This window comes from Oncorhynchus mykiss, chromosome 13 (assembly GCF_057628025.1).
Source record: "Oncorhynchus mykiss isolate SJ-2025 chromosome 13, ASM5762802v1, whole genome shotgun sequence".
Lineage (NCBI taxonomy): Eukaryota > Metazoa > Chordata > Actinopteri > Salmoniformes > Salmonidae > Oncorhynchus > Oncorhynchus mykiss.
This window is the reverse complement of record NC_143034.1, coordinates 5,155,421-5,366,703: the sequence shown is the minus strand read 5'-3', so window position 1 is coordinate 5,366,703 and position 211,283 is coordinate 5,155,421. Positions and strand designations below refer to the sequence as shown.

At 41.4% G+C, this 211,283-nt stretch overlaps 6 protein-coding genes and 1 pseudogene across 18 annotated transcripts in view; all 7 read right to left on the bottom strand.

Annotated features, from left to right (window-relative positions):
- The window catches only part of LOC118947620 (uncharacterized), an 11,331-nt gene extending 3,294 nt beyond the window's left edge, over positions 1–8,037 (bottom strand). Inside the window, exons 1-3 of the mRNA XM_036972558.2 lie at positions 7,406–8,037; positions 6,896–6,993; positions 6,535–6,712 (exon numbers count right to left, since the gene is read on the bottom strand). Of these exons, the coding sequence (XP_036828453.2) occupies positions 6,535–6,712; positions 6,896–6,993; positions 7,406–7,751 (622 nt within the window). The 5' untranslated portion in view covers positions 7,752–8,037. The remainder of the gene's footprint in view (positions 1–6,534; positions 6,713–6,895; positions 6,994–7,405) is intronic.
- Positions 8,038–12,175: 4,138 nt separating this feature from the next.
- Positions 12,176–27,500, bottom strand: LOC118947619 (uncharacterized). 2 transcript variants are annotated; one of them, XM_090194890.1, is made up of 4 exons: positions 27,009–27,500; positions 26,468–26,565; positions 26,163–26,310; positions 12,176–14,154 (listed from the first exon to the last, which is right to left on the bottom strand). In XM_090194890.1, exons 1-4 carry the CDS (start codon positions 27,220–27,222, stop codon positions 12,968–12,970), a joined length of 1,647 nt encoding a protein of 548 aa, XP_090051016.1. In that variant the 5' UTR covers positions 27,223–27,500; the 3' UTR covers positions 12,176–12,967. The 2 variants fall into 2 exon arrangements, with proteins under 2 accessions (XP_090051016.1, XP_090051017.1); XM_090194891.1 differs by lacking the exon at positions 12,176–14,154 and adding an exon at positions 14,314–15,458 and having other exon boundaries at positions 27,009–27,466.
- Positions 27,501–34,822: 7,322 nt separating this feature from the next.
- Positions 34,823–202,534, bottom strand: LOC110518115 (uncharacterized). 9 transcript variants are annotated; one of them, XM_090194834.1, is made up of 8 exons: positions 174,439–174,961; positions 173,887–173,984; positions 173,584–173,731; positions 104,624–104,721; positions 104,321–104,468; positions 53,623–53,720; positions 53,318–53,465; positions 34,823–37,331 (listed from the first exon to the last, which is right to left on the bottom strand). In XM_090194834.1, exons 1-8 carry the CDS (start codon positions 174,653–174,655, stop codon positions 36,313–36,315), a joined length of 1,974 nt encoding a protein of 657 aa, XP_090050960.1. In that variant the 5' UTR covers positions 174,656–174,961; the 3' UTR covers positions 34,823–36,312. The 9 variants fall into 9 exon arrangements, with proteins under 9 accessions (XP_090050960.1, XP_090050965.1, XP_090050963.1 ...); XM_090194839.1 differs by lacking the exons at positions 104,321–104,468; positions 104,624–104,721; positions 173,584–173,731; positions 173,887–173,984; positions 174,439–174,961 and adding an exon at positions 54,174–54,663; XM_090194837.1 differs by lacking the exons at positions 34,823–37,331; positions 104,321–104,468; positions 104,624–104,721; ... (1 more) ...; positions 173,887–173,984; positions 174,439–174,961 and adding exons at positions 44,786–46,680; positions 54,174–54,663.
- On the bottom strand, positions 39,654–41,069 carry LOC149978666 (uncharacterized). 2 transcript variants are annotated; one of them, XM_090194953.1, is made up of 4 exons: positions 40,844–41,069; positions 40,499–40,723; positions 40,085–40,182; positions 39,654–39,932 (listed from the first exon to the last, which is right to left on the bottom strand). In XM_090194953.1, the coding sequence occupies exons 1-4, from the start codon at positions 40,962–40,964 to the stop codon at positions 39,732–39,734; spliced, it is 645 nt and encodes a 214-aa protein (XP_090051079.1). In that variant the 5' UTR covers positions 40,965–41,069; the 3' UTR covers positions 39,654–39,731. The 2 variants fall into 2 exon arrangements, with proteins under 2 accessions (XP_090051079.1, XP_090051078.1); XM_090194952.1 differs by having other exon boundaries at positions 40,499–41,069.
- Positions 112,386–121,624, bottom strand: LOC118940073 (uncharacterized). Its single transcript, XM_090194907.1, has 4 exons — positions 120,935–121,624; positions 120,472–120,566; positions 120,159–120,336; positions 112,386–114,042 (listed from the first exon to the last, which is right to left on the bottom strand). The coding sequence occupies exons 1-4, from the start codon at positions 121,338–121,340 to the stop codon at positions 113,192–113,194; spliced, it is 1,530 nt and encodes a 509-aa protein (XP_090051033.1). The 5' UTR covers positions 121,341–121,624; the 3' UTR covers positions 112,386–113,191.
- Positions 129,968–140,587, bottom strand: LOC149978665 (uncharacterized). 2 transcript variants are annotated; one of them, XM_090194854.1, is made up of 4 exons: positions 139,993–140,587; positions 139,581–139,678; positions 139,271–139,451; positions 129,968–132,637 (listed from the first exon to the last, which is right to left on the bottom strand). In XM_090194854.1, exons 1-4 carry the CDS (start codon positions 140,336–140,338, stop codon positions 131,367–131,369), a joined length of 1,896 nt encoding a protein of 631 aa, XP_090050980.1. In that variant the 5' UTR covers positions 140,339–140,587; the 3' UTR covers positions 129,968–131,366. The 2 variants fall into 2 exon arrangements, with proteins under 2 accessions (XP_090050980.1, XP_090050981.1); XM_090194855.1 differs by having other exon boundaries at positions 139,271–139,448.
- LOC149978664 (uncharacterized) lies at positions 182,606–190,608 on the bottom strand (annotated as a pseudogene). Its single transcript, XR_016485584.1, has 4 exons — positions 188,572–190,608; positions 188,160–188,257; positions 187,850–188,030; positions 182,606–183,840 (listed from the first exon to the last, which is right to left on the bottom strand). The product of XR_016485584.1 is annotated as an uncharacterized LOC149978664 (transcript).
- Positions 202,535–211,283: the final 8,749 nt, after the last annotated feature.

Sequence of the window (211,283 nt, the reverse complement as noted above, 5' to 3'; positions counted from 1 at the left end):
TAGCATCTACCTGTACTATTAGTTCATGTATCTCTGTAGTTTTTATAGCATCTACCTGTACTATTAGTTCATGTATCTCTGTAGTTTTTATAGCTGTCTATCTGTACTATTAGTTAATGTATCTCTGTAGTTTTTATAGCATCTACCTGTACTATTAGTTCATGTATCTCTGTAGTTTTTATAGCATCTACCTGTACTATTAGTTCATGTATCTCTGTAGTTTTTATAGCATCTACCTGTACTATTAGTTCATGTATCTCTGTAGTTTTTATAGCTGTCTATCTGTACTATTAGTTCATGTATCTCTGTAGTTTTTATAGCTGTCTACCTGTACTATTAGTTCATGCATCTCTGTAGTTTTTATAGCTCTCTACCTGTACTATTAGTTCATGTATCTGTAGTTTTTATAGCTGTCTACATGTACTATTAGTTCATGTATCTCTGTAGTTTTATAGCATCTACCTGTACTATTAGTTGATGTATCTCTGTAGTTTTTATAGCATCTACCTGTACTATTAGTTCATGTATCTCTGTAGTTTTTATAGCTGTCTATCTGTACTATTAGTTAATGTATCTCTGTAGTTTTTATAGCATCTACCTGTACTATTAGTTCATGTATCTCTGTAGTTTTTATAGCATCTACCTGTACTATTAGTTCATGTATCTCTGTAGTTTTTATAGCATCTACCTGTACTATTAGTTCATGTATCTCTGTAGTTTTTATAGCTGTCTATCTGTACTATTAGTTCATGTATCTCTGTAGTTTTTATAGCTGTCTACCTGTACTATTAGTTCATGTATCTCTGTAGTTTTTATAGCTGTCTATCTGTACTATTAGTTCATGTATCTCTGTAGTTTTTATAGCTGTCTACCTGTACTATTAGTTCATGTATCTCTGTAGTTTTTATAGCTGTCTACCTGTACTATTAGTTCATGTATCTCTGTAGTTTTTATAGCTGTCTACCTGTACTATTAGTTCATGTATCTCTGTAGTTTTTATAGCATCTACCTGTACTATTAGTTCATGTATCTCTGTAGTTTTTATAGCTGTCTACCTGTACTATTAGTTCATGTATCTCTGTAGTTTTTATAGCTGTCTACCTGTACTATTAGTTAATGTATCTCTGTAGTTTTTATAGCTCTCTACCTGTACTATTAGTTCATGTATCTGTAGTTTTTATAGCTGTCTACCTGTACTATTAGTTCATGTATCTCTGTTTTTATAGCATCTACCTGTACTATTAGTTCATGTATCTCTGTAGTTTTTATAGCATCTACCTGTACTATTAGTTCATGTATCTCTGTAGTTTTTATAGCATCTACCTGTACTATTAGTTCATGTATCTCTGTAGTTTTTATAGCTGTCTACCTGTACTATTAGTTCATGTATCTCTGTAGTTTTTATAGCATCTACCTGTACTATTAGTTCATGTATCTCTGTAGTTTTTATAGCATCTATCTGTACTATTAGTTCATGTATCTCTGTAGTTTTTATAGCATCTACCTGTACTATTAGTTCATGTATCTCTGTAGTTTTTATAGCATCTACCTGTACTATTAGTTCATGTATCTCTGTAGTTTTTATAGCATCTATCTGTACTATTAGTTCATGTATCTCTGTAGTTTTTATAGCATCTACCTGTACTATTAGTTCATGTATCTCTGTAGTTTTTATAGCATCTACCTGTACTATTAGTTCATGTATCTCTGTAGTTTTATAGCATCTACCTGTACTATTAGTTCATGGATTTCCCTTGTTGGTCTTGTCTCTTCAGACAGGAACTGCTTTTTATTATTGATGAATATTGAATGACCTCTGAAGGTACATTTAAAAGGTATCCCAAACAATACAGGGATTTGCTGAACCTATATTGTACTGGAAATATTCAGTTTATAAATGTTTTTTTTAAATCTTAGTTAAAAATAAATGGTCCTCCAGTAAACTGGATGTCCAATATCCCCGTCCACACGGGAGGCTTATTAGACGAAGATCCGATCGCTTCTGTCTCCTATTAATACTTTAACCTGCGAGAGAGAAAGAGACAAGAAAGTAGTTAAGACGACTAGCTTGATTAAGTCTCCTCCATGAATCTCTCACTAGGTCAGGGTTTTTTAATCCGTAAATATCAACTATTTCAAATGAGTCCATAATATTTGTGATCTCCGTAAGGGCACGGTGATGAGTGATTTCCTTTACGGTCCATTGAGGTACTTAAAACTGTGTTATAGTCTCCTACCAAAATGATTTGATCATTTGTTGCCTGTAAGTAAATTGATATAAATATTTTTTAAGAAGTATGGATCATCCTGATTTGGACTAGAATAGATGAATGAGCCAAATCTGTTATTCATCCACTTTTCATATTGAAAAAGAACCTCCTTAATCGCGAATCATTCCTGACTATTTGCAATAACAACACAAATTTGGGAGGTGCGGATCAGCTTTAACATTGCGGATAGATTGTCGCTTCCATCAATGCAATTGTCTGCATATACACACATACATACACACACATATATACACATACATACATACACATACACATATACACACATACATACACACACATATATACACATACATACATACACATATACATACACATATACACACATACATACACACACATACATACACATATACATACACATACATACATACATACACATACACACACACACATACATACACATATATATACATACACACACATACCTACACACACATATATACACATACATACATACACATATACATACACACACATACCTACATACATACACATACCTACATACATACACATCCATTCAACCCCCCCATCTGTCTCTAAACACCATCCAGTCCCACCCTTCAGCTCCATTCAACCCCTCCCATCTGTCTCTAAACACCATCCAGTCCCTTCAGCTCCATTCAACCCCTCCCATCTGTCTCTAAACACCATCCAGTCCCACCCTTCAGCTCCATTCAACCCCTCCCATCTGTCTCTAAACACCATCCAGTCCCTTCAGCTCCATTCAACCCCTCCCATCTGTCTCTAAACACCATCCAGTCCCACCCTTCAGCTCCATTCAACCCCTCCCATCTGTCTCTAAACACCATCCAGTCCCTTCAGCTCCATTCAACCCCTCCCATCTGTCTCTAAACACCATCCAGTCCCACCCTTCAGCTCCATTCAACCCTCCCATCTGTCTCTTAACACCATCCAGTCCCTTCAGCTCCATTCAACCCCTCCCATCTCTTAACACCATCCAGTCCCTTCAGCTCCATTCAACCCCTCCCATCTCTTAACACCATCCAGTCCCTTCAGCTCCATTCAACCCCTCCCATCTGTCTCTAAACACCATCCAGTCCCTTCAGCTCCATTCAACCCCTCCCATCTCTTAACACCATCCAGTCCCTTCAGCTCCATTCAACCCCTCCCATCTATCTCTTAACACCATCCAGTCCCTTCAGCTCCATTCAACCCCTCCCATCTCTTAACACCATCCAGTCCCTTCAGCTCCATTCAACCCCTCCCATCTATCTCTTAACACCATCCAGTCCCTTCAGCTCCATTCAACCCCTCCCATCTGTCTCTTAACACCATCCAGTCCCTTCAGCTCCATTCAACCCCTCCCATCTCTTAACACCATCCAGTCCCTTCAGCTCCATTCAACCCCTCCCATCTCTTAACACCACATTATTGATGAATATTGAATGACCTCTGAAGGTACATTTAAAAGGTATCCCAAACAATACAGGGATTTGCTGAACCTATATTGTACTGGAAATATTCAGTTTATAAATGTTTTTTTAAAATCTTAGTTAAAAATAAATGGTCCTCCAGTAAACTGGATGTCCAATATCCCCGTCCACACGGGAGGCTTATTAGACGAAGATCCGATCGCTTCTGTCTCCTATTAATACTTTAACCTGCGAGAGAGAAAGAGACAAGAAAGTAGTTAAGACGACTAGCTTGATTAAGTCTCCTCCATGAATCTCTCACTAGGTCAGGGTTTTTTAATCCGTAAATATCAACTATTTCAAATGAGTCCATAATATTTGTGATCTCCGTAAGGGCACGGTGATGAGTGATTTCCTTTACGGTCCATTGAGGTACTTAAAACTGTGTTATAGTCTCCTACCAAAATGATTTGATCATTTGTTGCCTGTAAGTAAATTGATATAAATATTTTTTAAGAAGTATGGATCATCCTGATTTGGACTAGAATAGATGAATGAGCCAAATCTGTTATTCATCCACTTTTCATATTGAAAAAGAACCTCCTTAATCGCGAATCATTCCTGACTATTTGCAATAACAACACAAATTTGGGAGGTGCGGATCAGCTTTAACATTGCGGATAGATTGTCGCTTCCATCAATGCAATTGTCTGCATATACACACATACATACACACACATATGTACACATACATACATACACATATACATACACATATACACACATACATACACACACATATATACACATACATACATACACATATACATACACATACATACATACATACACATACACACACACACATACATACACATACATACATACATACACACACATACCTACATACATACACATACATACCTACATACATATACATACGCATACCTACATACATACACATACCTACATACATACACATCCATTCAACCCCCCCATCTGTCTCTAAACACCATCCAGTCCCACCCTTCAGCTCCATTCAACCCCTCCCATCTGTCTCTAAACACCATCCAGTCCCTTCAGCTCCATTCAACCCCTCCCATCTGTCTCTAAACACCATCCAGTCCCACCCTTCAGCTCCATTCAACCCCTCCCATCTGTCTCTAAACACCATCCAGTCCCTTCAGCTCCATTCAACCCCTCCCATCTGTCTCTAAACACCATCCAGTCCCACCCTTCAGCTCCATTCAACCCCTCCCATCTCTTAACACCATCCAGTCCCTTCAGCTCCATTCAACCCCTCCCATCTCTTAACACCATCCAGTCCCTTCAGCTCCATTCAACCCCTCCCATCTGTCTCTTAACACCATCCAGTCCCTTCAGCTCCATTCAACCCCTCCCATCTCTTAACACCATCCAGTCCCTTCAGCTCCATTCAACCCCTCCCATCTCTTAACACCATCCAGTCCCTTCAGCTCCATTCAACCCCTCCCATCTGTCTCTAAACACCATCCAGTCCCTTCAGCTCCATTCAACCCCTCCCATCTGTCTCTTAACACCATCCAGTCCCTTCAGTTCCATTCAACCCCTCCCATCTGTCTCTTAACATCCATATGGGATTTATATTTGCCATATATATATATTTTAACTGTGCTGTGATGCTTCACAAAAGTACTAAACTTTTCGATTCTCATAGTTTCTACAGATTGTAAATGAAAGATAAACATTTTTGTTAAAATAATTATAATATTATTGATTGAATAGGACTTTTCAAATCACCCAGTATTGCCATCTGCAGCGTTAGTTCTAGGTAAATGTTGCAATTCTTCAGCGATTCCTGGACCTGTGACCAAAAACGAGCTACATATGGACAGTACCAAAATAAATGATCTAATGACTGCCTTCTCGCAGCAAAATCTGCAGAGCTGGGAAGATTGTATCCCCATATATAACATTATATTGGTTGCAAGAATTTTGTATAATAATTGAAGCTTTGAATCCGCCGTCATTTTGCGTGTCAATTCATAAACCATGTGCCATGGAATCAGTACAATGAAAATCTCTTGCCAACTATTTTGACATTTATTTGGCACAGCTGTCAGTTGTTTGGTCCTTAAATGGAACTGGTAAACATTTCTATTTATCACAATTTGATCCTTAATGCAGGGCCGACAAGTTCCTGTTCTACAGTCTAGTAAAGACAGGGGGGTTGACTGGGACAGGCAATGTAACATCCAGAATGTTTTTAGGAAAAAGGTTTTGTAAAACATGCACCTTACATCAGATCATCTTGAAACTTTCTCTCTAAATCTAACTTTCATCAAGGTTTTATATGGTCTATTGGTTTCTCTCTAAAGCTAACTTTCATCAAGGTTTTATATGGTCTATTGGTTTCTCTCTAAATCTAACTTTCATCAAGGTTTTATATGGTCTATTGGTGTCTCTCTAAAGCGAACTTTCATCAAGGTTTTATATGGTCTATTGGTTTCTCTCTAAAGCGAACTTTCATCAAGGTTTTATATGGTCTATTGGTTTCTCTCTAAAGCGAACTTTCATCAAGGTTTTATATGGTCTATTGGTTTCTCTCTAAAGCTAACTTTCATCAAGGTTTTACATGTCAACTAACAGAACTGTCTACTGTGGTGGAAATATACAAGTCTATCTTCCTGTCAACAAACAGAACTCTGCTGGTTGTCCAGGTAACAGATACCAGTCTATCTTCCTGTAAACAAACAGAACTCTGCTGGTTGTCCGGGTAACAGATACCAGTCTATCTTCCTGTCAACTAACATAACTCTGCTGGTTGTCCTGGTAACAGATTCCAGTGGGCAGATCTATTTAATTTGTTCAAACTAAATTACAGCACTTACTTTGATGTGTCAAATCTGATCCTTTCTTCTCTTGTCGTCCTCTCACAGTTCCACTCAGCCCTGTTGTTTTCCTGCAGTCCACCAGCAGCACAGACAACCTCTTCATACCCAGCATTAAGGAGCTACCAGGAGAGGCACGACACAGGGACTCCGGGAGGGAGGAAGGGCTAGTGTTGTTCTGGTAACCACAAAGAGGGGACACAGACACATATCATTATGGATGCTGATGTCACTGTTGTCATAAACTGCTTTACAGAAACACAGCCCAGACCCAGATAGAGCAAGCTGTATGCTAGACCAGGCCAAGCTGTATGCTAGACCAGACAGACCAAGCTGTATGCTAGACCAGACCAAGCTGTACCATCTGGTGTTCTGATCTGGAGAGACTCTTCTCTGCCTCGTCAGCATCAGGATGTTGTTGAGGCTCCCCAGAGGATCCAGGATCGTCATGTCTCTCTCCTGTGTGAATGACAACATCAAACAGACAGTCAACCTATGATCTTCTATTGCGATCATAGGGTCTTACCAGAGCCATTAATATGTCTAAAAAGGGCCTTTAAAAAAAAATACTGTTTGTGATGCAAGTGTAAAAGGGTCGTTCTATGAAATGGGTGGCTTTTACATCCCTTTGATATTTTAAGTAGAAATGATGCACCAGAATTGGATTGTAGAATCCTGTTATACAAGATGAAGTGAGCTTTAATATAGACCACATGGAGAATAAAATACATCTAATTTAAAAATATATATGTACCAATGGCAGTACTGAACAACATATTCAAGTGTAGAACTTCAGTAGAATCCCCCATTTAAAACCACATTAGTTCAACAACGGCATCGTTTGTGCCCCTGTTTTTAAGACAGTACTCACGGATGGAAATCGGATATTCTGACTCCTCCTCCCTTTTCACTCCTAAAACATCTTCCTCCTCTTTTATTGAGATATCCTCCTCTTCCTCTTTTACTCCAAAATGTTCTTCCGCTTCTTTCGCTACATTCTCCTCCTTCAATGTTACGGCATCTTCCTCATTTTTGATTCTGAAAGGTTCTTCCTCTTCTTTCACTATATTCTCTTTCTTCAATGTTATGGCATCTTCATCCTTTTTGATTCTGAAAGCTTCTACCTCCTCATTTTCCACTCTGACAACCTCTTTCCCATCTTCCTCTTTCCCTGTAATATCATCCTCTTGTTTCAATGTGATAGCCTCCTCTTCCATTCTGAAAGCTTCTTCCTCTCCTTTCACCAGATCTTTCTCCGTCTAGTTTCGTGACCTCATGCTCCGGGCGATTAGCCTTGTGCAGTATCAAGTTAACACATTCGCTAATTTAAGAAGCAAACTACGTTTAAATTAACAAGTAGATGCGTAAACAGAATTGTGTTCCAAACACTAAGATTAATATACACAAGATTAGACTAAAGAGCTTAAACGCTGCGGATCTATGTTCGCTAGCAAACCACCGCATTGGTTGAAACAGAAGCCTTTTGTCTCTATTGAAGAAGCCTCCTGTTCCGTCCACTAGATTATACGTCACGCAAGAAGCATCACCTGAAAAACTCACATCGCCATCTGCTGACTGGAGTGAGCAACACAGATCGGAACAAAAATAAAGCAATGTCAAAAGAAGTCATTTAAAAACAACCAGATGTTATGTTCTCTTACTTCTTACAGCCAATACTTTCCTCCAGGGCTGACCTGCCCATTAGGCAGGATTAGGTGACAGATTGACAAGGATATTCCGAGCTAAATGGACCAAGGCTCACCACTAACAACACCTCACATTATTCTGCCCAAAAACAATTTTAAAAAACTTCTCACTCAGCGGCATGTGGGCTATTTAGGTGAGTGGTGGTGTTTCCACATGAAGCAGTGCCCACTTTGCAAAAGGCAACATGGACAGATATGTCTCTACCTGTGTAGAGCACATGCCCCTTTACCCTTCCAGTCTCTAAAGTGCCCTTTTGGGTGGTGGTATAATTTGTATTCATTTTTTCTCATCAGTTATTCTTAACCCACTGCCTGCAAGTCGTTGTTAAATTCTCCTCAGTGATTTGTATTTTCCTTCAACTTTCTGAAGAGGAAACAGCCAGGAAATGCCCCTGTCTGAGTGCATTTGTCTACCACTATGTGTAGCTGTTAGCGATGATGCTAATGATCCACTATGTGTAGCTGTTAGCGATGATGCTAATGATCCACTATGTGTAGCTGTTAGCGATGATGCTAATGACAACCATCTTTTGGTTGATGGAAAAGATTCCCAAAAAACCTTGTCAATTAAATGTTAACTACAAAGTAGTCTGTTCCTACCTGGCAGAATGATATCATGACTATTTGCATTAATCCAGTTGTGATTTGTTCAGCAGACTCTGCAATCACATGTGTGCTACAGAGACACTACAAACCAAGCAAGACTCTTGCTGGTGCCGCTTGAATTAAAGGGTATCTACACACAAAAATGAAAATGTTTTAGATTTTTCTCAGACTTCAAAAGTGGTCTCCTTTTGTTGTTTTTCTATTAACAATGTAATTTTGAGAGCGAAAAACGGAAAAACGGGGACAAATCAGAAACCTGGAAAAACTAAATGTAGAAAACCGAATTTGACTAAATATATTAAATATTCTATTGATTTTCTCTCATTATGTCACACCAGACTTCGCTTTGGCTCCCCCTCCTGGCCAGCTCAGGCATTCAGTGTTGCCGGCCTTCTAGCTGCTGCCGAACCTACTGCTGTCAAACACCCTTCACTCATCAACTCCGAACTTGTCTCGTCATCATTACACACACCTGGTTCCAATCCCCACTCTATCACTGTATAGATAGATACTCCCTCTGTCATTTGTCTTTAATCGGTCATTGTAAATGTCACTTGTCTTCCTGAGAGGAATCGCTCCTACTATTTCCTGAGTACTTTATGTAGTTCGCCCTGTGCCTTTTTGATAATCAAGATATATTTTGAGCACAACAGCATTGGGGTTTCGTCCCGCTCTGATCTATGGTGCTGAAATAAATTCAGTAGTTCCAAACCTGCAACTGCATCCTGCCTACTCCTCTCTACACCAGTAACACATTATCTAGGAGAGTGTAGAGCAGTGTTAACCAATCCTGGTCCTCCACTACCCCCAACAGTAACACATTATCTAGGAGAGTGTAGAGCAGTGTTAACCAATCCTGGTCCTCCACTACCCCCAACAGTAACACATTATCTAGGAGAGTGTAGAGCAGTGTTAACCAATCCTGGTCCTCCACTACCCCCAACAGTAACACATTATCTAGGAGAGTGTAGAGCAGTGTTAACCAATCCTGGTCCTCCACTACCCCCAACAGTAACACATTATCTAGGAGAGTGTAGAGCAGTGTTAACCAATCCTGGTCCTCCACTACCCCCAACAGTAACACATTATCTAGGAGAGTGTAGAGCAGTGTTAACCAATCCTGGTCCTCCACTACCCCCAACAGTAACACATTATCTAGGAGAGTGTAGAGCAGTGTTAACCAATCCTGGTCCTCCACTACCCCCAACAGTAACACATTATCTAGGAGAGTGTAGAGCAGTGTTAACCAATCCTGGTCCTCCACTACCCCCAACAGTAACACATTATCTAGGAGAGTGTAGAGCAGTGTTAACCAATCCTGGTCCTCCACTACCCCCAACAGTAACACATTATCTAGGAGAGTGTAGAGCAGTGTTAACCAATCCTGGTCCTCCACTACCCCCAACAGTTGTGGTGTCTTAGGTCTCTCTTTATGTAGTGTTGTGGTGTCAAAGGTCTCTCTTTATGTAGTGTTGTGGTGTCTTAGGTCTCTCTTTATGTAGTGTTGTGGTGTCTTAGGTCTCTCTTTATGTAGTGTTGTGGTGTCAAAGGTCTCTCTTTATGTAGTGTTGTGGTGTCTTAGGTCTCTCTTTATGTAGTGTTGTGGTGTCTTAGGTCTCTCTTTATGTAGTGTTGTGGTGTCAAAGGTCTCTCTTTATGTAGTGTTGTGGTGTCTTAGGTCTCTCTTTATGTAGTGTTGTGGTGTCTTAGGTCTCTCTTTATGTAGTGTTGTGGTGTCTTAGGTCTCTCTTGTTGTGTGTTTTGTCCTATATTTGTATTTTTTAACACCAGCCCGCCCCTGCAGGAGACCTTTAGTCTACTGGTAGACAGTCATTACAAATAAGAGTTTGTTCTTAACTGACTTGCATAGTTAAATAAAGGTTACATTTTTAAAAATCAGTCAGCCAGCTGCTACAGTCCAATATGAATGTCCAATACACACAATAGGTTGATCAGTAACCAGTTAGCTAGCTGCTACAGTCCAATATGAATGTCCAATACACACAATAGGTTGACCAGTAGCCAGTCAGCCAGCTGCTACAGTCCAATATGAATGTCCAATACACACAATAGGTTGATCAGTAGCCAGTCAGCCAGCTGCTACAGTCCAATATGAATGTCCAATACACACAATAGGTTGACCAGTAGCCAGTCAGCCAGCTGCTACAGTCCAATATGAATGTCCAATACACACAATAGGTTGGTTATGGAGGTGATGTACCACATTCAAAGTCCTTCAATAAGACCTAAGATGCTAAGATGCAAATATAATATATTTGTGTAAATTATACATAGTTGTGTTCTGTGGTTGTCACTGAGTTGGCTGATATCCCATTTCATGGGGTCACTCCATAGTTAAAGCTGAACAGTGACTATAGAACGTCTACACGCCTTTTAACTTTTGTTCTTGTGCAGACAACAGATGGTGTTTATGGTGGAGAGGACTGTGGACTCGGTGGAGGACATCCCAGCCACTAAATGGCTACTGATCAACCTATAATGTGGAAGTATTGAACATTCATATTGAACAGCCTTACCTATAGAGTAGCACCACCACCCATCAGCCCATTCTCATGTTGATGTCAAAGCTGCAGTGTATTGTTGCTATAGGAGTTTATGATTAATAATCCTATTTCAAGACACACTAAGATGTCACCATACTATTCATTTAAAGCCCCTCTGTCAGATATAAATCATCAGAGTGGGAAACCAACTGACATGGAAACAATGGAACAAATGTATCACTATCAGAGGGGTGTATTATGACATCATATAGAACTACTCAGACATTCCAAATATCACTTGATTATCAGAGGGGTGAATTATGACATCATATAGAACTACTCAGAACTACTCAGACATTCCAAATATCACTTGATTATCAGAGGGGTGAATTATGACATCAGATAGAACTACTTGTTATTATTTATATAATAACCATCATATCTTAGTTAACTTGGAGTCACATGATGATATGTTGTCAGGTCCTCCCACTATGACTTGGGAACCTATGTAGTTTATTAGGCTACAGATGAAATAAGTTATGAACTTCACAGGGTGGTGAAACTACATGTGATGAGCTTGATGCTCCTTTCCAATACATTTTGAGGTTCTTATTCTGGTGACATGATGATCGATGCTTGGTTGCCATTTGACAAATAAAATAATAATCTCATAATTTGGGTAACAACGTTTATTCAACCAGTGGGAGGCTTGTAAATGCCCCCAGGAAAGTGGAAAGAGGAACTCTTCATTGAGACAATAATAAACAGCAATCCATGGGCGAGTTGTGGTGGATATTATAAACTAAGGATCTGCTGGAGTCCAAGTCAAACCAAGATTCTTTATTTCTGAGCTCAGAGAGAATAACAGAGTTACACAGCGCAGTGTAGACAGTCTGAATTCCTGAAGCATTGAGTGATTAGCAAATATCTTTATAGTTTCCTGTTCCTGGGCGGGACTTTATTCATACAAGGACACAGGTGCAAATTGGTTTGCAACACAGGATGATAGTCCCAAAAACAGGAGCTTATAATAGGACAGTTTCACAAGGTTAGTCACATACTCAGTTATGTGGACACACAAACAATTAACATTTTCCATTACAGAGTCTGAACATTTTCATTTCATTAAATCATCAGTGGGCCAACAATGCAAATGTCAACAATGGAACAAATGCATCACATCCAAATATCACTTGATTATCTGTAGTGCTGGAGGAATGACACACCCAGATAAACACACACAAAGAGTTTAAAAGAAGGAACCTGATCTTCTTTATATTCAAACTGACAGACTCCATATTCACTTCATGTTTTCTAATAAAAACAAACAAATATATGTTTGAGTATACCCTGTACCATTTAATTTAATCTGGTAAAGACAGATAAACAATGTCAGTCAACAATATAAGACAACGGGAGCACTGTGTATGTTCTCTGATGAATTTTAAGTCAATGTGATGTGAAATATCAACATACACGCTAAGAGAAGTAATTTCTCTCTCCTGTGTGGAATCTCTAATGACGTTTAAGTGACTTATGAGTAATGTGTTTTCCCACAGTCTGAGCTTTTATAACCCTTCTCCTCTGTGTGCAGTCTAATGTGTTCTTTCAGGCTTCCTAAATGGGCAAATGGTTTGCACCCTGGGAGGAGTGGTAAGGCTTCTCTCCTGTGTGTATTCTCTCATGTTGTTTCAGCATCCCCGACCGGGTGAAACACTTTCCACATTGGGAGCAGTGGTAAGGCTTCTCTCCTGTGTGTATTCTCTCATGTCGTTTCAGCATCCCCGACCGGGTGAAACACTTTCCACATTGGGAGCAGTGGTAAGGCTTTTCTCCTGTGTGTATTCTCTCATGTAGTTTCAGGTCCCCCAAACGGACGAAACACTTTCCACATTGGGAGCAGTGGTAAGGCTTCTCTCCTGTGTGTATTTTCTCGTGTTGTTTCAGGTGTCCTCTCAGGGTGAAACACTTTCCACATTGGGAGCAGTGGTACGGCTTCTCTCCTGTGTGTATTCTCTCATGTTCCTTCAGCATCCCCGAATGGTTGAAACACTTTCCACATTGGGAGCAGTGGTAAGGCTTCTCTCCTGTGTGTATTCTCTCATGCCGTTTCAGCACCTCCGAACTGATGAAACACTTTCCACATTGGGAGCAGTGGTAAGGCTTCTCTCCTGTGTGTATTCTCTCATGCCGTTTCAGCTTGCCTGAATGGTTGAAACACTTTCCACATTGGGAGCAGTGGTAAGGCTTCTCTCCTGTGTGTATTCTCTCATGTTCTTTCAGCATCCCCAAATAGTTGAAACACTTTCCACATTGGGAGCAGTGGTAAGGCTTCTCTCCTGTGTGTATTCTCTCATGTTCTTTCAGCATCCCCGACCGGGCGTAACACTTTCCACATTGGGAGCAGTGGTAAGGCTTCTCTCCTGTGTGTATTCTCTCGTGTTGTTTCAACACCCCCGAACTGGCGAAACAATTTCCACATTGGGAGCAGTGGTAAGGCTTCTCTCCTGTGTGTATTCTCTCATGCCGTTTCAGCTTCCCTGAATGGTTGAAACACTTTCCACACTGGGAGCAGTGAAAAGGCTTCTCTCCTGTGTGTATTCTCTCATGTTGTTTCAGGTCTCCTCTCTGGTTGAAACACTTTCCACATTGGGAGCAGTGGTAAGGCTTCTCTCCTGTGTGTATTCTCTCATGAGCTTTCAGTTGTGCTTTCTGGTTACAACTCTTTCCACAGTGGGAGCACTGGTGTCGTCTTGCTGGTTTGGACGTCCCTGGCTCTGGTTCCTCTGAGTCTGGTCTTTCTCCTGCCAAAGATAGTGTTATTTTTAAATAGAGACCCGAATGAAACCACATGATAAAACAACCTTGCATCCTAAATCAGATCTCTCAATAACCTGAGGCCAGTTTTAACAATCTTAGTGTGATTTTAAAACAAATGTAGAGCTTCCTGGTAATTACTGCTATGTTTGCATTACTTATTTTATTCATCCTGTTTTACAAGTCAGAACACAAAAACCTAGACAGTTCTAGGACACTGAAGACACAGACGTCACTGGATTCCAATTGAACAGGTGGTTCTAAATATATAACATTCATAGCTGTATGATACATAATGTGACCTACACACTTCCTTAAACATAAAATAACTAAAGAAGTCATTTTGTGTGGAAGTCAAACTTGTTTTTACGTCGCAGATACAAAGCACATCAGTAACATCTCCCCGTTGTTGAAAGGGTTCGACACATTGCTGTTTAATTGGACCAATTTCTTATTTAGACATTCACAGATTTTCAACATTTTGATTATCGCTGAGGTCATATTTTGGGTAAAGTAAAAAATAAGGTGAAATATTTGGGTAAATGTTCCTAAAACTGATAGTAACTACAATAAACAAAAATATAAACGCAACATGTAAAGTGTTGGATGTTTCATGAGCTGAAAAAAAAGATTGCAGAATTTTTTACATCCCTGTTAGTCAACATTTATTCTTTGCCAAGATAATCCATCCACCTAACAGGTGTGGCATATCAAGAAGCTGATTGAACAGCGTGATTGTTTCACAGGTGCACCCTGTGCTGGGGGTAATAAAAGGCTACTCGAAAATGTGCAGTTTGGTCACACAACAATGCCACAGATCTCTGAGGGAGCGGGCAATTGGCATGCTGACTGCAGGAATGTCCACTGGAGCTGTTACGGAATTGAATGTACAGTACCAGTCAAAAGGTTGGACTCACCTACTCATTCAAGGGGTTTTCTTCATTTTTACTATTTTCTACATAGTAAAATAATGGAGAAGACGTCAAAATTATTAAAAAACACATGGAATCATGTAGTAACCACAAGTGTTAGAATAAAGTATATATTTTATTCTTCAAAAGTTGCCACCCTTGCTTTCTCTCAACCAGCTTCACCTGGAATCCTTTTCCAACAGTCTTGTAGGAGTTCCCATATATGCTGAGAACTTGTAAGCTGCTTTTCCTTCACTCTGCGATCCAACTAATCCCAAACCATCTCGATTTGGGTGAGGTCGAGGCCAGGTCATCTGATGCAGCACTCCATCTTGGTCAAATAGCTCTTACACAACCTGGAGGTGTGTTGGGTCATTGTCCTGTTGAAAAACAAATGACAGTGGGACTAATCCCAAACCAGATGGGATGGCATATAGCTGCAGAATGCTGTGGTAGTCATGCTGGTTAAGTGTGACTTGAATAATTAAATCACTGACATTGTCAATAGCAAAGCACCCGCACACCATCACATCTCCTCCTCCATGCTTCACGGTGGGAACCACACATGCGGAGATAATCTGTTCATCTACTCCTCGTCTCAAAAAGACATGACGCTCGGAACCAAATACTCAAATTTGGACTCATCAGAGGACAGATATCCACCACTAATGTCCATTGCTCATGTTTCTTCGCCCAAGTAAGTCTCTTCTTCTTATCGGTGTCCTTTAGTAGTGGTTTCCTTGCAGCAATTCGACCATGAAGGCCTGATTCACGCAGTCTCCTCTGAACCGATGATGTTGAGATGCGTCTGTTGCTTGAACTTTGTGAAGCATTTATTTGGGCTGCAATTTCTAAGTCTGGTAACTCTAATGAACTTATGCATCAGAAGTAACTCTGGGTCTTCCATTCGTGTGGTGGTCCTTAAAGTAATGATGGACTGTTGCTTCTCTTTGCTTATTTGAGCTGTTCTTGACATAATATGGACTTCGTCTTTTACCCAATAGGGCAATCTTCTGTATACCCCCCTACCATGTCACAACACAACTGATTGGCTCAAATACATTAAAACCTGTTATAGCACATTAACTCTTGAAACTAGGGGGCACTATTTTCATTTTTGGAAAAATAACGTTCAAACGGGCTATTTCTCAGGACCAGGTGCTAGAATATGCATATAATTGACAGCTTAGGATAGAAAACACAAACGTTTCCAACACTGTAAAAATATTGTCTGTGAATATAACAGAACTGATATTGGAGGCGAAAGCCTGAGAAAAATCCAATCAGGAAGTGACTCTCATTTTGAAACCTCTGCGTTCCTATGCATCCCTATTGACCATTGAAAGGGATATCAACCAGATTCCTTTTTCTATAGCTTCCCTAATGTGTCTACAGTCACTAGACATAGTTTCAGGTTTTTATTTTGAAAAATGAGCGTGAACGACAACATTGTGTCAGTGGTCAGGTGGTGGCTCTCAGATTGATTTGTGCGTAATAGACAAAGGCGGCCATTGTGCCTCTCGCTCCTCGTGAAAAGCCAATTGTCCTGGTTGATATATTATCAAATAGATATTTGAAAAACACCTTGAGGATTGATTATAAAAAAGGTTTGCCATGTTTCTGTCGGTATTATGGATCTAATTTGGAGTTTTTTTCTCAACAAAACGTGAAGAATAAACAGAGGTATTTTGGCTATAAAAAATCATCTTTATGGAACAAAATTAACATTTGCTGTCTCACTGGGAGTCTCGTGGGTGAAAACATCCGAAGCTCATCAAAGGTAAACGATTGAATTTGATTGCTTTTCTGATTTTCGTGACCAAGCTCCCTGCTGCTAGCTGGACATTATACTATGCTAGGCTATCGATAAACTTACACAAATGCTTGTCTTGCTTTGGCTGTAAAGCATAATTTCAAAATCTGAGATGACAGGGTGATTAACAAAAGGCTAAGCTGTGTTTCACTATATTTCACTTGTGATTTCATGAATATGAATATTTTCTAGTAAGATTTTTTGTCCGTTGCGTTATGCTAATTAGTGTAGTTGATGACAATTCTCCCGGATCCGGGAGGAGTAGTACCAAAAGGTTAAAACACATTAAAACCTGCTAGCGGAACGTTGACAACATCCTGTGAAATTGCAGAGTCCAAAGTATTTTTTAATTTATTAGAAATATTTAACTTTCATGCATTCACAAGTGCAAAGCTTAACTTCTTGTTAATCTAGCCACCGTGTCAGATTTCAAAAAGGCTTTACGGCAAAAGCGAACCATGCGATTATCTGAGGACAGCACCCCATCAAACAAACACATGACAATCATATTTCAACCCGCCAGGCACGACACAAACCTCAGAAATAATGATATAATTTGTGCCTTACCTTTGAAGAGCTTCTTCTGTTGGCACTCCAATATGTCCCATAAACATCACAAATGGTCCTTTTGTTCGATTAATTCCGTTGTTATATCTCCAAAATGTCCATTTATTTGGCGCGTTTGATTTAAAAAAAAACACTGGTTTCAACTCGCCCAGCATGACTACAAAATATCTAATACGATACCTGTAAATGCTGTCCAAACATTTGAAACAACTTTCCTAATCCAACTTTAGGTATTTTAAAACGTAAATAATCGAGAAAATTTAAGATGGGATAAACTGTGTTCAATACCGGATAAAAACAACGTGAAGCGCGTGACCTGGAGCGCGCATCAAAACATTAGAGAGCACTAGGCTGGACCCTCGTTCTGAATAGCCGAACTTCTTCATTTCTCTAAAGAAAAACATCAACCAATTTCTAAAGACTGTTGACATCTAGTGGAAGCAATAGGAACTGCAACCAAGTGCCACACAAAACCATTTGAAAACAGAGTCACCTCAACAACAAAAAATTCCTCCTGGATGGTTTGTCCTCGGGGTTTCACCTGCCAAATAAGTTATGATATACACACAGACATTATTTTAACAGTTTTAGAAACTTTAGAGTGTTTTCTATCCAAACCTACCAATTATATGCATATCCTAGCTTCTGGGCAGGTAGCAGGTAGTTAACTTTGGGAACGCTTTTCATCCAGACGTTAAAATACTGCCCCCTATCCCAAACAGGTTATAAGGAAAGAAATTCCACAACTCAACTTCTAAAAAAGGCACACATGTTAATTGAAATGAATTCCCGGTGACTACCTCATGATGCTACAGTCCTCCTTTAAGACTCCATAATGCTTCATCATTAGATGCTACAGTCCTCTAAGTCTCCACCATGTTTAGAATGTGTCTGGAAGCATCACTATCTATTCTACTCTCATCCTTTCGGATTTAATAATATTTAATAATAATAATAACAATGTTATAATAGGTAATAACTAACTTTAATAACTAGGGTTAATACCTGCCTGGCGCACCAACAAAATCTTCATATTTACCCCCCACCGCTACAGAATTAGCGTAGTAGGCCATGTAATTTAAGGTAATCAGAAATATTTAGGACTAACTTATTCCTTGCCACCCATTCTGAAACTAACTGCAGCTCTATGTTAAATGTTGCAGTCATTTCAGTCGCTGTAGTAGCTGACGTGTACAGTGTTGAGTCATCCGCATACATAGACACACTGGCTTTACTTAAAATGTCACTGGCATGTTGTTGGTAAAGATTGAAAAAAGAAGGTGCCAAACAGCTGCCCTGGGGAATTCCTGATTCTACCTTGATTTTGTTGTACAGGCTTCCATTAAAGAACACTGTGTTCTGTTAGACAGGTGTTGGGGAATAATCAGAATTGGTTGGTAACATAGGTAAGATGTTTTATATTCATCATATGTTTGTAAGTTACTTCTCATCAGAATGTTATTTTTGTATAATACTGTGGCGGGGTTGCAGTATCTGTTCTATGTCAAGACTAAGTTGTTTGGGCCGGAGAGAGGGGAGAGGTCAAGCGTGTATCTCTTGGCTCCACAATGTCTGTGTGCCAGTCAGTGTGTCTCTGTGATCTTGTCAAGATAGGATGGATTTGATATATGCCTGGAGGATTGGTTTATGGTTCTGAGTTTGAGAAAATAACATGTTTTAGGAGACAAAGCTGAACGATGAATTATGCCGATAATGCTGTGTTATCCTATGCTGTCTCACTAGGGAACACACTTTCTAGTGGGCTTAAATTGAAGATAATGCGAATAGAACTGGCAATATCGGCCGCTATTATCCTCAATCATTTTCCATCCACGTTGTCAGACACCATGCCATTGTTGATTTTTTGACCCAAAATTCAATTGAAGGTGTTCCAAAGCTTGTTTCATAGTGTAGTTTCTTCTTTTTATTCAGTTTAGTCACATGATTTCTCAATTTGCAATAGGTTTGCCAATCAGTTATTCAGCCAGACCTATATGCCATCTCTTTTGCCTCCCTCTTCATCATACCATTTTTAAATTCCTCATCAATCCACGTGGATTTAACAGTTTTTAGTCATTTTCTTAATGGGTGCTTGCTTATTAGTAACTGGGATAAGCAATTTCATAAACGTGTCAAGGGCAGCGTCTGGTTGCTCGTCATTACACACCACGGACCAACAAATATTGTTTTCATTGTTGGAATCGGCCAAACTTTGAACATGGAGACATTAAAGAAGTGATAGGAAGTGAAAGAGACTGGCTGTTATGTCAGAAGTTAATGGTTCTCTGAAGAAAGACAGGTGGCTTTGGAATGTGTTGGGTGGACGAGAGGAGAGCAAAGTGTGAAACAGGGGAGGAGTAGTACCAAAAGGTTAAAACACATTAAAACCTGCTAGCGGAACGTTGACAACATCCTGTGAAATTGCAGAGTCCAAAGTATTTTTTAATTTATTAGAAATATTTAACTTTCATGCATTCACAAGTGCAAAGCTTAACTTCTTGTTAATCTAGCCACCGTGTCAGATTTCAAAAAGGCTTTACGGCAAAAGCGAACCATGCGATTATCTGAGGACAGCACCCCATCAAACAAACACATGACAATCATATTTCAACCCGCCAGGCACGACACAAACCTCAGAAATAATGATATAATTTGTGCCTTACCTTTGAAGAGCTTCTTCTGTTGGCACTCCAATATGTCCCATAAACATCACAAATGGTCCTTTTGTTCGATTAATTCCGTTGTTATATCTCCAAAATGTCCATTTATTTGGCGCGTTTGATTTAAAAAAAAACACTGGTTTCAACTCGCCCAGCATGACTACAAAATATCTAATACGATACCTGTAAATGCTGTCCAAACATTTGAAACAACTTTCCTAATCCAACTTTAGGTATTTTAAAACGTAAATAATCGAGAAAATTTAAGATGGGATAAACTGTGTTCAATACCGGATAAAAACAACGTGAAGCGCGTGACCTGGAGCGCGCATCAAAACATTAGAGAGCACTAGGCTGGACCCTCGTTCTGAATAGCCGAACTTCTTCATTTCTCTAAAGAAAAACATCAACCAATTTCTAAAGACTGTTGACATCTAGTGGAAGCAATAGGAACTGCAACCAAGTGCCACACAAAACCATTTGAAAACAGAGTCACCTCAACAACAAAAAATTCCTCCTGGATGGTTTGTCCTCGGGGTTTCACCTGCCAAATAAGTTATGATATACACACAGACATTATTTTAACAGTTTTAGAAACTTTAGAGTGTTTTCTATCCAAACCTACCAATTATATGCATATCCTAGCTTCTGGGCAGGTAGCAGGTAGTTAACTTTGGGAACGCTTTTCATCCAGACGTTAAAATACTGCCCCCTATCCCAAACAGGTTATAAGGAAAGAAATTCCACAACTCAACTTCTAAAAAAGGCACACATGTTAATTGAAATGAATTCCCGGTGACTACCTCATGATGCTACAGTCCTCCTTTAAGACTCCATAATGCTTCATCATTAGATGCTACAGTCCTCTAAGTCTCCACCATGTTTAGAATGTGTCTGGAAGCATCACTATCTATTCTACTCTCATCCTTTCGGATTTAATAATATTTAATAATAATAATAACAATGTTATAATAGGTAATAACTAACTTTAATAACTAGGGTTAATACCTGCCTGGCGCACCAACAAAATCTTCATATTTACCCCCCACCGCTACAGAATTAGCGTAGTAGGCCATGTAATTTAAGGTAATCAGAAATATTTAGGACTAACTTATTCCTTGCCACCCATTCTGAAACTAACTGCAGCTCTATGTTAAATGTTGCAGTCATTTCAGTCGCTGTAGTAGCTGACGTGTACAGTGTTGAGTCATCCGCATACATAGACACACTGGCTTTACTTAAAATGTCACTGGCATGTTGTTGGTAAAGATTGAAAAAAGAAGGTGCCAAACAGCTGCCCTGGGGAATTCCTGATTCTACCTTGATTTTGTTGTACAGGCTTCCATTAAAGAACACTGTGTTCTGTTAGACAGGTGTTGGGGAATAATCAGAATTGGTTGGTAACATAGGTAAGATGTTTTATATTCATCATATGTTTGTAAGTTACTTCTCATCAGAATGTTATTTTTGTATAATACTGTGGCGGGGTTGCAGTATCTGTTCTATGTCAAGACTAAGTTGTTTGGGCCGGAGAGAGGGGAGAGGTCAAGCGTGTATCTCTTGGCTCCACAATGTCTGTGTGCCAGTCAGTGTGTCTCTGTGATCTTGTCAAGATAGGATGGATTTGATATATGCCTGGAGGATTGGTTTATGGTTCTGAGTTTGAGAAAATAACATGTTTTAGGAGACAAAGCTGAACGATGAATTATGCCGATAATGCTGTGTTATCCTATGCTGTCTCACTAGGGAACACACTTTCTAGTGGGCTTAAATTGAAGATAATGCGAATAGAACTGGCAATATCGGCCGCTATTATCCTCAATCATTTTCCATCCACGTTGTCAGACACCATGCCATTGTTGATTTTTTGACCCAAAATTCAATTGAAGGTGTTCCAAAGCTTGTTTCATAGTGTAGTTTCTTCTTTTTATTCAGTTTAGTCACATGATTTCTCAATTTGCAATAGGTTTGCCAATCAGTTATTCAGCCAGACCTATATGCCATCTCTTTTGCCTCCCTCTTCATCATACCATTTTTAAATTCCTCATCAATCCACGTGGATTTAACAGTTTTTAGTCATTTTCTTAATGGGTGCTTGCTTATTAGTAACTGGGATAAGCAATTTCATAAACGTGTCAAGGGCAGCGTCTGGTTGCTCGTCATTACACACCACGGACCAACAAATATTGTTTTCATTGTTGGAATCGGCCAAACTTTGAACATGGAGACATTAAAGAAGTGATAGGAAGTGAAAGAGACTGGCTGTTATGTCAGAAGTTAATGGTTCTCTGAAGAAAGACAGGTGGCTTTGGAATGTGTTGGGTGGACGAGAGGAGAGCAAAGTGTGAAACAGGGGAGGAGTAGTACCAAAAGGTTAAAACACATTAAAACCTGCTAGCGGAACGTTGACAACATCCTGTGAAATTGCAGAGTCCAAAGTATTTTTTAATTTATTAGAAATATTTAACTTTCATGCATTCACAAGTGCAAAGCTTAACTTCTTGTTAATCTAGCCACCGTGTCAGATTTCAAAAAGGCTTTACGGCAAAAGCGAACCATGCGATTATCTGAGGACAGCACCCCATCAAACAAACACATGACAATCATATTTCAACCCGCCAGGCACGACACAAACCTCAGAAATAATGATATAATTTGTGCCTTACCTTTGAAGAGCTTCTTCTGTTGGCACTCCAATATGTCCCATAAACATCACAAATGGTCCTTTTGTTCGATTAATTCCGTTGTTATATCTCCAAAATGTCCATTTATTTGGCGCGTTTGATTTAAAAAAAAACACTGGTTTCAACTCGCCCAGCATGACTACAAAATATCTAATACGATACCTGTAAATGCTGTCCAAACATTTGAAACAACTTTCCTAATCCAACTTTAGGTATTTTAAAACGTAAATAATCGAGAAAATTTAAGATGGGATAAACTGTGTTCAATACCGGATAAAAACAACGTGAAGCGCGTGACCTGGAGCGCGCATCAAAACATTAGAGAGCACTAGGCTGGACCCTCGTTCTGAATAGCCGAACTTCTTCATTTCTCTAAAGAAAAACATCAACCAATTTCTAAAGACTGTTGACATCTAGTGGAAGCAATAGGAACTGCAACCAAGTGCCACACAAAACCATTTGAAAACAGAGTCACCTCAACAACAAAAAATTCCTCCTGGATGGTTTGTCCTCGGGGTTTCACCTGCCAAATAAGTTATGATATACACACAGACATTATTTTAACAGTTTTAGAAACTTTAGAGTGTTTTCTATCCAAACCTACCAATTATATGCATATCCTAGCTTCTGGGCAGGTAGCAGGTAGTTAACTTTGGGAACGCTTTTCATCCAGACGTTAAAATACTGCCCCCTATCCCAAACAGGTTATAAGGAAAGAAATTCCACAACTCAACTTCTAAAAAAGGCACACATGTTAATTGAAATGAATTCCCGGTGACTACCTCATGATGCTACAGTCCTCCTTTAAGACTCCATAATGCTTCATCATTAGATGCTACAGTCCTCTAAGTCTCCACCATGTTTAGAATGTGTCTGGAAGCATCACTATCTATTCTACTCTCATCCTTTCGGATTTAATAATATTTAATAATAATAATAACAATGTTATAATAGGTAATAACTAACTTTAATAACTAGGGTTAATACCTGCCTGGCGCACCAACAAAATCTTCATATTTACCCCCCACCGCTACAGAATTAGCGTAGTAGGCCATGTAATTTAAGGTAATCAGAAATATTTAGGACTAACTTATTCCTTGCCACCCATTCTGAAACTAACTGCAGCTCTATGTTAAATGTTGCAGTCATTTCAGTCGCTGTAGTAGCTGACGTGTACAGTGTTGAGTCATCCGCATACATAGACACACTGGCTTTACTTAAAATGTCACTGGCATGTTGTTGGTAAAGATTGAAAAAAGAAGGTGCCAAACAGCTGCCCTGGGGAATTCCTGATTCTACCTTGATTTTGTTGTACAGGCTTCCATTAAAGAACACTGTGTTCTGTTAGACAGGTGTTGGGGAATAATCAGAATTGGTTGGTAACATAGGTAAGATGTTTTATATTCATCATATGTTTGTAAGTTACTTCTCATCAGAATGTTATTTTTGTATAATACTGTGGCGGGGTTGCAGTATCTGTTCTATGTCAAGACTAAGTTGTTTGGGCCGGAGAGAGGGGAGAGGTCAAGCGTGTATCTCTTGGCTCCACAATGTCTGTGTGCCAGTCAGTGTGTCTCTGTGATCTTGTCAAGATAGGATGGATTTGATATATGCCTGGAGGATTGGTTTATGGTTCTGAGTTTGAGAAAATAACATGTTTTAGGAGACAAAGCTGAACGATGAATTATGCCGATAATGCTGTGTTATCCTATGCTGTCTCACTAGGGAACACACTTTCTAGTGGGCTTAAATTGAAGATAATGCGAATAGAACTGGCAATATCGGCCGCTATTATCCTCAATCATTTTCCATCCACGTTGTCAGACACCATGCCATTGTTGATTTTTTGACCCAAAATTCAATTGAAGGTGTTCCAAAGCTTGTTTCATAGTGTAGTTTCTTCTTTTTATTCAGTTTAGTCACATGATTTCTCAATTTGCAATAGGTTTGCCAATCAGTTATTCAGCCAGACCTATATGCCATCTCTTTTGCCTCCCTCTTCATCATACCATTTTTAAATTCCTCATCAATCCACGTGGATTTAACAGTTTTTAGTCATTTTCTTAATGGGTGCTTGCTTATTAGTAACTGGGATAAGCAATTTCATAAACGTGTCAAGGGCAGCGTCTGGTTGCTCGTCATTACACACCACGGACCAACAAATATTGTTTTCATTGTTGGAATCGGCCAAACTTTGAACATGGAGACATTAAAGAAGTGATAGGAAGTGAAAGAGACTGGCTGTTATGTCAGAAGTTAATGGTTCTCTGAAGAAAGACAGGTGGCTTTGGAATGTGTTGGGTGGACGAGAGGAGAGCAAAGTGTGAAACAGGGGAGGCAGACGAACATCTGTGGATTAGATGAAGGAGAGGTTGAGGTCAGGACAGATTCTCATCAGGGAGATAAAGGTCTGGTATCCTGTTACCCTCTTAACTCTCTTCCTGTGGAACCATAAGATGTAAGGATTGGAGAGAAGGAGGAGTGTCTTAAGTGGGATATATATCTGGATGGAACAAATGTTGGGTTGTCTGAATTACAGATGTACAGAACCTTTGGGAATAATTAAACTTGGTTAAAGCTTCTCTAGTGTCCGTGAGTTAATTACTGTGAAAATAAACAACCTAATAACATCAACAACATAGGAATCACCACAAACAATTGTATGACCTCTTATATAGAACATTAGGCCCAGCCTTTTGGAACTTTGGTTGTCCTAGATATGACTACTATATTGTGATCACAACAGCCGATGAATTTGGATACTGCTTTCAAACACATTTCTGCAGCAATAGTAAAGATATGATCAAAATATGTTGATTCAATTTCTGTACTGTTTGTAACTACCCTGGTAGGTTGATTGATAACCTGAACCAGGTTGCAGCCACTGGTTACAGTTCGAAGCTTTCTCTTGAGTAGGCAGCCTGATCACAGCTTTCCTCCAGTATTAGTTTATTAATTAACAGTGTCTTGAGTTTAGTTTGCCTGTTCTACAGTCTAGTAAAGATAGGGGGGTTGAGTGGGACAGGCAATGTAACATCCATAATGTTTTGAGAAAAAGTTTTTGTAAAACAAGCACCTTACATTGGATCATCTTGAAACTTTCTCTCCAAAGCTGACTTTAATCAAGGTTTTATATGGTCTATTGGTTCCTCTCTAAAGCTGACTTTCATCAAGGTTTTATATGGTCTACTGATTTCTCTCTTTTCATTGGCAGAATCCTTTTTCAGTGTTATGATATTCATAACATCCATATCCACCAGTCTATCTTCCTGTCAACTAACAGAACTCTGCTGGTTGTCGTGGTAACAGATACCAATGAATATATCTATTTATTTGTTCAAACTAAACTACAGCACTTACTTTGAGTCAAATCTGATCCTTTCCTCTCTTCTCCTCCTCCCACAGTTCCACTCAGCCCCATTGTTTTCCTGCAGTCCACCAGCAGCAAGGTGCTAACAGGAGAGGCATGACACGGGGACTCCGAGAGGGTGGAAGGGCTAGCGTTGTCCTGGTAACCATAAAGAGGGGACACAGACGCACATCATTATGGATGCTCATGTCACTGTTGTCATGAAGTGCTCTACAGAAACCCAGCCCAGACCCCAATAGAGAAAGCTGTATGCTAGACCAGACCAAGCTGTATGCTAGACCAGACCAAGCTGTACCATCTGGTGTTCTGATCTGGAGAGACTCTTCTCTTCCTCGTCAGCATCAGGATGTTGTTGAGGCTCCCCAGAGGATCCACGATAGTCATGTGTCTCTCCTGTGTGAATGAGAACATCAAACAGATGGTAAACTTATGACCATCTATTGCAATCATAGAGTCTTACAAGAGGCATGCATATGTCTAAAATGGCCACTTTCATCATGATTTCCTAAAATATTGTTTGTGATGCAAATGTAAAAGGGTCGTTCCACAAAATGGGTGGCCTTTGTTATTTTAAGTAGAAAATATGCACCAATATAGAATTTTAAAAGACTGTTATATTAGATGAGGGGAACTTTAATATAGACCACATTGAGAATTCAATACATCGAATTGAAAAGTCCCTAAAATATATGAACCAATGGTAGATCGACCATTTAACAATTCCTACAGTACTGAACAACATATTCAAGTGTAGAACTTCAGTAGAATGCCACTTGAAAACCACACATTAGTTCAACAACGGCATAGTTTGTGTCCCTGTTGAAGACAGTACTCACTGGTGTTAATCTGATATTCTGTCTCTTCCTCTTTCACTCCCAAAACGTCTTCCTCCTTCACCTTTATTGAGATAGCATCATCTTCCTCTCTAAACGGTTCTTTCTCTTCTTTCACTATAACAGCCTCTTCCTCCTTTTTCATTCTGAAAGATTCTTTCTCCATACAGCTGACCCCCTCTTCATTAGCAAGGGAGAAGTAGTTTAGTGAGCTCATGGTCAGGGATGTTATCTAGCTAGCTAGCATTAGCGTCTAGCCTAGTGCTAGGCTCAGTATCAATCTTTAACACGTTTGCAAATTGAACCAATTGAACCAATACGTCAACCGAAAATCGTTTAAAACACTGAGATTAGATAATGTACATTAGCATGGTCTAAAACGTCAATCTTTCAGTTTTATGTTGGCTAGCAAGCTACCGACGTGGTTGAAAGAGTTGGCGCCTTGTTGTTCCTGAAGAAGCGTCCCGTCCAGTCCATTATACGTCACGCAAGAAGAGTCAACTGAAAGACGCTCGTCGCCATCTGCTGGCTGGAGTGGGTAACGCAGTTTGGAAACAATAGTTACTACACTTTTTGTATTGGAAAGAACGTCATAATAATTTAACAATAAGCTGATATATTTTCTCTTTCGTCATACAACTAATACTTTCCTGTACACAGACGTAGAAGCGTAATATGAATATGTAGATGATGAATAAATACTTCTATGAATAGGTAGTGTGTTTATACACATTTACTCTGTTCATTTTTCACAATCGTTTTTGTCTAGATGTGACCATACTCTTCCCTTAAAGCCACGCTCTATACGATACAAATCATCCTGTAAACAACAGAACAAATGCATCACATGCAAATAGCACTTGATTATCTGTAGTGCTTTACACTGGGTAGACAAAACATTAAGAACAGCTTCTCCTTCCATGACTTAGAAAGACCAGGTGAATCCAGGCTAAAGCTATGATCCCTTACTGATGTCACTAGTTAAATCCACTTCAATCCGTGTAGATGAAGGGGGGAGACAGGTTAAATAAGGATTTTTAAGCCTTGAGACATGAGACATGGATTGTGCATGTGTGCCATTTAGAGAGTTAATGGGGAAGACAAAATATTTAAGTTACTTTGCACAGGGTATGGTAGTAGGTGCCAGGCGCACCGGATTGTGTCAAGAACTGCAACGCTGCTGGGTTTTTCAGCTCAACAGTTCCAATGTGTACCAAGAGTGGTCCACCACCCAAACAGTGGTGGTTTGTGCCGTTTAAGATGAGGCAGGACGATTTGTTTTTTCATGAGCATGGCCTTAATTCTATTACAGCATATTGGACGACTGTCATTCATATTTCACTCACCCTGTTCAATGTAACAGCAATAGGTTTAGGCTACTACATGATACTCTAATTGTCCCTATACCCATCATGAGGTAGCAACCTAGCCTATGAATGAAAGTTTAGAATGTAGGTTCACACAGGTCGAGAGAACATTTTGCGATGACAGACAGTGACACATAGACAGACAGTGACACATTCAATACTGCCTTGCACACTCTCGCCTGCATCTAGCTGAAATAGAGATATCACTGGACAAATTCAGGTATGTTTATCCCCGTTTTGTTCCATTTAAGAAACGTTTGTCAACAGAATCGGCGGAATGAAAACACCCCTGATCATGCATAAACACAGTTCACTTTCATTACAGACACGTTGTATTCCTTCTTGCATCTATGTGCTCTCCTCTTATCACCTTCTCCCTTTGTTTCTGTACTTCAATGCACAACACATCAGCTGTATGTGACCAGGAGAAAAAACCTTTCCAAGCCAAACCATTTCATAACTGAAACACACAGCTTACATTGTTGTCACCATATTAGCTAAAGTAACATCATAGTCAACAGAGCTAATAGAACTAACTTGTTAGTAAACCTGCTACAATCATGCAGTAACGTTAGTGTACAGTCAGTAAGCAGTTTAGCACTTACCTTGGCGGGTCCCAGTGGCAATAAATTAGTAAAACCAAAAGCTTGCCTTGACTTGGAAGAGTTCCAGTGTTGTGTTGGATAGTCATAGCCAGCTAGCTAACATAGCATCGCTCTGTTTGAGCCAAGTGTTTGAGTAGACTAAACTAGATAGCTGCATTTGCTAAGTAAGTGAAACTGAAAGTGGAAAATAAATGACAAAATATCTCTCTCTCGCTTCTCCTTCATTTTGGAATAAAATAATTTGTTCAAAACTGTTCAACTATTGTATTTTTCTCTCTTTTAGTCAACTACTCACCACATGTTATGCACTGCAGTGCTAGCTAGCTGTAGCTTATGCTTTCAGTACTAGATACATTCTTTGATCCTTTCATTGGTTGGACATCATGTCAGTTCATGCTGCAAGAGCTCTGATAGGTTGGAGGACGTCCTCCGGAAGTTGTCATAATTACTGTGTAAGTCTATGGAAGGGCTTGAGAACCATGAGCCTCCTAGGTTTTGTATTGAAGTCAATGTACCCAGAGGAGGATGCAAAACAGTATGTTTTAATAAATTATTTGGTGACGTGATTATATTTAGTATAGTTTTATCTAAAAAGGACCACTTTTAAATATTTTACCATTTGAATTTTTCTGAAAATAACTGAGGACGATGGTTCTCCCCTTCCTCCTCTGAGGAGACCCCACTGCACCCAAAGGACACCCAGCCAACTTGACACAATTGTGGGAAGCATTGGAGTCAACATGGGCCAGCATCCCTGTGGAATGCTTTCGACACCTTGTAGAGTCCATGCCCCGACGAATTGAGGCTGTTCTGAGGGGAAAAGGGGAGGGTCCAACTCCATATTAGGAAGGTGTTCCAGACGTTTGGTATAATCAGTGGATACATCTGCAATGTAGCAGACACTTTTATCTAAAGGGATTTGCAGTCATGTGTGCAAACACTTTACATATGGGTGGTCCCAGGAATCAAACCCACTACCCTGGTTTAACAAGCACTATACTCCACCAACTGAGCTACAGGACCACAAGGAATGATCAAGGAATGACGCAGATAAACACACACAGCCTGAGTTTCAAAAATATAATTGTATCAAAGACCGTAACATTGAAACTTCATATTTAGTTACAATCAAATATTATTTGTCACATGCGCTGAATACAACAGGTGTAGATCTTAACGTGAAATGCTTACTGACAAGCCCTTAACCAACAACGTAGATAAGAAAAATAAGGGTTGAGAAAATATTCCCAAAATAAAAAGTTTTAAAAAGTAGCTCAGTACCGAGGGGTAGCTAAGGCCTGAGGTACCCCTCGGTCCTGAGCTTCCTCAGTAATGAGGCAGCCCTCAGTCCAGGTGGGCCCTTTGTTAGGGTTACTAGGCCAAGGCAATAAAAAACAATAACGAGGCAAAATACAGGGGGTACCAGTACAGAGTCAATGTGGAGACTATATACAGGGGGTACCAGTACATAGTCAATGTGGAGGCTATATACAGGGGGTACCAGTACAGAGTCAATGTGGAGGCTATATACAGGGGGTACCAGTACAGAGTCAATGTGGAGGCTATATACAGGAGGTACCAGTACAGAGTCAATGTGGAGGCTATATACAGGGGGTACCAGTACAGAGTCAATGTGGAGGCTATATACAGGGGGTACCAGTACAGAGTCAATGTGGAGGCTATATAGAGGGGGTACCAGTACAGAGTCAATGTGGAGGCTATATACAGGGGGTACCAGTACAGAGTCAATGTGGAGGCTATATACAGGGGGTACCAGTACAGAGTCAATGTGGAGGCTATATACAGGGGGAACCAGTACAGAGTCAATGTGGAGGCTATATACAGGGGGTACCAGTACAGAGTCAATGTGGAGGCTATATACAGGAGGTACCAGTACAGAGTCAATGTGGAGGCTATATACAGGGGGTACCAGTACAGAGTCAATGTGGAGGCTATATACAGGGGGTACCAGTACAGAGTCAATGTGGAGGCTATATACAGGGGGTACCAGTACAGAGTCAATGTGGAGGCTATATACAGGGGGTACCAGTACAGAGTCAATGTGGAGGCTATGTACAGGGGGTACCAGTACAGAGTCAATGTGGAGGCTATATACAGGAGGTACCAGTACAGAGTCAATGTGGAGGCTATATACAGGAGGTACCAGTACAGAGTCAATGTGGAGGCTATATACAGGAGGTACCAGTACAGAGGTACAGATCAGGAGCAGGTGTTGAAATAAAATACATACAGCTTCATACAGTTTGATTTAATGAGGCTTAATGACCAAAAGCACAATTCTATTTTGTAAACATGAGACAAGTGTACGAGGAGATGCGTGTTCTCTCATGAACTTTATGTAGCCTTTATTTGTTGTGATATAATCCTTTCGAGACAGGATTGTGTCACGGATCTGGGGAAGTGGACCAACGCATTTCTGCAGCATTGAAGGTCCTAAAGAACACAGTGGCCGCCATCATTCTTACATGGAAAGTTTGGAAGTTTGGAACCACCAAGACTTCCTAGTGCTGGCCGCCCAGCCAAACTGAACAATTGGGGGAGAAGGGCCTTGGTCAGGGACGTTACTGAGAACCCGATGGTCACTCTGACAGAGCTCAAGAGTTCCTCTGTGGAGATGGGAGAACCTTCCAGAAGGACAACCATCTCTGCAGCACTCCACCAATTTGACCTTTTTGGTAGAGTGGCCAGACGGAAGCCACTTCTCAGTAAAAGGCACATGAAAGTCTGTTTGGAGTTTGCCAAAAGGCACCTAAAGGACTCTCAGAACATGAGAAACAAGATTCTCTGATCTGATGAAACCAAGATTGAACTCTTTGACCTGAATGCCAAGCGTCAGGTCTGGAGCAAACCTGGCACCATCCCTACGGTGAATCGTGGTGATGGCAATATCATGGTGTTATTGGGGATATTTTTCAGTGGCAGGGACTGGGAGACTAGTCAGGATCGAGGGAAAGATGCACGGAGCAAAGTACAGAGAGATAATTGATGAAAACCTGCTCAAGAGCACTCAGGACCTCAGACTGGGGCAAAGGTTCACCTTTCCACAGGACAACGACCCTAAGCACACAGCAAAGACAACATAGAAGTGGCTTTGGGACAAGTCTCTGAATGTCCTTGAGAGGCCCAGCCAGAGCCCGGATTTGAATCTGATCAAACAACTCTGAAGAAATCCTGAAAATAGCTGCGCATTGACGCTCTCCATCCAACCTGACAGATCTTGAGAGGATCTGCAGAGAAGAATGGGAGAAAACACCACAAATACAGGGGTGTCAAGATTGTAGTGTTATACCCAAGGCGGCTTGAGGCTATAATCACTGCCAAAAGTGCTTCAACAAAGCAATCTCTGCTCAACAACACTGACTGTGAATCAATCTGGTTGATTCTCTGGTTGATTCTCTGCTCAACAACACTGACTGTGAATCAATCTGGTTGATTCTCTGGTTGATTCTCTGCTCAACAACACTGATCGCGTCAAACTTTGCTGTGTGTCCAGGCTGTCACTTCTGTCATCAGCTACTAACACCAGTGCTGCACCTTTGTCCTTGTCCCTGGATGACGGCTTCCTGCTCCCTCTTCCATAGTGAGAACACTGATGGCTCAACATGGTTTTCTGAGAGACTGGATGAAGGCATCCTGCTCCCTCTTCCATAGTGGGAACACTATTGGCTCAACATGGGCTTCCTGGTTATGAAAGAAAGTGTGGTGGTCAATGGTAGCCTCTCCCATTGTTTGAAGCAGTTGTAGTCTTTGTTGGCATGCATCCAGACCCCAGAATGGTAGTAGAAAGGAGCCTGTTCCCCGCATGCTTCCTCACAATCATTGTCTGGATCGACCACTCCCCCACCTGACCACAGGACCAGTATTGCTGACTGATCTTCATTCCTACAGCCTTCATCACCGCCCCTGGAGTCTCTTCACTGTCTGATCTTCATTCCTACAGCCTTCATCACCATCCCTGGAGTCTCTTCACTGTCTGATCTTCATTCCTACAGCCTTCATCACCATCCCTGGAGTCTCTTCACTGTCTGATCTTCATTCCTACAGCCTTCATCACCGTCCCTGGAGTCTCTTCACTGTCTGATCTTCATTCCTACAGCCTTCATCTCCATCCCTGGAGTCTCTTCACTGTCTGATCTTCATTCCTACAGCCTTCATCTCCATCCCTGGAGTCTCTTCACTGTCTGATCTTCATTCCTACAGCCTTCATCACCGCCCCTAGAGTCTCTTCACTGACTGATCTTCATTCCTACAGCCTTCATCACCGCCCCTAGAGTCTCTTCACTGACTGATCTTCATTCCTACAGCCTTCATCACCGTCCCTGGAGTCTCTTCACTGTCTGATCTTCATTCCTACAGCCTTCATCTCCATCCCTGGAGTCTCTTCACTGTCTGATCTTCATTCCTACAGCCTTCATCTCCGTCCCTGGAGTCTCTTCACTGTCTGATCTTCATTCCTACAGCCTTCATCACCACCCCTGGAGTCTCTGCACCGAGTAAGTGAAGATAGTATAAGAAACCTGTCCCATTCTACTTGTCTATTATCTTTGTTTAGAAATAGTCATTTGTGTGACCTACTGATTTTCCCTACAATTTATTTTAAGGATTTAGAAATATAGAAATGGTAGAACGAGGAATGTCAGAGTCTGGAATATAAATATATACCATTTGTTTAAAATGTATATGATGGTGTGTCTAGACATTATGGACCGTATATGAATATAAAAGGTGTGTACAGCAGTAGTTATATAGGATGAGCCTTGACTAGAATACAGGGTGGAGTACTGGGTGGTTGACGGCTAGTAACAGTGACTAAGTTCAGGGCAGGATACTGGGCGGAGGCCGGCTAGAAGTGACTATTTGAACATTCATATTGGACAGCCTTACCTATAGAGTAGCACCACCACCCATCAGACCATTCTCATCTTGATGTCAAAGCTGCAGTGTATTGTTGCTATAGGAGTTTATGATTAATAATCCTATTTCAAGACACACTAAGATGTCACCATACTATTCATTTAAAGCCCCTCTGTCAGATATAAATCATCAGAGTGGGAAACCAACTGACATGGAAACAATGGAACAAATGTATCACTATCAGAGGGGTCTATTATGACATCATATAGAACTACTCAGACATTCCAAATATCACTTGATTATCAGAGGGGTGAATTATGACATCATATAGAACTACTCAGACATTCCAAATCAGGCTTCATCCACATCATGAAGGTGGATATTGATCCAACCATTTCAAAAGTAATGACCGGGCTGATGGAAACAGGATATGCCTGAATATTTTAATAAATGGTGACATTTTGTTACTTCGTTTGACAATTTGTTTGTCTTTTTGTGTCAGTAAAAATGTTTAAGCGAGAAATGGCAGTGGAAACTCTTTGATGCGCAAATATTTATATAACAACCATCACATCTTAGTTAACTTGGAGTCACTTGATGATATCTTGTGTGGTCCTCCCACTACGACTTGGGAAACCATGTAGTTTATTAGGCTACAGATGAAATAAGTTATGAACTTCACAGGGTGGTGAAACTACATGTGATGAGCTTGATGCTCCATTCCAATACACTTTGAGGGTCTTATTCTGGTGACATGATGACCGATGCTTGGTTGCCATTTGACAAATAAAATAATTGCTCTCACCCATGATAATCTCATCAATCGGGTAACAACGTTTATTGAACCAGTGGGAGGTTTGTAAATGCCCCCAGGAAAGTCGAAAGAGGAACTCTTCATTGAGACAATGATAAACAGCAATCTGTGGGAGAGTTGTGGATATTATAAAATAAGGAACTGCTGGAGTCCAAGTCAAACCAAGATTCTTTATTTCTGAGCTCAGAGAGAATAACAGAGTTACACAGCGCAGTGTAGACAGTCTGAATTCCTGAAGCATTGGGTGATGAGCACATATCTTTATAGTTTCCTATTCCTGGGCGGGACTTTATTCATACAAGGACACAGGTGTAAATTGGTTTGCAACACATAATGATAGTCCCAAGAACACGAGATTATAATAGGACAGTTTCACAAGGTTAGTCACATACTCAGTTATGTGGACACACAAACAACTAACATTTTCCATTACAGAGTCTGAACATTTTAATTTCATTAAATCATCAGTGGGCCAACAATGCAAATGTCAACAATGGAACTAATGCATCACATCCAAATATCACTTGATTATCTGTAGTGCTGGAGGAATGACACACCCAGATAAACACAGTCAGAGTTTAAAAAAGGACCATTTTTGGAATCTGATCTACTCTATATTCAAACTGACATTCTCCATATTCAATTCATGTTTTCTAATAGAAACAAACAACTATATGTTTAAGTATACTTTGTACAATTCACTTTCATCTGGTAAAAACAAGTAAACACATTCTTAGTCAACAATATAAGACAACAGGAGCACTGTGTATGTTCTCTGATTCATTTTAAGTCAATGTGATGTGAAATATCAATATTACAAGTAATTCTTCTCTTTTGTGTGGATTCTCTTATGACGTTGAAGTGACTGTGATGAGTAATATGTTTTCCCACAGTCTGAGTATTTTGTAAGCCTTCTCATGTATTCTTTCAGGCTTCCTAAATGGGCAAACACTTTGCACACTGGGAGCAGTGGTAAAGCTTCTCCCCTGTGTGCAGTCTCATGTGTTTTAATTTTTAAAATGTTTAATTTTACCTCCCTTTTTCTCCCCAATATCGTGGTATCTAATTGTTAGTAGCTACAATCTTGTCTCATCGCTACAACTCCCGTACGGGCTCGGGAGAGACGAAGGTCAAAGTCATGCGTCCTCCGATACACAACCCAACCAAATCGCAGTGATAAGCAGTGTTAAGGCTTCTCCCCTGTGTGTATTTTCCCCTGTTGGTTCAGGTGTCCTTTCTGGTTAAAACTCTTTCCAGGACCTCAAGTCTTTTCTATTTTTACCAATGACCATACAGTTTTTAAATTCCTCATCAATCCATGGAGCCTTAACAGTTCTAACAGTCAGTTTCTTAACAGGTACATGTTTATCAATAATTGGAAGAAACAATTTAATATGGTAAAAACAGGTAAACACATTGTCAGTGTACAATATAAGACAACGGGAGCACTGTGTGTGTTCTCTGATGAATTTTAAGTCAATGTGATGTGAAATAACAATATACACGCTAAGAGAAGTCATTTCTCTCTCCTGTGTGGATTCTCTAAAGATGTTTAAGTGACTGTTATGAGTAATATGTTTTCTCACAGTCTGGCCTTTTGTAAGCATTCTCCTCTGTGTGCAGTCTCATGTGTTCTTTCAGGCTTCCTAAATGGGCAAAAGCTTTGCACCCTGGGAGGAGTGGAAAGGCTTCTCCCCTGTGTGTATTCTCTCGTGTCGTTTCAGCCCCCCTGACCGGTTGAAACACTTTCCACACTGGGAGCAGTGGTAAGGCTTCTCACCTGTGTGTATTTTCTCATGATGTTTCAGGTTCCCTAAATTGTTAAAACTCTTTCCACACTGGGAGCAGTGATAAGGCTTCTCTCCTGTGTGTATTCTCTCATGTCTTTTCAGCTCCTTTGACCGGATGAAACACTTTCCACACTGGGAGCAGTGGTAAGGCCTCTCCCCTGTGTGTATTCTCTCATGTTGTTTTAGGTTCCCTAAATTGTTAAAACTCTTTCCACACTGGGAGCAATGGCAAGGCTTCTCCCCTGTGTGTATTCTCTCATGTTGTTTCAGGGTCCCTAAATTGTTAAAACTCTTTCCACACTGGGAGCAGTGGTAAGGCTTCTCCCCTGTGTGTATTCTCTCATGGACTTTCAGGTTTGAGTTCTCATTAAAACACTTTCCACACTGGGAGCAGTGGTAAGGCTTCTCCCCTGTGTGTATTCTCTCATGTCGTTTCAGCTTCCCTAAACCGATAAAACTCTTTCCACACTGGGAGCAGTGATAAGGCTTCTTCCCTGTGTGTATTCTCTCATGCCGTTTCAGTTTCCCTAAATTGTTAAAACTATTTCCACACCGGGAGCAGTGATAAGGCTTCTCCCCTGTGTGTATTCTCTCGTGCAGTTTCAGATGCCCTGGCCGGTTGAAACACTTTCCACACTGGGAGCAGTGGTAAGGCTTCTCCCCTGTGTGTATTCTCTCATGAGCTTTCAGGTGTGCTTTCTGGTTAAAACTCTTTCCACACTGGGAGCAGTGGTAAGTCTTCTCCCCTGTGTGTATTTTCTCATGTTGTTTCACGTCCCATAACCGGTTACAACCCTTTCCACAGTGGGAGCACTGGTGTCGTCTTGCTGGTTTGGACGTCCCTGGCTCTGGTTCCTCTGAGTCTGGTCTTTCTCCTGCCAAAGACAAGTGTTTAAAAAAAATAGGGACCTGAATGAAACCACATGATGAAACAACCTTGCTACGAGAGTAAATCCTAATCAGATCTCTCAATAACCTGAGGCCAGTTTTAACAATCTTAGTGTGATTTTAAAACAAATGTAGAGCTTCCTGGTAATTACTGCTATGTTTACATTACTTATTTTATTCATCCTGTTTTACAAGTCAGAACACAAAAAACAGACAATTCTATGACACTCAAGACACAGACGTTGCTGGATTCCTATCAAGCAGGTGGTTCTAAATACAGTATATCACAAAAGTGAGTACACCCCTCACATTTTTGTAAATATTTGAGTATATCTTTTCATGTGACAACACTGAAGAAATGACACTTTGCAACAATGTAAATTAGTGAGTGTACAGCTTGTTTAACAGTGTAAATTTGCTGTCCCCTCAAAATAACTTAACACACATTAATGTCTAAACTGCTGGCAACAAAAGTGAGAATGTCCAAATTGGGCCCAAAGTGTCAATATTTTGTGTGGCCACCCACCATCATTTTCTGCATCACTGCCTTAACCCTCTTGGGCATGGAGTTCACCAGAGCTTCACAGGTTGCCACTGGAGTCCTCTTCCACTCCTCCATGACGACATCACGGAGCTGGTGGATGTTAGAGACCTTGCACTCCTCCACCTTCCATTTGAGGATGCCCCACAGATGCTCAATAGGGTTTAGGTCTAGAGACATGTTTGGCCAGTCCATCACCTTTACCCTCAGCTTCTTTAGCAAGGCAGTGGTCGTCTTGGAGGTGTGTTTGGGGTCGTTATCATGTTGTATGTATGTCACAGTACATGTTGGCATTCATGCTTCCCTCAATGAACTGTAGCTCCCCAGTACCGGCAGCACTCATGCAGCACCAGACCATGACACTCCCACCACCACGCTTGACTGTAGGCAAGAAACACTTGTCTTTGTACTCCTCACCTGGTTGCCGCCACACACGCTTGACACCATCTGAACCAAATAAGTTTCTTGGTCTTATCAGACCAGAGGACATGGTTCAGTAATCCATGTCCTTAGTCTGCTTGTCTTCAGCAAACTGTTTGCGGGCTTTCTTGTGCATCATCTTTAGAAGAGGCTTCCTTCTGGCACGACAGCCATGCAGACCAATTTGATGCAGTGTACGGCGTATGGTCGGAGCACTGACAGGCTGACCCACCACCCCTTCAACCTCTGCAGCAATGCTGGCAGCACTCATATGTCTATTTCCCAAACACAACCTCTGGATATGACGCTGAGCACGTGCACTCAACTTCTTTGGTCGACCATGGCGAGGCCTGTTCTGAGTGGAACCTGTCCAGTAAAACCGCCGTATGGTCTTGGCCACCGTGCTGCTGCTCAGTTTCAGGGTCTTGGCAATCTTCTTATAGCCCAGGCCATCTTTATGTAGAGCAACAATTATTTATCTCAGATCCTCAGAGAGACCTCTGCCATGAGGTGCCATGTTGAACTTCCAGTGACCAGTCAGTATGAGGGAGTGTGAGAGCGATGACACCAAATTTAACACACCTGCTCCCCATTCACACCTGAGCCCTTGTAACACTAACGAGTCACATGACACCGGGGAGGGAAAATGGCTAATTGGGCCCATTTTGGACATTTTCACTTAGGGGTGTACTCACTTTTGTTGCCAGTGGTTTAGACATTAATGGCTGTGTGTGGAGTTATTTTGAGGGGACAGCAAATGTACACTGTTATACAAGCTGTACACTCACTACTTTACATTGTAGAAAAGTGTCATTTCTTCAGTGTTGTCACATGAAAAGATATACCTAAATATTTACAAAAATGTGAGGGGTGTACTCACTTTTGTGATATACTGTATATAACTTTCATAGCTGCTTTAAACCCCATTTCTGCAGCATTAGTAAAGATATGATCAAACCATGTTGATGATTTCATTCCTCTACTGTTTGTAACTACCCTGGTAGGTTGATTGATAACCTGAACAAGGTTGCCGGCACTGGTTACAGTTCGAAGCTTTTGCTTGAGTAGGCAGCCTGATCCCAGCTTTCCTCCAGTATTAGTTAATTAATGACCAAAGTCCTGAGTTTAGTTTGCCTGTTTTACAGTCTTGTAAAGAGAGGGGTGTTGACTGGGACAGGCAATGTAACATCCATAATGTTTTAAGGAAAAGTTTTTGTAAAACAAGCACCTTGATCATTGAAACCTTCTCTCCAAAGCTAACTTTCATCAAGGTTTTATATGGTCAATTGGTTTCTCTCTTTTCATTGGCAGAATCCTTTTTCAGTGTTATGATATTCATAACATCCACTCTATCTTCCTGTCAACTAACACAACTCTGCTGGTTGTCCTGGTAACAGATACCGGTGGGCAGATCTATTGTATTTGTTCAAACTAAACTACAGCACTTACTTTGATGAGTCAAATCTGATCCTTTCTTCTCTTCTCCTCCTCTCACAGTTCCACTCAGCCCCATTTTTTTCCTGCAGTCCACCAGCAGCACAGACAACCTCTTCATACCCAGCAGTAACGTGCTACCGGGAGAGGCACGACACAGGGACTCCGGGAGGGCGGAAGGGCTAGCATTGTCCTAGTAACCATAAAGAGGGGTCACAGACACATGTCATTATGTGCTTTACAGAAACCCAGCCCAGACCCAGATAGAGCAAGCTGTATGCTAGACCAGACCAAGCTGTATGCTAGACCAGACCAAGCTGTATGCTAGACCAGACCAAGCTGTACCATCTGGTGTTCTGATCTGGAGAGACTCTTCTCTGCCTCGTCAGCATCAGGATGTTGTTGAGGCTCCCCAGAGGATCCACCATAGTCATGTCTCTCTCCTGTGTGAACGAGAACATCAAAATGAGTAGTAAACTCCCTTTGATATTTTAAGTAGAACATATGCTTCAATATTGAATTTTAAAAGCCTGTTATACTAGATGAGGGGAACTTTAATATAGACAACATGGAGAATTCAATACATCTAATTGAAAAGTCCCTAAAATATATGAACCAATGGCAGATTGACCCTTTAACAATTCCTACAGTACTGAACAACATATTCAAGTGTAGAACTTCAGTAGAATGCCCCTTAAAAACCACACATTAGTTCAACAACGGCATAGTTTGTGCCCCTGTTTTTAAGACAGTACTCACTGATGGTAATCGGATATTCTGTCTCCTCCTCTTTCACTCCCAAAACGTCTTCCTCCTTCACCTTTATTGAGACAGCATCCTCTTCCTCTCTAAAAGGTTCATTCTCTTCTATCACTATAACAGCCTCCTCTTCCTCCTTTTTCATTCTGAAATGTTCTTTCACTATAACAGCATCTTCTTCCTTCACTATAACAGTCTCCTCTTCCTCCTTTTTCATTCTAAAAGGTTCTTTCACTATAACAGCATCTTCTTCTTTCACTATAACAGTCTCCTCTTCCTCCTTTTTCATTCGGAAATGTTCTTCCACTATAACAGCATCCTCTTCCTCCTTTTTCATTCTAAAAGGTTCTTTCTCTTCTTTCACTGTAACCTCATCCTCTTCTTCAATGTTCATTGCCAGAGCTTCTTTCTGCAAACAGCAGACCTCCTCTTCTATAGCAGGGGATGAGTACTTTAATGAAATCATGGTAAGGGATGTTAGCTAGCTAGTTAGCATTAGCGACTAGCCTAGTGCTAGGCTCAGCATCAATCTTTAACAAGTTTGCAAATTAGGTTACAGTTAACCAGTTAATACGTCAACAGAACTGTGTTTAAAACACTGAGATTAGATAATGTACATTAAGATGGTCTAAATCGTCAATCTTTCACTTTTATGTTTGCTAGCAAGCTACCGAGGTGGTTGAAAGAGTAGCCGCGTTGTTGTTCCTGAAGAAGCGTCCGTCCAGTCCATTATACGTCACGAAAGAAGCATCACCTGAAAGACGCTCATCGCCATCTGCTGACTGGAGTGGGTAACGCAGTTTGGAAAAAATACACTACACTACACTTTTGTATTGGAAAGAACGTACCGTAATTTCTAATATCTAAAAAGGATTAAACTTTTTTACATGTTTTATCATTTTTATTTTTATGAAAATCACTGAGGAGGGTCCTCCCCTTCCTCCTCTGAGGAGCCTCCCCTTTCTCCTCTGAGGAAGCTCCCCTTCCTCCTCTCAGGAGCGTCCCCTTCCTCCTCTGAGGAGCGTCCCCTGCACCCAAAGGACATCCAGCCAACTTGTGTGGGAAGCATTGGAGTCAACATGGGCCAGCATCCCTGTGGAAAGCTTTCGACACCTTGTAGAGTCCATGCCCCGACGAATTGAGGCTAATCTGAGGGAGAAAGAGGAGGGTCCAACTTCATATTAGGAAGGTGTTCGAAATGTTTGGTATAATCAGTGGATATATCTGCCATTTAGCAGACACTTTTATCTAAAGGGATTTGCAGTCATGTTTGCAAACAATTAACATATGGATGGTCCCAGGAATCAAACCCACTACCCTGGTTTAACAAGCACTATACTCCACCAACTGAGCTACAGGACCACAAGGAATGATCAAGGAATGACGCAGATAAACACACACAGCCTGAGTTTCAAAGATATAATTAAATCAAAGACCTTAACATTGAAACTGACATACTTCATATTAGACGTAGACCGATTAATTAGAGCCGATTTCAAGTTTGTATAAAAAATGTATACAAATTTATTTATTTTTTACACCTTTATTTAATCTTTATTTAACTAGGCAAGTCAGTTAAGAACACATTCTTATTTTCAATGACGGCCTAGGAACGGTGGGTTAACTGCCGTGTCCAGGGGTAGAACGCTAGAATTTCACCTTGTCAGCTTGGGGGAATCAAACTTGCAACCTTACAGTTAACTCGTCCAGCGCTCTAACCACCTGCCTCATTACACTCCACGAGGATCCTGCCTGTTACACGAATGTAGAAGTTGCTAGCTAGCATTAGACTTCTTATAAAAACAATCAATCAATCATAATCACTAGTTATAACTACACATGGGTGATGATATTACTAGTTTATCTAGCATGTCCTGTCGATGCGGTGCGTATCGTTGCTCCAATGTGTACCTAACCATAAACACCAATGCCTTTCTTAAAATCAATACACAGAAGTATATATTTTTAAACCTGCATATTTAGCTAGAAGCAATCCAGGTTAGCAGGCAATATTAACCAGGTGAAATTGTGTCACTTCTCTTGCGTTCATTGCACGCAGAGTCAGGGTAGATGCAACAGTTTGGGCCGCCTGGCTCATTGAGAACTAATTTGCCAGGACTTTACGTAATTATGACATAACATTGAAGGTTGTGCAATGTAACAAGTATATTTAGACTTAGGGTTGCCACCCTTTAGATAAAATACCGAACGGTTCCGTATTTCACTGAAATAATAAACATTTTGTTTTCAAAATGACAGTTTCCGTATTCGACCATATTAATGACCAAAGGCTAGCTAGTTAGCGGGCGCACGCTAATAGCGTTTCAAACTGCACTCTCTCTGAGACTTGGAGTAGTTATTCCCCTTGCTCTGCAAGGGCCTGCGGCTTTTGTGGAGTAATGGGTAACGCTGCTTCGAGTGTGGCTGTTGTCGATGTGTTCCTGGTTCGAGCCCAGGTAGGGGCGAGGAGAGGGACGGAAGCTATACTGTTACACAGGCAATACTAGAGTGCCTATAAGAACATCCAATAGTCAAAGGTATATGAAATACAAATGGTATAGAGAGAAATAGTTCTATAAATACTATATTAACTCCACCCGAAAACCTCTTAACCTGGGAATGTTGAAGTCTCATGTTAAAAGGAACCACCAGCTTTCATATGTTCTCATTTTCTGAGCAAGGAACTCAAACGTTAGCTTTTTTACATGGCACATATTGCCATTTATTTACTTCTCCGACACTTTGTTTTTGCATTATTTAAACCAAATTGAACATGTTTCATAATTTATTTGAGGCTAAATTGATTTTTATTGATGTATTATATTAAGTTAAATAAGTGTTCATTCAGTATTGTTGTAATTGTCATTATTAGAAAAACAAATAAAAAAATTGTCCAATTAATCTAATAATCGGTATCAGCGTTGAAAAATCATAATCGGTCGAACTCTACTCTCTCTCTCTACTCTACTATTTAAACCAGTACAGAGTCAATGTGGAGACTATATACAGGAGGTACCAGTACAGAGTTAATGTGGAGGCTATATACAGGACATACCAGTACAGAGTCAATGTGGAGACTACATACAGGAGGTACCAGTACAGAGTCAATGTGAAGGCTATATACAGGGGGTACCAGTACAGAGTCAATGTGGAGGCTATATACAGGGGGTACCAGTACAGAGTCAATGTGGAGGCTATATACAGGGGGTACCAGTACAGAGTCAATGTGGAGGCTATATACAGGAGATACCAGTAGAGTCAATGTGGAGGCTATATATAGGAGATACCAGTAGAGTCAATGTGGAGGCTATATATAGGAGGTACCAGTACAGGGTCAATGTGAAGGCTATATATAGGAGATACCAGTAGAGAGTCAATGTGGAGGCTATATACAGGGGGTACCAGTACAGGGTCAATGTGAAGGCTATATATAGGAGATACCAGTACAGTGTCAATGTGGAGGCTATGCTTTGTTGTTGTCAGTGATCAGGCCTGATGACACTGTTGTGTCATCAGCGAACTTAATGATGGTGTGGGAGTCGTGTCTGGCCATGCAGTCATGAGTGAACAGGGAGTACAGGAGGGGGCTGAGCATGCACCCCTGAGGGGCCCCCTGTGATTAGGATCAGCGTGGCAGATGTGTTGTTACTTACTCCTACCACCTGGGGGTGGCCCGTCAGGAAGTCCAGGATCCAGTTACCAGGTTCCTAAGCGTAGAGATGTGCTTTGAGGGCACTATGGTGTTGAAAGCGGAGCTGTAGTCAATGAATAGCATTCTCACCTTTGTTATTTTTTTTATCTAGGTAAGTCAGAACAAATTCTTATTTACAATGACAGCCTATGAAAGTGGGTTAACTTGTCACGAATCCAACACCTGCTGCTTATTCAAACCAGCCCACTGGGCTCAGACGTCAGTTCAACATCTAGTTTCTATTTACATTTCTATGATTCGTCAACTAATGTGAATTTAACATGAAATCAACACAAAATGTCACCAGTCATTGGATATTGGTTGCAAGTTGGGTGAAACACAAAATGTTACCTGTCATTGGATTTAGGTCGCAAGTTGGGTGAAACACAAAATGATACCAGTCATTGGATTTAGGTTGCAAGTTGGGTGAAACACAAAATGTTACCTGTGGAAACAATGTTTATTCAATCAGTGGGAGGCTTGTAAATTCCCCCAGGAAAGTGGAACAAGGAACTCTTCTTTGAGACAATGATAAACAGCAATCTGTGGGAGAGTTGTGGTGGATATTATAAAATAAGGATCTGCTGGAGTCCAAGTCAAACCAAGATTCTTTATTTCTGAGCTCAGAGAGAATAACAGAGTTACACAGCACAGTGTAGACAGTCTGAATTCCTGAAGCATTGGGTGATTAGCACATATCTTTATAGTTTCCTGTTCCTGGGCGGGACTTTATTCATACAAGGACACAGGTGCAAATTGGTTTGCAACACAGAATGATACTCCCAAGAACAGGAGCTTATAATAGGACAGTTTCACAAGGTTAGTCACATACTCAGTTATGTGGACACACAAACAATTAACATTTTCCATTACAGAGTCTGAACATTTTCATTTCATTAAATCAGCAGTGGGCCAACAATGCAAATGTCAACAATGGAACTAATGCATCACATCCAAATATCACTGTATTATCTGTAGTGCTGGAGGAATGACACACCCAGATAAACACAAAGAGTTTAAAAAAGGACAGTTTAAAAGAAGGAACCTGATCTTCTTTATATTCAAACTGACAGACTCCATATTCACTTCATGTCTTCTAATAGAAACAAACAAATATATGTTTGAGTATACCCTGTACCATTTAATTTCATATGGTAAAGACAGGTAAACATATTGTCAGTCAACAATATAAGACAACGGGAGCACTGTGTATGTTCTCTGATGAATTTGAAGTCAATGTGATGTGAAATATCAATATACACGCTAAGAGAAGTAATTTCTCTATTCTCTAATGACGTTTAAGTGACTTATGAGTAATATGTTTTCCCACAGTCTGAGCTTTTCTAAGCCTTCTCCGCTGTGTGCAGTCTAATGTGTTCTTTCAGGCTTCCTAAATGGGCAAAAGCTTTGCAACCTGGGCGGAGTGGTAAGGCTTCTACCCTGTGTGTATTCTCATGCTTTTTCAGGTTTCCTCTCTGGTTGAAACACTTTCCACATTGGGAGCAGTGGTAAGGCTTCTCTCCCGTGTGTATTCTCTCATGTCGTTTCAGATCCCCTGAATGGATGAAACACTTTCCACATTGGGAGCAGTGGTAAGGCTTCTCTCCTGTGTGTATTCTCGCATGTTCTTTCAGCTCCCCCGACCGGTTGAAACACTTTCCACATTGGGAGCAGTGGTAAGGCTTCTCTCCTGTGTGTATTCTCTCATGATGTTTCAGCTCCCCCGACTGGTTGAAACACTTTCCACATTGGGAGCAGTGGTAAGGCTTCTCTCCTGTGTGTATTCTCTCATGAGCTTTCAGGTTTGCTTTCCGGTTGAAACTCTTTCCACACTGGGAGCAGTGGTAAGGCTTCTCTCCTGTGTGTATTCTCTCATGAGCTTCCAGGTTTACTCTCTGGTTGAAACACTTTCCACATTGGGAGCAGTGGTAAGGCTTCTCTCCTGTGTGTATTCTCTCATGTTGTTTCAGCTCCCTCGACTGGTTGAAACACTTTCCACATTGGGAGCAGTGGTAAGGCTTCTCTCCTGTGTGTATTCTCTCGTGTTGTTTCAGCGCCCACGACTGGTTGAAACACCTTCCACATTGGGAGCAGTGGTAAGGCTTCTCTCCTGTGTGTATTCTCTCATGAGCTTTCAGGTTTGCTTTCTGGTTGAAACTCTTTCCACATTGGGAGCAGTGGTAAGGCTTCTCTCCTGTGTGTATTCTCTCATGAGCTTTCAGGTTTGCTTTCTGGTTGAAACTCTTTCCACATTGGGAGCAGTGGTAAGGCTTCTCTCCTGTGTGTATTCTCTCATGTTGTTTCAGCTCCCCCGAACAGACGAAACACTTTCCACATTGGGAACAGTGGTAAGGCTTCTCCCCTGTGTGCATTTTCTCATGTTGTTTCAGGTCCCATAACCGGTTACAATTTTTTCCACAGTGGGAGCAGTGGTGTCGTCTTGCTAGTTTGGACGTCCCTGGCTCTGGTTCCTCTGAGTCTGGTCTTTCTCCTGCCAAAGACAGTGTTATTTTTAAATAGAGACCCGAATGAAACCACATGATAAAACAACCTTGCTACGAGGGTAAATCCTAAATCAGATCTCTCAATAACCCGAGGCCAGTTTTAACAATCTTAGTGTGATTTTAAAACAAATGTAGAGCTTCCTGGTAATTACTGCTATGTTTACATTACTTATTTTATTCATCCTGTTTTACAAGTCAGAACACAAAAACCTGGACACTTCTAGGACACTGAAGACACAGACGTCGCTGGATTCCAATTGAACAGGTGGTTCTAAATATATAACTTTCATAGCTATATGATACAGAATGTGACCTACACACTTCCTTAATCATAAAATAACTAAAGAAGTCATTTTGTGTGGAAGTCCAAAACTTGTTTTTACGTCGCAGATACAAAGCACATCAGTAACATCTCCCCGTTGTTGAAAGGGTTCGACACATTGCTGTTTAAATGGACCAATTTCTTATTTAGACATTCACAGATTTTCAACATTTTGATTATCGCTGATGTCATATTTTGGGTAAATGTTCCTAAAACTGATATTAACAACAAAAAACAAAAATATAAACGCAACATGTAAAGTGTTGGATGTTTCATGAGCATCACTGTTAGTCAACATTTATTCTTTGCCAAGATAATCCATCCACCTGACAGGTGTGGCATATCAAGAAGCTGATTGAACAACTTGGTTATTACACAGGTGCACCTTGTGGTGGGGATAATTAAAGAGAACCCGAAAATTTGCAGTTTGTTCACACAACAATGCCACAGGTCTCTGAGGGAGCGGGCAATTGGCATGCTGATTGCAGGAATGTCCACTGGAGCTGTTAGGAAATTTTATGTACAGTACCAGTCAAAAGGTTGGACTCACCTACTCATTCAAGGGTTTTTCTTTATTTTGACTATTTTCTACATTGTAGAATAATAAAGACATCAAAATTATTAAAAAACACATGGAATCATGTAGTAACCACAAGTGTTAAAATAAAATATATATTTTATTCTTCAAAAGTTGCCACCCTTGCTTTCTCTCAACCAGCTTCACATGGAATCCTTTTCCAACAGTCTTGTAGGCGTTCCCACATATGCTGAGAACTTGTAGGCCGCTTTCCCTTCACCTCTGCGATCCAACTCATCCCAAACCATCTTGATACAATACATTAGATTCAAAGGTACCGAAAAGTACAGTAAAAATTACTTCCATCTCTGGAAATGTGGGGGATTGTGTCGGGGGATTGTGTAGGCCAGGTCATCTGATACAGCACTCCATCACTCTCCTACTTGGTCAAATAGCTCTTACACAGCCAGGAGGTGTGTTGGGTCATTGTCCTGTTGAAAAACAAATGACAGTGGGACTAAGCCCAAACCAGATGGGATGGCATATAGCTGTAGAATGCTGTGGAAGCCATGCTGGTTAAGAGTGACTTCTGTTAATCTACTCCTCGTCTCACAAAGACATGACGCTCGGATCCAAAAATCTCACATTTGGACTCATCAGACCCAAGGACAGATATCCACCGGTCTAATGTCCATTGTTCGTGTTTCTTGGCCCAAGCAAGTCTCTTCTTCTTATTGGTGTCCTTTAGTAGTGGTTTCCTTGCAGCAATTCGAACATGAAGGCCTGATTCACGCAGTCTCCTCTGAACCGATGATGTTGAGATGTGTCTGTTACTTGAACTTTGTGAAGCATTTATTTGGGCTGCAATTTCTAAGGCTGGTAAACTCTAATGAACTTATGCATCAGAAGTAACTCTGGATCTTCCATTATTGTGGTGGTCCTTAAAGTAATGATGGACTGTTGCTTCTCTTTGCTTATTTGAGCTGTTCTTGACATAATATGGACTTCGTCTTTTACCCAATAGGGCTATCTTCTGTATACCCCCCTACCTTGTCACAACACAACTGATTGGCTCAAATACATTCAAACCTGTTATGGCACATTAACTCTTGAAACTAGGGGGCACTATTTTAATTTATGGAAAAATAACGTTCTCAAAGTAAACGGGCTATTTCTCAGGACCAGGTACAAGAATATGCATATAATTGACAGCTTAGGATAGAAAACACAAACGTTTCCAACACTGTAAAAATATTGTCTGTGAATATAACAGAACTGATATTGGAGGCGAAAGCCTGAAAAATATCCAATCAGGAAGTGACTCTCATTTTGAAACCTATGCGTTCCTATGCATCCCTATTGACCATTGAAAGGGATATCAACCAGATTCCTTTTTCTATAGCTTCCCTAATGTGTCTACAGTCACTAGACATAGTTTCAGGTTTTTATTTTGAAAAATGAGCGTGAACGACAACATTGTGTCAGTGGTCAGGTGGTGGCTCTCAGATTGATTTGTGCGTAATAGACAAAGGCGGCCATTGTGCCTCTCGCTCCTCGTGAAAAGCCAATTGTCCTGGTTGATATATTATCAAATAGATATTTGAAAAACACCTTGAGGATTGATTATAAAAAAGGTTTGCCATGTTTCTGTCGGTATTATGGATCTAATTTGGAGTTTTTTTCTCAACAAAACGTGAAGAATAAACAGAGGTATTTTGGCTATAAAAAATCATCTTTATGGAACAAAATTAACATTTGCTGTCTCACTGGGAGTCTCGTGGGTGAAAACATCCGAAGCTCATCAAAGGTAAACGATTGAATTTGATTGCTTTTCTGATTTTCGTGACCAAGCTCCCTGCTGCTAGCTGGACATTATACTATGCTAGGCTATCGATAAACTTACACAAATGCTTGTCTTGCTTTGGCTGTAAAGCATAATTTCAAAATCTGAGATGACAGGGTGATTAACAAAAGGCTAAGCTGTGTTTCACTATATTTCACTTGTGATTTCATGAATATGAATATTTTCTAGTAAGATTTTTTGTCCGTTGCGTTATGCTAATTAGTGTAGTTGATGACAATTCTCCCGGATCCGGGAGGAGTAGTACCAAAAGGTTAAAACACATTAAAACCTGCTAGCGGAACGTTGACAACATCCTGTGAAATTGCAGAGTCCAAAGTATTTTTTAATTTATTAGAAATATTTAACTTTCATGCATTCACAAGTGCAAAGCTTAACTTCTTGTTAATCTAGCCACCGTGTCAGATTTCAAAAAGGCTTTACGGCAAAAGCGAACCATGCGATTATCTGAGGACAGCACCCCATCAAACAAACACATGACAATCATATTTCAACCCGCCAGGCACGACACAAACCTCAGAAATAATGATATAATTTGTGCCTTACCTTTGAAGAGCTTCTTCTGTTGGCACTCCAATATGTCCCATAAACATCACAAATGGTCCTTTTGTTCGATTAATTCCGTTGTTATATCTCCAAAATGTCCATTTATTTGGCGCGTTTGATTTTAAAAAAAACACTGGTTTCAACTCGCCCAGCATGACTACAAAATATCTAATACGATACCTGTAAATGCTGTCCAAACATTTGAAACAACTTTCCTAATCCAACTTTAGGTATTTTAAAACGTAAATAATCGAGAAAATTTAAGATGGGATAAACTGTGTTCAATACCGGATAAAAACAACGTGAAGCGCGTGACCTGGAGCGCGCATCAAAACATTAGAGAGCACTAGGCTGGACCCTCGTTCTGAATAGCCGAACTTCTTCATTTCTCTAAAGAAAAACATCAACCAATTTCTAAAGACTGTTGACATCTAGTGGAAGCAATAGGAACTGCAACCAAGTGCCACACAAAACCATTTGAAAACAGAGTCACCTCAACAACAAAAAATTCCTCCTGGATGGTTTGTCCTCGGGGTTTCACCTGCCAAATAAGTTATGATATACACACAGACATTATTTTAACAGTTTTAGAAACTTTAGAGTGTTTTCTATCCAAACCTACCAATTATATGCATATCCTAGCTTCTGGGCAGGTAGCAGGTAGTTAACTTTGGGAACGCTTTTCATCCAGACGTTAAAATACTGCCCCCTATCCCAAACAGGTTATAAGGAAAGAAATTCCACAACTCAACTTCTAAAAAAGGCACACATGTTAATTGAAATGAATTCCCGGTGACTACCTCATGATGCTACAGTCCTCCTTTAAGACTCCATAATGCTTCATCATTAGATGCTACAGTCCTCTAAGTCTCCACCATGTTTAGAATGTGTCTGGAAGCATCACTATCTATTCTACTCTCATCCTTTCGGATTTAATAATATTTAATAATAATAATAACAATGTTATAATAGGTAATAACTAACTTTAATAACTAGGGTTAATACCTGCCTGGCGCACCAACAAAATCTTCATATTTACCCCCCACCGCTACAGAATTAGCGTAGTAGGCCATGTAATTTAAGGTAATCAGAAATATTTAGGACTAACTTATTCCTTGCCACCCATTCTGAAACTAACTGCAGCTCTATGTTAAATGTTGCAGTCATTTCAGTCGCTGTAGTAGCTGACGTGTACAGTGTTGAGTCATCCGCATACATAGACACACTGGCTTTACTTAAAATGTCACTGGCATGTTGTTGGTAAAGATTGAAAAAAGAAGGTGCCAAACAGCTGCCCTGGGGAATTCCTGATTCTACCTTGATTTTGTTGTACAGGCTTCCATTAAAGAACACTGTGTTCTGTTAGACAGGTGTTGGGGAATAATCAGAATTGGTTGGTAACATAGGTAAGATGTTTTATATTCATCATATGTTTGTAAGTTACTTCTCATCAGAATGTTATTTTTGTATAATACTGTGGCGGGGTTGCAGTATCTGTTCTATGTCAAGACTAAGTTGTTTGGGCCGGAGAGAGGGGAGAGGTCAAGCGTGTATCTCTTGGCTCCACAATGTCTGTGTGCCAGTCAGTGTGTCTCTGTGATCTTGTCAAGATAGGATGGATTTGATATATGCCTGGAGGATTGGTTTATGGTTCTGAGTTTGAGAAAATAACATGTTTTAGGAGACAAAGCTGAACGATGAATTATGCCGATAATGCTGTGTTATCCTATGCTGTCTCACTAGGGAACACACTTTCTAGTGGGCTTAAATTGAAGATAATGCGAATAGAACTGGCAATATCGGCCGCTATTATCCTCAATCATTTTCCATCCACGTTGTCAGACACCATGCCATTGTTGATTTTTTGACCCAAAATTAAATTGAAGGTGTTCCAAAGCTTGTTTCATAGTGTAGTTTCTTCTTTTTATTCAGTTTAGTCACATGATTTCTCAATTTGCAATAGGTTTGCCAATCAGTTATTCAGCCAGACCTATATGCCATCTCTTTTGCCTCCCTCTTCATCATACCATTTTTAAATTCCTCATCAATCCACGTGGATTTAACAGTTTTTAGTCATTTTCTTAATGGGTGCTTGCTTATTAGTAACTGGGATAAGCAATTTCATAAACGTGTCAAGGGCAGCGTCTGGTTGCTCGTCATTACACACCACGGACCAACAAATATTGTTTTCATTGTTGGAATCGGCCAAACTTTGAACATGGAGACATTAAAGAAGTGATAGGAAGTGAAAGAGACTGGCTGTTATGTCAGAAGTTAATGGTTCTCTGAAGAAAGACAGGTGGCTTTGGAATGTGTTGGGTGGACGAGAGGAGAGCAAAGTGTGAAACAGGGGAGGCAGACGAACATCTGTGGATTAGATGAAGGAGAGGTTGAGGTCAGGACAGATTCTCATCAGGGAGATAAAGGTCTGGTATCCTGTTACCCTCTTAACTCTCTTCCTGTGGAACCATAAGATGTAAGGATTGGAGAGAAGGAGGAGTGTCTTAAGTGGGATATATATCTGGATGGAACAAATGTTGGGTTGTCTGAATTACAGATGTACAGAACCTTTGGGAATAATTAAACTTGGTTAAAGCTTCTCTAGTGTCCGTGAGTTAATTACTGTGAAAATAAACAACCTAATAACATCAACAACATAGGAATCACCACAAACAATTGTATGACCTCTTATATAGAACATTAGGCCCAGCCTTTTGGAACTTTGCTTGTCCTAGATATGACTACTATATTGTGATCACAACAGCCGATGAATTTGGATACTGCTTTCAAACACATTTCTGCAGCAATAGTAAAGATATGATCAAAATATGTTGATTCAATTTCTGTACTGTTTGTAACTACCCTGGTAGGTTGATTGATAACCTGAACCAGGTTGCAGCCACTGGTTACAGTTCGAAGCTTTCTCTTGAGTAGGCAGCCTGATCACAGCTTTCCTCCAGTATTAGTTTATTAATTAACAGTGTCTTGAGTTTAGTTTGCCTGTTCTACAGTCTAGTAAAGATAGGGGGGTTGAGTGGGACAGGCAATGTAACATCCATAATGTTTTGAGAAAAAGTTTTTGTAAAACAAGCACCTTACATTGGATCATCTTGAAACTTTCTCTCCAAAGCTGACTTTAATCAAGGTTTTATATGGTCTATTGGTTCCTCTCTAAAGCTGACTTTCATCAAGGTTTTATATGGTCTACTGATTTCTCTCTTTTCATTGGCAGAATCCTTTTTCAGTGTTATGATATTCATAACATCCATATCCACCAGTCTATCTTCCTGTCAACTAACAGAACTCTGCTGGTTGTCGTGGTAACAGATACCAATGAATATATCTATTTATTTGTTCAAACTAAACTACAGCACTTACTTTGAGTCAAATCTGATCCTTTCCTCTCTTCTCCTCCTCCCACAGTTCCACTCAGCCCCATTGTTTTCCTGCAGTCCACCAGCAGCAAGGTGCTAACAGGAGAGGCATGACACGGGGACTCCGAGAGGGTGGAAGGGCTAGCGTTGTCCTGGTAACCATAAAGAGGGGACACAGACGCACATCATTATGGATGCTCATGTCACTGTTGTCATGAAGTGCTCTACAGAAACCCAGCCCAGACCCCAATAGAGAAAGCTGTATGCTAGACCAGACCAAGCTGTATGCTAGACCAGACCAAGCTGTACCATCTGGTGTTCTGATCTGGAGAGACTCTTCTCTTCCTCGTCAGCATCAGGATGTTGTTGAGGCTCCCCAGAGGATCCACGATAGTCATGTGTCTCTCCTGTGTGAATGAGAACATCAAACAGATGGTAAACTTATGACCATCTATTGCAATCATAGAGTCTTACAAGAGGCATGCATATGTCTAAAATGGCCACTTTCATCATGATTTCCTAAAATATTGTTTGTGATGCAAATGTAAAAGGGTCGTTCCACAAAAAGGGTGGCTTTTGCATCCCTTTGTTATTTTAAGTAGAAAATATGCACCAATATAGAATTTTAACAACCTGTTATATTAGATGAGGGGAACTTAAATATAGGCCACATGGAAAATTCAATACATCTAATTGAAAAGTCCCTAAAATATATGAACCAATGGCAGATTGACCGTTTAACAATTTATATAGTACTGAACAACATATTCAAGTGTAGAACTTCAGTAGAATGCCACTTTAAAACCACACATTAGTTCAACAACGGCATAGTTTGTGTCCCTGTTAAAGACAGTACTCACTGGTGTTAATCTGATATTCTGTCTCTTCCTCTTTCACTCCCAAAACGTCTTCCTCCTTCACCTTTATTGAGAAAGCATCATCTTCCTCTCTAAACGGTTCTTTCTCTTCTTTCACTATAACAGCCTCCTCTTCCTCCTTTTTTATTCTGAAAGATTCTTTCTCCATACAGCAGACTCCCTCTTCATTAGTAAGGGAGGAGTAGTTTAGTGAGCTCATGGTCAGGGATGTTAGCTAGCTAGCTAGCATTAGCGTCTAGCCTAGTGCTAGGCTCAGTATCAATCTTTAACACGTTTGCAAATTGAACCAGTTGATACGTTAACCGAAAATCGTTTAAAACACTGAGATTAGATAATGTACATTAGCATGGTCTAAAACGTTAATCTTTCAGTTTTATGTTGGCTAGCAAGCTACCGACGTGGTTGAAAGAGTTGGCGCCTTGTTGTTCCTGAAGAAGCGTCCGTCCAGTCCATTATACGTCACGAAAGAAGCATCACCTGAAAGACGCTCGTCGCCATCTGCTGGCTGGAGTGGGTAACGCAGTTTGGAAACAATAGTTACTACACTTTTTTGTATTGGAAAGAACGTCATAATTATTTAACAATAAGCTGATATATTTTCTCTTTCGTCATACAACTACTACTTTCCTGTACACAGACGTAGAAGCGTAATATGAATATGTAGATTATGAATAAATACTTCTATGAATAGGTAGTGTGTTAATACACATTTTCTCTGTTCATTTTTCACAATCGTTTTTGTCTAGATGTGACCATACTCTTCCCTTAAAGCCACGCTCTATAAGATACAAATCATCCTGTAAACAACAGAACAAATGCATCACATGCAAATAGCACTTGATTATCTGTAGTGCTTTACACTGGGTAGACAAAACATTAAGAACAGCTGCTCCTTCCATGACTTAGAAAGACTAGGTGAATCCAGGCTAAAGCTATGATCCTTTACTGATGTCACTAGTTAAATCCACTTCAATCCGTGTAGATGAAGGGGGGAGACAGGTTAAACAAGGATTTTTAAGCCTTGAGACATGAGACATGGATTGTGCATGTGTGCCATTTGGAGAGTTAATGGGGAAGACAAAATATTTAAGTTACTTTGCACGGGGTATGGTAGTAGGTGAAAGGCGCACCGGTTTGTGTCAAGAACCGCAACGCTGCTGGGTTTTTCAGCTCAACAGTTTCCCATGTGTACCAAGAGTGGTCCACCACCCAAACAGTGGAGGTTAGTGCCGTTTAAGATGAGGCAGGACGATTTGTTTTTTCATGAGCATGGCCTTAATTCTATTACAGCATATTGGACGACTGTCATTCATATTTCACTCACCCTGTTCAATGTAACAGCAATAGGTTTAGGCTACTACATGATACTCTAAGTGTCCCTATACCCATCATGAGGTAGCAACCTAGCTTATGAATGAAAGTTTAGAATGTAGGTTCACACAGGTCGAGAGAACATTTTGCGATGACAGACAGTGACACATAGACAGACAGTGACACATTCAATACTGCCTTGCACACTCTCGCCTGCATCTAGCTGAAATAGAGATATCACTGGACAAATTCAGGTATGTTTATCCCCGTTTTGTTCCATTTAAACGTTTGTCAACAGAATCGGTGGAATGAATACACCCCTGATCATGCATAAACACAGTTCACTTTCATTACAGACACGTTGTATTCCTTCTTGCATCTATGTGCTCTCCTCTTATCACCTTCTCCCTTTGTTTCTGTACTTCAATGCACAACACATCAGCTGTATGTCACCAGGAGAAAAAACCTTTCCAAGCCAAACCATTTCATAACTGCTACACACAGCTTACATTGTTGTCACCATATTAGCTAAAGTAACATCATAGTCAACAGAGCTAATAGAACTAACTCGTTAGTAAACCTGCTACAATCATGCAGTAACGTCACAGTGTACAGTCAGTAAGCAGTTTAACACTTACCTTGGCGGGTCCTAGTGGCAATAAATTAGTAAAACCAAAAGCTTGCCTTGACTTGGAAAAGTTACAGTGTTGTGTTGGATAGTCATAGCCAGCTAGCTAACATAGCATGCCTCTGTTTGAGCCAAGTGTTTGAGTAGACTAAACTAGATAGCTACATTTGCTAGCTAAGTAAGTGAAACTGAAAGTGGAAAATAAATGACGAAATATCTCTCTCTCGCTTCTCCTTCATTTTGGAATAAAATAATTTGTTCAAAACTGTTCAACTATTGTATTTTTCTCTCTTTTAGTCAACTACTCACCACATGTTATGCACTGCAGTGCTAGCTAGCTGTAGCTTATGCTTTCAGTACTAGATACATTCTTTGATCCTTTCATTGGTTGGACATCATGTCAGTTCATGCTGCAAGAGCTCTGATAGGTTGGAGGACGTCCTCCGGAAGTTGTCATAATTACTGTGTAAGTCTATGGAAGGGCTTGAGAACCATGAGCCTCCTAGGTTTTGTATTGAAGTCAATGTACCCAGAGGAGGATGGAGGATGCAAAATAGTATGTTTTAATAAATTATTTGGTGACGTGATTATATTTAGTATAGTTTTATCTAAAAAGGACCACTTTTAAATATTTTACAATTTTTATTTTTCTGAAAATAACTGAGGACGATGGTTCTCCCCTTCCTCCTCTGAGGAGACCCCACTGCACCCAAAAGACACCCAGCCAATTTGACACATTTGTGGGAAGCATTGGAGTCAAAATGGGCCAGCATCCCTGTGGAATGCTTTCGACACCTTGTAGAGTCCATGCCCCGACGAATTGAGGCTGTTCTGAGGGGAAAAGGGGAGGGTCCAACTCCATATTAGGAAGGTGTTCCAGATGTTTGGTATAATCAGTGGATACATCTGCAATTTAGCAGACACTTTTATCCAAAGGGATTTGCAGTCATGTGTACAAACACTTAACATATGGATGGTCCCAGGAATCAAACCCACTACCCTGGTTTAACAAGCACTATACTCCACCAACTGAGCAACAGGACCACAAGGAATGATCAAGGAATGACGCAGATAAACACACACAGCCTGAGTTTCAGAAATATAATTGTATCAAAGACCGTAACATTGAAACTGACATACTTCATATTTAGTTACAATCAAATATTATTTGTCACATGCGCTGAATACAACAGGTGTAGATCGTAACGTGAAATGCTTACTGACAAGCCCTTAACCAACAACGTAGATAAGAAAAATAAGGGTTAAGAAAATATTCCCAAAATAAAACGTTTTAAAAAGTAGCTCAGTACCGAGGGGTAGCTAAGGCCTGAGGTACCCCTCGGTCCTGAGCTTCCTCAGTAATGAGGCAGCCCTCAGTCCAGGTGGGCCCTTTGTTAGGGTTACTAGGCCAAGGTCGGCGTCGAGGGTCGCCACTCAAATGACGCTAAGAAAGCGGACTAAGACTATGGTAGAGTGGCGTCCACGTCCCGCCACAGTGGACAGACGCCCACCCAGACCCTCTCCTATGGGTTTAGGTGTGCGGCCGGGAGTCCGCACCTTTGGGGGGGGGTACTGTCACGCCCTGTCCTTAGTTATCTTTGTTTTCTTTATTATTTTGGTTAGGCCAGGGTGTGACATGGGTGATTTATGTGTTTCGTCTTGTCTAGGGGTTTATTAGATTTATGGGGTTGTGTTCATGTTAGGTGTCTAGGTAAGTCTATGGTTGCCTAGATTGGTTCTCAATCAGAGGATATATATAGAGGAGGTACCACTACAGTGTCAATGTGGAGGCTATATACAGGAGGTACCAGTACAGAGTCAATATACAGGAGGTACCAGTACAGAGTCAATATACAGGAGGTACCAGTACAGAGTCAATATACAGGAGGTACCAGTACAGAGTCAATATACAGGAGGTACCAGTACAGAGTCAATATACAGGAGGTACCAGTACAGAGTCAATATACAGGAGGTACCAGTACAGAGTCAATATACAGGGGGTACCAGTACAGAGTCAATGTGGAGGCTATATACAGGGGGTACCAGTACAGAGTCAATGTGGAGGCTATATACAGGAGGTACCAGTACAGAGTCAATGTACAGGGGGTACCAGTACAGAGTCAATATACAGGAGGTACCAGTACAGAGTCAATATACAGGGGGTACCAGTACAGAGTCAATGTGGAGGCTATATACAGGGGGTACCAGTACAGAGTCAATGTGGAGGCTATATACAGGAGGTACCAGTACAGAGTCAATGTACAGGGGGTACCAGTACAGAGTCAATATACAGGAGGTACCAGTACAGAGTCAATGTGGAGGCTATATACAGGAGTTACCAGTACAGAGTCAATGTGGAGGCTATATACAGGAGGTACCAGTACAGAGTCAATGTGGAGGCTATATACAGGAGGTACCAGTACAGAGTCAATGTGGAGGCTATATACAGGAGTTACCAGTACAGAGTCAATGTGGAGGCTATATACAGGAGGTACCAGTACAGAGTCAATGTGGAGGCTATATACAGGAGGTACCAGTACAGAGTCAATGTGGAGGCTATATACAGGAGGTACCAGTACAGAGGTAATATACAGGAGGTACCAGTACAGAGTCAATATACAGGAGGTACCAGTACAGAGTCAATATACAGGGGGTACCAGTACAGAGTCAATGTGGAGGCTATATACAGGGGGTACCAGTACAGAGTCAATATACAGGAGGTACCAGTACAGAGTCAATATACAGGAGGTACCAGTACAGAGTCAATGTGGAGGCTGTATACAGGGGGTACCAGTACAGAGTCAATGTGGAGGCTATATACAGGAGGTACCAGTACAGAGTCAATGTGGAGGCTATATACAGGAGGTACCAGTACAGAGTCATGCTGGAGGAAACAGGTACAAAAATATCTATATCCATAGTAAAAATGAGTCCTATATCAACATAACCTGAAAGGCCGCTCAGCAAGGAAGAAGCCACTGAAGAAGGGCCTTGGTTAGGGATGTATTCTTGTTTTGAATCCCAGCCACCGTAGGAGGCCTTTTGCCTTTTGGTTGGCCACCGTTGTAAATAAGAATTTGTTCTTAACTGACTTGCCAAGTTAAATAAAGGTTCAATAATAAATAAATTAAATAAAAATAAAGTACAGAGAGATAATTGATGAAAACCTGCTCCAGAGCACTCAGGACCTCAGACTGGGGCAAAGGTTCACCTTCCAACAGGACAACAACCCTAAGAACACAGACAAAGGACAACGCAGAAGTGGCTTCGGGACAAGTCTCTGAATGTCCTTGTGTGGCCCAGCCAGAGCCTGGACTTGAACCCGATCAAACATCTCTGGAGAGACCTGAAAATAGCTGTGCAGCGACGCTCCCCATCCAACCTGACAGAGGTTGAGAGGATCTGCAGAGAAGAATGGGAGAAAAATACAGGTGTGCCAAAGCTTGTTCCTGTTAAGACACCTGGCCAGCTGAGTGCAGGTGGGCTCTCCTGTCAACATGAGGCTCCTGTTGCAGCCCTCAAGGGCACATTGACAGATTTTCCACCTAGTCCTCTCTGGGATTCAAACAAGGGATCTTTCAGTTACTGGCCCAACACTGTTAACCGCTAGGCTACCTGCAGCAGGAGCCCCATGTTGACAGGAGAGCCCACCTGCATTCAGCTGGTCAGGGGCAGTGGTGCTCTGTAAGTAACAAATGTATCACTATCAGAGGGGTGTATTATGACATCATATAGAACTACTCAGACATTCCAAATATCACTTGATTATCAGAGGGGTGAATTATGACATCATATAGAACTACTCAGACATTCCAAATCAGGCTTCATCCACATCATGAAGGTGGATATTGATCCAACCATTTCAAAAGTAATGACTGGGCTGATGGAAACAGGATATGCCTGAACATTTTTATAAATGGTGACAGACGATATGTTAGTTCGTTTGACATGGTGGGTTGTGTCAGTAAAAACGTTTTAGTGAGAAATGGCGATGGAAACTCCTTTATGTACAAATATTCATATAATAACCATCATGTCTTAGTTAACTTGGAGTCACGTGATGATATGTTGTGTGGTCCTCCCTCTAAAACTTGGAAAACCATGTAGTTTATTAGGCTACAGATGAAATAAGTTATGAACTTCACAGGGTAGTGAAACTACATGTAATGAGCTTGATGCTCCATTCCAATACATTTTGAGGGTGACATGATGACCGATGCTTGGTTGCAATTTGACAAATAAAATAATTGCTCTCATCCATAATAATCTCATCAATCGGGTAACAATGTTTATTCAACCAGTGGGAGCGTTGTAAATGCCCCCAGGAAAGTCGAAAGAGGAACTCTTCATTGAGACAATGATAAACAGCAATCTGTGGGAGAGTTGTGGTGGATATTATAAAATAAGGATCTGCTGGAGTCCAAGTCAAACCAAGATTCTTTATTTCTGAGCTCAGAGAGAATAACAGAGTTACACAGCGCAGTGTAGACAGTCTGAATTCCTGAAGCATTGGGTGATGAGCACATATCTTTATAGTTTCCTGTTCCTGGGCTGGACTTTATTCATACAAGGACACAGGTGCAAATTGGTTTGCAACACAGAATGATACTCCCAAGAACAGGAGCTTATAATAGGACAGTTTCACAAGGTTAGTCACATACTCAGTTATGTGGACACACAAACAATTAACATTTTCCATTACAGAGTCTGAACATTTTCATTTCATTAAATCATCAGTGGGCCAACAATGCAAATGTCAACAATGGAACTAATGCATCACATCCAAATATCACTTGATTATCTGTAGTGCTGGAGGAATGACACACCCAGATAAACACACAGAGTTTTAAAAAAGGACAATTTAAAACAAGGAACCTGATCTCCTTTATATTCAAACTGAAAGACTCCATATTCACTTCATGTTTTCTAATAGAAACAAACAAATATATGTTTGAGTATACCCTGTACCATTTAATTTCATATGGTAAAGACAGGTAAACACATTGTCAGTCAACAATATAAGACAACGGGAGCACTGTGTATGTTCTCCGATGATTTTTAAGTCAATGTGATGTGAAATATCAACATACACGCTAAGAGAAGTAATTTCTCTCTCCTGTGTGGATTCTCTAATGACGTTTAAGTGACTTATGAGTAATATGTTTTCCCACAGTCTGAGCTTTTCTAAGCCTTCTCCTTTGTGTGCAGTCTAATGTGTTCTTTCAGGCTTCCTAAATGGGCAAATGGTTTGCACCCTGGGAGGAGTGGTACGGCTTCTCTCCTGTGTGTATTCTCTCATGTCGTTTCAGGTCCCCCGAATGGTTGAAACACTTTCCACATTGGGAGCAATGGTAAGGCTTCTCTCCCGTGTGTATTCTCTCATGTAGTTTCAGGTGTCCACTCTGGTTGAAAAACTTTCCACATTGGGAGCAGTGGTACGGCTTCTCTCCTGTGTGTATTCTCTCATGTTCTTTCAGCATCCCCGACCGGGTGAAACACTTTCCACATTGGGAGCAGTGGTAAGGCTTCTCTCCTGTGTGTATTCTCTCATGTAGTTTCAGGTCCCCCGAATGGTTGAAACACTTTCCACATTGGGAGCAGTGGTAAGGCTTCTCTCCTGTGTGTATTTTCTCATGTTGTTTCAGGTGTCCACTCTGGTTGAAAAACTTTCCACATTGGGAGCAGTGGTACGGCTTCTCTCCTGTGTGTATTCTCTCGTGTTGTTTCAGCATCCCCGACCGGGTGAAACACTTTCCACATTGGGAGCAGTGGTACGGCTTTTCTCCTGTGTGTATTCTCTCGTGTTGTTTCAGCATCCCCGAATGGTTGAAACACTTTCCACATTGGGAGCAGTGGTAAGGCTTCTCTCCTGTGTGTATTCTCTCATGCCGTTTCAGCACCGCCGAATGGACGAAAGACGTTCCACATTGGGAGCAGTGGTAAGGCTTCTCCCCTGTGTGTATTCTCTTATGTTTTTTCAGTTGTGCTTTCTGTTTAAAACTCTTTTCACACTGGGAGCACTGGTGTCGTCTTGCTGGTTTGGACGTCCCTGGCTCTGGTTCCTCTGAGTCTGGTCTTTCTCCTGCCAAAGATAGTGTTATTTTTAAATAGAGACCCAAATGAAACGACATGATAAAGAAACCTTGCTACGAGGGTAAATCCTAAATCAGATCTCTCAATAACCCGAGGCCAGATTTAACAATCTTAGTGTGATTTTAAAACAAATGTAGAGCTTCCTGGTAATTAGAACAGGTGGTTCTAAATATATAACTTTCATAGCTGTATGATACAATATATAACTATATAACTTTCATAGCTGTATGATACAGAATGTGACCTACACACTTCCTTAAACATAAAATAACTAAAGAAGTCATTTTGTGTGGAAGTCCAAAACTTGTTTTTACATCACAGATACAAAGCACATCAGTAACATCTCCCCGTTGTTGAAAGGGTTCGACACATTGCTCGACCAATTTCTTATTTATACATTCACAGATTTTCAACATTTTGATTATCGCTGATGTCATATTTTGGGTAAATGTTCCTAAAACTGATAGTAACAACAAAAAACAAAAATATAAACGCAACATGTAAAGTGTTGGATGTTTCATGAGCATCACTGTTGGTCAACATTTATTCTTTGCCAAGATAATCCATCCACCTGACAGGTGTGGCATATCAAGAAGCTGATTGAACAGCTTGCTTATTACACAGGTGCACCTTGTGCTGGGGATAATAAAAGGCTACTCGAAAATGTGCAGTTTGTTCACACAACAATGCCACAGGTCTCTGAGGGAGCGGGCAATTGGCATGCTGATTGCAGGAATGTCCACTGGAGCTGTTAGGAAATGTAATGTACAGTACCAGTCAAAAGGTTGGACTTACCTACTCATTCAAGGGTTTTTCTTTATTTTTACTATTTTCTACATTGTAGAATAATAAAGACATCAAAATGATTAAAAAACACATGGAATCATGTAGTAACCACAAGTGTTAAATCAAAATATATATTTTATTCTTCAAAAGTTGCCACCCTTGCTTTCTCTCAACCAGCTTCACCTGGAATCCTTTTCCAACAGTCTTGTAGGCATTCCCACATATGTTGAGAACTTGTAGGCCGCTTTCCCTTCACCTCTGCGATCCAACTCATCCCAAACCATCTTGATTTGGTTGAGGTCGGGGGATTGTGTAGGCCAGGTCATCTGATGCAGCACTCCATCACTCTTCTACTTAATCAAATAGCTCTTACACAACCTGGAAGTGTGTTGGGTCATTGTCCTGTTGAAAAACAAATGACAGTGGGACTAAGCCCAAACCAGATGGGATGGCATATAGCTGTAGAATGCTGTGGAAGTCATGCTGGTTAAGTGTGACTTGAATAAATAAATCACTGACATTGTCAATAGCAAAGCACCCGCACACCATCACATCTCCTCCTCCATGCTTCACGGTGGGAACCACACATGCGGAGATAAACTGTTCATCTACTCCTCGTCTCACAAAGACATGACGCTCGGATCCAAAAATCTCAAATTTGGACTCATCAGACCCAAGGACAGATATCCACCGGTCTAATGTCCATTGCTCGTGTTTCTTGGCCCAAGCAAGTCTCTTCTTATTATTGGTGTCCTTTAGTAGTGGTTTCCTTGCAGCAATTCGACCATGAAGGCCTGATTCACGCAGTCTCCTCTGAACCGATGATGTTGAGATGTGTCTCTTGCTTGAACTTTGTGAAGCATTTATTTGGGCTGCAATTTCTAAGGCTGGTAACTCTAATGAACTTATGCATCAGAAGTAACTCTGGATCTTCCATTCTTGTGGTGGTCCTTAAAGTAATGATGGACTGTTGTTTCTCTTTGCTTATTTGAGCTGTTCTTGACATAATATGGACTTTGTCTTTTACCCAATAGGGCTATCTTCTGTATACCACCCCTACCTTGTCACAACACAACTGATTGGCTCAAACACATTAAAACCTGTTATGGCTAGGGATTCCACTAGCGGAACATTTCGACAACATCCGGTAAAATTGCAGAGTGCAAAATATATATTTTTTTATTAGAAATATTTAACTTTCATGCATTCACAAGTGCAATACCACAAATTAAAGCTTAAGACTCCATAATGTTTCATCATTAGATGCTACAGTCCTCCTTTAAGACTCCATAATGTTTCATCATTAGATGCTACAGTCCTCCTTTAAGACTCCATAATGTTTCATCATTAGATGCTACAGTCCTCCTTTAAGACTCCATAATGTTTCATCATTAGATGCTACAGGCCTCCTTTAAGACTCCATAATGTTTCATCATTAGATGCTACAGGCCTCCTTTAAGACTCCATAATGTTTCATCATTAGATGGTACAGTCCTCCTTTAAGACTCCATAATGTTTCATCATTAGATGCTACAGGCCTCCTTTAAGACTCCATAATGTTTCATCATTAGATGCTACAGTCCTCCTTTAAGACTCCATAATGTTTCATCATTAGATGCTACAGTCCTCCTTTAAGACTCCATAATGTTTCATCATTAGGTGCTACAGTCCTCCTTTAAGACTCCATAATGTTTCATAATTAGATGCTACAGTCCTCCTTTAAGACTCCATAATGTTTCATCATTAGGTGCTACAGTCCTCCTTTAAGTCTCCATCATGTTTAGAATGTGTCTGGAAGCGCTACTCTATCTATTCTACTCTCATCCTTTCAGTTTTAATAATATTTTTAAAATAATAATGTTATAATAGGTAATAACTAACTTTAATAACTAGGGTTAATACCTGCCTGGCGCACCAACTAAATATTTCTTTAGCCCCCTCTAACAATACCGCTACAGAATTAGCATAGTAGGCCATGTAACTTAACCTGTAGTGACACCCAGCCCGTGAACGGGACAGTTATCATCATCTGACACTAATTAGCATAACGCAACGGACATAAATCTTCCTAGAAAATCTTCCTATTCATGAAAATCAAAAGTGAAATATATTGGAACACAGCTTAGCCTTTTGTTAATCACCCTGTCATCTCAGATTTTCAAAATATGCTTTACAGCCAACGCTAGACAAGCATCTGTGTAAGTTTATCATAGCCGGAAATCAGAAAATCAATCAAATTAAATCGTTTACCTTTGATGAACTTCAAATGTTTTCACTCACGAGACTCCCAGGTAGACAGCCAAAGTTCATTTTTTCATTCATTTTTTCCATTTTTTCCCAAAATATTATTTTTGTAGGCGAAATAGCTCTGTTTGTTCTTCACGTTTGGCTGAGAAATCCGAAATCCGAAAAAATCCGAAAAAATATTCAAAATTAGCTCCATAATATTGACAAAAACATGGCAAACGTTGTTTAGAATTAATCCTCAAGGTGTTTTTCTATCTATTTGATAATATGTCCGTCGGGACAATTCCTTTTTCTCTAGGACCGATTGGAGTAATGGCTACCTCTGCACTTTACGTGAGAATCTCTCTCGGAGCCACCATGTGACCACTTACGCAATGTGCCCCCATATGGCTATTCTTCAACAGAAATGCTTAAAACTACGTCACAATGCTGTAGACACCTTGGGGAATACGTAGAAAGCGTAAGCTCGTTGATGGTACATTCAAAGCCATATAGGGAGTCATTGGAACGCAGCGCTTTCAAAACCTGGGGCACTTCCGGATTGGATTTTCTCAGGCTTTCGCCTGCAACATCAGTTCTGTTATACTCACAGACAATATCTTTACAGTTTTGGAAACGTTAGAGTGTTTTCTATCCAAAGATGTCAATTATATGCATATTCTAGCATCTTCTCCTGACAAAATATCCCGTTTAAAACGGGGACGTTTTTTTCCCAAAAATGAAAATACTGCCCCCTAACACCAAGAGGTTTTAAGGTAATCAGAAATATTTAGAACTAACTTATTCCTTGACACCCATTCTGAAACTAACTGCAGCTCTATGTTAAGGGTTGCAGTCATTTCAGTCGCTGTAGTAGCTGACGTGTACAGTGTTGAGTCATCCGCATACATAGACTCACTGGCTTTACTTAAATGTCATTGGAATGTTGTTGGTAAAGATTGAAAAGAGTAGGTGCCAAACAGCTGCCCTGGGGAATTCCTGATTCTGCCTTGATTTTGTTGTACAGGCTTCCATTAAAGAACACTGTGTTCTGTCAGACAGGTAGCTCTGGGGCGGCAGGTAGCCTAGTGGTTAGAGCGGTAGGCTAGTAACCGAGAGATTGCTGGATCGAATCCCTGAGTTGACAAGGTAAAACTCTGTCGTTCTGCCCCTGAACAAGGCAGTCCTAGGCCGTCATTGAAAAAAATAATTTGTTCTTAACTGACTTGCCTAGTTAAATAAAGGTTATATTTTAAAAGAAAAACTCTTTATCCACAATACAGCAGGGGGTGTAAAGCCATACGTTTTTTCAGCACCAGACTTTGATCGATAATGTCAAATGCCGAACCGAAGTCTAACAAAACAGCCCCAACAATATTTTTATCATCAATTTCTCTCAGCCAAACAGTCATTTGCAAGTGCTGTGCTTGTTGAATGAACTTCCCTATAAGCTAAAAGTCTATATTTGTTTAATGTAAAACAGCATTGTATCTGGTCAAATATTTTTTTCCAAAAATTGTAAGGGTTGGTAACAGGCTGATTGGTCAGCTATTTAAGCCAGCAAAGGGAGCTTTACTATTCTTGGGTAGTGGAATGACTTTAGCTTCCCTCCAGGCCTGAGGGCACACACTTTCTAGTAGGCTTAAAATAAAGACAAGGCAAATAGGAATGGCAATATCGGCCGCTATTATCCTCAATTTTCCATCCACGTTGTCAGACACCAGTGACTTGTCATTGTAGATTTTATTTGCGCAAAATTTCATTGAAGATGCTCCAAAGATTTTTACAACCATTTTACTTTTTACTATCATTCTTCATGTCATTTATCTTTGTTTCATTGTGTACTTTCTTCTTTTTATTCAGTTTAGTCAAATTATGTCTCAATTTGCAATAGGTTTTCCAATCAGTTATACAGCCAGACCTATATGCCATCTCTTGGTTGAGGTCGGGGGATTGTGTAGGCCAGGTCAGATTGAATCCATGAGCTGACAAGGTAAAACTCTGTCGTTCTGCCCCTGAACAAGGCAGTCCTAGGCCGTCATTGAAAAAAATAATTTGCTCTTAACTGACTTGCCTAGTTAAATAAAGGTTACATTTTAAAAAAAAACTCTTTATCCACAATACAGCAGGGGGTGTAAAAGCCATACGTTTTTTTCAGCAGCAGACTACGATCGATAATGTCAAAAGCCACACTGAGTCAAACAAAACAGCCCCAACAATATTTTTATCATCAATTTCTCTCAGCCAATCAGTCATTTGTAAGTGCTGTGCTTGTTGAATGAACTTCCCTATAAGCTAAAAGTCTAGTCTAGTGTAAAATAGCATTGTATCTGGTCAAACACCATTTTTTAGGGTTGGTAACAGGCTGATTGGTCGGCTATTTAAGCCAGTAAAGGGAGCTTTACTATTCTTGGGGAGTGGAATGACTTTAGCTTCCCTCCAAGCCTGAGGGAACACACTTTCTAGTGGGCTTAAATTTAAGATAATGCTAATAGAACTGGCAATATCGGCTGCTATTATCCTCAATCCACGTTGTCAGACACCAGTAACATGTCATTGTTGATTTTTTCCCCAAAATTGCATCAAAGGAGTTCCAAAACTTTTTACAATCATTCTTCGTGTAATTCATAGTGTAGTTTCTTCGTTTTACTCAGTTTAGTCACATGATTTCTCAATTTGCAATAGGTTTGCCAATCAGTTATTCAGCCAGACCTATATGCCATCTCTTTTGCCTCCCTCTTCATCATACCATTTTTAAATTCCTCATCAATCCACGTGGTTTTAACAGTTTTTACAGTCATTTTCTTAATGGGTGCTGCTTATTAGTAACTGGGATAAGCAATTTCATAAACGTGTCAAGGGCAGCGTCTGGTTGCTCGTCATTACACACCACGGACCAACAAATATTGTTTCCATTGTTGGAATCGGCCAAACTTGGAACATGGAGACATTAAAGAAGTGATAGGAAGTGAAAGAGACTGGGTGTTATGTCAGAAGTTAATGGTTCTCTGAAGAAAGACAGGTGGCTTCGGAATGTGTTGGGTGGACGAGAGGAGAGCAAAGTGTGAAACAGGGGAGACGAACATCTGTGGATTAGATGAAGGAGGGGTTGAGGTCAGGACAGATTCTCATCAGGGAGATAAAGGTCTGGTATCCTGTTACTCTCTTCCTGTGGAACCATAAGATGTAAGGATTGGAGAGAAGGAGTGTCTTAAGTGCGACATATATCTGGATGGAACAAACGTTGGGTTGTCTGAATTACAGATGTACAGAACCTTTGGGAATAATTCAACTTGGTTAAAGCTTCTCTAGTGTCCGTGAGTTATTTACTGTGAAAAAAAACAACATAATAACATCAACAACATAGGAATCACCACAAACAATTGTATGACCTCTTATAAAGAACATTAGGCCCAGCCTATTGGACTTTGGTTGTCCTAGATATGACTACTATATTGTGATCACAACAGCCGATGAATTTGGATACTGCTTTCAAACACATTTCTGCAGCAATAGTAAAGATATGATCAAAATATGTTGATGATTCAATTTCTGTACTGTTTGTAACTACCCTGGTAGGTTGATTGATAAACTGAACCAAGTTTATGGAATGTTTTTGTAAAACAAGCACCTTACATTAGGTCATCTTGAAACTTTCCCTCTAAAGCTAACTTTCATCAAGGTTTTATATGGTCTATCGGTTTCTCTCTTTTCATTGGCCGAATCCTTTTTCAGTGTTATGATATTCATTACATCCATATACACTACTCTATCTTCCTGTCAACTAACAGAACTCTGCTGGTTGTCCTGGTAACAGATACCAGTGGGCAGATCTATTTATTTGTTCAAACTGAACTACAGCACTTACTTTGATGTGTCAAATCTGATCCTTTCTTCTCTTCTCCTCCTCTCACAGTTCCACTCAGCCCTGTTGTTTTCCTGCAGTCCACCAGCAGCACAGACAACCTCTTCATACCCAGCAGTAAGGTGTTTCCGGGAGAGGCATGACACGGGGACTCCGGGAGAGAGGAAGGGCTAGCGTTGTCCTGGTAACCATAAAGAGGAGACACAGACACATACCATTATGGATGCTGATGTCACTGTTGTCATAAACTGCTTTACAGAAACACAGCCCAGACCCAGATAGAGCAAGCTGTATGCTAGACCAGACCAAGCTGTACCATCTGGTGTTCTGATCTGGAGAGACTCTTCTCTGCCTCGTCAGCATCAGGATGTTGAGTCTCCCCAGAGGATCCACGATAGTCATGTCTCTCTCCTGTGTTAACGAGAACATCAAACAGATGGTGAACTTATTACCATCATCAATTATTACTGTCTATTACAGTCATAGGGTCTTATCAGAGGCATTAATATCTCTAAATTAATTGGGTGCCTTTTGTGTCCCTTTGATATTTTAAGTATAAATTATGCTCCATTATTACATTTTAAAAGCCTGTTATATATAATTAAATCTAATTTAAAAGTCCCAAAAATATATGTAGCAATGGCAGATTGACCCTTTAACAATTTATATAGTACTGAACATCACATTGAAGTGAAGAACTTAAGTAGAATGCCCCTTAAAACCACACATTAGTTCAACAACTGCATAGTTTGTGCCCCTGTTTTTAAGACAATACTCACTGGTGTTAATGAGATATTCTGTCTCCTCCTCTTTCACTCCCAAAACGTCTTCCTCCTTCACCTTTACTGAGATATAAGCTTTTAGAGAGGAAGAGGATGCTTTCTCTTCTTTCCCTATAACAGCCTCCTCTTCCATTCTGAAAGGTTCTTTCTCTCCTTTCACTGTAATATCCTCCTCTTCGTCTTTCACGACAATGTTCAGCGGCAGAGCATCTTTCTCTCCTTTCACTGTAATATCCTCCTCTTCGTCTTTCACGACAATGTTCAGCGGCAGAGCATCTTTCTCTCCTTTCACTGTAATATCCTCCTCTTCATCTTTCACGACAATGTTCAGCGCCAGAGCTTCTTTCTCCGTACAGCAGACATCCACTTCTTTAGCAGGGGGTGAGTAGTTTAATGAGCTCATGGTCAGGGATGTTAGCTAGCTAGTTAGCATTAGCGTCTAGCCTAGTGCTAGGCTCAGTATCAATCTTTAACAAATTTGCAAATTGAACAAGCAAATTAGGTTCAAGTTAACGTCAACTGAAATGTGTTTTAAACACTGCGATTAGCTAATGCACATTAACATGGTCTAAAACGTCAATCTGTAAGTTTTATGTTGTCTAGCAAGCTATCGAGGTGGTTGAAAGAGTTGGCGCCTTGTTGTTCTTGAAGAAGCGTCCCGTCCAGTCCATTATACGTCACGCAAGAAGCATCACCTGAAAGACGCTCGTCGCCATCTGCTGGCTGGAGTGGGTAACGCAGTTTGGAAACAATAGTTACAACACTTTTTGTATTGGAAAGAACGTCATAATTATTTAACAACTAGCTGATATATTTTCTCTTTCGTCATACAACTACTACTTTCCTGTACACAGACGTAAAAGCGTAATATGAATATGTAGATGATGAATAAATACTTCTATGAATAGGTAGTGTGTTAATACACATTTTCTCTGTTAATTTTTTACACAAATTATCAATGAACCTACTAGGTACCTCCCCAAAGCCTTAAACACGGGCACCCTCATAGATATCATCCTAACCAACTTGCCCTCTAAATACACCTCTGCTGTTATCAACCAAGATCTCAGCGATCACTGCCTCATTGCCTGCATCCGTAATGGGTCAGCGGTCAAACGACCTCCACTCATCACTGTCAAACGCTCCCTGAAACACTTCAGCGAGCAGGCCTTTCTAATCGACCTGGCCGGGATATCCCGGAAGGACATTGATCTCATCCCGTCAGTAGAGGATGCCTGGGTATTTTTTTTAAAATGCCTTTCTAACCATCTTAAATAAGCATGCCCCATTCAAGAAATTTAGAACCAGGAACAGATATAGCCCTTGGTTCTCCCCAGACCTGACTGCCCTTAACCAACACAAAAACATCCTATGGCGTTCTGCATTAGCATCGAACAGCCCCCGTGATATGCAGCTGTTCAGGGAAGCTAGAAACCATTATACACAGGCAGTTAGAAAAGCCAAGGTTAGCTTTTTCAAGCAGAAATTTGCTTCCTGCAACACTAACTCAAAAAAGTTCTGGAACACTGTAAAGTCCATGGAGAATAAGAACACCTCCTCCCTACTGCCCACTGCACTGAAGATAGGAAACACTGTCACCACTGATAAATCCACCATAATTGAGAATTTCAATAAGCATTTTTCTATGGCTGGCCATGCTTTCCACCTGGCTACTCCTACCCCGGTCAACAGCACTGCACCCCCCACAGCAACTCGCCCAAGCCTTCCCCATTTCTCTTTCTCCCAAATCCAGTCAGCTGATGTTCTGACAGAGCGGCAAAATCTGGACCCCTACAAATCAACCCGGGCTAGACAATCTGGACCCTTTCTTTCTAAAATTATCTGCCGAAATTGTTGCCACCCCTATTACTAGCCTGTTCAACCTCTCTTTCGTGTCGTCTGACATTCCCAAAGATTGGAAAGTAGCTGCGGTCATCCCCCTCTTCAAAGGGGGGGACACTCTTGACCCAAACTGCTACAGACCTTAATCTATCCTACCTTGTCTTTCTAAGGTCTTTGAAAGCAAAGTCAACCAACAGATTACCGACCATTTTGAATCTCACCATACCTTTTCTGCTATGCAATCTGGTTTCAGAGCTGGTCATGGGTGCACCTCAGCCACGCTCAAGATCCTAAACGGTATCTTAACCGCCATTGATAAGAAACATTACTGTGCAGCCGTATTCATTGATCTGGCCAAGGCTTTCAACTCTGTCAATCACCACATCCTCATCGGCAGACTCAACAGCCTTGGTTTCTCAAATAATTGCCTCGCCTGGTTCACCAACTACTTCTCTGATAGAGTTCAATGTGTAAAATCGGAGGGTCTGCTGTCCGGACCTCTGGCAGTCTCTATGGGGGTGCCACAGGGTTCAATTGTTGGACCGACTCTCTTCTCTGTATACATCAATGATGTCGCTCTTGCTGCTGGTGAGTCTCTGATCCACCTCTACGCAGACAACATCATTCTGTATACTTCTGGCCCTTCTTAGGACACTGTGTTAACAACCCTCCAGGCAAGCTTCAATGCCATACAACTCTCCTTCCGTGGCCTCCAATTGCTCTTAAATACAAGTAAAACTAAATGCATGCTCTTCAACCGATCGCTGCCTGCACCTGCCCGCCTGTCCAACATCACTACTCTGGACGGCTCTGACTTAGAATACGTGGACAACTACAAATACCTAGGTGTCTGGTTAGACTGTAAACTCTCCTTCCAGACCCACATCAAACATCTCCAATCCAGAGTTAAATATAGAATTGGCTTCCTATTTCGCAACAAAGCATCCTTCACTCATGCTGCCAAACATACCCTTGTAAAACTGACCATCCTACCAATCCTCGACTTCGGTGATGTCATTTACAAAATAGCCTCCAATACCCTACTCAACAAATTGGATGCAGTCTATCACAGTGCAATCTGTTTTGTCACCAAAGCCCCATATACTACCCACCATTGCAACCTGTACGCTCTCGTTGGCTGGCCCTCGCTTCATACTCGTTGCCAAACCCACTGGCTCCATGTCATCTACAAGATCCTGCTATGTAAAGTCCCCCCTTATCTCATCTCGCTGGTCACCATAGCATCACCCACCTGTAGCACGCCCTCCAGCAGGTATATCTTTCTGGTCACCCCCAAAACCAATAATTTCTTTGGCTGCCTCTCCTTCCAGTTCTCTGCTACCAATGACTGGAACGAACTACAAAAATCTCTGAAATTGGAAACACTTATCTCCCTCACTAGCTTTAAGCACCAACTGTCAGAGCAGCTCACAGATTACTGCACCTGTACATAGCCCACCTATAATTTAAGGCCAAACAACTACCTCTTTCCCTACTATATTTATTTTATTTATTTTGCTCCTTTGCACCCCATTATTTTTATTTCTACTTTGCACATTCTTCCACTGCAAATCTACCATTCCAGTGTTTTACTTGCTATATTGTATTTACTTTGCCACCATGGCCTTCTTGCCTTTACCTCCCTTATCTCACCTCATTTGCTCACATCGTATATAGACTTGTTTATACTGTATTATTGACTGTATGTTTGTTTTACTTTGGTGTAACTCTGTCCTTGTATGTGTCGAACTGCTTTGCTTTATCTTGGCAAGGTCTCAACTTGCCTACCTGGTTAAATAAAGGTGGTCTCAACTTGCCTACCTGGTTAAATAAAGGTGTTCTCAACTTGCCTACCTGGTTAAATAAAGGTGAAATAAAATAAAAAGTGTATCTATGATAAAAAATGACAGACCTCTACATGCTTTGTAAGTAGGAAACACTGCCGATTTTGCAGGCTATCAAATACTTGTTCTCCCCACTGTATAGCCATATTATAAAGTATGAAAAGGCTTGTTCGTTCACATGTCATGAATTCACTATGACATGATATTTGTATACGTTTTGTTAGACTTTTATTATGTAATAGATCATATGGGTTGAAAAGTGTTTCATTAGAAAAGTATGAAAATCAAATTAAATATTATTATTCACAACCGGTGTAGACCTTAGTGAAATGCTTACTTACAAGCCCTTAACCAACAATGCAGTTAAGAAAAATACTTGTAAAGTACAAAAAAAAGTCCCTCTGACACCGCCTGGTATAGAAGTCCTGAGTGGCAGGAAGCTTGGCCCTAGTGATGTACTGGGCCGTATGCACTGCCCTCTGTAGTGCATTGCGGCCAGAGGCCGAGCAGTTGCCAAACCAGGCAGTGATGCAATCAGTCAGGATGCTCTCGATGGTGCAGCTGTAGAACGTTTTGAGGATCTGAGGACCCATGACAAATCTTTTCAGTATCCTCAGGGGGAATAGGTTTTGTCATGCCCTCTTCATGACTGTCTTGGTGTGCTTGGACCATGACAGTTTGTTGGTGATGCGTACACCAAGGAACTTGAAACTCTCAACCTGCTCCACTACAGCTCTGTCAATGAGAATGGGGCATGCTTGGTCCTCCTTTTCCTGTAGTCCACAATCATCTCCTTTATCTTGATCACATTGAGGGACTGGTTGCTGTCCTGGCACCACACGACCAGGTCTCTGACCTCCTCCCTGTAGGCTTTGTTGTTGTTGTCAGTGATCAGGCCTGATGACACTGTTCAATGATGGCGTTGGAGTCGTGTCTGGCCATGCAGTCATGAGTGAACAGGGAGTACAGGAGGGGGCTGAGCATGCACCCCTGAGGGGCTCCCCGTGATGAGGATCACCGTGGCAGATGTGTTGTTACTTACTCTTACCACCTGGGGGTGGCTCATCAAGAAGTCCAGGATCTAGTTGCAGAGGGAGATGTTTAGTCCCAGGTTCCTAAGCTTAAAGATGAGCTTTGAGGGCACTATGGTGTTGAAAGCGGAGCTGTAGTCAATGAATAGCATTCTCACTTCTTTTTTTTATCTAGGCAAGTCAGTTAAAGAACAAATTCTTATTTACAATGACAGCCTATGAAAGTGGGTTAACTGCCATGTTCACGGGTAGAAAGACAGATTTTTACCTTGTTAGCTCAGAGATTCAATCTAGCACCTTTACGGTTACTGGCACAATTTTCTAACCACCTGCCGCCTCTACAGTCATGGCCAAAAGTTTTGAGAATGACACAAATATTAATTTCCACAAAGTTTACTGCTTCAGTGTCTTTATATATTTTTGTCAGATGTTACTATGGAATAGTGAAGTATAATTACAAGCATTTCATAAGTGTCAAAGGCTTTTATTGACAATTACATGAAGTTGATGCAAAGAGTCAATATTTGCAGTGTTGACCCTTCTTTTTCAAGACCTCTGCAATCCACCCTGGCATGCTGTCAATTAACGTCTGGGCCACATCCTGACTGATGGCAGCCCATTCTTGCATAATCAATGCTTGGAGTTTGTCAGAATTTGTGGGTTTTCGTTTGTCCACCCGCCTCTTGAGGATTGAACACCAGTGCTCAATGGGATTAAGGTCTGGGGAGTTTCCTGACCCTGGACCCAAAATATCGATGTTTTGTTCCCCGAGCCACTTAGATATCCCTTTTGCCTTATGGCAAGGTCATGCTGGAAAAGCCATTGTTCATCACCAAACTGTTCCTGGATGGTTGGGAGAAGTTGCTCTCGGAGGATGTGTTGGTACCATTCTTTATTCATGGCTGTGTTCTGAGGAAAATGTTTGAGTGAGCCCACACCCTTGGCTGAGAAGCAACCCCACACTTGAATGGTCTCAGGATGCTTTACTGTTGGCATGACACAGGGTTGATGGTAGCGCTCACCTTGTCTTCTCCAGACAAGCTTTTTTCCGGATGCCCCAAACAATCGTAAATGGGATTCATGAGAGAAAATGACTTTACCCCAGTCCTCAGCAGTCCAATCCCTGTACCTTTTGCAAAACATCAGTCTGTCCCTGATGTTTTTCCTGGAGAGAAGAGGCTTCTTTGCTGCCCTTCTTGACAACAGGCCATCCTCCAAAAGTCTTCGCCTCACTGTGCGTGCAGATGCACTCACACCTGCCTGCTGCTCTCACACCTGCCTGCTGCCATTCCTGAGCAAGCTCTGTACTGGTGGTGCCCCGATCCCGCAGCTGAATCAACTTTAGGAGACGGTCCTGGCGCTTGCTGGACTTTCTTGGGCACCCTGAAGCCTTCTTCACAACAATTGAACCGCTCTCCTTGAAGTTCTTGATGATCCGATAAATGATTGATTTAGGTGCAATCTTACTGGCAGCAATATCCTTGCCTGAGAAGCCCTTTTTGTGCAAAGCAATGATGACGGCACGTGTTTCCTTGCAGGTAACCATCGTTGACAGAGGAAGAACAATGATTCCAAGCACCACCCTCCTTTTGAAGCTTCCAGTCTGTTATTCTGGAAGAATTTGTTCTTAACTGACTTGCCTAGTTAAATAAAGGTAAAAAATAAATAAAAAAAAATGTAAAATTCATACTCAATCAGCATGACAGAGTGATCTCCAGCCTTGTCCTCGTCAACACTCACACCTGTGTTAACGAGAGAATCACTGACATGATGTCAGCTGGTCCTTTTGTGGCAGGGCTGAAATGCAGTGGAAATGTTTTTGGGGATTCAGTTCATTTGAATGGCAAAGAGGGACTTTGCAATTAATTGCAATTCATCTGATCACTCTTCATAAGATTCTGGAGTATCTTCAAATTGCCGTCATACAAACGGAGGCAGCAGACTTTGTGAAAATTAATATTTGTATCATTCTCAAAAATTTTGGCCACGACTTTACATAGGTATTCCTTTTGTCCAGATGTGAAAGGGCAGTGTTGAGTGCAATAGAGATTGCATCATTTGTGGATCTGTTGGGGCGGTATGCAAATTAGAGTGGGTCCAGGGTTTCTTGGATAATGGTGGGGTGTGAGCCATGACCAGCCTTTCAAAGCAATTGATGGCTACAGACGTGAGTCTCTGATCTGATGAAACCAAGATTAAACTCTTTGGCCTGAATGCCAAGCGTCAGGTCTGGAAGAAACCTGGCACGATTCCTACGGTGAAGCGTGGTGGTGGCAGCATCATGGTGTGGGGATGTTTTTCAGCGGCAGGGACTGGGAGACTAGTCAGGATCGAGGGAAAGATGAACGGAGCAAAGTACAGAGAGATAATTGATGAAAACCTGCTCAAGAGCACTCAGGACCTCAGACTGGGGCAAAGGTTCATCTTCCAACAGGACAAAGACCCTAAGCACACAGCAAAGACAACATAGAAGTGGCTTTGGGACAAGTCTGATTGTCCTTGAGTGGCCCTGCCAGAATCCGGATTGTAATCCGATCGAACAACTCTGAAGAAATCCTGAAAATAGCTGCGCAGTGACGCTCTCCATCCAACCTGACAGATCTTGAGAGGATCTGCAGAGAAGAATGGGAGAAACTCCACAAATACAGATGTGCCAAGATTGTAGTGTCATACCCAAGGTGGCTTGAGGCTATAATCACTGCCAAAGGTGCTTCAACAAAGCACTGAGTAAAGGTTCTGAATACTTATTTAAATGTGATATTTCAGTTTTAATTTTAAAATGCATATGCATACATTTCTAATCCTGTTTTTGCTTAGTCATTATAGGGTGTTGTTGTGCAGATTCATGAGGGAAACCTACCAATTTAATCCATTTTAGAATATTCCAGTAAATTCAGGAAGTAAACTGAAAATTCCAATTCTCTTCTATAGTTTTCAATGAGGAAAATGTGGAATTTGGTTTACTTTCTGAATTAACTGGAAATTAAATGGATTTGACTCCAACCCTGGTTTTACTACAAATCTGTCAACGTCATCATTTAGTCAATCGATGTTATAATGCATAAAGCTCACAGATGTGATTGTTCTCATTCAGAGTAAATTATTCTAATTGAATAAAACAGAATTAAACAAATCAAATGTATTATGTACCTGAATAACTTCAACAACCTGGTTGATTCTCTGGTTGATTCTCTGGTTGATTCTCTGGTTGATTCTCTGGTTGATTCTCTGTTCAACAACACTGACTGTGAATCAATCTGGTTGATTCTCTGCTCAACAACACTGACTGTGAATCAATCTGGTTGATTCTCTGGTTGATTCTCTGCTCAACAACACTGACTGTGAATCAATCTGGTTGATTCTCTGCTCAACAACACTGACTGTGAATCAATCTAGTTGATTCTCTGGTTGATTCTCTGCTCAACAACACTGACTGTGAATCAATCTGGTTGATTCTCTGCTCAACAACACTGACTGTGAATCAATCTGGTTGATTCTCTGGTTGATTCTCAGCTCAACAACACTGACTGTGAATCAATCTAGTTGATTATCTGGTTGATTCTCTGCTCAACAACACTGACTGTGAAACTCTCATTGTTTGAAGCAGTTGTGGTCTTTGTTGGCATGTATCCAGACCCCAGAATGGTAGTAGAAAGGAGCCTGTTCCCTGCATGCTTCCTCACAATCATTGGCTGGATCGACCACTCCCCCAACTGACCACAGGACCAGTATTGCTGTCTGATCTTCATTCCTACAGCCTTCATCTCCATCCCTGGAGTCTCTTCACTGACTGATCTTCATTCCTACCGCCTTCATCACCGTCCCTGGAGTCTCTTCACTGACTGATCTTCATTCCTACAGCCTTCATCTCCGTCCCTGGAGTCTCTTCACCGGGTAAGTATAGATAGTATAAGAAACCTGTCCCATTCTACTTGTCTATTATCTTTGTTTAGAAATAGTCATTTGTGTGACCTACTGATTTTCCCTATAATTTCTTTTAAGGATTTAGAAATATAGAAATGGTAGAAGGAGGAATGTCAGAGTCTGGAATATAAATATATACAGTGCCTTGCGAAAGTATTCGGCCCCCTTGAACTTTGCGACCTTTTGCCACATTTCAGGCTTCAAACATAAAGATATAAAACTGTATTTTTTTGTGAAGAATCAACAACAAGTGGGACACAATCATGAAGTGGAATGACATTTATTGGATATTTCAAACTTTTTTAACAAATCAAAAACTGAAAAATTGGGCGTGCAAAATTATTCAGCCCCCTTAAGTTAATACTTAAAAAAGGACTGTTTAAAAGAAGGAACCTGATCTTCTTTATATTCAAACTGACAGACTCCATATTCAATTCATGTTTTCTAATAGAAACAAACAACTATATGTTTAAGTATACTTTGTACAATTCACTTTCATCTGGTAAAAACAAGTAAACACATTCTTAGTCAACAATATAAGACAACAGGAGCACTGTGTATGTTCTCTGATTCATTTTAAGTCAATGTGATGTGAAATATCAATATTACAAGTAATTCTTCTCTTTTGTGTGGATTCTCTTATGACATTGAAGTGACTGTGATGAGTAATATGTTTTCCCACAGTCTGAGTATTTTGTAAGCCTTCTCATGTATTCTTTCAGGCTTCCTAAATGGGCAAACGCTTTGCACACTGGGAGCAGTGGTAAAGCTTCTCCCCTGTGTGCAGTCTCATGTGTTTTAATTTTTAAAATGTTTAATTTTACCTCCCTTTTTCTCCCCAATATCGTGGTATCTAATTGTTAGTAGCTACAATCTTGTCTCATCGCTACAACTCCCGTACGGGCTCGGGAAAGACGAAGGTCAAAGTCATGCGTCCTCCGATACACAACCCAACCAAATCGCAGTGTTAAGCAGTGTTAAGGCTTCTCCCCTGTGTGTATTTTCCCCTGTTGGTTCAGGTGTCCTTTCTGGTTAAAACTCTTTCCAGGACCTCAACTCTTTTCTATTTTTACCAATGACCATACAGTTTTTAAATTCCTGATCAATCCATGGAGCCTTAACAGTTCTAACAGTCAGTTTCTTAACAGGTACATGTTTATCAATAATTGGAAGAAACAATTTAATATGGTAAAAACAGGTAAACACATTGTCAGTGTACAATATAAGACAACGGGAGCACTGTGTGTGTTCTCTGATGAATTTTAAGTCAATGTGATGTGAAATATCAATATACACGCTAAGAGAAGTCATTTCTCTCTCCTGTGTGGATTCTCTAAAGACGTTTAAGTGACTGTTATGAGTAATATGTTTTCCCACAGTCTGAGCTTTTTTAAGCCTTCTCCGCTGTGTGCAGTCTCATGTGTTCTTTCAGGCTTCCTAAATGGGCAAAAGCTTTGCACCCTGGGAGGAGTGGAAAGGCTTCTCCCCTGTGTGTATTCTCTCGTGTCGTTTCAGCCCCCCTGACCGGTTGAAACACTTTCCACACTGGGAGCAGTGGTAAGGCTTCTCACCTGTGTGTATTCTCTCATGATGTTTCAGGTACCCTAAATTGTTAAAACTCTTTCCACACTGGGAGCAGTGATAAGGCTTCTCTCCTATGTGTATTCTCTCATGTCGTTTCAGGTTCCCTAAATTGTTAAAACTCTTTCCACACTGGGAGCAGTGGTAAGGCTTCTCTCCTGTGTGTATTCTCTCATGTTTTTTTAGCTCCCCTGAACAGACGAAACACTTTCCACAGTGGGAGCAGTGGTAAGGCTTCTCTCCTGTGTGTATTCTCTCGTGTTGGTTCAGGCATGCTTTCCGGTTGAAACTCTTTCCACACTGGGAGCAGTGGTAAGGCTTCTCTCCTGTGTGTATTCTCTCATGTTGTTTCAGATCCCCTGGACAGACGAAACAACTTCCACATTGGGAGCAGTGGTAAGGCTTCTCTCCTGTGTGTATTCTCTCGTGTTGGTTCAGGTATGTTTTCCGGTTGAAACTCTTCCCGCAATGGGAGCAGTGGTAGGGCTTCTCTCCTGTGTGTATTCTCTCATGAGCTTTCAGGGTCTCTTTCCGGTTGAAACTCTTTCCACACTGGGAGCAGTGGTAAGGCTTCTTTCCTGTGTGTATTCTCTCATGCTGTTTCAGCGTCCCTGAATGGTTGAAACTCTTTCCACACTGGGAGCAGCGGTAAGGCTTCTCTCTTGTGTGTATTCTCTCATGTTGTTTCAGCTCCCCCAAACGGACGAAACTCTTCCCGCACTGGGAGCAGTGGTAAGGTTTCTCCCCTGTGTGTATTATCTCGTGTTGTTTCAGGTGTGCTTTATGGTTAAAACTCTTTCCACAGTGGGAGCACTGGTGTCGTCTTGCTGGTTTGGACGTCCCTGGCTCTGGTTCCTCTGAGTCTGGTCTTTCTCCTGCCAAATACAGTGTTATTTTTACATTACTTATTTTATTCATCCTGTTTTACAAGTCAGAACACAAAAACCTAGACAGTTCTAGGACACTGAAGACACAGACGTCGCTGGATTCAAATTGAACAGGTGGTTCTAAATATATAACATTCATAGCTGTATGATACATAATGTGACCTACACACTTCCTTAAACATAAAATAACTAAAGAAGTAATTTTGTGTGGAAGTCCAAAATTTGTTTTTACATCGAAGATACAAAGCACATCAGTAACATCTCCCTGTTGTTGAAAGGGTTTGACACATTGCTGTTTAAATGGACCAATTTCTTATTTAGACATTCACAGATTTTCAACATTTTGATTATCGCTGAGGTCATATTTTGGGTAAAGTAAAAAATAAGGTGAAGTATTTGGGTAAATGTTCCTAAAACTGATAGTAACTACAATAAACAAAAATATAAACGCAACATGTAAAGTGTTGGATGTTTCATGAGCTGAAAAAAAAGATATCAGAATTTTTTACATCCCTGTTAGTCAACATTTATTCTTTGCCAAGATAATCCATCCACCTGACAGGTGTGGCATATCAAGAAGCTGATTGAACAGAGTGATTGTTACACAGGTGCACCCTGTGCTGGGGGTAATAAAAGGCTACTCGAAAATGTGCAGTTTGGTCACACAACAATGCCACAGATCTCTGAGGGAGCGGGCAATTGGCATGCTGACTGCAGGAATGTCCACTGGAGCTGTTGTCAGGGAATTGAATGTACAGTACCAGTCAAAAGTTTGGACTCACCTACTCATTCAAGGGTTTTTCTTTATTTTTACTATTTTCTACATTGTAAAATAATGGAGAAGACATCAAAATGATTAAAAACACATGGAATCATGTAGTAACCACAAGTGTTAAATCAAAATATATATTTTATTCTTCAAAAGTTGCCACCCTTGCTTTCTCTCAACCAGCTTCACCTGGAATCCTTTTCCAACAGTCTTGTAGGAGTTCCATATATGCTGAGAACTTGTAGGCTGCTTTTCCTTCACTCTGCGATCCAACTAATCCCAAACCATCTCGATTTGGGTGAGGTCGAGGCCAGGTCATCTGATGCAGCACTCCATCTTGGTCAAATAGCTCTTACACAGCCTGGAGGTGTGTTGGGTCATTGTCCTGTTGAAAAACAATTGACAGTGGGACTAAGCCCAAACCAGATGGGATGGCATATCGCTGCAGAATGCTGTGGTAGTCATGCTGGTTAAGTGTGACTTGAATAAATAAATCACTGACATTGTCAATAGCAAAGCACCCGCACACCATCACGTCTCCTCCTCCATGCTTCACGGTGGGAACCACACATGCAGAGATAATCTGTTCATCTACTCCTCGTCTCACAAAGACATGACGCTCGGAACCAAAAATCTCACATTTGGACTCATCAGACCCAAGGACAGATATCCACCGGTCTAATGTCCATTGCTCATGTTTCTTGGCCCAAGCAAGTCTCTTCTTATTATTGGTGTCCTTTAGTAGTGGTTTCCTTGCAGCAATTCGACCATGAAGGCCTGATTCACGCAGTCTCCTCTGAACCGATGATGTTGAGATGTGTCTCTTGCTTGAACTTTGTGAAGCATTTATTTGGGCTGCAATTTCTAAGTCTGGTAACTCTAATGAACTTATGCACCAGAAGTAACTCTGGGTCTTCCATTATTGTGGTGGTCCTTAACCTCTTGAACCTATAGGGGCGCTGTGTCATTATTGGATAAAAAGACGTGCCCGTTTTAAGCGCAATATTTTGTCACGAAAAGATGCTCGACTATGCATGGAATTGACAGCCTTGGAAAGACACAACTCTGACGTCTCCAAAACTGCAAAGATATTATCTGTGCGTGCCCCAGAACTAATGCAACAGGCGAAACCAAGATGATGTTTCATACAGGAAATGCCCCGGATTCTGAAGGCGCTGTGTTCCAATGTCTCCTTATATGGCTGTGAATGCGCCAGGAATGAGCCTGCGCTTTCTGTATATTCCCCGAGGTGTCTGCAGCATTGTGACGTGTTTGTAGGCATATCATTGGAAGATTGACCATAAGAAACTACATTTACCTGGTGTCCCGCCCGGTGTCCTGTGTGCGTAATCAGTAAGTCCATGCGCGTTCCATTTCTTCAGAATTGAAAGTAAACTGCCACGATGGATTTTATTGTCGATAGATATGTGAAAAACACCTTGAGGATTTATTCTAAACATCGTTTGCCATGTTTCTGTCGATATTATGGAGATAATTTGGAAAAAAAGCGTTTAAATGACTTTTTTCTTTTTTCTTACCCAAACGTGATGAACAAAACGGAGTGATTAGTCGACACAAATAATATTTTTTGTAAAAACAGAACATTTGCTATCTAACAGAGTCTCCTCATTGGAAACATCTGAAGTTCTTCAAAGGTAAATTATTTTATTTGAATGCTTTTATGGTTTTTTGTGGAAAATGTTGCCTGCTGAATGCCAGGCTTAATGCAATGCTAGGCTATCAATACTCTTACACAAATGCTTGTTTAGCTATGGTTCAAAAGCATATTTTGAAAATCTGAGATGACAGTGTTGTTAACAAAAGGCTAAGCTTGAGAGCAAATAGATTCATTTCATTTCATTAGCCATTTTCATGAATAGTTAACGTTGTGTTATGCTAATGAGCTTGCTGACAGATTTACACAATCCTGGATACAGGGGTTTTTTCGTAGCTAAAAGTGACGCAGAAAACGGAGCGATTTGTCCTAAACAAATAATCTTTCAGGAAAAACTGAACATTTGCTATCTGAGAGTCTCCTCATTGAAAACATCTGAAGTTCTTCAAAGGTAAATGATTTTATTTGAATGCTTTTCTGTTTTTTTGTGTAAATGTTGCCAGCTGAATGCTAATGCTAAATGCTACGCTAAATGCTACGTTAGCCATCAATACTGTTACACAAATGCTTGTTTTGCAATGGTTGAGAAGCATATTTTGAAAATCTGAGATGACAGTGTTGTTAACAAAAGGCTAAGCTTGAGAGCTAGCATATTTATTTCATTTCATTTGCGATTTTCATGAATAGTTAACGTTGCGTTATGGTAATGAGCTTGAGTCTGTATTCACGATCCCGGATCCGGGATGGGGAGATCAGAAAGGTTAAAGTAATGATGGACAGTTGCTTCTCTTTGCATATTTGAGCTGTTCTTGACATAATATGGACTTCGTCTTTAACCCAATAGGGCTATCTTCTGTATACCCCCCTACCTTGTCACAACACAACTGATTGGCTCAAACACATTAAAACCGGTTATGGCACATTAACTCTTGAAACTAGGGGGCACCTTTAAGACTCCATAATGTTTCATCATTAGATGCTACAGTCCTCCTTTAAGACTCCATAATGTTTCATCATTAGATGCTACAGTCCTCCTTTAAGACTCCATAATGTTTCATCATTAGATGCTACAGTCCTCCTTTCAGACTCCATAATGTTTCATCATTAGATGCTACAGTCCTCCTTTAAGACTCCATAATGTTTCATCATTAGATGCTACAGTCCTCCTTTAAGACTCCATAATGTTTCATCATTAGATGCTACAGTCCTCCTTTAAGACTCCATAATGTTTCATCATTAGATGGTACAGTCCTCCTTTAAGACTCCATAATGTTTCATCATTAGATGCTACAGTCCTCCTTTAAGACTCCATAATGTTTCATCATTAGATGCTACAGTCCTCCTTTAAGACTCCATAATGTTTCATCATTAGATGCTACAGTCCTCCTTTAAGACTCCATAATGTTTCATCATTAGATGGTACAGTCCTCCTTTAAGACTCCATAATGTTTCATCATTAGATGCTACAGTCCTCCTTTAAGACTCCATAATGTTTCATCATTAGATGCTACAGTCCTCCTTTAAGACTCCATAATGTTTCATCATTAGATGCTACAGTCCTCCTTTAAGACTCCATAATGTTTCATCATTAGATGCTACAGTCCTCCTTTAAGACTCCATAATGTTTCATCATTAGATGCTACAGTCCTCCTTTAAGACTCCATAATGTTTCATCATTAGCTGTTACAGTCCTCCTTTAAGACTCCATAATGTTTCATCATTAGATGGTACAGTCCTCCTTTAAGACTCCATAATGTTTCATCATTAGATGCTACAGTCCTCCTTTAAGACTCCATAATGTTTCATCATTAGATGCTACAGTCCTCCTTTAAGACTCCATAATGTTTCATCATTAGCTGTTACAGTCCTCCTTTAAGTCTCCATCATGTTTAGAATGTGTCTGGAAGCGCTACTCTATCTATTCTACTCTCATCCTTTCAGTTTTAATAATATTTAATAATAATGTTATAATAGGTAATAACTAACTTTAATAACTAGGGTTAATACCTGCCTGGCGCCCCAACAAAATCTTCATATTTACCCCCCTCTAACAATACCGCTACAGAATTAGCGTAGTAGGCCATGTAACTTAAGGTAATCAGAAATATGTATTCCTTGCCACCCATTCTGAAACTAACTGCAGCTCTATGTTAAGTGTTGCAGTCATTTCAGTCGCTGTAGTAGCTGACGTGTACAGTGTTGAGTCATCCGCATACATAGACACACGGGCTTTACTCAAATGTCACTGGCATGTTGTTGGTAAAGATTGAAAAAAGTGAGTGCCAAACAGCTGCCCTGGGGAATTCCTGATTCTACCTTGATTTTGTTGTACAGGCTTCCATTAAAGAACACTCTTTGTGTTCCGTTAGACAGGTAGCTCTGGGGCGGCAGGTAGCCTAGTGGTTAGAGCGGTAGGCCAGTAACCGAAAGATTGCTGGATCGAATCCCCGAGTTGACAAGGTAAAACTCTGTCGTTCTGCCCCTGAACAAGGCAGTCCTAGGCCATCATTGAAAAAAATAATTTGTTCTTAACTGACTTGCCTAGTTAAACAAAGGTTACATTTTCAAAGAAAAACTCTTTATCCACAATATAGCAGGGGGTGTAAAGCCATTTTTATCATCAATTTCGCTCAGCCAAACAGTCATTTGTAAGTGCTGTGCTTGTTGAATGAACTTCCCTATAAGCTAAAAGTCTATATTTGTTTAATGTAAAATAGCATTGTATCTGGTCAAACACCATTTTTTAGGGTCGGTAACAGGCTGATTGGTCGGCTATTTAAGCCAGTAAAGGGAGCTTTACTATTCTTGGGTAGTGGAATGACTTTAGCTTCCCTCCAGGCCTGAGGGTACACACTTTCTAGTAGACTTAAATTAAAGACAAGGCAAATAGGAATGGCAATATCGGCCGCTATTATCCTCAATTTTCCATCCACATTGTCAGACACCAGTGACTTGTCATTGTTGATTTTATTTGCGCAAAATTTCATTGAAGATGCTCCAAAGATTTTTACTATCATTCTTCATGTATTTTATCTTTGTTTCATTGTGTACTTTCTTCTTTTTATTCAGTTTAGTCAAATTATGTCTCAATTTGCAATAGGTTTGCCAATCAGTTATTCAGCCAGACCTATATGCCATCTCTTTTGCCTCCCTCTTCATCATACCATTTTTTAAATTCCTCATCAATTCATGTGGATTCAACCGTTTTTACAGTCATTTTCTTAATGGGTGCATGCTTATTAGTAACTGGGATAAGCAGTTTCAAACGTGTCAAGGGCAGTGTCTGGTTGCTCATCATTACACACCACGGACCAACAAATATTATTTACATCAACAACATAGGAATCACTACAAAAAAATGTATGACCTCTTATACACAATATTAGTCCCAGCCTTTGGAACGGTGGTTTTCCTAGACATGGCTCCTATATTGTGATCACTACATCTGATGGATCTGGATACTGCTTTAAAACCCATTTCTGCAGCATTAGTAAAGATATGATCAAACCATGTTGATGATTTCATTCCTCTACTGTTTGTCACTACCCTGGTAGGTTGATTGATAACCTGAACCAGGTTGCCGGCACTGGTTACAGTTTGAAGCTTTCGTTTGAGTGGGCAGCCTGATCACAGTTTTCCTCCAGTATTAGTTAATTAATAACAAAGTCTTGAGTTTAGTTTGCCTGTTCTACAGTCTTTTAAAGATAGGGGTGTTGACTGCGACAGGCAATGTAACATCCATAATGTTTTAAGGAAAAGTTTTTGTAAAACAAGCACCTTACATTGGATCATCTAGAAACTCTCTCTCCAAAGCTACCTTTCATCAAGGTTTTATATGGTCTATTGGTTTCTCTCTTTTCATTGGCAGAATCCTTTTTCAGTGTTATGATATTCATAACATCCATATCCACCAGTCTATCTTCCTGTCAACTAACAGAACTCTGCTGGTTATCCTGGTAACAGATACCGGTGGGCAGATCTATTGTATTTGTTCAAACTAAACTACAGCACTTACTTTGATGAGTCAAATCTGATCCTTTCTTCTCTTTTCCTCCTCTCACAGTTCCACTCAGCCCCATTTTTTCCCTGCAGTCCACCAGCAGCACAGACAACCTCTTCATACCCAGCAGTAAGGTGCTACCGGGAGAGGCACGACGCGGGGACTCCGGGAGGGAGGAAGGGCTAGCATTGTCCTAGTAACCATAAAGAGGGGACACAGACACATGTCATTATGTGCTTTACAGAAACCCAGCCCAGACCCAGATAGAGCAAGCTGTATGCTAGACCAGACCAAGCTGTATGCTAGACCAGATCAAGCTGTATGCTAGACCAAACCAAGCTGTATGCTAGACCAGACCAAGCTGTACCATCTGGTGTTCTGATCTGGAGAGACTCTTCTCTGCCTCGTCAGCATCAGGATGTTGTTGAGGCTCCCCAGAGGATCCACCATAGTCATGTCTCTCTCCTGTGTGAACGAGAACATCAAAATGAGTAGTAAACTCCCTTTGATATTTTAAGTAGAACATATGCTTCAATATTGAATTTTAACAGCCTGTTATATTAGATGAGGGGAACTTTAATATAGACAACATGGAGAATTCAATACATCTAATTGAAAAGTCCCTAAAATATATGAACCAATGGCAGATTGACCCTTTAACAAATCCTACAGTACTGAACAACATATTCAAGTGTAGAACTTCAGTAGAATGCCCCTTAAAAACCACACATTAGTTCAACAACGGCATAGTTTGTGCCCCTGTTTTTAAGACAGTACTCACTGATGGTAATCGGATATTCTGTCTCCTCCTCTTTCACTCCCAAAACGTCTTCCTCCTTCACCTTTATTGAGACAGCATCCTCTTCCTCTCTAAAAGGTTCATTCTCTTCTATCACTATAACAGCCTCCTCTTCCTCCTTTTTCATTCTGAAATGTTCTTTCACTATAACAGCATCTTCTTCCTTCACTATAACAGTCTCCTCTTCCTCCTTTTTCATTCTAAAAGGTTATTTCTCTTCTTTCACTGTAACCTCATCCTCTTCTTCAATGTTCATTGCCAGAGCTTCTTTCTGCAAACAGCAGACCTCCTCTTCTATAGCAGGGGATGAGTACTTTAATGAACTCATGGTCAGCGATGTTAGCTAGCTAGTTAGCATTAGCGACTAGCCTCGTGCTCGGCTCAGCATCAATCTTTAACAAGTTTGCAAATTAGGTTACAGTTAACCAGTTAATACGTCAACAGAACTGTGTTTAAAACACTGAGATTAGATAATGTACATTAAGATGGCCTAAATCGTCAATCTTTCACTTTTATGTTGGCTAGCAAGCTACCGAGGTGGTTGAAAGAGTAGCCGCGTCGTTGTTCCTGAAGAAGCGTCCGTCCAGTCCATTATACGTCACGGAAGAATCATCACCTGAAAGACGCTTATCGCCATCTGCTGTCTGGAGTGGGTAACGCAGTTTGGAAACAATACACTACACTACACTTTTGTATTGGAACGAACGTACCGTAATTTCTAATATCTAAAAAGGATTAAACTTTTTTACATGTTTTATCATTTTTTTTATTTTTATGAAAATCACTGAGGAGGGTCCTCCCCTTCCTCCTCTGAGGAGCCTCCCCTTTCTCCTCTGAGGAGCCTCCCCTTCCTCCTCTCAGGAGCGTCCCCTTCCTCCTCTGAGGAGCATCCCCTTCCTCCTCTGAGGAGCCTCCCCTGCACGCAAAGGACATCCAGCCAACTTGTGTGGGAAGCATTGGAGTCAACATGGGCCAGCATCCCTGTGGAAAGCTTTCGACACCTTGTAGAGTCCATGCCCCGACGAATTGAGGCTAATCTGAGGGAGAAAGAGGAGGGTCCAACTTCATATTAGGAAGGTGTTCGAAATGTTTGGTATAATCAGTGGATATATCTGCCATTTAGCAGACACTTTTATCTAAAGGGATTTGCAGTCATGTTTGCAAACACTTTACATATGGATGGTCCCAGGAATCAAACCCACTACCCTGGTTTAACAAGCACTATACTCCACCAACTGAGCTACAGGACCACAAGGAATGATCAAGGAATGACGCAGATAAACACACACAGCCTGAGTTTCAAAAATATAATTAAATCATTAGACCGTAACATTGAAACTGACATACTTCATATTAGACGTAGACCGATTAATTAGGGCCGATTTCAAGTTTGTATAAACAATTTATACAAAATGTAAAAAATTGTACACCTTTATTTAATCTTTATTTAACTCGGCAAGTCAGTTAAGAACACATTCTTATTTTCAATGACGGCCTAGGAACGGTGGGTTAACTGCCGTGTCCAGGGGTAGAACGCTAGAATTTCACCTTGTCAGCTCGGGGGATCCAAACTTGCAACCTTACAGTTAACTCGTCCAGCGCTCTAACCACCTGCCTCTCATTACACTCCACGAGGATCCTGCCTATTACACGAATGTAGTAGAAGTTGCTAGCTAGCATTAAACTTCTTATAAAAACAATCAATCAATCATAATCACTAGTTATGGGTGATGATATTACTAGTTTATCTAGCATGTCCTGTCGATGCGGTGTGTATCGTTGCTCAAATGTGTACCTAACCATAAACACCAATGCCTTTCTTAAAATCAATACAAAGAAGTATATATTTTTAAACCTGCATATTTAGCTAGAAGCAATCCAGGTTAGCAGGCAATATTGACCAGGTGAAATTGTGTCACTTCTCTTGCGTTCATTGCACGCAGAGTCAGGGTAGATGCAACAGTTTGGGCAGCCTGGCTCATTGCGAACTAATTTGCCAGGACTTTACGTAATTATGACATAACATTGAAGGTTGTGCAATGTAACAAGAATATTTAGACTTAGGGATGCCACCCTTTAGATAAAATACCGAACGGTTCCGTATTTCACTGAAATAATAAACATTTTGTTTTCAAAATGATAGTTTCCGTATTCGACCATATTAATGACCAAAGGCTAGCTAGTTAGCGGGCGCACGCTAATAGCGTTTCAAACTTCACTCTCTCTGAGACTTGGAGTAGTTATTCCCCTTGCTCTGCAAGGGCCTGCGGCTTTTGTGGAGTAATGGGTAACGCTGCTTCGAGTGTGGCTGTTGTCGATGTGTTCCTGGTTCGAGCCCAGGTAGGGGCGAGGAGAGGGACGGGTACCGGTACAGAGTCAATGTGGAGGCTATATACAGGAGGTACCAGTACAGAGTCAATGTGGAGGCTATATACAGGGGGTACCGGTACAGAGTCAATGTGGAGGTTATATACAGGGGGTACCAGTACAGAGTCAATGTGGAGGCTATATACAGGAGGTACCAGTACAGAGTCAATGTGGAGGCTATATACAGGAGGTACCAGTACAGAGTCAATGTGGAGGCTATATACAGGGGGTACCAGTACAGAGTCAATGTGGAGGCTATATACAGGAGGTACCAGTACAGAGTCAATGTGGAGGCTATATACAGGAGGTACCAGTACAGAGTCAATGTGGAGGCTATATACAGGAGGTACCAGTACAGAGTCAATGTGGAGGCTATATACAGGGGGTACCAGTACAGAGTCAATGTGGAGGCTATATACATGAGGTACCAGTACAGAGTCAATGTGGAGGCTATATACAGGAGGTACCAGTATAGAGTCAATGTGGAGGCTATATACAGGAGGTACCAGTATAGAGTCAATGTGGAGGCTATATACAGGAGGTACCAGTATAGAGTCAATGTGGAGGCTATATACAGGAGGTACCAGTATAGAGTCAATGTGGAGGCTATATACAGGAGGTACCAGTATAGAGTCAATGTGGAGGCTATATACAGGAGGTACCAGTATAGAGTCAATGTGGAGGCTATATACATGAGGTACCAGTATAGAGTCAATGTGGAGGCTATATACAGGAGGTACCAGTATAGAGTCAATGTGGAGGCTATATACAGGGGATACTAGTACAGAGTCAATGTGGAGGCTATATACATGAGGTACCAGTATAGAGTCAATGTGGAGGCTATATACAGGAGGTACCAGTACAGAGTCAATGTGGAGGCTATATACAGGGGGTACCAGTACAGAGTCAATGTGGAGGCTATATACAGGGGGTACCAGTACAGAGTCAATGTGGAGGCTATATACAGGGGATACCAGTACAGAGTCAATGTGGAGGCTATATACAGGGGGTACCAGTACAGAGTCAATGTGAAGACTATATACAGGGGTACCAGTACAGAGTCAATGTGGAGGCTATATACAGGAGGTACCAGTACAGAGTCAATGTGGAGGCTATACACAGGGGGTACCAGTACAGAGTCAATGTGGAGGCTAAATACAGGAGGTACCGGTACAGAGTCAATGTGGAGGCTATATACAGGAGGTACCAGTACAGAGTCAATGTGGAGGCTATATACAGGAGATACCAGTACAGAGTCAATGTGGAGACTATATACAGGAGATACCAGTACAGAGTTAATGTGGAGGCTATATACAGGGGGTACCAGTACAGAGTGGAGGCTACACAAGGGATGTTTACATACACTTAGGTTGGAGTCATTAAAGTGGTTTTCAACCACTCCACAAATGGCTTGTTAACAAACTATAGTTTTGGCAAGTCAGTTAGGACATCTACTTTGTGCATGGCACAAGTCATTTTTCCAACAATTGTTTACAGACAGATTATTTCACTTATAATTCACTGTATCACAATTCCATTGGGTCAGAAGTTTACATACATGTTGACTTTGCCTTTAAACAGCTTGGAAAATGCCAGAAAATTATGACATGGCGTTCGAAGCCTCTGATAGGCTAATTGACATAATTTGAGTCAATTGGAGGTGTACCTGTGGATGTATTTCAAGGTCTACCATCAAACTCAGTACCTCTTTGCTTGACATCATGTGAAAATCAAAAGAAATCAGCCAAGACCTCAGAAATATAATTGTAGACCTCCACAGGTCTGGTTCATCCTTCGGAGAAATTTCCAAACGCCTGAAGGTACCATGTTCATCTTTACATACAATAGTACGCAAGTATAAACACCATGGGACCACACAGCTGTCATACCGCTCAGGAAGGAGACTTGTTCTCCTAGAGATCAACATACGTTGGTAAGAAAAGTGCAAGTCAATCCCAGAACAACAGCAAAAGACCTTGTGAAGATGCTGGAGGAAACAGGTACAAAAATATCTATATCCATAGTAAAATGAGTCCTATATCAACATAACCTGAAAGGCCGCTCAGCAAGGAAAAAGCCACTGAAGAAGGACCTTGGCTAGGGATGTATTCTTGTTTTGAATCCCAGCCACCATAGGAGGCCTTTTGCCTTTTGGTAGGCCGCCGTTGTAAATAAGAATTTGTTCTTAACTGACTTGCCAAGTTAAATAAAGGTTCAATAATAAATAAATTAATTAGAAATAAAGTACAGAGAGATAATTGATGAAAACCTGCTCCAGAGCACTCAGGACCTCAGACTGGGGCAAAGGTTCACCTTCCAACAGAACAACAACCCTAAGCACACAGACAAAAGACAACGCAGAAGTGGCTTCGGGACAAGTCTCTGAATGTCCTTGTGTGGCCCAGCCAGAGCCTGGACTTGAACCCGATCAAACATCTCTGGAGAGACCTGAAAATAGCTGTGCAGCGACGCTCCCCATCCAACCTGACAGAGGTTGAGAGGATCTGCAGAGAAGAATGGGAAAAAATACAGGTGTGCCAAGCTTGTTCCTGTTAAGACACCTGGCCAGCTGAGTGCAGGTGGGCTCTCCTGTCAACATGAGGCTCCTGTTGCAGCCCTCAAGGGCACATTGACAGATTTTCCACCTAGTCCTCTCTGGGATTCAAACAAGGGATCTTTCAGTTACTGGCCCAACACTGTTAACCGCTAGGCTACCTGCAGCAGGAGCCCCATGTTGACAGGAGAGCCCACCTGCATTCAGCTGGTCAGGGGCAGTGGTGCCCTGTAAGTAACAAATGTATCACTATCAGAGGGGTGTATTATGACATCATATAGAACTACTCAGACATTCCAAATATCACTTGATTATCAGAGGGGTGAATTATGACATCATATAGAAGTACTCAGACATTCCAAATCATCCACATCATGAAGGTGGATATTGATCCAACCATTTCAAAAGTAATGACTGGGCTGATGGAAACAGGATATGCCTGTACACTTTTATAAATGGTGACAGACGATTTGTTACTTCGTTTGACATGGTGGGTTGTGTCAGTAAAAACGTTTTAGTGAGAAATGGCGATGGAAACTCCTTTATGTACAAATATTTATATAATAACCATCATGTCTTAGTTAACTTGGAGTCACGTGATGATATGTTGTGTGGTCCTCCCTCTAAAAGTTGGAAAACCATGTAGTTTATTAGGCTACAGATTAAATAAGTTATGAACTTCACAGGGTGGTGAAACTACATGTAATGAGCTTGATGCTCCATTCCAATACATTTTGAGGGTGACATGATGACCGATGCTTGGTTGCAATTTGACAAATAAAATAATTGCTCTCATCCATAATAATCTCATCAATCGGGTAACAATGTTTATTCAACCAGTGGGAGCGTTGTAAATGCCCCCAGGAAAGTCGAAAGAGGAACTCTTCATTGAGACAATGATAAACAGCAATCTGTGGGAGAGTTGTGGTGGATATTATAAAATAAGGATCTGCTGGAGTCCAAGTCAAACCAAGATTCTTTATTTCTGAGCTCAGAGAGAATAACAGAGTTACACAGCGCAGTGTAGACAGTCTGAATTCCTGAAGCATTGGGTGATGAGCACATATCTTTATAGTTTCCTGTTCCTGGGCGGGACTTTATTCATACAAGGACACAGGTGCAAATTGGTTTGCAACACAGAATGATACTCCCAAGAACAGGAGCTTATAATAGGACAGTTTCACAAGGTTAGTCACATAGTCAGTTATGTGGACACACAAACAATTAACATTTTCCATTACAGAGTCTGAACATTTTCATTTCATTAAATCAGCAGTGGGCCAACAATGCAAATGTCAACAATGGAACTAATGCATCACATCCAAATATCACTGTATTATCTGTAGTGCTGGAGGAATGACACACCCAGATAAACACAAAGAGTTTAAAAAAGGACAGTTTAAAAGAAGGAACCTGATCTTCTTTATATTCAAACTGACATACTCCATATTCACTTCATGTCTTCTAATAGAAACAAACAAATATATGTTTGAGTATACCCTGTACCATTTAATTTCATATGGTAAAGACAGGTAAACATATTGTCAGTCAACAATATAAGACAACGGGAGCACTGTGTATGTTCTCTGATGAATTTTAAGTCAATGTGATGTGAAATATCAACATACACGCTAAGAGAAGTAATTTCTCTCTCCTGTGTGGATTCTCTAATGACATTTAAATGACTGTTATGAGTAATATGTTTTCCCACAGTTTGAGCCTTTATAAGCCTTCTCCTCTGTGTGCAGTCTAATGTGTTCTTTCAGGCTTCCTAAATGGGCAAAAGCTTTGCACCCTGGGAGGAGTGGTAAGGCTTCTGCCCTGTGTGTATTCTCTCATGTCGTTTCAGCTCCCCTGACCGGTTGAAACACTTTCCACATTGGGAGCAGTGGTAAGGCTTCTCTCCTGTGTGTATTCTCTCATGTTGTTTCAGGTCCCCCGACTGGTTGAAGCACTTTCCACACTGGGAGCAGTGGTAAGGCTTCTCTCCTGTGTGTATTCTTTCATGTTGTTTCAGGTTTCCTCTCTGGTTGAAACACTTTCCACATTGGGAGCAGTGGTAAGGCTTCTCTCCTGTGTGTATTCTCTCATGAGCTTTCAGCATCCCCGACCGGGTGAAACACTTTCCACATTGGGAGCAGTGGTAAGGCTTCTCTCCTGTGTGTACTCTCTCGTGGGCTTTCAGGTTTGATTTCCAGTTGAAACGCTTTCCACACTGGGAGCAGTGGTAAGGCTTCTCTCCTGTGTGTATCCTTTCATGAGCTTTCAGCATCTCCGACCGGGTGAAACACTTTCCACATTGGGAGCAGTGGTAAGGCTTCTCTCCTGTGTGTATTCTCTCGTGGGCTTTCAGGTTTGATTTCCAGTTGAAACAATTTCCACACTGGGAGCAGTGGTAAGGCTTCTCTCCTGTGTGTATTCTTTCATGAGCTTTCAGCTTCCCTGGATGGTTGAAACTCTTTCCAAACTGGGAGCAGTGGTAAGGCTTCTCTCCTGTGTGCATTCTTTCATGTTGTTTCAGGTTTACTCTCTGGTTGAAACACTTTCCACATTGGGAGCAGTGGTAAGGCTTCTCTCCTGTGTGTATTCTCTCATGGGCTTTCAGGTTTGATTTCCAGTTGAAACGCTCTCCACACTGGGAGCAGTGGTAAGGCTTCTCCCCTGTGTGTATTCTTTCATGTTGTTTCAGGTGTGCTTTCCGGCGTAAACTCTTTCCACACTGGGAGCAGTGGTAAGGCTTCTCTCCTGTGTGTATTCTTTCATGTTGTTTCAGGTGTGCTTTCCGGCGAAAACTCTTTCCACACTGGGAGCAGTGGTAAGGCTTCTCTCCTGTGTGTATTCTCTCATGGGCTTTCAGGTTTGATTTCCAGTTGAAACGCTCTCCACACTGGGAGCAGTGGTAAGGCTTCTCCCGTGTGTATTCTCTCATGTTGTTTCAGGTATACTCTCTGGTTGAAACACTTTCCACATTGGGAGCAGTGGTAAGGCTTCTCTCCTGTGTGTATTCTCTCATGTTGTTTCAGGTCCCATAACCGGTTACAACTCTTTCCACAGTGGGAGCAGTGGTGTCGTCTTGCTAGTTTGGACGTCCCTGGCTCTGGTTCCTCCGAGTCTGGCCTTTCTCCTGCCAAAGACAGTGTTATTTTTAAATAGAGACCCGAATGAAACCACGTGATAAAACAACCTTGCTACGAGGGTAAATCCTAAATCAGATCTCTCAATAACCCGAGGCCAGTTTTAACAATCTTAGTGTGATTTTAAAACAAATGTAGAGCTTCCTGGTAATTACTGCTATGTTTACATTACTTATTTTATTCATCCTGTTTTACAAGTCAGAACACAAAAACCTAGACAGTTCTAGGACACTGAAGACACAGACGTCGCTGGATTCAAATTGAACAGGTGGTTCTAAATATATAACATTCATAGCTGTATGATACAGAATGTGACCTACACACTTCCTTAAACATAAAATAACTAAAGAAGTAATTTTGTGTGGAAGTCCAAAACTTGTTTTTACGTCGAAGATACAAAGCACATCAGTAACATCTCCCCGTTGTTGAAAGGGTTCGACACATTGCTGTTTAATTGGACCAATTTCTTATTTAGACATTCACAGATTTTCAACATTTTGATTATCGCTGATGTCATATTTTGTGAAAAAGTCAAAAATAAGGTGAAATATTTGGGTAAAATGTTCCTAAAACTGATAGTAACTACAATAAACAAAAATATAAACGCAACATGTAAAGTGTTGGATGTTTCATGAGCTGAAAAAAAAAGATTGCAGAATTTTTTACATCCCTGTTAGTCAACATTTATTCTTTGCCAAAATAATCCATCCACCTGACAGGTGTGGCATATCAAGAAGCTGATTGAACAGCTTGGTTATTACACAGATGTACCTTGTCCTGGGGGTAATAAAAGGCTACTCGAAAATGTGCAGTTTGGTCACACAACAATGCCACAGATCTCTGAGGGAGCGGGCAATTGGCATGCTGACTGCAGGAATGTCCACTGGAGCTGTTGTCAGGGAATTTAATGTACAGTACCAGTCAAAAGGTTGGACTCACCTACTCATTCAAGGGTTTTTCTTTATTTTTACTATTTTCTACATAGCAAAATAATGGAGAAGACATCAAAATGATTAAAAAACACATGGAATCATGTAGTAACCACAAGTGTTAAAATAAAATATATATTTTATTCTTCAAAAGTTGCCACCCTTGCTTTCTCTCAACCAGCTTCACCTGGAATCCTTTTCCAACAGTCCTGTAGGAGTTCCCATATATGCTGAGAACTTGTAGGCTGCTTTTCCTTTTGGGTGATGTCGAGGCCAGGTCATCTGATGCAGCACTCCATCTTGGTCAAATAGCTCTTACACAGCCTGGAAGTGTGTTGGGTCATTGTCCTGTTGAAAAACAAATGACAGTGGGACTAAGCCCAAACCAGATGGGATGGCATATCGCTGCAGAATGCTGTGGTAGTCATGCTGGTTAAGTGTGACTTGAATAAATAAATCACTGACATTGTCAATAGCAAAGCACCCGCACACCATCACATCTCCTCCTCCATGCTTCACGGTGGGAACCACACATGCGGAGATAATCTGTTCATCTACTCCTCGTCTCACAAAGACATGACGCTCGGAACCAAATACTCAAATTTGGACTCATCAGACAGATATCCACCGGTCTCATGTCCATTGCTCGTGTTTCTTGGCCCAAGCAAGTCTCTTCTTCCTATTGGTGTCCTTTAGTAGTGGTTTCCTTGCAGCAATTCGACCATAAAAGCCTGATTAACGCAGTCTCCTCTGAACCGATGATGTTGAGATGTGTCTGTTGCTTGAACTTTGTGAAGTATTTATTTGGGCTGCAATTTCTAAGTCTGGTAACTCTAATGAACTTATGCATCAGAAGTAACTCTGGATCTTCCATTCTTGTGGTGGTCCTTAAAGTAATGATGGACTGTTGCTTCTCTTTGCTTATTTGAGCTGTTCTTGACATAATATGGACTTCACCTTTTACCCAATAGGGCTATCTTCTGTATACCCCCCTACCTTGTCACAACACAACTGATTGGCTCAAACACATTAAAAACCTGTTATGGCACATTAACTCTTGAAACTAGGGGGCACTATTTTCATTTTTGGAAAAATAACATTCCCAAAGTAAACAGGCTATTTCTCAGGACCAGGTGCTAGAATATGCATATAATTGACAGCTTAGGATAGAAAACACTATAGTTTCCAAAACTGTAAAAATATTGTCTGTGAATATAAAAGAACTGATATTGCAGGCGAATGCCTGAGAAAAATCCAATCAGGAAGTGACTCTTATTTTGAAGCCTCTGCGTTCCTATGCATCCCTATTGACCATTGAAAGGGATATCAACCAGATTCCTTTTTCTATGGCTTCCCTAATGTGTCTACAGTCACTAGACATGGTTTCAGGCTTTTGTTTTGAAAAATGAGCGTGAACGACAACATTGCGTCAGTGGTCAGGTGGTGGCTCTCAGATTGATTTGTGCGTAATAGACAAAGGCGGCCATTGTGCCTCTCGCTCTTAGTGAAAAGCCAATTGTCCCGGTTGATATGGCTATCGATAAACTTACACAAATGCTTGTCTTATTTTGGCTGTAAAGCATAATTTCAAAATCTGAGATGACAGGGTGATTAACAAAAGGCTAAGCTGTGTTTCACTATATTTCACTTGTGATTTCATGAATATTATCTAGTAAGATTTTTTGTCCGTTGCGTTTTGCTAATTAGTGTAGTTGATGACAATTCTCCCGGATCCGGGAGGAGTAGTTCCAAAAGGTTCAAACACATTAAAACCTGCTAGCGGAACGTTGACAACATCCGGTGAAATTGCAGAGTGCAAAGTATTTTTTTATTTATTAGAAATATTTAACTTTCATACATTCACAAGTGCAAAGCTTAACTTCTTGTTAATCTAGTCACCGTGTCAGATTTCAAAAAGGCTTTACGGCAAAAGCAAACCATGCGATTATCTGAGGAAAGCACCCCATCAAACAAACACATGACAATCATATTTCAACCCGCCAGGCACGACACAAACCTCAGAAATAATGATATAATTCCTGCCTTACCTTTGAAGAGCTTCTTCTTTTGGCACTCCAATATGTCCCATAAACATCACAAATGGTCCTTTTGTTCAATTAATTTCGTTGTTATATCTCCAAAATGTCCATTTATTTGGCGCGTTTGATTTAAAAAAAACACTGGTTCCAACTCACCCAGCATGACTACAAAATATCTAATACGATACCTGTAAATGCTGTCCAAACATTTGAAACAACTTTCCTAAACCAAACTTTAGGTATTTTAAAAAGTAAATAATCGAGAAAATTTAAGATGGGATAAACTGTGTTCAATACCGGATAAAAACAACGTGAAGCGCGTGACCTGGAGCGCGCATCAAAACATTAGAGAGCACTAGGCTGGACCCTCGTTCTGAATAGCCGAACTTCTTCATTTCTCTAAAGAAAAACATCAACCAATTTCTAAAGACTGTTGACATCTAGTGGAAGCAATAGGAACTGCAACCAAGTGCCACACAAAACCATTTGAAAACAGAGTCACCTCAACAACAAAAAATTCCTCCTGGATGGTTTGTCCTCGGGGTTTCACCTGCCAAATAAGTTATGATATACACACAGACATTATTTTAACAGTTTTAGAAACTTTAGTGTTTTCTATCCAAACCCAAACCTGTATGATACAGAATGTGACCTACACACTTCCTTAAACATAAAATAACTAAAGAAGTCATTTTGTGTGGAAGTCCAAAACTTGTTTTTACGTCGCAGATACAAAGCACATCAGTAACATCTCCCCGTTGTTGAAAGGGTTCGACACATTGCTGTTTAAATGGACCAATTTCTTACTTAGACATTCACAGATGTTCAACATTTTGATTATCGCTGATGTCATATTTTGGGTAAATGTTCCTAAAACTGATAGTAACAACAAAAAAACAAAATATAAATGCAACATGTAAAGTGTTGGATGTTTCATGAGCATCACTGTTAGTCAACATTTATTCTTTGCCAAGATAATCCATCCACCTGACAGGTGTGGCATATCAAGAAGCTGATTGAACAGCTTGGTTATTACACAGGTGCACCTTGTGCTGGAGATAATTAAAGGCTACTCGAAAATGTGCAGTTTGTTCACACAACCTCTGCGATCCAACTCATCCCAAACCATCTTGATACAATACATTAGATTCAAAGGTACCAAAAAGTACAGTAAAAATTACTTCCATCTCTGGAAATGTGGGGGATTGTGTCGGGGGATTGTGTAGGCCAGGTCATCTGATGCAGCACTCCATCACTCTCCTACTTGATCAAATAGCTCTTACACAGCCAGGAGGTGTGTTGGGTCATTGTCCTGTTGAAAAACAAATGACAGTGGGACTAAGCCCAAACCAGATGGGATGGCATATAGCTGTAGAATGCTGTGGAAGCCATGCTGGTTAAGAGTGACTTCTGTTCATCTACTCCTCGTCTCACAAAGACATGACGCTCGGATCCAAAAATCTCAAATTTGGACTCATCAGACCCAAGGACAGATATCCACCGGTCTAATGTCCATTGTTCGTGTTTCTTGGCCCAAGCAAGTCTCTTCTTCTTCTTCTCCTTTAGTAGTGGTTTCCTTGCAGCAATTCGAACATGAAGGCCTGATTCACGCAGTCTCCTTGTTAATCTCCTTGTTAATCTAGCCACCGTGTCAGATTTCAAAAAGGCTTTACGGCAAAAGCGAACTATGCGATTATCTGAGGACAGCACCCCATCAAACAAACACATGACAATCATATTTCAACCCATGACAATCATATTTCAACCCACCAGGCGCGACACAAACCTCAGAAATAATGATATAATTCGTGCCTTACCTTTGAAGAGCTTCTTCTTTTGGCACTCCAATATGTCCCATAAACATCACAAATGGTCCTTTTGTTCGATTAATTTCGTTGTTATATCTCCAAAATGTCCATTTATTTGGCGCGTTTGATTTAAAAAAAACACTGGTTCCAACTCTCCCAGCATGACTACAAAATATCTAATACGATACCTGTAAATGCTGTCCAAACATTTCAAACAACTTTCCTAATCCAACTTTAGGTATTTTAAAACGTAAATAATCGAGAAAATTTAAGATGGGATAAACTGTGTTCAATACCGGATAAAAACAACGTGAAGCGCGTGACCTGGAGTGCGCATCAAAACATTAGAGAGCACTAGGCTGGACCCTCGTTCTGAATAGCCGAACTTCTTCATTTCTCTAAAGAAAAACATCAACCAATTTCTAAAGACTGTTGACATCTAGTGGAAGCAATAGGAACTGCAACCAAGTGCCACACAAAACCATTTGAAAACAGAGTCACCTCAACAACAAAAAATTCCTCCTGGATGGTTTGTCCTCGGGGTTTCACCTGCCAAATAAGTTATGTTATACTCACAGACATTATTTTAACAGTTTTAGAAACTTTAGAGTGTTTTCTATCCAAACCTACCAATTATATGCATATCCTAGCTTCTGGGCAGGTAGCAGGTAGTTTACTTTGGGAACGCTTTTCATCCAGACGTGAAAATACTGCCCCCTATCCCAAACAGGTTAAGACTCCATAATGGTTCATCATTAGATGCTACAGTCCTCCTTTAAGACTCCATAATGCTTCATCATTAGATGCTACAGTCCTCTAAGTCTCCACCATGTTTAGAATGTGTCTGGAAGCATCACTCTATCTATTCTACTCTCATCCTTTCGGATTTAATAATATTTAATAATAATAATAACAATGTTATAATAGGTAATAACTAACTTTAATAACTAGGGTTAATACCTGCCTGGAGCACCAACAAAATCTTCATATTTACCCCCCACCGCTACAGAATTAGCGTAGTAGGCCATGTAACTTAAGGTGATCAGAAATATTTAGGACTAACATTCCTTGCCACCCATTCTCAAACTAACTGCAGCTCTATGTTAAATGTTGCAGTCATTTCAGTCGCTGTAGTAGATGACGTGTACAGTGTTGAGTCATCCGCATACATAGACACACTGGCTTTACTTAAATGTCACTGGCATGTTGTTGGTAAAGATTGAAAAAAGAAGGTGCCAAACAGCTGCCCTGGGGATTTCCTGATTCTACCTTGATTTTGTTGTACAGGCTTCCATTAAAGAACACTGTGTTCTGTTAGACAGGTGTTGGGGAATAATCAGAATTGGTTGGTAACATAGGTAAGATGTTTTATATTCATCATATGTTTGTAAGTTACTTCTCATCAGAATGTTATTTTTGTATAATACTGTGGCGGGGTTGCAGTATCTGTTCTATGTCAAGACTAAGTTGTTTGGGCCGGAGAGAGGGGAGAGGTCAAGAGTGTATCTCTTGGCTCCACAATGTCTGTGTGCCAGTCAGTGTGTCTCTGTGATCTTGTCAAGATAGGATGGATTTGATATATGCCTGGAGGATTGGTTTATGGTTCTGAGTTTGAGAAAATAACATGTTTTAGGAGACAAAGCTGAACGATGAATTATGCCGATAATGCTGTGTTATCCTATGCTGTCTCACTAGGGAACACACTTTCTAGTGGGCTTAAATTGAAGATAATGCGAATAGAACTGGCAATATCGGCCGCTATTATCCTCAATCATTTTCCATCCACGTTATCAGACACCATGCCATTGTTGATTTTTTGACCCAAAATTCAATTGAAGGTGTTCCAAAGCTTTTTACAATCATTCTTCATGTCATTTATCTTTGTTTCATAGTGTAGTTTCTTCTTTTTATTCAGTTTAGTCACATGATTTCTCAATTTGCAATAGGTTTGCCAATCAGTTATTCAGCCAGACCTATATGCCATCTCTTTTGCCTCCCTCTTCATCATAACATTTTTAAATTCCTCATCAATCCACGTGGATTTAACAGTTTTTAGTCATTTTCTTAATGGGTGCTTGCTTATTAGTAACTGGGATAAGCAATTTCATAAACGTGTCAAGGGCAGCGTCTGGTTGCTCGTCATTACACACCACGGACCAACAAATATTGTTTTCATTGTTGGAATCGGCCAAACTTTGAACATGGAGTCATTAAAGAAGTGATAGGAAGTGAAAGAGACTGGCTGTTATGTCAGAAGTTAATGGTTCTCTGAAGAAAGACAGGTGGCTTTGGAATGTGTTGGGTGGACAAGAGGAGAGCAAAGTGTGAAACAGGGGAGGCAGACAAACATCTGTGGATTAGATGAAGGAGAGGTTGAGGTCAGGACAGATTCTCATCAGGGAGATAAAGGTCTGGTATCCTGTTACCCTCTAGACTCTCTTCCTGTGGAACCATAAGATGTAAGGATTGGAGAGAAGGAGGAGTGTCTTAAGTGGGATATATATCTGGATGGAACAAATGTTGGGTTGTCTGAATTACAGATGTACAGAACCTTTGGGAATAATTAAACTTGGTTAAAGCTTCTCTAGTGTCCGTGAGTTAATTACTGTGAAAATAAACAACCTAATAACATCAACAACACAGGAATCACCACAAACAATTGTATGACCTCTTATATAGAACATTAGGCCCAGCCTTTTGGAACTTTGGTTGTCCTAGATATGACTACTATATTGTGATCACAACAGCCGATGAATTTGGATACTGCTTTCAAACACATTTCTGCAGTAATAGTAAAGATATGATCAAAATATGTTGATTCAATTTCTGTACTGTTTGTAACTACCCTGGTAGGTTGATTGATAACCTGAACCAGGTTGCAGGCACTGGTTACAGTTCGAAGCTTTCTCTTGAGTAGGCAGCCTGATCACAGCTTTCCTCCAGTATTAGTTTATTAATTAACAGTGTCTTGAGTTTAGTTTGCCTGTTCTACAGTCTAGTAAAGATAGGGGGGGTTGACTGGGACAGGCAATGTAACATCCATAATGTTTTGAGAAAAAGTTTTTGTAAAACAAGCACCTTACATTGGATCATCTTGAAACTTTCTCTCCAAAGCTGACTTTAATCAAGGTTTTATATGGTCTACTGATTTCTCTCTTTTCATTGGCAGAATCCTTTTTCAGTGTTATGATATTCATAACATCCATATCCATCAGTCTATCTTCCTGACAACGAACAGAACTCTGCTGGTTGTCGTGGTAACAGATACCAATGAATATATCTATTTATTTTTTCAAACTAAACTACAGCACTTACTTTGAGTCAAATCTGATCCTTTCCTCTCTTCTCCTCCTCCCACAGTTCCACTCAGCCCCATTGTTTTCCTGCAGTCCACCAGCAGCAAGGTGCTAACAGGAGAGGCATGACACGGGGACTCCGAGAGGGTGGAAGGGCTAGCGTTGTCCTGGTAACCATAAAGAGGGGACACAGACGCACATCATTATGGATGCTGATGTCACTTGTCATGAAGTGCTCTACAGAAACCCAGCCCAGACCCCAATAGAGAAAGCTGTATGCTAGACCAGACCAAGCTGTATGCTAGACCAGACCAAGCTGTACCATCTGGTGTTCTGATCTGGAGAGACTCTTCTCTTCCTCGTCAGCATCAGGATGTTGTTGAGGCTCCCCAGAGGATCCACGATAGTCATGTGTCTCTCCTGTGTGAATGAGAACATCAAACAGATGGTAAACTTATGACCATCTATTGCAATCATAGAGCAATCATAGAGTCTTACAAGAGGCATGCATATGTCTAAAATGGCCACTTTCATCATGATTTCCTAAAATATTGTTTGTGATGCAAATGTAAAAGGGTCGTTCCACAAAATGGGTGGCCTTTGTTATTTTAAGTAGAAAATATGCACCAATATAGAATTTTAACAACCTGTTATATTAGATGAGGGGAACTTTAATATAGGCCACATGGAGAATTCAATACATCTAATTGAAAAGTCCCTAAAATATATGAACCAATGGCAGATTGACCCTTTAACAATTTATATAGTACTGAACAACATATTCAAGTGTAGAACTTCAGTAGAATGCCCCTTTAAAACCACACATTAGTTCAACAACGGCATAGTTTGTGTCCCTGTTAAAGACAGTACTCACTGGTGTTAATCTGATATTCTGTCTCTTCCTCTTTCACTCCCAAAAAGTCTTCCTCCTTCACCTTTATTGAGATAGCATCATCTTCCTCTCTAAACGGTTCTTTCTCTTCTTTCACTATAACAGCCTCCTCTTCCTCCTTTTTCATTCTGAAAGATTCTTTCTCCATACAGCAGACCCCCTCTTCATTAGTAAGGGAGGAGTAGTTTAGTGAGCTCATGGTCAGGGATGTTAGCTAGCTAGCTAGCATTAGCGTCTAGCCTAGTGCTAGGCTCAGTATCAATCTTTAACACGTTTGCAAATTGAACCAGTTGATACGTTAACCGAAAATCGTTTAAAACACTGAGATTAGATAATGTACATTAGCATGGTCTAAAACGTCAATCTTTCAGTTTTATGTTGGCTAGCAAGCTACCGACGTGGTTGAAAGAGTTGGCGCCTTGTTGTTCCTGAAGAAGCGTCCGTCCAGTCCATTATACGTCACGAAAGAAGCATCACCTGAAAGACGCTCGTCGCCATCTGCTGGCTGGAGTTTTTCAGCTCAACAGTTTCCCATGTGTACCAAGAATGGTCCACCACCCAAACAGTGGTGGTCAGTGCCGTTTAAGATGAGGCAGGACGATTTGTGTTTTCATGAGCATGGCCTTAATTCTATTACAGCATATTGGACGACTGTCATTCATATTTCACTCACCCTGTTCAATGTAACAGCAATAGGTTTAGGCTACTACATGATACTCTAATTGTCCCTATACCCATCATGAGGTAGCAACCTAGCCTATGAATGAAAGTTTAGAATGTAGGTTCACACAGGTCGAGAGAACATTTTGCGATGACAGACAGTGACACATAGACAGACAGTGACACATTCAATACTGCCTTGCACACTCTCGCCTGCATCTAGCTGAAATAGAGATATCACTGGACAAATTCAGGTATGTTTATCCCCGTTTTGTTCCATTTAAACGTTTGTCAACAGAATCGGCGGAATGAATACACCCCTGATCATGCATAAACACAGTTCACTTTCATTACAGACACGTTGTATTCCTTCTTGCATCTATGTGCTCTCCTCTTATCACCTTCTCCCTTCGTTTCTGTACTTCAATGCACAACACATCAGCTGTATGTCACCAGGAGAAAAAACCTTTCCAAGCCAAACCATTTCATAACTGCTACACACAGCTTACATTGTTGTCAACATATTAGCTAAAATAACATCATAGTCAACAGAGCTAATAGAACTAACTCGTGAGTAAACCTGCTACAATCATGCAGTAACGTTACAGTGTACAGTCAGTAAGCAGTTTAGCACTTACCTTGGCGGGTCCCAGTGGCAATAAATTAGTAAAACCAAAAGCTTGCCTTGACTTGGAAGAGTTCCAGTGTTGTGTTGGATAGTCATAGCCAGCTAGCTAACATAGCATCCCTCTGTTTGAGCCAAGTGTTTGAGTAGACTAAACTAGATAGCTGCATTTGCTAGCTAAGTAAGTGAAACTGAAAGTGGAAAATAAATGACGAAATATCTCTCTCTCGCTTCTCCTTCATTTTGGAATAAAATAATTTGTTCAAAACTGTTCAACTATTGTATTTTTCTCTCTTTTAGTCAACTACTCACCACATGTTATGCACTGCAGTGCTAGCTAGCTGTAGCTTATGCTTTCAGTACTAGATACATTATCTGATCCTTTCATTGGTTGGACATCATGTCAGTTCATGCTGCAAGAGCTCTGATGGGTTGGAGGATGTCCTCCGGAAGTTGTCATAATAACAGTGTAAGTCCATGGAAGCCTTGAGAACCATAATCCTCCAAGGTTTTGTATTGAAGTCAATGTACCTAGAGGAGGATGCAAAATAGTATGTTTTAAATTATTTGGTGATGTGATTATATTTAGTATAGTTTTATCTAAAAAGGACCACTTTTAAATATTTTACCATTTTAATTTTTCTGAAAATAACTGAGGACGATGGTTCTCCCCTTCCTCCTCTGAGGAGACCCCACTGCACCCAAAGGACACCCAGCCAACTTGACACAATTGTGGGAAGCATTGGAGTCAACATGGGCCAGCATCCCTGTGGAATGCTTTCGACACCTTGTAGAGTCCATGCCCCGACGAATTGAGGCTGTTCTGAGGGGAAAAGGGGAGGGTCCAACTCCATATTAGGAAGGTGTTCCAGATGTTTGGTATAATCAGTGGATACATCTGCAATGTAGCAGACACTTTTATCTAAAGGGATTTGCAGTCATGTGTACAAACACTTAACATATGGGTGGTCCCAGGAATCAAACCCACTACCCTGGTTTAACAAGCACTATACTCCACCAACTGAGCTACAGGACCACAAGGAATGATCAAGGAATGACGCAGATAAACACACACAGCCTGAGTTTCAGAAATATAATTGTATCAAAGACCGTAACATTGAAACTGACATACTTCATATTTAGTTACAATCAAATATTATTTGTCACATGCGCTGAATACAACAGGTGTAGATCGTAACGTGAAATGCTTACTGACAAGCCCTTAACCAACAACGTAGATAAGAAAAATAAGGGTTAAGAAAATATTCCCAAAATAAAACGTTTTAAAAAGTAGCTCAGTACCGAGGGGTAGCTAAGGCCTGAGGTACCCCTCGGTCCTGAGCTTCCTCAGTAATGAGGCAGCCCTCAGTCCAGGTGGGCCCTTTGTTAGGGTTACTAGGCCAAGGTCGGCGTCGAGGGTCGCCACTCAAATGACGCTAAGAAAGCGGACTAAGACTATGGTAGAGTGGCGTCCACGTCCCGCCACAGTGGACAGACGCCCACCCACACCCTCTCCTATGGGTTTAGGTGTGCGGCCGGGAGTCCGCACCTTTGGGGGGGGGGGGGGTACTGTCACGCCCTGTCCTTAGTTATCTTTGTTTTCTTTATTATTTTGGTTAGGCCAGGGTGTGACATGGGTGATTTATGTGTTTCGTCTTGTCTAGGGGTTTATTAGATTCATGGGGTTGTGTTCATGTTAGGTGTCTAGGTAAGTCTATGGTTGCCTAGATTGGTTCTCAATCAGAGGATATATATAGAGGAGGTACCACTACAGTGTCAATGTGGAGGCTATATACAGGAGGTACCAGTACAGAGTCAATATACAGGAGGTACCAGTACAGAGTCAATATACAGGAGGTACCAGTACAGAGTCAATATACAGGAGGTACCAGTACAGAGTCAATATACAGGAGGTACCAGTACAGAGTCAATATACAGGAGGTACCAGTACAGAGTCAATATACAGGAGGTACCAGTACAGAGTCAATATACAGGGGGTACCAGTACAGAGTCAATGTGGAGGCTATATACAGGGGGTACCAGTACAGAGTCAATGTGGAGGCTATATACAGGAGGTACCAGTACAGAGTCAATGTACAGGGGGTACCAGTACAGAGTCAATATACAGGAGGTACCAGTACAGAGTCAATATACAGGGGGTACCAGTACAGAGTCAATGTGGAGGCTATATACAGGGGGTACCAGTACAGAGTCAATGTGGAGGCTATATACAGGAGGTACCAGTACAGAGTCAATGTACAGGGGGTACCAGTACAGAGTCAATATACAGGAGGTACCAGTACAGAGTCAATGTGGAGGCTATATACAGGAGTTACCAGTACAGAGTCAATGTGGAGGCTATATACAGGAGGTACCAGTACAGAGTCAATGTGGAGGCTATATACAGGAGGTACCAGTACAGAGTCAATGTGGAGGCTATATACAGGAGTTACCAGTACAGAGTCAATGTGGAGGCTATATACAGGAGGTACCAGTACAGAGTCAATGTGGAGGCTATATACAGGAGGTACCAGTACAGAGTCAATGTGGAGGCTATATACAGGAGGTACCAGTACAGAGGTAATATACAGGAGGTACCAGTACAGAGTCAATATACAGGAGGTACCAGTACAGAGTCAATATACAGGGGGTACCAGTACAGAGTCAATGTGGAGGCTATATACAGGGGGTACCAGTACAGAGTCAATATACAGGAGGTACCAGTACAGAGTCAATATACAGGAGGTACCAGTACAGAGTCAATGTGGAGGCTGTATACAGGGGGTACCAGTACAGAGTCAATGTGGAGGCTATATACAGGAGGTACCAGTACAGAGTCAATGTGGAGGCTATATACAGGAGGTACCAGTACAGAGTCAATGTGGAGGCTATATACAGGAGGTACCAGTACAGAGTCAATATACAGGAGGTACCAGTACAGAGTCAATATACAGGAGGTACCAGTACAGAGTCAATATACAGGAGGTACCAGTACAGAGTCAATATACAGGGGGTACCAGTACAGAGTCAATGTGGAGGCTATATACAGTGTGTTACGGTACAGAGTCAATATACAGGGGGTACCAGTACAGAGTCAATGTGGAGGCTATATACAGGAGGTACCAGTACAGAGTCAATGTGGAGGCTATATACAGGGGGTACCAGTACAGTGTCAATGTGGAGGCTATATACCGGAGGTACCAGTACAGAGTCAATGTGGAGGTTATATACAGGGGGTACCAGTACAGTGTCAATGTGGAGGCTATATACAGGAGGTACCAGTACAGAGTCAATATACAGGAGGTACCAGTACAGAGTCAATGTGGAGACAATATACAGGGGGTACCAGTACCGAGTCAATGTGGAGACTATATACAGGGGGTACCAGTACAGAGTCAATGTGGAGGCTATATACAGGAGGTACCAGTACCGAGTCAATGTGGAGACTATATACAGGGGGTACCAGTACCGAGTCAATGTGGAGGCTATATACAGGAGGTACCAGTACCGAGTCAATGTGGAGACTATATACAGGGGGTACCAGTACAGTGTCAATGTGGAGGCTATATACCGGAGGTACCAGTACAGAGTCAATGTGGAGGTTATATACAGGGGGTACCAGTACAGTGTCAATGTGGAGGCTATATACAGGAGGTACCAGTACAGAGTCAATATACAGGAGGTACCAGTACAGAGTCAATGTGGAGACAATATACAGGGGGTACCAGTACCGAGTCAATGTGGAGACTATATACAGGGGGTACCAGTACAGAGTCAATGTGGAGGCTATATACAGGAGGTACCAGTACCGAGTCAATGTGGAGACTATATACAGGGGGTACCAGTACAGAGTCAATGTGGAGGCTATATACAGGAGGTACCAGTACCGAGTCAATGTGGAGACTATATACAGGGGGTACCAGTACAGAGTCAATGTGGAGGCTATATACAGGGGTTACCAGTACAGAGTCAATGTGGAGGCTATATACAGGGGGTACCAGTACAGAGTCAATGTGGAGGCTATATACAGGGGGTACCAGTACAGAGTCAATGTGGAGGCTATATACAGGGGTTACCAGTACAGAGTCAATGTGGAGGCTATATACAGGGGGTACCAGTACAGAGTGAAGGCTATACAAGGGATGTTTACATACACTTAGGTTGGAGTCATTAAAACTCGGTTTTCAACCACTCCACAAATGTCTTGTTGACAAACTATAGTATATGCAAGTATAAACACCATGGGACCACACAGCCGTCATACCGCTCAGGAAGGAGACTTGTTCTGTCTCCGAGAGATCAACATACGTTGTTGCGAAAAGTGCAAACCAGTCCCAGAACAACAGCAAAGGACCTTGTGAAGATGCTGGAGGAAACAGGTACAAAAATATCTATATCCATAGTAAAAATGAGTCCTATATCAACATAACCTGAAAGGCCGCTCAGCAAGGAAGAAGCCACTGAAGAAGGGCCTTGGTTAGGGATGTATTCTTGTTTTGAATCCCAGCCACCGTAGGAGGCCTTTTGCCTTTTGGTTGGCCACCGTTGTAAATAAGAATTTGTTCTTAACTGACTTGCCAAGTTAAATAAAGGTTCAATAATAAATAAATTAAATAAAAATAAAGTACAGAGAGATAATTGATGAAAACCTGCTCCAGAGCACTCAGGACCTCAGACTGGGGCAAAGGTTCACCTTCCAACAGGACAACAACCCTAAGAACACAGACAAAGGACAACGCAGAAGTGGCTTCGGGACAAGTCTCTGAATGTCCTTGTGTGGCCCAGCCAGAGCCTGGACTTGAACCCGATCAAACATCTCTGGAGAGACCTGAAAATAGCTGTGCAGCGACGCTCCCCATCCAACCTGACAGAGGTTGAGAGGATCTGCAGAGAAGAATGGGAGAAAAATACAGGTGTGCCAAAGCTTGTTCCTGTTAAGACACCTGGCCAGCTGAGTGCAGGTGGGCTCTCCTGTCAACATGAGGCTCCTGTTGCAGCCCTCAAGGGCACATTGACAGATTTTCCACCTAGTCCTCTCTGGGATTCAAACAAGGGATCTTTCAGTTACTGGCCCAACACTGTTAACCGCTAGGCTACCTGCAGCAGGAGCCCCATGTTGACAGGAGAGCCCACCTGCATTCAGCTGGTCAGGGGCAGTGGTGCTCTGTAAGTAACAAATGTATCACTATCAGAGGGGTGTATTATGACATCATATAGAACTACTCAGACATTCCAAATATCACTTGATTATCAGAGGGGTGAATTATGACATCATATAGAACTACTCAGACATTCCAAATCAGGCTTCATCCACATCATGAAGGTGGATATTGATCCAACCATTTCAAAAGTAATGACTGGGCTGATGGAAACAGGATATGCCTGAACATTTTTATAAATGGTGACAGACGATATGTTAGTTCGTTTGACATGGTGGGTTGTGTCAGTAAAAACGTTTTAGTGAGAAATGGCGATGGAAACTCCTTTATGTACAAATATTCATATAATAACCATCATGTCTTAGTTAACTTGGAGTCACGTGATGATATGTTGTGTGGTCCTCCCTCTAAAACTTGGAAAACCATGTAGTTTATTAGGCTACAGATGAAATAAGTTATGAACTTCACAGGGTAGTGAAACTACATGTAATGAGCTTGATGCTCCATTCCAATACATTTTGAGGGTGACATGATGACCGATGCTTGGTTGCAATTTGACAAATAAAATAATTGCTCTCATCCATAATAATCTCATCAATCGGGTAACAATGTTTATTCAACCAGTGGGAGCGTTGTAAATGCCCCCAGGAAAGTCGAAAGAGGAACTCTTCATTGAGACAATGATAAACAGCAATCTGTGGGAGAGTTGTGGTGGATATTATAAAATAAGGATCTGCTGGAGTCCAAGTCAAACCAAGATTCTTTATTTCTGAGCTCAGAGAGAATAACAGAGTTACACAGCGCAGTGTAGACAGTCTGAATTCCTGAAGCATTGGGTGATGAGCACATATCTTTATAGTTTCCTGTTCCTGGGCTGGACTTTATTCATACAAGGACACAGGTGCAAATTGGTTTGCAACACAGAATGATACTCCCAAGAACAGGAGCTTATAATAGGACAGTTTCACAAGGTTAGTCACATACTCAGTTATGTGGACACACAAACAATTAACATTTTCCATTACAGAGTCTGAACATTTTCATTTCATTAAATCATCAGTGGGCCAACAATGCAAATGTCAACAATGGAACTAATGCATCACATCCAAATATCACTTGATTATCTGTAGTGCTGGAGGAATGACACACCCAGATAAACACACAGAGTTTTAAAAAAGGACAATTTAAAACAAGGAACCTGATCTCCTTTATATTCAAACTGAAAGACTCCATATTCACTTCATGTTTTCTAATAGAAACAAACAAATATATGTTTGAGTATACCCTGTACCATTTAATTTCATATGGTAAAGACAGGTAAACACATTGTCAGTCAACAATATAAGACAACGGGAGCACTGTGTATGTTCTCCGATGATTTTTAAGTCAATGTGATGTGAAATATCAACATACACGCTAAGAGAAGTAATTTCTCTCTCCTGTGTGGATTCTCTAATGACGTTTAAGTGACTTATGAGTAATATGTTTTCCCACAGTCTGAGCTTTTCTAAGCCTTCTCCTTTGTGTGCAGTCTAATGTGTTCTTTCAGGCTTCCTAAATGGGCAAATGGTTTGCACCCTGGGAGGAGTGGTACGGCTTCTCTCCTGTGTGTATTCTCTCATGTCGTTTCAGGTCCCCCGAATGGTTGAAACACTTTCCACATTGGGAGCAATGGTAAGGCTTCTCTCCCGTGTGTATTCTCTCATGTAGTTTCAGGTGTCCACTCTGGTTGAAAAACTTTCCACATTGGGAGCAGTGGTACGGCTTCTCTCCTGTGTGTATTCTCTCATGTTCTTTCAGCATCCCCGACCGGGTGAAACACTTTCCACATTGGGAGCAGTGGTAAGGCTTCTCTCCTGTGTGTATTCTCTCATGTAGTTTCAGGTCCCCCGAATGGTTGAAACACTTTCCACATTGGGAGCAGTGGTAAGGCTTCTCTCCTGTGTGTATTTTCTCATGTTGTTTCAGGTGTCCACTCTGGTTGAAAAACTTTCCACATTGGGAGCAGTGGTACGGCTTCTCTCCTGTGTGTATTCTCTCGTGTTGTTTCAGCATCCCCGACCGGGTGAAACACTTTCCACATTGGGAGCAGTGGTACGGCTTTTCTCCTGTGTGTATTCTCTCGTGTTGTTTCAGCATCCCCGAATGGTTGAAACACTTTCCACATTGGGAGCAGTGGTAAGGCTTCTCTCCTGTGTGTATTCTCTCATGCCGTTTCAGCACCGCCGAATGGACGAAAGACGTTCCACATTGGGAGCAGTGGTAAGGCTTCTCCCCTGTGTGTATTCTCTTATGTTTTTTCAGTTGTGCTTTCTGTTTAAAACTCTTTTCACACTGGGAGCACTGGTGTCGTCTTGCTGGTTTGGACGTCCCTGGCTCTGGTTCCTCTGAGTCTGGTCTTTCTCCTGCCAAAGATAGTGTTATTTTTAAATAGAGACCCAAATGAAACGACATGATAAAGAAACCTTGCTACGAGGGTAAATCCTAAATCAGATCTCTCAATAACCCGAGGCCAGATTTAACAATCTTAGTGTGATTTTAAAACAAATGTAGAGCTTCCTGGTAATTACTGCTATGTTTACATTACTTATTCATCCTGTTTTACAAGTCAGAACACAAAAACCTGGACAGTTCTAGGACACTGAAGACACAGACGTCGCTGGATTCCAATTGAACAGGTGGTTCTAAATATATAACTTTCATAGCTGTATGATACAGAATGTGACCTACACACTTCCTTAAACATAAAATAACTAAAGAAGTCATTTTGTGTGGAAGTCCAGAACTTGTTTTTACATCACAGATACAAAGCACATCAGTAACATCTCCCCGTTGTTGAAAGGGTTCGACACATTGCTCGACCAATTTCTTATTTATACATTCACAGATTTTCAACATTTTGATTATCGCTGATGTCATATTTTGGGTAAATGTTCCTAAAACTGATAGTAACAACAAAAAACAAAAATATAAACGCAACATGTAAAGTGTTGGATGTTTCATGAGCATCACTGTTGGTCAACATTTATTCTTTGCCAAGATAATCCATCCACCTGACAGGTGTGGCATATCAAGAAGCTGATTGAACAGCTTGCTTATTACACAGGTGCACCTTGTGCTGGGGATAATAAAAGGCTACTCGAAAATGTGCAGTTTGTTCACACAACAATGCCACAGGTCTCTGAGGGAGCGGGCAATTGGCATGCTGATTGCAGGAATGTCCACTGGAGCTGTTAGGAAATGTAATGTACAGTACCAGTCAAAAGGTTGGACTTACCTACTCATTCAAGGGTTTTTCTTTATTTTTACTATTTTCTACATTGTAGAATAATAAAGACATCAAAATGATTAAAAAACACATGGAATCATGTAGTAACCACAAGTGTTAAATCAAAATATATATTTTATTCTTCAAAAGTTGCCACCCTTGCTTTCTCTCAACCAGCTTCACCTGGAATCCTTTTCCAACAGTCTTGTAGGCATTCCCACATATGTTGAGAACTTGTAGGCCGCTTTCCCTTCACCTCTGCGATCCAACTCATCCCAAACCATCTTGATTTGGTTGAGGTCGGGGGATTGTGTAGGCCAGGTCATCTGATGCAGCACTCCATCACTCTTCTACTTAATCAAATAGCTCTTACACAACCTGGAAGTGTGTTGGGTCATTGTCCTGTTGAAAAACAAATGACAGTGGGACTAAGCCCAAACCAGATGGGATGGCATATAGCTGTAGAATGCTGTGGAAGTCATGCTGGTTAAGTGTGACTTGAATAAATAAATCACTGACATTGTCAATAGCAAAGCACCCGCACACCATCACATCTCCTCCTCCATGCTTCACGGTGGGAACCACACATGCGGAGATAAACTGTTCATCTACTCCTCGTCTCACAAAGACATGACGCTCGGATCCAAAAATCTCAAATTTGGACTCATCAGACCCAAGGACAGATATCCACCGGTCTAATGTCCATTGCTCGTGTTTCTTGGCCCAAGCAAGTCTCTTCTTCTTATTGGTGTCCTTTAGTAGTGGTTTCCTTGCAGCAATTCGACCATGAAGGCCTGATTCACGCAGTCTCCTCTGAACCGATGATGTTGAGATGTGTCTCTTGCTTGAACTTTGTGAAGCATTTATTTGGGCTGCAATTTCTAAGGCTGGTAACTCTAATGAACTTATGCATCAGAAGTAACTCTGGATCTTCCATTCTTGTGGTGGTCCTTAAAGTAATGATGGACTGTTGTTTCTCTTTGCTTATTTGAGCTGTTCTTGACATAATATGGACTTTGTCTTTTACCCAATAGGGCTATCTTCTGTATACCACCCCTACCTTGTCACAACACAACTGATTGGCTCAAACACATTAAAACCTGTTATGGCTAGGGATTCCACTAGCGGAACATTTCGACAACATCCGGTAAAATTGCAGAGTGCAAAATATATATTTTTTTATTAGAAATATTTAACTTTCATGCATTCACAAGTGCAATACCACAAATTAAAGCTTAAGACTCCATAATGTTTCATCATTAGATGCTACAGTCCTCCTTTAAGACTCCATAATGTTTCATCATTAGATGCTACAGTCCTCCTTTAAGACTCCATAATGTTTCATCATTAGATGCTACAGTCCTCCTTTAAGACTCCATAATGTTTCATCATTAGATGCTACAGGCCTCCTTTAAGACTCCATAATGTTTCATCATTAGATGGTACAGTCCTCCTTTAAGACTCCATAATGTTTCATCATTAGATGCTACAGGCCTCCTTTAAGACTCCATAATGTTTCATCATTAGATGCTACAGTCCTCCTTTAAGACTCCATAATGTTTCATCATTAGATGCTACAGTCCTCCTTTAAGACTCCATAATGTTTCATCATTAGGTGCTACAGTCCTCCTTTAAGACTCCATAATGTTTCATAATTAGATGCTACAGTCCTCCTTTAAGACTCCATAATGTTTCATCATTAGGTGCTACAGTCCTCCTTTAAGTCTCCATCATGTTTAGAATGTGTCTGGAAGCGCTACTCTATCTATTCTACTCTCATCCTTTCAGTTTTAATAATATTTTAAAAATAATAATGTTATAATAGGTAATAACTAACTTTAATAACTAGGGTTAATACCTGCCTGGCGCACCAACTAAATATTTCTTTAGCCCCCTCTAACAATACCGCTACAGAATTAGCATAGTAGGCCATGTAACTTAACCTGTAGTGACACCCAGCCCGTGAACGGGACAGTTATCATCATCTGACACTAATTAGCATAACGCAACGGACATAAATCTTCCTAGAAAATCTTCCTATTCATGAAAATCAAAAGTGAAATATATTGGAACACAGCTTAGCCTTTTGTTAATCACCCTGTCATCTCAGATTTTCAAAATATGCTTTACAGCCAACGCTAGACAAGCATCTGTGTAAGTTTATCATAGCCGGAAATCAGAAAATCAATCAAATTAAATCGTTTACCTTTGATGAACTTCAAATGTTTTCACTCACGAGACTCCCAGGTAGACAGCCAAAGTTCATTTTTTCATTCATTTTTTCCATTTTTTCCCAAAATATTATTTTTGTAGGCGAAATAGCTCTGTTTGTTCTTCACGTTTGGCTGAGAAATCCGAAATCCGAAAAAATCCGAAAAAATATTCAAAATTAGCTCCATAATATTGACAAAAACATGGCAAACGTTGTTTAGAATTAATCCTCAAGGTGTTTTTCTATCTATTTGATAATATGTCCGTCGGGACAATTCCTTTTTCTCTAGGACCGATTGGAGTAATGGCTACCTCTGCACTTTACGCGAGAATCTCTCTCGGAGCCACCATGTGACCACTTACGCAATGTGCCCCCATATGGCTATTCTTCAACAGAAATGCTTAAAACTACGTCACAATGCTGTAGACACCTTGGGGAATACGTAGAAAGCGTAAGCTCGTTGATGGTACATTCAAAGCCATATAGGGAGTCATTGGAACGCAGCGCTTTCAAAACCTGGGGCACTTCCGGATTGGATTTTCTCAGGCTTTCGCCTGCAACATCAGTTCTGTTATACTCACAGACAATATCTTTACAGTTTTGGAAACGTTAGAGTGTTTTCTATCCAAAGATGTCAATTATATGCATATTCTAGCATCTTCTCCTGACAAAATATCCCGTTTAAAACGGGGACGTTTTTTTCCCAAAAATGAAAATACTGCCCCCTAACACCAAGAGGTTTTAAGGTAATCAGAAATATTTAGAACTAACTTATTCCTTGACACCCATTCTGAAACTAACTGCAGCTCTATGTTAAGGGTTGCAGTCATTTCAGTCGCTGTAGTAGCTGACGTGTACAGTGTTGAGTCATCCGCATACATAGACTCACTGGCTTTACTTAAATGTCATTGGCATGTTGTTGGTAAAGATTGAAAAGAGTAGGTGCCAAACAGCTGCCCTGGGGAATTCCTGATTCTGCCTTGATTTTGTTGTACAGGCTTCCATTAAAGAACACTGTGTTCTGTCAGACAGGTAGCTCTGGGGCGGCAGGTAGCCTAGTGGTTAGAGCGGTAGGCTAGTAACCGAGAGATTGCTGGATCGAATTGTTGACAAGGTAAAACTCTGTCGTTCTGCCCCTGAACAAGGCAGTCCTAGGCCGTCATTGAAAAAAATAATTTGTTCTTAACTGACTTGCCTAGTTAAATACATTTTACATTTAAAAGAAAAACTCTTTATCCACAATACAGCAGGGGGTGTAAAGCCATACGTTTTTTCAGCACCAGACTTTGATCGATAATGTCAAATGCCGAACCGAAGTCTAACAAAACAGCCCCAACAATATTTTTATCATCAATTTCTCTCAGCCAAACAGTCATTTGCAAGTGCTGTGCTTGTTGAATGAACTTCCCTATAAGCTAAAAGTCTATATTTGTTTAATGTAAAACAGCATTGTATCTGGTCAAATATTTTTTTCCAAAAATTGTAAGGGTTGGTAACAGGCTGATTGGTCAGCTATTTAAGCCAGCAAAGGGAGCTTTACTTTTCTTGGGTAGTGGAATGACTTTAGCTTCCCTCCAGGCCTGAGGGCACACACTTTCTAGTAGGCTTAAAATAAAGACAAGGCAAATAGGAATGGCAATATCGGCCGCTATTATCCTCAATTTTCCATCCACGTTGTCAGACACCAGTGACTTGTCATTGTAGATTTTATTTGCGCAAAATTTCATTGAAGATGCTCCAAAGATTTTTACAACCATTTTACTTTTTACTATCATTCTTCATGTCATTTATCTTTGTTTCATTGTGTACTTTCTTCTTTTTATTCAGTTTAGTCAAATGATGTCTCAATTTGCAATAGGTTTTCCAATCAGTTATACAGCCAGACCTATATGCCATCTCTTTTGCCTCCCTCTTCATCATACCATTTTTTAATTCCTCATCAATCCACGTGGATTTAACAGTTTTTACAGTCATTTTCTTAATGGGTGCTGCTTATTAGTAACTGGGATAAGCAATTTCATAAACGTGTCAAGGGCAGCGTCTGGTTGCTCGTCATTACACACCACGGACCAACAAATATTGTTTCCATTGTTGGAATCGGCCAAACTTGGAACATGGAGACATTAAAGAAGTGATAGGAAGTGAAAGAGACTGGGTGTTATGTCAGAAGTTAATGGTTCTCTGAAGAAAGACAGGTGGCTTCGGAATGTGTTGGGTGGACGAGAGGAGAGCAAAGTGTGAAACAGGGGAGACGAACATCTGTGGATTAGATGAAGGAGGGGTTGAGGTCAGGACAGATTCTCATCAGGGAGATAAAGGTCTGGTATCCTGTTACTCTCTTCCTGTGGAACCATAAGATGTAAGGATTGGAGAGAAGGAGTGTCTTAAGTGCGACATATATCTGGATGGAACAAACGTTGGGTTGTCTGAATTACAGATGTACAGAACCTTTGGGAATAATTCAACTTGGTTAAAGCTTCTCTAGTGTCCGTGAGTTATTTACTGTGAAAAAAAACAACATAATAACATCAACAACATAGGAATCACCACAAACAATTGTATGACCTCTTATAAAGAACATTAGGCCCAGCCTATTGGACTTTGGTTGTCCTAGATATGACTACTATATTGTGATCACAACAGCCGATGAATTTGGATACTGCTTTCAAACACATTTCTGCAGCAATAGTAAAGATATGATCAAAATATGTTGATGATTCAATTTCTGTACTGTTTGTAACTACCCTGGTAGGTTGATTGATAAACTGAACCAAGTTTATGGAATGTTTTTGTAAAACAAGCACCTTACATTAGGTCATCTTGAAACTTTCCCTCTAAAGCTAACTTTCATCAAGGTTTTATATGGTCTATCGGTTTCTCTCTTTTCATTGGCCGAATCCTTTTTCAGTGTTATGATATTCATTACATCCATATACACTACTCTATCTTCCTGTCAACTAACAGAACTCTGCTGGTTGTCCTGGTAACAGATACCAGTGGGCAGATCTATTTATTTGTTCAAACTGAACTACAGCACTTACTTTGATGTGTCAAATCTGATCCTTTCTTCTCTTCTCCTCCTCTCACAGTTCCACTCAGCCCTGTTGTTTTCCTGCAGTCCACCAGCAGCACAGACAACCTCTTCATACCCAGCAGTAAGGTGTTTCCGGGAGAGGCATGACACGGGGACTCCGGGAGAGAGGAAGGGCTAGCGTTGTCCTGGTAACCATAAAGAGGAGACACAGACACATACCATTATGGATGCTGATGTCACTGTTGTCATAAACTGCTTTACAGAAACACAGCCCAGACCCAGATAGAGCAAGCTGTATGCTAGACCAGACCAAGCTGTACCATCTGGTGTTCTGATCTGGAGAGACTCTTCTCTGCCTCGTCAGCATCAGGATGTTGAGTCTCCCCAGAGGATCCACGATAGTCATGTCTCTCTCCTGTGTTAACGAGAACATCAAACAGATGGTGAACTTATTACCATCATCAATTATTACTGTCTATTACAGTCATAGGGTCTTATCAGAGGCATTAATATCTCTAAATTAATTGGGTGCCTTTTGTGTCCCTTTGATATTTTAAGTATAAATTATGCTCCATTATTACATTTTAAAAGCCTGTTATATATAATTAAATCTAATTTAAAAGTCCCAAAAATATATGTAGCAATGGCAGATTGACCCTTTAACAATTTATATAGTACTGAACATCACATTGAAGTGAAGAACTTAAGTAGAATGCCCCTTAAAACCACACATTAGTTCAACAACTGCATAGTTTGTGCCCCTGTTTTTAAGACAATACTCACTGGTGTTAATGAGATATTCTGTCTCCTCCTCTTTCACTCCCAAAACGTCTTCCTCCTTCACCTTTACTGAGATATAAGCTTTTAGAGAGGAAGAGGATGCTTTCTCTTCTTTCCCTATAACAGCCTCCTCTTCCATTCTGAAAGGTTCTTTCTCTCCTTTCACTGTAATATCCTCCTCTTCGTCTTTCACGACAATGTTCAGCGGCAGAGCATCTTTCTCTCCTTTCACTGTAATATCCTCCTCTTCGCCTTTCACGACAATGTTCAGCGGCAGAGCATCTTTCTCTCCTTTCACTGTAATATCCTCCTCTTCATCTTTCACGACAATGTTCAGCGCCAGAGCTTCTTTCTCCGTACAGCAGACATCCACTTCTTTAGCAGGGGGTGAGTAGTTTAATGAGCTCATGGTCAGGGATGTTAGCTAGCTAGTTAGCATTAGCGAATAGCCTAGTGCTAGGCTCAGTATCAATCTTTAACAAATTTGCAAATTGAACAAGCAAATTAGGTTCAAGTTAACGTCAACTGAAATGTGTTTTAAACACTGCGATTAGCTAATGCACATTAACATGGTCTAAAACGTCAATCTGTAAGTTTTATGTTGTCTAGCAAGCTATCGAGGTGGTTGAAAGAGTTGGCGCCTTGTTGTTCTTGAAGAAGCGTCCCGTCCAGTCCATTATACGTCACGCAAGAAGCATCACCTGAAAGACGCTCGTCGCCATCTGCTGGCTGGAATGGGTAACGCAGTTTGGAAACAATAGTTACAACACTTTTTGTATTGGAAAGAACGTCATAATTATTTAACAATTAGCTGATATATTTTCTCTTTCGTCATACAACTACTACTTTCCTGTACACAGACGTAAAAGCGTAATATGAATATGTAGATGATGAATAAATACTTCTATGAATAGGTAGTGTGTTAATACACATTTTCTCTGTTAATTTTTTACACAAATTATCAATGAACCTACTAGGTACCTCCCCAAAGCCTTAAACACGGGCACCCTCATAGATATCATCCTAACCAACTTGCCCTCTAAATACACCTCTGCTGTTATCAACCAAGATCTCAGCGATCACTGCCTCATTGCCTGCATCCGCAATGGGTCAGCGGTCACTCATCACTGTCAAACGCTCCCTGAAACACTTCAGCGAGCAGGCCTTTCTAATCGACCTGGCCGGGATATCCCGGAAGGACATTGATCTCATCCCGTCAGTAGAGGATGCCTGGGTATTTTTTTTTAAATGCCTTTCTAACCATGTTAAATAAGCATGCCCCATTCAAGAAATTTAGAACCAGGAACAGATATAGCCCTTGGTTCTCCCCAGACCTGACTGCCCTTAACCAACACAAAAACATCCTATGGCGTTCTGCATTAGCATCGAACAGCCCCCGTGATATGCAGCTGTTCAGGGAAGCTAGAAACCATTATACACAGGCAGTTAGAAAAGCCAAGGTTAGCTTTTTCAAGCAGAAATTGGCTTCCTGCAACACTAACTCAAAAAAGTTCTGGAACACTGTAAAGTCCATGGAGAATAAGAACACCTCCTCCCTGCTGCCCACTGCACTGAAGATAGGAAACACTGTCACCACTGATAAATCCACCATAATTGAGAATTTCAATAAGCATTTTTCGATGCTGGCCATGCTTTCCACCTGGCTACTCCTACCCCTGTCAACAGCACTGCACCCCCCACAGCAACTCGCCCAAGCCTTCCCCATTTCTCTTTCTCCCAAATCCAGTCAGCTGATGTTCTGACAGAGCGGCAAAATCTGGACCCCTACAAATCAACCCGGGCTAGACAATCTGGACCCTTTCTTTCTAAAATTATCTGCCGAAATTGTTGCCACCCCTATTACTAGCCTGTTCAACCTCTCTTTCGTGTCGTCTGACATTCCCAAAGATTGGAAAGTAGCTGCGGTCATCCCCCTCTTCAAAGGGGGGGACACTCTTGACCCAAACTGCTACAGACCTATATCTATCCTACCTTGCCTTTCTAAGGTCTTTGAAAGCAAAGTCAACCAACAGATTACCGACCATTTCGAATCTCACCATACCTTCTCTGCTATGCAATCTGGTTTCAGAGCTGGTCATGGGTGCACCTCAGCCACGCTCAAGATCCTAAACGATATCTTAACCGCCATCGATAAGAAACATTACTGTGCAGCCGTATTCATTGATCTGGCCAAGGCTTTCAACTCTGTCAATCACCACATCCTCATCGGCAGACTCAACAGCCTTGGTTTCTCAAATGATTGCCTCGCCTGGTTCACCAACTAATTCTCTGATAGAGTTCAATGTGTAAAATCGGAGGGTCTGCTGTCCGGACCTCTGGCAGTCTCTATGGGGGTGCCACAGGGTTCAATTGTTGGACCGACTCTCTTCTCTGTATACATCAATGATGTCGCTCTTGCTGCTGGTGAGTCTCTGATCCACCTCTACGCATACAACATCATTCTGTATACTTCTGGCCCTTCTTAGGACACTGTGTTAACAACCCTCCAGGCAAGTTTCAATGCCATACAACTCTCCTTCCGTGGCCTCCAATTGCTCTTAAATACAAGTAAAACTAAATGCATGCTCTTCAACCGATCGCTGCCTGCACCTGCCCGCCTGTCCAACATCACTACTCTGGACGGCTCTGACTTAGAATACGTGGACAATTACAAATACCTAGGTGTCTGGTTAGACTGTAAACTCTCCCTCCAGACCCACATCAAACATCTCCAATCCAGAGTTAAATCTAGAATTGGCTTCCTATTTCGCAACAAAGCATCCTTCACTCATGCTGCCAAACATACCCTTGTAAAACTGACCATCCTACCAATCCTCGACTTCGGTGATGTCATTTACAAAATAGCCTCCAATACCCTACTCAACTAATTGGATGCAGTCTATCACAGTGCAATCCGTTTTGTCACCAAAGCCCCATATACTACCCACCATTGCGACCTGTACGCTCTCGTTGGCTGGCCCTCGCTTCATACTCGTCGCCAAACCCACTGGCTCCATGTCATCTACAAGACCCTGCTAGGTAAAGTCCCCCCTTATCTCAGCTCGCTGGTCACCATAGCATCACCCAACTGTAGCATGCCCTCCAGCAGGTATATCTCTCTGGTCACCCCCAAAACCAATTCTTTCTTTGGCTGCCTCTCCTTCCAGTTCTCTGCTACCAATGACTGGAACGAACTACAAAAATCTCTGAAACTGGAAACACTTATCTCCCTCACTAGCTTTAAGCACCAACTGTCAGAGCAGCTCACAGATTACTGCACCTGTACATAGCCCACCTATAATTTAAGCCCAAACAACTACCTCTTTCCCTACTGTATTTATTTTATTTATTTTGCTCCTTTGCACCCCATTATTTTTATTTCTACTTTGCACATTCTTCCACTGCAAATCTACCATTCCAGTGTTTTACTTGCTATATTGTATTTACTTCGCCACCATGGCCTTTTTTTTGCCTTCACCTCCCTTATCTCACCTCATTTGCTCACATCGTATATAGACTTGTTTATACTGTATTATTGACTGTATGTTTGTTTTACTCCATGTGTAACTCTGTCGTTGTATGTGTCGAACTGCTTTGCTTTATCTTGGCCAGGTCACAATTGTAAATGAGAACTTGTTCTCAACTTGCCTACCTGGTTAAATAAAGGTGTTCTCAACTTGCCTACCTGGTTAAATAAAGGTGTTCTCAACTTGCCTACCTGGTTAAATAAAGGTGAAATAAATAAATTTTAAAAAAGTGTATCTATGATAAAAAATGACAGATTTCTACATGCTTTGTAAGTAGGAAACACTGGCGATTTGGCAGGCTATCAAATACTTGTTCTCCCCACTGTATAGCCATATTATAAAGTATGAAAAGGCTTGTTCGTTCACATGTCATGAATTCACTATGACATGATATTTGTATACGTTTTTTTTAAAACTTTTATTATGTAATAGATCATGTGGGTTGAAAAGTGTTTTATTTGAAAAGTATGAAAATCAAATTAAATATTATTATTCACGTGCCGAATACAACCGGTGTAGACCTTAGTGAAATGCTTACTTACAAGCCCTTCACCAACAATGCAGTTAAGAAAAATACTTGTAAAGTACAAAAAAAGTCCCTCTGACACCGCCTGCTATAGAAGTCCTGAGTGGCAGGAAGCTTGGCCCTAGTGATGTACTGGGCCGTACGCACTGCCCTCTGTAGTGCCTTGCGGTCAGAGGCCGAGCAGTTGCCAAACCAGGCAGTGATGCAATCAGTCAGGATGCTCTCGATGGTGCAGCTGTAGAACGTTTTGAGGATCTGAGGACCCATGACAAATCTTTTCAGTATCCTGAGGGGGAATAGGTTTTGTCATGCCCTCTTCACGACTGTCTTGGTGTGCTTGGACCATGATAGTTTGTTGGTGATGCGGACACCAAGGAACTTGAAACTCTCAACCTGCTCCACTACAGCTCTGTCAATGAGAATGGGGCGTGCTTGGTCCTCCTTTTCCTGTAGTCCACAATCATCTCCTTTATCTTGATCACATTGAGGGAATGGTTGCTGTCCTGGCACCACACGACCAGGTCTCTGACCTCCTCCCTGTAGGCTTTGTTGTTGTTGTCAGTGATCAGGCCTGATGACACTGTTCAATGATGGCGTTGGAGTCGTGTCTGGCCATGCAGTCATGAGTGAACAGGGAGTACAGGAGGGGGCTGAGCATGCACCCCTGAGGGGCTCCCCGTGATGAGGATCACCGTGGCAGATGTGTTGTTACTTACTCTTACCACCTGGGGATCAAGAAGTCCAGGATCCAGTTGCAGAGGGAGATGTTTAGTCCCAGGTTCCTAAGCTTAAAGATGAGCTTTGAGGGCACTATGGTGTTGAAAGCGGAGCTGTAGTCAATGAATAGCATTCTCACTTTTTTTTTTATCTAGGCAAGTCAGTTAAAGAACAAATTCTTATTTACAATGACAGCCTATGAAAGTTTTTCAGATCTTACAGTTGTCTGCGCCAGACCCTAGCGTGAGAGAAAAGAGCGCTTCCCCTTAGTTAAATGGGGGCTATACATTTTCAAAATTAACACCTACATTTTAACACATGTTATAATTCAACATTTTTTTTACTATTTCTTCCAGATATAGGTGTCCTGTTAGCCCTGAACATGATCCGTTTCCAATTCCCCATCGCAAAGTCTTTTCCGCGCTCCGTCGAAGCTCTGTCCACTTTCCATCCAGGGAAAGATCCGCCTTCGACTTTGTTGTTCCTGGGTATGTCTCAACGATAACCGCGGCCATCGCCGTAATTGTTCCCGATTTTTGAAAAGACTGTCCAGCTTATTCATCAGTGTTCTGAAAATATGGTAATCGCGCCATTTAAAACGGAACATCATTTGAAAAAAATGTACATCCTTGCATGCTTTGGAAGATACATATGAACTGACCGTTTTCGAAGCATTTGCACTATCAAATTGTTCACATGCTAAAATTGTCACTCTGGAGTCCGGGGTATACGCCATTGAAGCGATTCTTAGGGCCATTAGATCACTTCGGCCACAGACCTGTTCTTCCAACGCATATCCGGGCAGCCTTGAAGCACTCAGGGCGCGTTCCATTTGACACAGCGCTAGTCTTATTTTAAGCCATTCTCTCATCCTTAGCGCTGGAGAAAAACTCTCGGGTTCTGCCCGATAAAAGGGTTGGGACACGCTGTCTGTGAATATCTTAACCGTAGATTCCTCCGGGCTGAATATGTAAGACATATGACCCTCGCTTGTACACAAAAATCCTTTAAAACATTCGGGAGCCTCACGCAAAACATCATCCAGGCTTTTGTCGTTGGATTCATGACATGAGCTGCAAAGCACTCCGATAATTGCCCTTGTAGACATATTTTAGATGTTTAATATTCAGGTCTTTATTTAAAAAATTGCTTGTTCTGGACATTTATAAGGCATATGCCACAGCCCAGGACATTCCTGCTTCATCAGATAACAAACATAAGGGCGATAAAACTGGGGGGTGGGGGGGTCATACCCTGTCCACAACTTCAAACACAACCCCCCCAGTTCAACCAGGCCCCTAGACATCAATCACCAGGACTACTTCAAAGGATGACATATAGCTATGAAATAACACACAACCCCTAACACGTGACCACTGGAACAGGGGGGACGGGGCGGGGGCACATATTCGGACATGCACAGGTCATCATGACGCAAGGTCATCAATCAATCACTTTGCCGCGTGCCGTCTACTTTAATCTCTCTCTCTGCTCAACAACACTGACTGTGAATCAATCTGGTTGATTCTCTGGTTGATTCTCTGCTCAACAACACGGACTGTGAATCAATCTGGTTGATTCTCTGCTCAACAACACTGACTGTGAATCAATCTGGTTGATTCTCTGGTTGATTCTCTGCTCAACAACACTGACTGTGAATCAATCTGGTTGATTCTCTGCTCAACAACACTGATCGCGTCAAACTTTGCTGTGTGTCCAGGCTGTCACTTCTGTCATCAGCTACTAACACCAGTGCTGCACCTTTGTCCTTGTCCCTGGATGACGTCTTCCTGCTCCCTCTTCCATAGTGAGAACACTGATGGCTCAACATGGTTTTCTGAGAGACTGGATGAAGGCATCCTGCTCCCTCTTCCATAGTGGGAACACTGCTGGCTCAACATGGGCTTCCTGGTTATGAAAGAAAGTGTGATGGTCAATGGTAGCCACTCTCATTGTTTGAAGCATTTGTAGTCTTTGTTGGCATGTATCCAGACCTCAGAATGGTAGTAGAAAGGAGCCTGTTCCCCACATTGCTTCCTCACAATCATTGGCTGCCTCGACCACTCCCCCACCTGACCACAGGACCAGTATTGCTGACTGATCTTCATTCCTACCGCCCTCATCACCACCCCTGAAGTCTCTTCACTGTCTGATCTTCATTCCCACAGCCTTCATCACCACCCCTGGAGTCTCTGCACCGAGTAAGTGAAGATAGTATAAGAAACCTCTCCCATTCTACTTGTCTATTATCTTTGTTTAGAAATAGTCATTTGTGTGACCTACTGATTTTCCTTACAATTTCTTTTAAGGATTTAGAAATATAGAAATGGTAGAACCGGAAACTAATATAAAAGGTGTGTACAGCAGTAGTTATATAGGATGATACTGGGCGGAGGCCGGCTAGAGGTGACTATTTAACAGTCTGATGACCTGGAGATAGACCACACATTAAGTATTGTGGTGGCAGCATCATGTTATGGGTATGCTTGTCACTGGCAGGGACTGGAGAGTTTATCAGGATCAAAATAAATATGAAAGGAGCAAAGTGTAGACTTTGTATAGGCACTGTACAGCCTTAACTGTGGAGTGACCCCATAAAATGGGATATCAGCCAACTCAGTGACAACCACAGAACACAACTATGTATAGTTTACACAAATATGAGTCTCTTAGCTCTTTTTGCAGGACTTTGACTGTGATACATCACCCTCCATAACCAACCTATTGTGTGTATTGAACATTCATATTGGACAGCCTTACCTATAGAGTAGCACCACCACCCATCAGCCCATTCTCTTCTTGATGTCAAAGCTGCATTGTATTGCTGCTATAGGAGTTTATGATTAATAATCCTATTTACTTCAAGCCCCACTAAGATGTCACCATACTATTCATTTAAAGCCCCTCTGTCAGATATAAATCATCAGAGTGGGAAACCAACTGACATGGAAACAATGGAGCAAATGTATCACTATCAGAGGGGTGTATTATGACATCAGATAGAACTACTCAGACATTCCAAATATCACTTGATTATCGAGGGGTGAATTATGACATCATATAGAACTACTCAGACATTCCAAATCAGGCTTCATCCACATCATGAAGGTGGATATTGATCCAACCATTTCAAAAGTAATGACCGGGCTGACGGAAACAGGATATGCCTGAATATTTTTATAAATGCTGACAGACGATATGTTAGTTTGTCTGACATGGTTGGGTCTTTTTGTGCCAGTATAAACGTTTTAGTGAGAAATGGCGATGGAAACTCCTTTATGTACAAATATTTATATATCAATGATGACTAATTATGTATACATTTCAATCAGGACTGACTAATCAGAATACTAGCGTGTTACTGTATATGTACTAACCCAAATACTATTATGTTACTGTATATGTACTAATCAGAATACTATTCTGTATATGTATGAGTTTTCTTTCTTGATCCCAGTACTGAAAATAATGTGTGTGTGAATGTGGTCAAGAGTTTAGAACAATGACGGTCTGTTCCTTGGTACAAATTAATGAGCTATATTTCCAAACTGACTAGAATGCTTATCTACACTAGCTGACCTTGGCTCTAGGCGAGTAGGGAAGGCTTGAGAACTATAGAGCCTTTCTACCAGTGTCAAGAAGAGACGGAACATTTAGAAAACGCTGACGTCATTTTCCGTTTATAACCTGTGGTAAAATGTGTACTCAGTACTCTCTTGAATAAACTCTGCTGTCTGATTTTAAGACTGGGGCTCTGTCTATCATTATAGAATAAGGGAATTACAATTCCTTATGAATTGACAGTGTTTAATTTTAATTGGGTATTAAAACAGAGAGCAATTTAATTCCTTCAACAAATAACCCTCATATCTGAGTTAACTTGGAGTCACGTGATGATATGTTGTGTGGTCCTCCCTCTAAAACTTGGAAAACCATGTCGTTTATTAGGCTACAGATGAAATAAGTTATGAACTTCACAGGGTGGTGAAACTACATGTGATGAGCTTGATGCTCCATTCCAATACATTTTGAGGGTCTTAATCTGGTGACATGATGACCGATGCTTGGTTGCCATTTGACAAATAAAATAATTGCTCTCACCCATGATAATCTCATCAATCGGGTAACGTTTATTCAACCAGTGGGAGGTTTGTAATTGCCCCCAGGAAAGTCGAAAGAGGAACTCTTCATTGAGACAATGATAAACAGCAATCTGTGGGAGAGTTGTGGTGGATATTATAAAATAAGGATCTGCTGGAGTCCAAGTCAAACCAAGATTCTTTATTTCTGAGGTCAAATCAAATGAAATTTTATTTGTCACATACACATGGTTAGCAGATGTTAGTGCGAGTGTAGCGAAATGCTTGTGCTTCTAGTTCCGACAATGCAGTAATAACCAACAAGTAATCTAGCTAACAATTCCAAAACTACTACCTTATAGACACAAGTGTAAGGGGATATGTACATAAAGATATATGAATGAGTCATGGTACAGAGCGGCATAGGCAAGATACAGTAGATGGTATTGAGTGCAGTATATACATATGAGATGAGTATGTAAACAAAGTGGCATAGTTAAAGTGGCTAGTGATACATGTATTACATAAAGATGCAGTAGATGATATAGAGTACAGTATATACGTATACATATGAGATTAATAATGTAGGGTATGTAAACCTTATATTAGGTAGCCTTGTTTAAAGTGGCTAGTGATATATTTTACATCATTTCCCATCAATTCCCATTATTAAAGTGGCTGGAGTTGAGTCAGTGTGTTGGCAGCAGCCACTCAATGTTAGTGGTGGCTGTTTAACAGTCTGATGGCCTTGAGATAGAAGCTGTTTTTCAGTCTCTCGGTCCCAGCTTTGATGCACCTGTACTGACCTCGCCTTCTGGATGATAGCGGGGTGAACAGGCAGTGGCTCGGGTGGTTGTTGTCCTTGATGATCTTTATGGCCTTCCTGTGACATCGGGTGGTGTAGGTGTCTTGGAGGGCAGGTAGTTTGCCCCCGGTGATGCGTTGTGCAGACCTCACTACCCTCTGGAGAGCCTTACGGTTGTGGGCGGAGCAGTTGCCGTACCAGGCGGTGATACAGCCCGACAGGATGCTCTCGATTGTGCATCTGTAGAAGTTTGTGAGTGCTTTTGGTGACAGGCCGAATTTCTTCAGCCTCTTGAGGTTGAAGAGGCGCTGCTGCGCCTTCTTCATGATGCTGTCTGTGTGGGTGGACCAATTCAGTTTGTCTGTGATGTGTATGCCGAGGAACATAAAACTTACTACCCTCTCCACTACTGTTCCATCGATGTGGATAGGGGGGTGTTCCCCCTGCTGTTTCCTGAAGTCCACAATCATCTCCTTAGTTTTGTAGGTCAAATATATGTTTGAGTATACCCTGTACCATTTAATTTCATATGGTAAAGACAGGTAAACACATTGTCAGTCAACAATATAAGACAATGGGAGCACTGTGTATGTTCTCTGATGAATTTTAAGCCAATGTGATGTGAAATATCAATATACACGCTAAGAGAAGTAATTTCTCTCTCCGGTGTGGATTCTCTAATGACGTTTAAATGACTGTTATGAGTACTATGTTTTCCCACAGTCTGAGCTTTTCTAAGCCTTCTCCTCTGTGTGCAGTCTAATGTGTTCTTTCAGGCTTCCTAAATGGGCAAAAGCTTTGCACCCTGGGAGGAGTGGTAAGGCTTCTGCCCTGTGTGTATTCTCTCATGTCGTTTCAGTGTCCCTGAATTGTTGAAACACTTTCCACAATGGGAGCAGTGGTAAGGCTTTTCCCCTGTGTGTATTCTCTCATGTTGTTTCAGGTATCCTATCTGGCTGAAAAACTTTCCACATTGGGAGCAGTGGTAAGGCTTCTCTCCTGTGTGTATTCTCTCATGCCGTTTCAGCTTTCCTGAATGGTTGAAACGCTTTCCACACTGGGAGCAGTGGTAAGGCTTCTCTCCCGTGTGTATTCTCTCGTGTTGTTTCAGCTCCCCCGACTGGTTGAAACACTTTCCACATTGGGAGCAGTGGTAAGGCTTCTCTCCTGTGTGTATTCTCTCATGCCGATTCAGCTTCCCTGAATGGTTGAAACGCTTTCCACACTGGGAGCAGTGGTAAGGCTTCTCCCCTGTGTGTATTCTCTCGTGTTGGTTCAGGAATGCTTTCCGGCTGAAACTCTTTCCACACTGGGAGCAGTGGTAAGGCTTCTCTCCTGTGTGTATTCTCTCGTGTAGTTTCAGCTCCCCCGACTGGTTGAAACACTTTCCACATTGGGAGCAGTGGTAAGGCTTCTCTCCTGTGTGTATTCTCTCATGTAGTTTCAGGTGTCCTCTCTGGTTGAAACCCTTTCCACACTGGTAGCAGTGGTAAGGCTTCTCCCCTGTGTGTATTCTCTCATGCTGTTTCAGCACCTCCAAATGGACGAAACACTTTCCACAATGGGAGCAGTGGTAAGGCTTCTCTCCTGTGTGTATTCTCTCATGAGCTTTCAGGTTTGCTTTCCGGTTGAAACTCTTTCCACACTGGGAGCAGTGGTAAGGCTTCTCTCCTGTGTGTATTCTCTCATGTTGTTTCAGGTTTACTCTCTGGTTGAAACACTTTCCACATTGGGAGCAGTGGTAAGGCTTCTCTCCTGTGTGTATTCTCTCATGTTGTTTCAGCTCCCCCGACTGGTTGAAACACTTTCCACATTGGGAGCAGTGGTAAGGCTTCTCTCCTGTGTGTATTCTCTCATGAGCTTTCAGGTGTGCTTTCTGGTGAAAACTCTTTCCACACTGGGAGCAGAGGTAAGGCTTCTCCCCTGTGTGCATTTTCTCATGTTGTTTCAGGTCCCATAACCGGTTACAACTCTTTCCACAGTGGGAGCAGTGGTGTCGTCTTGCTAGTTTGGACGTCCCTGGCTCTGGTTCCTCCGAGTCTGGCCTTTCTCCTGCCAAAGACAGTGTTATTTTTAAATAGAGACCCGAATGAAACCACATGATAAAACAACCTTGCTACGAGGGTAAATCCTAAATCAGATCTCTCAATAACCCGAGGCCAGTTTTAAAAATCTTAGTGTGATTTTAAAACAAATGTAGAGCTTCCTGGTAATTACTGATATGTTTACATTACTTATTTTATTCATCCTGTTTTAAAAGTCAGAACACAAAAACCTGGACAGTTCTAGGACACCGAAGACACAGACGTCGCTGGATTCCAATTGAACAGGTGGTTCTAAATATATAACATGCATAGCTGTATGATACAGAATGTGACCTACACACTTCCTTAAACATAAAATAACTAAAGAAGTCATTTTGTGTGGAAGTCCAAAACTTGTTTTTACGTCGAAGATACAAAGAACATCAGTAACATCTCCCCGTTGTTGAAAGGGTTCGACACATTGCTCGACCAATTTCTTATTTATACATTCACAGATTTTCAACATTTTGATTATCGCTGATGTCATATTTTGGGTAAATGTTCCTAAAACTGATAGTAACAACAAAAAACAAAAATATAAACGCAACATGTAAAGTGTTGGATGTTTCATGAGCATCACTGTTAGTCAACATTTATTCTTTGCCAAGATAATCCATCCACCTGACAGGTGTGGCATATCAAGAAGCTGATTGAACAGCTTGCTTATTACACAGGTGCACCTTGTGCTGGGGATAATAAAAGGCTACTCGAAAATGTGCAGTTTGTTCACACAACAATGCCACAGGTCTCTGAGGGAGCGGGCAATTGGCATGCTGATTGCAGGAATGTCCACTGGAGCTGTTAGGAAATGTAATGTACAGTACCAGTCAAAAGGTTGGACTTACCTACTCATTCAAGGGTTTTTCTTTATTTTTACTATTTTCTACATTGTAGAATAATAAAGACATCAAAATGATTAAAAAACACATGGAATCATGTAGTAACCACAAGTGTTAAATCAAAATATATATTTTATTCTTCAAAAGTTGCCACCCTTGCTTTCTCTCAACCAGCTTCACCTGGAATCCTTTTCCAACAGTCTTGTAGGCATTCCCACATATGTTGAGAACTTGTAGGCCGCTTTCCCTTCACCTCTGCGATCCAACTCATCCCAAACCATCTTGATTTGGTTGAGGTCGGGGGATTGTGTAGGCCAGGTCATCTGATGCAGCACTCCATCACTCTTCTACTTAATCAAATAGCTCTTACACAACCTGGAAGTGTGTTGGGTCATTGTCCTGTTGAAAAACAAATGACAGTGGGACTAAGCCCAAACCAGATGGGATGGCATATAGCTGTAGAATGCTGTGGAAGCCATGCTGGTTAAGTGTGACGAATAAATAAATCACTGACATTGTCAATAGCAAAGCACCCGCACACCATCACATCTCCTCCTCCATGCTTCACGGTGGGAACCACACATGCGGAGATAAACTGTTCATCTACTCCTCGTCTCACAAAGACATGACGCTCGGATCCAAAAATCTCAAATTTGGACTCATCAGACCCAAGGACAGATATCCACCGGTCTAATGTCCATTGCTCGTGTTTCTTGGCCCAAGCAAGTCTCTTCTTCTTATCGGTGTCCTTTAGTAGTGGTTTCCTTGCAGCAATTCGACCATGAAGGCCTGATTCACGCAGTCTCCTCTGAACCGATGATGTTGAGATGTGTCTCTTGCTTGAACTTTGTGAAGCATTTATTTGGGTTGCAATTTCTAAGTCTGGTAACTCTAATGAACTTATGCATCAGAAGTAACTCTGGGTCTTCCATTCTTGTGGTGGTCCTTAAAGTAATGATGGACTGTTGCTTCTCTTTGCTTATTTGAGCTGTTCTTGACATAATATGGACTTCACCTTTTACCCAATAGGGCTATCTTCTGTATACCCCCATACCTTGTCACAACACAACTGATTGGCTCAAACACATTAAAACCTGTTATGGCACATTAACTCTTGAAACTAGGGGGCACTATTTTAATTCATGGAAAAATAACGTTCCCAAAGTAAACGGGCTATTTCTCAGGACCAGGTACAAGAATATGCATATAATTGACAGCTTAGGATAGAAAACACTCAATATTGTCTGTGAATATAACAGAACTGATATTGCAGGCGAAAGCCTGAGAAAAATCCAATCAGGAAGTGACTCTTATTTTGAAGCCTCTGCATTCCTATGCATCCCTATTTACCATTGAAAGGGATATCAACCAGATTCCTTTTTATATGGCTTCCCTAATGTGTCTTCAGTCACTAGACATAGTTTCAGGCTTTTATTTTGAAAAATGAGCGTGAACGACAACATTGCGTCAGTGGTCAGGTGGTGGCTCTCAGAGTGATTTGTGCGTAATAGACAAAGGCGGCCATTGATATATTATCGAATAGATATTTGAAAAACACCTTGAGGATTGATTATAAAAAACATTTGCCATGTTTCTGTCGATATTATGGATCTAATTTGGAGTTTTTTTTCGGCGTTGTCGTGATCACAACTTCCGGTGGATTTCTCAACAAAACGTGAAGAATAAACGGAGGTATTTTGGCTATAAAAAAATAATCTTTATGGAACAAAATTAACATTTGCTGTCTAACTGGGAGTCTCGCGAGTGAAAACATCCGAAGCTCAAAGGTAAACGATTTAATTGGATTGCTTTTCTGATTTTCGTGACCAAGCTCCCTGCTGCTAGCTGGACATAATGCTATGCTAGGCTATCGATAAACTTACACAAATGCTTGTCTTGCTTTGGCTGTAAAGCATAATTTCAAAATCTGAGATGACAGGGTGATTAACAAAAGGCTAAGCTGTGTTTCACTATATTTCACTTGTGATTTCATGAATATGAATATTTTCTAGTAAGAATGTTTGTCTGTTGCGTTATGCTAATTAGTGTAGTTGATGACAATTCTCCCGGAAACGGGAGGAGTAGTTCCAAAAGGTTAAAACACATTAAAACCTGCTAGTGGAACGTTGACAACATCCGGTGAAATTGCAGAGTGCAAAATATTTATTTATTTGAACTTTAACTTTCATACATTCACAAGTGCAAAGCTTAACTTCTTGTTAATCTAGCCACCGTGTCAGATTTCAGAAAGGCTTTGCGGCAAAAGCAAACCATGCGATTATCTGAGGACAGCACCCCATCAAACAAACACACAACAATCATATTTCAACCCGCCAGGCGCGACACAAACCTCAGAAATAACAATATAATTTGTGCCTTACCTTTGAAGAGCTTCTTCTATTGGCACTCCAATATGTCCCATAAACATCACAAATGGTCCTTTTGTTCGATTAATTCCGTTGTTATATTTCCAAAATGTCCATTTATTTGTTGCATTTGATTAAAAAAAACACTGGTTCCAACTCACCCAGCATGACTACAAAATATCTAATAAGTTACCTGTAAACGCTGTCCAAACATTTCAAACAACTTTCCTAATCTAACTTTAGGTATTTTAAAACATAAATAATCGAGAAAATTTAAGATGGGATAAACTGTGTTCAATACCGGATAAAAACAACGTGAAGCGCGTGACCTGGAGTGCGCATCAAAACATTAGAGAGCACTAGGCTGGACCCTCGTTCTGAATAGCCGAACTTCTTCATTTCTCTAAAGAAAAACATCAACCAATTTCTAAAGACTGTTGACATCTAGTGGAAGCAATAGGAACTGCAACCAAGTGCCACACAAAACCATTTGAAAACAGAGTCACCTCAACAACAAAAAGTTCCTCCTGGATGGTTTGTCCACGGGGTTTCACCTGCCAAATAAGTTATGTTAAACTCACAGACATTATTTTTACAGTTTTAGAAACATTAGAGTGTTTTCTATCCAAACCTACCAATTATATGCATATCCTAGCTTCTGGGCCTGAGTAGCAGGTAGTTTACTTTGGGAACGCTTTTCATCCGGACGTGAAAATACTGCCCCCTATCCCAAACAGGTTATAGGGAAAGAAATTCCACAACTTAACTTCTAAAAAGGCAATTAATTGAAATTCATTCCCGGTGACTACCTCATGATGCTTCAGTCCTCCTTTAAGACTCCATAATGTTTCATCATTAGATGCTACAGTCCTCCTTTAAGACTCCATAATGTTTCATCATTAGATGCTACAGTCCTCCTTTAATACTCCATAATGTTTCATCATTAGATGCTACAGTCCTCCTTTAAGACTCCATAATGTTTCATCATTAGGTGTTACAGTCCTCCTTTAAGACTCCATAATGTTTCATCATTAGATGTTACAGTCCTCCTTTAAGACCCCATAATGTTTCATCATTAGATGCTACAGTCCTCCTTTAAGACTCCATAATGTTTCATCATTAGATGCTACAGTCCTCCTTTAAGACTCCATAATGTTTCATCATTAGATGCTACAGTCCTCCTTTAAGACTCCATAATGTTTCATCATTAGATGCTACAGTCCTCCTTTAAGTCTCCATCATGTTTAGAATGTGTCTGGAAGCGCTACTCTATCTATTCTACTCTCATCCTTTCGGTTTTAATAATATTTAATAATAATAATAATAATAATGTTATAATAGGTAATAACTAACTTTAATAACTAGGGTTAATACCTGCCTGGCGCCCCAACAAAATCTTCATATTTACCCCCCTCTAACAATACCGCTACAGAATTAGCGTAGTAGGCCATGTAACTTAAGGTAATCAGAAATATGTATTCCTTGCCACCCATTCTGAAACTAACTGCAGCTCTATGTTAAATGTTGCAGTCATTTCAGTCGCTGTAGTAGCTGACGTGTACAGTGTTGAGTCATCCGCATACATAGACACACGGGCTTTACTCAAATGTCACTGGCATGTTGTTGGTAAAGATTGAAAAAAAGTGAATGCCAAACAGCTGCCCTGGGGAATTCCTGATTCTACCTGGATTTTGTTGTACAGGCTTCCATTAAAGAACACTCTTTGTGTTCCGTTAGACAGGTAGCTCTGGGGCGGCAGGTAGCCTAGTGGTTAGAGCGGTAGGCCAGTAACCGAGAGATTGCTGGATTGAATCCCCGAGTTGACAAGGTAAAACTCTGTCGTTCTGCCCCTGAACAAGGCAGTCCTAGGCCATCATTGAAAAAAATTAATTTGTTCTTAACTGACTTGCCTAGTTAAATAAAGGTTACATTTTAAAAGAAAAACTCTTTATCCACAATATAGCAGGGGGTGTAAAGCCATTTTTATCATCAATTTCGCTCAGCCAATCAGTCATTTGCAAGTGCTGTGCTTGTTGAATGAACTTCCCTATAAGCTAAAAGTCTATATTTGTTTACTGTAAAATAGCATTGTATCTGGTCAAATACTTTTTTTCCAAAATTGTAAGGGTCGGTAACAGGCTGATTGGTTGGCTATTTAAGCCAGTAAAGGGAGCTTTACTATTCTTGGGTAGTGGAATGACTTTAGCTTCCCTCCAGGCCTGAGGGCACACACTTTCTAGTAGGCTTAAATTAAAGACAAGGCAAATAAGAATGGCAATATCGGCCGCTATTATCCTCAATTTTCCATCCTCGTTGTCAGACACCAGTGACTTGTCATTGTTGATTTTATTTGCACAACATTTCATTGAAGATTCTCCAAAGATTTTTTACAATCATTCTTCATGTATTTTATCTTTGTTTCATTGTGTACTTTCTTCTTTTTACTCAGTTTAGTCAAATGATGTCTCAATTTGCAATAGGTTTGCCAATCAGTTATTCAGCCAGACCTATATGCCATCTCTTTTGCCTCCCTCTTCATCATACCATTTTTTAAATTCCTCATCAATTCATGTGGATTCAACCGTTTTTACAGTCATTTTCTTAATGGGTGCATGCTTATTAGTAACTGGGATAAGCAGTTTCAAATGTGTCAAGGGCAGTGTCTGGTTGCTCATCATTACACACCACGGACCAACAAATATTATTTACATCAACAACATAGGAATCACTACAAAAAAATGTATGACCTCTTATACACAATACTAGTCCCAGCCTTTGGAACGGTGGTTTTCCTAGACATGGCTACTATATTGTGATCACTACATCTGGTGGATCTGGATACTGCTTTAAAACCCATTTCTGCAGCATTAGTAAAGACATGATCAAAACATGTTGATGATTTCATTCCTCTACTGTTTGTCACTACCCTGGTAGGTTGATTGATAACCTGAACCAGGTTGCCGGCACTGGTTACAGTTTGAAGCTTTTGCTTGAGTGGGCAGCCTGATCACAGCTTTTCTTCAGTACTAGTTAATTAATGACCAAAGTCTTGAGTTTAGTTTGCCTGTTCTACAGTCTTGTAAAGATAGCCGCGTTGACTGGGACAGGCAATGTAACATCCATAATGTTTTAAGGAAAAGTTTTTGTAAAACAAGCACCTTACATTGGATCATCTAGAAACTTTCTCTCCAAAGCTAACTTTCATCAAGGTCTTATATGGTCTATTGGTTTCTCTCTTTTCATTGGCAGAATCCTTTTTCAGTGTTATGATATTCATTACATCCATATACACTACTCTAACTTCCTGTCAACTAACATAACTCTGCTGGTTATCCTGGTAACAGATACCAGTGGGCAGATCGATTGTATTTGTTCAAACTAAACTACAGCACTTACTTTGATGTGTCAAATCTGATCCTTTCTTCTCTTCTCCTCCTCTCACAGTTCCACTCAGCCCCGTTGTTTTCCTGCAGTCCACCAGCAGCACAGACAACCTCTTCATACCCAGCAGTAAGGTGCTACCGGGAGAGGCACGATACAGGGACTCCGGGAGGGAGGAAGGGCAAGTGTTGTCCTGCTAACCATAAAGAGGGGACACAGACGCACATCATTATGGATGCTGATGTCACTGTTGTCATAAAGTGCTTTACAGAAACCCAGCCCACAAGCGAGAGAAAGCTGTTTGCTCGTCCAGACCAAGCTGTACCATCTGGTGTTCTGATCTGGAGAGACTCTTCTCTGCCTCGTCAGCATCAGGATGTTGTTGAGGCTCCCCAGAGGATCCACCATAGTCATGTCTCTCTCCTGTGTGAACGAGAACATCAAAATGAGTAGTAAACTCCCTTTGATATTTTAAGTAGAACATATGCTTCAATATTGAATTTTAAAAGCCTGTTATACTAGATGAGGGGAACTTTAATATAGACAACATGGAGAATTCAATACATCTAATTGAAAAGTCCCTAAAATATATGAACCAATGGCAGATTGACCCTTTAACAATTCCTACAGTACTGAACAACATATTCAAGTGTAGAACTTCAGTAGAATGCCCCTTTAAAACCACACATTAGTTCAACAACGGCATAGTTTGTGTCCCTGTTAAAGACAGTACTCACTGGTGTTAATCTGATATTCTGTCTCTTCCTCTTTCACTCCAAAAACGTCTTCCTCCTTCACCTTTATTGAGATATCATCCTGTTCCTCTCTAAACGGTTCTTTCTCTTCTATCACTATAACAGCCTCCTCTTCCTCCTTTTTCATTCTGAAATCTTCTTCCACTATAACAGCATCTTCTTCCTTCACTATAACAGCCTCATCTTCCTCCTTTTTCATTCTAAAAGCTTCTTTCTCTTCTTTCACTGTAACCTCATCCTCTTCTTCAATGTTCAGCGCCAGAACTTCTTTCTCCAAACAGCAGACCTCCTCTTCTTTAGCAGGGGATGAGTACTTTAATGAGCTCATGGTCAGGGATGTTAGCTAGCTAGTTAGCATTAGCGACTAGCCTAGTGCTAGGCTCAGCATCAATCTTTAACAAGTTTGCAAATTAGGTTACAGTTAACCAGTTAATACGTCAACAGAACTGTGTTTAAAACACTGAGATTAGATAATGTACATTAACATGGTCTAAAGCGTCAATCTTTCACTTTTATGTTGGCTAGCAAGCTACCGACGTGGTTGGAAGAGTTGGCGCCTTGTTGTTCCTGAAGAAGGGTCCCGGCCAGTCCATTATACGTCACGGAAGAATCATCACCTGAAAGACGCTCATCGCCATCTGCTGACTGGAGTGGGTAACGCAGTTTGGAAACAATAGTTACAACACTTTTTGTATTGGAAAGAACGTCATAATTATTTAACAATAAGCTGATACATTTTCTCTTCCAAATAATACGTTCCTGTACACTGACGTAGAAGCTCAATATTAATATGTAGATGATGAATAAATACTTCTATGAATAGGTAGTGTGTTGATATACATTCTCTGTTCATTTTTCACATTCTTTTTTATCTACATGTGACCATACTATTCCCTTAAAGCCACGCTCTATAAGATACAAATCATCCTGTAAACAACAGAACAAATGCATCACATGCAAATAGCACTTGATTATCTGTAGTGCTATACACTGGGTAGACAAAACATTAAGAACAGCTGCTCCTTCCATGACTTAGAAAGACTAGGTGAATCCAGGCTAAAGCTATGATCCCTTACTGATGTCACTAGTTAAATCCACTTCAATCCGTGTAGATGAAGGGGGGAGACAGGTTAACAGACAGTGACACATTCAATACTGCCTTGCACACTCTCGCCTGCATCTAGCTGAAATAGAGATATCACTGGACAAATTCAGGTATGTTTATTCAGGTATGTTTATCCCCGTTTTGTTCCATTTAAACGTTTGTCAACAGAATCGGCGGAATGAATACACCCCTGATCATGCAAAAACACAGTTCACTTTCATTACAGACACGTTGTATTCCTTCTTGCATCTATGTGCTCTCCTCTTATCACCTTCTCCCTTTGTTTCTGTACTTCAATGCACAACACATCAGCTGTATGTGACCAGGCAAAAAAACCTTTCCAAGCCAAACCATTTCATAACTGAAACACACAGCTTACATTGTTGTCACCATATTAGCTAAAGTAACATCATAGTCAACAGAGCTAATAGAACTAACTCGTTAGTAAACCTGCTACAATCATGCAGTAACATTACAGTGTACAGTCAGTAAGCAGTTTAGCACTTACCTTGGCGGGTCCCAGTGGCAATAAATTAGTAAAACCAAAAGCTTGCCTTGACTTGGAAAAGTTCCAGTGTTGTGTTGGATAGTCATAGCCAGCTAGCTAACATAGCATCCCTCTGTTTGAGCCAAGTGTTTGAGTAGACTAAACTAGATAGCTGCATTTGCTAGCTAAGTAAGTGAAACTGAAAGTGGAAAATAAATGACGAAATATCTCTCTCTCGCTTCTCCTTCATTTTGGAATAAAATAATTTGTTCAAAACTGTTCAACTATTGTATTTTTCTCTCTTTTAGTCAACTACTCACCACATGTTATGCACTGCAGTGCTAGCTAGCTGTAGCTTATGCTTTCAGTACTAGATACATTATTTGATCCTTTCATTGGTTGGACATCATGTCAGTTCATGCTGCAAGAGCTCTGATAGGTTGGAGGACGTCCTCCGGAAATTGTCATAATTACTGTGTAAGTCTATGGAAGGGCTTGAGAACCATGAGCCTCCTAGGTTTTGTATTGAAGTCAATGTACCTAGAGGAGGATGGAGGATTCAAAATAGTATGTTTTAATAAATTATTTGGTGACGTGATTATATTTAGTATAGTTTTATCTAAAAAGGACCACTTTTAAATATTTTACCATTTTAATTTTTCTGAAAATAACTGAGGACGATTGTTCTCCCCTTCCTCCTCTGAGGAGACCCCACTGCACCCAAAGGACACCCAGCCAACTTGACACAATTGTGGGAAGCATTGGAGTCAACATGGGCCAGCATCCCTGTGGAATGCTTTCGACACCTTGTAGAGTCCATGCCCCGACGAATTGAGGCTGTTCTGAGGGAGAAAGGGGAGGGTCCAACTCCATATTAGGAAGGTGTTCCAGATGTTTGGTATAATCAGTAGATACATCTGCAATTTAGCAGACACTTTTATCCAAAGGGATTTGCAGTCATGTGTGCAAACACTTTACATATGGGTGGTCCCAGGAATCAAACCCACTACCCTGGTTTAACAAGCACTATACTCCACCAACTGAGCTACAGGACCACAAGGAATGATCAAGGAATGGCGCAGATAAACACACACAGCCTGAGTTTCAGAAATATAATTGTATCAAAGACCGTAACATTGAAACTGACATACTTCATATTTAGTTACAATCAAATATTATTTGTCACATGCGCTGAATACAACAGGTGTAGATCTTAACGTGAAATGCTTACTGACAAGCCCTTAAAACCAACAACGTAGATAAGAAAAATAAGGGTTAAGAAAATATTCCCAAAATAAAAAGTTCAAAAAAGTAACACAATAAAAAACAATAACGAGGCAAAATACAGGAGGTACCAGTACAGAGTCAATGTGGAGGCTATATACAGGGGGTACCAGTACAGAGTCAATGTGGAGGCTATATACAGGAGGTACCAGTACAGAGTCAATGTGGAGGCTATATTCAGGGGGTACCAGTACAGAGTCAATGTGGAGGCTATATACAGGGGGTACCAGTACAGAGTCAATGTGGAGGCTATATACAGGGGGTACCAGTACAGAGTCAATGTGGAGGCTATATACAGGAGGTACCAGTACAGAGACAATGTGGAGGCTGTATACAGGAGGTACCAGTACAGAGTCAATGTGGAGGCTATATACAGGTGGTACCAGTACAGAGTCAATGTGGAGACTATATACAGGGGGTACCAGTACAGAGTCAATGTGGAGGCTATATACAGGAGGTACCAGTACAGAGTCAATGTGGAGGTTATATACAGGAGGTACCAGTACAGAGTCAATGTGGAGACTATATACAGGGGGTACCAGTACAGAGTCAATGTGGAGGCTATATACAGGAGGTACCAGCACAGAGTCAATGTGGAGGCTATATACAGGGGGTACCAGTACAGAGTCAATGTGGAGGCTATATACAGGAGGTACCAGTACAGAGTCAATGTGGAGGCTGTATACAGGAGGTACCAGTACAGAGTCAATGTGGAGGCTATATACAGGGGGTACCAGTACAGAGTCAATGTGGAGGCTATATACAGGGGGTACCAGTACAGAGTCAATGTGGAGGCTATATACAGGAGGTACCAGTACAGAGACAATGTGGAGGCTGTATACAGGAGGTACCAGTACAGAGTCAATGTGGAGGCTATATACAGGTGGTACCAGTACAGAGTCAATGTGGAGACTATATACAGGGGGTACCAGTACAGAGTCAATGTGGAGGCTATATACAGGAGGTACCAGTACAGAGTCAATGTGGAGGTTATATACAGGAGGTACCAGTACAGAGTCAATGTGGAGACTATATACAGGGGGTACCAGTACAGAGTCAATGTGGAGGCTATATACAGGAGGTACCAGTACAGAGTCAATGTGGAGGCTATATACAGGGGGTACCAGTACAGAGTCAATGTGGAGGCTATATACAGGGGGTACCAGTACAGAGTCAATGTGGAGGCTATATACAGGGGGCACCAGTACAGAGTCAATGTGGAGGCTATATACAGGGGGTACCAGTACAGAGTCAATGTGGAGGCTATATACAGGAGGTACCAGTACAGAGTCAATGTGGAGGCTATATACAGGAGGTACCAGTACAGAGTCAATGTGGAGGCTATATACAGGGGGTACCAGTACAGAGTCAATGTGGAGGCTATATACAGGAGGTACCAGTACAGAGTCAATGTGGAGGCTATATACAGGAGGTACCAGTACAGAGTCAATGTGGAGGCTATTTTCAGGGGGTACCAGTACCGAGTCAATGTGGAGGCTATATACAGGGGGTACCAGTACAGAGACAATGTGGAGGCTATATACAGGGGGTACCAGTACAGAGTCAATGTGGAGGCTATATACAGGAGGTACCAGTACAGAGACAATGTGGAGGCTATATACAGGGGGTACCAGTACAGAGTCAATGTCGAGGCTATATAGAGGAGGTACCAGTACAGAGTCAATGTGGAGGCTATATAGAGGAGGTACCAGTACAGAGTCAATGTGGAGGCTATATAGAGGAGGTACCAGTACAGAGGTACATATCAGGAGCAGGTGTTAAATAAAATACATACAGCTTTATACAGTTTGATTTAATGAGGCTTAATGACCAAAAGCACAATTCTATTTTGTAAACATGAGACAAGTGTACGAGGAGATGCGTGTCTCATGAACTTTAAGTAGCCTTTATTTGTTGTGATATAATCCTTTAGAGACAGGATTGTGTCACGGATCTGGGGAAGTGGACCAACGCATTTCTGCAGCATTGAAGGTCCTAAAGAACACAGTGGCCGCCATCATTCTTACATGGAAAGTTTGGAAGTTTGGAACCACCAAGACTTCCTAGTGCTGGCCGCCCAGCCAAACTGAACAATTAGGGGAGAAAGGCCTTGGTCAGGGACGTTACTGAGAACCCGATGGTCACTCTGACAGAGCTCAAGAGTTCCTCTGTGGAGATGGGAGAACCTTCCAGAAGGACAACCATCTCTGCAGCACTCCACCAATTTGGCCTTTTTGGTAGAGTGGCCAGACAGAAAGTCTGTTTGGAGTTTGCCAAAAGGCACCTAAAGGACTCTCAGACCATGAGAAACAAGATTCTTTGATCTGATGAAACCAAGATTAAACACTTTGGCCTGAATGCCAAGCCTCAGGTCTGGAGGAAACCTGGCACCATCCCTACGGTGAATCGTGGTGGTGGTACCATCCCTACGGTGAATCGTGGTGGTGGTACCATCCCTACGGTGAATTGTGGTGGTGGCACCATCCCTACGGTGAATCGTGGTGGTGGTACCATCCCTACGGTGAAGCATGGTGGTGGTACCATCCCTACGGTGAATCGTGGTGATGGCAATATCATGGTGTTATTGGGGATATTTTTCAGTGGCAGGGACTGGGAGACTAGTCAGGATCGAGGGAAAGATGTACGGAGCAAAGTACAGAGAGATAATTGATGAAAACCTGCTCAAGAGCACTCAGGACCTCAGACTGGGGCAAAGGTTCACCTTTCCACAGGACAACGACCCTAAGCACACAGCAAAGACAACATAGAAGTGGCTTTGGGACAAGTCTCTGAATGTCCTTGAGAGGCCCAGCCAGAGCCCGGATTTGAATCTGATCAAACAACTCTGAAGAAATCCTGAAAATAGCTGCGCATTGACGCTCTCCATCCAACCTGACAGATCTTGAGAGGATCTGCAGAGAAGAATGGGAGAAAACACCACAAATACAGGGGTGCCAAGATTGTAGTGTTATACCCAAGGCGGCTTGAGGCTATAATCACTGCCAAAAGTGCTTCAACAAAGCACTCTCTGCTCAACAACACTGACTGTGAATCAATCTGGTTGATTCTCTGGTTGATTCTCTGCTCAACAACACTGATCGCGTCAAACTTTGCTGTGTGTCCAGGCTGTCACTTCTGTCATCAGCTACTAACACCAGTGCTGCACCTTTGTCCTTGTCCCTGGATGACGGCTTCCTGCTCCCTCTTCCATAGTGAGAACACTGATGGCTCAACATGGTTTTCTGAGAGACTGGATGAAGGCATCCTGCTCCCTCTTCCATAGTGGGAACACTGCTGGCTCAACATGGGCTTCCTGGTTATGAAAGAAAGTGTGGTGGTCAATGGTAGCCTCTCCCATTGTTTGAAGCAGTTGTAGTCTTTGTTGGCATGCATCCAGACCCCAGAATGGTAGTAGAAAGGAGCCTGTTCCCCGCATGCTTCCTCACAATCATTGTCTGGATCGACCACTCCCCCACCTGACCACAGGACCAGTATTGCTGACTGATCTTCATTCCTACAGCCTTCATCACCGCCCCTGGAGTCTCTTCACTGTCTGATCTTCATTCCTACAGCCTTCATCACCATCCCTGGAGTCTCTTCACTGTCTGATCTTCATTCCTACAGCCTTCATCACCATCCCTGGAGTCTCTTCACTGTCTGATCTTCATTCCTACAGCCTTCATCACCGTCCCTGGAGTCTCTTCACTGTCTGATCTTCATTCCTACAGCCTTCATCTCCATCCCTGGAGTCTCTTCACTGTCTGATCTTCATTCCTACAGCCTTCATCTCCGTCCCTGGAGTCTCTTCACTGTCTGATCTTCATTCCTACAGCCTTCATCACCGCCCCTAGAGTCTCTTCACTGACTGATCTTCATTCCTACAGCCTTCATCACCGCCCCTAGAGTCTCTTCACTGACTGATCTTCATTCCTACAGCCTTCATCACCGTCCCTGGAGTCTCTTCACTGTCTGATCTTCATTCCTACAGCCTTCATCTCCATCCCTGGAGTCTCTTCACTGTCTGATCTTCATTCCTACAGCCTTCATCTCCGTCCCTGGAGTCTCTTCACTGTCTGATCTTCATTCCTACAGCCTTCATCACCACCCCTGGAGTCTCTGCACTGAGTAGGTGAAGATAGTATAAGAAACCTGTCCCATTCTACTTGTCTATTATCTTTGTTTAGAAATAGTCATTTGTGTGACCTACTGATTTTCCCTACAATTTATTTTAAGGATTTAGAAATATAGAAATGGTAGAACGAGGAATGTCAGAGTCTGGAATATAAATATATACCATTTGTTTAAAATGTATATGATGGTGTGTCTAGACATTATGGACCGTATATGAATATAAAAGGTGTGTACAGTAGTAGTTATATAGGATGAGCCTTGACTAGAATACAGGGTGGAGTACTGGGTGGTAGACGGCTAGTAACAGTGACTAAGTTCAGGACAGGATACTGGGCGGAGGCCGGCTAGAAGTGACTATTTGAACATTCATATTGAACAGCCTTACCTATAGAGTAGCACCACCACCCATCAGCCCATTCTCATCTTGATGTCAAAGCTGCAGTGTATTGTTGCTGTAGGAGTTTATGATTAATAATCCTATTTCAAGACACACTAAGATGTCACCATACTATTCATTTAAAGCCCCTCTGTCAGATATAAATCATCAGAGTGGGAAACCAACTGACATGGAAACAATGGAACAAATGTATCACTATCAGAGGGGTCTATTATGACATCATATAGAACTACTCAGACATTCCAAATCAGGCTTCATCCACATCATGAAGGTGGATATTGATCCAACCATTTCAAAAGTAATGACCGGGCTGATGGAAACAGGATATGCCTGAATATTTTAATAAATGGTGACATTTTGTTACTTCGTTTGACAATTTGTTTGTCTTTTTGTGTCAGTAAAAATGTTTAAGCGAGAAATGGCAGTGGAAACTCTTTGATGCGCAAATATTTATATAACAACCATCACATCTTTGTTAACTTGGAGTCACTTGATGATATCTTGTGTGGTTCCCCCACTACGATTCGGAAACCCATGTAGTTTATTAGGCTACAGATGAAATAAGTTATGAACTTCACAGGGTGGTGAAACTACATGTGATGAGCTTGATGCTCCATTCCAATACACTTTGAGGGTCTTATTCTGGTGACATGATGACCGATGCTTGGTTGCCATTTGACAAATAAAATAATTGCTCTCACCCATGATAATCTCATCAATCGGGTAACAACGTTTATTGAACCAGTGGGAGGTTTGTAAATGCCCCCAGGAAAGTCGAAAGAGGAACTCTTCATTGAGACAATGATAAACAGCAATCTGTGGGAGAGTTGTGGTGGATATTATAAAATAAGGATCTGCTGGAGTCCAAGTCAAACCAAGATTCTTTATTTCTGAGCTCAGAGAGAATAACAGAGTTACACAGAACAGTGTAGACAGTCTGAATTCCTGAAGCATTGGGTGATGAGCACATATCTTTATAGTTTCCTATTCCTGGGCGGGACTTTATTCATACAAGGACACAGGTGTAAATTGGTTTGCAACACATAATGATAGTCCCAAGAACAGGAGATTATAATAGGACAGTTTCACAAGGTTAGTCACATACTCAGTTATGTGGACACACAAACAACTAACATTTTCCATTACAGAGTCTGAACATTTTCATTTCATTAAATCATCAGTGGGCCAACAATGCAAATGTCAACAATGGAACAAATGCATCACATCCAAATATCACTTGATTATCTGTAGTGCTGGAGGAATGACACACCCAGATAAACACACAGAGTTTAAAAAAAGGACCATTTAAACACATGGAACCTGATCTTCTTTATATTCAAACTGACAGACTCCATATTCAATTCATGTTTTCTAATAGAAACAAACAACTATATGTTTAAGTATACTTTGTACAATTCACTTTCATCTGGTAAAAACAAGTAAACACATTCTTAGTCAACAATATAAGACAACAGGAGCACTGTGTATGTTCTCTGATTCATTTTAAGTCAATGTGATGTGAAATATCAATATTACAAGTAATTCTTCTCTTTTGTGTGGATTCTCTTATGACGTTGAAGTGACTGTGATGAGTAATATGTTTTCCCACAGTCTGAGTATTTTGTAAGCCTTCTCATGTATTCTTTCAGGCTTCCTAAATGGGCAAACGCTTTGCACACTGGGAGCAGTGGTAAAGCTTCTCCCCTGTGTGCAGTCTCATGTGTTTTAATTTTTAAAATGTTTAATTTTACCTCCCTTTTTCTCCCCAATATCGTGGTATCTAATTGTTAGTAGCTACAATCTTGTCTCATCGCTACAACTCCCGTACGGGCTCGGGAAAGACGAAGGTCAAAGTCATGCGTCCTCCGATACACAACCCAACCAAATCGCAGTGTTAAGCAGTGTTAAGGCTTCTCCCCTGTGTGTATTTTCCCCTGTTGGTTCAGGTGTCCTTTCTGGTTAAAACTCTTTCCAGGACCTCAACTCTTTTCTATTTTTACCAATGACCATACAGTTTTTAAATTCCTCATCAATCCATGGAGCCTTAACAGTTCTAACAGTCAGTTTCTTAACAGGTACATGTTTATCAATAATTGGAAGAAACAATTTAATATGGTAAAAACAGGTTAACACATTGTCAGTGTACAATATAAGACAACGGGAGCACTGTGTGTGTTCTCTGATGAATTTTAAGTCAATGTGATGTGAAATATCAATATACACGCTAAGAGAAGTCATTTCTCTCTCCTGTGTGGATTCTCTAAAGACGTTTAAGTGACTGTTATGAGTAATATGTTTTCTCACAGTCTGGCCTTTTGTCAGCATTCTCCTCTGTGTGCAGTCTCATGTGTTCTCTCAGGCTTCCTAAATGGGCAAAAGCTTTGCACCCTGGGAGGAGTGGAAAGGCTTCTCCCCTGTGTGTATTCTCTCGTGTCGTTTCAGCCCCCCTGACCGGTTGAAACACTTTCCACACTGGGAGCAGTGGTAAGGCTTCTCACCTGTGTGTATTTTCTCATGATGTTTCAGGTTCCCTAAATTGTTAAAACTCTTTCCACACTGGGAGCAGTGATAAGGCTTCTCCCCTGTGTGTATTCTCTCATGTCTTTTCAGCTCCTTTGACCGGATGAAACACTTTCCACACTGGTAGCAGTGGTAAGGCCTCTCCCCTGTGTGTATTCTCTCATGTTGTTTTAGGTTCCCTAAATTGTTAAAACTCTTTCCACACTGGGAGCAGTGGCAAGGCTTCTCCCCTGTGTGTATTCTCTCATGTTGTTTCAGGGTCCCTAAATTGTTAAAACTCTTTCCACACTGGGAGCAGTGGTAAGGCTTCTCCCCTGTGTGTATTCTCTCGTGAACTTTCAGGTTTGATTTCTCATTAAAACCCTTCCCACACTGGGAGCAGTGGTAAGGCTTCTCCCCTGTGTGTATTCTCTCATGTCGTTTCAGTTTCCCTAAACCGATAAAACTCTTTCCACACTGGGAGCAGTGATAAGGCTTCCCTGTGTGTATTCTCTCATGTCGTTTCAGTTTCCCTAAATCGTTAAAACTATTTCCACACCGGGAGCAGTGATAAGGCTTCTCCCCTGTGTGTATTCTCTCGTGCAGTTTCAGATGCCCTGGCCGGTTGAAACACTTTCCACACTGGGAGCAGTGGTAAGGCTTCTCCCCTGTGTGTATTCTCTCATGAGCTTTCAGGTGTGCTTTCTGGTTAAAACTCTTTCCACACTGGGAGCAGTGGTAAGTCTTCTCCCCTGTGTGTATTTTCTCATGTTGTTTCACGTCCCATAACCGGTTACAACCCTTTCCACAGTGGGAGCACTGGTGTCGTCTTGCTGGTTTGGACGTCCCTGGCTCTGGTTCCTCTGAGTCTGGTCTTTCTCCTGCCAAAGATAGTGTTATTTTTAAATAGAGACCCGAATGAAACCACATGATAAAACAACCTTGCTACGAGGGTAAATCCTAAATCAGATCTCTCAATAACCTGAGGCCAGTTTTAACAATCTTAGTGTGATTTTAAAACAAATGCAGAGCTTCCCGGTAATTACTGCTATGTTTACATTACTTATTTTATTCATCCTGTTTTACAAGTCAGAACACAAAAACCTAGACAGTTCTAGGACACTGAAGACACAGACGTCGCTGGATTCCAATTGAACAGTTGGTTCTAAATATATAACATTCATAGCTGTATGATACATAATGTGACCTACACACTTCCTTAAACATAAAATAACTAAAGAATTAATTTTGTGTGGAAGTCCAAAACTTGTTTTTACGTCAGATACAAAGCACATCAGTAACATCTCCCCGTTGTTGAAAGGGTTCGAAACATTGCTGTTTAAATGGACCAATTTCTTATTTAGACATTCACAGATTTTCAACATTTTGAACTTGTAGGCTGCTTTTCCTTTACTCTGCGATCCAACTCATCCCAAACTATCTCGATTTGGTTGAGGACGGGGGATTGTGTAGGCCAGGTCATCTGATGCAGCACTCCATCACTCTCCTTCTTGGTCAAATAGCTCTTACACGGCCTGGAAGTGTGTTGGGTCATTGTCCTGTTGAAAAACAATTGACAGTGGGACTAAGCCCAAACCAGATGGGATGGCATATCGCTGCAGAATGCTGTGGTAGTCATGCTGGTTAAGTGTGACTTGAATAAATAAATCACTGACATTGTCAATAGCAAAGCACCCGCACACCATCACATCTCCTCCTCCATGCTTCACGGTGGGAACCACACATGCGGAGATAATCTGTTCATCTACTCCTCGTCTCACAAAGACATGACGCTCGGAACCAAATACTCAAATTTGGACTCATCAAACCCAAGGACAGATATTCACCGGTCTAATGTCCATTGCTCATGTTTCTTGGCCCAAGCAAGTCTCTTCTTCTTATTGGTGTCCTTTAGTAGTGGTTTCCTTGCAGAAATTCGACCATGAAGGCCTGATTCACGCAGTCTCCTCTGAACCGATGATGTTGAGATGTGTCTCTTGCTTGAACTTTGTGAAGCATTTATTTGGGCTGCAATTTCTAAGTCTGGTAACTCTAATGAACTTATGCATCAGAAGTAACTATGGGTCTTCCATTATTGTGGTGGTCCTTAAAGTAATGATGGTCTGTTGCTTCTCTTTGCTTATTTGAGCTGTTCTTGACATAATATGGACTTCACCTTTTACCCAATAGGGTTATCTTCTGTATACCCCCATACCTTGTCACAACACAACTGATTGGCTCAACACATTAAAACCTGTTATGGCACATTAACTCTTGAAACTAGGGGGCACTATTTTAATTTATGGAAAAATAACGTTCCCAAAGTAAACAGGCTATTTCTCAGGACCAGGTGCTAGAATATGCATATAATTGACAGCTTAGGATAGAAAACACTATAAAGTTTCCAAAACTGTAAAAATATTGTCTGTGAATATAACAGAACTGATATTGCAGGTGAAAGCCTGAGAAAAATCCAATCAGGAAGTGACTCTCATTTTGAAACCTCTGCGTTCCTATGCATCCCTATTGACCATTGAAAGGGATATCAACCAGATTCCTTTTTCTATAGCTTCCCTAATGTGTCTACAGTCACTAGACATGGTTTTTATTTTGAAAAATGAGCGTGAACGACAACATTGCGTCAGTGGTCAGGTGGTGACTCTCAGAGTGATTTGTCCGTAATAGACAAAGGCGGCCCTTGTGCCTCTCGCTCCTAGTGAAAAGCCAATTGTCCCGGTTGATATATTATCGAATAGATATTTGAAAAACACCTAGAGGATTGATTATAAAAAAAGGTTTGCCATGTTTCTGTCGATATTATGGATCAAATTTTGAGTTTTTTTCGGCGTTGTCATGACCGCAACTTCCGGTGGATTTCTCAACAAAACTGAGGTATTTTGGCTATAATAAATCATCTTTATGGAACAAAATTAACATTTGCTGTCTAACTGGGAGTCTCGTGGGTGAAAACATCCGAAGCTCATCAAAGGTAAACGATTTAATTTGATTGCTTTTCTGATTTTCGTGACCAAGCTCCCTGCTGCTAGCTGGACATAATGCTATGCTAGGCTATCGATAAACTTACACAAATGCTTGTCTTGCTTTGGCTGTAAAGCATAATTTCAAAATCTGAGATGACAGGGTGATTAACAAAAGGCTAAGCTGTGTTTCACTATATTTCACTTGTGATTTCATGAATATGAATATTTTATATTAAGATTTTTTGTCCGTTGACACCTGTTTGGCTAGGGATTCCGCTAGCGGAACGTTGACAACATCCGGTGAAATTGCAGAGTGCAAAGTATTTTTTTATTTATTAGAAATATTTAACTTTCATGCATTCACAAGAGCAAAGCTTAACTTCTTGTTAATCTAGCCACCATGTCAGATTTCAAAAAGGCTTTACGGCAAAAGCAAACCATGCGATTATCTGAGGACAGCACCCCATCAAACAAACACACGACAATCATATTTCAACCCGCCAGGCGCGACACAAACCTCAGAAATAACAATATAATTTGTGCCTTACCTTTGAAGAGCTTCTTCTGTTGGCACTCCAATATGTCCCATAAACATCACAAATGGTCCTTTTGTTCGATTAATTCCGTCATTATATCTCCAAAATGTCAATTTATTTGGCGCGTTTGATTTAAAAAAAACACTGGTTCCAACTCGCCCAGCATGACTACAAAACATCTAATACGATACCTGTAAATGCTGTCCAAACATTTCAAACAACTTTCCTAATCCAACTTTAGGTATTTTAAAACGTAAATAATAGAGAAAATTTAAGATGGGATAAACTGTGTTCAATACCGGATAAAAACAACATGAAGCGCGTGACCTGGAGCGCGCATCAAAACATTAGAGAGCACTAGGCTGGACCCTCGTTCTGAATAACCGAACTTCTTCATTTCTCTACCGAAAAACATCAACCAATTTCTAAAGACTGTTGACAACTAGTGGAAGCAATAGGAACTGCAACCAAGTGCCACAGAAAACCATTTGAAAACAGAGTCACCTCAACAACAACAAATTCCTCCTGGATGGTTTGTCCTCAGGGTTTCACCTGCCAAATAAGTTATGTTATACGCACAGACATTATTTTAACAGTTTTAGAAACTTTAGAGTGTTTTCTATCCAAACCTACCAATTCTATGAATATCCTAGCTTCTGGGCAGGTAGCAGGTAGTTTACTTTGGGAACGCTTTTCATCCGGACGTGAAAATACTGCCCCCTATCGAAAACAGGTTATAAGGAATGAAATTCCACAACTTAACTTCTAAAAAGGCATACATGTTAATTGAAATTAATTCCCGGTGATTACCTCATGATGCTACAGTCCTCCTTTAAGACTCCATAATGTTTCATAATTAGATGCTACAGTCCTCCTTTAAGTCTCCATAATGTTTAGAATGTGTCTGGAAGCGCTACTCTATATATTATACTCTCATCCTTTCGGTTTTATTAATATTAATAATAATGTTATAATAGGTAATAACTAACTTCAATAACTAGGGTTAATACCTGCCTGGCGCACCAACAAAATCTTCATATTTACCCCCCTCTAACAATACCGCTACAGAATTAGCGTAGTAGGCCATGTAACTTAAGGTAATCAGAAATATTTAGGACTAACTTATTCCTTGCCACCCATTCTGAAACTAACTGCAGCTCTATGTTAAGTGTTGCAGTCATTTCAGTCGCTGTAGTAGCTGACGTGTACAGTGTTGAGTCATCCGCATACATAGACTCACTGGCTTTACTCAAATGTCATTGGCATGTTGTTGGTAAAGATTGAAAAAAGTAGGTGCCAAACAGCTGCCCTGGGGAATTCCTGATTCAAACTTGATTTTGTAGCTCTGGGGCGGCAGGTAGCCTAGTGGTTGGAGATTTAGGCCAGTAACCGAAAGATTGCTGGATCGAATCCCCGAGTTGACAAGGTAAAAAACTCTGTCGTAATTGAAAAAAATAATGGAAAAAATAATTGAAAATAATAATTTGTTCTTAACTGACTTGCCTAGTTAAATAAAGGTTACATTTTAAAAGAAAAACTCTTTATCCACAATATAGCAGGGGGTGTAAAGCCATACGTTTTTTCAGCAGCAGACTATGATCGATAATGTCAAATGCCGAACCGAAGTCAAACAAAACAGCCCCAACAATATTTTTATCATCAATTTCGCTCAGCCAAACAGTCATTTGCAAGTGCTGTGCTTGTTGAATGAACTTCCCTATAAGCTAAAAGTCTATATTTGTTTAATGTAAAACAGCATTGTATCTGGTCAAATATTTTTTTCCCAAAATTGTAAGGGTTGGTAACAGGCTGATTGGTCAGCTATTTAAGCCAGTAAAGGGAGCTTTACTATTCTTGGGTAGTGGAATGACTTTAGCTTCCCTCCAGGCCTGAGGGCACACACTTTCTAGTAGGCTTAAAATAAAGACAAGGCAAATAGGAATGGCAATATCGGCACATGTCTATAAGCCGCAGGTGCTTACCGGTACATTGAAACAAATTAACTTGGTCACTATCTTCCTCCTCCTGTGCACTGAAACCACTGAAGTCATCTCCTTCGGTGTCGGAGATGAATAGCCTCAGAATTTCTTCATCCGATGTTGGATCGTTTTCATTGTCGCTCTCGTCACTTTCATCCGGAGGCAAATACCCCGCTGAGCTCATGCTGCCCTTCAACACGCAGCAGTCCAGCCTTTCGAAACCCGTTGATGATAGTGGATTTTTTGACAATGCTCCACGCTGTCAGGACCCACTGGCAGACTGGACCATAAGTTGCTCTTCGCATGCGGCCCATTTTAGTGAAGGATTTCTCCCCACTTGTCATCCAAGCCTCCCACTGAACAAGGAGCGCCACCTTAAATGCACGATTTACACTGATGTCGAGTGGCTGCAAATACTTTGGGCCATCTGCTTTTCTTCCCTCTGAAAGCTTTTGTTGTCTTTTTGCACTGAGTCAGTTCCTCACGCTGCTGTTTCCAACGTCTTATCATCGACTCATTAAGGCCAAGCTCCCGTGCAGCAGCTCCATTTCCTTTTCCAACAGCCAGATCGATCGCCTTTAACTTGAAAGCTGCATCATATGCATTTCTCCGTGTCTTTGCCATGATGAGGGTGACAAAAATTACTACCGTAATCAGAATGATGGGAAGTTTGAGCGCGCTCGATTTACGTCACATTATGTGACGGTGCTCAGTTTTTTGGCGGCATGAATCTTGTGAAAGCGGGAAAAATCCATAAATTAGCCGCGTCATTGTATAAACCGCGAGGTTCAAAGGTTGGGAATAAAGTAGCGGCTTATAGTCCGGAAATTACGGTACACAATATTAGTCCCAGCCTTTGGAACGGTGGTTTTCCTAGACATGGCTACTATATTGTGATCACTACATCTGATGGATCTGGACACTGCTTTAAAACCCATTTCTGCAGCATTAGTAAAGATATGATCAAACCATGTTGATGATTTCATTCCTCTACTGTTTGTAACTACCCTGGTAGGTTGATTGATAACCTGAACAAGGTTGCCGGCACTGGTTACAGTTTGAAGCTTTTGCTTGAGTGGGCAGCCTGATCACAGCTTTTCTTCAGTACTAGTTAATTAATGACCAAAGTCTTGAGTTTAGTTTGCCTGTTCTACAGTCTTTTAAAGATAGGGGCGTTGACTGCGACAGGCAATGTAACATCCATAATGTTTTAAGGAAAAGTTTTTGTAAAACAAGCACCTTACATTGGATCATCTTGAAACTTTCTCTCCAAAGCTAACTTTCATCAAGGTTTTATATGGTCTATTGGTTCCTCTCTTTTCATTGGCAGAATCCTTTTTCAGTGTTATGATATTCATAACATCCATATACACCAGTCTATCTTCCTGTCAACTAACAGAACTCTGCTGGTTATCCTGGTAACAGATACCAGTGGGCAGATCTATTGTATTTGTTCAAACTAAACTACAGCACTTACTTTGATGAGTCAAATCTGATCCTTTCTTCTCTTCTCCTCCTCTCACAGTTCCACTCAGCCCCATTTTTTTCCTGCAGTCCACCAGCAGCACAGACAACCTCTTCATACCCAGCAGTAAGGTGCTACCGGGAGAGGCACGACGCGGGGACTCCGGGAGGGAGGAAGGGCTAGCGTTGTCCTAGTAACCATAAAGAGGGGACACAGACACATGTCATTATGTGCTTTACAGAAACCCAGCCCAGACCCAGATAGAGCAAGCTGTATGCTAGACCAGACCAAGCTGTATGCTAGACCAGACCAAGCTGTACCATCTGGTGTTCTGATCTGGAGAGACTCTTCTCTGCCTCGTCAGCATCAGGATGTTGTTGAGGCTCCCCAGAGGATCCACCATAGTCATGTCTCTCTCCTGTGTGAACGAGAACATCAAAATGAGTAGTAAACTCCCTTTGATATTTTAAGTAGAACATATGCTTCAATATTGAATTTTAAAAGCCTGTTATACTAGATGAGGGGAACTTTAATATAGACAACATGGAGAATGCAATACATCTAATTGAAAAGTCCCTAAAATATATGAACCAATGGCAGATTGACCCTTTAACAATTGATATAGTACTGAACAACATATTCAAGTGTAGAACTTCAGTAGAATGCCCCTTAAAAACCACACATTAGTTCAACAACTGCATAGTTTGTGCTCCTGTTTTTAAGACAGTACTCACTGATGGTAATCGGATATTCTGTCTCCTCCTCTTTCACTCCCAAAACGTCTTCCTCCTTCACCGTTATTGAGACAGCATCCTCTTCCTCTCTAAAAGGTTCATTCTCTTCTATCACTATAACAGCCTCCTCTTCCTCCTTTTTCATTCTGAAATGTTCTTTCACTATAACAGCATCTTCTTCCTTCACTATAACAGTCTCCTCTTCCTCCTTTTTCATTCTAAAAGGTTCTTTCACTATAACAGCATCTTCTTCTTTCACTATAACAGTCTCCTCTTCCTCCTTTTTCATTCTAAAAGGTTCTTTCTCTTCTTTCACTGTAACCTCTTCTTCAATGTTCATTGCCAGAGCTTCTTTCTGCAAACAGCAGACCTCCTCTTCTATAGCAGGGGATGAGTACTTTAATGAACTCATGGTCAGGGATGTTCGCTAGCTCGTTAGCATTAGCGAATAGCCTAGTGCTAGGCTCAGCATCAATCTTTAACAAGTTTGCAAATTAGGTTACAGTTAACCAGTTAATACGTCAACAGAACTGTGTTTAAAACACCGAGATTAGATAATGTACATTAAGATGGTCTAAATCGTCAATCTTTCACTTTTATGTTGGCTAGCAAGCTACCGAGGTGGTTGAAAGAGTAGCCGCGTTGTTGTTCCTGAAGAAGCGTCCGTCCAGTCCAATATACGTCACGGAAGAATCATCACCTGAAAGACGCTCATCGCCGTCTGCTGTCTGGAGTGGGTAACGCAGTTTGGAAACAATACACTACACTACACTTGTGTATTGGAAAGATATCTAAAAAGGATTAAACTTTTTTACATGTTTTATCATTTTTATTTTTATGAAAATCACTGAGGAGGGTCCTCCCCTTCCTCCTCTCAGGAGCCTCCACTTCCTCCTCTGAGGAGCCTCCCCTTTCTCCTCTGAGGAAGCTCCCCTTCCTCCTCTCAGGAGCGTCCCCTTCCTCCTCTGAGGAGCCTCCCCTGCACCCAAAGGACATCCAGCCAACTTGTGTGGGAAGCATTGGAGTCAACATGGGCCAGCATCCCTGTGGAAAGCTTTCGACACCTTGTAGAGTCCATGCCCCGACGAATTGAGGCTAATCTGAGGGAGAAAGAGGAGGGTCCAACTTCATATTAGGAAGGTGTTCGAAATGTTTGGTATAATCAGTGGATATATCTGCCATTTAGCAGACACTTTTATCTAAAGGGATTTGCAGTAATGTTTGCAAACAATTAACATATGGGTGGTCCCAGGAATCAAACCCACTACCCTGGTTTAACAAGCACTATACTCCACCAACTGAGCTACAGGACCACAAGGAATGATCAAGAAATGACGCAGATAAACACACACAGCCTGAGTTTCAGAAATATAATTGAATCAAAGACCGTAACATTGAAACTGACATACTTCATATTAGACGTAGACCGATTAATTTGGGCCGATTTCAAGTTTGTATAAACAATTTATACAAAATGTAAAAAATTGTACACCTTTATTTAATCTTTATTTAACTAGGCAAGTCAGTTAAGAACACATTCTTATTTTCAATGACGGCCTTGGAACGGCCTTGGAACGGTGGGTTAACTGCCTTGTCCAGGGGTAGAACGCTAGAATTTCACCTTGTCAGCTCGGGGGATCCAAACTTGCAACCTTACAGTTAACTCGTCCAGCGCTCTAACCACCTGCCTTATTACACTCCACGAGGATCCTGCCTATTACACGAATGTAGTAGAAGTTGCTAGCTAGCATTAAACTTCTTATAAAAACAATCAATCAATCATAATCACTAGTTATGGGTGATGATATTACTAGTTTATCTAGCATGTCCTGTCGATGCGGTGTGTATCGTTGCTCAAATGTGTACCTAACCATAAACACCAATGCCTTTCTTAAAATCAATACAAAGAAGTATATATTTTTAAACCTGCATATTTAGCTAGAAGCAATCCAGGTTAGCAGGCAATATTGACCAGGTGAAATTGTGTCACTTCTCTTGCGTTCATTGCACGCAGAGTCAGGGTAGATGCAACAGTTTGGGCAGCCTGGCTCATTGCGAACTAATTTGCCAGGACTTTACGTAATTATGACATAACATTGAAGGTTGTGCAATGTAACAAGAATATTTAGACTTAGGGATGCCACCCTTTAGATAAAATACCGAACGGTTCCGTATTTCACTGAAATAATAAACATTTTGTTTTCAAAATGATAGTTTCCGTATTCGACCATATTAATGACCAAAGGCTAGCTAGTTAGCGGGCGCACGCTAATAGCGTTTCAAACTTCACTCTCTCTGAGACTTGGAGTAGTTATTCCCCTTGCTCTGCAAGGGCCTGCGGCTTTTGTGGAGTAATGGGTAACGCTGCTTCGAGTGTGGCTGTTGTCGATGTGTTCCTGGTTCGAGCCCAGGTAGGGGCGAGGAGAGGGACGGGTACCGGTACAGAGTCAATGTGGAGGCTATATACAGGAGGTACCAGTACAGAGTCAATGTGGAGGCTATATACAGGGGGTACCGGTACAGAGTCAATGTGGAGGTTATATACAGGGGGTACCAGTACAGAGTCAATGTGGAGGCTATATACAGGAGGTACCAGTACAGAGTCAATGTGGAGGCTATATACAGGAGGTACCAGTACAGAGTCAATGTGGAGGCTATATACAGGGGGTACCAGTACAGAGTCAATGTGGAGGCTATATACAGGAGGTACCAGTACAGAGTCAATGTGGAGGCTATATACAGGAGGTACCAGTACAGAGTCAATGTGGAGGCTATATACAGGAGGTACCAGTACAGAGTCAATGTGGAGGCTATATACAGGGGGTACCAGTACAGAGTCAATGTGGAGGCTATATACATGAGGTACCAGTACAGAGTCAATGTGGAGGCTATATACAGGAGGTACCAGTATAGAGTCAATGTGGAGGCTATATACAGGAGGTACCAGTATAGAGTCAATGTGGAGGCTATATACAGGAGGTACCAGTATAGAGTCAATGTGGAGGCTATATACAGGAGGTACCAGTATAGAGTCAATGTGGAGGCTATATACAGGAGGTACCAGTATAGAGTCAATGTGGAGGCTATATACAGGAGGTACCAGTATAGAGTCAATGTGGAGGCTATATACATGAGGTACCAGTATAGAGTCAATGTGGAGGCTATATACAGGAGGTACCAGTATAGAGTCAATGTGGAGGCTATATACAGGGGATACTAGTACAGAGTCAATGTGGAGGCTATATACATGAGGTACCAGTATAGAGTCAATGTGGAGGCTATATACAGGAGGTACCAGTACAGAGTCAATGTGGAGGCTATATACAGGGGGTACCAGTACAGAGTCAATGTGGAGGCTATATACAGGGGGTACCAGTACAGAGTCAATGTGGAGGCTATATACAGGGGATACCAGTACAGAGTCAATGTGGAGGCTATATACAGGGGGTACCAGTACAGAGTCAATGTGGAGGCTATATACAGGGGGTACCAGTACAGAGTCAATGTGAAGACTATATACAGGGGTACCAGTACAGAGTCAATGTGGAGGCTATATACAGGAGGTACCAGTACAGAGTCAATGTGGAGGCTATACACAGGGGGTACCAGTACAGAGTCAATGTGGAGGCTAAATACAGGAGGTACCGGTACAGAGTCAATGTGGAGGCTATATACAGGAGGTACCAGTACAGAGTCAATGTGGAGGCTATATACAGGAGATACCAGTACAGAGTCAATGTGGAGACTATATACAGGAGATACCAGTACAGAGTTAATGTGGAGGCTATATACAGGTGGTACCAGTACAGAGTGGAGGCTACACAAGGGATGTTTACATACACTTAGGTTGGAGTCATTAAAGTGGTTTTCAACCACTCCACAAATGGCTTGTTAACAAACTATAGTTTTGGCAAGTCAGTTAGGACATCTACTTTGTGCATGGCACAAGTCATTTTTCCAACAATTGTTTACAGACAGATTATTTCACTTATAATTCACTGTATCACAATTCCATTGGGTCAGAAGTTTACATACATGTTGACTTTGCCTTTAAACAGCTTGGAAAATGCCAGAAAATTATGACATGGCGTTCGAAGCCTCTGATAGGCTAATTGACATAATTTGAGTCAATTGGAGGTGTACCTGTGGATGTATTTCAAGGTCTACCATCAAACTCAGTACCTCTTTGCTTGACATCATGTGAAAATCAAAAGAAATCAGCCAAGACCTCAGAAATATAATTGTAGACCTCCACAGGTCTGGTTCATCCTTCGGAGAAATTTCCAAACGCCTGAAGGTACCATGTTCATCTTTACATACAATAGTACGCAAGTATAAACACCATGGGACCACACAGCTGTCATACCGCTCAGGAAGGAGACTTGTTCTCCTAGAGATCAACATACGTTGGTAAGAAAAGTGCAAGTCAATCCCAGAACAACAGCAAAAGACCTTGTGAAGATGCTGGAGGAAACAGGTACAAAAATATCTATATCCATAGTAAAATGAGTCCTATATCAACATAACCTGAAAGGCCGCTCAGCAAGGAAAAAGCCACTGAAGAAGGACCTTGGCTAGGGATGTATTCTTGTTTTGAATCCCAGCCACCATAGGAGGCCTTTTGCCTTTTGGTAGGCCGCCGTTGTAAATAAGAATTTGTTCTTTTTTTATTTTATTTTACCTTTATTTAACCAGGTAGGCAAGTTGAGAACAAGTTCTCATTTACAATTGCGACCTGGCCAAGATAAAGCAAAGCAGTTCGACAGATACAACAACACAGTTACACATGGAGTAAAACAAACATACAGTCAATAATAAAGTATAAACAAGTCTATATACAATGTGAGCAAATGAGGTGAGAAGGGAGGTAAAGGCAAAAAAAGGCCTTGGTGGCAAGGTAAATACAATATAGCAAGTAAAACACTGGAATGGTAGTTTTGCAATGGAAGAATGTGCAAAGTAGAAATAAAAATAATGGGGTGCAAAGGAGCAAAATAAATAAATAAATTAAATACAGTTGGGAAAGAGGTAGTTGATAGGGCTAAATTATATGTGGGCTATGTACAGGTGCAGTAATCTGTGAGCTGCTCTGACAGTTGGTGCTTAAAGCTAGTGAGGGAGATAAGAGTTTCCAGTTTCAGAGATTTTTGTAGTTCGTTCCAGTCATTGGCAGCAGAGAACTGGAAAGAGAGGCGGCCAAAGAAAGAATTGGTTTTGGGGGTGACTAGAGAGATATACCTGCTGGAGCGTGTGCTACAGGTGGGAGATGCTATGGTGACCAGCGAGCTGAGATAAGGGGGGACTTTACCTAGCAGGGTCTTGTAGATTACATGGAGCCAGTGGGTTTGGCGACGAGTATGAAGCGAGGGCCAGCCAACGAGAGCGTACAGGTCGCAATGGTGGGTAGTGTATGGGGCTTTGGTGACAAAACGGATTGCACTGTGATAGACTGCATCCAGTTTGTTGAGTAGGGTATTGGAGGCTATTTTGTAAATTACATCGCCAAAGTCGAGGATTGGTAGGATGGTCAGTTTTACAAGGGTATGTTTGGCAGCATGAGTGAAGGATGCTTTGTTGCGAAATAGGAAGCCAATTCTAGATTTAACTTTGGATTGGAGATGTTTGATATGGGTCTGGAAGGAGAGTTTACAGTCTAACCAGACACCTAAGTATTTGTAGTTGTCCACGTATTCTAAGTCAGAGCCGTCCAGAGTAGTGATGTTGGACAGGCGGGTAGGTGCAGGTAGTGATCGGTTGAAGAGCATGCATTTAGTTTTACTTGTATTTAAGAGCAGTTGGAGGCCACGGAAGGAGAGTTGTATGGCATTGAAGCTTGCCTGGAGGGTTGTTAACACAGTGTCCAAAGAAGGGCCGGAAGTATACAGAATGGTGTCGTCTGCGTAGAGGTGGATCAGAGACTCACCAGCAGCAAGAGCGACCTCATTGATGTATACAGAGAAGAGAGTCGGTCCAAGAATTGAACCCTGTGGCACCCCCATAGAGACTGCCAGAGGTCCGGACAACAGACCCTCAGATTTGACACACTGAACTCTATCAGAGAAGTAGTTGGTGAACCAGGCGAGGCAATCATTTGAGAAACCAGTTCTTAACTGACTTGCCAAGTTAAATAAAGGTTCAATAATAAATAAATTAATTAAAAATAAAGTACAGAGAGATAATTGATGAAAACCTGCTCCAGAGCACTCAGGACCTCAGACTGGGGCAAAGGTTCACCTTCCAACAGAACAACAACCCTAAGCACACAGACAAAAGACAACGCAGAAGTGGCTTCGGGACAAGTCTCTGAATGTCCTTGTGTGGCCCAGCCAGAGCCTGGACTTGAACCCGATCAAACATCTCTGGAGAGACCTGAAAATAGCTGTGCAGCGACGCTCCCCATCCAACCTGACAGAGGTTGAGAGGATCTGCAGAGAAGAATGGGAAAAAATACAGGTGTGCCAAGCTTGTTCCTGTTAAGACACCTGGCCAGCTGAGTGCAGGTGGGCTCTCCTGTCAACATGAGGCTCCTGTTGCAGCCCTCAAGGGCACATTGACAGATTTTCCACCTAGTCCTCTCTGGGATTCAAACAAGGGATCTTTCAGTTACTGGCCCAACACTGTTAACCGCTAGGCTACCTGCAGCAGGAGCCCCATGTTGACAGGAGAGCCCACCTGCATTCAGCTGGTCAGGGGCAGTGGTGCCCTGTAAGTAACAAATGTATCACTATCAGAGGGGTGTATTATGACATCATATAGAACTACTCAGACATTCCAAATATCACTTGATTATCAGAGGGGTGAATTATGACATCATATAGAAGTACTCAGACATTCCAAATCATCCACATCATGAAGGTGGATATTGATCCAACCATTTCAAAAGTAATGACTGGGCTGATGGAAACAGGATATGCCTGAACATTTTTGTAAATGGCGACAGACAGTTAGTTCGTTTGACATGGTGGGTTGTGTCAGTAAAAACGTTTTAGTGAGAAATGGAGGTGGAAACTCCTTTATGTACAAATATTTATATAATAACCATCATGTCTTAGTTAACTTGGAGTCACGCGATGATATGTTGTGTGGTCCTCCCTCTAAAAGTTGGAAAACCATGTAGTTTATTAGGCTACAGATTAAATAAGTTATGAACTTCACAGGGTGGTGAAACTACATGTAATGAGCTTGATGCTCCATTCCAATACATTTTGAGGGTGACATGATGACCGATGCTTGGTTGCAATTTGACAAATAAAATAATTGCTCTCATCCATAATAATCTCATCAATCGGGTAACAATGTTTATTCAACCAGTGGGAGCGTTGTAAATGCCCCCAGGAAAGTCGAAAGAGGAACTCTTCATTGAGACAATGATAAACAGCAATCTGTGGGAGAGTTGTGGTGGATATTATAAAATAAGGATCTGCTGGAGTCCAAGTCAAACCAAGATTCTTTATTTCTGAGCTCAGAGAGAATAACAGAGTTACACAGCGCAGTGTAGACAGTCTGAATTCCTGAAGCATTGGGTGATGAGCACATATCTTTATAGTTTCCTGTTCCTGGGCGGGACTTTATTCATACAAGGACACAGGTGCAAATTGGTTTGCAACACAGAATGATACTCCCAAGAACAGGAGCTTATAATAGGACAGTTTCACAAGGTTAGTCACATACTCAGTTATGTGGACACACAAACAATTAACATTTTCCATTACAGAGTCTGAACATTTTCATTTCATTAAATCAGCAGTGGGCCAACAATGCAAATGTCAACAATGGAACTAATGCATCACATCCAAATATCACTGTATTATCTGTAGTGCTGGAGGAATGACACACCCAGATAAACACAAAGAGTTTAAAAAAGGACAGTTTAAAAGAAGGAACCTGATCTTCTTTATATTCAAACTGACATACTCCATATTCACTTCATGTCTTCTAATAGAAACAAACAAATATATGTTTGAGTATACCCTGTACCATTTAATTTCATATGGTAAAGACAGGTAAACATATTGTCAGTCAACAATATAAGACAACGGGAGCACTGTGTATGTTCTCTGATGAATTTTAAGTCAATGTGATGTGAAATATCAACATACACGCTAAGAGAAGTAATTTCTCTCTCCTGTGTGGATTCTCTAATGACATTTAAATGACTGTTATGAGTAATATGTTTTCCCACAGTTTGAGCCTTTATAAGCCTTCTCCTCTGTGTGCAGTCTAATGTGTTCTTTCAGGCTTCCTAAATGGGCAAAAGCTTTGCACCCTGGGAGGAGTGGTAAGGCTTCTGCCCTGTGTGTATTCTCTCATGTCGTTTCAGCTCCCCTGACCGGTTGAAACACTTTCCACATTGGGAGCAGTGGTAAGGCTTCTCTCCTGTGTGTATTCTCTCATGTTGTTTCAGGTCCCCCGACTGGTTGAAGCACTTTCCACACTGGGAGCAGTGGTAAGGCTTCTCTCCTGTGTGTATTCTTTCATGTTGTTTCAGGTTTCCTCTCTGGTTGAAACACTTTCCACATTGGGAGCAGTGGTAAGGCTTCTCTCCTGTGTGTATTCTCTCATGAGCTTTCAGCATCCCCGACCGGGTGAAACACTTTCCACATTGGGAGCAGTGGTAAGGCTTCTCTCCTGTGTGTACTCTCTCGTGGGCTTTCAGGTTTGATTTCCAGTTGAAACGCTTTCCACACTGGGAGCAGTGGTAAGGCTTCTCTCCTGTGTGTATCCTTTCATGAGCTTTCAGCATCTCCGACCGGGTGAAACACTTTCCACATTGGGAGCAGTGGTAAGGCTTCTCTCCTGTGTGTATTCTCTCGTGGGCTTTCAGGTTTGATTTCCAGTTGAAACAATTTCCACACTGGGAGCAGTGGTAAGGCTTCTCTCCTGTGTGTATTCTTTCATGAGCTTTCAGCTTCCCTGGATGGTTGAAACTCTTTCCAAACTGGGAGCAGTGGTAAGGCTTCTCTCCTGTGTGCATTCTTTCATGTTGTTTCAGGTTTACTCTCTGGTTGAAACACTTTCCACATTGGGAGCAGTGGTAAGGCTTCTCTCCTGTGTGTATTCTCTCATGGGCTTTCAGGTTTGATTTCCAGTTGAAACGCTCTCCACACTGGGAGCAGTGGTAAGGCTTCTCCCCTGTGTGTATTCTTTCATGTTGTTTCAGGTGTGCTTTCCGGCGTAAACTCTTTCCACACTGGGAGCAGTGGTAAGGCTTCTCTCCTGTGTGTATTCTTTCATGTTGTTTCAGGTGTGCTTTCCGGCGAAAACTCTTTCCACACTGGGAGCAGTGGTAAGGCTTCTCTCCTGTGTGTATTCTCTCATGTTGTTTCAGGTCCCCCGACTGGTTGAAGCACTTTCCACATTGGGAGCAGTGGTAAGGCTTCTCTCCTGTGTGTATTCTCTCATGGGCTTTCAGGTTTGATTTCCAGTTGAAACGCTCTCCACACTGGGAGCAGTGGTAAGGCTTCTCCCCTGTGTGTATTCTCTCATGTTGTTTCAGGTATACTCTCTGGTTGAAACACTTTCCACATTGGGAGCAGTGGTAAGGCTTCTCTCCTGTGTGTATTCTCTCATGTTGTTTCAGGTCCCATAACCGGTTACAACTCTTTCCACAGTGGGAGCAGTGGTGTCGTCTTGCTAGTTTGGACGTCCCTGGCTCTGGTTCCTCCGAGTCTGGCCTTTCTCCTGCCAAAGACAGTGTTATTTTTAAATAGAGACCCGAATGAAACCACGTGATAAAACAACCTTGCTACGAGGGTAAATCCTAAATCAGATCTCTCAATAACCCGAGGCCAGTTTTAACAATCTTAGTGTGATTTTAAAACAAATGTAGAGCTTCCTGGTAATTACTGCTATGTTTACATTACTTATTTTATTCATCCTGTTTTACAAGTCAGAACACAAAAACCTAGACAGTTCTAGGACACTGAAGACACAGACGTCGCTGGATTCAAATTGAACAGGTGGTTCTAAATATATAACATTCATAGCTGTATGATACAGAATGTGACCTACACACTTCCTTAAACATAAAATAACTAAAGAAGTAATTTTGTGTGGAAGTCCAAAACTTGTTTTTACGTCGAAGATACAAAGCACATCAGTAACATCTCCCCGTTGTTGAAAGGGTTCGACACATTGCTGTTTAATTGGACCAATTTCTTATTTAGACATTCACAGATTTTCAACATTTTGATTATCGCTGATGTCATATTTTGTGAAAAAGTCAAAAATAAGGTGAAATATTTGGGTAAAATGTTCCTAAAACTGATAGTAACTACAATAAACAAAAATATAAACGCAACATGTAAAGTGTTGGATGTTTCATGAGCTGAAAAAAAAAGATTGCAGAATTTTTTACATCCCTGTTAGTCAACATTTATTCTTTGCCAAAATAATCCATCCACCTGACAGGTGTGGCATATCAAGAAGCTGATTGAACAGCTTGGTTATTACACAGATGTACCTTGTCCTGGGGGTAATAAAAGGCTACTCGAAAATGTGCAGTTTGGTCACACAACAATGCCACAGATCTCTGAGGGAGCGGGCAATTGGCATGCTGACTGCAGGAATGTCCACTGGAGCTGTTGTCAGGGAATTTAATGTACAGTACCAGTCAAAAGGTTGGACTCACCTACTCATTCAAGGGTTTTTCTTTATTTTTACTATTTTCTACATAGCAAAATAATGGAGAAGACATCAAAATGATTAAAAAACACATGGAATCATGTAGTAACCACAAGTGTTAAAATAAAATATATATTTTATTCTTCAAAAGTTGCCACCCTTGCTTTCTCTCAACCAGCTTCACCTGGAATCCTTTTCCAACAGTCCTGTAGGAGTTCCCATATATGCTGAGAACTTGTAGGCTGCTTTTCCTTTTGGGTGAGGTCGAGGCCAGGTCATCTGATGCAGCACTCCATCTTGGTCAAATAGCTCTTACACAGCCTGGAGGTGTGTTGGGTCATTGTCCTGTTGAAAAACAAATGACAGTGGGACTAAGCCCAAACCAGATGGGATGGCATATCGCTGCAGAATGCTGTGGTAGTCATGCTGGTTAAGTGTGACTTGAATAAATAAATCACTGACATTGTCAATAGCAAAGCACCCGCACACCATCACATCTCCTCCTCCATGCTTCACGGTGGGAACCACACATGCGGAGATAATCTGTTCATCTACTCCTCGTCTCACAAAGACATGACGCTCGGAACCAAATACTCAAATTTGGACTCATCAGACAGATATCCACCGGTCTCATGTCCATTGCTCGTGTTTCTTGGCCCAAGCAAGTCTCTTCTTCCTATTGGTGTCCTTTAGTAGTGGTTTCCTTGCAGCAATTCGACCATAAAAGCCTGATTAACGCAGTCTCCTCTGAACCGATGATGTTGAGATGTGTCTGTTGCTTGAACTTTGTGAAGTATTTATTTGGGCTGCAATTTCTAAGTCTGGTAACTCTAATGAACTTATGCATCAGAAGTAACTCTGGATCTTCCATTCTTGTGGTGGTCCTTAAAGTAATGATGGACTGTTGCTTCTCTTTGCTTTTTTGAGCTGTTCTTGACATAATATGGACTTCACCTTTTACCCAATAGGGCTATCTTCTGTATACCCCCCTACCTTGTCACAACACAACTGATTGGCTCAAACACATTAAAAACCTGTTATGGCACATTAACTCTTGAAACTAGGGGGCACTATTTTCATTTTTGGAAAAATAACATTCCCAAAGTAAACGGGCTATTTCTCAGGACCAGGTGCTAGAATATGCATATAATTGACAGCTTAGGATAGAAAACACTATAGTTTCCAAAACTGTAAAAATATTGTCTGTGAATATAAAAGAACTGATATTGCAGGCGAATGCCTGAGAAAAATCCAATCAGGAAGTGACTCTTATTTTGAAGCCTCTGCGTTCCTATGCATCCCTATTGACCATTGAAAGGGATATCAACCAGATTCCTTTTTCTATGGCTTCCCTAATGTGTCTACAGTCACTAGACATGGTTTCAGGCTTTTGTTTTGAAAAATGAGCGTGAACGACAACATTGCGTCAGTGGTCAGGTGGTGGCTCTCAGATTGATTTGTGCGTAATAGACAAAGGCGGCCATTGTGCCTCTCGCTCTTAGTGAAAAGCCAATTGTCCCGGTTGATATGGCTATCGATAAACTTACACAAATGCTTGTCTTGCTTTGGCTGTAAAGCATAATTTCAAAATCTGAGATGACAGGGTGATTAACAAAAGGCTAAGCTGTGTTTCACTATATTTCACTTGTGATTTCATGAATATTATCTAGTAAGATTTTTTGTCCGTTGCGTTATGCTAATTAGTGTAGTTGATGACAATTCTCCCGGATCCGGGAGGAGTAGTTCCAAAAGGTTCAAACACATTAAAACCTGCTAGCGGAACGTTGACAACATCCGGTGAAATTGCAGAGTGCAAAGTATTTTTTTTTTTATTAGAAATATTTAACTTTCATACATTCACAAGTGCAAAGCTTAACTTCTTGTTAATCTAGTCACCGTGTCAGATTTCAAAAAGGCTTTACGGCAAAAGCAAACCATGCGATTATCTGAGGAAAGCACCCCATCAAACAAACACATGACAATCATATTTCAACCCGCCAGGCACGACACAAACCTCAGAAATAATGATATAATTCGTGCCTTACCTTTGAAGAGCTTCTTCTTTTGGCACTCCAATATGTCCCATAAACATCACAAATGGTCCTTTTGTTCAATTAATTTCGTTGTTATATCTCCAAAATGTCCATTTATTTGGCGCGTTTGATTTAAAAAAAACACTGGTTCCAACTCACCCAGCATGACTACAAAATATCTAATACGATACCTGTAAATGCTGTCCAAACATTTGAAACAACTTTCCTAAACCAAACTTTAGGTATTTTAAAACGTAAATAATCGAGAAAATTTAAGATGGGATAAACTGTGTTCAATACCGGATAAAAACAACGTGAAGCGCGTGACCTGGAGCGCGCATCAAAACATTAGAGAGCACTAGGCTGGACCCTCGTTCTGAATAGCCGAACTTCTTCATTTCTCTAAAGAAAAACATCAACCAATTTCTAAAGACTGTTGACATCTAGTGGAAGCAATAGGAACTGCAACCAAGTGCCACACAAAACCATTTGAAAACAGAGTCACCTCAACAACAAAAAATTCCTCCTGGATGGTTTGTCCTCGGGGTTTCACCTGCCAAATAAGTTATGATATACACACAGACATTATTTTAACAGTTTTAGAAACTTTAGAGTGTTTTCTATCCAAACCTACCAATTATATGCATATCCTAGCTTCTGGGCAGGTAGCAGGTAGTTTACTTTGGGAACGCTTTTCATCCAGACGTGAAAATACTGCCCCCTATCCCAAACAGGTTAAGACTCCATAATGGTTCATCATTAGATGCTACAGTCCTCCTTTAAGACTCCATAATGCTTCATCATTAGATGCTACAGTCCTCTAAGTCTCCACCATGTTTAGAATGTGTCTGGAAGCATCACTCTATCTATTCTACTCTCATCCTTTCGGATTTAATAATATTTAATAATAATAATAACAATGTTATAATAGGTAATAACTAACTTTAATAACTAGGGTTAATACCTGCCTGGAGCACCAACAAAATCTTCATATTTACCCCCCACCGCTACAGAATTAGCGTAGTAGGCCATGTAACTTAAGGTGATCAGAAATATTTAGGACTAACATTCCTTGCCACCCATTCTCAAACTAACTGCAGCTCTATGTTAAATGTTGCAGTCATTTCAGTCGCTGTAGTAGATGACGTGTACAGTGTTGAGTCATCCGCATACATAGACACACTGGCTTTACTTAAATGTCACTGGCATGTTGTTGGTAAAGATTGAAAAAAGAAGGTGCCAAACAGCTGCCCTGGGGATTTCCTGATTCTACCTTGATTTTGTTGTACAGGCTTCCATTAAAGAACACTGTGTTCTGTTAGACAGGTGTTGGGGAATAATCAGAATTGGTTGGTAACATAGGTAAGATGTTTTATATTCATCATATGTTTGTAAGTTACTTCTCATCAGAATGTTATTTTTGTATAATACTGTGGCGGGGTTGCAGTATCTGTTCTATGTCAAGACTAAGTTGTTTGGGCCGGAGAGAGGGGAGAGGTCAAGAGTGTATCTCTTGGCTCCACAATGTCTGTGTGCCAGTCAGTGTGTCTCTGTGATCTTGTCAAGATAGGATGGATTTGATATATGCCTGGAGGATTGGTTTATGGTTCTGAGTTTGAGAAAATAACATGTTTTAGGAGACAAAGCTGAACGATGAATTATGCCGATAATGCTGTGTTATCCTATGCTGTCTCACTAGGGAACACACTTTCTAGTGGGCTTAAATTGAAGATAATGCGAATAGAACTGGCAATATCGGCCGCTATTATCCTCAATCATTTTCCATCCACGTTATCAGACACCATGCCATTGTTGATTTTTTGACCCAAAATTCAATTGAAGGTGTTCCAAAGCTTTTTACAATCATTCTTCATGTCATTTATCTTTGTTTCATAGTGTAGTTTCTTCTTTTTATTCAGTTTAGTCACATGATTTCTCAATTTGCAATAGGTTTGCCAATCAGTTATTCAGCCAGACCTATATGCCATCTCTTTTGCCTCCCTCTTCATCATAACATTTTTAAATTCCTCATCAATCCACGTGGATTTAACAGTTTTTAGTCATTTTCTTAATGGGTGCTTGCTTATTAGTAACTGGGATAAGCAATTTCATAAACGTGTCAAGGGCAGCGTCTGGTTGCTCGTCATTACACACCACGGACCAACAAATATTGTTTTCATTGTTGGAATCGGCCAAACTTTGAACATGGAGTCATTAAAGAAGTGATAGGAAGTGAAAGAGACTGGCTGTTATGTCAGAAGTTAATGGTTCTCTGAAGAAAGACAGGTGGCTTTGGAATGTGTTGGGTGGACAAGAGGAGAGCAAAGTGTGAAACAGGGGAGGCAGACAAACATCTGTGGATTAGATGAAGGAGAGGTTGAGGTCAGGACAGATTCTCATCAGGGAGATAAAGGTCTGGTATCCTGTTACCCTCTAGACTCTCTTCCTGTGGAACCATAAGATGTAAGGATTGGAGAGAAGGAGGAGTGTCTTAAGTGGGATATATATCTGGATGGAACAAATGTTGGGTTGTCTGAATTACAGATGTACAGAACCTTTGGGAATAATTAAACTTGGTTAAAGCTTCTCTAGTGTCTGTGAGTTAATTACTGTGAAAATAAACAACCTAATAACATCAACAACACAGGAATCACCACAAACAATTGTATGACCTCTTATATAGAACATTAGGCCCAGCCTTTTGGAACTTTGGTTGTCCTAGATATGACTACTATATTGTGATCACAACAGCCGATGAATTTGGATACTGCTTTCAAACACATTTCTGCAGTAATAGTAAAGATATGATCAAAATATGTTGATTCAATTTCTGTACTGTTTGTAACTACCCTGGTAGGTTGATTGATAACCTGAACCAGGTTGCAGGCACTGGTTACAGTTCGAAGCTTTCTCTTGAGTAGGCAGCCTGATCACAGCTTTCCTCCAGTATTAGTTTATTAATTAACAGTGTCTTGAGTTTAGTTTGCCTGTTCTACAGTCTAGTAAAGATAGGGGGGGTTGACTGGGACAGGCAATGTAACATCCATAATGTTTTGAGAAAAAGTTTTTGTAAAACAAGCACCTTACATTGGATCATCTTGAAACTTTCTCTCCAAAGCTGACTTTAATCAAGGTTTTATATGGTCTACTGATTTCTCTCTTTTCATTGGCAGAATCCTTTTTCAGTGTTATGATATTCATAACATCCATATCCATCAGTCTATCTTCCTGACAACGAACAGAACTCTGCTGGTTGTCGTGGTAACAGATACCAATGAATATATCTATTTATTTGTTCAAACTAAACTACAGCACTTACTTTGAGTCAAATCTGATCCTTTCCTCTCTTCTCCTCCTCCCACAGTTCCACTCAGCCCCATTGTTTTCCTGCAGTCCACCAGCAGCAAGGTGCTAACAGGAGAGGCATGACACGGGGACTCCGAGAGGGTGGAAGGGCTAGCGTTGTCCTGGTAACCATAAAGAGGGGACACAGACGCACATCATTATGGATGCTGATGTCACTTGTCATGAAGTGCTCTACAGAAACCCAGCCCAGACCCCAATAGAGAAAGCTGTATGCTAGACCAGACCAAGCTGTATGCTAGACCAGACCAAGCTGTACCATCTGGTGTTCTGATCTGGAGAGACTCTTCTCTTCCTCGTCAGCATCAGGATGTTGTTGAGGCTTCCCAGAGGATCCACGATAGTCATGTGTCTCTCCTGTGTGAATGAGAACATCAAACAGATGGTAAACTTATGACCATCTATTGCAATCATAGAGCAATCATAGAGTCTTACAAGAGGCATGCATATGTCTAAAATGGCCACTTTCATCATGATTTCCTAAAATATTGTTTGTGATGCAAATGTAAAAGGGTCGTTCCACAAAATGGGTGGCCTTTGTTATTTTAAGTAGAAAATATGCACCAATATAGAATTTTAAAAGCCTGTTATATTAGATGAGGGGAACTTTAATATAGGCCACATGGAGAATTCAATACATCTAATTGAAAAGTCCCTAAAATATATGAACCAATGGCAGATTGACCCTTTAACAATTTATATAGTACTGAACAACATATTCAAGTGTAGAACTTCAGTAGAATGCCACTTTAAAACCACACATTAGTTCAACAACGGCATAGTTTGTGACCCTGTTGAAGACAGTACTCACTGGTGTTAATCTGATATTCTGTCTCTTCCTCTTTCACTCCCAAAAAGTCTTCCTCCTTCACCTTTATTGAGATAGCATCATCTTCCTCTCTAAACGGTTCTTTCTCTTCTTTCACTATAACAGCCTCCTCTTCCTCCTTTTTCATTCTGAAAGATTCTTTCTCCATACAGCAGACCCCCTCTTCATTAGTAAGGGAGGAGTAGTTTAGTGAGCTCATGGTCAGGGATGTTAGCTAGCTAGCTAGCATTAGCGTCTAGCCTAGTGCTAGGCTCAGTATCAATCTTTAACACGTTTGCAAATTGAACCAGTTGATACGTTAACCGAAAATCGTTTAAAACACTGAGATTAGATAATGTACATTAGCATGGTCTAAAACGTCAATCTTTCAGTTTTATGTTGGCTAGCAAGCTACCGACGTGGTTGAAAGAGTTGGCGCCTTGTTGTTCCTGAAGAAGCGTCCGTCCAGTCCATTATACGTCACGAAAGAAGCATCACCTGAAAGACGCTCGTCGCCATCTGCTGGCTGGAGTTTTTCAGCTCAACAGTTTCCCATGTGTACCAAGAATGGTCCACCACCCAAACAGTGGTGGTCAGTGCCGTTTAAGATGAGGCAGGACGATTTGTGTTTTCATGAGCATGGCCTTAATTCTATTACAGCATATTGGACGACTGTCATTCATATTTCACTCACCCTGTTCAATGTAACAGCAATAGGTTTAGGCTACTACATGATACTCTAATTGTCCCTATACCCATCATGAGGTAGCAACCTAGCCTATGAATGAAAGTTTAGAATGTAGGTTCACACAGGTCGAGAGAACATTTTGCGATGACAGACAGTGACACATAGACAGACAGTGACACATTCAATACTGCCTTGCACACTCTCGCCTGCATCTAGCTGAAATAGAGATATCACTGGACAAATTCAGGTATGTTTATCCCCGTTTTGTTCCATTTAAACGTTTGTCAACAGAATCGGCGGAATGAATACACCCCTGATCATGCATAAACACAGTTCACTTTCATTACAGACACGTTGTATTCCTTCTTGCATCTATGTGCTCTCCTCTTATCACCTTCTCCCTTCGTTTCTGTACTTCAATGCACAACACATCAGCTGTATGTCACCAGGAGAAAAAACCTTTCCAAGCCAAACCATTTCATAACTGCTACACACAGCTTACATTGTTGTCAACATATTAGCTAAAATAACATCATAGTCAACAGAGCTAATAGAACTAACTCGTGAGTAAACCTGCTACAATCATGCAGTAACGTTACAGTGTACAGTCAGTAAGCAGTTTAGCACTTACCTTGGCGGGTCCCAGTGGCAATAAATTAGTAAAACCAAAAGCTTGCCTTGACTTGGAAGAGTTCCAGTGTTGTGTTGGATAGTCATAGCCAGCTAGCTAACATAGCATCCCTCTGTTTGAGCCAAGTGTTTGAGTAGACTAAACTAGATAGCTGCATTTGCTAGCTAAGTAAGTGAAACTGAAAGTGGAAAATAAATGACGAAATATCTCTCTCTCGCTTCTCCTTCATTTTGGAATAAAATAATTTGTTCAAAACTGTTCAACTATTGTATTTTTCTCTCTTTTAGTCAACTACTCACCACATGTTATGCACTGCAGTGCTAGCTAGCTGTAGCTTATGCTTTCAGTACTAGATACATTATCTGATCCTTTCATTGGTTGGACATCATGTCAGTTCATGCTGCAAGAGCTCTGATGGGTTGGAGGATGTCCTCCGGAAGTTGTCATAATAACAGTGTAAGTCCATGGAAGCCTTGAGAACCATAATCCTCCAAGGTTTTGTATTGAAGTCAATGTACCTAGAGGAGGATGCAAAATAGTATGTTTTAAATTATTTGGTGATGTGATTATATTTAGTATAGTTTTATCTAAAAAGGACCACTTTTAAATATTTTACCATTTTAATTTTTCTGAAAATAACTGAGGACGATGGTTCTCCCCTTCCTCCTCTGAGGAGACCCCACTGCACCCAAAGGACACCCAGCCAACTTGACACAATTGTGGGAAGCATTGGAGTCAACATGGGCCAGCATCCCTGTGGAATGCTTTCGACACCTTGTAGAGTCCATGCCCCGACGAATTGAGGCTGTTCTGAGGGGAAAAGGGGAGGGTCCAACTCCATATTAGGAAGGTGTTCCAGATGTTTGGTATAATCAGTGGATACATCTGCAATGTAGCAGACACTTTTATCTAAAGGGATTTGCAGTCATGTGTACAAACACTTAACATATGGGTGGTCCCAGGAATCAAACCCACTACCCTGGTTTAACAAGCACTATACTCCACCAACTGAGCTACAGGACCACAAGGAATGATCAAGGAATGACGCAGATAAACACACACAGCCTGAGTTTCAGAAATATAATTGTATCAAAGACCGTAACATTGAAACTGCATATTTAGTTACAATCAAATATTATTTGTCACATGCGCTGAATACAACAGGTGTAGATCTTAACGTGAAATGCTTACTGACAAGCCCTTAACCAGCAACGTAGATAAGAAAAATAAGGGTTGAGAAAATATTCCCAAAATAAAAAGTTTTAAAAAGTAGCTCAGGACCGAGGGGTAGCTCAGGCCTGAGCTACCCCTCGGTCCTGAGCTTCCTCAGTAATGAGGCAGCCCTCAGTCCAGGTGGGCCCTTTGTTAGGGTTACTAGGCCAAGGTCGGCGGCGAGGGTCGCCACTCAAATGACGCTAGCAAAGCGGACTAAGACTATGGTAGAGTGGCGTCCACATCCCGCCACAGTGGACAGACGCCCACCCAGACCCTCTCCTATGGGTTTAGGTGTGCGGCCGGGAGTCCGCACCTTTGGGGGGGGGGGGGGGGGGGGGGGGGTACTGTCACGCCCTGTCTTTAGTCATCTTTGTTTTCTTTATTATTTTGGTTAGGCCAGGGTGTGACATGGGTGATTTATGTGTTTCGTCTTGTCTAGGGGTTTATTAGATTTATGGGGTTGTGTTCATGTTAGGTGTCTAGGTAAGTCTATGGTTGCCTAGATTGGTTCTCAATCAGAGGATATATATAGAGGGGGTACCAGTACAGTGTCAATGTGGAGGCTATAACACAGGAGGTACCAGTACAGAGTCAATATACAGGAGGTACCAGTACAGAGTCAATGTGGAGACTATATACGGGGGGTACCAGTACAGAGTCAATGTGGAGACTATATACAGGGGGTACCAGTACCGAGTCAATGTGGAGACTATATACAGGGGGTACCAGTACAGAGTTAATGTGGAGGCTATATACAGGAGGTACCAGTACAGAGTCAATGTGGAGACTATATACAGGGGGTACCAGTACAGAGTCAATGTGGAGGCTATATACAGGAGGTACCAGTACCGAGTCAATGTGGAGGCTATATACAGGGGGTACCAGTACAGAGTGGAGGCTATACAAGGGATGTTTACATACGCTTAGGTTGGAGTCATTAAAACTCTGTTTTCAACCACTCCACAAATGTCTTGTTGACAAACTATAGTATATGCAAGTATAAACACCATGGGACCACACAGCCGTCATACCGCTCAGGAAGGAGACTTGTTCTGTCTCCTAGAGATCAACATACGTTGGTGCGAAAAGTGCAAACCAGTCCCAGAACAACAGCAAAGGACCCTGTGAAGATGCTGGAGGAAACAGGTACAAAAATATCTATATCCATAGTAAAATGAGTCCTATATCAACATAACCTGAAAGGCCGCTCAGCAAGGAAGAAGCCACTGAAGAAGGACCTTGGTTAGGGATGTATCCTTGTTTTGAATCCCAGCCACCATAGGAGGCCTTTTGCCTTTTGTTTGGCCGCCGTTGTAAATAAGAATTTGTTCTTAACTGACTTGCCAAGTTAAATAAAGGTTCAATAATAAATAAATAAAATAAAAATAAAGTACAGAGAGATAATTGATGAAAACCTGCTCCAGAGCACGCAGGACCTCAGACTGGGGCAAAGGTTCACCTTCCAACAGAACAACAACCCTAAGCACACAGACAAGACAACACAGAAGTGGCTTCGGGACAAGTCTCTGAATGTCCTTGTGTGGCCCAGCCAGAGCCTGGACTTGAACCCGATCGAACATCTCTGGAGAGACCTGAAAATAGCTGTGCAGTGACGCTCCCCATCCAACCTGACAGAGGTTGAGAGGATCTGCAGAGAAGAATGGGAGAAAAATACAGGTGTGCCAAGCTTTTAGCGTCATACCCAAGAATACTTGAGGCTGTAATCGCTGCCAAAGGTGCTTCAACAAAGTACTGAGTTAAGGGTCTGAATACTTATGTAAATGTTATATTTCAGTTTTTAATTATAAAATACATTTGCAAACATTTCTAAAACCCTGTCTTTGCTTTGTCATTATGGGGTGTTGTGTGTAGATTGATGAGGAAAACATCCCAATTGAATCCATTTTAGATTAAGACGAACATAACAAAATGTGGAACAAGTCAAGAGGTCTGAATACGTTGTATGTAGACTAGAATATCAGGAACAGGCTGGATGTGAGAAGGAGTGTGGCATCTCACTGCCATTCAGCATTCAGGAAGTAAACTGAAAATGACAATTCCCTTCTATGGTTTTCAATTATGAAGAGGTGGAATTGGAATTTGATTTACTTCCTGAATTGACTGGAATTGAATTGGAATTGAATTGGAATTGACTCCAAACCTGGTTTTACTACAAAGCTGTCAGCTTCATCATTCAGTCAATCGATGTAATAATGCATAACGCTCACAGATGTGCTTGTTCTCATTCAGAGAACATTTTTTTAGTTGAATAACAAGAATAGAAGAAAAACATTTTATTATGCACCTGAATAACTTGGACATGGACAACCTGGTTGATTCTCTGCTCAACAACACTGACTGTGAATCAATCTGGTTGATTCTCTGCTCAACAACACTGATTGTGAATCAATCTGGTTGATTCTATGCTCAACAACACTGACTGTGAATCAATCTGGTTGATTCTCTGCTCAACAACACTGACTGTGAATCAATCTAGTTGATTATCTGGTTGATTCTCTGCTCAACAACACTGATTGTGAATCAATCTGGTTGATTCTCCGCTCAACAACACTGACTGTGAATCAATCTAGTTGATTCTCTGGTTGATTCTCTGCTCAACAACACTGACTGTGAATCAATCTGGTTGATTCTCTGCTCAACAACACTGATTGTGAATCAATCTGGTTGATTCTCTGCTCAACAACACTGACTGTGAATCAATCTGGTTGATTCTCTGCTCAACAACACTGACTGTGAATCAATCTAGTTGATTATCTGGTTGATTCTCTGCTCAACAACACTGATTGTGAATCAATCTGGTTGATTCTCCGCTCAACAACACTGACTGTGAATCAATCTAGTTGATTCTCTGGTTGATTCTCCGCTCAACAACACTGACTGTGAATCAATCTAGTTGATTCTCTGGTTGATTCTCTGCTCAACAACACTGACTGTGAATCAATCTTGTTGATTCTCTGGTTGATTATCTGCTCAACAACACTGACTGTGAATCAATCTGGTTGATTCTCTGCTCAACAACACTGACTGTGAATCAATCTGGTTGATTCTCTGCTCAAAAACACTGACTGTGAATCAATCTGGTTGATTCTCTGCTCAAAAACACTGACTGTGAATCAATCTGGTTGATTCTCTGCTCAACAACACTGATTGTGAATCAATCTGGTTGATTCTCTGCTGAACAACACTGACTGTGAATCAATCTGGTTGATTCTCTGCTCAACAACACTGATTGTGAATCAATCTGGTTGATTCTCTGCTCAACAACACTGACTGTGAATCAATCTGGTTGATTCTCTGCTCAACAACACTGACTGTGAATCAATCTGGTTGATTCTCTGCTCAACAACACTGACTGTGAATCAATCTGGTTGATTCTCTGGTTGATTCTTCATCACCGTCACTGGAGTCTCTTCACTGTCTGATCTTCATTCCTACAGCCTTCATCACCGTCACTGGAGTCTCTTCACTGTTTGATCTTCATTCCTACAGCCTTCATCATCGTCCCTGGAGTCTCTTCACTGTCTGATCTTCATTCCTACAGCCTTCATCACCATCCCTGGAGTCTCTTCACTGTCTGATCTTCATTCCTACAGCCTTCATCACCGTCCCTGGAGTCTCTTCACTGAGTAAGTAAAGATAGTATAAGAAACCTGTCCCATTCTACTTGTCTATTATCTTTGTTTAGAAATAGTCATTTGTGTGACCTACTGATTTTCCCTATAATTCATTTTAAGGATTTAGAAATATTGAAATGGTAGAAGGAGGAATGTCAGAGTCTGGAATATAAATATATACCGTTTGTTTAAAATGTATATGATGGTGTGTCTAGACATTATGGACCGTATATGAATGTAAAAGGTGTGTACAGTAGTAGTTATATAGGATGAGCCTTGACTAGAATACAGGGTGGAGTACTGGGTGGTAGACGGCTAGTAACAGTGACTAAGTTCAGGGCAGGGTACTGGGCGGAGGCCGGCTAGAAGTGACTATTTGAACATTCATATTGAACAGCCTTACCTATAGAGTAGCACCACCACCCATCAGCCCATTCTCTTCTTGATGTCAAAGCTGCAGTGTATTGTTGCTGTAGGAGTTTATGATTAATAATCCTATTTACTTCAAGCCCCACTAAGATGTCATTGTACTATTCATTTAAAGCCCCTCTGTCAGATATAAATCATCAGAGTGGGAAACCAACTGACATGGAAACAATGGAGCAAATGTATCACAATCAGAGGGGTGTATTATGACATCAGATAGAACTACTCAGACATTCCAAATATCACTTGATTATCAGAGGGGTGAATTATGACATCATATAGAACTACTCAGACATTCCAAATCAGGCTTCATCCACATCATGAAGGTGGATATTGATCCAACCATTTCAAAAGTAATGACTGGGCTGATGGAAACAGGATTTGCCTGAACATTTTTATAAATGGTGACATTTTGTTACTTCGTTTGACAATTTGTTTGTCTTTTTGTGTCAGTAAAAATGTTTAAGCGAGAAATGGCAGTGGAAACTCTTTGATGCGCAAATATTTATATAACAACCATCACATCTTAGTTAACTTGGAGTCACTTGATGATATCTTGTGTGGTTCCCCCACTACGATTCGGAAACCCATGTAGTTTATTAGGCTACAGATGAAATAAGTTATGAACTTCACAGGGTGGTGAAACTACATGTGATGAGCTTGATGCTCCATTCCAATACACTTTGAGGGTCTTATTCTGGTGACATGATGACCGATGCTTGGTTGCCATTTGACAAATAAAATAATTGCTCTCACCCATAATAATCTCATCAATCGGGTAACAATGTTTATTCAACCAGTGGGAGCGTTGTAAATGCCCCCAGGAAAGTCGAAAGAGGAACTCTTCATTGAGACAATGATAAACAGCAATCTGTGGGAGAGTTGTGGTGGATATTATAAAATAAGGATCTGCTGGAGTCCAAGTCAAACCAAGATTCTTTATTTCTGAGCTCAGAGAGAATAACAGAGTTACACAGCGCAGTGTAGACAGTCTGAATTCCTGAAGCATTGGGTGATGAGCACATATCTTTATAGTTTCCTATTCCTGGGCGGGACTTTATTCATACAAGGACACAGGTGCAAATTGGTTTGCAACACAGAATGATAGTCCCAAGAACAGGAGCTTATAATAGGACAGTTTCATAAGGTTAGTCACATACTCAGTTATGTGGACACACAAACAATTAACATTTTCCATTACAGAGTCTGAACATGTTCATTTCATTAAATCATCAGTGGGCCAACAATGCAAATGTCAACAATGGAACTAATGCATCACATCCAAATATCACTTGATTATCTGTAGTGCTGGAGGAATGACACACCCAGATAAACACACAAAGAGTTTAAAAAAGGAACCTGATCTTCTTTATATTCAAACTGACAGACTCCATATTCACTTCATGTTTTCTAATAAAAACAAACAAATATATGTTTGAGTATACCCTGTACCATTTAATTTCATCTGGTAAAGACAGGTAAACACATTGTCAGTCAACAATATAAGACAACGGGAGCAATGTTCTCTGATGATTTTTAAGTCAATGTGATGTGAAATATCAACATACACGCTAAGAGAAGTAATTTCTCTCTCCTGTGTGGATTGTCTAATGACGTTTAAGTGACTTATGAGTAATATATTTTCCCACAGTCTGAGCTTTTCTAAGCCTTCTCCTCTGTGTGCAGTCTAATGTGTTCTTTCAGGCTTCCTAAATGGGCAAAAGCTTTGCACCCTGGGAGGAGTGGTAAGGCTTCTCTCCTGTGTGTATTCTCTCATGTTGTTTCAGATTCCCCGACCGGTTGAAACACTTTCCACATTGGGAGCAGCGGTAGGGCTTCTCTCCTGTGTGTATTATCTCATGTTGTTTCAGCTTCCCCGACCGGTCGAAACGCGTTCCACATTGGGAGCAGTGGTAAGGCTTCTCTCCTGTGTGTACTCTCATGCCGTTTCAGCGTCCCCGACTGGTTGAAACTCTTTCCACATTGGGAGCAGTGGTAAGGCTTCTCTCCTGTGTGTATTCTCTCGTGTTGTTTCAGCGTCCCCGACTGGTTGAAACACCTCCCACATTGGGAGCAGTGGTAAGGCTTCTCTCCTGTGTGTATTCTCTCATGCTGATTCAGCTTCCCTGAATGGTTGAAACGCTTTCCACACTGGGAGCAGTGGTAAGGCTTCTCTCCGGTGTGTATTCTCTCGTGTTGTTTCAGCTTCCCTGAATGGTTGAAACGCTTTCCACACTGGGAGCAGTGGTAAGGCTTCTCTCCGGTGTGTATTCTCTCGTGTCGTTTCAGCTCCCAAGACTGGTTGAAACACTTTCCACATTGGGGGCAGTGGTAAGGCTTCTCTCCTGTGTGTATTCTCTCATGTAGTTTCAGCTCCCCCGAACGGACAAAGCACTTTCCACATTGGGAGCAGTGGTAAGGCTTCTCTCCTGTGTGTATTTTCTTGTGTTGTTTCAGCTCCCAAGACTGGTTGAAACACTTTCCACACTGGGAGCAGTGGTAAGGCTTCTCCCCTGTGTGTATTCTCTCGTGTTGGTTCAGGGATGCTTTCCGGTTGAAACACTTTCCACACTGGGAGCAGTGGTAAGGCTTCTCTCCTGTGTGTATTCTCTCGTGCCGTTTCAGCACCCCTGACTGGTTGAAATCCTTTCCACACTGGGAGCAGTGGTAAGGCTTCTCCCCTGTGTGTATCCTCTCGTGTTGTTTCAGGTGTGCTATCTGGTTACAACTCTTTCCACAGTGGGAGCACTGGTGTCGTCTTGCTGGTTTGGACGTCCCTGGCTCTGGTTCCTCTGAGTCTGGTCTTTCTCCTGCCAAAGATAGTGTTATTTTTAAATAGAGACCCGAATGAAACCACATGATAAAACAACCTTGCTACGAGGGTAAATCCTAAATCAGATCTCTCAATAACCTGAGGCCAGTTTTAACAATCTTAGTGTGATTTTAAAACAAATGCAGAGCTTCCCGGTAATTACTGCTATGTTTACATTACTTATTTTATTCATCCTGTTTTACAAGTCAGAACACAAAAACCTAGACAGTTCTAGGACACTGAAGACACAGACGTCGCTGGATTCCAATTGAACAGTTGGTTCTAAATATATAACATTCATAGCTGTATGATACATAATGTGACCTACACACTTCCTTAAACATAAAATAACTAAAGAATTAATTTTGTGTGGAAGTCCAAAACTTGTTTTTACGTCAGATACAAAGCACATCAGTAACATCTCCCCGTTGTTGAAAGGGTTCGAAACATTGCTGTTTAAATGGACCAATTTCTTATTTAGACATTCACAGATTTTCAACATTTTGAACTTGTAGGCTGCTTTTCCTTTACTCTGCGATCCAACTCATCCCAAACTATCTCGATTTGGTTGAGGACGGGGGATTGTGTAGGCCAGGTCATCTGATGCAGCACTCCATCACTCTCCTTCTTGGTCAAATAGCTCTTACACGGCCTGGAAGTGTGTTGGGTCATTGTCCTGTTGAAAAACAATTGACAGTGGGACTAAGCCCAAACCAGATGGGATGGCATATAGCTGCAGAATGCTGTGGTAGTCATGCTGGTTAAGTGTGACTTGAATAAATAAATCACTGACATTGTCAATAGCAAAGCACCCGCACACCATCACATCTCCTCCTCCATGCTTCACGGTGGGAACCACACATGCGGAGATAATCTGTTCATCTACTCCTCGTCTCACAAAGACATGACGCTCGGATCCAAAAATCTCAAATTTGGACTCATCAGACCCAAGGACAGATATCCACCGGTCTAATGTCCATTGCTCATGTTTCTTGGCCCAAGCAAGTCTCTTCTTCTTATTGGTGTCCTTTAGTAGTGGTTTCCTTGCAGAAATTCGACCATGAAGGCCTGATTCACGCAGTCTCCTCTGAACCGATGATGTTGAGATGTGTCTCTTGCTTGAACTTTGTGAAGCATTTATTTGGGCTGCAATTTCTAAGTCTGGTAACTCTAATGAACTTATGCATCAGAAGTAACTCTGGGTCTTCCATTCTTGTGGTGGTCCTTAAAGTAATGATGGACTGTTGCTTCTCTTTGCTTATTTGAGCTGTTCTTGACATAATATGGACTTCACCTTTTACCCAATAGGGCTATCTTCTGTATACCCCCCTACCTTGTCACAACACAACTGATTGGCTCAAACACATTAAAACCTGTTATGGCACATTAACTCTTGAAACTAGGGGGCACTATTTTAATTTATGGAAAAATAACGTTCCCAAAGTAAACGGGCTATTTCTCAGGACCAGGTGCTAGAATATGCATATAATTGACAGCTTAGGATAGAAAACACAAACGTTTCCAACACTGTAAAAATATTGTCTGTGAATATAACAGAACTGATATTGCAGGCGAAAGCCTGAGAAAATCCAATCAGGAAGTGACTCTTATTTTGAAGCCTCTGCATTCCTATGCATCCCTATTTACCATTGAAAGGGATATCAACCAGATTCCTTTTTATATGGCTTCCCTAATGTGTCTTCAGTCACTAGACATAGTTTCAGGCTTTTATTTTGAAAAATGAGCGTGAACGACAACATTGCGTCAGTGGTCAGGTGGTGGCTCTCAGAGTGATTTGTGCGTAATAGACAAAGGCGGCCATTGATATATTATCGAATAGATATTTGAAAAACACCTTGAGGATTGATTATAAAAAACATTTGCCATGTTTCTGTCGATATTATGGATCTAATTTGGAGGTTTTTTTCGGCGTTGTCGTGATCACAACTTCCGGTGGATTTCTCAACAAAACGTGAAGAATAAACGGAGGTATTTTGGCTATAAAAAATAATCTTTATGGAACAAAATTAACATTTGCTGTCTAACTGGGAGTCTCGCGAGTGAAAACATCCGAAGCTCAAAGGTAAACGATTTAATTGGATTGCTTTTCTGATTTTCGTGACCAAGCTCCCTGCTGCTAGCTGGACATAATGCTATGCTAGGCTATCGATAAACTTACACAAATGCTTGTCTTGCTTTGGCTGTAAAGCATAATTTCAAAATCTGAGATGACAGGGTGATTAACAAAAGGCTAAGCTGTGTTTCACTATATTTCACTTGTGATTTCATGAATATGAATATTTTCTAGTAAGAATGTTTGTCTGTTGCGTTATGCTAATTAGTGTAGTTGATGACAATTCTCCCGGAAACGGGAGGAGTAGTTAGAGCGGTAGGCCAGTAACCGAGAGATTGCTGGATTGAATCCCCGAGTTGACAAGGTAAAACTCCGTCGTTCTGCCCCTGAACAAGGCAGTCCTAGGCCGTCATTGAAAAAAAATAATTTGTTCTTAACTGACTTGCCTAGTTAAATAAAGGTTACATTTTAAAAGAAAAACTCTTTATCCACAATATAGCAGGGGGTGTAAAGCCATTTTTATCATCAATTTCGCTCAGCCAATCAGTCATTTGCAAGTGCTGTGCTTGTTGAATGAACTTCCCTATAAGCTAAAAGTCTATATTTGTTTACTGTAAAATAGCAGTGTATCTGGTCAAATATTTTTTTCCCCAAAATTGTAAGGGTTGGTAACAGTCTGATTGGTCAGCTATTTAAGCCAGTAAAGGCAGCTTTACTATTCTTGGGTAGTGGAATGACTTTAGCTTCCCTCCAAGCCTGAGGGCACACACTTTCTAGTAGGCTTAAATTAAAGACAAGGCAAATAAGAATGGCAATATCGGCCGCTATTATCCTCAATTTTCCATCCACGTTGTCAGACACCAGTGACTTGTCATTGTTGATTTTATTTGCACAAAATTTCATTGAAGATTCTCCAAAGATTTTTTACAATCATTCTTCATGTATTTTATCTTTGTTTCATTGTGTACTATCTTCTTTTTACTCAGTTTAGTCAAATGATGTCTCAATTTGCAATAGGTTTGCCAATCAGTTATTCAGCCAGACCTATATGCCATCTCTTTTGCCTCCCTCTTCATCATACCATTTTTTAAATTCCTCATCAATTCATGTGGATTCAACCGTTTTTACAGTCATTTTCTTAATGGGTGCATGCTTATTAGTAACTGGGATAAGCAGTTTCAAACGTGTCAAGGGCAGTGTCTGGTTGCTCATCATTACACACCACGGACCAACAAATATTATTTACATCAACAACATAGGAATCACTACAAAAAAATGTATGACCTCTTATACACAATATTAGTCCCAACCTTTGGAACGGTGGTTTTCCTAGACATGGCTACTATATTGTGATCACTACATCTGATGGATCTGGATACTGCTTTAAAACCCATTTCTGCAGCATTAGTAAAGATATGATCAAACCATGTTGATGATTTCATTCCTCTACTGTTTGTCACTACCCTGGTAGGTTGATTGATAACCTGAACCAGGTTGCCGGCACTGGTTACATTTTGAAGCTTTTGCTTGAGTAGGCAGCCAGATCACAGTTTTTCTTCAGTACTAGTTCATTAATGACCAAAGTCTTGAGTTTAGTTTGCCTGTTCTACAGTCTAGTAAAGATAGCCGCGTTGACTGGGACAGGCAATGTAACATCCATAATGTTTTAAGGAAAAGTTTTTGTAAAACAAGCACCTTCCATTGGATCATCTTGAAACTTTCTCTCTAAAGCTGACTTTAATCAAGGTTTTATATGGTCTATTGGTTTCTCTCTTTTCATTGGCAGAATCCTTTTTCAGTGTTATGATATTCATAACATCCATATACACTACTCTAACTTCCTGTCAACTAACATAACTCTGCTGGTTATCCTGGTAACAGATACCAGTGGACAGATCTATTGTATTTGTTCAAACTAAACTACAGCACTTACTTTGATGTGTCAAATCTGATCCTTTCTTCTCTTCTCCTCCTCTCACAGTTCCACTCAGCCCTGTTGTTTTCCTGCAGTCCACCAGCAGCACAGACAACCTCTTCATACCCAGCAGTAAGGTGCTACCGGGAGAGGCACGATACAGGGACTCCGGGAGGGAGGAAGGGCAAGTGTTGTCCTGCTAACCATAAAGAGGGGACACAGACGCACATCATTATGGATGCTGATGTCACTGTTGTCATAAAGTGCTTTACAGAAACCCAGCCCACAAGCGAGAGAAAGCTGTTTGCTCGTCCAGACCAAGCTGTACCATCTGGTGTTCTGATCTGGAGAGACTCTTCTCTGCCTCGTCAGCATCAGGATGTTGTTGAGGCTCCCCAGAGGATCCACCATAGTCATGTCTCTCTCCTGTGTGAACGAGAACATCAAAATGAGTAGTAAACTCCCTTTGATATTTTAAGTAGAACATATGCTTCAATATTGAATTTTAAAAGCCTGTTATACTAGATGAGGGGAACTTTAATATAGACAACATGGAGAATTCAATACATCTAATTGAAAAGTCCCTAAAATATATGAACCAATGGCAGATTGACCCTTTAACAATTCCTACAGTACTGAACAACATATTCAAGTGTAGAACTTCAGTAGAATGCCCCTTTAAAACCACACATTAGTTCAACAACGGCATAGTTTGTGTCCCTGTTAAAGACAGTACTCACTGGTGTTAATCTGATATTCTGTCTCTTCCTCTTTCACTCCAAAAACGTCTTCCTCCTTCACCTTTATTGAGATATCATCCTGTTCCTCTCTAAACGGTTCTTTCTCTTCTATCACTATAACAGCCTCCTCTTCCTCCTTTTTCATTCTGAAATCTTCTTCCACTATAACAGCATCTTCTTCCTTCACTATAACAGCCTCATCTTCCTCCTTTTTCATTCTAAAAGCTTCTTTCTCTTCTTTCACTGTAACCTCATCCTCTTCTTCAATGTTCAGCGCCAGAACTTCTTTCTCCAAACAGCAGACCTCCTCTTCTTTAGCAGGGGATGAGTACTTTAATGAGCTCATGGTCAGGGATGTTAGCTAGCTAGTTAGCATTAGCGACTAGCCTAGTGCTAGGCTCAGCATCAATCTTTAACAAGTTTGCAAATTAGGTTACAGTTAACCAGTTAATACGTCAACAGAACTGTGTTTAAAACACTGAGATTAGATAATGTACATTAACATGGTCTAAAGCGTCAATCTTTCACTTTTATGTTGGCTAGCAAGCTACCGACGTGGTTGGAAGAGTTGGCGCCTTGTTGTTCCTGAAGAAGGGTCCCGGCCAGTCCATTATACGTCACGGAAGAATCATCACCTGAAAGACGCTCATCGCCATCTGCTGACTGGAGTGGGTAACGCAGTTTGGAAACAATAGTTACAACACTTTTTGTATTGGAAAGAACGTCATAATTATTTAACAATAAGCTGATACATTTTCTCTTCCAAATAATACGTTCCTGTACACTGACGTAGAAGCTCAATATTAATATGTAGATGATTAATAAATACTTCTATGAATAGGTAGTGTGTTGATATACATTTTCTCTGTTCATTTTTCACATTCTTTTTTATCTACATGTGACCATACTATTCCCTTAAAGCCACGCTCTATAAGATACAAATCATCCTGTAAACAACAGAACAAATGCATCACATGCAAATAGCCCTTGATTATCTGTAGTGCTATACACTGGGTAGACAAAACATTAAGAACAGCTGCTCCTTCCATGACTTAGAAAGACTAGGTGAATCCAGGCTAAAGCTATGATCCCTTACTGATGTCACTAGTTAAATCCACTTCAATCCGTGTAGATGAAGGGGGGAGACAGGTTAACAGACAGTGACACATTCAATACTGCCTTGCACACTCTCGCCTGCATCTAGCTGAAATAGAGATATCACTGGACAAATTCAGGTATGTTTATTCAGGTATGTTTATCCCCGTTTTGTTCCATTTAAACGTTTGTCAACAGAATCGGCGGAATGAATACACCCCTGATCATGCAAAAACACAGTTCACTTTCATTACAGACACGTTGTATTCCTTCTTGCATCTATGTGCTCTCCTCTTATCACCTTCTCCCTTTGTTTCTGTACTTCAATGCACAACACATCAGCTGTATGTGACCAGGCGAAAAAACCTTTCCAAGCCAAACCATTTCATAACTGAAACACACAGCTTACATTGTTGTCACCATATTAGCTAAAGTAACATCATAGTCAACAGAGCTAATAGAACTAACTCGTTAGTAAACCTGCTACAATTATGCAGTAACGTCACAGTGTACAGTCAGTAAGCAGTTTAACACTTACCTTGGCGGGTCCCAGTGGCAATAAATTAGTAAAACCAAAAGCTTGCCTTGACTTGGAAGAGTTCCAGTGTTGTGTTGGATAGTCATAGCCAGCTAGCTAACATAGCATCCCTCTGTTTGAGCCAAGTGTTTGAGTAGACTAAACTAGATAGCTGCATTTGCTAGCTAAGTAAGTGAAACTGAAAGTGGAAAATAAATGACGAAATATCTCTCTCTCGCTTCTCCTTCATTTTGGAATAAAATAATTTGTTCAAAACTGTTCAACTATTGTATTTTTCTCTCTTTTAGTCAACTACTCACCACATGTTATGCACTGCAGTGCTAGCTAGCTGTAGCTTATGCTTTCAGTACTAGATACATTCTTTGATCCTTTCATTGGTTGGACATCATGTCAGTTCATGCTGCAAGAGCTCTGATAGGTTGGAGGACGTCCTCCGGAAGTTGTCATAATTACTGTGTAAGTCTATGGAAGGGCTTGAGAACCATGAGCCTCCAAGGTTTTGTATTGAAGTCAATGTACCCAGAGGAGGATGGAGGATGCAAAATAGTATGTTTTAATAAATTATTTGGTGACGTGATTATATTTAGTATAGTTTTATCTAAAAAGGACCACTTTTAAATATTTTACCATTTTAATTTTTCTGAAAATAACTGAGGACGATTGTTCTCCCCTTCCTCCTCTGAGGAGACCCCACTGCACCCAAAAGACACCCAGCCAATTTGACACATTTGTGGGAAGCATTGGAGTCAAAATGGGCCAGCATCCCTGTGGAATGCTTTCGACACCTTGTAGGGTCCATGCCCCGACGAAATGAGGCTGTTCTGGGGGGAAAAGGGGAGGGTCCAACTCCATATTAGGAAGGTGTTCCAAATGTTTGGTATAATCAGTGGATACATCTGCAATTTAGCAGACACTTTTATCCAAAGGGATTTGCAGTCATGTGTACAAACACTTAACATATGGATGGTCCCAGGAATCAAACCCACTACCCTGGTTTAACAAGCACTATACTCCACCAACTGAGCTACAGGACCACAAGGAATGATCAAGGAATGACGCAGATAAACACACAGCCTGAGTTTCAAAAATATAATTGTATCAAAGACCGTAACATTGAAACTTCATATTTAGTTACAATCAAATATTATTTGTCACATGCGCTGAATACAACAGGTGTAGATCGTAACGTGAAATGCTTACTGACAAGCCCTTAACCAACAACGTAGATAAGAAAAATAAGGGTTAAGAAAATATTCCCAAAATAAAAAGTTTTAAAAAGTAGCTCAGTACCGAGGGGTAGTTCAGGCCTGAGGTGTAGACATTACCTGAGCTACCCCTCGGTCCTGAGCTTCCTCAGTAATGAGGCAGCCCTCAGTCCAGGTGGGCCCTTTGTTAGGGTTACTAGGCCAAGGTCGGCGTCGAGGGTCGCCACTCAAATGACGCTAAGAAAGCGGACTAAGACTATGGTAGAGTGGCGTCCACGTCCCGCACCAGAGCCGCCACAGTGGACAGACGCCCACCCAGACCCTCTCCTATGGGTTTAGGTGTGCGGCCGGGAGTCCGCACCTTTGGGGGGGGGGGTACTGTCACGCCCTGGCCTTAGTTATCTTTGTTTTCTTTATTATTTTGGTTAGGCCAGGGTGTGACATGGGTGATTTATGTGTTTCGTCTTGTCTAGGGGTTTATTAGATTTATGGGGTTGTGTTCATGTTAGGTGTCTAGGTAAGTCTATGGTTGCCTAGATTGGTTCTCAATCAGAGGATATATATAGAGGAGGTACCAGTACAGAGTCAATGTGGAGGCTATATACAGGAGGTACCAGTACAGAGTCAATATACAGGAGGTACCAGTACAGAGTCAATATACAGGAGGTACCAGTACAGAGTCAATGTGGAGACTATATACGGGGGGTACCAGTACCGAGTCAATGTGGAGACTATATACAGGGGGTACCAGTACAGAGTCAATGTGGAGGCTATATACAGGAGGTACCAGTACCGAGTCAATGTGGAGACTATATACAGGGGGTACCAGTACAGAGTCAATGTGGAGGCTATATACAGGGGTTACCAGTACAGAGTCAATGTGGAGGCTATATACAGGGGGTACCAGTACAGAGTCAATGTGGAGGCTATATACAGGGGGTACCAGTACAGAGTCAATGTGGAGGCTATATACAGGGGTTACCAGTACAGAGTCAATGTGGAGGCTATATACAGGGGGTATCAGTACAGAGTGGAGGCTATACAAGGGATGTTTACATACACTTAGGTTGGAGTCATTAAAACTCGGTTTTCAACCACTCCACAAATGTCTTGTTGACAAACTATAGTATATGCAAGTATAAACACCATGGGACCACACAGCCGTCATACCGCTCAGGAAGGAGACTTGTTCTGTCTCCGAGAGATCAACATACGTTGTTGCGAAAAGTGCAAACCAGTCCCAGAACAACAGCAAAGGACCTTGTGAAGATGCTGGAGGAAACAGGTACAAAAATATCTATATCCATAGTAAAAATGAGTCCTATATCAACATAACCTGAAAGGCCGCTCAGCAAGGAAGAAGCCACTGAAGAAGGGCCTTGGTTAGGGATGTATTCTTGTTTTGAATCCCAGCCACCGTAGGAGGCCTTTTGCCTTTTGGTTGGCCACCGTTGTAAATAAGAATTTGTTCTTAACTGACTTGCCAAGTTAAATAAAGGTTCAATAATAAATAAATTAAATAAAAATAAAGTACAGAGAGATAATTGATGAAAACCTGCTCCAGAGCACTCAGGACCTCAGACTGGGGCAAAGGTTCACCTTCCAACAGGACAACAACCCTAAGAACACAGACAAAGGACAACGCAGAAGTGGCTTCGGGACAAGTCTCTGAATGTCCTTGTGTGGCCCAGCCAGAGCCTGGACTTGAACCCGATCAAACATCTCTGGAGAGACCTGAAAATAGCTGTGCAGCGACGCTCCCCATCCAACCTGACAGAGGTTGAGAGGATCTGCAGAGAAGAATGGGAGAAAAAATACAGGTGTGCCAAAGCTTGTTCCTGTTAAGACACCTGGCCAGCTGAGTGCAGGTGGGCTCTCCTGTCAACATGAGGCTCCTGTTGCAGCCCTCAAGGGCACATTGACAGATTTTCCACCTAGTCCTCTCTGGGATTCAAACAAGGGATCTATCAGTTACTGGCCCAACACTGTTAACCGCTAGGCTACCTGCAGCAGGAGCCCCATGTTGACAGGAGAGCCCACCTGCATTCAGCTGGTCAGGGGCAGTGGTGCCCTGTAAGTAACAAATGTATCACTATCAGAGGGGTGTATTATGACATCAGATAGAACTACTCAGACATTCCAAATGTCACTTGATTATCAGAGGGGTGTATTATGACATCATATAGAACTACTCAGACATTCCAAATATCACTTGATTATCAGAGGGGTGTATTATGACATCATATAGAACTACTCCGACATTCCAAATCAGGCTTCATCCACATCATGAAGGTGGATATTGATCCAACCATTTCAAAAGTAATGACTGGGCTGATGGAAACAGGTTATGCCTGAATATTTTTATAAATGGTGACAGACGATATGTTAGTTCGTTTGACATGGTGGGTTGTGTCAGTAAAAACGTTTTAGTGAGAAATGGCGATGGAAACTCCTTTATGTACAAATATTTATATAATAACCATCATGTCTTAGTTAACTTGGAGTCACGTGATGATATGTTGTGTGGTCCTCCCTCTAAAACTTGGAAAACCATGTAGTTTATTAGGCTACAGATGAAATAAGTTATGAACTTCACAGGGTAGTGAAAATACATGTGATGAGCTTGATGCTAAATTCCAATACATTTTGAGGGTCTTAATCTGGTGACATGATGACCGATGCTTGGTTGCAATTTGACAATTCAAATAATTGCTCTCACCCATAATAATCTCATCATTCAGGTAACAACGTTTATTGAACCAGTGGGAGGTTTGTAAATGCCCCAAGGAAAGTCGAAAGAGGAACTCTTCATTGAGACAATGATAAACAGCAATCTGTGGGAGAGTTGTGGTGGATATTATAAAATAAGGATCTGCTGGAGTCCAAGTCAAACCAAGATTCTTTATTTCTGAGCTCAGAGAGAATAACAGAGTTACACAGCGCAGTGTAGACAGTCTGAATTCCTGAAGCATTGGGTGATGAGCACATATCTTTATAGTTTCCTGTTCCTGGGAGGGACTTTATTCATACAAGGACGCAGGTGCAGCTGGTTTGCAACACAGAATGGTACTCCCAAGAACAGGAGATTATAATAGGACAGTTTCACAAGGTTAGTCACATACTCAGTTATGTGGACACACAAACAATTAACATTTTCCATTACAGAGTCTGAACATTTTCATTTCATTAAATCATCAGTGGGCTACAATGCAAATGTCAACAATGGAACAAATGCATCACATCCAAATATCACTTGATTATCTGTAGTGCTGGAGGAATGACACACCCAGATAAACACACAGTCAGAGTTTAAAAAAGGACCTTTTAAACACATGGAATCTGATCTACTCTATATTCAAATATTTATATATATTGTTATATATAAATATTGTCATGACGTGGCCCTTTGTAGGTACAGGTTCTGTTATCTCAGGTCGTGAATACCTAAACATATTGTCATGATGTGGCCTTTTCTGGGTATAGATTGTGGCCCAGGTTCTGTTATCTCAGGTCGTAAATTCCTGGCAGAGACTCTATCCCCCTTTTCATACAGAGAGAGACCACAGAGTGAACAAAGGAATTCACATGGCCGCACTCCTAAATCCCCAAAATGGCCAAATTAAACTATATGTCCACCTTTGAGAGTGTGGGAAGGGTCTGTGGACACTTAAGGGACAGTTATGTTGAGTGTGTTTCATTTGGTGACCTCAGAGAGGACAGGAAACACACATAACTATGTCTCTGAATGTGTACATTTCTCAATTATGGGGTTTGCATCTAATTATTGTATGAAATGAATGAGTAAAGATGCAACTATATATGAAATGTGATGTTAAACCTTTAATGTGAGAGATTTGTATTCCTTTAAAAGTTTAACTAAGTCATTGGTCCGTCCCCGAGGGCACAGACATGATCTGGTGTCATGGAACCGCCTATCCTATTGTTACGAATAAAAGCCCCTCCTAAAAAAAATCCTCTTCAGACTGAGCAAACCAATCACAGCGTGAGCTGTGATTGCGAATAGTTTAGACAACGCATACCTTGGTGTAAGCTGAGGTGGCACATTTGAGTTCCAAGACTAGAAAACCATCCCACGTGGAGCATTGGCTACACGGCTGGAAATGGTTCAACTCTGAGACTATCAATTCCAACAGAGTAAGAGCATTGGTAGGTCTGTGGGGGCAGCTAGAAATGATGTAAACCTGGGATGCGAATGACGACAACCGCCGAAACATCTATTCTATGAGAACATTTCTGAATGGTAATCTGAGGTATCCATTCTAACCAAGAAAGACTTTGAACTTCAGGGAAACAGAAGGAGAGAGACTCAGATGAGCTCTCCAGCAGACGGACTGGATTCCAACAGATCACAACGGCGTAAATATATATTGACTGCAATTATTCCTGAATGAGTGAGCATTCGTGTGCAAAGGATTAGCATTTAAAATAACATACAGTTGAAGTTGGAAGTTTACATACACTTAGTGGGGCAAAAACGTATTTAGTCAGCCACCAATTGTGCAAGTTCTCCCACTTAAAAAGATGAGAGAGGCCTGTAATTTTCATCATAGGTACACTACAACTATGACAGACAAAATGAGAAGACAAAAATCCAGAAATATTTATATATAAACAAGTAAACATTCTCTCCTGTGTGGATTCTCACATTTTTTTTACGCTACTGATGAGTAAAATGCCTTCCCCCCAGTCTGAACATTTGTAAGGCTTCTCCCCCGTGTGCGGTCTCATGTCTTCTTTCAGGTGTCCTAATTGGGTAAAAACGCATTGCACGCTGGGATCAGTGGTAAGATTTCTTCCCTGTGTGAATTCGCTCATGCACTTTCAGGTTTCCTGACTGGCTAAAACTCTTTCCACACTGAGCGCAAAGGAAAGGCTTCTCCCCTGTGTGTATTCGCAAATGATCTTTGAGGATACCAAACCGCATAAAACTCTTTCCACACTGGGAGCAATGGTGAGGCTTCACTCCTGCGTGTATCCTCTCATGTCTTTTCATGTTAAGTAAATGGTTAAAACTCTTTCCACAATGGGAGCAGTAGTAAGGCTTCTCCCCTGTGTGTATTCGCAAATGATCTTTGAGGATACCTAACTGCGTAAAACTCTTTCCACACTGGGAGCAATGGTGAGGCTTCACTCCTGTGTGTATCCTCTCATGTCTTTTCATGTTAAGTAAATGGTTAAAACTCTTTCCGCAATGGGAGCAGTGGTATGGCTTCTCCCCTGTGTGTATCCTCCCATGTCTTTTCATGTTTCCTAACTGGCTAAAACTATTTCCACACTGGCCACAATGGTATGGCTTCTCTCCTGAGTGTATTCGCTCATGAGCTTTCAGGCTTCCTAACAGGCTAAAACTCTTTCCACACTGGCCGCAATGGTATGGCTTCTCTCCTGTGTGTGTCCTCTCAGGTCTTTTCAGGCTTCCTAACTTGATCTGGGAGCAGAGGTGTTGTCTTGATGTTGTGGAGGTCTTTGGTTCCTCCAAGTTTGGTTTTCCTCCTGCCAAAGACAGTGTTTATATAAAAAGAGACCAGAATGAAACCTCCACTCTCCAATTTTGTGTAAATTTGTTTACATTGCTTTGCCAAGACAATCCATCCACGTGACAGGTGTAGCATATCAAAAAGCTGATTAAACAGCATTACACAGGTGTACCTTGTACTGGGCACAATAAAAAGCCACTCTAAAATGTACAGTTGTCACACAACACAATGCCACAGATGTCTCAAGTTTTGAGGGAGTGTGCAAATGGATTGGGGACTGCAGGAATATCCAGTGGAGCTGCTACCAGAGAATTTAATGTTGCATTCTCTACCATCAGCCGCCTCCAATGTCTTTTTAGAGAATTTGGAAGTCCGTCCAACAGGCCACACAACCGCAGATCAAGGCCCTCCACATTGTCTGAGATCAGCCACCCGGACAACTGATGAAACGGAGGAGTGTTTATCTCTGTAACAAAGCCCTTTTGTGGAGAAAACTAATTCTGATTCGCTGGGCATGGCTCCCAAGTGGGTGGGCTTACGCCCCAACAGACCCACCAATGGCTGCGCCCCTGCCCAGTCATGTGAAGTCCATAGATTAGGGCCTAATAAATGTATTTACGTTGACTACTTTCCTAATTTGAACTGTAAATCATTGAAATTGTTGTTTTCATATCTGTTCAGTATATACATACAGTGGGGAGAACAAGTATTTGATACACTGCCGATTTTGCAGGTTTTCCTACTTACAAAGCACGTAGAGGTCAGTCATTTTTATCATAGGTACACTTCAACTGTGAGAGACGGAATCTAAAAATAAAAAAAATCCAGAAAATCACATTGTATGATTTTTAAGTAATTAATTTGCATTTTATTGCATGACATAAGTACTTGATCACCTACCAACCAGTAAGAATTCCAGCTCTCACAGACCTGTTAGTTTTTCTTTAAGAATCCCTCCTGTTCTCCACTCATTACCTGTATTAACTGCAGCTGTTTGAACTCGTTACCTGTATAAAAGACACCTGTCCACACACTCAATCACACAGACTCCAACCTCTCCACAATGGCCAAGACCAGAGAGGGTGTAAGGACATCATGGATAAAATTGTAGACCTGCAAAAGGCTGGGATGGGCTACAGGACAATAGGCAAGCAGCTTGGTGAGAAGGCAACAACTGTTGGAGCAATTATTAGAAAATAATTAGTAACACACTATGCCGTCATGGATTAAAATCCTGCAGCGCACGCAAGGTACTCCCTGCTCAAGCCAGCGCATGTCCAGGCCCGTCTCAAGTTTGCCAATGACCATCTGGATGATCCAGAGGAGGAATGGGAGAAGGTCATGTGGTATGATGAGACAAAAATAGAGCTTTTTGGTCTAAACTCCACTCGCCGTGTTTGGAGGAAAAGAAGGATGAGTACAACCCCAAGAACACCATCACAACTGTGAAGCATGGAGGTGGAAACATCATTCTTTGGGGATGGATGGATGGGGCCATGTATCGCGAGATCTTGGCCAACAACCTCCTTCCCTCAGTAAGAGTATTGAAGATGGGTCGTGGCTGGGTCTTCCAGCATGACAACGACCCGAAACACACAGCCAGGGCAACTAAGGAGTGGCTCCGTAAGAAGCAACTCAAGGTCCAGGAGTGGCCTAGCCAGTCTCCAGACCTGAACCCAATAGAAAATCATTGGAGCGAGCTGAAAGTCCGTATTGCCCAGCGAGAGCCCCGAAACCTGAAGGATCTGGAGAAGGTCTGTATGGAGGAGTGGGCCAAAATCCCTGCTGCAGTGTGTGCAAACCTGGTCAAGAACTACAGGAAACATATGATCTCTGTAATTGCAAACAAAGGTTTCTGTACCAAATATTAAAATCTGCTTTTCTGATGTATCAAATACTTATGCCATGCAATAAAATGCAAATTAATTACTTACAAATAATACAATGTGATTTCCTTGATTTTTGTTTTAGATTCCGTCTCTCACAGTTGAAGTGTACCTATGATAAAAAATTACAGACCTCTACATGCTTTGTAAGTAGGAAAACCTGCAAAATCGGCAGTGTGTTAAATACTTGTTCTCCCCACTGTATATAGAGAACCAGTCAAAGGTGGACACACCTACTCATTCAAGGGTTTTTCTTTATTTTTCAAAACTATTTTCTACATAGTAGAATAATAGTGAAGACATCAAAACTATAAAATAACACAAATGGAATCATGTGTTAAACAAATCAAAATAATTGTTATATTTGAGATTCTTCAAAGTAGCCACCCTTTGTCTTGATGACAGCTTTGCACACTCTTGGCATTCTCTCAACCAGCTTCATGAGGTAGTCATCTGGAAGGCATTTCAATTAACAGGTGTGCCTTGTTTAAATATTCATTTGTGTTTTTCCTTCTTAGTGCGTTTGAGCCAATCAGTTGCGTTGTGACAAGTTAAAGGGGTATACAGAAGACAGCCCTATTTGGTAAAAGACCAAGTCCAAATGGCTCAAATAAGCAAAGAGAAACAACAGCCCATCATTACTTGAAGACATGGTCAGTCAATACCGAATATTTCAAGAACATTGAAAGTTTCTTTAAGCACAGTCGCAAAAAACATCAAAAGCTACGATGAAACTGGCTCTCATGAGGACCTCCACAGGAAAGGAAGACCCAGAGTTACCTCTGCTATGATGAAACTGGCTCTCATGAGGACCTCCACAGGAAAGGAAGACCCAGAGTTACCTCTGCTATGATGAAACTGGCTCTCATGAGGACCTCCACAGGAAAGGAAGACCCAGAGTTACCTCTGCTATGATGAAACTGGCTCTCATGAGGACCTCCACAGGAAAGGAAGACCCAGAGTTACCTCTGCTACGATGAAACTGGCTCTCATGAGGACCTCCACAGGAAAGGAAGACCCAGAGTTACCTCTGCTATGATGAAACTGGCTCTCATGAGGACCTCCACAGGAAAGGAAGACCCAGAGTTACCTCTGCTATGATGAAACTGGCTCTCATCAGGACCTCCACAGGAAAGGAAGACCCAGAGTTACCTCTGCTACGATGAAACTGGCTCTCATGAGGACCTCCACAGGAAAGGAAGACCCAGAGTTACCTCTGCTATGATGAAACTGGCTCTCATGAGGACCTCCACAGGAAAGGAAGACCCAGAGTTACCTCTGCTATGATGAAACTGGCTCTCATGAGGACCTCCACAGGAAAGGAAGACCCAGAGTTACCTCTGCTACGATGAAACTGGCTCTCATGAGGACCTCCACAGGAAAGGAAGACCCAGAGTTACCTCTGCTATGATGAAACTGGCTCTCATGAGGACCTCCACAGGAAAGGAAGACCCAGAGTTACCTCTGCTATGATGAAACTGGCTCTCATCAGGACCTCCACAGGAAAGGAAGACCCAGAGTTACCTCTGCTACGATGAAACTGGCTCTCATGAGGACCTCCACAGGAAAGGAAGACCCAGAGTTACCTCTGCTATGATGAAACTGGCTCTCATGAGGACCTCCACAGGAAAGGAAGACCCAGAGTTACCTCTGCTACGATGAAACTGATTTACAGAGTTCAATTAAGAGACACAACTCAACATCAACTGTTCAGAGGAGACTGTGTGAATCAAGAAGCATGAGCAATGGACCGGTGGAAATCTGTCCTTTGGTCTGATGAGTCCAAATTTGAGATTTCCGGTTCCAACCGACATGTCTGTGAGACGCAGAGTAGGTGAACGGATGATCTCCACATGTGTGTTTCCCACCGTGAAGCATTGATGAGCATTCATGAGTGATGGTGCTTTGCTGGTGACACTGTTTGTGATTTATTTAGAATTCAAGTCACACTTAACCAGCATCGCTACCACAGCATTCTGCAGCGATACACAATCCCATCTGGTTTGTGCTTAGTGGGACTATCATTTGTTTTTCAACAGGACAATGACCCAACCACAACCAGGCTGTGTAAGTGCTATTTGACCAAGAAGGAGAGTGATGGAGTGCTGCATCAGATGACCTGGCCTCCACAATCACCCGACCTCAACTCAAATTGAGATGGTTTGGGATGAGTTGGACCGCAGAGTGACGGAAAAGTAGCCAACACGTGCCCAGCATGTGGGAACTCCTTCATAACATCCATATACACCAGTCTATCTTCCTGTCAACTAACACAACTCTGCTGGTTGTCCTGGTAACAGATACCAGTGGACAGATCTATTTATTTGTTCAAACTGAACTACAGCACTTACTTTGATGAGTCAAATCTGATCCTTTCTTCTCTTCTCCTCCTCTCACAGTTCCACTCAGCCCTGTTGTTTTCCTGCAGTCCACCAGCAGCACAGACAACCTCTTCATACCCAGTAGTAAGGTGCTACCGGGAGAGGCACGATAGAGGGACTCCGGGAGGGCGGAAGGGCTAGCATTGTCCTGGTAACCATAAAGAGGGGACACAGACACATATCATTATGGATGCTGATGTCACTGTTGTCATAAAGTGCCTTACAGAAACCCAGACCCAGATAGAGCAAGCTGTATGCTAGACCAGACCAAGCTGTACCATCTGGTGTTCTGATCTGGAGAGACTCTTCTCTGTCTCGTCAGCATCAGGATGTTGTTGAGGCTCCCCAGAGGATCCACGATAGTCATGTCTCTCTCCTGTTTGAACGAGAACATCAAACAGATGGTGAACTTATTACCATCATCAATTATTACTGTCTATTACAGTCATAGGGTCTTATCAGAGGCATTAATATCTCTAAATTAATTGGGTGCCTTTTGTGTCCCTTTGATATTTTAAGTATACATTATGCTCCATTATTACATTTTAAAAGCCTGTTATATATAATTAAATCTCATTTAAAAGTCCCCAAAATATCTGTAGCAATGGCAGATTGACCCTTTAACAATTTATATAGTACTGAACATCACATTGAAGTGAAGAACTTAAGTAGAATGCCCCTTAAAACCACACATTAGTTCAACAACTGCATAGTTTGTGCCCCTGTTTTTAAGACAATACTCACTGGTGTTAATGAGATATTCTGTCTCCTCCTCTTTCACTCCCAAAACGTCTTCCTCCTTCACCTTTACTGAGATAGAACCTTTTAGAGAGGAAGAGGATGCTTTCTCTTCTTTCCCTATAACAGCCTCCTCTTCCTCCTTTTTCATTCTGAAAGGTTCTTTCTCTCCTTTCACTGTAATATCCTCCTCTTCGTCTTTCACGACAATGTTCAGCGGCAGAGCATCTTTCTCTCCTTTCACTGTACTATCCTCCTCTTCGTCTTTCGCGACAATGTTCAGCGCCAGAGCTTCTTTCTCCGGACAGCAGACATCCTCTTCTTCAGCAGGGGATGAGTAGTTAAATGAGCTCATGGTCAGGGATGTTAGCTAGCTAGTTAGCATTAGCGAATAGCCTAGTGCTAGGCTCAGTATCAATCTTTAACAAATTTGCAAATTGAACAAACACATTAGGTTCAAGTTAACGTCAACTGAAATGTGTTTTAAACACTGCGATTAGCTAATGCACATTAACATGGCCTAAAACGTCAATCTTTCAGTTTTATGTTGTCTAGCAAGCTATCGAGGTGGTTGAAAGAGTCCATTATACGTCACGCAAGAAGCATCACCTGAAAGACGCTCATCGCCATCTGCTGGCTGGAGTGGGTAACGCAGTTTGGAAACAATAGTTACTACACTTTTTGTATTGGAAAGAGCTACAACAGGTGTAGTAGACATTACCGTGAAATTCTTACTGACAAGCCCTTAACCAACAATGTAGTTAAAAAAATTAGAGGTAAGAAAATAAGTTACACAATAAAAAAATATACCGTGGCTACAGAGTCAATGTGGAGGCTGTATACAGGGGGTACCAGTACAGAGTCAATGTGGAGGTTGTATACAGGGGGTACCAGTACAGAGACAATGTGGAGGCTGTATACAGGGGGTACCGGTACAGTGTCAATGTGGAGGCTATATACAGGGGGTACCGGTACAGAGTCAATGTGGAGGCTATATACAGGAGGTACCAGTACAGAGTCAATGTGGAGGCCACATACAGAAGGTACCAGTACAGAGTCAATGTGGAGGCTATATACAGGGGGTACCAGTACAGAGTCAATGTGGAGGCTATATACAGGGGGTACCAGTACAGAGTCAATGTGGAGGCCACATACAGGAGGTACCAGTACAGAGTCAATGTGGAGGCTATATACAGGGGGTACCAGTACAGAGTCAATGTGGAGGCTATATACAGGGGGTACCAGTACAGAGTCAATGTGGAGGCTATATACAGGGGGTACCAGTACAGAGTCAATGTGGAGGCTATATACAGGGGGTACCGGTACAGAGTCAATGTGGAGGCTATGTACAGGGGGTACCAGTATAGAGTCAATGTGGAGGCCACATACAGGAGGTACCAGTACAGAGTCAATGTGGAGGCCACATACAGGAGGTACCAGTACAGAGTCAATGTGGAGGCTATATACAGGGGGTACCGGTACAGATTCAATGTGGAGGCTATATACAGGAGGTACCAGTACAGAGTCAATGTGGAGGCTATATACAGGGGGTACCGGTACAGAGTCAATGTGGAGGCTATATACAGGGGGTACCAGTACAGAGTCAATGTGGAGGCTATATACAGGAGGTACCAGTACAGAGATAATGTGAAGGCTATATACAGGGGGTACCGGTACAGAGTCAATGTGGAGGCTATATTCAGGAGGTACTAGTACAGAGTCAATGTGGGGGCTATATACAGGATGTACCAGTACAGAGTCAATGTGGAGGCCACATACAGGAGGTACCAGTACAGAGTCAATGTGGAGGCTATATACAGGGGGTACCAGTACAGAGTCAATGTGGAGGCTATATACAGGGGGTACCAGTACAGAGTCAATGTGGAGGCTGTATACAGGGGGTACCGGTCCAGAGTCAATGTGGAGGTTATATACAGGGGGTACCAGTACAGAGTCAGAGTAACTCTAATGAACTTATCCTCTGCAGCAGAAGTAACTCTGGGTCTCAATAAAATGCTAATTAATTACTTAAAAATCATTCAATGTGATTTTCTGGATTTTTGTTTTAGATTCCGTCTCTCATGGTTGAAGCCTGCTATAGACCACCCTCTGCCCCCAGCTGTGCTCTGGACACCATATGTGAACTGATTGCCCCCCATCTATCTTCAGAGCTCGTGCTGCTAGGCGACCTAAACTGGAACATGCTTAACACCCCAGCCACCCTACAATCTAAACTTGATGCCCTCAATCTCACACAAATTATCAATGAACCTACCAGGTACCTCCCCAAAGCCGGAAACACGGGCACCCTCATAGATATCATCCTAACCAACTTGCCCTCTAAATACACCTCTGCTGTTATCAACCAAGATCTCAGCGATCACTGCCTCATTGCCTGCATCCGTAATGGGTCAGCGGTCAAACGACCTCCACTCATCACTGTCCAACGCTCCCTGAAACACTTCAGCGAGCAGGCCTTTCTAATCGACCTGGCCGGGGTATCCTGGAAGGATATTGATCTCATCCCGTCAGTAGAGGATGCCTGGGTATTTTTTTTTAAATGCCTTCCTAACCATCTTAAATAAGCATGCCCCATTCAAGAAATTTAGAACCAGGAACAGATATAGCCCTTGGTTCTCCCCAGACCTGACTGCCCTTAACCAACACAAAAACATCCTATGGCGTTCTGCATTAGCATCGAACAGCCCCCGTGATATGCAGCTGTTCAGGGAAGCTAGAAACCATTATACACAGGCAGTTAGAAAAGCCAAGGTTAGCTTTTTCAAGCAGAAATTTGCTTCCTGCAACACTAACTCAAAAAAGTTCTGGAACACTGTAAAGTCCATGGAGAATAAGAACACCTCCTCCCTGCTGCCCACTGCACTGAAGATAGGAAACACTGTCACCACTGATAAATCCACCATAATTGAGAATTTCAATAAGCATTTTTCTATGGCTGGCCATGCTTTCCACCTGGCTACTCCTACCCCGGTCAACAGCACTGCACCCCCCACAGCAACTCGCCCAAGCCTTCCCCATTTCTCTTTCTCCCAAATCCAGTCAGCTGATGTTCTGACAGAGCGGCAAAATCTGGACCCCTACAAATCAACCCGGGCTAGACAATCTGGACCCTTTCTTTCTAAAATGATCTGCCGAAATTGTTGCCACCCCTATTACTAGCCTGTTCAACCTCTCTTTCGTGTCGTCTGACATTCCCAAAGATTGGAAAGTAGCTGCGGTCATCCCCCTCTTCAAAGGGGGGGACACTCTTGACCCAAACTGCTACAGACCTATATCTATCCTACCTTGCCTTTCTAAGGTCTTTGAAAGCAAAGTCAACCAACAGATTACCGACCATTTCGAATCTCACCATACCTTCTCTGCTATGCAATCTGGTTTCAGAGCTGGTCATGGGTGCACCTCAGCCACGCTCAAGATCCTAAACGATATCTTAACCGCCATCGATAAGAAACATTACTGTGCAGCCGTATTCATTGATCTGGCCAAGGCTTTCAACTCTGTCAATCACCACATCCTCATCGGCAGACTCAACAGCCTTGGTTTCTCAAATGATTGCCTCGCCTGGTTCACCAACTAATTCTCTGATAGAGTTCAATGTGTAAAATCTGAGGGTCTGCTGTCCGGACCTCTGGCAGTCTCTATGGGGGTGCCACAGGGTTCAATTGTTGGACCGACTCTCTTCTCTGTATACATCAATGATGTCGCTCTTGCTGCTGGTGAGTCTCTGATCCACCTCTACGCAGACAACATCATTCTGTATACTTCTGGCCCTTCTTAGGACACTGTGTTAACAACCCTCCAGGCAAGCTTCAATGCCATACAACTCTCCTTCCGTGGCCTCCAATTGCTCTTAAATACAAGTAAAACTAAATGCATGCTCTTCAACCGATCGCTGCCTGCACCTGCCCGCCTGTCCAACATCACTACTCTGGACGGCTCTGACTTAGAATACGTGGACAATTACAAATACCTAGGTGTCTGGTTAGACTGTAAACTCTCCTTCCAGACCCACATCAAACATCTCCAATCCAGAGTTAAATCTAGAATTGGCTTCCTATTTCGCAACAAAGCATCCTTCACTCATGCTGCCAAACATACCCTTGTAAAACTGACCATCCTACCAATCCTCGACTTCGGTGATGTCATTTACAAAATAGCCTCCAATACCCTACTCAACTAATTGGATGCAGTCTATCACAGTGCAATCCGTTTTGTCACCAAAGCCCCATATACTACCCACCATTGCGACCTGTACGCTCTCGTTGGCTGGCCCTCGCTTCATACTCGTCGCCAAACCCACTGGCTCCATGTCATCTACAAGACCCTGCTAGGTAAAGTCCCCCCTTATCTCAGCTCGCTGGTCACCATAGCATCACCCAACTGTAGCATGCCCTCCAGCAGGTATATCTCTCTGGTCACCCCCAAAACCAATTCTTTCTTTGGCTGCCTCTCCTTCCAGTTCTCTGCTACCAATGACTGGAACGAACTACAAAAATCTCTGAAACTGGAAACACTTATCTCCCTCACTAGCTTTAAGCACCAACTGTCAGAGCAGCTCACAGATTACTGCACCTGTACATAGCCCACCTATAATTTAAGCCCAAACAACAACCTCTTTCCCTACTGTATTTATTTTATTTATTTTGCTCCTTTGCACCCCATTATTTTTATTTCTACTTTGCACATTCTTCCACTGCAAATCTACCATTCCAGTGTTTTACTTGCTATATTGTATTTACTTCGCCACCATGGCCTTTTTTTTGCCTTCACCTCCCTTATCTCACCTCATTTGCTCACATCGTATATAGACTTGTTTATACTGTATTATTGACTGTATGTTTGTTTTACTCCATGTGTAACTCTGTGTCGTTGTATGTGTCGAACTGCTTTGCTTTATCTTGGCCAGGTCACAATTGTAAATGAGAACTTGTTCTCAACTTACCTACCTGGTTAAATAAAGGTGTTCTCAACTTGCCTACCTGGTTAAATAAAGGTGAAATAAATAAATTTAAAAAAAGTGTATCTATGATAAAAAATGACAGATTTCTACATGCTTTGTAAGTAGGAAACACTGGCGATTTGGCAGGCTATCAAATACTTGTTCTCCCCACTGTATAGCCATATTATAAAGTATGAAAAGGCTTGTTCGTTCACATGTCATGAATTCACTATGACATGATATTTGTATACGTTTTTTTTTAAACTTTTATTATGTAATAGATCATATGGGTTGAAAAGTGTTTTATTAGAAAAGTATGAAAATCAAATTAAATATTATTATTCATGTGCCGAATACAACCGGTGTAGACCTTGGTGAAATGCTTACTTACAAGCCCTTCACCAACAATGCAGTTAAGAAAAATACTTGTAAAGTACAAAAAAAGTCCCTCTGACACCGCCTGCTATAGAAGTCCTGAGTGGCAGGAAGCTTGGCCCTAGTGATGTACTGGGCCGTACGCACTGCCCTCTGTAGTGCCTTGCGGTCAGAGGCCGAGCAGTTGCCAAACCAGGCAGTGATGCAATCAGTCAGGATGCTCTCGATGGTGCAGCTGTAGAACGTTTTGAGGATCTGAGGACCCATGACAAATCTTTTCAGTATCCTGAGGGGGAATAGGTTTTGTCATGCCCTCTTCACGACTGTCTTGGTGTGCTTGGACCATGATAGTTTGTTGGTGATGCGGACACCAAGGAACTTGAAACTCTCAACCTGCTCCACTACAGCTCTGTCAATGAGAATGTGGCATGCTTGGTCCTCCTTTTCCTGTAGTCCACAATCATCTCCTTTATCTTGATCACATTGAGGGAATGGTTGCTGTCCTGGCACCACACGACCAGGTCTCTGACCTCCTCCCTGTAGGCTTTGTTGTTGTTGTCAGTGATCAGGCCTGATGACACTGTTCAATGATGGCGTTGGAGTCGTGTCTGGCCATGCAGTCATGAGTGAACAGGGAGTACAGGAAGGGGCTGAGCATGCACCCCTGAGGGGCTCCCCGTGATGAGGATCAGCGTGGCAGATGTGTTGTTACTTACTCTTACCACCTGGGGATCAAGAAGTCCAGGATCCAGTTGCAGAGGGAGATGTTTAGTCCCAGGTTCCTAAGCTTAAAGATGAGCTTTGAAGGCACTATGGTGTTGAAAGCGGAGCTGTAGTCAATGAATAGCATTCTCACTTTTTTTCATCTAGGCAAGTCAGTTAAAGAACAAATTCTTATTTACAATGACAGCCTATGAAAGTTTTTCAGATCTTACAGTTGTCTGCGCCAGACCCTAGCGTGAGAGAAAAGAGCGCTTCCCCTTAGTTAAATGGGGGCTATACATTTTCAAAATTAACACCTACATTTTAACACACGTTATAATTCAACATTTTTTTTACTATTTCTTCCAGATATAGGTGTCCTGTTAGCCCTGAACATTATCCGTTTCCAATTCCCCATCGCAAAGTATTTTCCGCGCTCCGTCAAAGCTCTGTCCACTTTCCATCCAGGGAAAGATCCGCCTTCGACTTTGTTGTTCCTGGGTATGTCTCAACGATAACCGCGGCCATCGCCGTAATTGTTCCCGATTTTCGAAAAGACTGTCCAGCTTATTCATCAGTGTTCTGAAAATATGGTAATCGCGCCATTTAAAACTGAACATTATTTGAAAAAAATGTACATCCTTGCATGCTTTGGAAGATACATATGAACTGACCGTTTTCGAAGCATTTGCACTATCAAATTGTTCACATGCTAAAATCGTCACTCTGGAGTCCGGGGTATACGCCATTGAAGGGCCATTAGATCACTTCGGCCACAGACCTGTTCTTCCAACGCATATCCGGGCAACCTTGAAGCACTCAGGGCGCGTTCCATTTGACACAGCGCTAGTCTTATTTTAAGCCATTCTCTCATCCTTAGCGCTGGAGAAAAACTCTCGGGTTCTGCCCGATAAAAGGGTTGGGACACGCTGTCTGTGAATATCTTAACCGTAGATTCCTCCGGGCTGAATATGTAAGACATATGACCCTCGCTTGTACACAAAAATCCTTTAAAACATTCGGGAGCCTCACGCAAAACATCATCCAGGCTTTTGTCGTTGGATTCATGACATGAGCTGCAAAGCACTCCGATAATTGCCCTTGTAGACATATTTTAGATGTTTAATATTCAGGTCTTTATTTAAAAAAATGCTTGTTCTGGACATTTATAAGGCATATGCCACAGCCCAGGACATTCCTGCTTCATCAGATAACAAACATAAGGGCGATAAAACTGGGGGGTGGGGGGGTCATACCCTGTCCACAACTTCAAACACAACCCCCCCAGTTCAACCAGGCCCCTAGACATCAATCACCAGGACTACTTCAAAGGATGACATATAGCTATGAAATAACACACACCCCCTAACACGTGACCACTGGAACAGGGGGGACGGGGCGGGGGCACATATTCGGACATGCACAGGTCATCAATCAATCACTTTGCCGCGTGCCTCTACTTTAATCTCTCTCTCTGCTCAACAACACTGACTGTGAATCAATCTGGTTGATTCTTTGCTCAACAACACTGACTGTGAATCAATCTGGTTGATTCTCTGGTTGATTCTCTGCTCAACAACATGGACTGTGAATCAATCTGGTTGATTCTCTGCTCAACAACACTGACTGTGAATCAATCTGGTTGATTCTCTGGTTGATTCTCTGCTCAACAACACTGACTGTGAATCAATCTGGTTGATTCTCTGCTCAACAACACTGATCGCGTCAAACTTTGCTGTGTGTCCAGGCTGTCACTTCTGTCATCAGCTACTAACACCAGTGCTGCACCTTTGTCCTTGTCCCTGGATGACGTCTTCCTGCTCCCTCTTCCATAGTGAGAACACTGATGGCTCAACATGGTTTTCTGAGAGACTGGATGAAGGCATCCTGCTCCCTCTTCCATAGTGGGAACACTGCTGGCTCAACATGGGCTTCCTGGTTATGAAAGAAAGTGTGATGGTCAATGGTAGCCACTCTCATTGTTTGAAGCAGTTGCAGTCTTTGTTGGCATGTATCCAGACCCCAGAATGGTAGTAGAAAGGAGCCTGTTCCCCACATTGCTTCCTCACAATCATTGGCTGCCTCGACCACTCCCCCACCTGACCACAGGACCAGTATTGCTGACTGATCTTCATTCCTACCGCCCTCATCACCACCCCTGAAGTCTCTTCACTGTCTGATCTTCATTCCCACAGCCTTCATCACCACCCCTGGAGTCTCTGCACAGAGTAAGTGAAGATAGTATAAGAAACCTCTCCCATTCTACTTGTCTATTATCTTTGTTTAGAAATAGTCATTTGTGTGACCTACTGATTTTCCCTACAATTTATTTTAAGGATTTAGAAATATAGAAATGGTAGAACCGGAAACGAATATAAAAGGTGTGTACAGCAGTAGTTATATAGGATGATACTGGGCGGAGGCCGGCTAGAGGTGACTATTTAACAGTCTGATGACCTGGAGATAGACCACACATTAAGTATTGTGGTGGCAGCATCATGTTATGGGTATGCTTGTCACTGGCAGGGACTGGAGAGTTTATCAGGATCAAAATAAATATGAAAGGAGCAAAGTGTAGACTTTGTATAGGCACTGTACAGCCTTAACTGTGGAGTGACCCCATAAAATGGGATATCAGCCAACTCAGTGACAACCACAGAACACAACTATGTATAGTTTACACAAATATGAGTCTCTTAGCTCTTTTTGCAGGACTTTGACTGTGATACATCACCCTCCATAACCAACCTATTGTGTGTATTGAACATTCATATTGGACAGCCTTACCTATAGAGTAGCACCACCACCCATCAGCCCATTCTCTTCTTGATGTCAAAGCTGCATTGTATTGCTGCTATAGGAGTTTATGATTAATAATCCTATTTACTTCAAGCCCCACTAAGATGTCACCATACTATTCATTTAAAGCCCCTCTGTCAGATATACATCATCAGAGTGGGAAACCAACTGACATGGAAACAATGGAGCAAATGTATCACTATCAGAGGGGTGAATTATGACATCAGATAGAACTACTCAGACATTCCAAATATCACTTGATTATCGAGGGGTGAATTATGACATCATATAGAACTACTCAGACATTCCAAGTCAGGCTTCATCCACATCATGAAGGTGGATATTGATCCAACCATTTCAAAAGTAATGACCGGGCTGACGGAAACAGGATATGCCTGAATATTTTTATAAATGCTGACAGACGATATGTTAGTTTGTCTGACATGGTTGGGTCTTTTTGTGCCAGTATAAACGTTTTAGTGAGAAATGGCGATGGAAACTCCTTTATGTACAAATATTTATATATCAATGATGA

Excerpts from the sequence above, each read along its gene's own strand:
- LOC118947619 (XM_090194890.1), bottom strand. The coding sequence starts at position 27,222 with ATGAGCTCACTAAACTACTTCTCCCTTGCTAATGAAGAGGGGGTCAGC. Across the intron at positions 26,566-27,008 it reads AGAATATCAGATTAACACCA|GAGAGACACATGACTATCGT; the intron begins GTGAGTACTGTC and ends TCATTCACACAG. Across the intron at positions 14,155-26,162 it reads AGGATCAGATTTGACTCAAA|GAGAAAGACCAGACTCAGAG; the intron begins GTAAGTGCTGTA and ends TATCTTTGGCAG.
- LOC149978666 (XM_090194952.1), bottom strand. The coding sequence starts at position 40,964 with ATGATTTCATTAAAGTACTCATCCCCTGCTATAGAAGAGGAGGTCTGC. Across the intron at positions 40,183-40,498 it reads AGAATATCCGATTACCATCA|GAGAGAGACATGACTATGGT; the intron begins GTGAGTACTGTC and ends TCGTTCACACAG. Across the intron at positions 39,933-40,084 it reads CCAGATCAGAACACCAGATG|GACAATGCTAGCCCTTCCGC; the intron begins GTACAGCTTGGT and ends TATGGTTACTAG.
- LOC118940073 (XM_090194907.1), bottom strand. The coding sequence starts at position 121,340 with ATGAGCTCATTAAACTACTCACCCCCTGCTAAAGAAGTGGATGTCTGC. Across the intron at positions 120,567-120,934 it reads AGAATATCTCATTAACACCA|GAGAGAGACATGACTATCGT; the intron begins GTGAGTATTGTC and ends TCGTTAACACAG. Across the intron at positions 120,337-120,471 it reads CCAGATCAGAACACCAGATG|GACAACGCTAGCCCTTCCTC; the intron begins GTACAGCTTGGT and ends TATGGTTACCAG.
- LOC149978665 (XM_090194854.1), bottom strand. The coding sequence starts at position 140,338 with ATGAGCTCATTAAAGTACTCATCCCCTGCTAAAGAAGAGGAGGTCTGC. Across the intron at positions 139,452-139,580 it reads CCAGATCAGAACACCAGATG|CAGGACAACACTTGCCCTTC; the intron begins GTACAGCTTGGT and ends CTTTATGGTTAG. Across the intron at positions 132,638-139,270 it reads ATCAGATTTGACACATCAAA|GAGAAAGGCCAGACTCGGAG; the intron begins GTAAGTGCTGTA and ends TGTCTTTGGCAG.
- LOC110518115 (XM_090194833.1), bottom strand. The coding sequence starts at position 202,267 with ATGAGCTCATTTAACTACTCATCCCCTGCTGAAGAAGAGGATGTCTGC. Across the intron at positions 201,551-201,918 it reads AGAATATCTCATTAACACCA|GAGAGAGACATGACTATCGT; the intron begins GTGAGTATTGTC and ends TCGTTCAAACAG. Across the intron at positions 167,290-201,144 it reads ATCAGATTTGACTCATCAAA|GAGAAAGGCCAGACTCGGAG; the intron begins GTAAGTGCTGTA and ends TGTCTTTGGCAG.